The following is a 288,358-nucleotide window of genomic DNA, read 5'->3' as shown; positions in this document are numbered from 1 at the left end:
CACACACACACACACACACGCACACACACACGCACACACACACTGACACACACACAGTGGAATACTACTCAGCCGTAAAAAAGAATGAAATAATGCCTTTCGCAGCAACATGGATGGATACAGAAAGACAGACATCATATGATATCGCTTATATGTGGAACTGGAAAAAAAAAAGAAATCAATATATCTTAATCACCCTCTTAATTATTTAACTAGAAATAAATATAAATGGAAGTTACAGGACTTTCTTTCTACATCCAAACTAGTTGTCTTATAAACTTCACCCCATGTTGGGACCACCAGATTAGACAACCACCACTGAAGTACAGCCATAGTGGGACTGTCTGTGGAATTACCTCTGGGGGAATTAACAAAAAAAAAGTTCTTTAGTATTTTTCAGTTTATTTTGTAGATGGGTCAGGCCTGTGGGGGGAAAGACACTTCCTGGGATACCAAGAAAGGAAATGTCTTAAAGTGGCATTTCCATTTCCACAGATTATACTAACTCTGTTATAAGGACGTGAGAGTTATCTAGGGCTGCCCATGTTTTGGTTACACAATCCTCCAGACATTTCTCCAAGGAAATTAGCATTTAAGAAATGTCTGTGTAATGACTGAATAAATGTCAAACACATCAATGACTCACAGGGAGATACAAAGTTTCGCCTGAATTCTTACATAATCCTTACGGGGCATCCCAACCTTCAAGATGGAGGCCACCAGCACCTGCCCCAGGGGATGGAAGCTGGTTCGTCCTTATGTTGGTGCTAGTGGGCATGTATGTGTGTCCTCGATCCGACAGTCAAACACACTTAATGGTAGTAAAAAGCACTGTTACGTTCCGAAAGCTCTGTTTCCTCCTCCATCTTTTTTTTACAACTTCTATTCTGAACTACTAAGGAGTCCTTGCTAAAGCTAAATGCTTCTTAGTGATGATTTATGGAGACCCAATAAAGAATTAAGAATGGGAGCCAATACTGCCCTCTCCTCCCTGTGTTCCAAATCCCTCTTCAGTGTGGAATTGGTACCATGTGTGTCAAGCAACAGTTGGGGGAACTCTGATTCTCACTGTGACCCAGGAACAGGCCAAGAACAAAAGTCATGCCCATTCGGAGGGGGACACAGGATGTTTCTGAGCTAAAGATCAAGAGACACACGCTACAGGGAAGACGAATGGGAGGGGATTTTGAACAACAAAGACCGACTCCCCTGAGTAGCAGAAATAGAGTGTATGTATTTAAAAAAATTAGATGTGGATTGTTTTGATCAACAATGGATAAGAAAGGAGGGAGGGGAAACACTGGTTCTTGGAAAAATGTGCCCTTTCTCCATCAAGTGTTATCTGTATATCCCAGTAAGTTATCTTGCATCCATTGTTTAGCATGAAAAGCAACAAGAAACAATGTTGATATCTGGTTTGATTGAAGGACTCAATGTTTTTCATTTAAACATTGTAAACCCAAGGACAGTTTTATAACTTCTTTGGACATGGTTGTTATATGCAGAACAATTTGTCTTAAGTGGGAATAAATTCTAGTTACCTTTTCCCTGAAAGTGCTTTACCATTTAACTGTATTTGTTCTATTCTTTAGGCAATGATAGAGACGGATGCAAACTGTCCAACGAAGCACAAAGACTGGAATTACGTGCCAAGCGAATTGATAGCCCTAAAAAGGCCCCTCAAACAACATTGCTCTTCCCCTGGCTTTTGTGAAAGAAGAATGCTGACCACTGACTCTAGGCTCCCGCAAAATTCAGTTGAATTTCTCACAACAGCGTCCCTGCCGATGCCAGGAGACAGAACCCACATTCATTTCGCCCCTCAGGTCTCAGGAGCTTCTGCAATAGGACAACATCCATAGAGCTCTGCAGTTAGCTGGCAGTATCAGACGGCACAGTGATGTCCGGGGCGTGGAAACAACTCCTGCCGGGAGACGCACCCGAGAGGTTGTCATGTGAGACGGACTGTAAGCCCTGCCTTGGAAAGAAGTCTGCTGTTTCAGTGGTTCCATTAAAGCAGTCCTCGTCAATTCAACCGATCTTACTTAACCTCCATCGATGGGGCTATGCAACACCCAAAGATGGCGATCGCCATCCCAGCGCTCTGCGGACACAGGCTCACTGACATCCTAGATCACTTTAGTAAATTTCATCTTGCCTTAAAATCCTTGGTGGACCAGTAATTCACACCCACCAAGTAAATGAAACTGGAAGGGTCAAAGGCAGACTCTAGCCACTCGCTGGCAGAGTGAGACATCTTCCTTGAGGGTCTTTCAAATCCTAATTTTGGCAGGCATAACGTTCAGGTCTGCTGTGTCTTGAACACATTTATTTTTCACATTTAGAACATAAAACTACTTAATGCATATGAGCTCTGAGGCAACAGAGCCTTATGAAGTATGCTGATGTTTAGCAAGTTGACATGAATCTATGCTAGATGTCAGCAGAAACTGGCTAGCATGCCCCAAGCATTCTTGGACTCTAAGAACATGTCTGTTACACAGATCGTGTGGTTTCTATCCTAAATAACAACACGGCACAAGAATTAATCAAATGAAGATCTGCCACATTTGTGTGTAAAGTTTCAACGTATATTGTAATGGTGGTCATTAAAAATTTTTTTTTAAGAAACAGAATTATAAATGTCATTCTATGTGCGAAGTGTATAGGTTATATATCTGAAATCATGTGCACATCTTGTTTTTCATACAAAGGCATTTTAGCACTGTGCGTCACTGAGGAGTTTGAATTCACATTTGTATTCTTTTTCTTTTCAAACTGTGCTAATTACCTACTTTAAAGCATATGAATAAAATCACGATATGCATATGGAATCTTCTGGGGTAAATTTTAGAGAAAACAAATATACTGAGTTACCAAAAGATGTCTAAAATTTCTACCCTATTTTAGTAGTTTGAGAAACAACGATGGGGAAGATTGAAGGTAGAATCCGTCAGCTTCCCTTCCTAAGCAACAATCTCTATTACCAAGACAGCTGAACGTTAATAAAGCTTTGATTCATATTTCAGTAGGTGTCACTTGAAATCTATCAGAGAACTGGTATTTGCTCTGCAGCCTTGGTCGTATTTGCAGTCTTTTTGGCTTCATCTATGCACCTTTAAAACACTGCATTAAAAATTATATTTCCAGGGACTTCCCTGGTGGTCCAGTGCTAAAGAATCTGCCTTGCAATGCAGGGGACGCCGGTTCGATCCCTGGTCAGGGAACTAAGATCCCACATGCTCGGGAGAAACTAAGCCTGCGTGCCTCAACGAGGGAGCCCGCATGCCGCAAATTACAGAGCCCCCGTGCCCTGGAGCCTGCACCACAACTAGATAGAAACCCGTGCACTGCAAGGAGAGATGCCACGTGCCGCAACTAAGAACCGACGCAGTCAAAAGAAATTTTTTTTCAGCAAGCACTGCAGGTGGTACTTAAGTGTCTGGCATAGAACCATGATCGTTTCATCATTACAAATCTAATCTTCTTCATGTGAAACCATCAAGTACTGTGACATTCTCTGAAGCCACAGAAAGGACAGTATACCTAGCTGGGCTTCCTAGGGTTACATCATGTCTAGGGAATACTTCAGGCAGAACAAATGATTGCTTGGCTATTTTTAAAAACAGTGGTTTGAAAAAATTTTTTAATCTATTCATTGCATATTAGTTCAAGTTAAAGTTATTAAAATAACTGATCACAACTTCAAATGTTTGTGTGTGTATTCTTTATATATGTACAATAATGGGCTGGAAACATCTGGCTTTTCTAGTATACAAAATCCAGAATGATACTTTAAGAAAACCCTTTTGTGCACGGAAAGAAATGGAATAAATCAAGAATTCACAATGAAGGAGTTTCCAGGAAAAAGAGAATAATATTCACCTCCTTGATTGCCAACAAACACATGAAAGAATGCTCGACATCATTAATCATTAGAGAAATGCAAATCAAAGCTACAATGAGGTATCACCACACCCCAGTCAGAATGGCCATCATCAAAAAATCTACAAACAATAAATGCCGTAGACGGTGTGGAGGAAAGGGAATCCTCTTGCACTGCTGGTGGGAATGTGAATTGGTACAGCCACTATGGAGAACGGTATGGAGGTTCCTTAAAAAAACTAAAAAATAGAACTACCATACAACTCAGCAATCCCACTACTGGGCAGATACCCTGAGAAAACCATAATTCAAAAAGAGCCATGTACCACAATGTTCACTGCAGCTCTCTTTACAGTAGCCAGGAGATGGAAGCAACCTAAGTGTCCATCAACAGATGAATGGATAAAGAAGATGTGGCACATATATACAATGGAATATTACTCAGCCATAAAGAGGAATGAAACTGAGTTATTTGCAGTGAGGTGGATGGACCCAGAGACTGTCATACAGAGTGAAGTAAGTCAGAAAGAGAAAAACAAATACTGTATGCTAACACATATATATGGAATCTGAAAGAAAAACAACAACGACAACAAAAAAATGGTCAGAAGAACCTAGGGGCAAGACAGGAATAAAGATGCAGACCTACTAGAGAATGGACTTGAGGATACGGGGAGGGGAAGGGTAAGCTGGGACAAAGTGAGAGAGTGGCATGGACATATATACACTACCAAACGTAAAATAGCTAGTGGGAAGCAGCCGCATAGCACAGGGAGATCAGCTCCGTGCTTTGTGACCACCTAGAGGGGTGGGATAGGGAGGGTGGGAGGGAGGGAGACGCAAGAGGGAAGAGATATGGGGACATATGTATATGTATAACTGATTCACTTTGTTATAAAGCAGAAACTGACACACCATTGTAAAGCAATTATACTCTAATAAAGATGTTTAAAAAAGAAATTCACCTCCTTGAAACGTACCACAATGCTAACATTTGAGAGAAACTCTGCAGTTCAGGATGGAGAGGACAAAGCATGAAACTCCAAAGGGAAATATTTATTATCAAGTTTTACCAAAACACTATCTCATGTCCAATGCCAAATGATTAGCAGATGCATTATACCTTTCCTTAGAAATAATCATGCAGACAAAAATGTTGACTGAGAGCAATGATGGTGTGCATCCTTGGTGTTTTCCTTGATTTTAATAGGAAATAGCTCATTGCTTCTTTCTCTCTTAGGATAATTGGTGGTAAGCAGCCTTCTTCATGATTAGGTTGCTTTCCTCTAGTCCTATCTTAGACTTTTCTTAGGAGTAGCTGCTGAATTTAATCACATGCCTTTCATCGTGAGCCACCATGAATAGGAACAGATGGTTTTCTCCTTTAGTTTGTTGGGACAAAAGGTCTTCAACCATCACTGCATCCTGGACCGAAATCAGTCATCTTCTTGAATACCTTAGACTCTACTGAGTAATAATCAATAATTTTTGCATCTGATCATAAACAATAATCATATACATTCTATAATTTTTCCAATTATTTTGTACCCTAGCAAGTTTTAGCATTAAAATTACGCTAATATCATGGAACTGGACAGTTTCCCGGTTTTCTTCTATAGCCTAGAAAAGTTTACATTACATACAAGCGATCTGTACCTTACAGCTCAAATAGACTTCAGCTGTGATACCATCTGGGCCTGATGTATATTATTTTTTGAAACTTGCATCTCTTTCAATTACGTTTTCAGCACCTTCCTTGATTATTTGTGGATTCAGTTTTCTGCCTCTTTGGGAAGAAAGTTTGGATATTTCTTCAGGAAATCAACCATTCTCTGCAGAATTCTCATATATATAGCAATAGAGGTGTACACAATATGCCCTTAGAATTCTTCCCATCTCTTTGACATGCGATTACATTGTTGTTTTCATTCGTAATCTCATTCATTTTTTGCTTCATCTCATTTTCCCTAATCTAACTTTCTGAAAAAAATATATTTAAGTTCAAAGAAATGGCATTCTGATGTATTTACGACATGTTTATGATTGCTACTATTTTTACTACTTTAGTAATTTACAGTTTTATCTTTATTCTTTTTTTTTTTTTTTGCGGTACGCGGGCCTCTCACTGTTGTGGCCTCTCCCGTTGCGGAGCACAGGCTCCGGACGCGCAGGCTCAGCGGCCATGGCTCACGGGCCCAGCCGCTCCGCGGCACGTGGGATCTTCCCAGACTGGGGCACGAACCCGCGTCCCCTGCCTCGGCAGGCGGACTCTCGACCACTGCGCCACCAGGGAAGCCCTATCTTTATTCTTTTACTTTGCTTTTATTATGGATATTTTTTATCAAGTTGAGGAAGTTCACCTCTATTGCTAGTTTACTGAGAGTTTTTATCACGAATATGTGTTGGATTTTGTTACATGGTTTTTGCGCATCCATTGATATAACTACGTGGTTTTTCTTTTTTAGCCTGTTGATATCATGGATTACATTAATTGATTTTTGAATGTTGCACCAGCATTGGATTCAATGCAGGATAAACCCCTCTTGGTCACGGTGTATAATTCTTCGTATACCTTTTTAGATTTGATTTGCTAACATTGTCTTAATGATTTTGCATCTATGTTCATGGGAGAGATATCTGTCTCCAGTTTTCTTGAAATGTCTTTGGTTCTCATAGGATGAATGAGGAAGTATTCTCTCTGCTGCTATCTTCTGAAGGAGACTATAGAGAACTAGTATAATTCTTCCCTTCAATGTTTGGTAGAATTCACCAGTGAACCTGTGTGGGCCTGGTGCTTTCTGTTTTGGAAGATTATTAATTATTGATTCAATTTATATAAAAGAGATAGGCCTGTTCAGATCGTCTCTTTCTTCTTGTGTGAATTTTGGAAGATTGTGTCTCTCAAGGAATTGGTCCATTTCATCTAGGTTATCAAATGTGTGGGCATAGAGTCATTCATAGAATTCCTTTATTATCCTTTTAATTTCCATGGGCTCTATATGATGTCTCTCTTTCATTTCTGGTATTAATTTGTATCTTCTCTCTCTCTGTCTTAGCCTGGCTAGATTGCTTTTACTGATATATTACAAAAAAAAAAAAAATCCCAGTTTGAGTTCACTGATTTTCTCTATTGATGTTTTATTTTCAGTTTCATTGATTTCTGTTCTGATTCTTATTATTTCTTTTCTTCGGCTTACTTTGCACTTAATGCGTTCCTCTTTTTCTAGTTTCCAAAGGTAAAAAAGTTAGATTATTGAGTTTAGGTCTTTCTTCTTTCCTAATGTTATGCATTCAGTGCTGTACTTGCCCCTCTAAGCACTGCTTTCATTTCATCCCACAAATTTTGCTGAGTTGGGTTTTCATTTTCATTGAGCCCAAAATATTTTAAAACTGTTCTTGAGACTTCTTCTTTGACCTATGTATTATTTAGCAGTGTGTCGTTTAATCTCCTTGTATTCGATTGTTTTCCTGTTATCTTTCTGTTACTGATTTCTCGTTTAATTCTATTGTGGCCTGAGAGCAGATAGTCTATGATTTCTCCTCTTTTAAATTTGTACAGTTGTGCTGACGGAACAGAATAGGGTCTATGTTGGCGAATGTTGCACGTGAACTTGAGAAGAACGTGTACTTTGCTGCTGCAAAAAGCAGCCTTCAGATGTCACTTATACACACTTGATTCCTGGCATCTGAGTTCCTTTCCCCTTCCTCCTCCTGGAATCAAGAGGCCGTTTTTCTCCGGTATCTACTATAGAGCACCTAGTCGAGCTCCTTGCAGTAAACTCACAGAAATCCCCCACGCCTGGACTCTTTACTCTCAGACTTGTGCACATAAGCCCCCAGCAATCCATCAGTCCTGGGGGCAGTGGTTTGGTCGTGTCCTCCTCTCTGTCATGCATTTAAGAAGAGCTGTTGATTTTCCTCCTTTCTTGAGGAACCAGAAACCAGACGTCTTATTTTGCTTTTCCAATTATGTCTTCTAGTTTCTTATATTGAAGATGTAGTTCATCTATAGTGCATCTTTTTCATTTTAATAATGAAAGCTTAGGTGGATATAAATGGGTCTGTCACAGGCTTTGCCAGATGGATTAACCTTTTCATTACTTGCTAGATAATTGACAGTTCTGTTAGGATTTTCCCTTTGATCTGGGTGCTGTTTCACACAACACCTCCCCCCCATTTTTTTCCCCAATTTACACATGAATCAATTTACAAATGACTAGGTTTGCGGGTGTGTGTGTGTGTGTGTGTGTGTGTGTGCGATTTGTACGGCTATCTAGCTTTGTGTATGAAAGTGTTTTGTAAAATCTGGACATTTTATATTTTATTAGGGTTTTTTTTTTTACCAAGTCATAATCAGAATGTGGATAAACATATGCAGACATACCTGTATGTACGGATATAAATGTATAGCTGTAGATGCAATTATAGATGTAGATTCAGATACAGACGCAGATATCCTGCCCCTAGTTCCTTAGCTCTTATGATTTTCATGAACACTGCTCTGGTCCTTCTACCAGTCTTCCAGCACCTCTGTCGCCTTCGCAGGGCCACTGGAGCCTGCTCTGCAAAGCACACAGCGTGTCGGAAGTGCCAGGGCTTAAGGCCTCCTACACTGGCCCCAGCCAATGGCTGATGGGAGTTGATGCCTAAGTGTTCAGCTCCCTCTTCCCTTGGGAGTGAGAACTCTCAGGTTTGTGTTCTGTACCGCCCCCCAGAGGCCCTCAAGGGAATTAAGCGCCAGTTGCCCACACTAGAAACTTGCTGGAAAATCCACCTTTTCTTAGCTTCCTTCCTTTCCTTCCTTCCCTTTTCTCTCACTGATCTTTCTTAACACCACACCCTAAATAAATTTCTGACATTCAAAATCACTGTCTCAACATCTGTTCTTGACACACACACACACACACACACACCCCACATACTGGAAAATAAAGCACCGTTTTGTCTCCCACTATACTCATAAGGACAGGTAATTCCATTACTTAATTTGACCAGAATAGAAAGATCTGGAATGATCTACTCACACTCTTTGGTGAGTAATACATACACTACAGAAGTTAACGTCTGTACTCTAAGTCACATCACAACCTATTCTCTTGAATAAAGTCCCATGGCATCAAGCTCGGCACACCGCACAGAAGGACTTTCTCCGTCTGTTACGTAAGCAGCCGCGTGTGGCGTCCCTCTTGGTCTGATAACGCTTTGCAAAGCAATAGCTGACGAGGTTAGTTATCCCCACCTTCCACTGGGGCATTATTTCGACCTGGCTAGAAGCTGATGTTATCTCAGTTCAGTACCTTCTTTTAATGGAAATCCAAGTTGGGACAATCTAGATCAGTACTTGAGGCTTTGAGGGGAAAAAAAATAGCATTAAAAGTTTGGCACACACCATGATGTGCAGTATGACTTAGCCCAGGTCAATGCACATCTGCTTGATTGAGGAAAAACACCCGACAACCCAACCAACCGAAAAAGAAAAAAAAATCAAGTAAATCTAATACCTTCTGCTGAATTACACTTCAGGAATCATTTCAAACTAGATGCAGCTGAAGTTGGGAAAAGTCCATCAGTGTTTCCTATCTCTGTAGCATCCAAACTGATACAACTTGACAAACTGAGGGATTCCTGGAATGTAAGCCTTTTAAAGTTCTTATTGAATGGTTTGGGGCTCAGGCAGTAATGCGCCAGAGGCGGTTTCACAGAGGACGGGCAAACTTCCCTTCCCTCTGTCTCCTCCGCATAACCTCCTTGTGCAGAGCCCAAGTCCTGGAATGCATGAATGGCTACCAGAGATTAAATGCTTAGAAAGGAAATGGATACAAATTGAGATGAAAGCCCCATTCTACTATCTGGGCTTTCTCAAGGGGTATTTAAAACAATACCAAGAGCATTTCTACTTTAAATCACTGAAGCCTCTTTTAGGCTTATCCAGTCACCCAGTGTACAGGAGATTTTTCAGGAGTTCTTCATCACCATGACTGCAGAGGCCATGAGTTCACCTGCGTGTCTAAGTGTGCACTGTGACCAAGTTCTTCATCTGACTCACCTCATTCCATGAAAAACTAGTCAGAATTATTAATTAGCCTTCCTCTTTGGGGTCACGTGGACATGATGTTTAAATATTTAAAGCATTTTGCTATTCCACTGAACAGTTCCCTACTCAGTTTGTGGTTATGTTGATGAAATAAACCGCTTGGTCTTTAAACAGTCCAGATAATGTTACATTCTTTGTTACGTAAAGTTTCTCAGCACACACACACTGGGTCTATGTGGATACATGCAATTATTATAACTACTATTACGCTATGTGTAACAAAAACTCTCAATAAAGCCAGAGAACAATGTTTGATTTTTCTCTAGTGTAATCTAGTTGAACTCAGACTTGCTGCTAGTGTTGTTTTTGTTTTTAATATATGCTCTTACTACAGCTGGGGAGACTAAAGCAATGGATGAATACATTGCTGGATCTCCAGAGGCTTATGGAGAAAGATGCTAAGTAATCACAAGGGGAAGACTGAATCCCTGATTCCATTCTTCCAGCTCTCCTGGTCCTAAGATTATACACCTTTCCACGGGAGTGTGAGCTCCAGCATCTGCCCCGTTGATGCTGGGTTTGCAGAGAGGACTTACATGGGCCAATGGGAAGTGAGTGATATGACAGTGGCCCAGCTTGGGGTTGAAGCCTCAAGAAGCATTACATGTTGCCTGCGCTCCTGTGATCTGCCTTTGGGAGATCATGTCCCAAGTAGTCACTGATGAAAGGAATGGGATGGCACGTGGCACCTAAGTGGAACACCAACCCCTGCTTGAAGCCGAGCGGCCCAGCTCACCTACACAACCATGAGCTTTCGAATGTTTGCTGCTCTTGGCTGGGGTTTTGGATATTTTTTTCTCTCAGCATGGTTATGGGAACGGCTCCACAACAGATGACATAACCATGGTTTGGCCATGTTGTCCCAACTTGCCTGAAAGCAATTTGGCTAAAACCGTTGACAGTTCAAACAAAATAATCATCTGGCCCAAGCCCTTGGTGCTTGCACACGACACACACCACTGTGAGGAATGCTCCATCACCCACAGCTCCCGACTGAGTGCACACACCTAGGTCGTTTCTCACACCTAAGCTCCTGACCTGTATTTTGGAAATCTTGGGCAAAAAGGAGAGAGCCACTATGTTGGAGATACGGAACATGTAACAGAGAGAAGAGAAAGCAAAAGTAGTGAAAACTGTTAACTTCTGAGGTCAGGAAAGCAACAAAGAAATGGTTGGTCGAAACTGCCTTTAACTCTTAATTTTCTCCACGATTCTGGCTCTATTTGGGTCGCTGTTATTTAGCGAGACCGCTGTGGGTGATCTCAGTGGAATACCTATTCAGCATGGTGGCCCCCTCATGGAGATTCTGCAGGTTCCTTATTTTCATATGTATCCTCGCCGTTTGAGGTAAATGGTGGTATTTTCTGTCTTTTTAAAGCTGGCAAAACCTAATTAACATGCTTGTCAAGACGAGGCTGCTGTAATAAGTTGCTGATGGCTCTCCCTAAACTAATGCTAATACCAGAAAATATCTATATTGCAAGTTCGAAACGGTTGCTGTCATGTTTAGTGATGGTTTTCCGACATTTGAGCATCTGGTCAGTGCCAGGCGTTATATTACGTGCTGGGGCACAAAGATGCTGAATCACTTCTCCCAGGAATCTAGCTGGACGTGTAGACATACACAAAGATAGTTTCAATGATGTGTATTAAATGCTAGTTTATACTGGATGTTAACGAACTGTAGGGGAGAGACAGAGCAACAGCTTCATGGAATTTTAAGTAACTGGTTGTCAACTCCTCTTTATGAATTAAAGAAAAAAAGAGTACTCAAGTTTCCACATACACGCTAGTGCATTTATACGTGCCTTCTGAAAGCGAACATCGAGAAGTACAAAATACATAGAAGGAGCCCAAAGCATTCCTCCTGCCATAGACCCTTGTAACCATTTCAGAGGTGATGAAATCTAACAAAGAAGGGAAGAGTAGGGACATTTTAACAATATTGATTCTTCCCATCCAAGAACACAGTATATCTTTCCATCTGTTTGTGTCCTGTTCAGTTTCCTTCATCAGTGTTTTATAGTTTTCCAAGTACAAACAAGTCTTTTGCCTCCTTAGGTAAGCTTATTCCTAGGTATTTTGTTCTTTTTGATGCCATAGTAAATGAGATTGTTTCTTTATTGTTTCTTACTGATAGTTCATTCTTAGAGTATAGAAACGCAACCGATTTCTGTATATTAATTTTGTATCCTGCAACTTTACCAAATTCATTAATGAGCTCTAGTAGTTTTCTGGTGGCGTCTTTAGGATTTTCCACGTCATGTGCAAACAGTGACAATTTTACTTCTTCCTTTCCAATTTGGATTCCTTTTATTTCTTTTTCTTCTCTGATTGCTGTGCCTAGGACTTCCAAAACTACGTTGAACAAAAGTGGCAAGAATGGATATCCTTGACTTGTTCCTGACCTTAAAGCAAACAGATTTTCACCACTGGGTATGATGTTGGCTGTTTTATTGTCATATATGGCCTTTACTATGTTGAGGTATGTTCCCTCTATGCCCACTTTCTAGACAGTTTTTATCGTAAAAGCGTGTTGAATTTTATCATAAAGCTTTTTCTGCATCTTTTGAGATGATCATATGGTTTTTATTCTTCAATTTGTTAATGTGATGTATCACATTGGTTGATTTGTGGATAATGAAAAATCCTTGCATCCCTGGGATAAATCCCACTTGATCATGGTATATGATCTTTTTAATATATTGTTGGATTTGGCTTGCTAGTATTTTGCTGAGGATTTTTGTGTCTACGTTCATCAGTGATACTGGCCTGTCATTTTGTTTTTTTGTGATATCTTTGGTTTTAGTACCAGCATGACTATACCACCCAATACAATCTACAGATTCAGTGCAGCCCCTATCATAGTACCAATGACATTTTTCATAGAACTAGAACAAATAATTTTAAAGTTTGTATGGAAACACATAAGACCCCGAAAAGCCAAAACAACCTTGAGAAAGAAGAACAGAGCTGGAGGAATTATGCTCCCTAACTTCAGACTATACTACAAAGCTACAGTAATCAAAAGTAATCAAAACAGTATGGTATTGGCACAAAAACAGATATGTAGATCAATAAAACAGGATAGAGAGCCAAGCACTTATGGTCAATTAATCTACAACAAAGGAGGCAAGAATATACAATGGAGAAAAGACAGACCCTTCAATAAGTGGTGCTGGGAAAACTGGGTAGCTACATGTAAAAGAATGAAATTAGAACATTCTCCAATACCATATACAAAAACAAAACAAAACAAACAAGCAAAAAACCATCAAAATGGATTAAAGACCCAAATGTAATACCAGATATTATAAAACTCTTAGAGGAAAACAGACAGAACACTCTTTGACATAAATCACAGCAATATGTTTTTGGATCCTTCTCTTGAAGTAAAGGAAATAAAAGCAAAAATAACAAAAGGGACTTAATTAAACTTAAAAGCTTTTGCATAGCAAAGGAAATCAGCAACAAAACGAAAATATACCCTAATGAATGGGAGAAAATATTTGCAAATGCTACGATTGATAAGGGATTAATATCCAATATATATAAACAGCTAACATCCAAAAAAACTCAACATCCAAAAAAAAAACAACCCAGAAACAACCTGATTAAACAATGTGCATAAGAACTGAACACACATTTTTCCAAAGAGGAAATGCAAATGGCCAACAGGCACATGAAAAGACGATGCTCCGCGTCACTAATCATCAGGGAAATGCAAATAAAAACCACAATGAGATATCACCTCACAGCTATCAGAATGGCTATCATCAAAAAGACCACAAATAACAAATGCTGGAGAGGGTGTGGAGAAAGGGGAACCCTCCTACACTGTTGGTGGGAATGTAAAGTGGTGCAGCCACTATGGAAAACAGTATGGAGGTTCCTTAAAAAACTAAAAATAGAGCTACCATATGACCCAGCAATCCCACTCCTGGGCATATATCTGGAGAAAACCATAATTCGAAAAGATACATGTACCCCAATATTCACTGAAGCACTATTTACTATAACCAGAACATGGAAGCAACCTAAATGTCCATTGACAGGGGAATGGATAAAGATGTGCTACACATATACAATGGAATATTAGTCATAAAAACGAATGAAATAATGCCATTTGCAGCAACATGGATGACTTGGAGGGCATTATTCTAGGTGAAACAAGTCTGACAGAGATAGACAAATATTGTCTGATCTCATTGATAAGTGGAATCTAAAAAATACAACAAACTAGTGAATATAACAAAAAAGAAGCAGACTCACAGATACAGAGAGAACTAGTGGTTGCCAGTGGGGACAGGGAAGGATGGAAGGGCGATACATGGGTAGGGGATTATAAGGTACAAACTATTATGTATAAAATAAGCTACAGAGATATATTGTACAACACAGGGAGTATAATCAATATTCTATAATGAATATAAATGGAGTAAAATCTGTAAAAACTGTGAATCACTATATTGTACACCTGTAACATATAATATTGTACGACAATGATATTTAAAAAGTTTTCAAAAAAGAAACATCCAAAAAAAAAAAAAAAGAAGGGAGAAGTACAGAGAGGCTTGCTGAGAAGGGTAGACCAGAAGGCTGAAAAATCTGGTCAGCTCGAGACCAGTCTACGTGGCTGTATTTCACATTTGTGTTTTCATTGTCACGAGTTCCTCACATATTAAAGATGCAGATTCAAATAAATCCCAAAGTGTATTCAAGTTAGACATAAATTAGTTTTTCATTATCTTAGTTTTAGGATAATCTATCTCACTAGAGTATTCTTTCCAAACACGGCAGAAATAAAAGTTAAGAAGATTCTAATTGAACTTGAAAAGCTTTCCCTTAGAAAGATATTAGTATTAATAGCATTTGAACTATTGAGTTAAAAGATTAACACTTTCCACTTAAAGTGAAATTTAATAACGTATAGTAAAGTAATGTATACACTAGTGGTTCAGAAGCAACGATAAAAGATAATGAGGCTCTTTGTAACATGACTAAAAACCAGAATATTCTAAAATGGATTTTATAAGCCTTGATTCTGTCATTCATTAGTGTGCAGTTTCCAGGCTGATCTTATTGCAAACCTCAGGAGAACATATTTTAAAACTTTCTAGTCTAATATGCTTTGTCACTCATGAGAAGTGACTTCTTCACACACTTGTGGCTGCCAAAGGGGAGGGGTGAGGGGGAGGGTTGGATTGGGAGTTTGGGATTAGCAGATGCAAACTACTATATATAAAATGGATAAACCACAAGGTCCTCCTCTATAGCACAGCGAGCTACATTCAATATCCTGTTATAAACCATAATGGAAAAGAATATGAAAAAGAATTTATATATTGCCTATGTATAACTGAATCACTTTGCTGTACAGCAGAAATTAACACAACATTGCAAATCAACTACACTTCAATAAAATAAACTTAAAACAAAATAAAAAGTGACTTCACATAGTTGCAGATAAGGTCTGTAATGTGCTACGTTGTTAAAAAAATAAAACTAGGTAGTTCATTTTTTCATATTATATTCTACACACACACACACACACTTTTTCTCACATTTTTAAAAAGCTTTCAGAGCTGAAGGTGAAGAGGTAACTCCAGCTCTTTCACTGTTTGACAACTCAGTAGTGACCGGCAAACATCATACTGCTTATTTAATTTGCAAAATGTCCATGGCTCTGAAGAGTAAATATATATATTATATATATATTTTTACATTTAGAGTAAATGTCTAAAAAGAAAGGTCTTGCAATGATTATGCCTGAATATTATTTAAAGGTATTGATATGATTCTGGTTAAAAGATAACTTTTAATGTTGCCAATTGGGTGTCAGGTGGAATTACAATCTCAAAAAATTCACCCCACTCTTTCCTATATGGGGAATTGTAAGTGTCCTGCAGACACTTGTTCCAAGTGTCTGTTCCAAGACAGAATGTTCCAAGCCTTCCTTTTTGTGTTCATTGGTGTAGGCAGCCTTCTGAGATGACCCCCATTGATCCCTGTCCTCCTTACCTCCGTGCCCTGGGTAACCCCCTCCCGTTGAATGTGGTGCCTTACTTCTAAGGAACAGAATACTGCCATGTATTAGGATAACACTTCTGAGATCAAGTCACAAATGACTGTGACTTCTATTTTGAAGGAAGGACCTCTCCTGTTTGTTTTCATGAAGTGATTTGTGAGCTGCCTTTTGGAGAACCCCATATGCCAAGGAACTGAGAATTTCCATCCAGAAGCACACGAGGGGCTGAATCCAGCCATCCTTCCCATAAACACGGGAGTGAGCTTGAAAGAAGATGCGTCTAGGTTTGAGATGTCTCAGGTCCCAGGTGACTGCAACCTCGTCAGGAACCCTAAGCCAGAGGACCCAGGTAAGCCACACAATTCCTGACCCACAGAAAGGGTGAGGCAATAATTTTTTCTCTTTTTTATCCATTACAGTTTGGGATAACTTGTTACAAGTTATAGATAACTAATGCATTCACTAACAGCATCTCTGAAAGCGGTACTTTCCCACGGACTAGATCATTTATAAGTAAATACATAGAAAGCCCTGTGTCCTATCTCTTGGTATGTGGAAAAACCTAACTGGATATTTACTAGATATTGGTTGGAATTACCTCAATTATAGATCAAGCACAGGCCAGTTCCTAGGAATACTACGATTAATACACGTAATCTATGGTGGTTCTTGCAATGTCTCCAGTGGTGATTTTCGGCAGGACTGGTTTCAAGTCCAAAACTGACCACGGATTTGTGGTAGGATCTTGATCAGATAACCTGGTCTTTTTCAGGCTGCTGTCTCATTAACCAAATTGAAATCATAAAACTTATCATGGAGCATTTTTTGTAAGACTAAAATAATACGTGTGGAGGATCTGACATTTAGAGGGATCTTAACCCACCACAAATATTATTTTTATGTTCCCAGTCACCAAAGAGCTCTTAATTGAATAAGGAAGGCAGAAATGATTATGGGAAAATAGAGTATGTGTTTTAATAGAGGGAGACTCACTATACAATGGGAATCCAGGCTTAGAGCAACCATTCCTCCTTTTAAATACTGAGAACATCTCTAGTTGGCTGACTCTGAAGAGAGTAAAATGAAAAACGTATAGGGCTACGGTGGTCCCCCAAATTTGTACATATCTAGACATTTACATGGTCAGCTGAACACATTACAGGTATTTAGTGAGAAAGCTTATGCTTGTTTTTCTTTTCTTGTCTGGCTGCTGCACTGCAGTCTTAAATAAAGCCCACGTTGCTTCAAAGCACTGAGGGGAACCAAACGCTCTTTCTGCAAGAGAATAGCTAAGCCTCAGGCTCTTCTTAAAAATTATTTATTTATTTGGGTCTGCGTTGGGTCTTCGTTGCTGCGCGCGGGCTTTCTCTAGTCGCGGCGAGCGGGGGCTACACTTTGTTGCGGTGCGCGGGCTTCTCATTGCGGTGGCTTCTCTTGCTGCGGAGCACGGGCTCTAGGCACGCGGGCTTCGGGAGTTGTGGCACGTGGGCTCAGTAGTCGTGGCTCACAGGCTCTAGAGCGCAGGCTCAGTAGTTGTGGCGCACGGGCTTAGTGGCTCCGTGGCATGTGGGATCTTCCTGGACCAGGGATCGAACCTGTGTCCCCTGCACTGGCAGGCGGATTCTTAACCACGGCGCCACCAGGGAAGGCCCTCAAGCTCTTTCTTGACTCTTCAGATGGAAAAGGGAGGTGGCAACCACCTCCCCAGGTGTCAGGAAGAATTCTAAGGTCTCCCAGACACTGAGTCTGTTTTCTCATCCCTCAGTCTAGTCTGAATGCAGCATGAGTGCCCCAGAGTAAGAAAGCTGCTCGCCAGTGTTCTCGTCTGTTACACGAATGGAAAACTCCATGCAAACGGAAGCTCTCATTATTCTTATTACTACTGTTCTTGTTCTTCTTGTGTAGCATGGTCTGTTTACCTCTGTCAGAATTGTATGGAGTTGCGAGGGAGAGTTCCTTGTCATCAGGTTCTCCTCCATGTTGACAGGGGGACGCTGAGACAGGGCCTCTGCTCTTTCTTTTTGGGTAGAATTCCCATTTCTGCTGCTTCATCAAAGAGAATGAACACAACCTGGACAAACTGTCTTCTAGAGCCTTTCCTATAAAGAATAGCGGAATTTTTACAGTTTTTAAAACCATGATGAACATTTTAAATTAAAACTCAAAGTGACCAACTGTCAAAAGTATGCACTTCCTAACACAGTTATCTTTAGGAAGACGGTATTCTTGGGACTATTACCGTGGGGTTCTCTTGAGTGAGTGCTTTACAGAACACGAGTGACTCAATGTGTTGAAATGAGAAACTGTTTTCACAGGTAGAAACCAAAGCTTTTTTGCTTTCTTCCTTCAGCAACATCTACCTTTACCATGTAGTTTGCGGCAGCTTTGCACTTTTCTAAAGTTATCATTTTAGACTACAGGGCTATGGATATAGCTTACCGTACCTTCTGAAAAATTTGAAAAGGCTTTCTAACACCTATCACATCGGAAGCAAGCATTTTTTTAATCAAAGAATAAGCCCCTGAGGGATCTTTTCTATTAGGTTGAATGTTTGCTGTCATGGTTTATTATTTCTCCCCTAAAAATTTTCATTCACAATATAGGATGGAGAAGCCCATGAAACAAAAAATAAACATGTATGTGTTCTAGGATAGTGAGACTTTATGAAAAATGTTAGCGTAGTATAATTGTTTCATGTTTTCAGCTAGGTAAGTAGCCGGTAAAGATTAAACATGTAAATAGAGCTTCTCCCTTGAAAATCTTGACACACTTTTCTCGTGTTCTGACACACTCAAGATAATTTTCATATAAACAAAAGTAAAGTAAATTCTTACCTCTTCTGAAGTTTGGCATGCTAATTTTTTAAAGCTAAATAAAAAGCTGATATTAATTCCTTTAATTTCACCTCATTACATCTATTTTCAGTTTGTCCAATCAGGACACTTCCTAAGCCTTCCGGCAATAAGGAGATTATATAATAGACCATGATCCAGAAAGCACGCAACAGGGAAACAAAAGCCCTGACATGTCAGTTGACTACAAATTTGTCCTAACCTAGCAATGTGATAAAATCTAAATGGTTTGAAACATCAGTACAGTAGAAGAGTAATTTAATTTCAGTGTCAAGTATGCTAGCCTGGTTAGAACACATCTCCTGTTTCCAAACCACTGCCTCTATTCACAATATAGGGTGAGACATGAACACCACACTCTCCCTGTGATCCTGGCAGACAGGAGTAATCAACAGCCACACTCTTTCTGAAAGAGCCCGAACCACAGTAGTGCAGGTACTCACAATAATTCATCAGCACCGGTACCTTTTGGGATATAGACTGGACAGACTACGCAAACTCAGGCCTCTGGAAATGAAGATGGGACCTGGGAATGTTTAGCCAAGATCCAAAAGAGCCTGGGCGCTCTTCAGACAGTTAAAGAGGTGCTGCCTCCAGAGGAAGGAGACGGACTGTGTGTGTTACACCTCTTCAAACGGAAACAAAGAACTGGGAGAGAAATCCAGGGAGGATCCTAGCTCATAACTAGAAGGAAATGCCACTTAGTAAAATTGGCCAAACAACCACTCTTAAAATGTAGAAGGTGCCCTCAATCACTGTAACTACTCAAAAGCAGCTGAGGGGGCTTCCCTGGTGGCGCAGTGGTTGAGAGTCCGCCTGCCAATGCAGGGGACGTGGGTTCGTGCCCCGGTCCGGGAAGATCCCACAGGCCGCGGAGCGGCTGGGCCCGTGAGCCGTGGCCGCTGAGCCTGTGCGTCCAGAGCCTGTGCTCCGCAACAGGAGAGGCCACAGCAGTGAGAGGCCCGCGTACCGCAAAAAAAAAAAAAAAAGCAGCTGAGGGGTCAGTGCTCAAGAGGAGTTTGGTAACAGTAAACAAGACTGTCGCTCAAATTAACAACCCAAGGCTAGATTATGACATTAAAACACTCTTAGGTTTTCATGAAAATAATTATTTTGTCACCATCTATACCAGATTAGCTCTCATTAAGTTCAAATATTTTAGCACAGCATAATTACTGAGTTTGGTTGCAGGCATGATCTCTGTATTCATAGCAGACTGTGGACACCTCTCCTGTTGAAAGCTCTTTGGGTAAAAACTTGAAATAGATCCTACGTATTCTATGAATTTATCTGCACCACTTTTGGGCGCCACCAACACTTGGAAGCATTAACTGGACATAGAAGTATTTATCATCATGGAAGCCAATGAATTCTCTTAATACATCAGTAGGTGGAGACGGTCATTCTACATTTATTTTTACCTCCATTTTGACATTTAAGAAACTGTGATAATATTACGTAAGGAGGTGCTCACAAAATGCTGGGAACATCTCAAAAGTGCACAGACGCCGGTTTGAAAGGACTCACTTAAAAACAGCTGCATTTGTGTTATCCACAAGTCCATACTGACGGTGAATAAAACCACAGAGGACAAAGGAGAGCCCTTCTTTCGCCACTAATAAGTGCTGAAGAAATGCAGTTAGCAAATCACCATTTTGCAGTCATCACACTGGCATTAATGCCAGCGAGATGTCAAAGTGAGTTTGATCAACAAGATACACAGGTAGTCTCAAAATATCTCACGGATTTCTTATCAATACCATAAACTTCTTATGACTTGCCAAGGGAAAATTTGTAACTTTATGGGAGAGAACAGAGCAAAGTAAATGTGGCAAAGTTTTAACGTGTCCTGAATCTGGGTAAACGCTTACTATCAATTTTTCTATAATTAGACATTTTCTGTATGCTTGAAAATATGTCAAAATTAAAAGTGACTAAAATAAAAGAGAAATAGGGATGAAAATGGAGATAAATGAAAAATAAATTTGATAATGCTACTTCCGTGAACATTTTCTGCAAAATTTGGAGTAACCAGAGAAGGAAGCATATACAATATATCATAACTCACCATATATAAATAAGCACATTAAAAAATGTGTATAATTAAAGTCTGAATTTAGAAGAGCATGGTAGTTTCCAGCTTTTACACTTGGCATTGGCCTTTGCAGAGATTCTGCACTTGCTCCTGAGACATTCAGGCATCCCAGACGTTACGCAGGGACAATGGGATAATCCCACACAGCTTGGAAACCTAAATATTATTAGGCATGTTTCCGGTTAAGGTAAGTTCCACTGCACTTCTGCTGGTGAAGACAGGTGTTCTGCTGTCTTCCTATTAAAGGTTTCCTATGAGTCCTTACGCTTCCTTTCCGCTTCCCTAGAACCTGACTTTTGCATATCAGCCTAATACGACAGTGCAAATTGACCAGAAAGCAAGATCTCTCTCCAGAGTCAATTCCTCACAAAATTCAGTCAGAATGACCTCAAAAACAGCTTACTGGTTTCCCAGATATGTACAACTATTTATATTTTAATTCAAACTTAGCTTCCAGAGGCAGAATCCAAGTTAAATTAAATGTATACAATTTGTTCATACCATTTATGGAGTTCAATGTCATTACTGGTTTTCAGAAATGTATCCACATCACACGTATGTGAGGAATTTAGGCCCGAAATCCTTGGCGCCCATTGTGTTTCTCCATATGGGAAAATGCATCTCTCAGTCCCCTTGTCCGCAAGGGGAAGGCACGGGGGCAGCAGAAGGATGAGAGGCGGAAAATAGGTTTGAATAAAATAAATGATCAGGGAGGGTCTTATTTCTATTTTGAATGGGTTTTAAGAATATTGTAAGTAGTTCTCAATGAAAATACTAGATACTGACCAATGGCCCTGATCCCTGAGACTTGGTCTCGAATGGTTTCTTCTCCCTGTGTCCTGGAAGGAGCGTAGGGTCTTTTCTACCCTGACGCCTGAGCCTTAGATGCTAAATGAGCAGAAAGCATTGGGACAAGGGGCTCAAGCTAAAGCACTATGGCCTTATGCACCTCGGGCTTTTGAAATCCCAGCACTGTTGAGCCTCCTCGAGACTGAAAATAGCATCGTGGAAGGGCCCTCCGTGACGGTGGCTCTCACAGAAGAGCAGCCTCCAGAAAGACGCTGGGCGTGGGGGGGGGGGGGCGGGTAACTATTCACCACGTGGTCAGAGTTGCTTTGCTGTTGAAAATGGTTCTTCCTGCAACTAGCAAGTTACGGGTGGTCTCTGGTACCCAAATAACATCAGGCTAAAACTAAAGGCTTGGGGCTTCCCTGGTGGCGCGGTGGTTGAGAGTCCGCCTGCCGATGCAGGGGACGCAGGTTCGTGCCCCGGTCCAGGAGGATCCCACCTGCCGCGGAGCGGCTGGGCCCATGAGCCATGGCCGCTGAGCCTGCGCGTCCGGAGCCTGTGCTCCGCAATGGGAGAGGCCACGACAGTGAGAGGCCCGCATACCGCAAAAACAAAAAAAAACAACACAAAAAACTAAAAGTTTGTTCCTAGAAAATAAAACAGGTCACTCACTGAAGTGTGTGCTATTCACATGAAGATGGCGTGAATGGTCGCTCCAACGCGAGACTCAACCCCACCATCCCCTGCCCCATCTATTCTGAGCCCTCCAGCCGCCCATGTATCTACTCTACTTTCTAAACAAGTCATCTCCCCACCTGGTCGTACTTCCCAGATCCCTGCCCCCAGTTCTTGCTCCTTTCTGTGAATTAGGGCCAAATGTTGAAAAGTAACAGGTCTTGGAATGATTTTTTTTTAGTTGTGAACCTGATTTGCCCACGGAGGCTGTACCTCATACATGTGATGTGCTCTCCAAATAAATCTGCTATCCCAGAAAGCTACGCCATTGAAATGAACATCAGAAGAACCTTTCACATAGATACTGAATTCCCACTGGAGATGGATTTGACAGGAACTATGTTTCGGGCCCACAGTGACACCGCTAACCTAATGTGTATTATGTTCTCTGAAAATTTGAGACACTATCTATGACGTTCTTTGCATCCTGGCTCTTTCCAAATTACTATGAACTTTCTCATCTCAAAAACGAATAATGCTAAGATGGAGAAATGGAGAACTGCATACTGAAGTCTTCACTGAGTCATATGTATTTTGGGAGAAGAGCTGAGAGTGTTTTATTCTTAAGATAATAATCCACGAGGAGACATACATCATTGCGTAACACCAGAAATGTGAGTCCTCTAATGAGAAGTATACATCCCTTGACGTGTAAAGAACTGGAGAATTCCAAGTGGAGATATTGTATTCCTAAGCCTGCAGGTTTTATTTGTGGTTCCGTTTTGTCCATGATTCCGTAGGAAGCATCCCTAGCAGAGAGGAGTGGAGAATGGGAACTGCTAAGTGATTTTCCACACCTCCCCCAAACGCAATGGTAAAGCACTTTAAACCCTCAAAGCCCCGCCTTCGCTGCCTGCCTACAACGCGGAGTGTTTGGTGTCGTCTTACGTAAGTAACAGCGGTAATAAGATTTGTGTTCCTGACTTCGGATTCAGGAGTCATAAATCTTGAGCGAGTTAAAAACGCGTGTGTAGAGATTTCATGAGAGGCTGGCGTTCCCGTGGTCTCTCTGCTCTATCAGACATCTGTAGGCAATAGCTCACCAAGATATTCTAGGGCTGTTACAAGTCACACGACACCCGTTTCCTCCACAATAACTCGGTGAGACACCAGTGCTCCTCCTGGCCCCTCCGGCCTCATGTGAAACATGCTGCAAACTGGTCAGCATGAATTCAAGCAGGCATATAATTTTCCTTTCCATTTTAGCAAAATCCCTCTGCTCTCTATCACTCAGAACTTTGGTTAAAAAGAAGTCTTTGTGGAAAAAAATCATTAATTGCCAATGTTTATGCTGTTAATATAAATTACGTCAGTTTACCTAGCTGGGGGATTTTAAGAACGTCTAGAAAACACTTTGTAGTGTTTGAAAATTGAAACTTTCCTTCAGCAGTAATTCAAAAAGACAGGGAAAAAAAAAAGAGAGATTCATCCTAGATTTGGGAGATTATATCCAGATTAAGAAAATCTTAGTAAATGGGAATAGAAAAGAAAAACAAAACAAACAGAAAACAAACTTCTGATTTGTCGTATCGACACCTTCAAAGTGTTTCAGGGGACTCATTCAGGACTTCTGTAAAACTTTGCTGACATTTCGTCTCAGATAAATCCCTTCTCTTTTTGGCTTCAGATAAAGTTATAAAAATCTAAATGTTTCCATTAAGTGAAGCTTCTCGATTCAACCTCTTTTCGTGTAAGTGTACATGAAAAAGAAACATGTCCACTTCCTAATTATTTTCTGGATGATCACTTTCCAAAAGCACCTTGTTCAGATTTGTACCGTAATTTCCAAACATATGAATGTACCCTACTTGAATTTTTTGGAAATGGTATCAGGTACGTGTTTTCTTTTTGGTGCTTTTTTATTTTCTGCAGATCTTCACCATTAAAATCAGCCTTTGGCCTGAAGCTTATTGCCACAGGAGAGGATGGGCACAAACAAAGATCAGAGTTAAATTCCTGGCTTTGAAGAGCTAGGTAGAATTCTCTTTTACTTTGTAGCAGAAATATGGGTCTTGAAAGCAAAGCATTTCTTCCAAGAAATTGGTGCTTGAGAAATTATTTTTTTAATTCCAAATTTTGCATTTCAATATCAAGAGGTGAATACCAGAGAACTCAAAACACTTTAACCCTGGAGTGAGAGAAATGCACACAGAGCTAAGCACCTCCCCAAGCCAAGGGAGATGAGAATCCAACAGAGAGGAAACGATGGCAGAACCAGATCTGCAGTAACTGTCCTGTGGGTAGGGCAGTGTGTGTCTTTACCAGGAAGCAGAGGAGACATCAACATGCATCTAGGCATCCTCGCCTCACCTGAAACTCTGACAGGAAGCAGTCTCTTCCTGCAAAAGGAAACACATTATACATAGGAGATGGTGGTAAGAAAGAGGGATGGAGACGAGTTTTGTGATTCTCTGGGGACCCCAGTGACAGAGGGGGAACTTCAGAACAGGAGAGGTACTGTGGGTGGGGGGGCAGGTACCAGGGCCCAGATGAACTCATAATTCAGTGGAAACGAAAAACAGGTAAGCTCCTGGAAATTGAGACTTCCCCGAGAGAAAGGACAGGAGAAGACAGAAAATACACCGGCATAATCACTTCCAGGACGCGACAGCCTTCAGATGGGCAAAGCGGAGGTTTGAGAGCTGAGCTGCAGCCCGATACAGAGAATAAAGGAACAATTTGTAGGCACTTGAATCTCCGATTTCATTTTAACTTGCTATAAATGATACAAAGAACAAACCAATTAACCTCTCAGAACTTAGTATCATCACAGCAAAGCTAGAATTTGATGTTATGACACATCAGATAAGACACAGAAAGCATTCAGTAACTTGCAGTTAATATTATAATTGCTATCATTATCGCTGTTAGAAAAAATAAGCCTCTGAGGTAGGTTATTCACTATGATCACTATGTCTGAATTTGACTACAGGAGGGTAATCTGTGCTCATCATCTTTCCCCATTAGCCTACAACTGTTATTACACTAAAAGAGAACAAATAACAAAAGGTTCCAATCTGTCAGGAATAAGGTTAATTTAGATAGATCACTTTGTAAGGGCAGCTGTAAAGATCATGACAGACCATGTGAAACCACTCCAAGTTGCCAATGATCCCTCAAATTAAGAAATCCCTTCAAGGGACTTCCCTGGTGGTCCAATGGTAAAGACTCCACCTTCCAATGCAGGGGACACAGGTTCGATTCCTGGTCAGGGAACTAAGATCCCACATACCACGGGGCAACTAAGCCCACCGGCCACAATTACTGAGCTCACGCACCTCAATGAGAGAGCCCACGTGCTGCAAACTACAGAGCCCATGCGCCCTGAAGCCTGCTCGCCACAACTAGAGAGAGAAAACCCACATGCCACAACTAAAGAGAAAACCACGCACCTCAACGAAGATCCCGTGCACCGCAACTAAGACCCGACACGGCCAAAAAATAAATAAATAATAAAGTACTCTTTTAACAAAAAAAAAATTAAAAAAAAAAAAAAAGAAATCCCTTCAAGACAAACTGGTGTAAGGAAATAGGAATTGGGATGAGAGCCCGTGTAATTCTGTGGATCTCATGACACTGATCTCATCTAAGTGTCTTGCAAATATGATTGAATATTTCAAGTCACCAGGACCAACAGCAGAGATGGTTTAAACAAAATGGATCAGACCTAGTGTCCTGGATCACCTGCTCCAAGCGTGGCCCATGGATCGGCATATCAACATCTCCTGGGAGATACTGAGAAATGCAGAACCTCAGGCCCCAACCCAGTCCTGCTGAATCAGTATCTGTATTTCAACACAACCCCTGAAGCTTTACACACAATGAAGCTTGAGAACTGCTGGCCACGACCATTCTCCGTGTTACAATTCTACCATTTGCATTACACAGCACAGGGAACTCTGCTCCATATTATGTAACAGCCTAGATGGGAAAAGAATTTGAAAAAGAACAGATACATGTATATGTACAACTGAATCACTTTGCTGTACAGCTGAAACTAACACAACATTGTTACTCAACTATACTCCAATGTAAAATAAAAAGTTTAAAAAAAAAGCAGGAGAAATAATTCTGAGTAGTGTCTTTTAATAAAGTTTATTTTTATGTAATATAACATGAATAGGTCAATTATTACATAGTAATATACAGTGGCACAGATGAACATATTTTGAGATAGAGAAATGAGTAAATAAACTCTTGTGAAACGTTGTGTTAATATCGTGTAAAAGTGAAATGTGTACTCTATAAGTGTTCTTTTTTGCTTGAAATTATGACACTGCTTTCAGAAATTGGTAAAATTAAGGCCACTGTTCTGAAAATAAAATACCTGTGCTCTTTTCTGTGGTGTCACTTTTTCACATATTTATGTACTGTAGATGTCCCTTTGTCTCCAAGCCTGGACACTAACGAGTTATAATCTTTCCTGCAAAACTACAGGCACAACTTCCAACATAGGATAATTAAAATCGTTTGCAAATAAATAATTCCAGCATCCAAGATATAAACTTTTTTTTTTTTTTTTTTTTTGCGGTACGCGGGCCTCTCACTGTTGTGGACTCTCCCTTGCAGAGCACAGGCTCCGGACGCGCAGGCTCAGCGGCCATGGCTCACGGGCCCAGCTGCTCCGCGGCATGTGGGATCTTCCCGGACCGGGGCACAAATCCATGTCCCCTGCATCGGCAGGCAGACTCTCAACCACTGTGCCACCAGGGAAGCCCATAAATTTTTTTTTTTAACTTATCTAATGAGAGTCACTGATTCTGTTTTAGTCAACCTGATCTCCCTACTGGTGATTATTCTAACACATCACCTGCTACGATGCTTGGAAGATAATGCTTAGAGAACCCCCATCAATGACCATATTGTACGAGCACCATTGCATGCATGGTCTTGTTCTCTCACCAGGCAGGGAATGTGTCTTCTTTATCTTTATGTATCCATGCATTAATCATTGCCTGGCGCATAGAGGATGCTCACCAATATTATCAAATTAATAATGAATGACGGCAGCAAACTGTATGTGCTTTTCTGTCTTTGTGATATTTTCAGTAACGGCCTGCAATCGGTCACTTCCTATCAGGTGCTTTAAGACACAGTTTTCCATGTAAATTCAGCTTGCCAGCCTTTGCTTTCGTTTTTATTATTTTTACGCATTGTTTCCTGAAATCAGTTCAGTACAATAATGAATGCTGCGCTATCTTTCGGGAATTCTAATGCCTGTGATATCTACTGGCTGAGAGGTTGGTGGCGGTTATAAGCTATGGGAGAGGAGAGAGCTACTGTGCTGTGTGTTCACTTTGCACTGTCAGGGAGGCTGAAGATTGGAAGTGCCTGCCCATCCCCAGGGCTGCAGTACTGGCTGCAGCCCAGACCGCTTACAACCAGTTACTAACCAGCAGTTTCCTCGTAACCTGCCCTTTTGGTTCACTGCAAAGTCTATTTGGAACAAACCATGTTCCATTCTGCCTTCAAAGTAATACATTTCTGGGCTGTTTGGAATTGTAAGTGGTACTGCAAGCAGTAATGGTGTTTTCAAACTCACTTTTTCTTCCTGGAAGAAATACATCATTTCTGTTTTCTAAGGATTCTGTCATTGCTTCAGCACCAACCAGCTTCTACTTTTTATGTTTTTCTTCCATCCCACGTCTTTTGGGGTTTAATTTTTTTTTTAATAGGTTTTCACCCTTGGTGATTTGGAAGCTTTTAACATGGCAAGGACAACAGCAGTAAGACCAAGACAATAATTTTCTGTTTAATCTGGAATTCATTTGTGAGAGTTCAAATAAATTTTACCTAAAATGTCAGTGTTCACTGTAAAATAGCATTATTTACAATTGCCAAGATATGGAAGCAACCTAAACGTCCATCGACAGATGAACGGATAAAGAAGATGTGGTATATATTCACAAAGGGCTACTACTCAGCCACAAAAAAAGAATGAAATTTTGCCATTTGTAGCAACATGGATGGACTTGGAAGGCATTATGCTAAGTGAAATAAGTCAGACAGAGAAAGACCAATACTGTATAATATCATTTAAATGTGGAATCTAAAAAAATACAAGAAACTAGTGAATAAAACAAAAAAGAGGCAGACTCACAGATACAGAGAACAAACTAGTGGTGACCAGTGGGGAGAGGGTGGGAGGGGTAGTTTGGGGTGAGGGAGTGGGTGGTACAAACTATTGGGCATAAGATAGGCTACAAGGATGTATAGTAGAACACGGGTAATAGAGCCAATACCTTGTAATCACTGTAAATGGAAAGTAATCTTTAAAAATTGCATAAAAATTTAAACATAAACCTAAATGCCAGCACCATTTTACTTTTAAAAAACTAAACCAAACCACCAGAACACGTGCATATCTCCTCACGGGCACAACGACACAGGTCAGCACCCCTCCTCCAATTCCCTGATGCTAAACATGACGCCCAGGAGTTAAAACTGCCATTAAAATGTGAAACTCTTCGCTGCAATACAAATAACACCTATTCTATGTAATGTTATTTTTAAGAGTGCGTACATAGGATGTGGGGAAAAAAATCAGCTGATTCTAGCCCAATGAGTTGTTTGCCCAGTTAAATGAAGGAAAAGAATTCTTAGGCAATCCCTCCACCAACTGCTAGGTGTTCCTACAGAACTAGATAAATTAGTGAGTCAAACTCTTGACTAGTGGGTTCTGGAGAAATGTCCAGAAATAGTTGTGGTTTCCGGGGCCATCAAAACAGTGTGACCCAGACAGTGCTTACTGGCAGACCAACGCCAAGGGCACACAGAGCTAATTTAAGGAGGCAGTGACGTCTTTACGGTCACCTATACTTGGGAAACCCTTTGGTTACTGTGATGAATTAGCCAGTTAAGTACCTAACCATTTTCCTTCTTCAAAGCTGGTCAAGTTCACTTTAGGTACATAGCGACCATCAGCGACCCCCCAAAATACATCCAGAGTGCAAACTCCCAGGAGAATAACGCAGAGCTCTCTCACTGATGTGAACTTGTGCAGGAGTTAGCGGGCCCCAGATTCCAATTGTTTACAAATTAATTTGGGTCAATGTGTTCACTGCTCGGTGGTCATTTTCTCTCTCTGTAAATTAAGACATACACGCTTACCCCCATGGAAGCTGTGCTAACCAGAAGACGATGAAATGGCGTCCAGAAAGTGCTGAAAAGGAAAAAACAAAAACAGCCAACCACCTGTGAGTCTATAATTCTACACCCAGTGAAAATTTCTCCGCGTTTGCAGCAGCCCTGCATCTTAAGACACAGTAAACAAAATCCCTCAGGCACAAGAGAAATGACACCAGACGGAAAACGGAATTTATACAAAGAGTGACAGAATGTTAAACCTGTGGGCAAATATAATAGACTTTCACTTACTTGTTTTAAAATTTCTTTAAAGAGAATTAACAGTTCAGAGTAAAATTTAATAATAAATTATGGGTTGAATATATACGTTGAAGGAAAATGTGTGACAAAAACTGCTCAAAACACAGGGTGGGTAGTATACTGTTGTGAGCTTCTTACATAGTAAGGAAAGGGGTAAATTATGATTTGAAGGTGATAAAGGTGCATTATAAACGCTAGAGTAAGCACGACAGTAAGTTTATTAAAAAATTAAAAAGAAGTATATCTAATAATCCAATGGCGGAGACCAACGAGATCCTACAAAATGAATTTTTATTTTGTATAAAAACTTTGACCTTTATTTCTCTTAAATACTACTTGTAGTTTTAATACAAGTAATAAGAGGCCCAAACCAGATCAATGTCAAGGTCTTCCTAAGATCTCTATGCAGATTAGAGGTGTACGCTGACTGCATTGAAGAGTTTTAAATGGATGAATTGTTGCTTTTTACGTTTGCTGACTGACTTCTTAGATGTGGCAGATCTAATAGCATGCTTCGTGCCCTAAGTAGCTGCAGGGCTGGGTCAGCACTATGTGAGTCTCCCCAGTCCCCCAACCCTACCCACTATGGCATCACACCCAGCATGGGCGAGCGGGTCTTGATTTCCAAAGCGACCACCAACCAGGCAAATCCTGCTCTCCCTCTCCCTCAGTGACTGCCGGAGGTACCCCAGACCTTGGAGACCAAAGCCATCTTCTTCCCTGGCTATCAACTGATTCAGAGATGATCCATCAACACCAAAGTCCGGCCTTATGCTGGAAATTCCTGCACTGATTTTCAGTGGTGCTAACTGGAAGGGGCATGAAATAGGCCAGAATGAGGAGAGGAAAGTAGGAAAAACCAGGAAAATCGCAGAAAACCAGATCCAAGGCCCCAATTAATCCATCCATGAGCCAAACGAAGACTTTTATATGACATGAGCCATGAGTTAATATTTAAGAGAATGGAAAATAGATCTTCTGTTACTTCTGGTGTCTAATCCACAACATGAATACTTCAAAATAATTTAATAAAAACTTTGGAAGGTACATATGATTAAAAACCAGGAGCCAAATTATCCCAAGTTTAAATTAATGAATGAAATAGCGACAGTGAAACACTGACCCTAAACTGTATACAAGGCTTGCTGCCTAGTTTGATGGAGAGTCCAAGGACAGAGAAGGATGTAATTGCTGCTCTTAGTTGAACGACGCACTCGTGGAAGAGACAAAACTTATTAAGCATGAGAAACACTACAGGGATCTCAGGACATAGTTAAGCCTCGTTTACTATGGCCTACTCCAGTTTCAAAGAGAAAAAAAAATACAATCTCCATCGCCTAAAGAATGAGCTCAGAAATCTTCTCCCAGGAATTGGGTCTTCAGTTGGGCTTAAAATGACGAAATTGAATGGAAAATGAGTAGAAGAGAGAACGTAACTCTGGAAATAATGTGGGCAAGAGTGTAGAGGTAAGTACGCAATAGAGCGTATTTTGAAGAGAGGGAGAAGGCCGGCCTTTTGGAACAGAGAAGCATATCTGAATGACTCTGTTACTTCAGTCACAGATCTTTGAAAACGCATCCCTTCTTCATTCTTTCTCCTTCACATCTGCACTGAGATATCTTTTACCTCACTTTGTTTCTCCCTTGGATTACAAGTGAATACAGTCAGGAATGAAAATATTTTAGTAAGTGGGGAAAACTTCACCCCAAAATAAATCATTGCTAGTTGTAAATTTCAGCAATGAAAAATACTTTATAGACAACCTGCCCTAAATGAGACATAATGATAGATGCTTAGACATAAGATATGGTCCCTGCCCTTAAATAGTTTATCTATAAGGGTAAAAAACCCATACACATGTCTGATTATATTTGGAAGCAGGTTATGACAACAGCAGTAAGAAAGTAAATTCAGAGACGTGGTTACCACTTCCTGCTGGGGGGATTATAAACTGTAATAAAGTATGTATTAGTCAGCTAGGGCTACTATAACAAAACCCTAGAGACTGGGTGGCTTAAACAACAGAACTGTATTTTCTCACAGTCGTAGAGATTGGGAAGTTGGAGACCAAGGTGCCAGCAAGGTAAGTCTCACTGCGATGCCTCTTCTCTTGGCTTGTAGTGGCCGCCATCTTGCTGTGTGCTCACATGGCCTATTTGTGTATGCTCTTGGGGGAAAAAGAGCGAGGTCTCTGGTGTCCCTTCTTGCTCGGGCACTAATCCCAGCATGGGACCCCACCCACGCAGCTGGAAGGTGTGCAGATGTGCCTGTTTTTCATGCCCCATGCTAGGGGTATGTGATGGAATCCCATCCAGGCAACTGTGAGAACAGTTCTTTTGAGAACTGTTTGTGTGAGTCTTGCAGTTTCTCAAGGTTCAGAGGAGGGCACGTTAGCAGAAAGAGGGAAAAGGGAAAAAGAGGAAGAGAATAAAATAGGGGAAAGGTTTTAGGGTCCAAGGGAAGGAAACTGGGTTGTTTTCATCCATTCACACCCCCTTGGGATGTTTCCATGGACGTGCTTCATGGCTTCAGTTATTTTCTACCAATGACATTGGGAGAAAAGACTGTGCTCAAGTACACAGGGAAGACTCTATTCTGAACATTTCCTACTAAAGTAGAAAAATAGTTTTGTGTTAAAAAGACCCTGAGGTTTATCAGGTTTTTCTCGCTTTGCGGTTCAAGCTGTCCCTCCTTTTTGAGAATATCTTTGGGTCTCATCTGTAATTATTCTAAAGATCTCCAGACTTACATAGAAGTGCAGGTTACAGATTTTCTTTCCACATCTTTCCTCTTTTATGTGGCTCTAAGTGGATCACTGGGATGAGACAGATTTCCTCTGGTCAGCTAAAGGAAGCAGTGATGTCAGCAGGCGTGGAAGGTTCTTTCCTTTCTGTTTCCCAAGGAAACATGTCAGGTCCCTGACATGAGTGTGGGTTGCAGACAAGCTGTTAAAATGGAACCTTCTGTTTATGACAAATAATAATGGGCTTAATGTTAGAGTCGTGATATAAAGTCTATCATTCAGATACAGTTACTTCAACTTCAGGAAGAGTTATTTTAAAGGAAAACATTATTAAACAGCAGTACTGGGCTATGAGGATGTGGTAGAGTTCCTGACACTGGAACTCAGTGACTGAGTTTGGGGAAATGGTGCTGGAGACTTTGCTCTGGCCATATAGCTTCTCTCCCACAAGTACGCTTGGCTTGATAGCAACCTCACTGTGATGACAGCAACCTTTGCTCCTCACTGTGCACACGGAACACGACGACGGTCCCTTCCCCTGTGTCCCCAGTCTGTGTCCCAAGCGTCATGTTCTCAGTGAGACACGAGTCATACATTTCCTCCCCATTCATAAGGCGGTGTCCTGACCTGCACTGACATGAGCCGGAAGATTGTCTCAACCCTGCCGGGGCCGTATCATGGCCCTTGAGGCAAACCATAACATTCGACGTGTACAGAAAACATTTCCTCTGAAGAGTTCAAGGTTTTAAGGTCAGCCCTTGAGTCAGCAACTAGCTAGTGTGACAAAATGTCCACAAACAGAGGAAGAAAACAGGACACATGGAGCTGTATCGAGGACACAGATGGTGTACGGACAGCAGGATATGACAACAAGAAAGAATCCCCAGGAAAATTTAGTGGACATCTCTCTTTTTTATTTGAAATTATGTTTTATTGGAGTATAGGTGATTTACAATATTGTGTTAAGTTTCAGGTATACAGCAAACTGAATCAGTTGTACATATGTCCACTCCTTTTCAGATTCTATTCCCATACAGGTCATTACAGAGCACTGAGTAGAGTTCCCTGTGCTGTACATACAGTAGGTCCTTTTAGTTGCCTATTTTATATATAGCAGTATGTATATGACAATCCCCACCTCCCAATTTATCCCTCCCCTTTCGCCCCTGGTAACCGTAAGTTTGTTTTCTATATCTGTGACCCAATCTCTGTTTTGTAAATAGGTTCATTTGTAGCCTTTTTTTTAGATTCCACATATAAGTGATATCATATGGTATTCGTCCTTCTCTGTCTGACTTACTTCACTCAGTACGACAATCTCTAGTGATGGACATCTCTTAACCGGTACCCTACTAGATGTCGTCTCCACAGTGCTGACGGGCTAATATTTTTGAGTGTGTGCTCTGGGCCAGACCCTTTACAAGTCTCACTCACTCCTCTGAGCTAAGGGAGAAACAACTATCCCTGAGTTATGCACAGAAGGCAGCAGGGCATCACGTAATGAGCAGACACTTTGTAAATCTCAGGACTGCGCTTTATCTGTTGTGTGATGCTGGGCAGGTAGGAAAAGGGATTACCAACCACGCCTGCCTTATCGGGAACCTCTGAGGATTCAATGTGATGCTTTATGTGGGGCTAGTCCTTAGGAGAAGCTCAGTGGATGCCAATTATTATTATTTGCCCAGAAAAGGACATTGAGGCCTTAGAGAAATATACTACTCTGTCCAATTTCATGTAACTAACAAGCTTCCTGGCTATGGCTGTAAGCAACTAACCATAACATAATAATTAAGGGCAGGGAATCCTTTTTTTTTATTTACATCTGTCCACCCAGCACACAGGAGGAACTCAAAGTTGCTTTCTCCACAACACCTCATCTTTCTGTTCCTATTCTCATTTGAAGAGCAACTGTGCTCGTGTTACAGCTTTTTGAGAAATGCTGTCCAGTCCACTTCTGTGGCCAGAAGGCCAGACCAAAGAATGCTTTCCAGCGGAAGGGCTGCAAAGGTTAGGCTCAAGGTAACGATGCAAAGAAGCCCCTGCACCTTCTGGGTCCAACCACCACGGAGGGGAGATTGATTGTCAAGGGAGTCATAGACCCCTACAGCTGGAGGGGGCTTATAGTTCAGCTAGTCTAGCCGCGCCCTTCTCCCCAAAGGTAGCAGGAATGCAAACTTCAGCTCATACTTGCCATGCACGAGGCCACTTTGTCCTCGGGGGAGAGCCACTCAGCAGGACCAGGGATGAAAGGGACAGAAGCATCACACACTTTCCTACAGGGAGGGGGCAGTAATGTGATGGTGCTAAGGACATCTTCATCTCAAGAGCAGGCAAACGATTTCTAAGGGCTGGAGCTGCTCTGTGATACCTCTAGTGACACGCGAAAGCCCTTTAACTGGATTAAAAACAAAACAGAAAGTTGATTTCCAATCCAGATAGCTCAGGGCCCTGAAACTCCTCTGCATTACACGCAGCAATGTGAATAAAAAGTAAAAGAGAAGATTTAAATATCGGTAGGATAAAGCCAGAGGTCTGCCAACGGGGCGCATGATTTCCCATGAGTTGGTCTCCACTGAAACAGCAAGACTTGCATTTTCCTTACCTGGAGCTAGGTTTACCTGCATGAAACTAAGGACTCAGGAAAGGAAGCTGATCAAAGTGGTGGCTGTCCTACACTGCCTGATGGCTATGGTTTCAGTACTCAGATGAAGTGGACACACTTCCAACCAGGAGATAAAGTGACTGCCTCACTCAGCGATACAAGGATCAGCCATGTTCCCAGGCTCACTGTGCACAGAGATTAACAACCACGATGGACCCCTGGACTAAAGACTCCTTCTCTAAATAAACTTGCAAATACAAGTTCACAAACATTCAGAGAATGAGGAGACTACGGAAAACAGCCAATGAAACCAAAGGCTGTAAGATAAGTTTAATCCACTTGACAGTAAAAAAAAAAAAACCCAGAAACGTGATGATTTAAAAATAACTATTTTGGACGCCCAAAAGGATAAATGGAAGGTGAATCTTATAAAAAAAATAATAAATCGGAAAAAAAAGCAAGATATGGAATAAAGGTGGACTTATGAAAAGAAAGAGATAATTGGAAATACTGAAGATGATAATGACATTCTTGAAAATGTAAAAAGAAAAAAAAAACGCTAAAGGAATAGGATAAATACTAGACTGGACAAATCCAAACAGAGAATCTGTAATGAGGAAAGTGGTGTGTACAAACTTACTCAGAGTCAGCACGGAGACAGAAGAAAAATAAGAAAAAGGAGTTAAGCAGTATGGGGAATAAGCTGAAAAGCTGCTACATATATGGAATTAAAGTTCCAGAAGAATATAAACATTTTAAAAAGTAATAGCTGGGGCTTCCCTGGTGGCGCAGTGGTTGAGAGTCTGCCTGCCGATGCAGGGGACACGAGCTCGAGCCCTGGTCTGGGAAGATCCCACATGCCGCGGAGCAACTGGGCCCGTGAGCCACAACTACTGAGCCTGTGCGTCTGGAGCCTGTGCTCCGCAACAAGAGAGGCCACGACAGTGAGAGGCCCGCGCACCGCGATGAAGAGTGGCCCCCGCTTGCCGCAACTAGAGAAAGCCCTCGCACAGAAACGAAAACCCAACACAGCCAAAAATAAATTAAAAAAAAAAAAGTAATAGCTGGTAACTTCACAGAAATTAGGAAACAGTATTCCAATCACAAGTGCAATCAAATATCAAGCAGGATCAATAGAAACCACAAATCCTTGGCAATCACAGGGAAACTGCACAACTTCAAGGATGCATATAAACTGATAGAATGAACCAAAAAGAAAGCACAGCTGACCTGAAATGAGTTGCAGTGCCAGCAGACGTCTCATTTACAAATTTATAATTTCTAGTTTATAAAAATTGTGCCAGAAGGTAATATAAGGGAAAATATACAACTGTCAAAAATCTCCTCTCAGGAATTGTTAGAAAAAGTAGGCAGAAAAACAAAACAAAACAAGAAATCATTACGGACACAGAAGAGTTGAACAGCACTCTTGGCATCGTAACCTAACTGACATTTATGGAACCCTCCACCCAACAGCAGCAGAATACACATTCTTCTCAAGGGACAAGCAGAACATTTATCAAGACCGGTGATGTGGGGGGGGGGGCATGATAAAAGTGTTTCCATAAAGTTAAAGGGACTGAAAATGTACACAGTATGTTTACTGATAAAAAAATCAATAGCAAAAGTGTCATTAGGTCCCATGTGTCGATTTTTGGTTTTCTTTCCATTTCTCTAGGAGGGGGGTCAAAAAGGATCTTGCTGTGATGTATGTCATAGAGTGTTCTGCCTATGTTTTCCTCTAAGAGTTTGATAGTGTCTGGCCTTCCACTTAGGTCTCTAATCCATTTTGAGTGTATTTTTGTGGATGGTGTCAGGGAGTGTTCTAATTTCATTCTTGTACATGTATCTGTCCATTTTCCCAGCACCACTTATGGAAGAGGCTGTCTTTTCTCCACTGTACATTCTTGCCTCCTTTATCAAAGATAAAGTGACCATAGGTGTGTGGGTTTATCTCTGGGCTTTCCATCCTGTTCCATTGATCTCTATGTCTGTTTTTGTGCCAGCACTATACTGTCTTGATGACTGAAGCTTTGTAATATAGTCTGAAGTCAGGGAGCCTGACTCCTCCAGAGGAAACCATAAACAAGATGAAAAGACAACCCTCAGAATGGGAGAGAATATTTGCAAATGAAGCAACTGACCAAGGGTTAATCTCCAAAATATACAAGCAGCTCATGTAGCTCAATATCAAGACAACAAACAACCCAATCCAAAAATAGGCAGAAGACCTAAATAGACATTGCTCCAAAGAAGATATACAGACTGCCAACAAACACATGAAAGGATGCTCAACATCATTAATCATTAGAGAAATGCAAATCAAAAGTACAATGAGGTATCACCTCACACCGGTCAGAATGGCCATCATCAAAAAATCTACAAACAGTAAATGCTGGAGAGGGTGTGGAGAAAAGGGAACCCTCTTGCACTGTTGGTGGGAATGTAAATTGATACAGCCACTATGGAGGTTCCTTAAAAAACTAAAAATAGAACTACCATACGACCCAGCAATCCCACTACTGGGCATATACCCTGTGAAAAACATAATTCAAAAAGAGTCATGTACCACAATGTTCATTGCAGCACTATTTACAATAGCCAGGACATGGAAGCAACCTAAATGCCCATCGACAGATGAATGGATAAAGAAGATGTGGCACATATATACAATGGAATATTACTCAGCCATAAAAAGAAACGAAATTGAGTTATTTGTAGTGAGGTGGATGGACCTAGAGTCTGTCATACAGAGTGAAGTTAAGTCAGAAAGAGAAAAACAAATACCGTATGCTAACACATATATATGAATCTAAAAAAAGAAAAAAAAAAAGGTTCTGAAGAACCTAGGGGCAGGACAGGAATAAAGACGCAGACATAGAGAATGGACCTGAGGACACGTAGAGGGGGAAGGGTAAGCTGGGACAAAGTGAGACAGTGGCATGGACATATATACGCTACCAAACATAAAACAGATAGCTAGCGGGAAACAGCCACATCACACAGGGAGATCAGCTCAGTGCTTTGTGACCACCTAGAGGGGTGGGATGGGGGGGTGGGAGGGAAATGCCAGAGGGAGGAGATATGGGGATATATGTATACATATAGCTGATTCATTCTGTTATACAGCAGAAATTAACACACCATTGTAAAGCAATTATACTCCAAGAAAGATGTTAAAAAAAAAAATCAATAGCAAGAGTGTCTACGAAATTCCAATATGTTTGGAAATTCAGCAACATGCTCCTAAGAACCCATGGGACAAAAAAAGAAACGACAACAGCAATTAGAAAACATTTAAAACTGAATGATAAAGAGAACTCAGCACATCAGACTTTGTGGGATGCAGCTGAAGTATGCTTGTAGGAAAATTTATAGATCTAAACACTCATACAAGAAGAAAGGTTTAAAATCAACAATCTGGGCTTCCCTAGAGGCGCAGTGGCTGAGAATCTGCTTGCCAATGCAGGGGACAAGGGCTCGAGCCCTGGTCCGGGAAGATCCCACATGCCGCAGAGCAACTAAGCCCATGTGCCACAACTACTGAGCCTGTGCTCTAGAGCCCGCGAGCCACAACTATGGAGCCCACGTGCCACAACTACTGAGCCCATGTGCCACAACTACTGAAGCCCGCACGCCTCGAGCCCGTGCTCTGCAAGGACAGGCCACCGCAATGAGCCCACACACCGCGAACTCTGAGCAACTAGAGAAGGCCCGTGCGCAGCAACGAAGACCCAATGAAGCCAAAAATAAATAAAATAAATAAATGTAAAAATAAATAAATAAAAATAAAATCAACAAACTGACCTTCTACTTAAGCTAGAAAAAGGATAGCAAATTAAACCCAAATTAAGTTACAATGAAGAAAAAAATCAAAGATAACATTGGAACCACTGAAATAGAAAATAAATAAGAGCAAATACTAACGAAACTAAAATGTGGCACATTGAAAAAGGTGAATAGAATGCACAAACCTGATCCAACATGGGGGTGGCATGGGGAGTAGGGCAGACGTGAAGGAGGGAGAATGGGGTGGACAGAGGGAGCAACCACCAGTATTAATAAGGGACATCACTGAACTTATTACATGACGTGAAGGAGATGCTGTGAAAAAATTCAGGGCAATAAATTTAAACACCTCGATAAAATCAACATAAAAAAATCTGCCAGAAAGAGACATAACAGAAACAAAATCAGAACAGCCCTGCAATTAAATTTGTAAAGAAAACCTCCCTCCAAACAAAATTTGATACCACACAGATCTATCGCTGAATTCTAAGAAACATGAAAGGAAGGAACAATGTGAAACTTACAAACTCCTTCAGAAAATGGAGGAACAGAAGACACTAAACATATGATCTAATAAAGCCAGAATAAGCCCAATACCAACACCAGGTAAGAATAGTGTATGAAAAAAAAAAAAAAACACAACAGTCCTTAGCAAAATCAAATCCAGCAATAATCAGGAATAGAAGATAATACATTATGGCCAAGTGAGATCTTCCGCAAATGCAAGGCTGGATTAGCCTTACAAAAACCAACCAACGTTGGGACTTCCCTGGTGGTCCAATGGTAAAGAATCCACCTTCCAATGCAGGGGACGCAGGTTCAACCCGCGGTCAGGGAACTAAGATCCCACATGCCTCGGGGGCAACTAAGCCCTGCGCCACAACTACTGAGCCCGCGCTCCTCAACGAGAGAGCCTGCATGCCGCAAACTACAGAGCCCACGTGCCCTGGAGCCTGCGTACCACAACTAGAGAGAGAAAACCTGCACGCCACAGCTAGAGAGAAGCCCGTGCCACAATGAAAGATCCCACATGCTGCAACTAAGACCTGTTGCAGCCTAAAAAAAATAAGATAAATATTTTAAAAAAAACTAACCAACGTAGCCTGTTGTATCAATAATTTAAAAGAGAAAATAAGGTAATTTGAGTAGACGGCTTTGGATAAGTTCGAGACCTAGATGTGATTATGGGAGTCTGATGGTGAAAGACCAAATACTTCCCACTAAAACTGTGCACTAAGACAAGGATCAAAAAAGAAAGAATATTCACTCTCATTTTTATTTGATATTATATTAGAGATCATAGTTAGTGCAGTAATACAATAAACTGTATTATTTAAGGTAAGAATATTAAGAAGGTAGAGGTAAGCTTCTATCACTGCAGAAACACGATTTTGTATGTAGAAAATGCTAAAGTATATAAAATAGTCATTCATCCTAATTAGTGAATTTAGTGTGGGTACAGAATCAAAGGTCGATATACAAAGGTTAGTTCTATTTTTATACAATAGTAATAAATGGAATTTTAAGTACCAAAATGCCATCCATGATAACATCCTAAAACACAGAATAATAGGGATACATTCAAAAGGGGAGCCAAACCTCTACCCGAAAATAACAAAACACTGCTGAGAGGGAATTAAAGTGGATTTAGATAAATGAAAAGATAAATCATGCTCACGGATTAGAAGACTCAACATTGTTAAGATCTCAATTCTCTCCAGATTACCTATAGATGGAATGCAGATCTAATTATACTTCCAGCAAGCTTTGCTGACAAGCAATTCTCAAAATTTATAAAAAAGTTGCAAAGGACCCAGAATAGCCAAAATAACTTTGGGAAACAAATCTGGACGACCCACATTACTTGCTTTCGATAGTTATTCTGAAGCCAGAGTAGTCAAGACTGAGACCAGGTCTGCATGGCGGTAGGGAAAGGACACACAAATGGATCAAGGGAATAAAAGTGGGTGTTCGGAAAGAGACGCACACACGCTGTACATATTGTGAAACGAAACCAGGCCAAAATATCAGTAATTTTATGGAGGAAGGGAGAGATTTTTCAAAATACAATAATGGGGTCCAAGATGGAGTCAGCTAATCACAGCCTCCCCTCCTTCCACTGAATACAACTGACGTCTCTGGACAAAATCCCCCAAACTATGACTTCAGCTAAGAAGTAAAAAAACAGAAGTAAAAAACGTGAGGGACTAAAATAAAGGCTTGAATAAGTTCCCACAACAGGACTGAGTTTCCCATTTTTTCCTTCTTGGTTTTCTGCCTTAGACCAGAAGGCTGACGGGTCCAGAACCGAGCAGTGAGCTCGGTAACTGCAGGACGGAGCCTCCCCGTGTGTCCAGCCGGAGACCCAGAGGAAGGGGCTCCCGTGTGCCAAGAGTGAGGAAGGAGGGGACACACGCTCCTCTGCGCCCTGCATTTTCCCCTCTCTCTCCTGCCTGACCCACATCGGACAGTTGCACTGCTGTGGTGGCAGCTCCCGGGGCAGACAGCTCAGATCCCTCCCAAAGGGAGACCCAGCCCATCTCTTTTCTCCAGAGAAAGAAGGAAAAGAAACCCCTGTGGCCTGTGGAGTGTTGACGAACCCCGGTTACCACTTCCTCTCTTTTATCTCTCTGTGCTTCACCCCAAAGGCGGCCCCACGTCACACAGAACCACACCTAACGGGCTGGGGGGCAGGGAGGCTAAAACTCTGATAAAAACCTGTCTTTGTTTCTGGCCAGAGGAATCAGGTACAGGGGTGTCTGGGAGCCACAGAGTGTGCGGTATGCTTGGCAGACTTAACGAAATGAAAATACAGGATTCCTCGTAAAGTTAAAATGTGAGATAAACAATACGTCTTTGATATAAGTATGTTGCATGTTCTATACTAAAACACGATTCACTGTGTAGCTGAACTGGGCATCCTGTATTTTCCCTGGTGACCCAATATGGGGCTAATTCCACAGAGAGGAGAGCTGGGAAAGGCATCCCCTGTTCTGTGTATGAGCCAACTGATGTCTCGGTCTTATCTTACTCCTGAACCGTGCAAGCACGGAGCAGACCCAACCAGAGCAAAGGCTCTGGGGCCTTAACCAGGATATCAATCCCTTCTGGAAACCCAGACGACCCTCTAAGGGACGCATGCGTCAGGCAGACTCAAAGTGCCCGGCACAGGCTCTGAAACTTGATCTGAGTTGGGACTGCCACCCACGGAAAGTAGGAGACAAGGCAGGGTTTGAACTGAACCAATTGTAGGCCAATTAAAAATAATAATAAATTCCCCAAACTGGTTATGAAACAATGGGACATCTACATGAAAAACCAGTAAATCTGAACGCATCAGACACCAAAACCTAAAATCTGATGTTGTAAAAAACTACTGGAATAGAACAAAAGCATGTTGTGTGATACTAGGGGGCCAAAGACTTCTCGGACAGGACACAGAATGCGTTCATCATAAAGGAAAAGGTAATAAATTAGGTTTTTCAAAATTAAAAAAACAAAAAACTTGTATTCATCAGAAGGTACCTTTAAGAAAAGGAAAAATGAAGACACCAAATAGAAAATAATCGCAATACATACGTGTGGTCAATCCTTGCCTTACAATACTATATAAAAATATCCATTTATCTTAAGAAAAAGGAAAGGAATGAAGGGCTTGGTCAGACACTCCACAGAGAAAGATACCGACATGGCCAAGAGAAAGTACTTACCATCCTTATTCACCAGAGAAGGGCAAGTTTAAACCCCAGAGAGAGACCACTCAACACTCCCCGGAATGACTGGAATGCCCCAATGCGGCCGAGACTGTGGAGCGAACAGACCTCTCACAGTGTTGACGGGGTGTGTAGGGGCGTGCTATACTCGCAAAAACAGTTTCTCATAGTTAGACATACACCATGATCCGGCAATTCCATTCCTGAGTACTCACCCGAGAGAAATAAAAATGTATGTCCACACAAAGACTTGCTCACGCAAGCTTTATTCATCAGAGCCCAACGCTGGAGAGCATCTAAGGTCCATCCACAGGAGGAGAGACCAACAAACTGTCTATTTATGCAAGGAATGCCCTCAGCAGTACAAGGAATGAGCTATTTATACACACCCTACCATGCACGCGTCTCGAGAACACTACCCTCGAGTGAAAGAAGCTGAACGCCAATGAGAACACTGTAAAATTACATTTATAGGACGTTTTAGAACAGGCAAAGCCCATCCACAGTGAAAGAATTGAGAACGGTAGGCTCGGGGGGAGGGTTGGGTGGGGTGGGAAGAGACCAACTGGGCAGGTGCACGAGGGAGCTTTCTGGGGTGGTGGAATGTTGTGTGTCTCGACAGGGGTGTGTTTTGCACAGGTGTGCTTTACACTATTCCTCAGACCAGCACTATGTAAATCATTTTTAAAAACCTCATAAAGATATTGAAAATTTGACATTATTTCCTTTTATTTTGCACAGGGAAAGACACCACAAATGAGGTAAAAATCAAGACACAGACAAGAACACAGCTTATGCAACTTCAACTTACTGACACGGATTGTATCTGGATAGGTATTTTTTAAAGCAACAAATGCGTAATTTAAAAAATCCTCAAGACATTTAAAAGTGGGCAAATTATATGGAATGCAGTTTTTGAAGAGCAAACCCAAATGGACAATGTCCGAAAAAGCTTGACCTCACTGTGAGTCAAAGAACTACAAAATCTCACGAAGGCATGTACATCCATCCCAAATGAGAGGAATATTACTGTGTGTTCAGGGGAACATCAGTGTTGATGTAATTCCTTTGGTGGGCAATTGGCAACACTGAGCCAAGTCAGTAATGCGCTGGATCCTACCACCTGGACCGCCCGGGAAATCCACCTCCATGTGTATACGCTGGAGCACAAGCTCCCAACCCTGTCTGCAAGGTAGAATCACTGCTCTACAATGTGCTATACCAAACATTCTTGGGCCTCATTCCTTGCCCATCAAATACAAGCGTTTCTCTGGAGGAAGAGTTTATCTCAGTCCCAGGTGCCTGTTAGACTCTCCCAAAGAGTTCTTCACAAAGAGCAAAACCTGGTCATCCTCCACCCACTGGATCTGATTATGTTGGCCAGGAGAGGTCTGCTCAAGGAACCTCGGCTACCCAGTATGTTCTCCTGCGGAACTCTTGAAAATCATGACACCCAGATTGCAATCGAAAAATCTCGGATTTGGGCTCCATATACTGTACAAGCAAACTATGGCATCGTGTGTAATAGGGGAAAAAACTGCGAGCAACTTAGATGTTCGCTGATAGGATAATGCCTAAGTATATTATAGTATACATATAAAAAAATCTATCCTGCACTGAAAATTAATGAATCTATACCCTCATCTAACAGCATGACTGAAACTCACACACATAATTTTGTGAAAAAAGCAAGTACAAAAGAATAGAGACACTAGGATGCCATTTCCATAACTTAAGCACATTGAACCGTAGTTTACATATACACACGTACAATAAAAGTATAATAGCTCACACGACGATAATAAAAACCAAGTAAGGGTTAGTAGTTACGTGTGGGAAGGGAAGGAGAGAAAGGGGATAGGAAGCAACGGATGTGGTCAATGATTCTGTCTGTATAATACTTTCTACAGCCGACGAGGCAAAATACTAAAACTAAGTGCAAAACCGTTCATTGTAACATTCTTTATACTCTTCTGTGTGTTCAAAAACATTTTATTCTCAGAAAGCATTTATAATAAACACTACTAAAAACGTAACCAGCCAGAAAGCAGCAGAACTAACGTAGGTACCCAGGTGTTAACACCAAAGTTGTGTAACTCTTCCTTCCTAAACTGTCTTCCCTTTTCCACTTTTCCTACTTGTTATTAACACAGTAAGCTTAACAAAGGTGAAAACACGCACACTTTTAAACCCTACTGTGTTTACAATATGGTTTATTCATCCGTAGAGAAAAATGCATAGAATAGGATCTAATTTCACTGCAGAACGGAACACTTCAAGCTCAGGGTTGGAATCTGGTCAATTCATGATTGCTTCCAGACCCTAACACCCAAGCATGATGAAGTGTGAACCCAGGATACCTTTTAGTCTAATAAGTGCCACAATCCTGGCTATTTCCAAGGAAAAGTCTCTCAAAGCAGACTCTCAGCTTACTAATAGGTTTAGAAAGGATCAGTCTTTGCCATAAAAAGCAACTTTTCTCTTGGACTCCACTGCACTGTTTAAATAATTTACAAAAACCTTGCCTTGCTTTCTTTTCTCTGTTGGAAATGTCACTTTGTAGCTGTCAGACTCCTCCTTACATCAGAACCAAGCAATCCAGGGAGGTGGGGAAAGAGGTCGGGCACTGAAAATGTTTCAAAACGGTTTTGCTACTTTTCAAAGCTGAAACCATAGCAGTTACTTTATACTGCGGACAACACGCACATGTGCATCACCCATGTCCCTCTGGAGTCCGAGTTCGTCCACAGTCACCACAGTGGAATGACCGAGTTGAAATGAACTGCCCAGGGCATGATGTGCCATCAGTTTCTTTCTGCAGGGACGGGGGTGCAGCCTCCAGGCCCACGCGTTCTCTCCACGCACATCCCAATTCCTACGGAACATGACTCAGGGATTCAAATACTCCTGCTGCAGCAGGGACTCCTCGGAGGGGAAAGAAACTTACATCTAAATGCATCCTATACGCTACACGCATGACACTGATTATTCTATTAAATCCCCAACTGGTCAGAAATCGCATCCTTACACCCGTCTTACCCAAGAGGAACATGAGATTAGGGGTGCACATGTTCTAGCCCTTGCAGCACAGCTTGTGTGTGGTGAGCCCTATGCTCACAGAGCCTGCGGTCCTCCAGTTCATGCTTCAGCCCCGGTGCTGCTTATCCAGGGTCTGTGTCCCTGCGCCCACCCCCACCCTGCCGCACCTTACCCGCCACAGTCCGCGCTTTCACTCGGCCACCTGTTCCCTGCACTGCCCGTTTCACACCTGCCCACGTGATCCCGCTGCCTCTACCTTGGGAGCACACTAGAAGCTCCCTGGACCCTGCTCAGTTTCCTCTCCTGTGTCCTATGCTTTTGTACCAATCCTGCATTGGTGGGAGGATTCCTGGATATACAGAAAAGTTGGGGAGGTTCTAGTCATAGAGTGAGTTCTCCTGTATCCCTCAGCCAGTTTCCCTCACGTTATCTCACGTGACCACGGGACGTCCGTCACAGCTAAGAACTTAGCTACTATTTGCTACACTCCAGACTGTATTTGGATTTCCTAGTTGCTCCACTAACGTCCTCTTCTCGTTCCAGGTTCCATTCCGTCAACCGTGTCTCATCAGCCTCCTCGGATGTGTGGCAGGTTTTTGTCTTTCCTTGTTTTTCATGACCTTGACAACACTGAAGAGTACTGCTCAGGTACTTGTGGAATGTCCCTCCATCTGGGTTTGCCAGACGCTTCTGTCAGCATGACCGTGGGGTTAGGGGTTTGGGGGACGACTACACAGAGGAGAAGCGCCCTTCTCACCACGGCACACTGGACGCATGATAAGGGTACGGTGCGAAGACCCTTGAAGCCATCGTGTACTAACGGGGAACGCCTGGTTCTCAAAGAGTCTGTGAAGCTTCTGGAAACTCTTGTTTTCATAATGCCTCTGCTCACAATGTCTTGTCGAGCACAGCATTCTCGGCTGCATCTGGATCACGGGATGTCACACGTTTCCAACAAGACCGGTGAGAACTGAGCCACTGGGCAAACGAATGAAGAAACAGACCAGCAGGTGGGCGATGATTACTTTGGAAAATGCCTCCTTGCTCCGCTGGCTGTAAGACCACTGCTGCCACCGTGATTCTGTTCCTCTAGCATCTGTTATAAACAGCTGCACCCTTCGGCAAACAGTGCCACCTCCCATGCATAATAAATACATCTTCCCGGGCGCTTGTGGCTCTGTGTGTGGCCCAACTCAGCCTGGGATGTGGGCCTGCAAAAATAGAAGAATTCTTCCACTTTGAGAGGGAATGAGTCCTTGTGAAACTTTAGCTCGGTTGAAAGGACACACGCAAGGCACACATTTCCTGTCTACAAAATTCATCCAACAGATACCACGGGGGTGGCGTTCTGAAGTGTATTAATGCTGGTGGATGGAGTTTGAGATTTTTACAAAGTAGAAACAGATACAAATATCTCCTTCCTTTCTTTTTATCCACTCGAGTCTTCTCTCGCTCACGAACTAAACTTGAACGCCACATCAGTGGTTCTCAATCCTCCTGACTGTCCCCCAGCTCCCCAGGGCCCCGCCGGCCACTTGAACTCCACATCAGTGGTTCTCAACCCTCCTGACTGCCCCCCAGCTCCCCGGCCGGCGGGATGTCTGCAGATGTTTCTGGAGACAGTTTTGATCGTCACAGGCGAGGGCGGGGGGGAGCGGTACTGGTGTCTGGTGGGTGGAGCCCAGGGGTGCCGCTAACCATCCCGCAGGGCACAGGGCACCCCACGATGAAGAACCATCTGGCCCCAAAGGTCAGTAGTGCCGAGGCTCGGAACGCCCGGAGTGGGTGTGCTGATTGTCCACGTTCTCACGCCTCCATCCCAGCGCCGCTGGGGCGCAACACCTCCCTCTCTTCTCCCCTCTCCTTAGCGTCGCGGTTTGACCACTGGCTCCCTCGGCTGCGACGTGCCTCAGCCGCACTGGGGCTTGTGACCCCGCGGAGACCTCACCGTTCCTGCGGACCCTGCGCCTGGGTCTCCCCGAGACCCTGGCTGCCTTTACGCGCTCTGCTGGTCCAGCTCCAGTCCTCTCCGCCCGAGCCCAGGGCTAGAAGGGCCCTAGCGGAGAGTGCCAGCCTCAGCTACACACTTTTCATAGGTTACAGTACTGTGCGTTCTCGCACGAGACGCCCCTCTAAAATTACTCTTGAAGTCAGTAGACTCGCTTCGGCTTGGGCACCCCGTCCTTCCCGTAAGTCAGTATGTTCCAACCCGAGTCCCCCCCGCCCCACTCTCCTGTCACACGACTTCACTTCTGTAGACGACACTGATTTCCCAGGCATCCAGGCTCAGACCTTCACTCCTCTACTGGTTCCGTGCTCAGTCATTCCCTATGACATCAGTCACCCTTGCCCGGATACAAAACTCACGACTTCCTTCTCGGAAATGCCTTCCCCAGTCATCTCTTTCTTGCCACCTCATCGGAGAATGTCACGTTTCTCGCTCACAATGTCTCTGTCTTTAGTTCATCAACCTCCTAACTGGGCTGTCATTCCTAATCACCTCGTCTCCAGTGGTGGATAATTTTCCTTTGCTGTCACTGGTTCGTGTCCCAGCCTCCACCTGTCCCTCCCTCATCTCACTCCCTTCTGTGTCACCCACTGGTCCCGCCAACTTGAAAAATAAAACAAGAACTTTTCACTTGGGAGCACTTTTAGATTCACAGAAAAGCTGCAAAGAGAGTACAAACAGTTACCGTTCACCAGTCATCCAGTTTCCCCTCCAGTTAAAGTTTTCCATCCTGAGAGCGTAGACACTAAGGAACGCTAAGGAACCCGCATCGGTGCACTGCTATTCACTAAACTAGATTTTCTTTGACTTTCAGGAGTTTTCCCACTGAAGTTCCTTTTCTGTTCCAGATCCAGTCCTGGACACACCACTGCCTTTGGTGATGTCACCTTAGTCCTCTCTGGATGGGAACTTTCCTCAGACTTCCCTTGTTTTGGACGACCTTGACAGATGTGAGAAGCACGGGTCGGATATTTAGCACAACCCATTCAATTTGGGTTTTACTGGATGTTGCTGTTACGATGAGACTGGGGTTATGGGTTTTGGAAAAGAAGACCAGAGAGGTGTGGCACCCTTGTCATGACACCAAGTCAGGGGTGCATGCTGTGCACACAGCATCTCTGGGTAAGAGAGTGTTTGCCCATCTTTCCACTAGAGTTACCATCTTCCCCTTTCCACGTGCTCTTTCGGAAGCAATTCATCAAGTCCAGCCACACTCAAAGACTTAGTGATGAGAGCTATCCAGTCTATGCTTGCAAACGTACTTCTAATTTTTTTTATCCCACCCAGACACATTTTTCGTTTCTCCAACTCAAATTCTCCACGAAGGCCTGAAAGCTACTTTGTACCTGGGGCATTCTTTGATTTCCCCTGTGATGGAATTCTCTTATCAAGCGCCCACATGACGGTTCATTTTATGTGTCACCTTCCTTGACCGGCCAAGGGGTACCTCAGCTACACATTATCTGGGTGTGCCTGTGACGGTGTTTCTGGATGAGATGGGCATTTGAACGGGGGGATTCACTAAAGCAGACAGCTCTCCCCCGTGTGGGTGGCATCACCTGATAGGCTGAGGGCCTGAAAAGAACAAAAGGCAGAGGAAGGAGGAATTCACCGCGGCCCCCGCCCCGCCCCCTCTTTTTTTTTTTTTTTGGTCTCACTGCATGAATTGGGACGTCTTATCTCATCTTCTCCTGCCTGGGATTTACACCATCAGCGGCCCCGGTCCTCAGGCCCTTGGACTCAGACTGAATTATACTACTTGCTTTCCTGGGTCTCCAGTTCACAGAGCGAAGATGGTGGGACTTCTCAGCCTCCATCATCACATGAGCTAATCCCTCATAATAAGCGTCAACACACACACATATATATGGCTTCTATTGGTTCTGTTGCTCTGGAGAATCCTAATACAACACAGAAACTAAGTGCAGACCCGCACTCAGCATATTTTGAGGGTGTTTCCTCTCCTCCATCCCACACACATCTCTGCTGTGTTCTGCTGCCTTCCATTTCACTTCAGAGTTTTGTATGTCTCTGGTTATCCCCTGCCTCTGCTCCAGGATTTCCTGCTTTCCTGCAACAGAAGTCCTGTCTCATGCAAAACCCTGTCCATCAGAAACATTCAGAAGATACTTGCCAAGGGAAATGAATGAGCCATTCAGCGACAGCGTGTGTTTATATCCTCGCTCACAAGATCATATTTCTTGCACCAAAGCAACAGTAATGCGGGTTTAATTAAGACAATGTTGAAATATTTTTTATTGCAAAGCATGGAAGCGTGCAAGGGCTCCCAAACGCAGCCCGGTTTTAAACATGAGGCAGATAAACAATATATTTTTTTAAATATATATTTTGCTTTTCAAAGAATTAATTCCAGGAAAATGAAAGCCTAGGTGAGCGGAGCGGAACAGAGCAATTCGTAGACACCAATAGGGGTTTAGTGAACCCCAGGGGCAGAATGGCATGAACTCAGAGATGCATCCTGCAGAACCAGGCTCAGCTCTGAACCTTCCAGAAAGGCTTTCCTGGGTACCCTACTTGGAAACCAATCTCTCCTTCCTTTGAAATCTGAAAAAAATCTTTCCTCACGCTCCCTTTCACCTCTTCTTTATTCACTTATGCTGTTACTTGGCATTGCATATATGCAGAATGATAATTTTTGCCTGTTGTTTCTATAAATGGCTCTCCTTGTGGTAAACCCCCGTCTCCATGTGCTTCCTTTGCCTGGGCACGAATGACACCCACAGAAGATGAGTCTATGTCAATAGATTCTGTGAGTTCTGACAGTCACATGTCTTCACTTTGCTTCCCTCAGTATGAGACAATGATCTCGAATTATTAGGAGCAAAGACGAGCAGCTGCTCCTGTTCTATGACAAGAGACCTGAGAAACTCCCGTGGGCCTTTTGTTTAAGCAAAGTGAGCTACTTTCTCAAAGGAAAACGCATACAGCAGGGGTCCCCAGCCTCCTGCTGCCTTGGGACTTGTTCAGTAGAAACCTGCATGCCAGGACACTCCCCTTCCCTAGCTTTCCACCAGTGCATTTATTCCAATAGCTCTGTTCATCTTGAAAACTACGAAAAATATTTCCAATTCTGCTTCTCATAAGCAAACACAGAAAATATACCAACACTATTTTGATCACGTTCAAATTATGGGGTTTTTTTTGAGATGTTTGTCACATTCTTTTAAAAAAAATTTGTATTGGAGTATAGTTGATTTACAATGTTGTGTTAGTTTCAGGTGTACAACAAAGTGAGTCAGTTAGATGTATACACGTATCTATTCTTTTTTAGATTCTTTTCCCATATGGGCCATTACAGAGTACTGAGTAGAGTTCCCTGTGCTCTACAGCAGGTCCTTATTAGTGATCTGTTTTACATATAGTAATGTGTATCTGTCAATGCCAGCCTGCTTAGCCATAAAAGAGAAGGAAATAATGCCATTTGCAGCAACAAGGATGGACCTAGAGACTGTCACACTGAGTGAAGTAAGTTAGACAGAGAAAGAAATATCATACGATGTTGCTTACATGTGGAATCTAAAAAAAAAAAGGGTACAGATGAACTTATCTACAAAACAGAAATAGAGTTACAGATGCAGAAAACAGACTTATGGTCACCAAGGGGTGACAGGGAGGGGAAGGGATACATTAGAAGATTGGGATCGAGAGATACACACGACTGTATATACAACAAATTATATATAGTAAAACAAATCATGTTTTCTTCACAGCCTGAACTAGATACTGGGCTCTCCGGAGGTATCAGCCTAGTGTATTTTTACTCCAGACAAGATCATTCATGCTTAATGATTAAATAACTGACTCCATTATTTAAAAGACCACACCTGTTAAATGCTGAGTCTATTCGGAGCGACTATTCCACTTTTTACCTCATGCTTTTCCGGGCTTCATCAACTATGCATTGTTAACATGCATGTGTTAACTAAACAGTTCTGGAAAATACAGACATGTCTCAAATAAGACCGCAGCCCTTGCCTAAGTAACACTGTTAGCTTTGGGAGGACGATTCTGTCCTGCTCAGACCATACAATGAGGCCGTGTCTCGGGAGCCGTCCCTCAGCCTCCGGTCAGATGCAGGAGACCTGCACTCGTCACTGTGCTCTCATGACTCTGAGCTGACCCAGTGTGATGGCACACGTATGAACGCCTCGTCACAACCCATCCATCACCAGGAACAGCTCAGGGCAGAGGGCTCTGATTTTAATTATTGTTGAAACTGTGCGTTTCTCACGTTCAGCTATCTATGAACAGTAAAGTGAAGAAATGAGATAAAAATTCAGATCATTAAAAAAAATCCCTCATCTTTATCAGTTATTTGAGCATGTAAGGGAAGGACCTGGAGACTAAAAAACAGGCCTTAATCTTTTGAATGGGCAGAGATAAGGGGTAACTTCCAGGGTTAAAATACAATTAATTTCTTTGTGATTAAGATGTTAATATTTAATCTAAATATCTTAAATACAATGAAACAAAGACAGGATAAAAGACAGAAGAAACACTGTATATAACCTGAATACGAATCATAGGACAGAAACGTATTAATGAATGAATGAAAATTTACATACACAAGACGTTCTTGAGGTCAATGAGATGGTCAAAATCCAATACTGAATTTTCAGAAATGGATTCATTGCAGATACGTATATTAGTAGTAGTACATGACTAATTCTCTAAACCACTGGAGGATCTTTCCAATGTTTTTTACTTTAAAAGTAGAATCCAATATTTGAGAAACACACGGAGCCTGAATCTCTTCAGAAATGAGTAGCCCAGTTTTCCTTTCGTCCTCTGAAAACATTCTACCCACCACATTTATGTGCACATTTCACGTGCTTTCGGTAAAGAACCGAGGCAGAGAAGCAGACTTATTGAGCGCTGGCCGGTGGGGAGCTGCTTCTTAGATGGTTCTTGACACCATGCTTCAGCTCCCCAACAGGTATCTTACTTAACAAAAGAGCGAAGGTTTTTTACTATCCGCGCCAACATTAAATGATTTGAAAGCTAAGAAAGACATGAAGACATCAGCCTGTTAATCCTCCCATATTGGACACGTTCTTGGAATTTTTCAACAGCGATATTTCTCCGCCACACTGAAAGGAAAAGGATTGGTGGCAAATCACCATTTTTCAAAGGGAAGAGGCTTTGTTTATGTACGCTCTCCCACACGAGGAGACCTGAGATGCAGCCGTGTTCAGGACAGCGAGAGATGCTATTTCAATTCCCTAATGACTTGCTGTGTCCATGAATTCCACTCCTTATTAAATCTCTAGGTTTACATTCTTATATTGGACCTAGAAAGGGTAGGGCTGATAACTGGACTGGTGCTGTGTGGGGAGCTGGACTCCCTTGCAAGGCTGCACAAACAACACTGCCGGAGACACGAATGCTCACCGTGGACTAGTGAGTGACCTTAAAATTCCACAGCCAGTAATGACTATGAATTTTGTTAAGGCATCGATTCAAAATTTGGGCAAATCTGGCCTGCAGCTTCGTGGTGATGCTGGCAAAACTCCAGGTTTCCTTCCTCAGGTTGGCATGGCCTTTGTTTGTTTGTTTTGGTTCTCTACTCATCATTGTAAAAGCTGTTTTTCTTCTGGAGCATCTTTATTTAAGCTGTCTTTACTGTCAGGATTCTGACACACAGACACTGGCAGTATCTTCGCCAAATCTGTGGGTTAAAGTAGGCCTTCTAGTGGTGTTCGTTAATTTGGAAATTTGCAAAGATCTCAGAATATATCCTTTGCAGAAACCAAGGCTCTTATTACAGTAACATGTATTTGCACGGCTCTGTTCATTTACGAAGCACTGCCACTTAAATGATCTTTCCAAACCATCACGAATAATATGCCTTGTTCTATGTTTACAGGACTTTATTTCTCACCAAGTTGGATACAGTCAAATTTTCAGATTAACCATTCATTTGTGTGTGAGTGTGTATTCATGCAAACCTGTAGTTCTTAAAAGAATGACATTTGAAGTAGGAAATGTGCATTTCTGAAATACAACTGAGGAATAACAATGACGTGATCACGTTAAATCTTGAAGCAGCAGCAGAGTCCACAAGTCAGTGAACATCAGGAGTGATGTCGAAATGATTTCAGGTTAATTAAAACAGGGTTTGACCTAACCGCCCTAGGGACCTCCAGTTGCTGGTATGACCTGGGTCAGAAATTCCCCTTGGTAGCCTGGCTTGTCAATAAATAAGCCACAGTGCTGCCATCTGTATTTTCAAAACTAAAGCATGAGGCAGGCCTTCTGTGCTTTTAAAATCAAAGCCACATTAACGAGTTCACAATCAAATGGAAGTCTATACTCACATCATCCATGGCAAATTGCATCATGGAGGTCCAATCAAATAAGCATTGAACAATACCTCAATTTCCACAGTGCTGTCTTTCAGGCCACGTCTTTATACTTTAGAAGCTGATTTCTTTTAAACACAGAGAGGAACTAAAGAAAAATCTATATAATCCGTTAATAAAGGAAATTAAATGATCTGTCCCCTGAAGAAGGATTCAATATATATTTTCTGGGTGACTCTTTGGAACCAGTGTGCATGTTGATGAGTGCACATGCATTTTTATTATTAATATGCATTAGCTACATATTAATAGAAACATGAAACAGTATAATATAGTGTTTCAACTCTGAAGATGGGACAGTTTTGAGGTTTTTTCAATGTGCAGGATGTAAACCCCATACCCAAAGCGAGGTAAGAAAAGTGAAATCCAGTTTACAAAAAAAAAAAAGAAGTCACTGTTTATTAATATTTTTTAAAGTAAATTTCTCTGTATAGTACTCCTCCAAAAAAAGTCTGAGGATGCGCTCGTGGCTTGATGCAAGGGGCAAACCGGTACAGCTGTCTCAGACGTGATGAGCAAGGGGACAGCCGCAGAACAAGATGTGGTTTGCTTTGACGGAGAGCCAAACAGGACCACTGCTTGCATGAAAAACTGGAATGCAGCTTATATTTTCAGTTGCTTGTGGATAGAAAACATCATGTAATTGGCAGGCGCACAGCAGACGTGAGTGTACGCAGGAGTGAGTACTCTGAGTACACTAAGTCCCCTACATATGAACGAGCTCACTTCCTAGACCGTGTTCATAAGTCTGATTTGTTCGTAAGTCCAACAAAGTTCGCCTAGGTACCCAACTAACACAGTCGGCTATATACTACGGCACTGGAATAGGTTTATAATACTTTTCACACATAATAATACATAAAAAAACACAAAAAATAAAGAAAACATTTTTAATCTCACAGTACAGTACCTTGAAAAGTACAAGTCCAGTACAATAGCTGGCATCCAGGGGCTGGTATCGAGGGAACAGGCAAGAAGAGTTACTGACTGGAGGACAGAGAGGAGGTGGGAGATGGTAGAGCCGAAGGATCGTCAGCAGTAGGAGATGGAGGGGGACTTCCCTGGTGGCGCAGGGGTAAAGAATCCATCTGCTGATGCAGGGCACACGGATTCGAGCCCTGGTCCGGGAAGATACCACATACCGCGGAGCAGCTAAGCCCGTGCGTCACAACTACTGAGCCCACGAGCCACAACTACCGAGCCCGCGCGTCTAGAGCCCATGCTCTAGACGCACCGCAACCAAGAGTAGCCCCCGCTCGCCACAACTAGAGAAAGCCCACGTGCAGCAACGAAGACCCAACGCAGCCAAAAATAAACAAAATTAAATCTTTTAAAAAAAAAGGACACAGAGGGCAAGCTGCAATTTCACTCATGCCTGATGTTGATGGAACGCACGTTCGCATCTTTGAAAGTTCGAAACTTGAAGAAGGTTCATATGTAGGGACTTACTGTAATACCACGAATTCACTGCTTATCCACACTGTCGACAACAGGGACAGCACCGACCCTTGGGGGGTCTCCCGGATGCCTCCCGGTTTTAGCCCTGAGCATCCACTTCTGTCGTCCATCTTAACCTAAGCCCCGGGCAGGACAAGAGTGAAGAGCCACCCTCCTCAGGCTACCTGTAACCCCTGAGCCGCCTCCCATGCCCCCACCTGGGTGCCTCTGGGACACCAAGGCCACTGGCTGAGCAGCTGTTAACTATACCACCTATCTGTGATCTGCATGACCCCTGACGCTGAGACCTTTCACTTCCGGCAAGTGGATTTTTAAGTGATCAGACTGCAGCTACTGATTGGAGACAAATCTTATTTTTTTTTATATGAGGAAATATGGTAAATCATAAGTAAAGATTAATAAAATCATGAAGAAAAATTCATTATTATTAAGAGTTGGGGCTTCCCTGGTGGCGCGGTGGTTGAGAGTCCGCCTGCTGATGCAGGGGACGCGGGTTCGTGCCCCGGTCCGGGAAGATCCCACATGCCGCGGAGCGGCTGGGCCCGTGAGCCATGGGCGCTGAGCCTGCGCGTCCGGAGCCTGTGCTCCGCAACGGGAGAGGCCACGGCAGTGAGAGGCCCACGTACCCGAAAAAAAAAAAAAGAAAAAGAAAAATCAGAAAAAGTTACACTAAAGGCCTAAACACTGTCAAAGACTTCCAATATGTAATAATAAAAATAAACGATGCATAACAGGTTTTTTGTGTATATTCTATATTCTTTTATGAAAGAGGATAAGTTTTTGACATGTATATTTTAAATCCTTCTTTCTGCAAATTTTCATTTGACTCTTACTGTTTCTGATGTTTTGACATTGTTATTTTTATTCAGTGAATAGTGAAGATCAAGGATGTAGAGTTTTCTGTGAAGTCCACATGGTGAAAATTTTAGGGTTTGTGGGCTGCATACAATCTGTGTTGCACATTCTTCTTTGTTTTGTTTCATTTTTCTCTCTTTTCTCTTTTTCTTCCTTTTGTCCTTTCTTGTTTTCTTTCTTTTCTTTTTTACCACCCTTTGAGCATATGAAAACCATTCTTAGATTAGGCCACACCAAATCCACCTCCAGGTTAGAACAGGTCCACCTGCTGTGGTTTTCTAGCCCCTGGTATCGGCTTAAAACAGTTATAGCTATTGTTTTAATCACTGGGCGGGTTTTAGAAAGATTAGCCCCCAATTTTTAAAAACTATGTTTCTGTTGTCAGTATTTCTTACATATATGTTTTGAATCTTTACTCCATCTAGATATTATGTTACTTATCATGAGGTAAGACATAACTTTGTTTTCAAAACAGCCAGCTGCTTCAATCCCATGTACTGGTCAATGTGACTTTTTTACACTGACGAAGATGCCACCTTTAACGTATCTTAATTTCTTATCCATCTTTGGAAATACTTCTGGAAGTTACATGTGTACGTTTAGCAGTTCCTGAACAATTAACCTACTGCTTTACGAGGGCCACTTTGCAACTCTTCTCAATACTTGTTAAGCCCCACTCATTGTTGCTTTTCAAAAATATTTCAACTTTGTCCCACACTTATTCTGTTGTTTTTTAATGTTATTTCATCATTTCTGTGCTCCAGGGCCCCTACCTCCTTCTAAATCTTTTGATTAGAGTTGCAGGAATTATATATCATCCATTATATAGAATCACATAAAGAAATGATAATTTAAGTGAGAAGAGAATCTGTTCTTACCCATTTTCAGGCCCCTCCTTAACAACTAGTACAATTTAGTAGTAAATTGAGTTTAAAATGTCTTCTCTTATAAACTAGGTTGAGCAGACACATAATATACGATGTACCTTTTGGGATTGCTCTACATTCACAGGTAGCCATATAATTAAATTTATTGATTAGATCTTGGAAAATGTATCAATAATAATTCATCATTATTCATTAATAATCGTTTTGATGGGCTTTATTAAGTCCTAACTTTTTTATATAAGCAGATTTTTGCTTAGCAGATTACTACTTAGGGAACAAATTATTCAATAAGATAGCACCGTTTTTAAAAAGCGGATGTTGATTTTTGAGATCACTGAAACGTCTTCAAAATATCAAAGAAATCAGGGGGGCTTCCCTGGTGGCGTAGTGGTTGAGAATCCGCCTGCCGATGCAGGGGACGCGGGTTCGTGCCCCGGTCCGGGAAGATCCCACATGCCGCGGTGCAGCTGGGCCCGTTGAGCCACGGCCGCTAGGCCTGTGCGTCCGGAGCCTGTGCACCACAACGGGAGAGGCCACGACAGTGAGAGGCCCGTGTACCGCAAAAAAAGAAAAAAAAAGAAAAAAAAAAAGAAACCAGGGCAAGACTGCAGCGGAGTCTGGACTAATAGCTTAGACTTGATACATTCTCCTCGTCACATCAACATGCCTCACTCATTAGCCTTGTTTCCCAGAAGCGCATAAGTTTTAGGTGTCACAAAGCCATCACTGTGACATTATGGAATTCAGTCGTGAATGATTAGGTCTGCCCATAATGCTTGAGATCTCAAGCGTACTCTCAATCCTTCTTCAAACAGAAAACCAGTAGAAGGACAGTAAAATGTAGACAACAGTATTAATAAAATTAGTTAAGAGAAAAAGGTAGTGAAATAGAAGAGTTTGCTCAAGATGTAGTATGTGACCGAAAACATTCTTCCTTCTTTCAGAATATAGGTGATCATACACATGTATCCAAGATGTCAAGTCTGGAGGACAGAGTAATCCTCGTAGCTAACTTGTGCAAGTTACAGTTTAAGTGTCTGATTTTATAAATGAATGGTTAGGAAGGTTGGTTATTCTCAAACAACAGTTACACAATGGCATATCACCACCATACGATTTTCAACTGTAGGCATAATCATTTATTTTTAGCATTAAACATGTCTATTTAGGATATAGTGAATGTGTCCTTCTCCAAATGAATGTATTTAACAATTGAAAATTGAGTTGAGCAGTTGTAAAGACATTTTACAATCGTGTCTGCCATATTTCAGGGATCTCATAAGAGACAGGTCACTCTGTATGATCACAACCTTTGGTTTCTTCATTTCTGAAATGACCTCATGGATAGGAGATTTCTAAAGGACTTCGGCATATAAACGTGCCCTAGCTGCAGATTTGTTGGGGTGAACCCACCTATGTCCCCACAGATGCCTTGACTGCAGAATTCAGCTCCAACCATTCATTCTGTTAGCATCAGTGAACTGCAAGAAAAATTTATTCTGTTTTGGCTCCGCAGATGGTTTAAACAGGTGCACTGTCTCATGGGTGGGCTTGGGTCTCTTGCTGTGGACTGTACCACGCTCAGAGGTGACACCTCTGAGCAAGGTCCTGGAGGCCTGGCAAACCCTCGGCAGCCTTTCCAGGGAAAGGCCAGGAAAAAAAAAAAAACGAATGCGTTCTCTGTGAAATTTATGGACTGCAAAAGATAACTGCACCTGCATCTGTTTTCTGTTATTGAAGACACGTGAAAGCTATTGCTACGAAAGGAAAATTCAACTCTCTAGTTTCTAAAGCAAACCACTGCAGGAACCCCAAGGAAGTCTGGGATACATCAGACATGAACAATATCATCAGCTGACTGCGGAGACGCTGCCACGGGGACCAGCATCTGACAGACACTTCAGTGCATCCTGCGCTTTGACCGTGAGCTTGCGTGAGAACAGAGAAGTTCAAGTTCGAGCGGGAGCTGTACTCCACACGGATGACAGGGGCAAAAAGGATCCCAAATATTTCAGGCTTACCTATGAATCCGTAAAAATCTCTCTTCACTTGATTTATTTTAGTCCAGGGTGGTTTTCCCGATTGGAAGTTTTATGATGTTCAACAGACGTGGCTTTTATGGCACAGTTCGTGTTGACATGCACGACGTAGCTGGGATTTAAGTTCAGTCGTGGCCATAGAGAACGGACGTGTGGATACGGGGTAGGGGAAGGGGAGGGTGGGACGAATTGGGAGATTAGGTTTGACATGAATACACTACCACGTGTGAAACAGATAGCTAGTGGGCACCTGCTCTATAGCACAGGGAGCTCAGCTCGGTGCTCTGTGGTGACCCAGATGGGTGGCATGGGGGTGGGGTGGGAGGGAGGTCCAAGAGGGAGTGGACATACGTATACGTATAGCTGATTCACTTCGTTGTACAGCAGAAACTAACACGCCATTGTAAAGCGATTTTACTCCAACGACAAAAGGTTTTAAAAAGTAAAAACAAACAAATAAAATCGGTCGTGGCGTTGCAAATACTCAGCTGCATACATGATTCTCCTGCACAGCCCAGTGTGGCTGGCACCTGCCCGTTGCACTCTCTACTCCTCAGGAAGAGTAACTATGATGCAACTCATCCCCTCCCTGATGAGCCTTTACGAAACTGTTAAGCCATTTTCAACAACAGCTTTGAGGACTTCCTATGAGTTGGGCGCTTTGCTGGCACTTGAAATTCAAGGATGCATCAAATATCACCCTTCCTTTCAAAATTCATGGTTCAGTACATTAGCTGTTCCTATGCTTTTTTCTTACACTATTATTTATTATATTGCTCACGGTGTTTCTAAGTTTTAATTTATTACTGTCCGTATCCATTTCTCCACTATGATTTTCTCATTAGTTGATCACCCCACAAAGGACACACTGGTATCAACATATCCTTGGCTTCTCCATATCTCTGTGAAGGAATGAACTGAGAGGCTGGTGACTTTAGTTTCTCCTTAGATTGGCAACCGGGTTAATTCGGGCCCCGGGAAAGCCATTGAACCTCTCTGGGCCTCAGTTTCCTCATCTAAAACAAAGGACTTGAGCAAGCCAATCTCTATGGCCTCTTCTACTTCGAACTTTCTAGGATTCCTTGACTCTAGGTGGGATCCTAACAGGCCTTATTACCTGCATGCTTCAGCTTTACAAACCAGACAGTAGTATGATTAACGTGTACCCAACGGTTCACTGCTAATGATCGTGTACGAGCACGTGTAAGAACAGCTCTATTTCCTGATATTAAAAACTTATTTTGGGACTTCCGTGGTGGCACAGTGGTTAAGAATCCCAGACATGGGTTCAAGCCCTGGTCCGGGAAAATCCCACATGCCGCAGAGCAACTAAACCCGTGTGGCACAACTACAGAGCCTGCGCTCCAGAGCCCACGAGCCACAACTACTGAGCCCACGTGCCACAACTACTGAAGCCCACATGCCTAGAGCCCATGCTCCGCAACAAGAGAAGCCACTGCAATGAGAAGCCCGCGTACCACAATGAAGACCCAACACAGCCAAAAATAAATAAATAAATTTATAAAACAAAAAAACACCTTATTTTTGTTGCTAACATTTCCTACTCTTTCCTCCTAATGGAATAGTCTCCATATAACTTATGACATTTTTCAGAATTCCAAAGCCACCTTTATAAGAGTTATTTTAAAAACATTCAAAGGAATATGACTTGATTCTTTTTTTAATAAAATGTTATTTATTTATTTATCTATCTATCTATTTATTCAGTTATGGCTGCACTGGGTCTTCGTTGCTGTGCGCGGCCTTTCTCTACTTGCGGCGAGTGGGGGCTACTCTTCGTTGTGGTGTGCAGGCTTCTCACTGTGGTGGCCTCTCTTGTTGTGGAGCTCAGGCTCTAGGCACATGGGCTTCAGTAGTTGCAGCACGAGGGCTCAGTAGTTGTGGCTTGCGGGCTCTAGAGCACAGGCTCAGTAGTTGTGGCACACGGGCTTAGTTGCTCTGTGGCATGTGGGATCTTCCTGGACCAGGGATTGAACCCGTGTCCCCTGCATTGGCAGGCGGACTCTTAACCACTGCACCACCAGGGAAGTCACTGTCTTGACTCTTTTTTTTTTTTTTTTTGCAGTATGCGGGCCTCTCACTGCTGTGGCCTCTCCCGTTGCGGAGCACAGGCTCCGGACACGCAGGCTCAGCGGCCATGGCTCACGGGCCCAGCCGCTCCATGGCATGTAGGATCCTCCCAGACCGGGGCACGAACCCGTGTGTGCGGACTCTCAACCACTGCGCCAACAGGGAAGCCCTGTCTTGACTCTTGAAGAGAATTGGAAGACATGATTCCCAAGACATTTTGGATTACTTGAGTATCATTGAAATAATTACATAACTTAAACTTACTCTTCTATACACTGCTTGAGTCGAATTAATTGTCATTTTCTTTATGTACAATTTACTATTTATGTTTTATTAGCTTTTCATTTATTACATTGGAGTATAGTAATATAGTCATGTCTGATTGTGATCAGTTTTCTTATTCTCAAGTAACAGTGTTTTGTAAAATGTCTAGCATGGAGCAGCAAATACATTAAGTTTATCTTCAAAGAGACAACTATGAAGAAGACATCTGGTTCTATTTGTTAACATAAATCTGTCATACAAACTGAGGTGTGGTTAAAAAATACTGTATGATCTCACTTAAATGTGGAACCTAAAATAGTCTAACTCATCAAAGCAGAGAGTGGAGTGGTTGCCAGAGGCTGGGGGAGGGGGAGACAGGAAGTGATGCTCAGAGGGTACAAAGTTTCATCTATACAAGATGAGAAGATTCTGGAGATTTACTATACAGCATAGTACCTACAGCTAACAATACTCTAATGTATACTTAAACTTGCCAACAGCTACATCTTATGTTAAGTATCCTTACCCCACACACACATACACACACACACACACACACACACACACACACACACACACATAATAATAAGGAGGGTGGGAGGAAACTTTGGGAGGTGATGGGTATATCCAAGGCCTTCATGGCAGTGACAGTTTCACGGGTGTATGCTTATCCCCAAATTCATTGAGCTATATACATTAAATAAGCACAGCTTTTTACATGCCAATTATACCTCAATAAAATGACTTTAAAAATGTATAGGAAAGGGCTTCTCTGGTGGCGCAGTGGTTGAGAGTCCACCTGCGGATGCAGGGGACACGGGTTCGTGCCCCGGTCCGGGAAGATCCCACGTGCTGTGGAGCAGCTGGGCCTGTGGGTCATGGCCGCTGGGCCTGCGCGTCCGGAGCCTGTGCTCCGCAACGGGAGAGGCCACAGCAGTGAGGGGCCCGTGTACCGAAAAAAAAAGAAAAAAAAAATTTGAGGGGCAACAATCTCCAGTTTTATATAATTAAGTGAAAGCTTGAGTTATTTAATTAAATTAAAAAAATTTTTTTTCTTTTTTCAGCCATGCCGTGTGGCATGTGGGATCTTAGGTCCCCAACTAGGGATCAAACCCACACCCCTTGAATTGGAAGCACAGAGTCTTGACCACTGGACCACTAGGGAAGCCCCTTGTTTGAGTTATTTAAGTGAATGGTAACTTACACTCATAATCATATAGAGTGACATTCAGGTTACATCGTGCAAACTGTAAAATCAGTGGCAGATTATGTTGTGTAGTCTCCCCAATGATGCAGTGACAATGACCTAGCTTTATCATATTTTCACAGATGAGAAAAGATGAGCTGGAGAGTTACATAAGAGGTTTCTACAATTTTGTGTTTTTCATAACAACATTGAAAATATATTGCTTGTGTTTTTTTTAATTAATCCACAAGTTCAATTAATAAGAATTAATTTTATGGGCAGAAGACTAAAATAGACATTTCTCCAAAGAAGACATAACGATGGCCAACCAGTAGGTGATAAGATGTTCTATTGCTAATTATTAGAGAAATGCAAATCAAAACCACAATGACGCATCACCTCAACGGCGGTCAGAATGGCCATTATTAAAAAGTCTACAAATAACAAATGATGAAGATGGCGTGAAGAAAAAGGAACCCTCCTACACTGTTGGTGGGAGTGTAAATTGGTGTAGCCACTATAGAAAACAGTGTGGAGATTCCTTAAAAAGCTAAAAATAGAACTACCATATGATCCAGCAATCCCACTCCTGGGCATATAACTGGAGAAAATTCTAACTCAAAAAGATACATGCACCCCTATGTTCACAGCAGTACTATTTACAATAGCCAAGACATGGAAGCAACCCAAATTTCCACTGACAGATGAATGGATAAAGAAGATGTGAGATATATATATATATATATATATATATATATATATATATATATATGTGTGTGTGTGTGTGTGTGTGTGTTTATATACACACACACATATACACATAATGGAATATTACTCAGTCATAAAAAGGAATGAAATAATGCGATTTGCAGCAACATGGATGGACCTAGAGAATATCATACTTAATGAAGTAAGTCAGACTGAGAAAGACAAATATTATATGATATCACTTACACGTGGAATCTAACAAATAATGCAAATGAGCTAATTTACAAAACGGAAATAGACTCGCAAACACAGAAAACAAACTCTTGGTTTACCAAAGGGGAAGGGAAGGGGGAGGGATGAGTTAGACATATGGGATTAACGGATACATACTACAATGCTATACATAAAACAGATAAGCAACAAGGAATTACTCTATAGCACAGGAAACTATATTCAATATTTCATAATAACCTATAATGGGAAAGAATCTGAAAAAAAATATGTATATAAATATATAACTGAATCACTTTGATGTACACCTGAAAATAACACAATATTATAAATCAACTATACTTCAATAAAATATTAAAAATAAAAAAGAATTTCAAAAAAAAAAAAGAATTATGTAAAGAAAAGTTGGCCTTTGTACCTCTATCCCCCCACCCCAATTCCTCTGTCCCTCCAAAAATACACAACATGCCTAGCCTAATACTCATTATGTTTCTACACAAAGGGTGCAGGTATGATTGCCCTGAATGTATATATTTTCTAGTTTTAAAATTTACTGTACCATGCTTAATTTACTGTACTATTTATTTTAAAATTTAAGAACATAATAAATAACTTTCTGTAAGCAACAGAGATGTATCACCTTCTCAGCAATTCTTAGCAGCTCCTCACGCAGATGTATGATTCCTTTAACTAACACTATAATGTTGGTCTCTTAGGAAGGTTACTATTCATACTTTTACAAAACAACACTGAAAAGAATACCTTGTGTATTTATCTGGTGTGACTCTGGTACAATTTTTGAAAAATTTTAATGGAACTCTTTATCCCAAGTATGCAAATTCAAAACTGGTATTCTCCCCTAATGCTCCTCCACTAATGCCTTGTCACTATGCACTCCTGCTAATGGTGCATACAAATACCAATTTCCTATTTCCAATATTGCATATTACCTTTCTTTGTTGACTTTTTTCAAACCGATGGATTAAAATGTTATCCCTTCCGGGGAGAGGTAAAATTGTCACTATATGCAGATGACATGATGCTATATATAGAAAACCCTAAGGACTCCATGCAAAAACTACTAGATCTAATAAACGAACCCAGGAAAGTAGCAGGATACAAGATTAACGCTCAGAAATCGGTTGCATTCCTTCACACTAACAATGAAATACCGGAAAGGGAATGTAAAAAAAACAATACCTTTTAAAATGGCGCCCAAAAAAAATACCTATGCATGAACCTGACCAAGGAGGTGAAAGACTTATTTGCTGAGAACTATAAAACATTAATAAAGGAAATAAAAGAGGATTCAAAGAAATGGAAAGATATCCCATGCTCTTGGATTGGAAGAATTAATATCGTTAAAATGGCAATACCACCCAAAGCAATCTACAGATTTAATATGATCCCTATCAAATTACCCATGACGTGTCACAGAACTAGATCAAATAATACATAAATTTATATGGAACCATAAAAGACCCAGAATTCCTAGAGCAATACTGAGGGAAAAAAAAAAAAAGAAAGAAAAACAAAGTCTGGCACAACTCTCCCAGACTTCAGACAATATTACAAATCTACAGTAATCAAAGAAGTTTGGTATTGGTATAAAAACAGGCATATGGACCAATGGAACAGAATAGAGAGCCCAGAAATAAACCCACACACCTACAGTCAATTAATCTTCGATAAAGGAGGCAAGAATATAAAATGGGAAAAAGTCTCTTCACCAAGTCGTGCTGGGAAAGTTGGACAGCCACATGTAAATCAGTGAAGTTAGAACACACTCTCACATCATACACAAAAATAAACTCAAAATGGCTTAAAGACTTAAACATAAGACACGACACCATAAAACTCCTAGAAGAGAGCATAGGCAAGACATTCTCAGATTTAAACCATACAAATGTTTTCTTAGATCAGTTTCCCAAGGCAATAGAGATAAAAACAAAAATAAACAAATGGGACCTAATCAAACTTACAACCATAAAAAACTTACATAACATAAAAAAAGAAACAAACAGAAAAACAAAACAAAACGAAAAGACAACCTACAGAATGGGAGAAAATATTTGCAAGTGATGCGAAAGACAAGGGCTTAATCTCCAAAATATACAAACAGCTCATCCAACTCAACAACAACAAAATAACCCACTTGAAAAATGGGCAGAAGACCTTAACAGACATTTCTCCAGAGAAGACATACAGATGGCCGGTGGGCACATGAAAAGATGCTCAACATCACTAATTATCAGAGAAACGCAAATCAAAACTACAATGAGGTAGCACCTCACACCAGTCAGAATGGCCATGATTAGAAAGTCTACAAATAACAGATGCTAGAGAGGGTGTGGAGAAAAGGGAACCCCCCTACACTGTTGGTGCGCATGTAAGTTGGTACAGCCATTATGGAAAACAACATGGAGGTTCCTCAGAAAACTAAAAATAGAATAACCATATGATCCAGCAATCCCACTCCTGGGAATATACCTGGCCAAATGTGTAATTCAAAAAGATACGTGCACCCCCATGTTTATAGCAGCACTGTTCACAATAGCCAAAAGATGGCAACAACCTAAATGTCCATCAACAGATGAATGGATAAAGAAGATGTGATACATATATACAATGGACTATTGGCCATAAAAAGGAACGAAATAATACCATCTGCAGCAACATGGATGCAACCAGAGATTATCACACTAAGTGAAGTAAGTCAGAAAGAGAAAGATAAATACCGTATGATATCACTTACATGTGGAATCTATAATATGACACAAACAAACCTATCTACAAAACAGAAACAGACTCACGGCTACAGAGAACGGGCTTGTAGTTGCCAAGGGGCAGGGGGAGGGAGAGGGATGGAGTGGGAGTTTGGGGTTGGTAGATGCAAACTATTACATTTAGAATGGATAAACAACAAGGTCCTAATGTAGAGCCCAGGGAACTATACTCAATATCCTGTGATAAACCTTAATGGAATACAAAAAAAGAATGTGTATATGTGTAAAACTGAGTCACTTTGCTGTGCGTCAGAGATTGGCACACACTGTAAATCAACTATACTTTAATAAAAAAAGTTCATCTCTTTTTAATTCTAATGTTTTTTTTTTTAAGTTTAAGCATTTCTTCAATAACCATTCTATATGCAATTCATGATTCTGAAAATGGTTTGTAATATCCCTTGGTTTTTTTTCCCACTGCGTTTGCCTTTTTCCTATGGATCTTCACATCTTCTGTGTAATTATGTGGGTCAGAATAAAATTCAGAATGTTATAGTGGTAATTATCATCTGTCTTCCACGTCACTTTATGGATTGTAAGGGGTAGGGAAAGTGATGAATTTTAAAATATTTATACTCTACCTGAAATACAATAATTTGAATTTACAGAATAATGGGAGAAAGTTTCAAAGACTCTTATCAAAATAAAGTTCCCAAAATCTCAGATGGAGACACACAGTCATCATGAGAAGTGAGGACTGCCTAGTGTCCTAACCAATGGATAATCACCCATTCATAATGCTAAACAAATGCAGTAATACACATTTGTAAACTAATGAAAAAGAAGTAGCCAAACTGTTTCCAGATAATTTGTAGTCAGCCACCTTTTCCCACTCTCTAAACTAACAGTGGTGGTATTATAAGAAATAGGTATTGTTGAGGATAAATTTTAAGATATGGAAGAAATGAAATCCATACGTGAGTCTCAAATGCATTACATTAGGGACAGCTAACCTCTGCATGACATAGTTTGCAAAATGCTTTAACACTTCTTCAACTTGCATGAATCTAAAAATAATCTGAGTTGCTGTCACCCTGTAACATTAATCAAGAGAAAATATTTTCTATGTCAAGGAAAATTTTTTAATGTCATCTGGCATTTCTTGGGTCCCTCGCTTAGTTTATCAGCTATTGAGAAGAAACTTGTACATATATTTTTCATGGAAAAGCAAGAAAATATATTTTGCTGTGATGACAGAAGTCACTGCCCCATAACTGTTATTTTCTGGGCATAGCATAGGTTCATAGTCCCAGACGCCCATCTGAACACACCATAGAGACATGCAGCCATCCACGGTCGTCTGAGACCTCCAGCAGCACCCAACATAGCTCAGGGTCTGCTTTTATTAATCCAAATTGAATTGACTGGAACAGGAAAATAAATCCAAAAGCCTTTCCATTTTTTCCAATTCATTTAAACTGAATAACAGGAAACTCCAAGCCAACAAATTTGGAACAGTGATTTAATGCACCCAGATAGGCTCCATGCTTTGACATACATCTTCACGCAGGAAAGTAATAAAACAAGTCAACCTGGAGTTATGGGCATTGACTTTTAATCATTTGGCTTGTTCTGAATGTGTTGCAGAATCTCCCTGAATAAACACTTTGGGTGGAATCAGTCATTTCCTCAAAAATATTCCCCACCATCACCAGTCACAAACCAGACTAAATGTGCTCTTCGCTTACAAACCACAGAACCTACATCCGTATGCTACCTACCGCACGCCAACTGTTTCCCAATGCAGCAGTACAACTCACGAACAATGCTTTGCTGCTTCCCATGGTGCCTAGGACAGTTGGAGTGGGCTGGAACTGACCAGGGCCAACTGGACAGTTTGACTTTGGCCCAGGTCACTTATTGATGTCTGTTTTCCATCTGTCCCAGAAAGGAGTTATTTCTGCCTTGCTGCAAGCATGTGAAAATGCACGGTGAGAATTCTTTTGATGGTGCGGAATGGAAACTCCGCCAGTGTAGCACGTGCACACGCACGCACACACACACTTACACAGAGGTATTTAAATGTACTAAGAAATTTCATGGGGATCCAGCAAAACCTGAGCCCCAGTACTTAGGAAACTCAGGCACCTTATGAAATGCGCTCTCGCCATCTGTCTCCATCATTCACACCTCAGCTCTCAGAGAGACCTGCTCTATTTCTTCCAGATTGGAAACTTTCACACAGTCTAAGTGGACCCAGCAAGACCCTACTTACTCAGTCTCACCATGGTCCAACCTTCAAGTCACATGCCAAGTCTTAGAGACTTGTTTTTCAGTATGACAGGAAAATTATGACAATTCCGAAAGACTTGCCCCAGAACATGCCATTACGGTTTTATGGCAAGAATATGAATACAAAACAACATTTATTCCAGGGAAAAAGATGTCAGTCTCTTTATCCCATAAGGCACTTAATTGAGCCGTAATGGGTGTAAAGAATTCCTCTCCTTTTTTTAAAAAAAATCTTTATTTACCTATTTGGCTGCGCTGGGTCTTAGTTGCAGCATGCGGGAGGGTCGTTGCCGCACATGGGATCTTCTAGTTGCAGTCGGTGGGATCTAGTTCCCTGACCAGGGATCCAACCTGGGCCCCCTGCATTTGGAGTGTGGAATCTTAACCACTGGACATCCAGGGAAGTCCCCATAATTCCTCTTCTTGATTTGAACAGGGAAGAAGGACTTGTTTGAGGGAGTGGGGGACTGATTATTTTATTCTCCAGGTACCCAGCACATTTACATTTCCGTATCGCGAGATATACAGTTGCAAGACGCTAGCAAACTGAGGTTGGCTCTCTCCCGTGAAGGAGGCATCTCTTACATTTCAAGTAGCGAGCTGGTTTCTTCCTTTTCTGTACTCAAGTTAACACATTTATTCTCAGTATTAGTCACCTATTTTGCTCGCACAAACCTCGCCTCCCCAATGACACTTCTAGAATAGATTATTTTCTTACGATTTAGCTACTTTGACTTGAACGGTGAATATTACGACGTATTTTCCTTGCTCTCAAAGTAACCAATTTGTATATAAAGATGTTTTTAGAAATTTAAACTAACCAATCCTCAAGAGTGCCTCAACATTCTAGCCCCCAGAGAGAGGCACAGAATATATTGGAGGTGAATATCTGTACATATTGGATCTTCTTACACATTTACCTAACAATATACAGTATTATTTACATCTTTTCACAGCATCTTTCATGTCCTAGTATTACCCTTAAGTGCTAGATGCTATTCCACTGGATGAATGTAAGATAAGTTACTTAATAATTTTCTATTGTGAACAACTATGGGTTCACTTTTTGCTTTATAAAAATAAATACCTGGATTTGTGTACCTGTATGTTTAAATTTATGCATATTTTCTAGATCTTTGTGTACTTTCCCAAATATCTTCATAAACTAGCTCATTTGAAGTAAATCACATTATCAAGGAGTATATACACTTTAAAAATGAACATACAGTGAACATACATAACGTAAGTTTGAGTATATTCATAAATTTATAATACCACCAAATTGTATAAAGGTTTCCATTTTCAGCCCTGCCCCCCCTTTTTTATTGGCGTAGAGTTGCTTTACAATGTTGTGTTAGTTTCTGCTCTACAGCAAAGTGAACAAGCTATACGTATACATACATCCCCTCCATTTTGGATTTCCTTCCCATTTAGGTCCCCACAGAGCATTGAGTAGAGTTCCTTGTGCTATACAGTAGGTTCTTATTATCTATTTTATACATAGCCCATTTAAAAAAAAAAAACATGATATTACTACTTTGTTAAATCTTTGCCAAAATAATAGGAAAAAAGGTAAAATCTTGCAAAATTATTTTTTGGCAGGAGGGATAGCAGTGAGGTTTGATTATTTTATATGTTTACTGGCTATTTTTTGTCTTATTCTGGAAATTGCCTGTTCACGCCTTTATTCATTTTTGTTTTGTTGGTTGTGAAGGCTATTTTGAGGGGCCAGTAAGATATCAGTTTTTTTTGTTTTGTTTTGTTTTTTTTGCGGTACGTGGGCCTCTCACTGCTGCGGCCTCTCGCATTGCGGAGCACAGGCTCCGGACGCGCAGGCTCCGCGGCACGTGGGATCTTCCCGGACCGGGGCACAAACCCGCGTCCCCAGCATCGGCAGGCGGACTCTCAACCACTGCGCCACCAGGGAAGCCGTGAGTAGCACTTTTATGAGATGGTTTAAACCTTTTGGTGATACCAGAACACTTCTCTTAATCTGACTGTGCTTGGAAAGGCTTCTATTCTTTTGCCGCCTCGCCTGAGGCTGAGATTAGCTCTCTCTCAGATTAAGAAAGGAGGAAGCACTTTTGATTTAACTAAGGAATCTTATTAAAATGAATGTCTTTTTCAGATGTCTGTTTTTGTGCAGTAGGGAGGGAATCCCATTGTTTTAACTTTGTCATCAGTGACCATTCTCATCAGTGGGTTTACTAATGTTACCACAGGCTGATCCTTAGATTTCTGGCATGTAACACTGTCCTGACATGCTCTTTATTGTTAAGTACAGAGAGGTTCATTCCTTCCTGTATTCATTCATTCATTCAACCTGTATTTGACCATTTCAAATTAATATATGTACTACAATGTAATGAATGGAATGGAACGGAATACGGTTCCAGAGTGTGCAAGGATTACACAGGGTAATACAATGGGGTGGTGTGTGGCTACCTTAGTCACGGAACCCAGGGCACCATCTCTCTGAAAAGGTGACCATTTCAGCAGATGAGTGATGAGGAAGATGCAACTTTGACCTAATATGAGCTCTCTGAGTGGGGAATGGGTTTGGCCTCTCCAGTGCACAAAAGGAATGCCAGTTTGGTGGCGGATTAATGACTGGTATTGAATTTGCTGTAAAACTAATGAATCTTTGGAAGGCCCCTTCTTCTCTTCTAAGGCCCTAGCCTAAATTCAGATTTTTTAGTTTTATATTCTCTTTAAAAATAATTTAAGCTTTACGTCTCACGACATCTTTATCTGTGTCTGCTAATGACAGAAGGATAATGATAAAAGATGTGGTCTGATCAACTTCTGGCCAAGTTACACTAAGAAATATAGACTTTCCTTTAGGGATAATGGAAGATTTATAAACAAGGGAGTTGCCTGACCTGATATACATAATCTACGTACGTATATATGTTATATGTTATACTATATATATTAGACTTTGTTTTTAGAGGAGTTTTAGGTTCACAGCAAAATGGAGAAGGCACAGAGAGTCCCCATACGCCCCCTGCCCCCCACATATGCACAGCCTCCCCCATTGTCCACACCCCCCTCCAGAGGGTACATCTGCTACAGCCGATGAACACGTACGGACACACCATCGTCACCCGAATCCACAGTTTACATTAGGGTTCACCCTTAGTGATGTACAGTCCACAGGTCTGGACGAATGCACAACGGCACGTGTCCACCGTGCGAGCGTCATACACAGTCACCTCCCTGAAGTGCCTCTGTGCTCCGCCTGTTCACCCCCCCCCCAATTTATAGTTTCAAAACATCATTCTGCTTCTCGGGCAGATAATGTACTAGACAAAGGGAACACCGGAAGAAAGGAAACAAGTTTCTACGAGGCACCATTTTGTTTGCCTCTTTGCGTTAATAGGTTCAAAGTGAAACTAATCTAACTTTGGTCAGATGTGGCACCTGTAATATCTTTCAAAAGGCCTTCGCTCCAAAGCAACTCTGTGTCTATGTAAAACCTTTGGCATTATGGTATTCAAGAGAATATTTTAATCTCCTTTTTATCGTTTAGCTACCAGCAGACCAGAACAAGCCAGACAGTGGTTACTGCTCAGGTAACTTCTCAGCAGGCGGAAGAATCAAACTACAGATAGGCCACGGTCACCAAAGAAAGGAGACAATCTTCTACAGCTGTGTTCTTCTGGCCATGAAGGACAGTGATGTTGGGGCCTCACACAGCCCTTGCTTCTCTAGATGTGGCTCTTCTGTGTGTCCTCATGACACCTGTGTATGCTTCCTGTACCACAATAACATGCTTACACACACACACACACACAGAGTCAACTCGCATTCTTCGTGGCAGTAGTATTCCATACGTCACCACAAATACTGAATTCGCAAATACCGAACCATCGCTCCTAGAGGAAATACAGGGTTACGTGCCTATAAGCATCTGGTCACATTTTCATCCACTGCCCGTATATAACTTTGTTTTCTGTGTGTTTTACGTGTGCTTCTGTTTAAAGACACCTTATTGGATATATATTGCGGATACACTAACGTTGCACGCACGTCCACCCACACTATAAGTCAACCCTGAACGAAGCTTTTCCAACACCTATTTTCTCCCTAAGACACGTCACAAACTTCTTACACTGAGGAACACTACCTCAGTACTTCATCACCACACCCAACGTCATTTTAGGCAGCAAACTCATCAACCAAAAGGGCAAACAACTTTTTAGACCATGTAAAGGACACCTGTTTATAGTAGGAGAGCTGAAAAGGGCAGAGCACTGACCTCAGCTAGGGACGTGGGTGGCACTGAAGTCAACACTTTTGCCGCAGTGCACGTCCATGGATAACTGCAAACATGCTGCAAGTACTGATTTGGGTTGCAAATAATTTAAGTAAGGCAGCCTGCAAATACGGGACCTACAAAAAATGAGACTCAATTGTGTCTCTCTTCCGCAACCGACTGCGAGCTTTCGGAGGGCGGGATGCAGACACGACCCATCCTTGTTCCAATGAAAACAGCATCGTGTCTAACCCTGGCTAATCCATAGACTGTTGTTTTCAAACTTTAAAGAATTATAGCATTCTTCTTTTTTTTTAACCTGAAACCCCAGTGAAACAGGTAAACTTGATAAAAGTGGGCTTTCTCTGCTTGACTGTTGTCCTTCTCCTTGCCCTTTTGGGAGGGTAACATGAATTGAACAAGCCGTTATCACAAGCAGGCACCAACACTCTAGAAATCACGCTTTTCAGATTCTAGAATCTTAGCTCAGTGCGTTTTTCCTTACCCAAAGCCGACTCACTCCTCAAGTGCGATTCCAGTGAAAGACCACGATCCTTCCTCTCCCAGAAAACGAGAGATGGCACACCACGTCTGATTCCTAGCTACGTGTCATTCCTGAGCTGTCTGCAGTGTAAAAATGTCTCATAGACAACAGCTGACGCCCCCGGAATGAACACTTCACCACAAACTGTAAGCTGTCCAGTCGGGAGTTGAAATGTCCCTTTTCCCATCGGGAGTTAATTAATTAATTCCAGCCTCCTGGAAGTAATGAATCTCTGCTGTGTGTGGAGTCCTGTTACGGAGATGTGAGCCCCCGAGGTCAGTTGAGACGGATGATTTAAAGGGAACTGCACGAAAACCTGCTACTGACATAACCCTCTGTGTAGGAAGACTTCTGGGGCTCTTTCAACGCATTTCTGTCTTATAACTCCGCCCTGTGTGAAGTTCTAGGAGGACGGTGCTTAAACACTTGAGGTCTGATCGTGTAAAATGGAGCAAAATTAGACCTTAATCTGTGTCAACACCAACACGATGAAGTTTTCAGCAGACTTCGTCCCTGGTTCTGGCAGACGATCGGGGTGACGTAGCCGACGATTCACACGTCTGCCAGCCCTGCTTTTCTTTGCCTATGACAGCTGTGTTAGGAAGTGTTCCCACAGATCCGACGGCTCCAGAAGCTGTCTGTGGGCACGCGGCCCCTTTCACAAGCCCAACGTTCTGGAAGATACACTGACATAAAAACGAGACTCCAGGATAGACAATGGCCAAACTTGTTCCCTCGTCCCATTACCTGGAAACCCACATGAGGAAGCATCTAGAGTTTCCTGGCGTGAAATTCTAGGAATCAGTGTGTATTAGTGATATGTCCCCAAGGTGACTGTTCAGAGTGAGGGAGGACCAAGCACACTGATGGGGGAAGGATGGGAAGGTTAGAAGATCCAGGCCGTGAGGAGAGGCAGGGCTATGCTCCAAACCATTACTGCTGGCTCCGATCACAGCCCTCAGTGTGAGCAGGGAACCTGGCTGGCATCTGAGACCTAGGACTAGAGCCAGTTTCATGGGCTGCTGCAGACCCTCAGGCACCCGTAACAAGACCAGTTCCAAATCCTAACTACAGTAGCACAGGGCTGTGAAAATGCCCCTGGGCACAAACAGGATCCAGGCATCAAGGTCAGGCTGACCTCCCTGCTAAGGCTGAGCTGTAGAGTAGGTCAGAGGACGCATACGTCTACTGCATGTGTGGTTCGCTCTTTCCCCGGGCGTGTGTTTTTCGCCTTTATTCCCCATCCAGGGGAAATAAACTGACTTTCTGGAAGAGCACCTAGATAGTTCCTATCCAGACTCAGAATAGACGCTGTTTGATCTAGAAGGATTCTAACACTCACACAATAACCAAAGACTGCTGTATTTCTGGCATTGTTGTAGTGCATTTGGACGAAGATACAGTCTTACCGAGAATAAACACTGATGAGACGTTTGCCCACTCTGTACGCAACATCATTTTAGCCTCGGCTGGCAATAAAATTTTCACGGAGCAAAAAAATCATTACAGACGCTAAACCTGTCAGTCCAGACCCAGGACAATCAGGACCTTTCGTCCTCTTCATTCACTCTCTAGTCTTAAGCAATTCACGGTAGCAGAAGACTGTGTAAGACATGTACCGTATCAATTTTTTTCTCTTTCAAATTCAACTAAGCTTACCATTTAACATGGCGAGAAGGAACAAAAGTAGAACTATAAACTTTGTTTTTAAGAATTTTAGTTTTTACAATTCAAGTTTGTTTTCATTTCTAAATGAGACCTAAAAATCCTTTCATTGAAGAACCCTAAATTGTCCAACATTTAAATAGATGCCTAAGTCTCTAGCATTGCAGATTAATTTTTAAAAATGCTCTATCTTGAAAACAATAGGTTAACTGCAATTTTTTTTTAATTTCTTGCTGTATTTTGTATTTTGTCGATCTCAAAGGTTAGACCATGGCTCGTTTTGCCAGAAAAGCATGTTGTGCTAATAAATCTCTAGATAAATCTGTCTTTGTTCTTGTCAGGAAGCAAAAAGAGCTATCACACATACTTAAGTGTTCTAAAATGTGTTTCAGGAGGTCAAATTCATTCTGAGCTGTGATTTTTCTTCGATGATACAAATTTTCCTTTGCTATTTTAACAGGATAGCAGTTAGTAATAGAAAATGGTAGAGAGTGGGTTTTTTTTCAATTTTTAAAGGATTTGGTTAACTGACTTTGATTAAAATAATTCAATCAAGTGATAAACACACATGAATTAAATCTACACAGAAGAAAAGCCAATGAAAACTGCAAAGCTTAAGACAAAGAAATTAAAATCTAATAAAACATTTTAAACTGTTTCTCCTGTATTAAGTAGGTTGGAAGAGAAAACATGATGTGATGGGAAGAAACTCAGCTGGAAATGGAGCTGGAAAACCGAGACCTCAGTCCCCAGGGTAACGTCACTGAGTTCGGCCACCTCAGAGCTTCACTGCCTACATCTGTGTGATTAAGGAACTGGCTTAGATGACTTGGTCTTGACACAGAAATCTTCACTTACCTCCTTCTGACCTCAGTTCAAGTGTCGCTCTCAAGAAAAATGACTCGCTGATCCCCAAGTCTACATGAGTTACTCCTTCATGTCAGGTAACAGATACGTAACTTACATTTTAAAAATCATCTGCCTAACATGTACCAAGAGAATACACGTTCCATGAGGGAGGAAATAGGAAGTTTGTTTGGAATTCTGTTTTGTTCACTATTTTTCCCCAACGTTTAACCCAATCCTTGGCACATGGTAGATAGTTAACAAACATTCATTGTAGGACTTCCCTGGTGGCACAGTGGTGAAGAATCCGCCTGCCAATGCAGGGGACGTGGGAAGAGCCCACATGCCGCGGAGCAACTAAGCCTGTGCGCCACAACTACTGAGCCTGCGCTCTACAGCCCGCGAGCCACAACTACTGGGCCCTCGTGCCTAGAGCCCGTGCTCTGCAACAAGAGAAGCCACCGCAGTGAGAAGCCCGTGCACCGCACTGAAGAGTAGCCCCCGCTCGCCGCAACTAGAGAGAGCCCGCGTGCAGCAACGAAGACCCAACGCAGCCAAAAATAAATAAATAAAATAAATAACTTTTAAAAATTCATTGTAAAAGGGATAAGCGAATTAATAAGCGAACACTAACTGTTTGAAACAGCCCTTCCCTTTTCATTTTGAGGAAAGGATTTATGCAACATTTTTCCAGATAATCAACCACATATTTTTTTCATCCCCTTTCGGAGAGCTACCTACGTATCCATTATTTTGAGATACCAATAACCCTCATCATTTAGCTTCTTACATTGGGACATACATACTTTTTTATAATGAACATATTCCCACTGTGTTATTTACAATGTGAAACGCCAAAAGGGAGGAGCAAGAATTGTTTATCTCACAGTGTTGTGCCTTCCTTTTTCTTCCCCAGCCTTGAAACACTATTGAACTGTACCTGGTGGGAGGATGAACACAATTTACACTCTCTCTCATTTTCCCAGTTGGTAACATTAGTGTCTATATCGACATCCCATAGGCAACCCTACCTCACAGGCTATGTGTGCCAGAATGATAATGAAAATGACGAGGAACCTTTTTTTTGAAAGCACCATATGTAACACCATATGTGACTGAATGTGTCTCCACCCACCCTCCATTTGTATGTTGACATCCTAACCCCCATGTGATGCTGTTAGGTCCTTCGGGAGGTGATGAGGTCATGAGGGTGTCACCCTCATGATGGGATTAGTGCCCATAAAAGACACCCCAGAGAGCCCCCTCATACCTTCTACCATGTGTGGACACAGTAAGAAGACGACCATCTATGAACCAGGAAGCACGTACTCACCGGACACCGAATCTGCCGGCACCTTGATCCTGGACTTCCAGCTTCCAGAACTGTGAGAAAAGAAATGTCTGTTGTTTATAAGCCACCCAGAGTACAGTATTCTATTGTACAGTATGAACCGACTAAGACAATAACATGGTATTACCATTCAGAATACCGTAGCCCTTGCATATACTCTGTGGACTGACGCAACATACAACGAATAACCTCCTAAAATGTAGACTGTTATGGGGCTTAGGGACAAAATGAAAACGTTGATAGAAGATCATTCATTCCTATCTTGGTCACTAGTCAAAGTTTATTCTCAGCTGTTCTCACGGACACCATTCTGTCACTTCAAGACGAAGTGACTATATTAAAAAACCAAATTGCTAGGCAACCAAATTACAACTACCTTCCTGAAGAATAATTTAAAATGTCAAATGGTAACTCAGCCCCAGCCGAACTGGAACAATCAGTTCTCAATGGCCATTTCAGCCTTTCTAGGAACTGAAATGATTCAAGTCGCTGAAGCTTTCATTTGCTTTTTGAGATATTCATATTTGGAGGTTGGAATTTTAACCATCACTGTTAGAAAGCTTCTTTCTCTAGCTTTATACAAAGTCCTGACGTTGGTTTGGAACCCTGAGAACCTGCTTTCTATTAATCTCTCTTCCTTTTGGTCCACGCTAATGCATATTGGAAGTGAGGATATGACAGACTAAACCACACTTGAGAAAACATTTCATCATGGCGTTCAGTGCAAGTGACGTGGCCTGGAATCTGAGAACGGAGCCTGTAGCGAGGAACGCAGGATGACAGAAGATTTGACCTTCGCCAATGCACTGATGTCAGTTACAAACACTGGGCTTACTGCTCTTTCGGCAAGGTGGTGGAGATGGAGATAGAGCTGGCTTTCAATAACCGCTGGTCTTCTGTTTTGTCCCTTTTACTATAATATTATATGTATATAGATGAGATCATATATCATCAAACATGTATGTGACTATATATGTTATAAACAAAATACATATGTAAATAAAATTAGATACCTACACGTGTGCGTGTATATATAAAAACTATATACAGGATTTTGTCTGTAATCCACTTTCACAGGCAGCTTTTGGTGTCTAACATTATTCACACGAGAATACAAACACTGTCCGAATCTTGTTTCCTGGATACTTGGTTTTTGATTGTAATGTTTTGGAGCAGCAAACAAAACCGCGCTGAAATGAAATCATGGCGTGCACAGCCCCCCGGAACGCCCGGAAACTTCCCAGCAATTCACTTGCCAGGGTCTAACAGAGAAATTGCTCCATGGGATAAATGTTTGTTGTACTGGTAACTAAAACTACTTGGGACACTTGATACAAGTCTACAAAATAATGTATTGTTTATTATGCATATTTACTTCAGACCATAGCTAATCTGACATGACTCATCTTGTAAGGCGGCAAACAATCCAAGATACGAAAATGTTCATGAACCTGTGTTTAATTACATAATAGTACTGCTTACGTTTAAACACCTGGGAAAATAATATTTTTAAATGGAACGATGAAAATCATTTATCTTCAGGTCTCAGTTCTATAGCCGAGCCAAATGCTGGCCAGATTGCATTTGCTAAGGTCAGAGGTTGTTTTCAAATTATTCTGTCAAGGGAGGAAAATTCAGCTTATTTCATGAAACCACGGGGTTCAGAAGGGGAACTGTATGTTACCTGATAAGAACGAATGCTTTCTACTCCAGTGCAGATAAGGTTTAGGATTTTTCACTGTTCCCAAATAAACCAGGCATCAACAAACGGGAGCAATATTACAAATAATCTTATTCAATCCTTTTAATTTTAAGGATCTGAGACCCCTGGAAACTTAATGGAGTCATGACATAGACACCAAATCCCCAGCAAAGGGATGTAAAGGAAACACAGAGACGCTTCCCAATCACCTTAGACATGTGCTATCATTACCAGGCTTTGAAGTCTTCCCAAGCTGCAAATTTGCAAAGCTCTCCAAGCTCTGTCCTCTGCCACACTTTGCTTAGGGCAGGAATCCGAGGAACTTAAGGCACGTTGCAAATACATGTGAGTAGGCAAAGCACGTAAGAGGGCATGACTCTCGAAGAAGATAAATGTTAGCCCCACTTGACCGTGACGGCAACGAAGGTACGGAGGCTGCCTCAACTCATGCCAGGTGTCGGAAATGGGAGACGGTCCACAGACGCCTTCACTAACTGGAACCACACCCTTCCTGGTTCCCCCCTTCCTGGAGGAAGGAATTATGAGAAAGCTCTGTTGGAGCACCATGTCCAGAGTTACCATGCCCCTAACAAGCTCCTTAGAACTGACATGTCAAATAACCATTTAGATGGTAGGTCAGGTCTAAGTCAAGCTGTGTGCCTATTACACATGCGTATTCAGAAATGAGGAACAGGGACCTAAATGTCCATCGGCAGATGAATGGATAAAGATGTGGTACATGTATACAACGGACTACTGCTCAGCCATAAAAAGGAACAAAAGTGAGTCATTTGTAGGGAGGTGGATGGACCTAGAGCCTGTCATACAGAGTGAAGTAAGCCAGAAAGAGAAAAACAAACACTGTATATTAACGTATGCACGTGGAATCTAGAAAAACGGTACAGGTGAACCTATCTGCAGGGCAGGAACAGAGATGCAGACGTAGGGAATGGACATGTGGACGTGGGTGGGGTAAGGGGAGGGTGGGACGAATTGGGAGATTAAGACTGACATATATACACTACCACGTGTAAAACAGACAGCTAGGGGGAACCTGCTATAAAGCACAGGGAGCTCAGTTTGGTGCTCTGTGGTGACCTAGATGGATGGGATGGGGGAGGGGAGAGGCAGGTCCAAGAGGGAGGGGCTATATGTATCCATGTGGCTGATTCACTTCATTATACAGCAGAAACTAACACAACATTGTAAAGCAACTATGCACCAGTAAAAAAAAAAAAAAAAAAAAAAGACAAAAAATAAAATAAAAAGGAATGAGGAACAGGGAGTTACCCGTCCACATGTTCACACATTGGTTGTGAAATGAATATAGATGCAGGTCTCAAGTTTTCTCAATTCCTTGAATAAGGGGCCCACTGCAAGCAAACTACTTAACCTCAATGAAGAAAACAAAAGGAATGTAAGGCATGCATCCTGGGGGGAGGTCTATCTTCAGCAGGCATGGCGGCCTGTGAAGAATAAACCCTGACTCTGTCCCTCAGGGGCTTGCATCTAAGCAGGAAGGATGGGCCTCCCTGACTCTGTCCCTCAGGGGCTTGCATCTCAGTAGGAAGGATGGGCTTCCTGTGACCAAAGAGGCTTAAGTAACAAGCTGGAAATGACACCAACAACAGAGGGATGGGAGTCAATCTGTACGGGGCTCGGAGCAAGGGATTGGACTGCCAGTGCCGAAACCTCACCTTTCTGCAGATTAAGTTAGTCTGGGTGTGTGGAACGGACTGCCCCAGCTGAAGTTCCTTTATCAAAGTAGCAACCGGAAGGCAGTACCCTGTCAGGATCCGGCAAACGTCACCCCTGCAACTGTCTCCGTCCCCAGGACCGAATTTCATGAAGCCAAAAAAGGGAAGGAGTCCTCCGCTCAAGGGGGCCCAATGATTCTCCTCTTCTAATTTCGGCCGCTGTATGTGCATCTCTCAGGGTCAGCTGGGGATGGGAAATCCCTCTGTCCTAGGAGAAGTGCCTCCCGCCACACAATGCGGGGGGCGGCAGTGGGGCTGCCCTCGCTTCTGGTCCCACCAGAATAATTTCATCAGAAGACCACAGTTCGCTCATCTCTTCACGGATATCCATCCATTCGTACAATGAGTATGTACCCAAGATCAGAGCGAAAAGCTCATTTCCAACACTGGATCCTGTAACCACAATGCAGAACAACAGAGATGGGCCCCCGCCTTTTGGGACTCTGGTGTGACATAAACAGGCTTTCCTGAGTGTGAAGAGACGGGTCGTTCAGTCTTAAATAACTGCATACGGTCCAGGCCAGGCCCTTATGGTCCAGGATGCCCATCTCAGGTCTGCACCTTTGGAAACAGCTGCTCACGCGGGGACACACAGAGCTGGACCAAGACAGATCAAAGCCTTTATAACCAAACATCTCCAGTCACCACATATTTTATATTCACGCTGAGAAAAGCAAGATCCTCCTAAAAAAACAAACAAAAAAAAAAATCCACCTTCCAGAGAGACACAGCTGAGAGTCAACCAATTCGAGCAAGTTCCTACACCAGAATGCATCCTGTTTCCTGGCCCTCTCTACCTCCAGGACCGAGAATCAGCCCGCAAACATTCACAGAACAGCTTTCGAGAAAAGGTGGAATTGTCAAGCGAGGACAGACTTGGAAACGCTTGTACGGCCTCAGGTGAGAGGGGGAGCATCTCGGGATAGGGGGCCTGGGATTGAAAGAGGGGCCTTACCACATGCTTATCCTGCGCGGTAAAGAATCCGTGAGCCTGGGTGTGGCATGGGGGCCGAGGAAGTGGAAGGAGCCTTGCGGCCTTGGAGAACGGAAAGGCTGCCCCAGGGAACTGACCGGGCTGGTGAACGGTCCATTCACAGGGACGAGCAGTAGCGGAGAAAGGAGACAGCAGGTTTGACCAACCTGTGTGAGTCTTGACTGTTAGACTATATTGATCTACTTCCCTTGGGTCTCCTGTGGAGGTGTGTGTATTTCTCCTGGAGAAACTGGGACGGCATGACAGAGAACTCTAAAGAGATCAAAGCATCACCGTGGGAGGGGTGGGCCTGTGTGGTCTGCCACCTGGGGGGGTTCTAGAAGCACCTGGAGGCCATGGCCTCCCATTCCTTCCACCGGCCTGCATCCCAGGCCATTCCTCTCTCCCCGACACGTCTCCTACTGATTTGTACCGAATAGGGTGCAAAAATCTGCTCCCACTTTCTAAGCTTTTGAAAGGAATCCTGGGCCATGTCTTTCAGAGCCAGGGCGAGGACATTCTGACAGCTGCTTTACGGGAAGGGCATTGTTGACCCTCGTGAAGCCTGGAGGAAAAAAGTGTCAGGTTGACAGTGACAGCCACATAACGCAGAAAAACAAACAAACAAACATGGTGACACACTGCACACACAATACAATATTCACTGATGATCTCTCGTCACTGTTTATCTGACACTGTGTATTACAACAAGGTCAGAGCTTTCTTTAATAAACCTTATTTTCATCTTTCTGCCCAAGGAAACACTAGTTAAGACTCAACTGACCTACGGAGAATTCCAGTACAGAGAATCTCCCTCTAAACCTGATCACATTTAGTGCAGAGACTGGAGCTAACTGAATGAAGCAATAGCTTTTCTGTAGTTGGCTAGCGCCAAAGTGAGGCGGCAACTTACCTCCCCCAAATGTATGTATGTGAACATTTGTGTACACACACACAATCGACGTACTTATAAAGACTGATAACGAGACAATCTGGCTCTCTTTTGTGTGAATTAACATGTTTTAGGCTAAGTCTCCATTTATCCAAAGCTCCGCTTAAGAGAGAAACAGCAAATGGATCTCTCTGCTACTCTATTTTCAATATGTTTTTTTTTTACAGAAAAAACCAGCAGCCTTGGTAGGGGAGGGAAACCAAGAATTTTGTTTTAAATTTTCTAGGAGAAGATATACAGGAAGTTTTACTAGGTTCTCTTAGCTATACCAGGTCCTGCATACAGAAAAGTCAGTTAAAAACTAACCAGTATCCTGTCCCTGGAGTCCTAGGGGTGAGATCCTGTCCTGGGCATCGCCAGGACACAGACTTGCAGAGCACCTCCAAGTACCAGAACTCAGGGTTGTCAAGCTGAGGACTGCTTTCCTAGGAGGACATTTAAAATTATATCAAGTCCATGCATGCTTGGGACCTGCTCGTGGGTGGGTATGTGAGGCAGAAGCTGAAATCGGAACCACATATCTGTTATAAAACAAAAACAGAGCTTTTGAATTGCAAATTTTGAGGCAGAATCCTGGCTCATGAGAGTGTGAAACGATATTATTTGCAATCTTGGATGTAAAACTATGCGGTACAGTCTAGACCTGTTCTATTTACTTTCTTTTTTTTCTGCTGCAAAAGTTTTTTATTTTTTTCCCCCCTTTCTTCTCTTCCCCTTAAAAGGAACTAACTGGGCTGGCATGTTCATCAAAGCAATTTACTGAGAATGCATTCTGACAGGCTGCATTAAGAATGTTGACTTGTGAAACAAAGGGGCTGTTTTACCATGCACATAAATTACATGCTTTAAAAAAACTGAAGGTTCAGAATTCTTTAACGATACTCTAGCCACAGCGGAATGGAGTTTTGCCTATTTTTTTGTGTCAGTACTTCAAAAGGTTTGCTCAGGAACCCGTGGCTTGCAAAACTCACACAGAAAAGACTGCATCGTGCATGATGGACTCCTCTTTGCATTGAATACAATTAAATTTAAGTCAACGTGTATTTATTAACTGTTGACCACAAGCCAAAGACGACAATGAATACTGTTAGGGACACAAAGGTGGATTGGACAGTGTCAGAGAGGTTTTGGGGGAAATATCTCCTCAGATAAGCAGTGCGTGGGGAACAGTGAAAAATGTGTACTACGTGATTTCAAAGAAGCACTTAATTATACTTGGTTGAGGGCTCATAAAGCATCTTATTTTAAACCAAATTGTGATCTACATGTTTCTTGAGGGAGGGATGCAGAAGGGACAAATATGGATGGAAATTCCGTAAGCGTAAAGCAGCATGAACAAAGGTCACATCTTTTCATCTAAGGTGTGTAAAGGTGGATGGTTTGATTTGGTGTCTGAAACACAAGAGGATGAAACAGAGATAAGGCTGGAAAAAAGGGAGTAATGGCACAACTGAAAATATCAGGACACCATGGAGATTTGATAAGAAAATGCTATGATTAGAGCTATGCTTAATAATGGCTAATCCAACAATAGCGTGTACATGAACTGGTAAGAGATATAACAAAAGATTCATTGCGGGACCGTCATAAAAATTTACTTTGAGAAACAAGTGAGATGCAAGGAAGATGGACTGAGGACGCTGCCTGTGTATCCTGATAAATGCACAGTGAAGGAAGCGTTTGAACATTACTTCAATTATTATTGGCTTGACCAAAGTTGACAGTCAAGTAGTTTTTTCATGATTTAGGAAAACCTGAAAGTGATACAGACAACAATGAATTTGAAACTTAAACGCAAGGAAAGAAAGAAAGAGAAACACACACATATAATTGACAGCATCATCAAATACACCAAATACCAAGAAATAAGTCTAATTATGTGAAATCTGTTACACGGGAAACAACACAAAATGCTGAGAGAATTTAAAGAAGACCTAAATAGAGAAACCTATCATGTTTCTAGATTGAAGCACTTGATATTTTTAAGGTACCCATTCTTCCCAGCTTGATTTATAGGTTCAATGCAATCCTTATCAATACTTCACTCAAGTTTTGTGGCAGTTGGGAGAAAATCAAAGGGCCTACATTAGCCCAGGTTAATCTTGAAGCAGACCAAATGTCAGTGGTATAATTTACCAGATATCAAGACATACAAAAGAAGCTACAGAAACCAAGATAGCAGCACAAGAGACAAACAGTCTAGAATCTAGATGAGTCACTGATACAGTCAACTTATTTATGAAAAAGTGGCATATCAATTCATTAGAGGAAAGGATTGACAATTAAATAAGTCATTTTGGTTCAACTGGATGTTAATATTTTTATTAATTTATTTTTATCTTACGAATTTTATCTTTTAATAGTTTATTAATTAATCAAAAAGGAATCTTTATCACTACCTCAAATAAATATGAAATAAATTACAGACCATCTGTAAAATGTAAACAGTACACCTTGTAGAAAAGAAACAGAAAAATATGTTTATGAACTTGAGGTATATAATAATTTCTAGACCGCACACAAAAATCACTAGGCACAAAAGAGAAAAAACTGATGAATTGTTTTTCATTAAAATTAAGAACTTTGGTTCATCAGCAGACATCAGTAAGAGAGTTAAATGATAACACTGGACCAGTATCCAGAATACAGAATATATAAAGAACACCTCCAAATTCATACAAAAAAGAAAACTGGATGGAACATTTTCAAAAGACTTGAACAGACACTACAAAGGAGGATTTCTAAATGGTCAATGAGCATAGGAAAAGTTACTCAAGATCATTACTCACCAGGAAAATATACATGAAAGCCAGAATGCATACCTCTACCCAGCGACTAGAACGGATGAAACTGTAAACAGACTGGCCACCTCAAGTATTTCTACGGCTGTGAAGCTAATTAACTATACAGCTTGTGGGAGTGTGAATAGGACAACCTCTCTGGAGAGCTGTTTGACAGTGTCCACTAAAGCCAATCATGTACCTACCCCACAAATACCCACATAGTTCACTCCTAGGGGTGGACCTAGGACAACAGAATATGCTTGTCCAACAAAAGTTCAAGAGTGTTCATCGTGGGCTTATGTACGTAAGAGCTCCAAACTAGATCGACCCAACCAGTGGATAAAAGAAATTACACTTCATTCTTACAAAAGAATGTTACCAAGTAATAATAAAAACAGAACGAAACACCGCTGCATGCAACACCATGAATGAATCTCACAGACGTAGTCATGAGCAGACGAAGCTGGAAACGAGCGCATCCTGCCTGACCCCATCCATCTACAGGTTAAGCAAGGCTAAACTAACCCATAATAGTAGATGTGAGAGTGACAGCAACTTCTAGGTAAGAGGATGATACCGATCGAGAAGGACCACGAGGGAAACTGCCGGGTCCTGGAAATATTTCTATTTTGACCGGAGTATTGGTAACCTAAGTATATCCATACATAAAATATCACTGAACTCCACACTTAAAGATTTGTACAGTTTATGTATGTTATGCCTAAAACATGATGATAATTTCTACAACTCTGATCTTCCTTCACCTAGAATGTTATAAGATGTTCCATTTTAACAAAAAAACAATTATAAAGGCAATTTTTAGAAAGGAACCAAAAATCTGGTTCATTTTTTCCCCCTAGAATTCCATTCACATACACATTTTCACATATTACACATTTCAGTAAACAATGGAGAAATACATCTTCCTCACTTTACTTAGAAAAAAGGAACCCTGAGGCTACTAAAAAGCATAGCAATGATTGGAAGCATAAAAAGGAAACTAGGGCTTCCCTGGTGGCGCAGTGGTTGGGAGTCCGCCTGCCGATGCAGGGGACACGGGTTCGTGCCCCGGTCCGGGAGGATCCCACATGCCGCGGAGCCGCTGGGCCCGTGAGCCATGGCCGCTGAGCCTGCGCGTCCGGAGCCTGTGCTCCGCAATGGGAGAGGCCACAGCAGTGAGAGGGCCGCGTACCGCAAAAAAAAAAAAAAAAAGGAAGCAATTCTTCTTTTATAAAAATGATTACCCTGGGGCTTCCCTGGTGGCGCAGTGGTTGGGAGTCCGCCTGCCGATGCAGGGGACGCGGGTTCTCGCCCCGGTCCGGGAGGATCCCACATGCCGCGGAGTGGCTGGGCCCGTGAGCCATGGCCGCTGGGCCTGCGCGTCCGGAGCCTGTGCTCCACAATGGGAGAGGCCCAGGTACAGAAAAAAAAAAAAATGATTACCCTGATAATATTATATAGTGGTATCTTAAAAGAAATGTTACCCAATAGAATTATACTGTACCTGACCCTTCACAGCTCTCATTTCATTTCTAATATATCTTATAATTATCTCTGAAAAGAAAATGGTCCTTTGCTAACATACAAGAGATCATATGCTGAATTTGCAAAGATGGGTAATTTTGACTGGAATAAATTCATAGCAGTTATAAGTTTCAAAGACATAGACCGATATTCTCCTTAACATATATATATATATATCTTTTTGCCACTCTTTGGCATATGGTGACATTTATGGAAAGCTTCACAGGCTGATCTAAAGGCTCATATTCTAACATGATTCAAGTCTGACTAATTTAAAGCATAAAACTAATGATGCAAAATGCAATCACATCATTGGAAAATTGCCTTTGGTCAGTGGTTTTTGGTTCCAAATGATTTTGAATAAGTATACTCGATAAATCTCTTGGCATAGAGAGACGTCGTCTCATAATATTTTAACAAAAGTAATTCGATACTAAAAGCAGCAGGTGGTACGGAATGTTTCCCGCATGCAGGCACGTCATAAGAGGCGACTGCCACTCAAAATGTGCATTAGAGGCACAGCCAAGATTTGAACACGTGTCTGTCTGGGTCCAAAACCTGCGACCTTTTTTGTTTTTTAACTCACATAACATCAGGAGGCAATGGCGTGGCTGTCAAGACCAAATGCTGTGGAGTTGAAGCCGGGTTCCTTCCCAGCATCTCTGAGACCATGGGTACACCTACACCTGGTTCCTCATACAAAAAGGGCCAATGATAATGCCAGCCTCACTGAGTTATTATGAGATCAGAGGGAGGAACAGCATGGCAAGAATGCCAGCCATATGTATTACCCCATTATGTTTGGGGGGTAGGGTTTTCTTGCTGTGTCCTCACGTGGTCTGTAAGCACGCATCCCTGGTGTCTTTCTCTGTGCCTGAACTGCCTCTGATAAGGACACTAGTCATACTGATTAGGGCCCACCCTAATGAAGTCACTTTACCTGAATTACCTATTTAAAGGGCATCTCTCCAAATACAGTTGTATTCTGAGATACTGGAAGTTAGGACTTAAACGTATGAATTTTAGGGGGACACAGTGAAGCCCATCACTCTGTGTGTGTGTGCAGATGTGTCTTAGAATCATCGATGCAAGTTATTTTTTCCAGGCTGCCATGGTTTAAACGCAGCAGCTTAATCTTTCATTAATGCAGTCTTTTCTTTCAAAGAATGTTTGTCCCTAAGCGTCATACTCATTAATTTCCTGAACACCTTGGGATATGTGAAATAGAGAACTCTACCTAAACCTTATTTTACGTATTTAACGTACCACATGAGAAGTTAGGGAACTGCAAATACGTCCTAGAAATTCCTGTGGGTCTTTAGTCAGAAAAACTCAACCACCTCTACTGCATCCAGCATCCACCAGAGTGGAGGCCCTTGTTAATTCAGACCCTTAGAACCTCCTTGTGTCCTGCATTCTATACATTAACCCAATCATGTATTCATTCATTCAAAAATATTTATTGGACTCTGTGTCCCGAGTGGGCCTCTCCAAGCTCATGGGCTATCAGCAGCAAGCAACATACACACACACACACACACACGTGCGCGCGCGCGCGTGTGCATGCATGTGTCGTGAGAAGGACCTACGAGGGAGATTATGGAGTATATGGGGGACAGGAAACTTAGCAGAGGACAGTCTGTTTATAGAATGTAGTCAGAGAATGTCATACTGATAAAATGACATTTGAGCCCAGACCTGAGGCAAGTGAAGGGGAAAGTCAAGTAGGAATCTGACACAACATTGTAAATCAACTGTACTCCAATAAAATTAAAATATTTTAAAAAGTGGGAATCTGGAGAGAGTACTCTGGGTAGAGGGGCACGACAGGAAAGTCTCAGGGCAGGCGTGAGCTGGACTAACCTAAGAAACAGCGGGGGAAGGGGGGGAGCACGGAGTGGCTCTGAGTGAATAAGGATGCACATCCTAGGAGATGAAGCTGGAGATGATGCAGAGGCCTGGGCCCATCACCTAGAGCCTCAGCGGCCGTGGCAAAGACTTGCCTTTGGTTCTGGGGGAGTCAGGGTGCCACCGGCAGGCTTTGGGTGGAAGAGCGATGCTCTGGCTTCATCTTAAATCAGTGAGTGCCCTGTGAAGCAGCTCGGAACGCTGTGTGAATAAACGGGGCTGGGACAGAATCAGGGGCCAGTTAGGGGGCCCCTTTGGTAGCCAACGAAGGGAAGATGTGAAGTATGGAGATGATAAAAAAGGTCAGATTGAGGGTATATGTTCAAAGCAGAGCTGAGCGCTTAGGAACTGAAAGCATACTTCAGCTCATGCAAGTACAACCACCTCTCCTCAGGGCAGTGAACAGCATGGTGCCCTCCGGGCTTCAGACCACGGTGGAGACACCCACGCACTGGGTGCTCACGGACCTCGAAGTGTCAGAAGGAGGATGGCTACAGGGATCTCTCTGAGATTCGAGAACACGTAAGGGACACTGGGATGAACATATACACACTACTCTATATAAAATAGATAATCAGAGGGGGGACCTTCAAGGTGGCAGAGGAGTAAGACGTGGAGATCACCTTCCTCCCCACAAATACATCTACACGTGGAAAAACTCCTACAGAACACCTACTGAACGCTGGCAGAAGACCTCAGACTTCCCAAAAGGCAAGGAACTCCCCACGTACCTGGCCATGTGGCTGACAGGGTCTTGGTGCTCTGGCCGGGTGTCAGGTCTGAGCCTCTGAGGTGGGAGAGCCGAGTTCAGGACACTGGACAGCCAGAGACCTCCCAGCCCCTCGTAATATCAATCACCGAGAACTCTCCCAGAGAGCTCCGTCTCAACGCTAAGACCCAGCTCCACCCAACTGCCGGCAAGCTCCGGTGCTGGACGCCCCATGCCAAACAGCTAGCAAGACAGGAGCACAACCCCACCCATTAGCAGAGAGGCTGCCTAAAATCATGCTAAGTTAACAGACACCCCAAAACACACCACGTGACGCAGCCTTGCCCACCAGAAAGACAAGATCCAGCCCCACACACAGAACACAGGTACCAGTCCCCTCCACCACAAAGCCTACACAAGCCACTGAACCAACCTTACTCACTGGGGGCAGACACCAAAAACAATGGGAACTACGAACCTGCAGCCTGTGAAAAGGAGACCCCAAACACAGTAAGATAAGCAAAATGAGAAGACAGAGAAATATGCAGTAGATGAAAGAGCAAACTAAAAAACCCACCAGAGCAAACAAATGAAGAGGAAATAGGCGGTCTACCTGAAAAAGAATTCAGAATAATGATAGTCAAGATGAGCCAAAATCTTGGAAATAGAATAGACAAAATGCAAGAAACATTTAACAAGGACCTAGAAGAACTAAAGAGCAAACAAACAATGACGAACAACACAATAAATGAAATTTAAAATTCTCTAGAAGGAATCAATAGCAGAATAACTGAGTCAAAAGAACGGATAAGTGACCTGGAAGATAAAATAGTGGAAATAACTGCCACAGAGCAGAATGAAGAAAAAAGAATGAAAAGAATTGGGGACAGTCTCAGAGAACCCTGGGACAACATTAAACGCACCAACGTTCAAATTATAGGGGTCCCAGAAGCAGACGAGAAAAAGAAAGGGTCTGAGAAAATATTTGAAGAGATTATAGTTGAAAACTTCCCTAATGTGGGAAAGGAAATAATGAAGTCCAGGAAGCACAGAGATTCCCATACAGGATAAATCCAAGGAGAAACACGTGAAGACACATAGTAATCAAACTATCAAAAATTAAATACAAAGAAAAAATATTAAAAGCAGCAAGGGAAAAGCAACAAATAACATACAAGGGAATCCCCATAAGGTTAACAGCTGATCTTTCAGCAGAAACTCTGCAAGCCAGAAGGGAGTAGCAGGATATATTTAAAGTGATGAAAGGGAAAAACCTACAACCAAGAATACTGTACCCAGCAAGGATCTCATTCAGATTCGACAGAGAAATTAAAAACTTTACAGACAAGCAAAAGTTAAGAGAATTCATCACCACAAAACCAGCTTTACAACAAATGCTAAAGGAACTTCTCTAGGCAGGAAACGCAAGAGAAGGAAAAGACCTACAGTAACAAAACCAAAACAATTAAGAAAATGGTAATAGGAACATACATATCAATAATTACCTTAAATGTAAATAGATTAAATGCTCCAACCAAATGACACAGTCTGGCTGAATGGATACAAAAACAAGACCTGTATATATGCTGTCTATAAGAGACCCACCTTCAGACCTAGGGAGACATACAGACTGAAAGTGAGGGGATGGAAAAAGATACTCCATGCAAACGGAAATCAAAAGAAAGCTGGAGTAGCAATTCTCGTATCAGACAAAATAGACTTTAAAATAAAGACTATGACAAGAGACAAAGACGGACACTACATAATGATCAAGGGATCAATCCAAGAATAAGATATAACAATTGTAAATATTTATGCACCCAACATAGGAGCACCTCAATACATAAGGCAAATACTAACAGCCATAAAAAGGGAAATCAACAGTAACACAATCATAGTAGGGGACTTTAACACCCCACTTTCACCAATGGACAGATCATCCAAAATGAAAATAAATAAGGAAACACAAGCTTTAAATGATACATTAAACAAGATGGACTTAATTGATATTTATAGGACATTCCATCCAAAAACAACAGAATACACTTTCTTCTCAAGTGCTCATGGAACATTCTCCAGGATAGATCATATCTTTGGTCACAAATCAAGCCTTGGTAAATTTAAGAAAACTGAAATCATATCAAGTATCATTTCTGACCACAACACTATGAGACAAGATATCAATTACAGGAAAAAAACTGTAAAAAATACAAACACATGGAGGCTAAACAACATGCTACTAAATAACAAAAAGGTCAGTGAAGAAATCAAAGAGGAAATCAAAAAATATCTAGAAACAAATGACTTTGAAAACACAATGACCCAAAACCTACAGGATGCAGCCAAAGCAGTTCTAAGAGGGAAGTTTATAGCAACACAATCCTACCTCAAGGAACAAGAAACATCTGAAATAAACAACCTAATCTTACACCTAAAGCAATGAGAGAAAGAAGATCAAAAAACCCCAAGTTAGCAGAAGGAAAGAAATCGTAAAAATCAGATCAGAAATAAATGAAAAAGAAATGAAGGAAACAATAGCAAAGATCAATAAAACTAAAAGCTGGTTCTTTGAGAAGATAAACAAAATTGATAAACCGTTAGCCAGACTCATCTATAAAAAAGGGAGAAGCCTCAAATCAACAGAATTAGAAATGAAAAAGGAGAAGTAACAACTGACACTGCAGAAATACAAAGGATCATGAGAGATTACTACAAGCAACTCTATGCCAATAAAATGGACAACCTGGACGAAATGGACAGATTCTTAGCAGAGCACAACCTTCTGAGACTGAACCAGGAAGAAATAGAAAATATAAACACAAAGTGGATTAAAGACCTAAATGTAAGGTCTGTCAAACTCTTAGAGGAAAACATAGGCAGAACACTCTCTGACATAAATTGCAGCAACATCTTTTCCAATCCATCTCCCAGAGTAATGGAAATACAAACAAAAATAAACAAATGGGACCTAATTAAACTCAAAAGCTTTTGCACAGCAAAGGAAACCATAAACAAGATGAAAAGACAACCCACAGAATGGGCGAAAATATTTGCAAACGAAGCAACTGACAAAGGATTAATCTCCAAAATTTAAAAGCAGCGCATGTAGCTCAACATCAAAAAGACAAACAACCCAATCCAAAAATGGGCAGAAGACCTAAATAGACATTTCTCCAAAGAAGATATACAGACTGCCAACAAACACATGAAAGATTGCTCAACATCACTAATCATTAGAGAAATGCAAATCAAAACTACAATGAGGTATCACCTCCCTCACACCAGTCAGAATGGCCATCATCAAAAAATCTACAAACAGTAAATGCTGGAGAGGGTGTGGAGAAAAGGGAACCCTCTTGCACTGTTGGTGGGAATGTAAATTGATACAGCCACTATGGAGGTTCCTTAAAAAACTAAAAATAGAACTACCATATAACCCAGCAATCCCACTACTGGGCATATACCCTGAGAAATCCATAATTCAAGAACAGTCATGTACCACAATGTTCACTGCAGCTCTATTTACAATAGCCAGGACATGGAAGCAACCTAAGTGTCCATCGACGGATGAATGGATAAAGAAGATGTGGCACATATATACAACGGAATACTACTCAGCCATAAAAAGAAATGAAATTGAGTTATTTGTAGTGAGGTGGATGGACCTAGAATGTCATACAGAGTGAAGTAAGAAAGAGAAAAACAGATACTGTATGCTAACACATATATATGGAATCGAAAGAAAAAAAGAAAACTGGTTTTGAAGAACCTAGGGGCAGGACAGGAGTAAAGACGCAGATGTTGAGAATGGACTTGAGGACATGGGGAGGGGGAAGGTTAAACTGGGACGAAGTGAGAGAGTGGCATGGACATATATACACTACCAAATGTAAAATAGATAGCTAGTGGGAAGCAGCCGCATAGCACGGGGGGATCAGCTCGGTGCTTTGTGTCCACCGAGAGGGGTGGGAGGGAGATGCAAGAGGGAGGGGATATGGGAATATATGTATACATATAGCTGATTCACTTTGTTATACAGCAGAAACTAGCACAACATTGTAAAGCGATTATTCTCCAATAAAGATGTTAAAAAATATATAGGTAATCAACAAGGACCTACTGTACAGCACAGGGAACTCTACTCAGTATTCTGTAATAACCTATATGTGAAAAGAATCTGGAAAAGAATGGACAGATATATATGTATAACTGAATCACTTTGCTGTACACCTGAAACTAACACAGTATTGTCGATCAACTATACTTTTATAGCTTAGAGATACACATTTATATCTACTATATAAAATAAAACTGAAAAAAGAATAAGAACACATAGGGGAAACCAAGCCTTTGACTCGAGGCCGCCATTCTATTTTCTCCCCATCATCTCGAGAGGTCTCCTAGATCTAACCAAACAAGTTATGGGATCTCCCAATAACCTTCCCACCACTCTCTTTTTCAATGTATAGTCTGGATCTTGTAAGCGAAGCATTTCACTGTGGCTGGCAAATGCAGAAAGCATGGATTTTCACAGCCCAGTGTATGTCCGAGGGTGAAACTTATCCGTAACTTTGCAGGACAGTCCCTAAATTACTAGGCTATAAATTGTTACTGCTGTGTAATGTTCAGAAACGATTTGAATGACACAATTGCATCATCGGAAACTTCATAAATGTCAATCTAAGTGATTTTTCCCCAAAATAAGACAGACTGGAAATATAGCAGATACTTTACAGAGAGCTGCATTTTCCTTGGATACATAATGTGCTTCATGAAGCCTCCTGGATGGTTTTGCTAGTGGGATTCACAGTTTCCTTTCTGTACAGTAGCAAGGGAGCCAGCTCATCTGTACATCACTGAAATTAGTAAGGCTTGTTTTGCCGTACTCCTCAAATTAGTGAGCATTGGGCTAAGCTGCTTCAAGCAATGAGAGCAAGTGAGACCTTGGAGAAGCGACAAACGAATCCAGAATCAACGTAACCACCACAAAAAGTGCAGTGCAACCCAAGTTTCTTGTAAGATTTTTCTACAGCTTTTTTTTTTTTAGCAGATATTCATTTTTATTTATTTATTTATTTATTTATTTTTGGCTGTGTTGGTCTTCGTTTCTGCGCGAGGGCTTTCTCCAGTTGCGGCGAGCGGGGGCCACTCTTCATCGCGGTGCGCGGGCCTCTCACTATCGTGGCCTCTCCCGTCGCGGAGCACAGGCTCCAGACGCGCAGGCTCAGTAGTCGTGGCTCACGGGCCTAGTTGCTCCGCGGCACGTGGGATCCTCCCAGACCAGGGCTCGAACCCGCGTCCCCTGCATCGGCAGGCCGACTCTCAACCACTGCGCCACCAGGGAAGCCCCCCTACAGAATTCTTTGCGGAAGAAAACCAGCTTTTTTATTACAGTTCCAAGATTTTCTCTGCTCTTACTGACAGGCTATTAGCAACTCTCACTGTATTCTAGAGACTTACGGAAACTCTGGGTTTTATCGTGTTTGCAAAATGTTTCTTGTAGAGCAAATTGCCTGATGAGATGGCAGCCCACTGAACTAGTAACACTGTTACTCTGATCGCGCTGATTAAAAGCTGGGTGTTTTGACACGCTTTGGAAAAGGCTAAGCTCTTGGAACCACAGACAATAATAAAACTGCTCGGCCTTGTTCCATGTCACACGATATCATGATCCCTCCTCATCAAGATGACAAGGACATTTAAGGCTTTCTTCTCCTCTAAATCTGGATTTTGTAAGACAATGTACATATGTGTTTCAAAAAGCATCACTCATAGCAAAATGGTTGAGAAGACGGTTCACATATTCAACTTTTAATAAACTGTGCTCTGTGACCTTCACTCGTAAGTTGAGAACCCTGACGGCCACCCTTCGAGACATGGGTTACTTCCTGAACCCTTTCCCAGCTCTTTCCAAAGCGGCTACTGTGTGAGGAGTAGCAGTGGCCCTGGGGGTTATTCGCTCTCCTGATGTTACTCCTGCCCATTGAGCACCAGATAGAGACTGATGCACTTCCTGTTTTTCAAAAAAACCTTTAAAAAAATCACCGTAACAGGATAAAATTTACAAAACACTCTATTTGCTGGCTTTAAGGAAAGTAAGGAACAGAAGCGTTGAGTACCTAATCATCAGGTAAATCTTTAACCCAATAAATCTAAATTTTTATCAGTTATTTCTTAGTTTCATCCTGGTTTGCTTTTCTCCTTCTGGCTAACCGTCAACTTATGCCATAGGAGGTCCCTGCCCAGCGCTGGCCTAGGAGCTCTCTGGAAGGGAAAGCCATGGCTTTACACTAAGTAGCGACTTTTTTCCCTTTCTTTCCCTTTCTTTGCAGAATAGTGGAACAAGAAAAACACGAGTGCTTCGGCATATACGATATTGTATACTTGAAATCTGCTGAGAGAGTAGATCTTAAATGTTCTCGCCACACACACAAAATGGTAGCTCTGTGAGGTGATAAATGTGTACATTAACTTGATCGGGGTATTCATTTCACAAAGTACCCATGTAACAAACCATCACACTGTATACCTCAAATACATACAGCTTTTATTCGTCAACTATACCTTGACAAAGCTGGGGGGAAACAGCAAGGCTGACATTTCCATGAGAGAAGAAAAATTCTGCATGTGTAGAGCAGCCCCAGACTGCCCTTTCCTGCTGGTCTGCACTACAGATTTTTTTTTTGTTTTTTGTTCTGGCAGCGCTGCACGGCTTGTGCGATCTCAGTTCCCCGACCAAGGCTTGAACCCAGACCCTTGGCAGTGAGAGCACGCAGTCCACTGGACCACCAGGGGATTCCCAGCCCTGCAGAGTTGAGACTTGCCCATTTCTCCATAGATAAACGATGACAGGTACATAGATACAGACACACAGAAAAACGGAGACGTAGATATATGTCAACATCTATTTTTCTATCTATTTATCTATCTGTGATAGACAAATATTGACCCATAGATATCTCTCTCCGTCTGTCCATATCTATATCTATCTATACATTGTGAATAATCCATAATATCTACATTGTATTATAATAATCTATATGCTTAATATAACGTATAGATACATAAGATAGCTATTATAGGTATCTATCCGTCTCTATCTATGTAGAGGTTATATACTGTATATAATTACGTATCATATCTACATATCTACACCTGTATCTATCTATCATCTGTCTATCCTAGGAGATCTCCTTCTCTGCTTGAATCTTCATTTATACAGACGTGATACCACACAGCTGAGTAAGCAAAATTGAAGCTATACATGCGCATTAAATGCCTGCAGGAAAATGATGATTTTACTACTGAATCCTTGAAAACTCACCCTAAACCACCAGCAAGTGGTCTTAAGCAGGTGACACATCGAACTGCCTCATTCTATGCAGCCGCAGCTGGCAGGAACCCTGTGGGGTCAGATGCCGGCGTCCCCTTTCAGCTCTGATTCATGGCAAGAGAACGTGACTGCTTTCTTGGGGTCGTGGAGAAAGGCTGGCACACGTGTGGTAGAAGCAACCACTCCGTTCACCATGAGGTCTCTAATCCCGAACAGTAAAATCAAGCAGCCTTGGGGATGGTATTCTAGAGACCTCAGGACCAACAGTGAAATACAAAGATATGAAGCTACTGATTTATAGAATACGAAAACTTCACCCTGCAGGTTTGGGGAGCTTAGAGAATCTTAGAGCCATGTACTCCAAAGCCACTATTTTAGAGCCAGCAGAGCTATCACGAGGTGAAGGGATTCTTCAGGTTGACTCGGTTTGCTAGTACCAGTGACACGGTAAAAATCTGGGTATTATCACGTCCGCCCAATGCCATCTCTATTAAAGTTCACTGCTTCTAGTAACGCGCCTACTATTTGACACTCCCGGTATCAGTATTTTGGACGTGGAGGTGGGGAATGCATTCTTTAAAGCCAAATAATTTAGGATGGACTGTTATTTAACCATAGAAAGTAGAGTCAGCCTATTTTAATCCTCCTTAATCCAGCCAGTGGCATGGACGAAACTGACTACTCTTAACACCAGGAGCATTGGCGCGTTATAGACAATCTTAGCTGTCCGAACTAAGGTAGAGGGAGGGGACAGGAAATTATACAGCATTTGAACTGAGCCTGCATGGAGCAAGATGCTTCCCAACACTGAGATCTCCTCCTGGACCCTGCTCCAAACTTTCTGCCCCATCCTCCTCCAATTCCTGCCTCTCTCTTCCCCAAGGATGCTTCCCTTACTAACCTTCGTGCATCCTCTCACTTATTTCATCATACTCATATGAAGGGTGCTTCTGTGAACATTCTTAGATGAGTCTTTTGTGTACACATGCTCTCATTTCTCCTGGGCATATGTCCCTAGAGGTAGAATTGCAATGTCAACAGTCACCCAAAGGAAAAGGAGTAAACAAAACGAGAGGCTCTCCTACAGCGGAGCACATGAACGAACGTGGCGACGACAAACGTGAACGGTGGATACAGGTGGTGCTACGGAAACTTCAAGTCTTTGAATCTCGAAAGCATCCTGTTAGAAAGAGACCCTGTTCTTATAGCCCACATGCGGGAAGAGAACAAGGTACAGAGTCAGGGCAGAGGGCAGACCCCAGCTCCCCAGCACGGCGGTGTCCTCTACAAAGGAACGCTCTTTAGGAAAAGGAGATCAAAGGTGCCAGACTCCAGGGCTGCCAGGCTGTGAAATATCACTGAACAGAAATTAGTCAGCTTGTCGACGGTGACTGTCTCCTTTTTTTTCCCCCTCTGTTTTTCATGCTTTAAAATAAAGCCTGATTAGCATTTCGACCCAAGGGTTGGTTTTTCCAAAGAGGCAGCAAACCGCAACCTTCAGCTTGAGTTTTGATCAGTTCACAAGCCAGATTTCAGCATTCACAGTTGTAAAAGAAAGCGACCCAGGAGACTCAGGATTCCATTTTAGTGCCGGTGCTAATACCCAGGACAACTGCTGGTGCTGTCTATTCAATCCGGGCGCCAACACTGTGTGTGTGTGTGTGTGTCCGCGTCAAGGGTGGGAAACCCTGGAGACATTCCTTTCAGCTGTCATAATCGTGGCCTTGTTATTTGATCTCTCTCCTCAGGGAGACATAGGATTTTCCAACCTTCCTTCAGCCCTCTGCTATTTAATCCTCGGACCCTAAAGATCACATCCACCTTCTCTGCCTGCCTACCCTCTGTGGACATTTACAAATGCGCTTCGGGACATGCATCTTCCTGCTGTCTTTCTGCCTTCCTCCACAGAGTGCCTTTAATTGCATTTTTTATGTCGAGGAACTTGCAGATCCACATGCAAGTGTTAGAAATAATGCAGAGAGAGTCCCAAGTCATGTTCATGTGTTTCCCCAAGAGTAACATCTTGCAGAAGTGCAGTCCTATGGCACCACCCGGAAACATATCCACCAACCTCCCCGGTTCTACACGCACTCATTTGTGTGGTCGTGTACAGCTAATGCAGTTTGTTTTTTGTTTTTAATTAATTAATTAATTTTTAATTTTGGCTGTGTTGGGTCTTCGTTTCTGTGCGAGGGCTTTCTCTAGTTGTGGCAAGCGAGGGGCCGTTCTTCACCACGGTGTGCGGGCCTCTCACTATCGCGGCCTCTCTTGTTGCGGAGCACAGGCTCCAGACGTGCAGGCTCAGTAGTTGTGGCTCACGGGCCCAGCCGCTCCGTGGCATGTGGGATCTTCCCAGACCAGGGCTCGAACCCGTGTCCCCTGCATTGGCAGGCAGACTCCCAACCACTGTGCCCCAGGGAAGCCCCAGCTAATGCAGTTTTACCACATGTGTAATCATTCCTCCATATAATTTTTACTTTAGTTCACACATCACTTTGATTAGGTATCTCAAATTTTAACACGTATACATACATTTGACCAAACTCTCAGGGAGCCTAATTCCTGTCTGCACTCAGCCTGTAACCCTATGTGGATGGATGTCAACATTTCTGGACTCTGAAATTCCTTTCACTTAACTGGTAGTCAGTGCTTTGTTGAGATGCGTTCCCTGCGGCGGTGTGGAGAGTCACTGGGATTCGGAGTCCTGTGTCTCAGTAGTGGATCATCTCACCTAATTTTGTGAACCATCCTTCATTGTGACCCACATTTGCCTATTTTTAAATTATGCCCTGGTGCAATGTTGGACCCTGAAATCACAAAAATATAAATGTAAGTAAATCTGGGGACAAACTTTACAAGGTGGTAGAGAGTCCTTGCTATTTGATTTCATTTGATTTCAAAGCCCCAAATTATACAAACCCAAAGGCTGTATAAACGAAAAAAAACAAAAAAAACAAAAGAAAAACAGAATTTCAGGTGATTTCCAGAGCATGATATGGATTCTGCTGACCAACACGAACATATATGTAGTATTTCATCTGCGTGCCCGGCAGGAAATTTCCTAAACTTGCCAGAAGGATAAGAATAACGGGATGCACGCCACCGCTCCCATGTGAAGGTCGTCTGAAGTTGTGACAAACTGCATGAGAAAGGTGGGGAAACATGTGCGGGGAGTAAGTGATGGCTTCGTCTCAAGTTGAGAGATTAAAGTTCTCCTACTGTTCTTCTCCGTAATCACTTCCTCTGCTCAGGCGAGGCACGAGGCAATATCCCAATCGGATCTGGGAGCCTGGAGAGAGAACCACGTCCTACCAGGGCCGTAACACTGGGAGGAGGTGACACATAATGAGCCACGTTAACTACGCGTCTCTGGTGGCTCCTTGTTCAAGACAGTCACGGGAACCACTTCCTGGTCAAACAGATGGCAACGTCTTCCTGCGGAGCCCAGCAGGGACGTGGAAGATTGTGGTCCCGCCCGACCGCGCACATCTGGATCTGTGTGATGTGCAGATAAGGCAGGTAGCTGGTTGTGCCTGGGTGTGTGTCTGTCGGGCATGGCTGGAGATCACCACAGGGTGGGAAGCAGCTGGACTAGCTGCCCTGAAAGTAGGAAAGACTAAGGGCAAAGTCTCCATTGAGAGGAAACTTTTCCATGGTTCTAAAATAACTGTTAAAGCAGGAACAGCAAGTCCGTAAGCCAGGGTTATGCTTTCATGATTTAAACGGAACTGTGGGGATCAAGCAGCCCAGATTCCTAGGAACAGTTCCTCTAATGGAAAAAAGAAAATGTTGACGGGCAGAATCAGTAATAATCTTTAGGCATACGACATACACTGGACACAGATTTTCTCTGAATTTTATGTCCCCTTGACTCCTGAATCCACAGTATAAACAAATCATCCTGTTACATCAAGATTCCAGCCTTCCTCCCTGAGGTTCCTTAGAGAAATGACAGCTCAGATGTCCCGTATCTCGGTGTTAGGCAAAGGGAGAGATCATGCTGGATTTCCCTTTCTTCCAGCAGCAACTCGCATTTCTCAACCTTCTCTTCACACACACAAGAAGCAGAGAACTTCCTGCCAAAGAAAGGGCCTGGATTTGCACAGCCAGTTCCATCCTGAGCCAGGAGGGACATGATCTTTCTTCTGAAGCTCTGGACCGAGGACATAGCTCCCCCTTCCTCTGTGTCCGGTTTCCCCCTCTGCAAACAGGGACACACTTCCTACCTGCCTCGCAGGTAAATTAGCGACTATCATGTCAGATAACAGGGCGGAAACGCTGAGATGCCAGCCTAGGAAGCTCCACGCAAGCTGAAATGTACGGTTCTCGTTTTCACTGGTGCGACCCTCGGAATGTGTAGAAGGCGGTGTATGCAAACTCGCGAAGCTGTGGGCCGTAACTTGAGAATGCCAACGGCCGCCAACCTTTTTGTTACTGTGCTCCGAGTGGCAGCCAGCAACGACGAACAGCTTCCCTTCAGCGTGGTGTTCCCATGCTGTCGACGGCCTGGTGGAGCCAGCCCCTCCCTGTGTTATCAGGAGACTTGAGAATCTTGGACACATCTTTGGTGTCTGCTTGGCACGGAGGCCTGGAGCAGTTTCACCTCTTCATCTGGATCCTCTTTCAGTCTCGCAAACACAGTTAGCGGCTTCAACAGAGGCTGTGCCTGATTTTAAGGCTTTGCAGATCACGCTGGGCAGACGAGAATCAGTGGGCCGAGATGAACTTAAATCAAGACACACATTTTTGTGCAATGCAGGCTTGGCAGAGTGAGAATGAGAGATTTTTAAAACAAGAGACTGGTTCCTTTTTTTTTTTCCCTCCGCAAATAATCCTTGTTTCAGATGCTACCTTTTTAGGTTATGCTTAAGGAACGAATTTCTGAATGGATAGATGCTCCTCTTAAGTATTTTCCGGGAGAGGCTGGAGCATGAATTTGTGATTTTGAGAAGAACACCTAGTGGGGGAATGTTGCTACTCACTTTGGAACTTTTCTGGCAACATGCCCGCTGCCTACTTTCTTAGAGAATGGGGCCTCTCTTGGGGCAAGAGAAAGAGTGTAGACAGAAGGCAGTTTTGCTATTAAGCCAGAAAATAAAAGGGCATTTTAAGGACAACTCCGGCTACTAGATTCTTTAAAAGGTTTAAGGCAATAAAAGAGGTCTGTTTGCTGAGCTGAAAGTAAAACCCTCTTATACCTTCACAAATGTGGAGACTTTCCCATTCTACGAAGATGGCCCCGGAATATGGAAATACTCACTGGTACCAAGAAGAGTTTGAAAAAAAAAAAAAAAAAAAAAAACGAAAACCACGGTCTGGACAGGTTACTTTCTGCAAATAAATTTTACTGTTGCAATAGGACCACGCCATGACTAGGGGATGCATCTTTCTGCCCTGGAACCTTCTCCTTGGCCGCCAATCTCAAGATGGATGAGGGTCTATTTGGGGTCTTCTGACTTTATCCAAGGCTTGGGTAACCTGAACTGACAGGTAAAACCATCACACGGTTCAGCTGACACCAAGACGGCTACCTGGCCCGTACAAGGCCTGGGTGTCACAAAGCCACGGATACCTGGACTGCATAGGCTAACAAGGTCTAATAATTTTAAATGCAGTGGGATCTTTTTCAGGGTGGCCAGTAGCCTCAGCTTGGGATATTTTCCACGGCTGTAGTTTTGGATAGCAGAAGTAATTTAGCCCAAGGACCATCCTGAGGGGTGTCTTTGCTTGCACTTGTTCAGCACAGACTTTTAGGTGACGATCTTTGTTCAGACCCTGGTCCAGGAGGTTTTCTGCTGAATCTTCCTGTTAGGTGCTAGACAGGAAACCGTTCAGGCTCTGCAGCGCACGCGGTGTCCCTCGCAGCTGCTTGACGCTGCCACTACAGCACGAGACAGCCACGAACAACACACAAACAAGTGAACGGGACTGGGTCCCCATACAACTTTACTTCAACGAACAAGCGGACGGCCAGATTTGGCCCACAGACTGCAGTGGGTTGACTCCTGCTCTAGAAGCTGATGTGTCCTGGGCGTTGGGCCAATAATAGCTTAAAGCAGGGGTGGGCACAGTGCAGCCAATGGACCAAATCTTCCCAGTTTACGCAGCGAAATGTTACAGACGAGCAGGATACATGAACTACAGTGAATTATAGCAACAGGCAGCAATATCTTGAAAACCTGATACTCAATGAAAAAGATCAAGTCACTGAACACTGCATGTTGGATACCAGTTTTTACAAAGCACAGAAGCAATTGAAACCGACCTCACCTGTTGTAAAATTTAATAGAGAGGGAATTGCGCGGTGTGCGCTCTTTTTTTTTTTTTCATCTGGTTTCATTCCCTCAACACATTCGTTGTGAGATTCATCCATCCCGCGGCAGGTAATGATGGCGTCTTCATTTTTACACTGAGTAACCATCCACGTGCCACCATTTCTCTTTTCTCCTGTTGACAGTGTTGTCACTTCCAGTTTGTGTCTACTATGACGAAAGCTGCCGACACTGGTACCTGGATCTTCGTAGGTACATATACGGTGTCAGGTCTGGGGTAAACCCTATGAGGGATTTGCTGGGTTGGACAACGGGAGGCGTGTGTAACTCTGTAAGAAAATGCCCCGTTGTTTTGCAGCGTGACATTTCACGTCCCCAGCAGCCATGATGAGTGATCTAGTTGCTCAGCATCTTCACTGACACTCGCTATGGTCGGTCTCCTTAATGGCCATCATTTTGGCCAGTGTGTACTTACATCTCATTGTGGTTTTCATTTGCATTTTCCTGATGATAAATGATAGTGAAAATGATCAGTAAACAGTTCCCTGGATGTGAGGAGAAGAATGGTGGCAATGAAGCACAACGAGGGATGCAATAACATTTTGGGGTGACTGAAATATGCTCCATCTCACCATGGTAGCTGTTTCGTGAGTATACATCTGTTAAACTTGAAAACAGATGTATCTCGCTATGTGTGACTTAACCTCCACAGAACTAATACTGACGAATGAAAGGGATTTGAAAAAGGCACAGAACAAAATCTACTTAGGGACAAATACACGTATAATAAAATTCTATTTAAAAGGATAATAAAAAGCACAAAAATTAAATACAGTGGCTGTTACTGGGAAGAGAAAAGATGACATGATAAAAGGAATACAGAGATCAACTTAGCTTTGAGGCATTTGGAGGGTCCATCGGTGTTAACTTTATCCTTATGTGACATAACTTATACATAGAACAGTATGCTGTTTGGATACATAAAGCACTGCATAAAACATTCTACTTATAAAAACAAGCTCTTCGTGTTTGGGTTAGAATATTATAAGTGGTCACATTCCAAGTACTTTTTCTTAACCCACATCTTTGTAATGTGGGATACACTGTGGCGGTCGATAATGTTAGGGTCTCGTCTGACAGGACGAGGTTGTTCAGAAAACACGCCCAAAGATTCTGCGGATACAGTAAAACGTTTTCAGTGGGAGTAAATAAATAATTTTAAATTGAAGAGGGCCATATAATCTGATTTATGCTTTTACAGAGGACATTTAAACGCACATCAGTAAGTGAAGAAGCCAGTGTGAGAAGGTTATGTGTTGTAATGATTCCAACCATACGACATTTCAGAAAAGACAAAACTAGGGAGGTGGTAAAAGAATCAGTGGTTGCCAGGACTTATGGTGGAGCGAAGGATAAATAGGCAGAGCACAGAGGATTTTTAGGGCAGTGAAAATACTCTGTATGACATTCTGACATGATACGGAAGGATACATGCCACTACACATTTGTCGGTTCCCACAGAATGTACAACACCACGTGTACACCCTAAGGTAAACTATGGACTTTGGGTGATCGTGATGTGTCGATGTAAGTTCATTCTTGGCAAAAAAAAAAAAAAAAAAAAAAGTACCGTTTTGCTGACTGATGCTGGTAACAGGAGAGGCCATGCATGTCCATGGGCAGCGTCGGGGGGGTGTAGGTGGGACATCTCTGTACCTCCCTCTCAATTCTGTTGTAAAACTAAAACTCTCCTAAAAATAGCCTTTCGATAAAAATCAGCAGGGCTGCTGCACGGTGACCGAGAGGAGGGGAGGCAGAGACATGGTTGAGGTGTGTACTGCAGGGCGCCCGGGGCGTGGGGGGGTAAAGATGAAGTTGTATAAAGGAGAAATAGCTTTGAAAGGCATATTCTAGAGTTCTTATGGATGGAATTTGCTGGCGCTAGGCCACAATTTAAGAATACCTCTCACACGGTACACCTCAGTTAATACTTCACCCCTATGAAGCTTCCACATAACGCTGGGCTCTTATTAGAACCCACTTGGCCAGCTTGCTGGGTCATTCTATGAATTCATAGTGGTCAGTTTTCTCTTATGTTGCTATGAGATTCAGAGGCCAGGTTTGACAGCTAAAAGGCAGAAATAATAACCACGTGCCAGCTGCGATCTTCTTTTGGACGTTAATCTTCTATGAGTCTTGGACCAGGGGCAGGCAACACATGGCATTGTGGGCAATTCACACACAGGGGGCTTCCTCTGACATTCTCCACTGAAGGAATGTCAGTGATGAGAGAGTCCCATCACTCCAAAATAATTCCTTCAGAACGTTCTCTACAGAGACCATGATACTTGGCTCAAAAGAAGAATAATACTGACTCTGCATATCACAAAAGTCCATCTAGCTGTAAAAATATATCATTTAAACTTTCATTGGTTAACAGAGCTTTTAAAATAAGGGTCGAATTATTCCTAGAAAAGAAAAATGAACAAGCCCACAGCCTACCGTAATGCTTTCAGTTTTCCCCACATTCACTAACCCCACTGGTCACCTCCACCCACAGGTTGTAGAAGCCTGCACGTTTTGGTCACCGTGCAAGTTGTCGTTTTCTGAGGTCAGCCCTCCAGGCTTCTCTTCCAGATGTTCACGTGAGCCTCTCACTCGAGCATTCTGTTCCCCCAATTATAGTCCATTCCCTCCAGCCTTGGCTCAGTGATCAACGTTTGAGGAATTTTAGGACAGAACTGTTTTAGAAAGTTAGTACTTTTAATTCTGTAAGTGAGGACCTTCCTGTTTTGTTTTGTTACAAGAGCATTTCAGTTTCAAAACAAGGCGCTCAGTCTGGGGAATGTACATTCAGAAGACAAACGTCTATGCATAAGCCAAGGTCAAAGTCACTGCCGTTAGTGAAGAAAAGGCAGGTGTGTAACTCGAAACGAATTCAACTTGCCATCCTCCTAAGCACCTGCGTTTTACTGTCAGGGTTACTAGTCACAGAGTTCCCGGGAATTTGAATGCAGCCAATTCAATAATAAACTATCTAAATAAACAGGGGAGAACTTTTACTGACTGTAGTTTGGTGAAAACAATGGAAAAGCACAATCCCGTGTGGATTTCATCTCCACCAACTGCTAATGCTGAACGGAAGTATGGCAGGGAGTGTACAACCCAACCACAGCACGTGATTACAAGCCAGCGAAGCCCCAGAGCCCACCAGGGAATGGTAAAAGTGCAATTTTCCATACCTGCTCGCCTTTCACACATTGCTGGTTAACTGAAACACACACAGTAAAGGAAAGCATTTCTCAAAATACAGATATTCTAGGGAGCGTCAGGAGGGCCAGGAGAAGATTGAGGGTTTGTCTGTTCCTCGTATCACGTCCTCAACAGGCCAGGGTGCCGGGAGCCTGATTTGGAACATCTGTTAAGAACTCTGCTTTCTCTCAGTAACTTCCACTCCTCGTTGAAAGGATGGTCCCCAGGCCATGCAATCAAACACTCCGACCGCAATTTGAAATCATCTATTCAATTGTTTGGAAACTGAGGCACAATTTAACTCAGAGTGAACTGTGCGACTCTTAAGAGTGCAGCGCTGTGATCCTTCCCTGCTTGTACACCTGTGCCAACAGGACCTAGGGGATGCTACAGAGCAGTCTCTACACAAACGTCCCTCTGCTGACACATTTAGTGCACCCAAGACAACCTCGATTCTCACTACTATCGTCATGGGTTAGTTTAGACTGATTCTGAATTCTGTACAAGTGTTTCCAAAGTATAGTAACCCAGGTATAGCTAGACACCTAGACATATTCCTATACGTAAACGTCTGTATTTACACTAAGCCACACGTGAGGTCTCCAAGCCTAACGCACGACCAGCCTCCTGCCTGGCGGTCTGCAACCTTCCACAGCGACACTAAGAAGTCTGGCTCCTAACGCCCCCTATGCCTTTAAGTTAACATTCAATTCCAACATATATACGCGTACCGCCCCATCACAGCAGGTGACCCGTAGCCGCAGACACTGAGGTGGAACTCTATCAACTAGGGCTCATGCAGCTTCTTCTGCCTTTTACTCTCAGAGTCTCCGGTCATTCCCAAGGTTGCTTAGCTCGGCACTTTCCCCTCCATCCCCACCGCCCAGTTGTTTCATACACAGTGTTTGCCACACCGATTGCTTTGCCACAGTCTGCGTTCTCTCCTGAATCTACTAACTTACGTGATCTTGAAAAGTACTGCGTATGTTAAAGTTTACTCTTTGTGCTGAAAAGTGCTAGGGGTTTTGTCAAGCGCCTCATGCCCTGTATCCATCACGGGTTATAGTACCATACAGGGCACTCTCACCACACGTAAAGGCCCTGTGCGTCACCTATCAATCTACTAATACCTCCCCCAGCCCAACCCTACAGAGCGCTGACACTTCACCACTCTGATTTTCCCTTGTCCAGAACGCCACACAAACAGAATGACACAGGATGGATCCTCTGAAGACTGGCTTGTGCACTTGGCAATATGCATTTAAGGTTACTCCCTCTTCTGTGGTCTGATCGCTCCCTCTGCTTTTCTCCGTTACTGAATCATATTCCACGGTGTGGACGTTCACCATCACAGTTTGTTTACCGTCCACCTGCTGAAGGACATCTTGACCACTTCCAGGTGACTCGGGTGCTTATGAGTAAAGCTGATATACACGTGTCTGTGCAGGGTTGTTCTGGGTGCAGCAAGTTTTCAAATCAGTTGGGTCAATACTCAGGAGCATGACTGTTGGATGGTGTTGTCAGCCTCTGTTTTGCTTTGTTAGAAACTGCCCAAGTGTGTTGCAAAGTGGGTCATTTTGCATCCCTGCCCCCCAGCACTGCATGAAAGTTCCTGTTTCTCCACATCTTCTCCAGCAATTGGTGGTGGTGGTTTTTTCTGGCGGGGGGGGGGGGGGCGGATTTGTTGTTTTGTTTTGTTTTCACTATTCTAATGGGGCAGAAACAACTCATAGTTTTAAGTTTTAATTCCCTTTAAAAAAGATGTTTAACATCCTTTCTAATGCTTATCTGGCACCTCTGTATCATTTCGGTGACGAGTCTGTTCAGTTTTTTTTTCTTCCTAATGTTTCATTGCGTGGTTCTTCTTGACTTTTAAGAGTTCTTTGTATATTTTGGGCACAATTCCTTTATCAGATATGTGTTTTGCAAATGTTTCCTTCCAGTCTCTGTCTTATATTTTCATTCTTTTAACAGGGCAGTTTATAATTTCAATGCACCCTTACTTATTTTTTTTCTTTCATGGGTCACGCTTTTTGTGGTGTATCTAGAAAGTCATTGCCAAACCAGAGGTCACCTAGATTTTGTCCTATGTTAGTTTCTACAAGTTTCACAGTTTTGCATTATACACTTAGGCCTAACGCTCCATTTTGAGATGGTTTTGAAAGGCGTAACTTTTTTCCAAGTCTGAGGCTAAGTTCCCTTTTTTTTTGGTTGGGTGATGTCTAACTGTTGCAGCACCAAAACGATTGTACACTCTCCTTTGAGTTGCCTTTGCTTATCAAAAATCAATGGACTCTGTGCGGTTCTGTTTCTGACTCTCTATTCGGTTCCCTTGGTCTCTCCATCCCTGGATTCAATCAAGGAGCACGTGGAGTGTCAAACACAGACACACCCTCAGTAAACGTCAACCACTGTGTCCCCATGTCCTCTCTGCTCCCTGCTTTCTGTGACCGCATCTGTATAATGGACCAAAGAAACTAGTTAAGTGTAACAAAAGACTTATTAATATTGTGATTGCTAACAATGATATTAGCATTAATAACCAGCATCTTTACTCACTGCTACCTCCTGTACTCCTCTGCTCACTATGGGAAAAACGAGACCCTGCGGGAGAATGACAGCAAGTGCACGTGATGAAATCCTCACTGAGTAGATGCCTCACCAGAAGCCAAAAGGAAGCTGCCTTTCGAAACTGATGGCAGAAATTTTATTTCTTGCCTTTGCGCGAAGCTCTCCAGTACAACCTCCTTATCTCATTTTTGATACCGACTCCCTTTTCTCTAAAAGCGAGGCACGGAAGGCCATGTGCCGTATGTCCCATTTCTATGAAATGTGTAGAACAGACAAAGACATAGTAGGGTAGTGGCTGCCTGCTGGTGTGGCTGTGTGGTACACAGCAAAAAGGTACAGGTTTCCTCTTTAGGGTAATAAAAATGTTGCGCAATTAGACAGTGGTGACGGTCACACAGCTTTACAAATAGAATAAAAACCATCGCACTGTAGATCTTAAAAGGGTAAAATATATGGTATGTGTAGTATATCTCAATTTTTTAATAAAGATCAACAAGATACTTACTCTATTTTAAAAGAATCTTCTTAAATCGGCCTAAACTCCAAGGGTTAAAAAAAATACTAAGTTGCCTGCTAAATGGGACTCAAATGTTTTCTTCTTCATTGTAAAAGCAATGCAGCATTCCAGAAAGCGAATGACAGAAGGAGAAAGACCTCACCGATACTTATTCCACTTAATTTTTGCTAGGCTTTTCCTCTGTTTACTGGCTCCTTAATTACAAGTTTCCCATTATATCTCAAGCGTATATGTTTAATCTAGAAAAGTGAGAGTTCCACAATATAACTGATGATTCCGGAGAGGCTTCCTGAAACTGCAGCTACATAGCTCATTAGCATCTAGAAGATCGCGCTGTGAATCTCACCACCACTGCCACATCACGACGTTCCCAGTCACCCAAACGCTGTGTGCATTTTGTCGCTCGTGCTCTTTTGTAGCCTCTGTGGTTCTGCCGCCGAGAGGACGGAGAGGTGACAAAGGCTAAAAGTGCAATACACCAGTACAAACTTCAAGTGTTGCGTTTGGTCTAGACTCATGCATTGTGCAAAAGAGTTTGGGATTGACGTGTACACACTACTGTACTTAAAGTGGATAACTAACAAGGACCTACTGTACAGCACAGGGAACTCTGCTCAGTCTACTGTAATAACCTAAATGGGAAAAGAATCTGAAAAAGAATAGAGACATGTATATGTATAACTGAGTCACTACGCTGTACCCCTGAAAGTAACACAACATGGTTAATCAACTATGCTCCAATATAAAATAAAAATTAAAAAGAAATAGAATGGGAGGTTCTGCAGGGAGCAATCTTTTTCATAAGGTCAAGTTAAACTATTTCTCTTTATCAACTGACTTTTTATTTTCTAAGAGTGGTTTTGCCACAGAAACTGCAGTAGCGAAGGGCTGGGTGGCGAATCCTGGTGAGAAGTGAAATCAAATGGCACGTGGGTTCTATTCAGAACAGGTTTTCCACAGGAACACCAGTGCCTGGAAAACAGGTGTCATCTAACACTTTATAACGGGTGACATTAAAGGTGAAAATAATTCAACTTGTTGACAAAGTTTTGTGCCAAAGGTGTGCTCTCAGGATCACAATAGATGGCTTTTTAAACGATGCCACAACCATCATAATGCTTTGTCTATTACACATGATCCCACCGACCATACATGGACGCAAGCGCGTGCTAGACACAGCAGCATTCTCAAACACCTGCCTTTTCTACTTCCCCAAACGCCAGCCCTAACCCTCTGTGACGCAATGACCCAGCGTGTGCACTCGGAGCACGTGAGAGAAGCCAGAGTGATTCCACCTGCTGGAGATGCCCCACAAGGCAGTCTCATGGCTGTGCCGCAGCGGCTCTGTCCTGGGCGCCACAGAGACGCCCCGAACACAAGACTTTAACACCTGCAACCAGATACGTTCTCATTTGCAATGTCTCGTTCATTTCACCAGATTGAAAGGGACCCTATCATACTTTGATCTGCTCCATCCCCAAGCCGAAGCTGAGGGCACTCAACAGAGGAACAATCAGAGCCTTTCACGTATCTGTGGATAAGTCAGGCATCAAGAAGAGGCAGCAGCAAAGGATTTCCAATGATGTGAAAAAAGAGACTGATTTACGACAGTAAATACATATTCAAAATGTACACTGCATGTCCAGGTAAAACAGAAACCAAAACAAAAACTCTTTAAAATATGTCTCCAGTGTGTCAGTTGGGAAACATCCACTGAAAGAAATGTCAGCATCTACCCGGTCAGACCCTTTCTGTGTTGCCAGGAGTAATTTCTCCACCCGGAAACCAACAGATATTAAGAAGAGTAACTTTACAAAGTCTGACGTGGCCAAAAATGGACAAATCGGGATCCTGTTGTCTAAAGAGCAATGTAATTTATTCCCATATTATGGCATGGGTGGGCTGCATTGTCAGCAGGGTAAGTTTTAAAATCTTCACTGGGACCTTTATGGGAAAATGATACCAGTACATATTAGCTACATGACCTCATACACATATTTTATATTGACGGGATATCAGCTATCTTGCTTGATGGTGAAAATAAAGTATCCGAGTATATAAAGCTGAGTAGCTTTCCCCGGCTGAGAAGGATATTATTAGTGTGGAAAATCTGCAAGTCTTCTATCCTAAAAGATAATCAAATTCAGGAGAGAGTGTCAATTATTCACCTAATAAGCAAATAGAGCAGGCGCTAAAAATGTAGTACCCCTGTAATACTGAGACTTGGTTCTGTGTTTAGTTCTTCCTGCCATCCCCCTATAATGTGTGTAACCTTTTACTGCCTTAAGCAAATGAGAGTTTGCTCTAATGTCATTTAGATGATGAGCAAAAGCTGTGAGAATGTCATTTGCCACAGGAAGACTGAAAAACGGAGGTGACATTCATGAATTAGCATCAACAGAATGTTTGACCAAATGGGGAGAAAGACAGCAACGGCATACACTGGCCAAAGAGCTAACAAAACCTAAGACACACGGGGAGAACACTGGTACGAAACAAACGGGATGCAGGCATTCACAATCCTTCCTTGAAGCGGTCGGGGTGTGCATATTTCGGAGGCAACCAGGTCTGGTGAACACCACGATGTCAAATATTACAGCCGTGTCTACAGGACCACGAAAGCCTTTTCCAGTGGCCATGATGTAAACTGTGCCAAAAGTGAGCCTGACTTCAAAGGTACTAAGACCTATGCCATGTGTTTGAAGTTCAGAAAACAATGGCTATATTCATTTCTACAAAGTAGTCATTTAAGGGAAAAAGTTACTTTTTCATCCTGTTGCCGTCCAGGAACTTCAAAATCTTCAAATGCATGGCAAAATGTATGATCCCGACTCTACAGAAGTGAATTAAGACTTTGATGCTACGTTTAGGCAAGTTCTAGCGAATGAAGTCTTTCTGTAGAAAGTTGTTTCAAACAAGGGAGTAATGACATTATTATGAGATATTTAGGCAATAGTTGTAGGCGGAAACCTATAGCTTTTCACTGGATTGTTTCTCCTGATGAAACATTATTTTGCTACGATGTGTCTTTTACATCTTTCCCAGTCTAATAAACAGAAAGGGTACAAAATGGCCTAACTGTTGTGTGTGTGGGGGGGCAGTGTTGTCTAATATTTATAAAACAGAAGCAAAAGATATAGGTAGACTGAATTTTGTAAATAATGTAAGAATAAGGTCGCCAAACATACATACATATATATATATGATATGAAGTATGTATATTATATATATTATGTATATATATTATAATTATATATATATACATGCACACACACATATATATATATAATTTGGGGGGGCCAAAAAGCTGATTTCCCTTTGCTTTGCTATCTACATACAGTCACCAATGTTTAAAATGTAAAGGAGGAACCTGATACACTGACAAATGATCTAGAAACCTGTGTCCCCAGTGCATGGAATCAAGCTCCCCTTTGATATAGAACATGGAAACATGAAAAGAGTCGCACTTCTTTTTGGTCGCACAGACCAACCATGTTCAGTGAGGGAGAGGATTGATACAGGAGTGTGGATACCTTGAAGACTGCCTAGTACACGGTATAAATGTACTTTACAGACCATTCATCTTAACCTAAAAAGTCTCATTTATTTCAGAAGTGTCCAAATGTGCATTTTCCCTTGGGATGTAAAGAATTAAAATTTCTGGATAAAATAAGACATGGTTTTAAGGCTTGTGGGAAAAAATATGCTTTAGGCTCAACCGAGAGTTCAAATTATTTTTGAAATATGTTTGGTTTAGCCAACTCTGAGATGTAGTGTGCCGAAGTCAAAATTCCTTTTACTTCAAACTCTAGAGAATTTTCAGGAAATCTAAATCGTATGGCTATTGTTCATTCCTTTGCTCGACTCATCAAATACTTTCCTTTGTAAGCTACTTGATGTCCAAAGATTGTTCACATCTGATTTCTTACAGACAGAAGGCCATGTGTGCCAGCAATCTATCAAATTATGCACCCAACATTTTGGTTTATATTTTCTACCTGCTTGGAAAATTTGATGTTGGCCCCACACTGTTTCTTTACTAACTCTGCTTCTCTTCAAAAGCCTTTCTATATATCTAGATGTCTATTCTTGTTATCTACAACTTAAGTGAAAGACACAGGCAAAATAAAAACGCACGCAGAACACCCAAGTCAATCCAGAAATGTAAATTCCAGTAAAAATACAATGTAAGGAATAAAAATACACAACACATTGAGTATCTTTTAGACCCACCGTGAGGCATCACTGTGGCTGTCCCATCTCCTTGACTTAAGGACCTAGATGTTGGACCATGTTTCCATCACACATTTGCATCTATATAATGAGGAATTTTTTACTTAAAACCAGGAAATCATAAAACCACCAAACCCTTTCCAGCCCTCTGTAATTTTGACTGCTTAAAATTATTTGATTCTTGCCCTAACTCTGAAGAGCACAGGAATTCCATTAAGAGGCCCCTACGATCCACAAAGGAGGGAATTAGATGCAAGAGGAATGTGTCCCAGTCCACAGAGCTGGAGCTCCAGAACAAGGATCCAGAGCGCCACATTCAAGCCGTCATCAACAAAGTTGTCCTTAGAGAGGAACCTGGAACTAGACCCGCATTTAAACCGTGAATACGCTGTTGTGGACTTGGGAACATGAATGAACATCTTAGAATATTGTTTTCTACACGTATAATGAAAGCAGAAGTGAACGCTTCTAGAGCAGTTGCCACATGCCACGAACTGTTCCACTGAGTTTTCACTTCATGGTTCAATTCTCACAGCAATCGCCCATAAAGGTGTACTGTCATTTTCCCCATTTTGCAAATGAGAACACTGAGGCACAGAGAGGTTAACAAATTTGTCTGAGGTTACACAGCAAATAAGATGTGAAGACATCTTCTCCCAAAGTTTGTGCTCATAACTGGTGCACCTAGGTCCCCTGCTTTAAATCCAGCATAGAGTTGTTGAGAGCTAAAACAGGTAAGGAATTTTGAGTTAAAATAACCGTGTGGGCATTTTCTTCCTTCCTTAAAAGTTAAGCGATCAAATGTGAATGTTTCGGCATAATTATGTCTATACCTACACCTACACGTACACCTACACCTATATCTACATCTATTCTTCCAGTCAAAGAACATCACATACACCAGAATCCTGTATAAATGTAAAGGAGATCGTCTAGAATTCTGTTACTTTAGATAACATAAATTCAGAATGGTTTGTGAGAGTGGTCTTTTAGTAAGGAAGGAATCAAACTTCCAGAGCAAATAACGAAACTCTTTCAGTGAAAAAAAACAAAAATCAAAGATTAGACAGGTCACTGCATTTCAAGGAACAAAACTGAAAACAGCCTCTGCTTTTTACCCTGTGAACACCTATCAGGAAGGTACCAGCGTCCCAGTTCCCTTCCTAGCATGAATTTGTTTCTTCTCCACCATAGTAAATAGAAACTAAATATGCAATTTGTAATTACTTAATTGCATTTGCTTCTCAGGATATACAGTGACTCATTACCAAATTGCTGGATGCAAATTTTAAAACAAAAGAACACTTTTCTTCTTTTGGGACCAAGAACCTATACACATCACACTGGGAAGGCTTGACATTTTCAACAAAAAAGTTTTTTTTTCCCTAGAGTCAGAATTTTCCACTCAGTTTGCCCTTTTTCACTAGGCAGGGGATTTCAGTTTTACCCATTGCTCCATCCCCCAACTCTGGGCCCACCCTTTTTTCTTATTGTGATACAGTGGGTATACACTATTACAAAGTTTTTATAATATTTTTGACTGTATCCCTTATGCTATATATTACGTCCCCATAGCTTATATGCCATATAATTGGAGCTCTGTACCTCTGACTCCTGTTCACCTATTTTGTCCACCCCCTCCTTCCCCTCCCCTCTGGCAACCACTCATTTGTTCTCTGTACCTACGACTGTTCTCATTTTGTTTATTTGTTTTGGTTTTTGGATTCCATACTAGTGGCATCACGTGGTACTTGTCTTTCTCTGATGTTTCGCACTTAGCATCACACCCTTAGATCCATCCATGTTGTCGCAAAAAGCAGGATTTCATAAAGTTGCAGTATATAAAATTAATATACAGAAACCTGTTGTTTTCCTATACACTGACAATGAACTATCAGAAAGAGAAATTAAGAAAACAGTTCCATATACAATTGTATCAAAACGAATAAAATACCTATAGGAATAAATCTAACCAAGGAGGTAAAAGAACTGTAGTCAGAAAACTATAAGACAGGGCTTCCCTGGTGCCGCAGTGGTTGGGAGTTCGCCTGCCGATGCAGGGGACGCGGGTTCGTGCCCCGGTCTGGGAAGATCCCACATGCCGCGGAGCGGCCGGGCCCGTGAGCCATGGCCACTGAGCCTGCGCGTCCGGAGCCTGTGCTCCGCAGCGGGAGAGGCCACAGCAGTGAGAGGCCCGCGTACAGTCAAAAAAAAGACTATAAGACACAGACGCAAGAAACTGAAGATGAAACAAATGGAAAGATATATCATGCTTGTAAATTGAAAGCATTAAGACGGTTAAAATGAACTTACTCCCAATTCATCCCACCACCATCTGTACCGTTTTTCTAGATTCCACATGCATGCGTTAATATACGATATTTGTTTTTCTCTTTCTGTCATACTTCACTCTGTAGGACAGTTTCTAGGTCCACCCACATCTCTACAAATGACCCAGTTTCATTCCTTTATGGCTGAGTAATATACCATTGTATATATGTGCCACATCTTATCCATTCATCTGTTGATGGGCATTTAGGTTGCTTCCATGTCCTGGCTATTGTAAATAGAGCTGCAATGAACGTTGGGGTGCATGTGTCTTTTTGAATTGTGGTTTTCTCTGGGTATATGCCCAGTAGTGGGATTGCTGGGTCATATGGTAATTCTATTTTTAGTTTTTTAAGGAACCTCCATACTGTTCTCCTTAGTGGCTGTATCAATTTACATTCCCACCAACAGTGCAAGAGGGTTCCCTTCTCTCCACACCCTCTCCAGCATTTGTTGTTTGTAGATTTTCTGATGATGCCCTTGTAAACGGTGTGAGGTGATACCTCACTGTAGTTCTGATTTGCATTCCTCTAATAAGTAGTGATGTTGAGCAGCTTTTCATGTGCCTCTTGGCCATCTGTATGTCCTCTTTGGAGAAATGTCTATTTAGGTCTTCTGCCCATTTTTTAATTGGGCTGTTTGTTTTTTTTAAATATTGAGCTGCATGAGCTGTTTATATATTTTGGAGATTAATCCTTTGTCAGTTGGTTCGTTTGCAAATATTTTGTCTCATTCTGAGGGTTGTCTCTTCGTCTTGTTTATGGTTTCCTTTGCTGTGCAGAAGATTTTAAGTTTCATTAGGTCCCATGTGTTGATTTTTGTTTTTATTTCCATTACTCTAGGAGGTGGATCAGAAAAGATCTTGCTGTGATTTATGTCAAAGAGTGTTCTTCCAATGTTTTCCTCTAAGAGTTTTATAGTGTCTGGTCTTACATTTAGGTCTTTGATCCATTTTGAGTTTATTTTTGTGTATGGTGTTAGGGAGTGTTCTAAGTTCATTCTTTTACATGTAGCTGTCCAGTTTTCCCAGCACCACTTATTGAAGAGACTGTCTTTTCTCCACTGTATATCCTTGCCTCCTTTGTCATACATTAGTTGACCATAGGTGCATGGGTTTATCTCTGGGCCTTCCATCTTATTCCACCGATCTATACTTCTGTTTTTGTGCCAGTACCGTACTGTCTTGATTACTATAGCTTTGTAGTAGAGTCTGAAGTCAGGGAGTCTGATTCCTCCAGCTCTGTTTTTTTTTTCCCTCAAGACTGCTTTGGCTATTCGGGTCTTTTGGGTCTCATACCAGTTTTAAGATTTTTTGTTCTAGGTCTGTAAAAAATGCCATTGGTAATTTGATAGGGATTGCATTGACTCTCTAGATTGCTTTGGGTAGTACAGTCATTTTCACAATATTGATTCTTCCAATCCAAGAACATGGTATATCTCTCCATCTGTTTGTGTCATCTTTGATTTCTTTCATCAGTGTCTTATAGTTTTCCGAGTACAGGTCTTTCGTCTCCTTAGGCAGGTTTATTCCTAGGTATCTTATTCTTTTTGTTGCAATGGTGAATGAGACTGTTTCCTTAATTTCTCTTTCAGATTTTTCATCATTAGTGTATAGGAATGCAAGAGATTTCTATGCATTAATTTTGTATCCTACAACTTTACCAAATTCATTGATTAGTTCTAGTAGTTTTCTGGTGGCATCTTTAGGATTCTCTATGTATAGTATCATGTCAACTGCAAGCAGTGACAGTTTTACTTCTTCTTTTCCAATTTGTATTCCTTTTATTTCTTTTTCTTCTCTGATTGTCATGGCTAGGACTTCCATAACCATGTTGAATAATAATAGCGAGAGTAGACATCCTTGTCTTGTTCCTGATCTTAGAGGAAATGCTTTCAGTTTTTCACCACTGAGAATGACGCTCGCTGAGGGTGTGTCCTATGTGGCCTTTATTATGTTGAGGTAGGTTCCCTCTATGCCCACTTTCTGGAGAGTTTTTATCATAAATGGGTGTTGAATTCTGTCAAAAGCTTTTTCTGCATCTACTGAGATGATCACAGGTTTTTATTCTTCAATTTGTTAATATCATGTAGCACACTGATTGATTTGTGTATACTGAAGAATCCTTGCATCCCTGAGATAAATCCCACTTGATCATGGTGTCTGATCCTTTCAATGTGTTGTTGGATTCTGTTTGCTAGTATTTTATTGAGGATTTACGCATCTATATTCTACAGTGATACTGGTTTGCAATTTTCTTTTTTTGTATTATCTTTGTCTGGTTTGGGTATCAGGGTGATGGTGGAGATTGGGATTGACATTATACACTAATATGTATAAAACAGATAAGAAGAACCTGCTGTATAAAAAAATTAATTAATTAATTAATTAAAAAAAGAGTTTGGGGGATTCCCTGGTGGCACAGTGGTTGAGAGCCCACCTGCCAATGCAGGGGACACGGGCTCGTGCCCTGGTCCGGGAAGATCCCACGTGCCGTGGAGCGGCTAGGCCCATGAGCCATGGCTGCTGAGCCTGTGGGTCCAGAGCCTGTGCTCCACAACGGGAGAGGCCCCAACAGTGAGAGGCCCGCGTACCACAAGAAAAAAAAAAAAAAAAAGAGTTTGGGATTAGAACATAAATTAATTAATTAAATAAAATGAATTTATTGCCCAAGGCAATCTACAGATTCAATGCAATCCCTGTCAAAACACCAATGGTATATTGCACCGAGCTAGGACAAATAATTCTAAAATTGTATGGAAACACAAAAGACTCCTAACAGTCAAAACAATCTTGAGAAAAAACAAAGCTGGAGGTATTGGAGTCCTTGATTTCAAACTATACTACAAAGCTACAGCCATTAACATAGTATGGTACGGGCAGAGAAACAGACACATAGATCAATGGAGCAGAACAGACAGCCCAGAAATAAACCGACACTTATATAGTCAGTTAGTCTATGACAAAGAGGGCAACAACATACCACAGGGAAAAGACAGCCTTTTCAATAAATGGTGGTGGGGAAACCGGACAGTTACATGCAAAGGAATCAAACTGGACTACCTTCTCACACCATATACAAAAATAAACTCAAAATGGATTAAAGACTTAAATGTAAGGCCTGAAACCATAAAACTACTAGAAGAAAACAGGCAGTATGCAGTATTTTTTGGATACATCTTCTCAGGCAAGGGAAATAGAAGAAAAAAAAAACAAATGGGACCACATGAAACTAAAAGGTTTTTGCACAGTGAAGGAAACCATCAACAAAACAAAAAGGCAGCCTACAGAACGGGAGAGGATATTTGCTAATGATATATCCAATAACGGATTAATATCCAAGAGATACAAAGAACTCATACAATTTGACATAAAAAAAAAAACACCTGATTTTAAAAAATGGGCAAGGGACCTAAATAGAGATTTTTCCAAATAAGACACACAGATGGACAACAGACATATGAAAAGATGCTCAACATCACTAATCATCGTGGAAGTGCAAATAAAGCCACAATGAGACATCACCTCACCCCTGTGGGAATGGCTGTTATCAAAGACAACAAATAAGTGTTGGCGAGGGTGTGGAGAAAAGGGAACCCCTGTGCACTTTTGGTGGGAATGTAAGTCGGTGCAGCTGCATGGAAAAGAGTATGGAAGTTCCTCAAAAAAATTAAAAGTAGAACTGCCATATGATCCAGCAAGTTTCCCTTCTGGGCATTTACCCAAAGGAAATGAAAACACTAATTCTAAAACATACATGCACTTCAGTGCTCCCTGCAGTGTTATTTATAACAGCCAAGACATGGAAGCAACCTACGCATCCACTGATAGAGGAGTGGACAAAGGTGTGGCTCACTCTTGAGCTGAGAACATCATTGCTACTCCAGGGAGCCCAAACTCCTTACAAAGGAGATGCTAAGAGATGATGCAGTGTCTGGGCACAGGGGATGCGTTGTACATTGAAATGCCCCACACACCACAAAACCGAGTGGTTTGACTGTCCACCATGTGGCATAGATCAAAGTTTAGAACCCCTGGGAGTGACAGCCCTTAGCCAAGCCTGGACACGGATATGAGGAGTCTGCAGTATTAGAAGGTCAGTGACACCTTGATGACTCAAATAGCATTTGTATCTTCACTGGCATAGAACCACCATAGAATTTTTGGTTTTGAAAGAACAACTTTTAGGAGGGAAATTACATGAGAAGATATTTTGGAATCTACTTCTGGTTCTTGTAGGAACTTCCTTTGTTTGACGTCCGAGCTTTACTTGCATTTCAGGTGATGACCTTGTACCCACTTCACACAGTTGCACATATGTGCTATGGAGATCATATAGTATTTTATAAATTGTGAATGACACTTTTATTTGAGAACAAACTGTTCTGATGTAACACTTCATACAAATAGCGCTAGAGGCTACAAGTAAACCCCGTTAAGGAAAAATACCAACGTATTTTCTCTGAAGCTTTTATGATCTGCATGCTTGTGGTTTAGTCATTAGGTAGTTAAAAAAAAAATAAATCCTGAACATTCCAGGAAATAATACCACGGAATGTATCTTATAAGGAATAATATTCTGTGTCCCGAGGCTTTAAAATATAATCCTTTAATTTTTTCCTTGTGTACTTTTCATAACTTTATGACCGTTTTATTATTTTTTTCCCCTGACGAATGCTCTCTATTCTGAGAAAATTAAGTAAGGGCAATCTTGGTCTCTCTGTGGAGTCATTCTGATGGCCTTTAACCCTCACTGCACCAGAAATAACAGAAATGACATTTAATTGAATGTGACTACTTTAGGGCAAAACTCTATTTTAAGGATAAACAAAGAGATTAACTCTTGAAGCCCATATGAAGTTGCTAATCATGTTTTTTAATGTCTGGTATTCAGTCTCAGACCAAAAAAATTTTTGTAGTAGTAGCATTAAGGGAAAAAAACAAAAAAGAAGCATCAGCCTGTGTTGGAAGCAGCAGCATGGAGCTGAACACGGGAGAAAAGCTGTCATCAACCCCGTTAAGCCCCTCCCCTCCCCCAGAACCAAAAGATGCTCAAAGGCTGCACTTGTTGCTCTTGTAAAGCCAGAGGCATCACAGGCAGCTGGCGGCACGGGATGGAGGCCTGTCCTTGGGGACCGCTAGCTTCGTTCCCAGTGAGGAAACGAAAACGCAGAGCCTCCGAAGCACAAACACCAGCCTCCACTGCGGTAGAAGTGGGGCGTTCTCCTGGGGGGCTTGCTCTAGCTGAACCAATCATGATAGAACACGATACTATCAGGGTATCACTTACTGACTTCAGGAAGGCCTCCAAAAATAATAACTGTGGGGGACCAGGGTCCCCCTCAGAGTGGATCTCGTGAAAAGAAGCATGTTTGTTCAGGGCCCTTCAAGAGGATCCCTCCCAAAGTGGTGTTTCTGAGAAGTCCTAGGGAGAGAGTTTTAAAAAAATACTCCATCCTTGTGCATGAACTAAAGCTAAGGAAGTTTGAACAGAGGATGAAGAGTAAACAAAATTGAGAATTACAGGAGTACAATAAAACTCTCTGCTATGTGAGGTCTTCCAAATACTCTACTGTGAATGATACATTGCAGACACCGAAAAATACTAATTGGTCCACTAACGCAAGTGGAAGAGAACGCTGGCAAAAAATATGGTGTTCGGCCAAAATTTCAAACCCAAGAGCAGAGCTGTTCCAATTCTCCATTGCCGTATAACAGCAGTGTCCCCCAGAGTGGCCGACAACGATAACACTTGCTTTGCTCGTGAGTATAGGCTGACCAAGCTGATCCAGTTAGCCGGGCTTGCCTAGACAGCTCCCCTGCTGGCTGACCTGCAGTCACAGTCAGAGGTGGCCAGGGCCAAGGGTCGTCTGCAGGGTCTCTCCACTCACGTCTGGCTTCTGGTCTGGGATGGCTCAGACAGCTGGCGGCTAGAACAGCCGGGGCTCCTCCACCAGTTCACTCCCCCATCTAAACGGGAGGGCTGGCAAGAATTTGTGGGCATATTTTAGAACCTCCACGGTCTGCTCTTTGGTGATAAGTTTACTTACGTTGCTCTCACGCGCTATGTACGCGTCTACATAAACTCATCCCTTCTCAAAATGCTCCGATAGTCCTGTCTGTTAGGACATGGACATTCAGCTCAAGGACCAGGCTCCTGGCATCTAAATATGGGTCAGGTGCAGAGAAGGTTCCTTTTGATCTGAAGACCTGGGACACAGTGACAAAGTAGCTACCCGCTACCCAGATCTGCACACTGCACATACACGGGGGACAGTCACAGGATAACCACCGCAGATAATTCCGTTCAGCATGGAGGGGAACCGGACGCACACAGCTGTCACTGGTCCGCAGCATTTCTGAAATCCAGCTGGCCACCTGTTGCTGGCTCCTTGAGGTCTGGGGATGGTTTTACTATGGCTCGGGGCTCTGCCTTGTGGGCTTTTGTCTTCTCCTCTGTGTTAGTTTTTCTTTTTCCATAAAAAGCCCAAGTTCAAAATGGACTATTTTTCTCAGCCTGTATGGCCAGTGTCCAAAGGCCTTTCCTTTTTATTCTGAGCTGGTGGCGCTTCAACTGATACAAGTCCTTTAAAACTTCATATGATTTCTATGCATCTTATTGGAATTCACTCTTTTAAACAAAAGCCTCACCCCCAAATCTCATCAACGTAAGCCCTTTTGTATCTTGGGTTCCCTGTGGAATTATTGGCAGTCAACCCCCTAAAGATTTTTAGCAGCTCTATTATTTAACAAACAAGATCTCTGGGCATGCCTTTAAGATCATTAGATGGATCTGATAAAGTGTATGAGGAACCTCCATAAATCTCACTGAGATCTTCACGAAATGATTTACATTCCCCCTTGCATCCATCTTTGGACCGTGTTTTCCTGACAGCACCCTGGATTTTATCTTTCCCTTCAGATATTTCTTAATTTGAGAAACATTTGCCATCTGGAAATCCTGAATGTGAGAGTTTTTACTTCAGTTCAGCAATGCTGGCTTTCTTTCTAGTTAGTGGTTCACTCCTTATTTTTCTCCTCTTTAATGTCACTAGAGGCAGGTAGAGGAATGCAAGTGGCACCTTTGACACTGCGAATGGCAACCTCTTTAGCTAGTTCATCCAGTTCAGTAGGGATACTTCTTATTTACCGTGTTACCTCAGGTGACAGTGCCTAAATTATCTGACCCCTTTCTTTGAGTGTCCAGTAGCATTTTTCTCAACCTCCTTTGAGCTGCTGACAACGGCTTCTTCAAGGATTATCAGGTTTCAATGTCTCCAAGGACCTTCTGACCTCTGCCACCAATCCTAAAGCCATGGTTTGGGTTTCGTTGTGACACGTACCCACGCTGAAACTTATGACTGAAAGGAACAGACAGTTATTTTGCTCACATATGTGCAGTTTGTGTCTGGCTGTGTGGAAGGCTTGTCTCTGCTCAGCGCGGCATCAGCTGGAGTGGCGTGACTGAAGCGTCCTTTCCACCATGATTTTCCTCATATCCATGGCTGGAAAGATGGCGCTGGCTGGCAGCTGGGTGCTGGAAAAGCTTCGGTCCCTCTTCACACATGGGTCTCCAGGTGACCTGGGCTTCCTCACAGTAAGGCGGCTTGCTTCTGAGGTTGAGTGTCCAGAGAGAACCATGCTGGAGCTGTTTCACTTTTTATGTCTTAGACTCAGAGGTCATGCAGTGTCACTTCCACTGTCCTTTATCAGCCGAAGTAGACACGGGTGCCCCCTCTCGATGGGGAAGGGGGAAGGCTCTGGAAGAATACCTGGGACTGGAAATACCGCTGGGCGTTTTTGGAAAGTACAATCTTCCGTAGCAGAGATTGATACACAATTTAACATTATTAACAAGAGCAGACGTCTTGTGCTGTTCTTGCCACTCTGCTTCCTCGGAATGGAAGCATAACTTCATAGTCCAGCTATACCCATTATAGTTTTTTTTTTTTTTTTTTTTTTTTGGTACGCGGTCCTCTCACTGTTGCGGCCTCTCCCGTCGCGGAGCACAGGCTCCGGAGGCGCAGGCCCAGCGGCCATGGCTCACGGGCCCAGCCGCTCCGCGGCATGTGGGATCCTCCCGGACCGGGGCACGAACCCGCGTCCCCTGCATCGGCAGGCGGACTCCCAACCACTGCGCCACCAGGGAAGCCCCCCATTATAGTTTAATACTCAGCATCACACTTGTCCTTCTAAGCAGTCCCCGGTACTGCCGAGTACTAAGCCTGAAAATTACTTTCTTCATACTCTCTTACCACGAGGGTTCTGTTTAGATGCAGATAATGAAGGGCACTTTTGCAAAATCTGGAAGGTGGAAGGGAAAGAAGACACAGCTCCCGGCCCTCTGCAGCAGCTTGTGGTGCTGGCTGACAGGAGACGGGAGTCTTTTCCCCATGGCTTCCAGTCGGCCTTCTGAGAACCGCTCCTTTGCAGAGTGCCGCACAAGGCTGAGAACGTCGATGGTGGCTTCTCAGGGACCTTTGTACTTTCACAAAGCCGCCTGCCTGACTTCAGTCCTCCAAGGCTCCTGCATTGTATCTGTCTCTCTAATCTCTGCATGGAACCCCGTCTACCCTCAAACCTCCACCGGCTTTGGTTCTCCTGACTGTGTGATTTGCGCCGGGCTTCGCGCAGGACCCTCCTCCACGTGGTGTCAGCTGGCAGCTAGGGCAAAGCTCTTTCATGACTCTTAGTGGCAAGCTGTGTGCTGGCTAAGATCTGGGGGCTCGGCTGGGGGCAAACCTGGAGAGTTTGATTCTTTTCCACACAGGTCTCCTCACAAGCCCTGGGCTTCCTCACAACAGGGCAGATGGCTTCCCAATCCAAGAGTCCTGAAAGGTCATCCCAGTGACCCTGAAGGGTCATCCCAATACGCAAGGAAAATTATGGTGTGTGTATGCACATGAAATATACACATGTGTGTGTGTGTGTGTGTGTATATATGGCTGTATATATTACATCTACCTAGACATATATCTAGATGTGTATCAACATTGTGATATATATGTATATAGATTTTTTATAGATCAAAATATATTTTGAGAAAAAAAGTCTAATGGCAAAAAATGTTTCCTTTGAAAGACAATTATTTAACAAGCAGAAGATTCTATGAAATATGTGGTGTGGAAAATTATTCCGTGTCTCTAGGTACACAGTACACCATGCTGTAAAACAATGAAGAAGAAAGTCTGCTACGCCCACTTGTTCCTCGTCCTTTACTGCCTCTGTACTGATGAGCTCTTATCTCTTCACTAAATACTCCTCTCTGAACAGCTAGGGAAAATTTTATCGAACTTTGTCTCTCGACGTATCGGTTAACCTGTGTGCTCAGGATTTGCTAAAAACAAACAAACAAACAAACCCAGAAACAAAATGCACTGCTGCGTTGCCTTTCCTGAAGAGGTGGGGAAAGAGATGCCCACTCTCGATGTCAGGGGCCGCAGGGCCCAGCACGGTGGCCAGTTCTGCAGCTCAGCACAGCCGACTTGCACGGAGTTCTCCTGTGTCCACCCCATCGTCCATGAATTGTTATGAGCAAGTTTGTATTAAATCGGACCCTGGGGTGATTTAATTGTTCTCCCACAGAAAGCACGGACAGCGGAAAGAATACTTCTTCTGGAGGAGTGAACCCAGCATCTGTGGAGACCAACCCGGCAGACAGGAAAGACTTTGATCCTCACTGAGAGCTACTACATGAACTAAATAAACAGCTGAGACGGTCTTAGTACGACGCTTGATTGTTGGTGATTATCGCGAGTAACATCTGGGGACCTGGACTTCTCTAACAGTCATACACACAATAAGAGCAAATGATTGTTAAAAACCTGCCCTCTCCACCCATGAACATACACTATCACTTTATATATTGCATCTGGATTCAACTTCCAGACCATGACATCAGTGACAATACATCACCTCAACGTGCCAACAGAATACCGTCATGTGTCTGCTAAAGAGAAAATATGTCCACGGTGAAAAAGTACAGCTCAGGGTGCACATTTGTAATTGTTATTTCAGTTGTAAGAAATATGTCAGCTGTCAGGAAACCAGGACTCACTGACTCTCCATTGGGTCACTGGATACAAAAGTTCAATAGTTATCTATCTGCTCCACACTGGAGACAAAGCCATAGGTATTTTCATGACCATCTTCTTTTTCTTTTTGCATGGGACCTCGTATCTCTAGTATTTTTCTCTCTCTCGGGCACCAATGTCTGCACTTTAAGCCCGTCACTTAGCGGTGCACAGAAGGGAATGACTCCACTGACTCATAATATCAGAGAGCAATGACCTGATTCCCAAGGTCTCTAGGAGATAAACCGGGCCAGAGGTCGACGTTCTAGAAAGTGTCAGTATTGCCTTGTTTCCCAAAGGCCCCTAAAAATGCACACTTTATACAGCCGGCTTCTCCAGCCTGGAGCCCCAAATCCTAAATCCAGACCCTCCACGATCTCTGATTACCCGAGTCGCAATCCATCAAGCAGAGGTTGGATGCTCTTGGGATGGGGCAAGAGTTGACGGTGAGCAAACCGGCAGGGTCAGTGTACCTGAGAGCTGCCCGAGTGGCACAGATGTGGAGGTGGTGGAGTGGGCAGGCAGATCAGAAATCAGGACGATCCCCTGAGACAGTAACGTCCAGGAGGTCCTGGCGTGGTGACCACGGTGCGGTCACCCACCAGGGGCCTGGGCACGCCGTGCTGGGAAGGCTGGCGGAGGCCCCCCATGCCCGGCCCTCCCGATAGCTGCATCCCCAGGAAGCTGCCGCTTCTGCTGGGCCCTCAGACACGCAGCACCCGGCTGGAGTCTCCTCACGTCTCTGCGAGGTCAGCAGAAGCAGAACCACTTCCCTGAGAGGAGAGGCACACCGCCCACGATGACAACCCGTAGCTTCCTTTCTCCTTGCATGGCCCCTCCACCTGCATCTCAGCACCACGAGGTGCTCAGTGTGTGACATCAGGGAAACTGCACTGATCCCTGCTCTTCCTCCTCTGCCTGGTACATAAAAGCTGCTACAAACCGACTTATTAAAAGAAGGAATGGGGCCAGATAGCCATTTACACAAAGTAGCAAAGCTGAGTCTCGAATTTCTAACCATACCTTCTTTCTAGACGTGAATGACTAGGACCTAGAGTCCATCTGCTTGACTCCAGAATGAGGAGAAGATGAAAAGAAATACAGGAGGGAACGTGAAGAGAGGGCACAAGTTCCTCGATTCGTGGAACTGCTGCTAACGGTGTAGGATCTCGCTGCCAGTCCGTGTAGGGCGCACATAAAACTGGACTCAGAGCCACCCTATCATGTACTTCGCTCTTCCTTGTTCATGTGTCTGCTCCACTCACCCCAGAGGCTATCTTAAAACTGCTCTACTTTCTTTAAACTTTCCATCACTATGTCTGTCTCAGGCTCCACTGATAACAAGAATTACCACGCATGTACTGAGTTCTTATTGAATGCCAAGCACCACTCTAAACAATCTGAACACACTTATGTGTTCAATCATTAGTCCCAACGTAGGCATTACTTGTGTCCCTCCCGTCTCCGCCTAAAGGCAGGTAGAGAGCGGTTACGTCTCCCGGCCCAGGAGGAAGAGACCTGAAGGGGTGGAGGTGGGCGCTGAAGCCTCAGACCTTCCTGAGCCCCTCCTAGTGCAAGGCGTTCATGCTGTTAGTAACTTCTCTAACTTCCCTCCTGCCTCCACTTCTCACCCAAGGTTACTTGCTCCACCGCAGCTCAGGACACATCCCCTCAATCCCGCTTACGGACCCAGTGCCTCTTCCTGTATGTTTACTCTCTCCCTCTCTCTGGTCACGCTCTGTAAGGATCCACACAACGTATTTTCCATTAAAAAAAAAAATGTCCCTTAATCCAGCCTTTTCTTAGATGCACCAAACAATGTCTCTCCCCACTTGAGGTCAAGTTTCCCAAAAGATGTGTCTCCATGTACCACGTCTCCTTCCTTGCATGACATTCGCCTCTGAACCCCGTCACATGGCTATGCCACCACTAGGTCAACACAACTTTTCCTACCGAGGTCCCCACTGACCCTCCAACTGTGCGACCCAGAGAACTCTCAGTCCCCTGACGAGAGATCGAACCCTTGCCCCCTGCATTGGGAGCATGAAGCCTTAACCACTGGACCACCAGGGAAGTCCCCCAGTGGACTCTTTCTTGGTCTCTTTGTACTTGCTCTCTCTGGGACTTTGACCCTAATGTCTAGGTCTCTAACCCTTGGCTTCTATGACAACACAATGTCTTCATCTTCTGTGTCCCTGGCTGTTTTTCTTTCTTTCTTTCTTTTTTAAACAGCCACTTGCGTGGGATCCTTTGCTACTCATTTCCCTTCGCTGTCAGAGCACAGCAGGAGATGGCTGTCACACGTTCCTCCTGTATTCCTAGGCTGTGCATCATGGCTTCTCAACCTGTGTCCAGGGACCTCTGGGGCTGGTTCTTCTCTCCCACGGGGCTGCCCTGTGGCTGGCAGGGTGTTTAGCGGCACCCCGGGTCTCTATGCACCAGAGGCTGGGGGCACCCCTTGCTCCGACTGGAAGACTTAAGATGTCCCTGGACATCACCGCATGGTCCCCGGGAGTAAAGCCACCCGTGGTTGAGCTGTACCGCTTCACACACTCCCACCCCTCTATCTAGTGAGTGTGTGTGTGTTACACTCTGTAACTAGGCATTTTCACGTTGTGTACCCAACCCAGACCTTGCTGTTGAGCACCAGTCTTCAGTCCTATTTCCTAATTCCCTGTGGGTAACCCCAAAGGCCTGGAATGAAGGTTCAACCTTCCCCACGCTGAAACTGTCTTCCGCCCTAGCTTGTCTGTCTGAGCTCCTCTGAGAGTCTCCACCTCAGCAGAGGGCACCACCATCACCTCATCTTTCTGAGCCAGGACCTCAGGGCCTCTCCTCCCCACAACTAAGCCAGCACCCAGCCCCTCGGGTTCTTCTTCATTAATACACAGGCTCTTGGTCTTCGCCCACTGTCTCTACTTCTCCTGGAGCTTCCATGGTCTCTCCTCCCCTGAGCACCCGGCTTCCCGACCTCCCACCTTTCTTTGTAAACTTTCCTTAGTGTAAACATCACCATGTTAAAGTTTAAGCCTGCCCATGCCTTGCAAACAAGATCTCCCACACCTTTCAACATTGTTACAATAAACCGTGAACCGCAGAGCAGAATGTGTGAAGCACTCTGCCACACAGCCCCGCTGGACTCCGGCCCCTAGCAGTTTACATCGCCCATGCCTTTCCTAACATCTCATCACGCAGCCACTGATCTACTTACAAAACACCTGCATCTCTGCGCCCCTTCCTAGCGCTGAATGTTCCTTCAGCCTGAGTGCCGGCCTCCTTATCCTCTCTCGCCACTCCTTCCTCCCACCTGGCAGACTGCTGCGAATCTCAGCTCACCTAGGACACTTCCCAGGGCAAGGCTTCCATCTATCACATGCCATCCGCACACACGTCCTTTTACTTACCTAGTTCCCTCCCCTGGTTGTAAGACCCAAGACCACAGGCCAGTCACTCGATGACTATTTGTTTGTTAGATCCTATTATAAACACAGTCCAGAGAAGTGACCAGTTAGTAAATTTAATGAACATATGAAACAAAAATGCATGAATGATCCATCTGGGCAATAATGTGTTTTAGCACCCAAGGACAATTTTATTGTACTCTGATCTATGCTGTTGCAATTTAAATTTGGGAATAGAAGTTGACTGCTATATTGTTACTAGTATCTCTGTTTCTCCTTATAAAGGACACAGAATTAAAGGGAATGGGGGCGGGTGGAGGCAAGGGACTAGGCTTTACTGAGCATCCATTCTATGCAAAGCTCTTTCTTCGCTCTTTTAATGCTGTGCTGACACTTGGAAGGAGTCAAGCAGGCAGCACGTTAGAGAGGGGGCATCTAAGGCTCACAGACGGTAACTAGCAGTTAGTGGCTTATAAGCACATATTTTAAGTATCTCACAGTGTCCCTGGGTCAGGAGCTTGGGTATAGGAGGCGTCACCTCATCATCTTCACGGGTCCTGACACTACTCAAGGCAACAGGACGATACAGGGCATGTGCAGGAGGGGGTAGGAATCCACCTACTGGGTCCATCATCTAAAATAACAGATTTCCTGTCAAACGAGCAAGGTTCAAATCCCAGATCCTTAGGTGGGTGAGTTCATCGCCTGTGAGTCTCAGTAACTTCTAGTAATTCGTGCTCATCTGTTACCCAGCAATAGGTAACTAAGAAACCGCTGGATGTGTACAAAAACACCACAGTCTGCCAGCGGAACATAGAATTTTTTTTTTTTTTTTTTTGTCCTGGTTCCGAATATCCATGACACTTTGTAAGGGACCGTTAATCATCCCCATTAAAAAAGAAAAAGTCCTCAAATCTGGTCTGCCAGGAAACCTCGTTTTGCCAGCAACAATGTCCCTTTCTATAAAAATTATACAGGAATACTAGACCCAACTGCATTGCTAGGTCCCTAAGTCGTTCCCCATCTCCCGGAAGGGCTTTACAAACGGCCAGGGCTCAGGAGTAAAAGACCTGACCGAAAACACAGCTGCACCACACAGGGTCTGGTGAGGCGGCCCCGCGCACAAAGGAGCTCCACTCAGCCGGGCTCCGGGCGCAGATTTACGGGGCCGAGCTGGCATGCCATCAGACACCAGTTACAGAGAAGCCGGCTGGGCACTGCTTGCTACGGTTAAGCGGAAGAGCAGGTGGGTCTGGGCTCACACAGGTCTCTTTCCTGGAAGGTAGAGGGATCCAGTCCCAACTGGAGCGGTGCCTTGCCAACAAAAATCCAAAGCTTTAGAAGGTAAAAAACCAGCCTTCCTGTAGTCTAGGGTTTCTCATCCTCAGCACTGCAGACGGACATTTGGGGCTGGATCATTCTTTGGTGCTGGGCCTCCCTGTGCACTGTAGGACATTTAGCAGCATCCCTGGCCTCTACGCACTAGATGCCAGTAGAATCCCCCCCCCCGTGCAAGCAAAATGTCTCAATACATGGCTCCCAGGGAGGGGTGCTAGGTGACCCCCCTAACTGAGAACCTGTGCTTTACACAGAGTCATTCTGTTCTCAGTGCCCAATTACAGTCAGATGGTGTAGCATGTATGGGATCAGGCAAGTTAACAAAGGTAAGGATTTGAGATATGCTGCTGGGATTTCACAAGACAAGAGTTCCCAACATCCACCACACCTCAAGGTGCCTCTTAAATTGTGTACATAACTGTGAAGAAACAGAGCAGGAAAATAAGCATGGCAATTACAGCTACATCATTTGTCTTCTTAATGGGGTTATGTTTTCTTCTTCTTCTTTTTTTTTTTTTTTTTGCAGTACGCGGGCCTCTCACCGCTGTGGCCTCTCCCGCTGCGGAGCACAGGCTCCGGACGCGCAGGCGCAGCGGCCATGGCTCACGGGCCCAGCCACTCCGTGGCATGTGGGATCCTCCCAGAACGGGACACGAACCCGTGTCCCCTGCATCGGCAGGCGGACTCCCAACCACTGCGCCACCAGGAAAGCCCCAATGGGGTTATGTTTTAAAGGGGCAACACAGTTGTGGACTATACAGGGATAAACCTACTTTAATTGAGAATGGGTAGACTACTAAAAACAGATTTCTCAGGCGCATCCTTCAGGGGTTCTATTTGATTTTTAAGATAGATGAACTAATTGCTTTGAAGAATAGCACAGTGTGTTCTTTATAAAGAGGATTATTGTTTTGAGTCACATAATCACCTGCTGGCTGGGCGGCCTCAGCTCAGATTTCTCTATGCTCTGTTTCCCTAAGCAGGCTGCACCTTGATAAAGATGGATTGTCATGAGATTAACCTTGGTCCTTGGAACATCAGGATCTTATTTTATTACATTCAGTGTCTACAGAATCATGAAAATCTTTACATTTCCTTTGCTTGCTTGAGGAAAGTCCCTCATTAATTTCTCACTATTGCTGTGGACATCTCAATTTATTTTAGAAAAATGTGAAGTAGTTCCTTCATCTTAAATGACATTCAAAAGTTTTCAAAGCAGGAAACAAAAGCAACACTGAAACGAGTTTTTTTTTTCTTAATTGAATGACTTATTTTAGGTAAAATTACCATCCTCTCTAATTTTCCACTTCTGAATGGAAAAAGTTTTCTGTTCCTTGATGGGCATATTCTTAAAATGAATACATTTCTTTTTAATTTTATTCCCACATCAATACATGTAAATCACATGTATGTTAAGGTGTATTAAAATATTTGTGTTTTAAAATCTTTATTCACAGGAGGGAGACCATGAATCCCAGAGGTGTGGGTTTTATTTTAATAGAAATTTCCTCTTAACCCAAAGTAGAGCGATGTTATTTCTGGACTGAGGATTATATTTTAAAAAGAGAGTGAGAAACATCTTTTACACAGCACAGTCAGAGGACTGGTGGGCAGGAAGTTGGGAATTGAAAGATTTTTCTCAAGTCATGGAATTAGGGACTTCCCTGGTGGCTCAGTGGTTAAGAATCTTCCTTCTGGGACTTCCCTGGTGGCACAGCGGTTAAGAATCCGCCTGCCAATGCAGGGGACATGGGTTTGAGCCCTGGTCCGGGAAGATCCCACATGCCGCGGAGCAACTAAGCCCGTGCGCCACAACTACTGAGACTGCGCTCTAGAGCCCACGAGCCACAACTACTGAGCCCGGGCACCACAACTACTGAAGCCCGTGCACCTAGAGCCTGTGCTCCACAACAAGAGAAGCCACCGCAATGAGAAGGCCGTGCACCACGATGAAGAGTAGCCCCCGCTTGCCGCAACTAGAGAAAACCCACACGCAGCAACAAAGACCCAAAGCAGCCAAAAATTTTTTTTTAATTTTAAAGAAAAAAGACACACACACACAAAATAAAGTCATGCAATTAGATGTGCCAGAATCTGCCCATGTTGACAGAGGGAGTTAGTTAGCTGAAGGCAGTCAGCATCCCTTTACTTCAAATACAGTAGTTTGTTCACTGACCAGTGACGACTACCTAGATCCTAGAACGTGCAGAATAACCATGTGCCTTGCATTCGCTATTTTAGACCCTTTTCTCTCTTGACCACGAACCTAATCAACTTGTCTATTCAGCAACTACTAGCCCCTGGCCCCCAGAGGAAAGAGGAAGGTGTGGTGTCCTCCCTGGGAACTTCGCTACCACGTGAGGCGGCACAGCAAAGCCAGCTCTGGAGACCACGGTGGCCGGGCATGCGCGCATCTGCACGGGAGCGGCCGCAGACACTGCGGGACAGCCTGTGCCGGCAGCGCGGGGAGCACCGCTTCCCGCTCTTAGGAACCCGGAGGAACGCTGTGCGTCGCACCGGTCACAGAAACGGCTGGCTTCCTGCCCAAGCTGTGAAGCCACCTCGGGCTGTGCGCTGGCCCTTTCTCCTCAGCCCTCACCCCGCCCCAGGCGTCGGGGCAGGGAGCCTGCTCGGGCTTTCCAGAGCCACGCCGTTCACTCCGGAACGACGTCTATCGTTTACTGCTGTTTCTAAGATCGCTGATGGTATTTACTCAGTTAACTGATGCCATTACAAACAGCCATGCTTCGGGGCTAAGTAACCGGCCCCCGACTGGAGGCTCCTGCTTGAGGCCTTCCTGTTCAGTATCAGCCTTGAACTGTGATTTCCTGATAAAAGTCCTTCCAATGCTACCTACCTTCTCCTGAGGTGTACAGTGGAGACTACTTGCACGTCCACACGCGTATCAACTGGATTGTCTTATTTTTTTATTTATTTATTTTTTTACAGAAAAGGACAACAGAGGATTTCCACTTTCCCTAATAAAGACAGAGCCCTATGACTCATGCGGGAATTCTGTACTTCTACAAATGGGTGACTTAAACAGCAATCAGAAATTAAAATGTGTTCAACGCTTGGGACACACTATTCCACTTCTTTAAGTTTCACAGAGCTTCTCATCCAAGTGCATTCTGGTTTTCCCATTGCGATGCTGGTTGTAACAGCTAAACACTGGAAATAACATACGTGCCGTGGTTAAATACATTTGGATGGAATCGTAAAATGGTGTGATTTTTCAGCTATTAGAGCACAAGGAATAGCTAAATACAAAGACAGGGAAAGAGCATGGCCAAAACATTTTGGGTGAGGGACTTCCCTGGTGGTCCAGTGGCTAAGACTCCACGCTCCCAATGCAGGGGCCTGGGTTTGATCCCTGGTCAGGGAACTAGAGCCCACAAGCATGCCGCAACTAAAAGAGCCCACCTGCCGCAACTAAGACCTTGGGCAGCCAAATAAATAAAAACTAAAGATATCTGATGCAAAAATACCCAAAAAAACCCAAAATTATATCCATTAAAAAAACATTTTGAGTGAAAAGAATGTGAAAACAGTACACATTTTAGGGGACAGGAGGAGAGACCGACAGAGAGGGAAGGGTCTTTACTGTTCCATTTCTACCTTTCGACCTTTTTGAACTTTTTCACAATGTGTGTCTTACAATGTTTTCCGGGAGATTAAAAGAAAAGTTAACTGGAGACTTTTTCCTCCAGGTACGTAGCATTGTGTTAAGTGCAAGAATGAAAGGAATTTAAGGTAATATTTAAATATTTAATCCAAGGCTAATGGTTGTGGTTAGGACAAAGAGGTGAGGAAGGAGGAGGGAGAGACAGACAGATGAGACATTGATTCATGAGAGTTGTGTCAAAATCATTCACGGAGGAACTGAGACCCTGAATCAGGCCGAATTCCAGGAGAAAAATTGAGTTAAGGTATGAAAACATCTAAAGAAGAAGTATATTTGTCCTACAGATCTTTGAGAAAAGGGACAAATAAGTGTTTTTCTTTTTTTTTAATATATTTATTTTATTTATTTATTTATTGGCTGCATCGGGTCTACGTTTCTGCGCTCGGGCTTTCTCTAGTTGCAGTGAGCGGGGACTACTCTTCATTGCAGTGAGCGGGGGCTACTCTTCATTGCGGTGCGCAGGCTTCTCATTGCAGTGGCTTCTCTTGTTGTGGAGCACAGGCTCTAGGTACACAGGCTTCAGTAGTTGTGGCTCGTGGGCCCTAGAGCACAGGCTCAGTAGTTGTGGCACACGGGCTCAGTAGTTATGGCTCACGGGCTCTAGAGAGCAGGCTCAGTAGTTGTGGCTCATGGGCTCTAGAGCGCAGGTTCAGTAGTTGTGGCACGTGGGCTCAGTAGTTGTGGCTCACAGGCTCTAGAGTACAGGCTCAGTAGTTGTGGCGCACGGGCTTAGTTGCTCCGCAGCATGTGGGATCTTCCCGGACCAGGGCCCAAACCTGCGTCCCCTGCATTGGCAGGCAGACTCTTAACCACTGTGCCACCAGGGAAGCCCCATAAGTTCTTTTCTAATAGGATTAAAGTGGATTGACAGGGTTTTATCGATAGCCTCTAATCCTCTGCCTGGGCCACACCTCTGAAGTTGCTGAAACAGCCGCCAGCACCTTTGAAGTAAGTCACCCACACGTACATACAACCCACCCCTCCCACACCAGCAGCAGTAGAATCCCTATTAAGCTACACCGGTGAGGAAGCCGGGGCACACGAGGGCAGGTTTCTCTCACACACACAGGCTGATGTCCAGCATCACCAAGAGGACCACAGCCCAACTGTTGCAGACACTCTTTCAGACCCAAAGTTCTCACAACATGAATCCAGTTACAGTGGTTTAGTCAAGTAGAGTTACAGTCGCTTAAATAAGCAGTGTCCACTAGAAAACAGAAGAACAAAAGCCCAGTTAGGTCACCAGGCAGTTTAAATTAAGATGATGCCCTAACAGGTTGTTCTGATGCGAACCTGTGAAAATGAGGAGGCCAGGAGAAGGATGCCTCCCGCTTAGCTGAGTGCTGAGTTCACACCACGAAACCGTAGAAAGCAAACTAGGTAATGTTTCTGTGTCCGCCTGCGGAGGACCTTCCTACCTCCAAAGTAAACGCTTTCACAAAAAAGGTTACCTATCGACAGATCATCCCTAACAGGCGGCAGATGTGTTTAACGCTCCCATGGTGTGGCTAACACTCGAGGAGTTTTAAAGCTCTCTCGTAAATAAGGAACCTCAAATACCTCAATAGGCAATTGGGATTTGCTCTCCCATTTACTGAGGCAGATAAATCACCTTGAAAGGAACTGGTCTTGGTTAGCTCGTTATTTCTAACATGTTTGCTGAGAGAGAGAAACCACGGCCATCAACACAGACATGTCATCCACTTCTGCACAAGATGGAAGGTTCACAATTTGGAGAGTTGCCCACAGCTTGAGACTGCAGGGGGCTACTGCTGTCAAAATGTATGTTCCCTCCAGATTGACGCCCACGGCGGGACTGGGTGCACTTACTAGCTGTCAGGTGCATTGTTTTTCTGATGTTCCCAATCTCCTTTTGACCTTTTCAGTGTTTTCCTTGCAGATTTTAGGAAATGCAGACAATGGGATTCATGCAGACGTACAGTTTAAACAGTAACAATAATATTTTTGATTTGATTGAATTTAGTTTTCAACATCAACAAATATTGGTATTGCAGTAACAAGAGTAAAAATGTTTCTCGAGATTAACGATTCTCAAGATGTGGTCCCCAGGGCAGCAGCATCACCGTCACCTGGGGACCTTTTGCAAATGGAAAGTACTGTGTTGCACACAGACCTATGGAATCAGGAATTCTAGGGGTGCTCCTGGCTCTGCCCCATTAACACACCCTCTGGGTGATTCTGATCTACAATTAACTTTATCAGGATTGTCGACATTCTTTAAAAAAGAGCCCTTTGCTGTGTGTGATAAAATATTTTCAGGGATACGCAGTGTCATTTCTATATTTATATTTCATAGTTGAAACATTTTCTACTAAAAACTCCTATATTTTATAATTATGGTTAACTGACTGACTTATTTAGAAGTAGCGATACGTTTGTGGTTAACTAATAATATCGATGTGTGAGAGTCTGTACAACTTTCTCATCTTTGAATTTTTATGTGAAGAACTCACAAAATGAGTAAACAACTAAAAAGATTGGCACTGCCTCAGGAAAAGAATGAGTTTTGCCAGTTAATGGGTACACACGGGCTTTATGCCATGCTACAGGCCAGGCACTGATTATTTCACTTAAGCCTCACAAAAGGCCTATGACATCGATACTCATACATCTTCATCTGACACAGAAGAACTGAGCGCCCAAGGGGTTGACTACCTCATCACCCCAGGACACACGGCCTGTGGATCCTGGTTTCCTATCTTAGGCAGCAAAGCCCATGCCTCCCCTTCTGTGGCCGTCCCATTCACCAACAGAACTACACTCAGGTTCTTTTTGGTTAAAGGTGACAGGTTTTTTTTGGCCTCCCCTTAACTGCTTGCAAAAAGACGTCTTTATTGTCCATATTCTGATTTAAGAGGATGAAGATAAACCGCTACGGCCAGAATCACAAAGGAGCACCGAGGCGGTCCGCCAGGGTCAGACTGCAGATGGGAAAAGGTCAGAGTGAGCCGGGGGGGGCACAGGCCCCGGGAGGGGATGATGGGAAGAGGGGCCTCCCTCCAGTGTGACGGGGATGATACTACTAAGCCCACCTCACTCACATTTCACTGTCCCAAGCATGGCTCAGGCAGGAATGGGGCTCTAGTTGGAGGTGGCCTCTGTCCTAAGATGTCACTTCTCATAAACCGTTTGCCAGCACCTGAGTCTCCAGTGTCTACCAATAAAATGAGAGGGGGCTTCCCTGGTGGTCCAGTGGTTGAGAGTTCGCCTGCCGATGCAGGGGACGCGGGTTCGTGCCCCGGTCTGGGAAGATCCCACATGCTGCGGAGTGGCTGGGCCCGTGAGCCATGGCCGCTGAGCCTGTGTGTCCGGAGCCTGTGCTCCGCAACAGGAGAGGCCACAACAGTGAGAGGCCCGCATACCGCGCAAAAAAAAAAAAAAAAAAAGAGAGAGAGGAATTAACGTTTATTGTGGACATACGAAAAGCCACCCAGAAAATTATAATAGTTAATAAAGAGTCAAATGAACTCAAATAATGGAACTCAAGACATTTGTAGGCATGCTGAATTCCACAGTTTATACTTACACAATTGGGTTGAAAAGATCTTGATGCAATTTCTGTCAGAGTGTTCTGCCTATGTTTTCCTCTAAGAGTTTTACAGTGTCTGGCCTTACATTTAGGTCTTTAATCCATTTTGAGTTTATTTTTGTGTATGGTGTTAGGGAGTGTTCTAATTTCATTCTTTTACATGTAGCTGTCCAGTTTTCCCAGCGCCACTTTTTTAATTTATTTATTTATTTTTTTGCGGTACGCAGGCCTCTCACTGTTGTGGCCTCTCCCATTGCGGAGCACAGGCTCCGGAAGCACAGGATCAGCGGCCATGGCTCACGGGCCTAGCTGCTCTGCGGCATGTGGGATCCTCCCAGACTGGGGCACGAACCCACGTCCCCTGCATCAGCAGGTGGACTCTCAACCACTGCGCCACCAGGGAAGCCCTCCACTGTATATTCTTGCCTCCTTTGTCACAGATCAGGTGACTACAGATGTGTGGGTTTATCTCTGGGCTTTCTATCCTGTTCCACTGATCTATATTTCTGTTTTTGTGCCAGGAGCATACTGTTTTGATTACTGTAGCTTTGTACTATAGTCTGAAGTGAGGGAGCCTGATTCCTCCAGCTACATTTTTCTTTCTCGAGATTGCTTTGATTATTCAGGTCTTTTGTGTTTCCATACAAATTGTAAAATTTTTTGACATAAATCGCAGCAAGATCTTTTTCAGTCTGCCTCCTAAAGTAATGAAAATAAAACCAAAAATAAACAAATGGAGCCTAATTAACTTAAAAGCTTTTGCACAGGAAATAATAAACAAAATGAAAAGACAACCCACAGAATGGGAGGAAGCATTTGCAAAGGAAGCAACCAACAAGGGATTAATCTCCCAAATATATACAAACAGCTCATGCAGCTCAATATCAAAAAAACAAACAACCCAATCCAAAAATGGATAGAAGATCTAAATAGACGTTTCTCCAAAGAAGACATACAGATGGTTAAAAAGCACAATACTGGTCAGAATGGCCATATCAAAAAATCTACAAACAATAAATGCTGGAGAGGGTGTGGAGAAAAGGGAACCCTCCCACACTGTTGGTGGGAATGTAAACTGGTACAGCCACTATGGAGAACAGTATGGAGGTTCCTTAAAAAAACTAAAAACACAGCTACCAAATGTTCTAGCAAACCTACTCCTTGGCGTATATTTGGAGAAAACCATAACTTGAAAAGATACATGCACCCCAATATTCACTGCAGCACTATTTACAACAGCAAGACATGGAAGCAATCTAAATGTCCATCAACAGACGAATGGATAAAGAAGGTGTGGTACATATATACAGTGGAATATTACTCAGCCATAAAAAAGAACAAAATCATGCCATTTGCAGCAACATGGATGGACCTAGGGATTGTCATACTGAGTGAAGTAAGTCAGACAGAGAAAGACAAATACCATACGATATCACTTGTACGTGGAATCTGAAAAAAGGGTACAAACAAACTTATCTACAAAAATAGAGCCACAGATGTAGTAAACAAACTCATGGTTACCAGGGTTGGGGTAGGGATAAATTGGGAGACTGGGATTGACATATACACACTACTATATATAAAATAGATAACTAATAAGGACCTACTGTAGAGCCCAGGGAACTCTACTCAATACTCTGTCATGGCCTATATGGGAAAAGAATCTAAAGAAGAGGGGATATTTGTATATATGTAACTGACTCACTTTGCTGTACACCTGAAACTAACACAACATTGTAAATCAACTATACCAATATAAATTTTTAAAAAAACTACTGGATAGTTTGCATTTAAACTATATAGGATAATATAGCTTACGCTCAACTATGTGTGTGTGTGTGCAAGAGAGTGTGTGTGTTTTGTGGAAGAGGAGATACAGTGAAAGCACACACCACCAGCAATAGGTATCTTTTCTGCGTGCATGTCTGCAATATGCTGAAATAAGCTGGATCTTCCACTTTCGGCTTCATCTGGATTGGTTTTGCTTTTCTGGCTTTAGCAGCCATCCCTCTGGCTCTGGAGGCGTCTCCTGGTGAAGTGGGTCTGGGTGATCCGTATCTCTCACCAGAACTGCTCTATCACTCTCGCCTCATTCAACCTCCCACCTGCCCTCAAGCCAGAGCAAACCTGTTAAAATGTAAGTCAATCCTGTTCCACCTCTGCTCAAAGCCCCCCACTGCCTTCGCAGCTAGTTCAGTGGGAATAAAGGGGCCGCAGCCCTGCGTGGTCGGCATCCACACATCTCTCCCCTGCCCCTTCCTCCTGGCTACCCGCCTTGACGTCCTGGGAATCTTAACACCGCGGTCCTACCTTGAGCTCTCTCTAACCAGCCTGCTGTTATTTATACAGTGCTCATCACTATCAGATACATCTTATCCTTCTTTGTTTCCTCCTGCCCCTGTAATGAAATCTCTAGAACCCAGGCCTTGCTGGGGGGCATCGAGAACAAGGCCGTACCCATCAGAGGCTGCCAGTAAACACGTGTGTCATGGGTATAGCTACATGGTGGGGACACACACCAGCACCCAGGAAACCCCAGCAGAAGTGCCACACGAATCCCACCACCGTGTGAAGCCCTGGGCTACGCATGGTCACTGCAAGAGGGTGGTCCATGGACTCCAGTGTACACGTCACTGGAGGTGGTCCTCACGTGGAGCAGATTAAACCCCCGGCTTCCTCAGCCCTGGCAGGTCGCACACAGCCCCTCCTCACTGGCCTGGCCCCGTCTCAAGAGCAAAAACAACGCCATTTTAACTTCTGTCCCTGTTCCGAGCCTTCTGTAATTGCCTCCCCTCCTCCCTCCTGCCCTCAGACCTCTAGTATTCCAATCTCAAGGACTGATATGAAGGGGAAGAAGGTGCCTTCCTGAGCTCTTCTACTGCACTTTCCGGAAAGTCTTTTCATCTCTCCTCCTCCATGCCTGCGTATGTCCTGTACTCACTGACAAGGGGTGAGACATTGCATTTTCACCAGAAATCTACAGAAAGAAACAGATTTCCCATATTTTCTTTGGCTTGGGTCACAGTAGAGTTTCAAGCAATTTTCTTTTTTTTTTTTTTTTGCCTGTGTTGGGTCTTCGTTGCGGTGCACGGGCGTTCTCTAGTTGCGGCGAGCGGGAGCTACTCTTTGTTGCAGTGCATGGGCTTCTCATTGCGGTGGTTTCTCATGTTGCGGGGCATGGGCTCTAGGCGCACGGGCTTCAGTAGTTGTAGCACTCAGGCTCAGTAGTTGTGGCGCACGGGCTTAGTTGCTCCGCAGCGTGTGGGATCTTCCCGGACTGGGGCTAGAATCCCCTGTGTCCCCTGCATTGGCAGGTGGATTCTTCTTTTTTTTTTATTTTAATACATTTGTTTATTTATTTATTTATTTATTTATTTATTTATTTATTTATGGCTGAGTTGGGTCTTCGTTGCTGCGCACAGGCTTTCTCTAGTTGCGGCGAGCGGGGGCTACTCTTCGTCGTGGTGCATGGGCTTCTCATTGTGGTGGCTTCTCGTTGCAGAGCACAGGCTCTAGGTGCGCGGGCTTCAGTAGTTGTGGCGCGTGGGCTCAGTAGTTGTGGCTCACGGGCTCTACAGCGCAGGTTCAGTAGTTGTGGCACACGGGCTTAGCTGCTCCGTGGCATGTGGGATCTTCCCAGACCAGGGCTCGAACCCGTGTCCCCTGCATTGGCCGGTGGACTCTTAACCACTGCACCACCAGGGAAGCCCTGCAGTTCTCTCTAAATCATGTGAATTACACGATTTTGCAATTCTCCGAGGCTCTAAGGTTATCTAAAGAACCGTGTCCACAGAGAACGTGTGAATGCCAAGAGCATCGACTGCGGGGCTGGGAACAAAGGATGAACAGGACATCTGAAGTGTTTATAATTATCCACAGTTGTCTGATCAAATTTTGGTAGCCTTAAGAGTGGACTGACTGCTAATTATTTTATTTCTGCTTTCAGAATAGAATGATGAATCAACTGGCCGTTCTCGCAGTACATTCTTCCCCTGGAACTACCTGCTTAGTTGGTTTAAGCGACTTCAATACAAAAGTGATTGAAGAAGCAGAACGTAAGGATATCTGTGCCTCGCTGAAGTATCCCGGGTGCTTCCTCTCGGCCCCTGACTCTCACTCACCAGTCCCATCTAGACGAGGAACCCTCTGACTAGACTGGCTTTCAAAGCCTTGCAGGTCAGCTCCCACTTTATCCTGATTCCATCAAATCCTCTGCCTCACTCTGAGGAGGACCGCATCCATGCCAATCGCACCCAAGTTTCCAGAGGTCTCCTGTGACCATGGGATAGGCTCACAGCCCATCTCAGATCGTTCCATGAAAGCGGTCATGAGCATGAAAAGCAGAATCCCGTCAAACAAGAAGAGATGGAGATCCATGACGTCGAAGGTAAATTGCATGGGAAAATGGGTTGAAGGGCTATGTTAAACTATGCATTAAACAACATAGTTAAAACTGTTGAAGCCATGGAATACTGAACTTTCTGGACTCTGACTCGAGCGTGTCAAACAGAAGGGTCCTCCTCCCGTCTATTTCCTTCCACGACCACTAACGGTCCCTGACGGTCCCTGAATCTTCACCACAGCTGCCCGGGGAGAACTCCACCGGGCTTCAAGATGCCCGTCAGCCTCAGAGCTGGTCACCAAGTCTTTCCTAAGCGAGCAGGTACTTAGGGCCTCATCAATAAATGAGGTACACGTGCTCTGTCTTTTCCAAAACAGGGGTTTAATTTCAATTCTCGCTTAGAGAAGGAGTTTCCCGTTGCTAACGCAGCATCACCCAGTGTAAACAGCATGTACCCCAGGAAACACAAGTGCTCAAGGCACGTCAGCTCCTCCAGCAGTGAGCCTTCAGGAGCCAGTCGCCTTGCCCTACAGTGGGTGACTCCTGCTACCCTCCTCCTTTGTCATGAAACGTGCCCGCACACCTTGGTTTATGATATTTCATTTTGTCGTCACCATGACACAGACTGTAGTTACTTATCTAACCAAGGACTAAAGAGAAGAATCTTTTTGGCTGGAAGTTATCTTAAGGCTTTGGCTATAAGGTAAAGTTATAATACCTGAATCTATACTGTCTTTGGGGGGTAATCTCTCCTATAAGACACATCTCCATTCCTTTATGTGCCTTGAAAGCTGTGGTTCTTTCTCAGCTAAGGGAGAGTCTCCTTCCTTCCGCACCCCAGGGACATCTGGTAATACCCAGGGAAGGTTTTCGTTGTCACGACGAGGGAATGAAGATGGCACTGGCATCTAGTGGGGAGAGGTCGAGGATGCTGAGGTCGAGGATGTTCTGCACTGAACAAGGCAGCCCTCACCACGACAGACTGATGCACCCCAAACGTCAGAAGTGCCCAAGTTCTGAATTCCTAACCTAAGCAAAGAAAGACAAAATCACCTTCTGTTGGGACTTCCCTGGGGATCCAGTAGTTAAGAATCCGCCTTCCAATGCAGGGGATGCAGGTTCTATCCCTGGCCAGGGAACTGAGATCCAACATGCCGCGGGGCAACTCAGGCCGTGCGCCGTAACTACCGTGCGCCTCAACTACAGAGCCCACGTGCTCTGGAGCCTGTGCAGAACTAGAGAAGCCTGCGCGCCGCAACGAAGATCTCACGTGCCACAACTAAGACCCAAGGCAGCCAAATAAATAAATTAATACAAAAAAAAGTTTTGTTGGACTGTTCTACTAGCACTCTTTTTTTTTTTTTTTTTTTAACATTTTGGGTATTTGAAATTATTTTATAGTTTCGTATCTTCAGCAGTCAGTTTCCCACCCAATTCGTTCCGGCCAGGACCCCAGTCCTGGCGGCGTTATGCATGCTTTGCTGATGCTCTCACACAGTTGTCAGCAGCAGTGACTGGTAACACACGCTGACACAGAAGGTGAGTCCAATGCAGGGGACTGAAGTTCCACTTCTAGAAATACCAACATCTCCTGCTGCAACACTGGTGGAAACTTCACTTCCTTGTCTGAATGAATCAGTATCTACTGCATGGTCTCATGGATGAGTGGCAATGCAATCACAGATAAATGGGCCAATGAAAGTGCACTCTTTTTATTTTTAATCATTCTGTTTTCTGATAACTTTAGTAAGTCCCTTGGTTTGGACCTGGGCCCCACAGTCTAACTTTGTATGCTATGTTCTTTTCAAAAGGTAAGACAAGGTTCCTTTTACCTGTTCAAAGAAGGCAGTAACACTTCCTCAGATTGCACATTTAGGGCGTTTCCTTGTCTTCTGTCATTTGAGTTGGGTCAAACCTCCCGAGGGAGCGCGGGAGGACAGTCACGGTGTTGTTTGCTTGTTAGACATACGCTGTGCTTCCTGAGCGTTGGTAAACTTTACCATAGGTTTTTTCACGGTATGAAAACAGTTCCCGCTTGTATGAAATTGAATTTAGCAAAGAAAAGAAGTATATATATAGGAGAAATGAATTTATTTTTATGATGAAACTTTCAGCAGATACATAAACCCATTTTCCTGTTTTAAACCATGTTACCTTCTACCTACAAAAGTATGTAGGTCTGTTATGTCTAATTAGTTTAATTCACGGGATAAAAAGATAGATTTTGGTCAAATGTATAGATATACATAGTGACCAGAAATAAACAGATATACTCTGTACCCTCATCTTGGCATGATAACAACTGACATAGTTATAGATGAAATGATGTAGTGCGTGAAAATTTCTTCCACATAACATTATGGGCGTAGGATGAGGTGTGGACGGGGCAGGGTTGACAGAGTGTCAGTGGCTGGGGGGCTGAGGGACAGAAAGAAGGAAGCCATAACACAATTCTGATTATTTTTGTATGTGCTCAAACCTCCCATCATGAATATATTTCTTAAACTGTCCTTTAAAGATATATTTTCCATAATCATCTTTTAAATGAGGGAGCTAGATACAGCATCTTGTGGGCTTTTAAGATCATGGGGACATTCTGGATATGGTGAAATAAAAGTCCTGGCAGCCAATTCCAAAACCACTTGTTTTCCAGTCCTGATATGATGACAGTGTCTGCCCTTATCCCTTTCTTAGCTCTTCTGTACAACATACTCACAGTTTCCTTCCTATGTAGAGTTCAAGGGATGTCACTTGCCTCCTTTAAAACCTTCCTTTCTTCCCCTTGCTCACAGTAACAAGATTCACCTTGGTTCATGAGATAGTCACATGTTTATTCTCCTAATTGATAGGCATTATTCGCCAACAATAGAGGTTTGTATTTTTCTTCTACTCCATCAGTCAGCAAACTACAGGTTACAGGATAAATCCTGGCCCACGAGTTGATTTTTGTAAATAAAATTTTATCGGCACACAGCCATGTTCATTTGTCTATGCAGTGTCTATGGTGGCTTTTGTGCTAAAAGGGCAGGTTGACTAGTTCTGACAGAGTATGCAAAGTCTAAAACATTACTATCAGGACTTCCCTGGTGGCACAGTGGTTAAAAATCCACCTGCCAATGCAGGGGACATGGGGTCGAGCCCTGGTCCGGGAAGATCCCACATGCTGCGGAGCAACTAAGTCCGTGCGCCACAACTACTGAGCCTGCACTCTAGGGCCCGCAAGCCACAACTACTGAACCTGTATGCCACAACTACTGAAGCCCATGTGCCACAACTACTGAAGCCCGTGCACCCAGAGCCCGTGCTCCGCAACAAGAGAAGCCACTGCAACGAGAAGCCTGCACACTGCAACGAAGAGTAGCCTCTGCTCGCCGCAACTAGAGAAAGCCCGCGTGCAGCAACAGAGACCCAACGCGGCCACACAAAAAAATATTAATAAACAAATTAAATAAATTTATAAAAAAAAAGTTTAAAAAAAATAAAACATTACCATCTGGCCATTAACAGAAAAAAATGTTCACCTCTTACTTATAACTTTTTAAGTCTAGGTGGAATTTTTAAAAATTTGACATATTCATGGTATTTAATTTTTATTACACATTGAATGTGCATACTGCTCAAAGAAGTTCTCTTATATTTTGATAAATAACATAATTGCTAAGAAAATTAGAAATTTGTACCTCAGAGGAAGGAAAATATCTTGATTTTTTTTCTTTTGTACTTGAGGTCTTTTATTTCTGTTTATTCTACTTTTATATATTTTCAACGCCACTGAGCAACAGCTCAGGATTTGGGTTTCACTTGATCGAAATATTTTCCTCTGAAAGAATTATTGTCACCGAAACAAATAAATGCCTAAACTCTCTGGAATTCTTTAACGAGTTTAGCCTCTCTTTGACAAAGAGATGTCTCGATTGTTTGTAAATGCAAAGGTTGGCTTTTCAAGCATTGAGAGCAGTCGGAACTTACCAAGGAAAAAAGGAAAGGGTTCAAGAGAACTGACCATACTTTCTCGATGTGAAGGAGATGATTCCCCAGTGAGTTTCTCTTCCTGAACATGGATTTATATTGGATTGCATTAACTTTGAGAACTGCTGTTGATTCTTGGGAAGTGTCTGTGTGTGTGCTACGTCTTTTCGTTTTCTGACAATTATCTTCTTGAAGAGAAGAAGACTGAGGGGTTAACTCTTCCAGTCACAGTGACAGAGCAACCTTGAAGGGATTTAACCATGGAATGTCTCAGCAGGTACGGGAGCTGTCCCGTCCAGTACTACGTCCACTAGCCCCACGTGGCCACTTACATTCAAAGTAAATAGAATGAAATACAACGAGAGGTTCAGTTCCTCTGTCCCACGAGCCACGTGTCAAGTGCTCAATGACCATGTGAGGCTAGTGGCTACTGTGTGGGACAGCACAGGGTCACAGAGCACCGCCACCACCAAAGAAAGTCCTGCTGGACAGCGTGGTCCTGGACTGCTCTCGCGCCAACCCCCTTCTACTAACATCCGCACGACCGAAGGAACTTGACTTTGGACCTTCTTCTCTTTGGCCGAGGAACTGCCAGTCGCTGCAGCCTGCATTTCTCTTGTTCTAACTGGGAAACTAAGACCTGGTCTGACTCGTCCTGCTTGAGACACACAGCCTGAGAATGATCTGATTCCCCCTCCTTCCCAGACAATTTTTCAGGGTGAGAGGAGGACAGGGTAAGTTGAGAGGGGACGCTGAGAGCAGAGTGTCACAAGTGGAAGAGGTGCAGACAGAACGACACAAAGTTTCTTTTGAAATTCAAGAAGAACATACTGCATTTTGTAAGCTCCTGTAGGTTTTATCAAGTGTCATATTTCAGAAGATCCACGTGTACAGCGAGAGTGAGACACATTCGCCCGAGCCGTTGGCCCTGTCTCACTTTTAAGGATTCATATCCCACGGCATTCCTAGACATTGTAGGTTCAAATAGTTGAAAGTTCGGCGATTCTTTTTTTTTATTGCCCCAGTACTTTGAAATTCGTAGATTTGCATATTTTTCACATAAACAATAAAGTTATTGCCATAATTTATGTAATTATTTTGCTTGACTTACTTTTTAAAAAATATATATATATATATATTTATGTAGCAGCTTTCTCTGCATTTAAATCTTGTTCTACATTTTTTATTATGTAGTAGGGCCTGACCCCTGGATATAGAATCGTGAAGCCACATATAAGAATACCTTTAAGGCATGTGACACATATTGTCCTGTATTTTTCAGACTCTGCCTTCCTCACAAAAGTCCTCTTCTGTTTCACTTCAGAGCTGTATATCTAAACCTCTTTCCTAAAATAATAATGCTGTTTGAATCAAAGGGCAAAACATGCAAAATATAAGCTTCTTTCAATTTCTGCTATTATAAAGTTAATGATGCAATTTGGCAACCAGGATCTGGAAAAACAGGTAAGTGGGCCGAAGCACGACACTTTTAGATGCTCTTCCCTGAGCTGAAATTGGCCCCTGAAATATGGTCCAGGTGCCCCAACCTGCACTACTTCAGCACCTTTCCAAAATATGAAAACATGCTGGCCACGCAGCTTGGATTCGTCATTATTTAAAATATACACATACTGAACTAATCAATTATCAGTATATTCTAAATGTCTCCTTTTTGTGTGCCATAAAATCAAAGTCCTACCTTCAAACAGGGGTGTACCCTCTGCCCAAACCCCTGCATTGTTTTACGTAAAAACTAATCACAGAACACCAAGGTAATAATTTTTTGTATTGAACAAGCATCAGCTATACCTACAAAGAGTTTTTAAATGAATCATGCAAATGTTTGTAACTAACCAGAATAAATAGCACTGTTTGCAAATTGGTGTAATATTTCCACTAAGATCCACCTTTTATATTAACTTATTTTATACACACACACACACATATATAACCTATTTTATATATTTATGTATCTAAAAGGATCGTATTAAGTGACATATTAAGTCACAAATTTATTACCTAAAAATCCTTTATTTTTTGGAACCCGATCGCTCTCTCTAAATGGAGAGTTAAGCTATAGATCTCTCTAAATGGAGAGTTATGCTAACTTGTAAATGTACTTTACTAAGAATTATAATATTATAAACTATTTTAAATATTATTGGCATTTGTACATATTGAAGTCCAAACGGCACGAAGAATTGACATATTTCAATAGCACAGAGCAAAGTGGCTATGAACCAGGAGATATCAGTGCATCAAGTAGCTTCCGACACCACAAAACCTCACATGTATTTATATCTAGACTTGCCGTCTAATATTTAAAGTAGCTAGAAATCCAGAAAGATTTAAATGGACAGCTTCCACAGTGGTTTTTGTTTCTGTGTTTTTAATCTACAGGTCACTATGGTCAAGCTATGTACTTGAGGGCTCTCCAAGCAGAGGGGTTCGGAGGAGGCCTGTAATCTGAACGTCTTAGGAAAATCTAACTTTATCAGGAAAGTTTCTAAGTTTTTCTCTTTGGGTTCGGCCTTTCTCTCATCCTAGCCTTGTTTAAAAGCTTTAAAGCTCTTTAGACTGAAGAGGATGGTGGTTCCAGCCAAGAAAGAGTGGGTGGGAATTCAAAGCCTTAAGTTGCAACTAGAAGGCAAATGCTATTCTAACATAATTTGAACCTGATTGGACGGCCCAAATTTCAACCATCCTCGAGCAAAAACAGGAAATCTGAACCACAGTCAGAGAGAGATTCCCTGAATTCCAAGCGGAAACAGAGGGTTTCTCCATTCTTTGAAGTTGTACTGCGCCCAAACGTATGGCCTAGAAAATAATAATTAAATGTCGTTTTTGGCCCAACTGATGAGTTTTAAAGCTCCTATCATAAAAAAAAAAAAGGAAAAAAAACCTACTCTTATATAAAAGGACACAGAATCAACCTGTCTTTTGGCTCAAATTTTTCTTCAAGTTTATTGAGGTCTATATTTTTTGAAATAAAATTTTCTGTTGCTTTGGTTCCAAAAGAAAATATGAGTTTACTCTCATTTAGTCTGCTGCCACAGCATAAAGGAAACGACATGTTACCATGATTGCACCCCCAAGAAATGGACCCCTTAACTTTTGATAAAGAAATGAACCAAATAACAGATAAGGCCTATTTCTTCCTGAATACTGGACACAATTCTGAATGTTTTACGCAACCTTCATTTCTGCCATCACTATCTTGAATGTAGAGTATAAAGTATACTAGAACAGTTATCATCAAAAAAGATGAACCGTAACAAGTATTGATGGGGATGTAGAGAAATCAGAGCCCTCATACATTGCTGGTGGGAAGGAAAAATTCTGCAGCCGATTTGGACAACAGCAGCTGCACGATTTTTCCTTCCCACCAGCAACAGTTCGACAGTTTCTTTAAAAGTTAGGTATAAATGTATCGCGTGCCAGCAATTCAACTCCTAGGTATCTACCCAAGAGAAATGAAAACACATGTCCACACGGAGACTTAGACTCCAATGTTTACAGCAGCATCATTTCTAATAGCCAAGCAAATAGAAACAATGCACGTGCCCACCAGCTGACGAATGGATAGACGAGATGTGGTCTATCCATACAACGGAATACTGCAGCCGGCTGGGTCCAGCTGGTGACGGAAGCCATGCAGTAGGTTAAACGGGGTAAAGAAGTGTGAACTGTGATTAACAAGTAACCAGAAGATAAATGGAAACTCTATATGGTGCACTCGGCCTCAGGGAGAGCATCCGAAGAAGGACAAATCAGGAAAGGGTTTAGAATGGCAGGGCTTGTGGTCCCGCTGCCAGAGAGCAGAGACGCCTGCAGGTTTGCTCAGCCCACAGTTGGTCTGGAGCTGCTGGGCAGACCGCAGGCCCACCCCTACAATGCGGCTGAAGGACCAGGTGAGCAGCAACCAGCAGGGAAGGGCCACCTGTGCCCTGTAGGATACAGAAGGTGTTCCCGGGGAGGGGGTCCCATGGGGAGCCTGCGGAGTGTCACCTCCAGGGGACCCTGGTTTCCTGCGTTGAGAGGGCTGGGGAAAGGTTATCGCCAGACCCAGGCGTCAGGGCTGCTCAGGTGTCGTAGTCCCACAGCTGGGGCCGGCCCACCGGACGTTCCCACTGCACCTGTGATGTCCCCCACCAACCTGCACCTGAAACTGGAGGAACCTCTTCTCCTTGCAATGTCCCTCCAGCGCCCTCTACTGAGAAAGCCCTACGTGGTGCTCAGGTCTAGTGGAGACAAGTTCAGGGCATCAGAGCACGTATGCTGAGGGCATCAGAGCACGTATGCGCACTGGGGGCTGAGAGGCAAGAAACGGAGGCCTGACGACAATTCTGCTCAGCAAGAGGGAGGACTGTAGCGCTGGTTCTTCTTACAACATGGATGAAATGCAAAAACGTTATGCTGAGTGAAAGAAGGTTGTCACAGAGAAACACATACTGTAGGAGCCCATTTACATAAACTGTCCAGAGTAGGCACATGTATAGAAACAGAGAGCAGATGGGTGTTTGCCAGGGGCTGCAGGGATGCAGAACGGGGAATGAGTGCTAGAAGGGGCAGGGTTTCTTTTGTGGGTGATGAAACTACTCCAAAATTAGATTATGACGAAGGATGCACAGCTCTGCAAATACACGAAACAACACTGCAATGTACACTTTAAAGAGGTGAATTTTATGGTATTTAAGTATATCTCCATAGTGCTATTAAAGAAACACTACTATAGAATTGGGAAAAAAAAAACTTCCATGAGACCTAGCTTCATTTGGGTTAACTATGTTGTGTTGTTTTTAACTCAAAGAAGGGAGGGTTGGCAGCAACATGAAAATCTCTTTAATTAGTGTCCGGAATGCTTTGTGAGTTACTTCTGGATAATTAAAATGATTTTAAGAATCACCCTCTATATGCTTGCAGTGTGGCTAAATTCCGATTGCTATCCAGCTCTTTTGTTCTTTTTTTGCTATTACCTCTTTTTAATCGATATTTGTATTACACACGTTTTTACAGTCATCATATTAATTCACATTAAGTCATCTTCATTTGTGTGATTTTTTTCTCTATCAGCTAACAATACACACAGAAACAGGAGAGCCCTAACCCTGTAACCTGCTTCCAGAGTGTTCACGGTGTAGGAGGGCTTGGCATGCAGAGAGATGACGGGACGGGGACGTGTCTTGCCTCCATCTGCCCTTCAATACTTGGTTGCGAGCTTAGTCTCTGCAGCGTGTCCACCTGACAGACAGAAGCTAAGCTCTGTGTTTACTGACAGCTGGGACGGTCACTTCTGGGAAAAGCGAGGTTCGCTGTAACTAAGAAAAACTGACCCACGAAAGTGGCTTCACTTCAACAAATGCAAGTCCAAGCAGACTCGCACGCCCTGGTGTGTGTGGTCTAAATTTTCTAACAGTGTGGCCTGACACCCAGAGAAAGAGGACAGGGACAGACCGTGAATCGCACCTGCTCTATATGATCAGATTCTTATATTTAATTGCTGATATCAAACCTCTGTTTTGCGACACAGAATTGTTGCTAACTCCCATGATGGATTTCTTCGTTTTTCCGAAGTAGCTCACGAGAGAGCTAGCCAAGCTGCCTATAGCCACTTGGAGTAATTCTCTTTGGTCTTCTAATCACTGCAGAGACATAGACGGCTGGTTTTGTCAGTAAAGAACAGATTATGAAGAGAGGTGAGGCCCCAAACAGGTCCAAAAGCCATGCACTTACGATGCATCAAGGAGACAGGAGGAGAACTACATGGCGCTGTATGTATGAGGACGTCTTCCCCGGGGTTTACACAGACGGGGCAAGGGCTGCCGAGTGACCAGGTCTGGGCTGGGTCAGAGCCCCACCACGTGCAGAGTTCAGCTACCTCTCCTGCACCATAGTAGGGCCACTTTATTTCCACTCCGTCTGCTGCCTCTGGAGACAACAGAAGACAGTAGTCACTGAAGTCTGCCGGGAGAAGAAAAACAAGGAACACACTCGGATCTCCAACTCTGTCAGTTAAGGGAGAGCAGGAAGGTTCTTTTCCTTCTCTTAGGCAATTAGATGAGCGATACTGGAATGTGAGCGTGGAATCCTTGTCTGAAGTGCCCAGACTTAGCCACAAAGTAACGAAAACTGAGATTTGAGAAAAACACATTTTACAAAGCCTGCTCTTAGACAAAGATGATGGGAGAACACGCCTGGCAACTCAGGAATCCTGGGCATGACCCTCTGATTCAAGGAGAAGGGAGAGACCCTGCCGACGCTACTAGGCTTTATAACAGCACAGAGCTAGTCATTACAGATTAAGGAAATACCCAGCGTAGACTGAAAAGGAAGGAGAGGCATAATTTAGCTGTTATTTTAGCACCAGAAAATTGGCACTTATGTACATGGGGAGCTTTCACTTCCCTTCTCCCAGGTCTGTCCAGATGCACTCAACACCTTTCTCTCGGTCTTCCTGGCCACCCAATAAACACTTCATGTGGCTGCAGTACTGGGTACTTTTGCATTGCTATCCTATCCACTCCAGACATATTTATTATTTAACTAGGGCCTTCTAAAAATTCAATTTCTTTACCCACTTGCATGACTCAGGGTGGAAGTTTCATGCACTGAGAGGGAAATGGAAAAGATACTCTGAAGCAGCTGCACTTCTTAAAAAGACTAATTTTAAATAGAATCAGAAAAATGCAAATATGTCATCTCACTTGACCAGAGTCATAGCATCTGATTTAACGTTTTCAGTCCAGACCATCTGGGCTTGATTCTCATCGTTTGAAATTCTATAGGAGCTATTTCGGTTGTGCTTGGGAAAGTTTCATTTGAGTTACAAGTAGGATGAGAACCTAGTCCTATTGCTGAAATGGAAACATCTCTCTCATTTTTCCCCCTCACTCTCGGTTTGAGAACAGTTGCTTTGGGAAGAACAATTGGGGGCATTAGAACACATTTAAGAGCTGAAGAACATTTCACATGCCACCAGCTATCAACGTAGAGCTCAAACGAACGGCATCCTTGATCTAGGAAGGAGACAGCCTATTTCCTCCATACTGGAAGAAACACACTTTTCCCATACTGATGTTTCTATGCCATTCCTTATGGCATACATGTTTGGATAAGTTTACTCTGTTTCCTAAGAAAGTTCTGGAAGAGGACACACCCTGCATGGTGATAAGACTTAGAGTGAAGGAAAACGGTCCTTCGCCTTTCTTTGCCTCCCTCTCCCTCCCTTCCCCCTCAGGCTCAAATATTGTGGAAGCTGTGAAAATAGGTTCTGAGTCTCTGATTTTAGAAACATGTTTTCTCTTAAACAGATGCTGTTATAACACCAACATCAAGAGAAAAACACCGCCCACAGACTTTCCACCCTAACACATCTCTTGTTTTAATTTTAAAAAAGTCCCATCTTCTCCTAGTCCATAGAGGTACATAATTTTTTTTTTTTTTTTTTTTTTTTTTGGCGGTACGCGGGCCTCTCACTGCTGTGGCCTCTCCCGCTGCGGAGCACAGGCTCCGGACGTGCAGGCTCAGCGGCCATGGCTCGCGGGCCCAGCCACTCCGCGGCACGTGGGATCTTCCCGGACCAGGGCACGAACCCGCGTCCCCTGCATCGGCAGGCGGACTCCCAACCACTGCGCCACCAGGGAAGCCTGGTACATAATTTTCTCAACGGTTCAATTATAGTGATAACATGTAGTACAACCTGCTCCTTTTCAAAAGCAATTCTTTTTACTTGATGTGGCCTCTTGCAGAATTGGATTTTTATTCAAAAATTTTTAAAAGATCCACCAAATCCAGCAACATTCATTGACTGTTCCCTAGAAAGATTCCTTAACTCAAACATCAGGAAATACAGAATTTTGTATTCTTTTAAAGAAAGAGTTTTAAGATTATAGAAAGCAATTCAATGTTAATACAGAAGTCCCAAGTAATGCTTTGGGGATTGAATATACATTCCGTTTACCAATTATTTCTTTGCCACACAGGGGAGTGTACATTTTCGAGGACTTTTTCTATCCTTCTGAAAATTCAGGATGTTCACTTTTGTCTGTAGAAATCCAAGGTGGCCACTGGCACAACATTAGCGAATTACAAGTGGGTCACGGGTCTTCTAAGCTACAAATTATTGGGTCAACCCCAGGCAAGAGTTATGCAGGTGTCTCTAGCTGCTCATCTATGGCCTGTGGTGACCTTCAAGCTACATCTCCTTTCATTCATCAGTCCCCACCCCCATCATGGTGATGATTCAACCTTGTTCACACTCGATAGTTTAGGGTCCCGCTGAAAAGCCAAAAACTAAATGACTGCTATCCAGTCACTGTTTCACTGTTTGAGTCCAGAGTCAAAGTTTTGTTGATCTTCATAACCCAAATCTAACACAAGACCTAGAATATATCAGCACTTGTCAAATGTTTACTGAAGAAAAGTATGTCAAATTAATACTCAACAGACAATATGAGTATCCTTGAAAATAATTTAATACTCTTCTATTTAGAACCAGGTCCCTCTCCTATAATTATCAATTACAAGAAAGGGCCTCCTCCAAGTTTTTTAAACGCCAAAAGAAGTGTAAAGCCTTTGTTTAATCCCTAAAGGCTCTTTTATCTGGAGATTTCTGTACCTTTTAAGAACAGAACGGGGTCAGCTTTAGGAGAATTATTTGCAATTTCAAAAGGGGGTAATGACATGGGAAGCTTGTTTTTTTCCCCCCTTTTCAAAGCCCTTCTGGTCATCTAGTTGGGTAAGTATTTGATTTCACTTTAATATTTATGCAAATGATTATAAGACTCACTAATCTTGGATGTATGACAAACATGAAACATTTATGAAGATAAGATCTTAAGTAAAAAGTGCTTATCCTAGAACCTTAACCAAAATCACCATACGAAGTTCACTTAAGGGAGGTTTGCCCGTGGACTGGCTTTACCCAGCTCCAGCAGTGGAAGGATCCATAATGTGGATCCACATAGATAACAGGTGTGGGAAAAGACAACAGTCAATTACCGTAGACAATTCGCCTGAACTCTGCAGAGAGAGGGACTTAAATTCTATTAGTCAAGGCTGAAATGTATGTAGTCATTAAACGAATAAGCAAATACCTGTTGACCAATCTGGGTTCATTCAGGGACTTAGAATAGTTAGCTATGAAAATAAGCGCACGTGCAAAGAAACAGAACTAACTTGTATTGCCCAACCCAACTCACTACACGGAGAGCCAAAAGCTTTATATAGACTGATGGTTGCCCAGCCTGCAGCATATTAAGTCACTGCGATGCCAGCCACTCGAGGTCAATCCAACCAGAATCTCTGGGGAAACAGTCTACTTTAAAGCGCCTCACCCAGGCTTCAGAATGACTAAAAGGTCGTCTCCTCTAATGGTGGTCCCCATATCAGCACCAGCATCACCAGTGTCTCCAAAAGAAATGCAAACTGTGAGCCTGAGTCCAGAACAGCAGAGGGGAGCTTCCGGGGGTGGGGTGGGGGGCAGGGATCTGTGTCTCACAAGCCCTGGATGCACACTTAAGATCTAGAACCACTGGCACGGACGATCTTACGACCATTTTACAAACGAGGACGTTGAATTTAAGCGGTGATCCTGGACGTTCGGCAGACTGGTAAGGGACGTGAAGCCTGCTTTTGTTTAACCAAAAAGGTTGTGCTCTTTTGATGGCACCACAAGGTGAACCAGGAAGAATTTAAGAACTCTTTAACAAACAATTTCTGCTGATAGGCATGACGTTATTATTTTAATAACCTGATGGATGGTTTTCAGTCATTCTCCGTAACACCCGTGATAAATACGAGCAACACAACGTAGGTCATAAGAATAACTCACACCGCTAAGCACGCTACATTCTGTATCAGGACGCAGCCCCTTTGCCGTCGTACGTTTGCTTCCTCATTACTTACAGTAACGCTCTATTTATCTTCATAAGGCATGCGCTTACCATACATTCTTAGCTGTGCCTCCAATAAAAATGGATTTACCACTCATTTTATGTCAATTTTGTAGGAAGCTCTTTATTCTAACTGCAACCAAAATGAAATGCAAACGTTTACATTAAAGTTGACAGATGAGGGCTTCCCTGGTGGCGCAGTGGTCGAGAGTCCGCCTGCCGATGCAGGGGACACGGGTTCGTGCCCCGGTTCAGGAAGATCCCACATGCCGCGGAGCGGCTGGGTCCGTGAGCCATGGCCGCTGAGCCTGCGCGTCCGGAGCCTGTGCTCCGCAACGGGAGAGGCCACAACAGTGAGAGGCCCGCGTACCGCAAAAAAAAAAAAAAAAAAAAAAAAAAAAAATTTGACAGATGAGCCAGGCAGTACTGAAATGTCCATTTGAGACAGTATTTTGTTAACAGCATACTAAAGAAGATTACAATGGTCTTGCATCTTAAGAGTACACATTGGAGTAATTAAATTCCTTAGTCCAAAAGAACTATCTTTACTGATCCTTCCATGGCCTTCATTTGTGTTAGTTATTTGATTATTCATTTTATTAATACAAAGAACATCTTATTTTATTTTTTATAAAATAAAAAATATTTTTATTTTTTAGCCTTTATTATTTAGGCTGAAGTTAAGACACGGTGAGAGGGGACTTCCTGGGTGGCACAGTGGTTAAGACTCCGTGCTCCCAAGGCAAGGGACTGGGGTTCGATCCCTGGTCGGGGAACTAGATCCCACATGCATGCCGCAACTAAGATCCTGCATGCCACAACTAAGCCCAGTGCAGCCTAAATAAATAAATAAATTCATTAAAAAAAAAAAAAGAAAGATGCAGTGAGAAAACAGTAGGAGAAGGAAGGCAATAAACACCATTCACAGTGTTACGGTGTTTCTTAACAGAAAGAAAACAAAAGGAAAAACGAACAGAATTACCAATGCTGAAACACAAAAAATGTGAACACATTCCATAAACTTCAAAAAGTGGCAAAAAAAGGAAAGAGGAATGCTTCTAGTGGACTGAACTGTCAAAAGGCATCTTATTAAATATGCCTCCGTTTGGGTCTCAAAAGTATCAAAAATATAACTGAAGAAAACCTGCCTGAGCTTAAAAACAAAGAAGTCTGTACACAGTTAGCAGGTCCACTGAGTTCTTGGCAAAATGCATGAAAATACATGTACATTCTCTACGAATATTTTTTTTTTTTTTTTTTTTTTTTTTTTTTTTTTTTTGCGGTACGCGGGCCTCTCACTGTTGTGGCCTCTCCCGTTGCGGAGCACAGGCTCCGGACGCGCAGGCCCAGCGGCCATGGCTCACGGGCCCAGCCGCTCCGCGGCACATGGGATCTTCCCGGACCGGGGCACGAAACCGTGTCCCCTGCATCGGCAGGCGGACTCTCAACCACTGCGCCACCAGGGAAGCCCTCTACGAATATTTTAAAAATTGAAGTATAAAGAAAGACAGTGCCTCAAATATCAAGGAAAATAAATAAGTTTATGACGGCATGAAACAAAGCTGACCTCTCCCTGTGAACTAACAATGGTAAATATCAAAAGACATATAATCGGGCTTCCCTGGTGGCGCCGTGGTTGAGAGTCCGCCTGCCGATGCAAGGGACGCGGGTTCGTGCCCCGGTCTGGGGAGATCCCACGTGCCGCAGAGCGGCTGGGCCCGTGAGCCGTGGCCGCTGAGACTGCGCGTCCGGAGCCTGTGCTCCTTAATGGGAGAGGCCACAAGAGTGAGAGGCCCGCGTACCGCAAAAAAAAAAAAAAAAAAAGAGACAAATAATCAATGTATTCAGGACTTGGATGAAAGGACTTTCTACAATCAAGATATGTGTAAATGTAACAGGGACACACGAGCTCAGGGAAGATGAGGATTAGGTCTACTTCATTCACTAGGATGCATTCACTCGTTTTCTTCAAAGACATTAATTGAGCATCTGCTACAAGAGAAAAAATGAGACTTTTACTGGAAAGCAGGCAATAAGCAAACCAATACCCAATTAACTTTTACTTCTAATTATGAACAATGCTGTCGAGAAATAAATCATGCCACAGGGGTTAGCAATGGCCACATTCAGGAAGTACGGTTTGTGTCTCGGGGAAGATTAACAGCTTAGCAGGCAGACAGGAGGGATGGAATGCTTATTCCAGACGCCGAGGGTCATGCTCACGCAGGAAGCAGGAAGCCTCACTGAATTAAAGAATTCAAGCGTGGTGAGGTATAACTGCAAAAGGAAAGGATAATGCAAAGTGATCCGAGAGAGCTACATCAGCTCTAGGTTCCTGAAAGCATGGCAGGAGATGAGGGATGTTGAAATTCATCCCCAGAACCATGGAACGCCCTCGACGAGTTCTTAGTGGTGGAGTCACAAGATAAAGTCTTGTGTTTTAAAAAGATCTCTCTGGCAAGTGGAGAGCGTATTAAGGAGTGGAAAAGATGTGTGGAGAGACCGGCGGGGAGGCCCCTGACGTAGTCCGGGCGAGGCATGACGGCACTCTTGACAAAGTGATGACAGAGGAGAATGACAGGAATGAAGAGATTTGATAAAAATCCACAGGATGCAGCAATTAAGTGCGCAGAGAGAGGAGTCTGGGACGGCTGCCCCGAGGCGCTGTTTGGGACGCCATTCAGTGACACGTGCAACAAGAAGCACGTTGGGAGGAGAAGGGCATGGGTTTCATTTTGGGAAATGCTGAGTTTGAGGCACCTTTGAGATTCACAAGCAGATGCAGCTGGATGTGGGGAACAGAGTTTGAGGAAGAATCTGGACCTGAGATATTATCTGGGACTGAAAGGTGCCTGGTTGACGATTTATGCCACAGGCAAGAGGGCCTGTGATCAAGCCTGGAGGGGGTCTGTATACAAAGGTCATAATAAGTTCTCAGTAAGTATCTCTTGAATGCCTGATTGGCCTTCTCAGAGGTGAAAATCCACTCTTGGTAAATTTAACACCGATTATTTTCTCACTAAGTTTTTGGGTGGGAATAGGATTTGGAGAGGTTTGAATGGAGGCCCCCAAAGATATCAAGTCTTAATCTCTGGTACCTTCCAAATGTTACATTTTATGCCAAAGGCTTGGCAAATGTGATTAAGGTTCTGCGGTGGGGAGATTATCCTGAATTATCCAGATGGGCCCTGAGGGCAATCACAAATGTCCTTATAAGAGAGGCAGAGGATATCGGGACACACATACAGAAGGAGAGATTGTGCCATGACGCCAGAGCCATGGAGTGACAGGGTTCCACATCAAGGAATTCCAGCAGCCACAAGAACCTGGAAGAGGCAACACAGATTCTCCCCTAGAGCCTCCGGAGGGAGCACAGCCCTGCAGACACCTTGGTTTCAGCTCAGGGATGCTCACTTTCAACTCCTGATCTTAGAACTGTGAGAGAACACAATGTGTCTCGTTTTAAACCATCGTGTTTATGATAATTTGTTACAGTAGCCATCGGAAACTGATACAAGATTAGTAAATATGTAAGAGGGACCTGAAACATACCACTTCATTCTTGACTTTGCTAAACAAAAAAATATAAACTGAGCATTGTGTGTAACCTCTATATGAGTGTCCATGGGCGTCAGGAGTGACGGAGAGACTCCGGCAGGTGAGGACAGTGGCCTCAGTGCTCTTGGCAGGAGAAGGGCAGCTTGCCATGGGCATTAGAGTCTATGGGGACGGTACCATCCTTGGAGAGTACTGGGGCTCCCTGGGGAGGTACCAGTCCCAGAGGAAGAACTGGCAGCATTTTCAACACAAGGAAGCCTCACCCCCACTCCCTGGAGTAGGACAATCAAAGCGGTGGAAGTGCTCGGAAAGCCAGCAGGACTCGTTTATCAAACACGCAGGAACATTTCACTGAGGATTACCAGAACCACTGGGTAACATGTGAGAGGAATGAGATTTCCAACAGAGAGGGAGGCCAAAGAACCAGAGAAAATGGATTTTATAACTGTGACTGTGTTCCTCCATTGACTTCCAGGCTGCTGTGTTCTTGTACCAGTTATCTCTTGCCGTGATGCTTCTGCATATCAAACAGTCACGACCCCACCCACAATACCCCCCGCTCCCCGCCAAGCACACAATAATGAGTGTTTATACTCATCTGGCTGATGTGGGGGGGGTGTGGGGGGGTGTCGGCCAGGTGGTCCTGATGTTGCTGGGCTCATTCACAGCTAGGAATTAGCTGGTTGGCTGGCCGTCCTTGGGGCAACAAAGGTGCAAGAGAAAGAGAGGTCCAGGCCAAGCATGCAAGCACTTCCCAAGCTGCTGGCATCTGATAACAACCCATCAGGCAAAGCAAATCACATGGGTGAGACCAGACTCCAGGGTGGGGAAGAACACCCAGACCACAACGGAACAGCACCACCCAGTTACAGGAGAAAGGTGGGGTGGGGATCTGAGACAATGATGCAATCTAACACCCATGCCTGCAATACTAAAGAACTACACAGGACTGGATGACTACTCTCCCTCAATTTAACACACTGGCCCTTCATTTATAGCTACCTTTCTGTTGCACAAAACGGCTATTTTTACAATTTTTGTTGATCTCAACTTTCCCTCTTTTTGAGGCTAAACTTCCTGAGTTCCCCAAAGAAACAAGTATGCATTATTGGTGTCTCCCGTTTTGCCATTAAAGTTTCATATGTCACCCAAGAAGCCACCCAACATCTCCCGAGCTAATTCATGCTCCATCTTTCACAGGCAGAGCCTCCCTGGAGAAAGTCAGAATCTTCAATGAGCTCAAAGCCACAGTTAACTGCCCTTGAAGGTATTTCCCCACCACCACCCCCTTTTTTTTTTTTTTCCTCAGTGAAGTAACTCATCCGTGAATGCTCTCCTTTATAAGCTATTCCTGAAGGTTTTCCACGTTGGTTAAGACGAGCCAGGCCCTGATTTCTCAAGGCTCACTGTTCATTCCCTCTCCCCCAACGTCTCTCCTTACACACCTACCATATTCAGCTTTTGCCTCCTAACAGAGGCAAGCATTCAACATTTATTGATCATCTGATCTGGGCTGGACACTCATCTGAGTGCTGAGGTAGGTCCAGGTTCCGCCCCAGATAAAGTCCACGACACTGCGTCAGATTTAAAGGGCAGAGAAATAACAAATATCTCAAAACCAGGGGCATGGTTCAAATGCGGCCTGGGCTGAACTTCTACTAAAATCCAATCACATTATTGTTTCTCTGACCTTCAAATTTAGCTGAGTCTTCTACTTTTTTTTTTTTTTTTTTTTGGCGGTACGTGGGCCTCTCACTGCTGTGGCCTCTCCCGCTGCGGAGCACAGGCTCTGGACGCGCAGGCTCAGCGGCCACGGCTCACGGGCCCAGCCGCTCCGCGGCACGTGGGATCCTCCCGGACCGGAGTACGAACCCGCGTCCCCTGCATCGGCAGGCGGACTCCCAACCACTGCGCCACCAGGGAAGCCTGAGTCTTGTACTTTTATTGGCTAAATCTGGCAATGCTAGATCTGGAACAAGAAGCAGACACAATCACTGCCTTTCCAGACTTCATCGTCTAGTAGACATGACAAGAACATAACAAGGTAATTACAAGATTTCTTTTTTTAAGTAAAGGAAAGTGGAAGGGAAAAAAGGAGGTACTGGGTATTTGGGGCTATTTAATGGGGACCGACCCACATCCAGTGTGTGCGTTTCAGAAAATGCTTCCTCCTATCTCTTAATACTCAGTTATTAAAATAGCACAGAGTCATACTGGATTACACTATAATTGCTTTCACAGTAACTAAGTGAGGGGTTCCTAGGACACAGGTATGTGATGAGGAAGCAGGGATTTCTGCACACAAGTCGTGAGAATACGGAGCCTCGGGCAGTGTCACCGAAGCGCCGTGCTCGTGTCAGTACGTGCACCTGCCCAGGGCTGCCAGCCGAGTCTGCGCCTCTGTGTGCCGAGGACTCCCTGGGGGTGTCTGCTGTAGGGTGGGCGACGCTAGTGCCTTTGCAAAGGGATCCAGAGCTGTCAGGCTACTTGTAAGAAGCAGCTCTTCTCCCCAGCCTCCCCTGCGCCAGCATATCTACACACCCGCCCCGCATACAGTTACTCTCATCCAAGCAACACAGAAGGGACAGCTGGACAGAGGACGTCATGAAAGCTGATCCTGCAACGACTGAGATCACAGAACGTGGCTGCAGGCTGGGCGGTGAGCAGACAGATGGTGCCACAATGCAGACGCGGCTTCGCTGGGGTGGGGTGGGGTGGGGTGACGATGGGGTTCTAGACTTCTAAGCTGTGCCCAGGGGAGATGGGTGCTGCCGGTCCGAGGACCACACGCTGAGTAGCAAAGCCCTAATCAAGGGGTTTTGCCGAGAATTTTCCACAATGCCCTTCTGCACCAATAAACATACATAAATATCAACAGTAGATGGGAAAGCTGAAGTGACTCTTCACGGGAAGCGGCCTGAACCCTGGTTGAGAGAAAACACATTATTGCGGTGCTGGGTGGTCTGGCCTGGCCCTCGATTCAGCTCACTGGCTTGTGGGACCCTTGGACTCACTTCCCGGAGGGCTGAGTCTGCGTGGGTGGCGGGGAGGTCCTCCATCGTGCATCAGGACCCCAGCCTGTGGCACAGAAAGATGGCCCCAGCTCTGGTTAGCACTCATTCATTTAGTGCCCCTTTAGGCAGTGGTGGGCGCCGGGCAGCGCTCAGCAGATGTCAAGGTGAGCAGAGGAGACCACAGCCAGCGACAACATCAACGTGATGAGACCTGATGGAAGGATGACTTGAATTCCGGACCAGAGAAGGCTTCCCCGAGAAGGAGACCTTTGCTATGGGAAGAGGAACGGCCCAGAAACTCAGATGGGGTAGCATCTAAGAGGCGGCTCATTGCCCGGATAATGCAGCCGAGTTCCAGGTACGTCATGAGACCTCCCGACGGCCACGCCAGGACCGGCACCTGACCTCCCGGGTGACAATCTGGCGCCCCTCCTCTGTCCTCCGGAACCTGACACCGAGCGCTGCCGAGAGCCGCTGGCTGGAGTCTGACCCTCGCTCAGCTTCCCCAGGTGGTATTTTCCTCACTGAGCCTCGCGATGCAGCTCGGTTTCTCACTCGTGTTTATCCCCCGCCCCCCATGATGCAGTATTCATCACACACGTCTTTCCTGTGATGAAAGACTCTTGTATTGCCAGGACCTCTTTTCTCTCTGTGAAACTAAAGTGCTTTCATACCTTGGAGTCCACCAACATCTTCCATATTTACCCAGGTTGGAGGCTTAGACACTGAAGGTACAAAAAACTGCAGCCTGCATCGCCCGGGGGATAATTTTGGTCGCAGAAAAATAAACCGTGCTTTCACCGCCTTGTCTGAGCTGTGGGAGGGGAGCTACAGCGCGTGGATGTTCGCCGGGCAGGACGGGCCTCCCGGGGATGAATCGTACGCGTCCACACTTTCTGCGGCACTGGCGCAGCCCCCATGTTCCCCACAGAAAGCTCGGGATCTCCCTGAGCTGCATCCACGCTGAGGGATGAGAGAGATGACTGAAAGGCAGGAATAAGTCCGCCAACATGAAGATCGATGCTGTGATTCGCCACACATCACTTAAGTTTGTCTGCAGGGCTTGGCAGAGAGACGGATCATGTGTGGAGAGGCTGGTGACAACTCAGAATTACGGCTCTCAAAAGTTTTGTTTTAAATGCCAAAGACAGTTTTTAAAAAAAAAATTAAATTCACGAAAGTAATCTCACGCATTTAGAAGAGTATATCAAATCTGATGATCTAAGCCTCAAGTATTTTGGAGGAAGTATTGCATGGTTTTGAGAAATTGGAACGTAATCATATTCCACAGGTAAAATATTCTTAATTCCCGGAGGACCTTAATTTATGCTGGATTTAAACATCACATGATTTAGTATTACAGCAAACGACCATATCAAATCAGAATAACCATTATTCAAGCATTGGGAAATAAAAGAGGTAAGAATGAACCTCCTGCCTTCCTGAGAATCTTGCATGCATAGTTCGTTTGTTTGTTTCAAGACAAACTACCTCTCTGTCAAACAACCACAGCTTAGCTTGTCGGGAATTTTGAATGAACAATTATTTCTGGGGCTAGTTTGACAAATCCCATGTAAATCACCAATTTCTGTGCCTGACATATAGAAGGTTTACAGAATTTGTTCTCTTCTCCTGAACTATATTGAGGCTGGAACCCGTAGTGCACACTTTTATGGGTGGAAAGAAACTTGAAAATTAGTTCAACTTTCAGTTAAAAAGACAAACACACAGGAGAGAAACCTTTTGTGCAGATGTGTTTGTTCTGCTCACATACGTTAAGAATATATCAATGTAGATAAGGGAAAATTACAATATGGGGAGGAACGAATGGGTACGCACAAATACATAATTTAAGGAATTGAAGCTGGTTTGTTTCTGGCCCACCTGCCTTTAACTGAACAACTGGGCTTTCCTTTGCTGGAAATAAAATACATAAAATGACTCTCACTTTAGTGCCCGTGCACGCACCCATATATGTGCTGCGAGCCTACCTGGAATGCTCTCCCTCTGACTCTTAGCATAGCTCCTGCCTCCTTCCCCTTCAACTATTGGCTTTATCCCATTCTGTACTTGTTGAAATAACTACGCTTTGACTCCCACTGAGCTGCGAGCACAAGGAGAGCAGACACGATGAGTCCTTGGCTTACCAAGGTCCACCCTGCCCGGCAAGTGGTGTGCACTGGAGACACATTAGCTGTATAAGGGGGTGGGCTGCTTCCAATCCTTGTTTACCTCGGTCCTTGAATATAATCAACCTATCGACTCAGTCCTAGGCAGGGGACGTCCTGAGACACTCCCAGGAACCGAACGCCCGGGTTAGGATCTGGTCGCACGTGCCATGGGGTGGAGCCAGGCAGGCATCCCTGCGCGGTCACCTGCTTCGTGCAGCTGCGGTGGGACCAGAGCTCCCGGGGAACTGACCCTCGTCAGGCGCCTAAACGAGGGCTCTCCAGTGCAAGGGCTGTGCGTCCTTCCAGAGGTGGGGCGTGAAGAGGGAGCGGCGTGCTTTCACGTCGAAGAGCCTGGGAAAGATCGGCACTTCTTTCTCATCAGTGAGCAACTATGTGCACGGCTAACCCCCAGACCCGGGTCACGAGCTTATTCCAGGGATGGGTGTGGCCGCAGGGAGAGGGCAAGAGGATGAGCTTAATTCAAGATGATGTGGACCAGGAGAGAAAGTCAGTCGGTGGACAGAATCTCAACTCTGTCCGGGTGGAACGGAAGCTTCTCGTGACCTTAAGGAGAAAGCCCTAAACCAGACAGCAAACAGGCAAATGTAGGAGCTGAAGGAACCAGGTGGGTGGAGGTAGTGCTGGGCCAGGAATCTGAGAAATTAAATGGGAAGCAGGGGAAGGAGGAGCGGGGGAAGGGGAAGGGGGAAGAGAGGGGGAGGGGGAGGGGGAGGGAGGGGAGGAAGGTGGAGGGGAGGAAGGTGGAGGGGAGGAAGGTGGAGGGGAGGGGGAGGGAGGGGAGGAAGGTGGATGGGAGAGGGAGGGGAGGAAGGTGGAGGGGAGGGGAGGGGGAGGGGAGGGGGAGGGGAGGGGGGAGGGGAGGGGAGGAAGGTGGAGGGGAGGGGGAGAGGAGGGGAGGAGGGGAGGGGGGAGGGGAAGGGGAGGGAAGGAGGGGAGGGGGAGGGGGAGGGGGAGGGGAGGAGGGGAGGGGGGAGGGGGAGGGGAGGGGAGGAGGGGAGGGGGGAGGGGGAGGGGAGGGGAGGAGGGGAGGGGGGAGGGGGAGGGGAGGGGAGGAGGGGAGGGGGGAGGGGGAGGGGAGGGGAGGAGGGGAGGGGGAGGGGGAGGGGGAGGGGAGGGGAGGAGGGGAGGGGGAGGGGGAGGGGGAGGGGGAGGGGGAGGGGAGGGGAGGAGGGGAGGGGAGGAGGGGAGGGGGGAGGGGGAAGGGAGGGGTGGCAGCAGCAGGGACTCCAGGTGACCATCTGCAGGCAGCCCTTCATGTCCAACAAGGATCTGGCACACGGACGCTGCATATTAGTGACCCCGCCTGCTTCTGGGGTCCTGTGTGGCTTCTTGAAATGACGAAGTCCCATCACTAAATCTATTCGGCATGCTGAGACATTAGTCACATTTCCAGCTCATATATTTGTTTATACAGAGAGTTCCCGACACTCTTGCCCAATGTGTAAATAGGAAAAGAAGAGCACAGCTTGGATATCGTGCTTTACACTCATCCTGTTGGCATGTTAGGGCGATACAGAGAGTCACGACTGTGAACTCCATTCAGTTATTCATTTGTTCACTGATTTCCTGAACAAGTATTTATGTATCACATCCTATATTCACATAGGGAGTTCTATATAAATATAGAAGGTGATACATAAACGCTTGTTGAATACACACACACACACACACACACACACACACACACTTCTCTGTACTATTCTTTATACTGTTAGATGCTGGAGTTAACAGAAAAGACATAAACCCTGTCCTCCTGTCCTCAAAGAAACAGACCAAGAATGATAGCACGAAGCGCTCCAGGGATGGAGAGAGGGCTGTGCAGAGAGGTGGAGCAGGGGAACCAGTCTGGGGAATCACCTTGGCCCAGGTGGCCCTCAAGATGGCTTTGAAACTACAAAGGAGCCGGGCAGAGAAGTGAGGGCACAGTGTCCCAGGCAGGGGGGGAGGGGCACGGGGGAGGGTCTGGAGGCATATTCAACAGAAGGAGAGAACCTCAGGGGGTTTGGTTATATTGGTGGGTAAGGCTGGACCACATGGGCTGACGGGTAGTCAGACTCACCTGAGGCAGGGGTTAATGCTTACAGAGGGGAAGAGAGTTTGGAAGAGAAAGCGAGGGGTTTCAGTGGAATGTGGGTCTCCTGATCTCGGGCTGGCAATACACGTTGTGTTCAGGGTATCAGGCTTCCCAGAGCTGTGCGCTCTTCCTATATTACCTTTCGGTAAAATGTTTCTCAAGGAAAGAAAGCTACCACTTGGCTCTGGAAGCCTCTGGATCCCTGTGAAGGCCTGGGGAGGGGAAGCACATAAGCAGATCTGCATCGTACGAAGACCCTTCCACTGGAGGGTGGAGATGGATCGGAAAACACGCATTTGTGTCTGAGCCACGAGGAGGATGGACAACGGCTTGGATGGCTGCATGACGGTGGTGACAGGAAGGACGGGAGAAGGCAGGGAGTGAGACCCTCTGCCGAGTGGCCCAAGCTGGAAAACCTCGTGCACTGTGGATTCGACCATCACCAGGACGCACAATTCACGGGATAACCATCTCTCTCAGAGTGAGAGTGATGGCAGCCTTTCCCCCCAGGATGACTGCAATTTACACTTGTCGTTCCAGAGTCATGAATAAAACGTCCCAATGTGGATGCATAGCTATGTGCACACACACGGGTACACGTGTATTCCCCGCAGGTATCGCTAATACACATTGCTCCAGCATCACTGGGTTGAGGGATCTACACGCTCACATGCACCTTTTCTCTGAAGACCAGCCAACTGCAAAGGTCAGGTTTGTAACATGTACTATATGTACTGATGTGCTCCCTCTTGCAGGATTTCTGCTCATTTCTCCACGAAACATGCAGAGCGTGGAGATAACCTTACTCCCCAGGCTCAGGGAGGGGTCAATATAAAACACAGCGAGATGCAGGGAGAAAACCAGGATGACGGCAGTGGCTTGGCTAAAATCTCAGACGTGCTTTTTGGCCACATACGCGTTCATTTCACAAGCACCAGCTGAGGTTCTAATATGTGGAGAAGATGTACAAAAATGAAGAGGGAACGGTTCCTGCCCATCCTTTGACGTCAGTGCTGATCTCTCCAAATGGCATCTTTCTCCGACGTGCACCCTCCCTTCTGAGAGTACGAGTCTTACAGTACAGAAGTGCCCCAGAGTCATAAGCTCAAGGAGGAAACGGGAGCAATGGAGTGGGTGCTTCCACGCAAGGGTTCCATGTTAGACCGTGGGGTTCACAGCACACAGGCCTGGCCGGCCTCGCCACTGGCAGGTAACAGGGGCCTCCTGGGTCTGAGCAGAAGGGGCACACAGGACAGCATCCAGCTGGGGAGGGGGCAGTGATGGAGGCAGAAGAGGAAGGAAAGCTGGAAACCCAAAGAGAGGGCACCTTTGGGGAGCCTGTGTAGAGCAGACACCACACCTGAGAGGCACGCCGACGAGGCCGGAGGGCTGTGTGGGTGCATCCTCCAGGCCCCAGGTGTGGTAGGCTAGCCACACAACACCGCGTGTGGACACAGACCTTTGCTCTAACCATAAGAGGGTGAAATCTGAGTAAAAAGAACACGCCAGTTGAGGGACTGAGGCAGGAACATCTCCTTCAAGGATTGAGAAGCATCCTGAAGGCAGCAGAGCTAATCACCTTCCTGACCCTCAGGGGCTTCCCCTAATGCACACACAAACACAGCCTCAAGCAGACAGACAGACAAAACCCAGTGCCTTCTACCAGGAAAGGTACAGAGATCTGCCGCGTGATATGAACACGTCCCAAAGCCACCCTCTTCTCATCCCGCCGGGAATGTGCTGGACCGTGCTGGCTTGAATACTGTACCCGCAAACTCACGTCCACCCAGAACCTCAGAAGCTGCCGCTATTTGGAAACAGTGTCTTGGCAGATGTAATCAGATCAACTAAGATGAGTTTACACTGAATTCAGGTGGACCCCAGCCCCAGTGACCGGTCTCCTTCATAAGAAGAGGGGTGAACACAGAGCCGCACGCAGGGAAGTGATGCTGCAGGCAGAGACGGAGGTGATGTGACCACAGGACAAAGGGTGTCAGCATCGCAGGGAACATCGGAAGTGAGGAGAAAGAGGCAGGGGACACCTCTGCCATAGAGCCTTCAGAGGGACCCTGGCCACACCGACACCCTAATTCTGGACTTGTGGCCTCTGGAACTGAGAGAGAACACAGTTCTGTTGTTTAGGCCACCCAGTCAGTGGTAGTGTCTTCCGGCAGCCCTGGGAAACGAATCCACCTTTTAGCGGGATAACTGTTAACACTGCCGTCTCCGTAAGCAGACTCACCTTAAATATCTCCCCACCAGCAGCAGCGGGGCGGAGGTGGAGTGAGGAAACTTACGGGTGCTAAGCGCTTCCTATGCCCCAGGCTCTCGGCTGGGGGATGACACACCCAACTGCAGGGGTCCCCAAAAACCACTCTGCAGGGGGTAGGTTTTACCCCATGGCCCAGATGAGAAGGCTGAGGTCACGGGCCTTTCTTGCCTCCACACAGGCCACCCTGTCAACTCAGTGTTCAAAAATTCCAAACCATGCATCCTCGCCACCACGATATGTCCCGGTCACCGTGACACTGGGTATTGCCTAAAAAGTTCTGGATGGGGATTAATGTCTCATTTGAAAAAAATAGGCTTCGTCCCAGAATACAACGTGGACTCATACTGGCTCTCGCTGACTCTATCACCTCACTGAATTCAGGAGGCGACGGGCTCCCCAGCAGAGCTAATGGAATGGAATCAAACGGAAAGGCTTCTAAATGGGAGGCGCTCACCATCCTGACAGCGCGTGGATACGGCGTTTCGTGAAGGAACCGTGCGCCACATACCACGTGAGCCAGCAGGACGAGGGACCACGAAGGAGGGCAGACAGGTCCGGGCCCTACGCTTCTGACGTTAACTGTTCCTGTTACACACATAAGAATGGAAACCTCTCTGTCCCTGTATTAGTTTCCCGGGGGCGCCTGTAACTACCACATACTGGGCAGCTTGGCCAACAGGGATCTTTTTTTTTTTTTCCTCTCATAGCCTGGAGGCCTGAAGTCTGAGATCAAGGAGTGGGCAGGGCCCCGCTCTGTCTGAAGGCCCCGGAGGACGATCCCTCTTTACCTCTTCTAGATTCTCATGGTTGCCCGCAATCCTTGATGTTCCCTGGCTCGTAACGCGTCACTGCTGCCGCACAGCGTTCTCTGTGTGTCCATGTGTGTTTGCCCATGTTGACACTTTCTCATAAGGACACCAGTCGTGTGTGTCCTTTGGTGGTGAGAGGATTTGACTCTCACCACCCTCACCCAGCATGACCTCATCTTAAACTGATTCCATCAGTAAAGATCTTGTTTCCAAATGAAATCGCGTTCACAGGTCTGGGTACCCGTGCATATTTGGGTGATATTCAATCCAGAACAATGCAGTATTTCTTAAAGCACTAAATGCAGGTTTACTTGCTTTATATTCGTCTCCTGATTAGACTCCTACTTCCCACCAGTGTTACAAGAAAATCGCACTGTTTCCCATTTAAAATCTCATTTAGATTCTTTCAGGGGAGACAGTGACCCAGGGGGGACCTGTGTCTGCTCTCTCCTCACATTCTGAGCGCTAACTGCTCACTAAGGAAGTGCTGTGTATTCTCACATCTCTTGTTCCCTGTTCCCTGTCCTCTGTCCTCTCCTTTGCTGGCTTAGTCCAAGCTGTGCTTCCCTCTGGTCCAGAGTATTTCCTCAACTTTCTATCTGCCAAGCCCAACTCTTTTTTCATCACAAGAAAAAATTAAATCTATGGTAGTTTTTGTGTCATGTAATTGAAAATATTCCTCCTTGCGTAGAAATGGGACTTTACTGTTAAACATTTTATATCCATGTAGAGTGGATCTAATGTACATTTCATGCATGGCCACATCTAACATAAATTATAAATTAATGGAAAAGTGAAGTAGACATGTTACAAATTATCTTGTTTGCATTTTTATTTCACCTTGTTTATCCTCCTTGTAGCTAGAGAAAAGTTTGTTTGAAATTAGAAATTTTCTTAAGAGTCACATTTCCAAGGTAGTGACTTTTTTTGAAGTGATATACTCTGCGGGGAATAGAGGTTCACGGTTTAACTGTTAAAGAGTGTACATCACACACCAGCAAACTCTGAAACTGTACCCAACCAACCAAATACAACAGTCACCACTTCATGAGGTAGAAAGCATGAGCGAGATTTCTTATTATAAGAGATCTTTTTTCCCTTTACCAGAGAAATCAGTAATCAGACCAAAGGTAGATATGTTAGTTAACATTTTAACAAATTTTTTTAGCCAGAAAATAAAACTAAATAAATGAACGAAAGAAAGAATGAATAAATAAATAACACAGCAATCAGCCAAACCTGAAACTCTACTGTGTAGGATGCTAAAAGGATACAGTGAGTGGACCAAGAAAATAACTGTCTATGAGATACAGAGAATAATCCCCACCACGAGCTCCACATTTCATCCATCCCAGACAAGCAAACACAAGCAAAAATGCTGAGAAACACTGTTTCACAAAAGGTGAAATGATGTCTTAAAATTATAGGGATTCAGTACAAAGGATTCTGTTCCCTTCCTTGTGTTTTCATGACAGCCCTGTCTCCAAAGCTTCCTTCCCAAGACGACTCAAGCCCAATACACCCTTGGCTACCCAAGTGGCAAAAGAAAATGGCAAGAGGAGATCTGAGGACCACTCAGGCGGGGACGCATCTCAGAGAAGAAGACGTGGTTTCTTCCTTTTGGATGAACAACAAGAATAGTGCAGTAGAAAAACGGAGGGAAGATTCCACCCATCTCCCACGTTCATCACAAGTTCATGTAGGAAAAAAAAAAAAAGTTAACCAGATCCTAATGAGGGAGAGAACTAAATTCTGTTGTTTTTATGGGTAAAGGTATTCAGACCACCTGTGTAAAAATACGCTGCTTGCTTCACAGGGAAAATACTATGAGGGATACTTTAAGCAAATAACTAAACTGCATACAAAGTTTGAAACCATTTTACAATGGAAAATCCCAAATCCTGTAAGCAGAAACAGATGGATGGTCAGCGAACACCGCTCCCCAGGAGAGGGATGATTAAGGATGCGCGGCCATGCACATGTGTTCACGTTTGGCCCACTTGCTGAATCCTGGGAGGCCCCCTGGTCTTGCACGTCGGTTAAGAGTTTGGCTGCTGGAGAGAGAGTCCCTCGTTTCAAATTCCAACTCAAGAGTCTGGGCTAGGTAATCCAAAGTAAACTAGTTAAATCAGCTAGGCCTCGGCTTTCTGATCTGGAACTGGGAAATGAAGAATTGATATTCCCTGTAAGTTGGTGCGGTTGCTATGGAGAACAGTATGCAGAGTCCTCCAAACCCTAAAAGTAGAGTTGCCACACGATCCGGCAATCCCACTCCTGGGCATATACGTGGACAAAACTTTAATTCAAAAAGATACACGCACCCCTGTGTTCACAGCAGCACTCTTCACGACAGCCAGGTCACGGAAACAACCCAAGTGTCCCTCAACAGCAGAATGGTTGAAGAACATGTGGGGCATGTATACAGATGTTGGTATTTCCTGTCTGCAAAATCGTGAGATTTTCGCTACCGGCCTTCACTGAACCCTGATTTAACTCAAGGACTCCTTTAAGCCAAACTGAAGTGTACTTGTTGGAACATTGGGCATCCATCAGCCAGGTTAAGAACATACGCCAGGATTTTTAAGTTTCAAGCTCAATTATTACCATGCCACCTACTTTCCTGCTACTGAGAGGAAACGAATGAGATGTCCTTTGAAAACACAGGGGCAAACGGTCTACTGACTGAGTTCCTACTTGGGCCAAACAGGGGCTGAAAACTCTACCCATATCACTGATGTCTCACCATAGTCCTACCAGAGAGGAATTATTCTCTTTTACAAAAGAGGAACACGGCACGTCTGAATGTTACGCCTGTGCCAGAAATCTTCAATTTGGCTAGCTTTCCACATAACTTTACTTAGAGGTAACCTTTCTACTGAAGTGTGACATAATACAGAAAACTGTAAACATGTATTTCACAATGAATGATAATGTACATTCACAGATGAATTTCACAAAGTGGACACAGGCAAGTCAAAAACACTGGAAAATTACAAGCAACCCTCAAGCCACTCTGATGCCTGTTTGTTCAATTTCTATTCGCTTCTCTAGAACGTCGGACATGCGTTTGATTTATTTAACCACGTTATGCGGGGAGATTGTGCATACTATCTCTTCATTACCTGAGATCGTCTAAACTGTATTCCTGTAACAGTGGCTCACGACCCAGCTGCTGTGGACTATGCTCTATTGGTTATCTCATTTCCCCACAGAAAACCCTTCACAAAGGTACGATTTATCGACGTGCTTTTGACTTTGAATGAAATCTGTCTTTGGAGTCTCCCAAAGGAGACACAGAGTCCAGGACTTACGGGCAGGTAGTTTATTCCGAAAAGGATGCTAGGAAGCATCGCTGAGGAAGTGAGGACGTTGAACAAATAAAGGAGAGGACCGAGAAAAGGTCCTCATCATGGGTATCTTGCAACTGAACACTCAGAAAATTCAGAATTATTCCACCAAGGGTCGCTTCACCCCTGAGGGTTGCTTCAGGGACGTTAACCCCTCTCTGCTGGCTAGTCAAGGCTGCCCGGGGGTGGGGAATCCAGCTCCAGTGGGGTCAGGGAGAAGGCCTCCCACACAGGAGAAGAGTAACCCACGCCAGGCCACAGTGTGTCACCTTCCCAGAACCAGAGCCAACGATGAACTCCTGAAGCACCGGGACCTTTTGTCTCAAGGGCCACTGGAAGTCAGAATTACACTGTCTTTTGCAAGAGCTATCACTGACAATCCTATCTCTTCACAGTTTATAGAAAAGTATGTGCCATAAACACCACTGAGACCCAGGACTACGTTGGTGTCTTCCGGGGTACAGTTGGCATCATCTCATGAGAAAACAAGCACCTTCAACTCCTCGTGTTTCTCTGCCTTGCCATCACTCACGGGAGCTCCAACTGAACTTTTCAGCTGCCCTCCAGTAACTTATTTTGCCCTTACATTTGTCTCATAATTACCGCTCATCTCCTGATTAATGTGGAGGCTTTATCCGAGAGTTTTCAGATGTAGTACATTGCCATGTGTCTTAAATGTTGCCCCAAATACATTTCAAAAAGAGACCTGAATTAGAAATAATCAATCAAAGGGCAAAGAAAGAATTCATTATGTATTTTACGGCAGTCAAGAGAACTGAGTCAAAATAGAAGACACTTGTGTGGCGTCTAAACCTTGTTCGAGGAGTGATGCATGATGTCTATTTTAAACCCCACGTGTCTTCACTGTACAGACGAGGAACCCACGGCTCAAGGGATCTGACCGCCTGCCCGAGCTCAAGCATGTGGCGATGGGGAGAGCTAAGAGCTGAACGCAAGTCTGTCTGGATCCATCCACTTCATGCTATGACCCACAAATACAGGCGCCAGTGATGGATATAATTCCTAATGTTGGAAGAGATGCAATATATACGTGTAATAATACGTCGCATATTGTTATTTCTGCTTTCCTTTAACTGTTGGAACTTTTCCCCAAATCATAGAGACAGTGGAGAATGAAAGATCCAATCTAGGGTCAACATTTCCTCTGCTCTTGAAATGTCTCTAGAGCTAATCTGTAATTGTAAGACGGCATACTACCCGGTTTGTCACATTATGAAAAACTTTTGAAGCGAGTAGCCTTTCTGTACTTATTGGATGTAAACATTTAGAAGCAATTACAAAAGAATTAGGGTATCAATCATTTTAATCTGATACTATTTATTTTGAAAAGCAGATTCATGATGGTGGAGTGAGTATAAATTTCAACTGAAGTTTGCTTGTGTTTGGGGGAATTCGGCTCTTCCGTGGGGCTGGCACAGGGAGAAACAATCCCTAAGAAAGCTTCCCGCTGACCTACACCATTTGTTTTGAATAAAACTCAAGCTGGAGAGCTTTCTTTCACAAAAACGTAACTTTCCTAATTCCAGTTATGTTACAGCCTGGGGTTAACAATGGGCTTGAATAGATTTATATCTCATAAATCAGTTTTATGGGAGCCACTAAGTTACAGTTTTTGGATGATAAACTTCCTCCATTTGGTCAAAATGGACATCACTATGTAAATAGTTGCCTCTCTGATGCGTCAGTGAGTTCCCAACAGACTTTCCTGTCTCAGTTACTCAGGGTACTTGCACTGCCAAATCTTTATTTATTCTGGACTCAGAGGGTATACCTGGCCCAGTTCACCAAGTTTATATGAGAACACGGGCACAAAAAAGGAGTTCTAATACACAGGATGGTTTCAAATATTGAATAACTAATAGAATAAGGGCACACAGTGGAACAGGCTTGATCAAAATGACATCCATAACAGACAACAGGTACACCCATACTGCTGTACTCAGGTGGGATAACCCTGGGATTAAATATATCTAAGGATGCTTCGTCTCGGCCCAGACCTTAAGAAATTCAAAGAGGCAGATGAGTTCAAATTAGTAACTCAGACTTCAACAGAAAGTGTGGAATATAGATGTTTCCTGTTTCTAAATTGGATTGAGATGGGTCTACATGTGTTCATTTGCTTCCGGATATTATCTAAAAATAACAAGTGAGAGAAATCTACACACCAGTAATAAAATTCAGTTTGCTTGAGAACTGAAGCATTGTTACATGCTTCACACCCTCAATTATTCCTAAATGGCTGGCAAGGATTTAAAAATCATCAAAGGCATTTATTAATAACAAACTCCATGTCAAACACGGATGCGTTAGCATAGCTTTATTTGTGTTTTCATTTTACCACCAATTTTTGTGGTTGAGGGAGAAGTGACACATGCTGAAAAGCTGTAGAGAGTTCAACAGTGGTCCTCATGAATGGAAGAAAAAAGTTCACCCATAGGTTCAAAACACAAAGCTGCTGATGGACAATAGTGCTCTCTCACATCTAACTAGAGACACAGAAATACAGATGACATTACTTTTCATACTAGCTGTCATCAACATCTGGTTTGCTGTATTCTATCGTGTGGACAGATCTAGGCCATATTTGGAATTTGCAAAACGACTGGAAATAAGTGTTCACTAAACAGGACTTGTAAACTAAGTAAACTACAATAAGCTACACAATGAAATACTATGCATCTGTACAAAACAGAAGCATCAGATCTTTATATATGGATATGGGTAGACAGTAGTGTTTGTTTACATTTGCATAAAGAAACTAATAAAAGTAGTTATCCATAATGGTTGGTTTGGGCTGAATGGAGGAGAGAGGAGAGGGAGGGAGGGAGACCCTCTATAAACTTTTTAATTCTCTTAGTAAGTTTATTTATTTACTTTGGCTGCATTGGGTCTTCGTTGCTATGTCTGGGCTTTCTCTAGTTGCAGCGAGCGGGGGCTACTCTTTGTTGTGGTGCACAGGCTTCTCATTGCAGCGGCTTCTCTTGTTGCGGAGCACGGGCTTCAGGTGCGCAAGCTTCAGTAGTTGTGGCACGTGGGCTCAGTAGTTGTGGCGCATGGGCTTAGTTGCTTTGCGGCATGTGGGATCTTCCCAGACCAGGGCTCGAACTGGTGTCCCCTGCTCTGGCAGGCGGATTCTTAACCACTGCGCCACCAGGGAAGTCCCTATAAACTTTTTTATTCTTAAATAAGTTCATTGTCTTTCCTGTCCAGGGCTTTCCAGTCATGGTGTCCCTTAGATCCAGATACTGCTTCAGGGGTCTTAATGTCCAGGAAAACCCTCCTTTAATGTTCTGGCTAGATCTGTTTTCCCAATTGTAAGTCCAGCTATAAAAAGTTCGTAGAGCCCTGGACTTTTTCTTCTTCACAGTGTTGTTGGTGCCACGGTGTGTGTGTGTGTGTGTGTGTGTGTGTGTGTGTGTGTGTGCGCGCGCGCACATGTGTATGATCATTTATTTGATGCTTCTCCTCCAACACTAGGCTATGAGCCCCTCAAGAACAGGGTCTCGGTCTTGTAACCACTGAACCTTCACTGCCTGACACAGTGCTTGGCTTTGAGCAGTTTCCAATCCCTGTTTCTCAATTGAATAAATGGCAGTATGTCAACATCAATCAACCAATACAGACACATTGTCAGTTACTGTCTCTATGTGCTTTTTTGTTTACCTGTTTTATTTGAAAAATACAAATTGCATTGAGTTTCATAGGAGAAATTCTTCAGAAACACTCATCATTTTGTCTTTTTGTGTAATACATTTTATCAAAATACTTCTGCATTGTATTTAGAAAATATCTGTTCTTATAAAGTTTTCAAATTTATTTCCATAGAATAGAGTAAAATAAGTCCTTCTGTAATTTGTTTAATCTCTGTTATTTCTTTAATTTTATTTCACATTTTGGATTTGTGGTATCATCAACTGTTAAATTGTATCATCTACTGACTTCGTTTTACTCATTTTCACCAAGAGTCAGTACTGGATTTATGTTTCATCATTTGTCTGCTTTCTAATGTTTAATTTAATTTTTGCACTTTTCTTTATTAGTTTTATATTTTTTCATTTTTTAATTCAGACTTAATTTTTTTAGAGTAGTGTAAGGTTCATAGCAAAACTGAGGGAATGCACTAGTTTTATTTTTAATTGCTTTTTCTAACAACTTCAGTTGAGTGTTCTTCGCATATTTTTTTTCTAGCCCGTAATTACTGAAAGTCATTCCGTTTCTTCTGAGCACGTTGTAGCTATCTACAACAAATTTATTTTCTATAAATTCTGCATTTTGAGTTTTTAATTTCTCTTTCACTCAACAGTTAAGGCACAGATTGTAATTTAACTTAAAATTTTAAATACTTAAAATTTTCAGGGTGCTTTTTTTTTACTTTCTATTTTTCTCATTTTGTTTGTGATGGAATACGGTGAGTGTTACTATTTCCTCTCACTGTAATCTTTTTAAGTTGTGTGTGTGTGTGTATTAAGTGTGAGAATCTTTTGTTTTTAATAGGCAGATAAATTATCTCATTTACATTTATTTTCTAATTGACATAAAACATTACATTAGTTTCAGGTGCACATCATGATTTGATATTTGTATATATTGCAAAAAGGTTACCACCATAAGTCTACTTAATATCCATCACCACATAGTTACAAATTTTTTTTCTTGTGATGAGGACTCACACTTACTGCTGTGACAGATATATTTGCTATTTTTTTCTATATTTCCTTTTATCTTTTAGTTTTTGCTCTGTAAAAATTTTTCACTATATATATATATATATTTGATAGAGTTTTGTTAATGATAATAAAAAGGAAGGAGGTTCTGGGGTATTTTAGCAAAAAAAAAAAAACTGATACTGTACCCTTGTACTAATCAAAAAGAGCTAGAAATTATTACTCATAAGACTGTAAAAAACTTTACAAACTATTTGAAAAGGAAGCTAATTTACATTTATCTTTTGTTCCTGATATTCTATTTTTTTTTTTAAATGCAGCTTCAATAATGATAAACCTCTTCTCTTATGTAAAGAAGAGAGAAATAGCCACATTGGCTTTTGATCTTGGTAGTAATTCACAAAGATTTCAGCAAGAAATCATTTTCAGGAAATATCTCCAAGCTTTTTAAGAATAAGCTTCATGTTTAAGGGAGAAAACAGTATTTAAGTTTTTTTTTTTTCTTTAAGTTGCTTATGGCTATGTCTGGATGAACATAATTGATTTTTCAAGGGAAGATTCTGACTTTCTACCCTGAGACCATTTGCAACGTGCCATGTGAGAAATTCTGTACAGAAATTCATTGACTTTGACAGAATTCCAAATTGTTTCTTCTATCACGATAGCTCATCAACTGCTTTTGCTTGATCAGACATGAAGTATTTTACCATCAAATGGTTCTGCTGAAATTCCTCTATTAGACTAAGATTCCCTAAACATACAATTCATTTAGCCTAACACTGTGCTTTGCTGAACCTATTGTATTTTCCCCCCTGAGGCTAGTAAAAGAAAAATAGAATAGAAATGAACCTTCAGGACCATACTTTTTCAATAGAGAATCATACTTCAATGTAAATGCTCATATATTTTTAGAATCTTTCATTTTCACGGGAAAACTTTTTCAGTGAATTTTATCTTTAATAGCTAAAGAAAATTTTAATATCTCAGACACTCTTCTGGTTTATTGGTTAAAAATATTTAACATGATCTTTGATGTTGGATATGTATTTTAAAATGTTTACTGAAAGAGAAATGGCACATTATGAAAATGAAGTCGAGCAGGACCCTGTGGGTCCTATTCAGCTTCCATGACCTTCCCTGAGTTCCAAAGGGCAGGTTAAAACAGTTGCCAATCAGGGAAGGGAAGCTGAAACCCCCAACAAATGGAAGATGAAGCATTCTTCAGAGAAGATCAGGAGACCACCTGAGGCCAGATTAAAGGAGTGCAGGCCCTGCACATACCCTAATCTTCTCAGCAACCCCACCCTTGAACCATTGCTATAAAACTCGTCACCAAACCCTCCTGGGTTGGGACACACAGTTTCGAGGGCAGGAGCCCGCTGTGTCGCCCTTTGCCTGGCAGGGCAATAACGCTATTCTTTTCTACTTCACCCAAAACTCTGTCTCCGAGATTCAATTCAGCACTGGTGCACAGAGGCTGAGCTTTCGGCATCAGAAACAGCAAAGCGTGAGGTGTCTGGCCCCAGTGCTAACGGTAACTCCTGGCATATCCAGGGCACGTTGCCCGATTTCTCTGGAATCCTCTTTCCTTAGAAGTAAGAGTTTTAGGCAATGATTTCTCAAGTCTCTAATGGGTTGAAGGGAGAATGTGACACCACCAGATACGCCTGTTTGGCATGAGGATTATCTTGAGGCTGATCATTTTTAAGAAACAGCAGACACAGGAGAAGCTCTGAAAACCCGGGAAGAAGTTACCCTTTTGTAAGACGCATTTGCATTTTCAAGGGAAACCTCCATTTGTAAAGGGTGTCTTCCTTTCTGTACCAGGAAGAAAAGGATGCTCTAAATCTCAAGAGTCTTCTCAAGCGAGAAGGCGAGGACTCCAGTTTGCACAGCCACCGTACCCTTGTTTACAGTGCTTCTCCTGGTCCCCTCCCTTACCTGGCCCTCTTCACTCCAACACCTCCTTTTGTCTTTAGCTGGAGCTGCTACTTAAGGGGGTGGCTTGGGCCATTTCAGGGAGTTACTCAGTTTGCCTGGGTATCTCCCCTGTACATGGGAGGTATACATGTTATTAAACTTCTGTTTGTTTTTGTCCTATTAATTTGTCTTTTATTACAGGGGGTTCTCAGCCCGAACCTGGAAGGGTAGAGGGAGAATTATTTCTCCTGACCCATGGGGTCTAAATTATAGAAGGAAAATAGGTTCCATTTCTGTAAAACACCAGAGTTTCAAATGGTTCTATGATATAAATCAGTGTGGATTGGGGTCAAAGTGAGAGTGACTTCAGATGATGTGGTCGTCCTTGAAGGACGCTGAAATGAGATACACGGTCACCTCCACATCTCCCATATTTGGGGTAAGCTCTGATGTGGGGCTGCTCGCATCGCCAGGGGATGCGTGTCCACCGACATGATGAAGACGGCTCTGCTCTATTGATAGGATGGGGGGTAGTGACTCCAGGCTTTATTATCAGCGATGAGAAGAGGAGCTCTAGACGGGGAAACGGAGGGAAGGAAGCCCCTGGAGATCTTGCACTGGTGCCTGGGAGTCTGCAGGATGCAAGCAATTTGCCCTTCTACCTCAAGGGGGCTCGGAGTTGTGTTATATTTAACTAAAGAGCATTGGGAAAGCTTCAGTCTTTTAAGATTAAAACTGGTCATACTGGCTTAGCCTGAGTTAGAGCTTACCCCAACCTTTTGTATTGCTTTAACTTTTTGAAAGACATTACGGAAATGACTGAAATTAGCAGATGTGATTGTTTCAGTATTATTTTAATAATTATAGATAGAAAAGTAAATCAAGCAAGTGACAGAAGGTTTTTTTTCCCTTGAGACCCCAATGGGTCCTCTGTAAATTTGCTCAAGAACATCCTGATATGTGAAGGAGGATAACGATCTCCAAATGCAGAGAGCTGTCTAGACCCTAATATCATAACTTATACTGGACCAGACTTCAAATATCAATGGCTACAGAGACATTGGTCTCGGTGAACAGATGCATAACCCTGTCATCAGCCCCAATAAACAGACTGGCAAGAAGAGTTCATGGAGATGGCGTAAACCTGCTGACCGCAGTTCTTTCCGGCCCTACGCTCACCATCTGTAGATGCACTGATGCCAGCATGGTGGTACAGTGCCCAGAGTGCAACAGCATCCTTGACTCCCTGTCACACAGGAGGCAGGTCCTACACTATCATCGCCTTCCTCGTTTTGGGGGGCAACAGACAATACTAGCAAGTGGACAGAGATACTGTTTCACAGGCAGTCTCACGTTTAAAAAGCCATTTTCCAGATAAACAACAAGGTCCTACTGTAGAGCAGGGGGAACGGTAGTCAGTATCCTGTGACAAGCCATAATGGAAAAGAATATTAAAAAAACGTATATATATGTATGCATAGCTGAGTCACTTTGCTGTACAGAAGAAATTAACACATCGTAAAAAAACTATACTTAAACAAAGTTTTTTAAAAAGCCATTGCCACACCTAAAAAGAAAAGCTATTTTCCATTACTGCCATTTTAACATTTTTATGACAGTGGTGATTATCATCAAAATGTCCAGTTTAGTATGTAGGCACGTATCATTTCAAAGGCTTGAGTTTTAATCTTAAAAGACTGAAGTTTTCCCCATGCTCTTTAATTACATATAACACAACTCCGAGCCCTCTTGAGGTAGAAGGGCAAATTGCTTGCATCCTGCAGACTCCCAGGCACCAGTGCAAGATCTCCAGGGGCTTCCTTCCCTCCGTTTCCCTGTCTAGAGTTTCTCTTCTCATCACTGATAATAAAGCCTGGAGTCACTACCCCCACTCCTATCAATAGATTTGAGGTTACTGTTAAAATTCATAATGTTATATGTGGCCAATGTGCAGTTATGGAAAAATGGGGGAAACGGACATAAGAGTTGGAAAAAAAGTCATCTATTTTCTTCTTCTCCAAGTCACTGATGAAAAGAGGTCACGCAACAAGTCAGTGGACATATTTCCAAGCCCAGAAGTGGGAGAGAATTCAGAGCCCTCAGAAGATATTCAAATGTATTTGCTGGAATGATACCCTAGTGTATAAACAGTGACAAAGTTCTTGAATGTGTATACAATGATTTTCTTCTCCAAGGTAATGGCCAAGATGTGGTCAGGGTGTGTGTGTGTGTGTGTGTGTGTGTGTGTGTGTGTGTGTGTGTGTGTGTGTGTGTGTGTGTGTGTGTGTGTGTGTGTGTGTGTGTGTGGTGTGTGTGTGTGTGTGTGTGTGTGTGTGTGTGTTACAATTTGCCTGAGCCTCCCTGGAACCTAAGTTAGAAGCCAAAGAAGCAGGATCAACTGTTAGATCAGAAAAAGAAGGTGCGTGAGTGGTAGGGATAAGAATTACTATACAAAATAGTATAAAAAGCAGTTTTTCCTTCTCATCTTTGTTAAAAATAACATTTTTTTTCCACCTACAGACTTTGATCACCCTTGGGATTTGGAACAAAGAATAAAAATATTGGGTTTCTTTAAGGTTTGCTTAGATATGCAACCAAAATGACACTTTCTCTCACGAAAAGTGTTTTTCTAACCAACACACACATTAATAATTTAAGGTCACTTCTAACCAATGCTTCATTTAAAAATTAATTGAGAAGAAACAGGTCTCAAAAGAGAATTCTCTGCGAGCTGTAAATGCTGGTACCGGTAGACGGCACACGTCGGAGTTTGACAGAATCCCTTTGAAAGGCGTGTTCTAACTGGGCTTTTTAACTTGCTGGAAGCAAACACAGCTCTGAACTAAGTGTCTATAGCATTTACTGTATGGCACACATTGAAGAACTATAAAAAGATAACATCATTAAAAACTGACTGAGGGAGTAAAACATATGTTACATTTCTAAGATAAAATGAAAGTATGGGAATTGCAACATTGAAATGTCAGCTTATGAATTATGTTGGAAAATGTACATTTTGATAAATGTTTTAATTCCTTCAAGTGGCTACAGGTATAATGATATAAATTACGCAAACAAAAGATTACTACTATTGCTTAGAGCCTCATGAATCTAGGGAAGGAAATCTTCAACTTGGTTCAACCTAGAGTAAAAGTATTTGTTTACATACTGTTTTCGACAAACTGAAGAAATTAATGATCTTTAATCTAACACAACTGCTGTACCAGGAACCAGGATATGTCTTTTTAAAAAAATTACTGGGCTTCCCTGGTGGTGCAGTGGTTGAGAATCTGCCTGCTGATGCAGGGGACATGGGTTCGAGCCCTGGTCTGGGAAGATCCCACATGCCGCGGAGCGGCTGGGCCCGTGAGCCACAACTACTGAGCCTGCGCATCTGGAGCCTGTGCTCCGCAGCAAGAGAGGCCGCGACAGTGGAGAGGCCCGCGCACCGCGATGAAGAGTGGCCCTCGCTCGCCGCAACTAGAGAAAGCCCTCACACAGAAATGAAGACCCAACGCAGCCAAAATAAATAAATACATTTTTTTTAAAAAAATAAAAATAAATACTTAGTAAAGTAATCCTGCTCATGATAAAAAAACATCCCCTTTCCCTGCACCTACCATTATGTACGTCATTCCAAGGAACAAATACTGTTGCAAAATCAGGATTTTAATTAACCTATGATTCTGTCTCGCTAACTCTAAGCTTGTGTGCATGGCTATTTTTCTTGATGTATTATCTTGAGAGACAGACTGTTAACTTTCAGCTTTTCTAGCTTCCTTATATGGATATTATACCCTCTCCTCTCCCATAATCCTCACGATTTAGTTAAATCAATAATTTTAGTAACTCTTTACTTATATAATTTTAAATTTTGGCCACTACCCAAATCCATATAGAGGGTGGCTTATGACCACCACTTCAGCAGATACGGATGTAAATTTTCCCTAACCTTCTCCCACTCCCCCCCTAAGAAGTCCTATCACCTCTCCTTTGCTTGAATCCCACCACTACTGATATCGGCCATGTTTATTTCTGGAACTATAATTGTATTTTCTGTGCCTAACAGGTACATTAATTCTAGGCACTGAAAAATCAGTAAACGTGATAAACGTCAGCATTATAAATATTACTTCTGCACCAGACAATTTTTTTATCATATGGTATTTTTTTGTAGAATGTATCTTACATTCTTAGGTTCATAACTATCTTCCTTTTCTTAATTTCTGTGTATTTATGGTATTTAAAAACTCTCCCATGTTTCCTGATCACACACAAAAGGATACAGGATATTTTTTCTTTCCATAAACTACAGTTCTCTCTCCAGAGACCCCAGCCTTCTGCTCCAAACACTGCTGCTTGTCACGGACATTAACGTGCACCACTCTTCTATGTTTAAGTTTCTTAGGTTACAAAGCTTCTCTTCTCCTGATTTAGTCATTTTATTGAAGCCCATACTTGGAAAGGATTAATGGAAGGTGGTATCTATCATTACATAACAACGTAACAAATAACCCCCAAGTCTGAGCAGCTTAAACAACAATCATTTATCTCACACAGTGTCTGAAGGTCAAAATGTGGAGGTCGCCTAGCTGGGTGGTTTTTGCTCAGGGTCTCTAATGAAACTGCATTTAAGCCACTGGCCAGGGCTGCAGTCACCTGGAGGCTTGACTCTGCCGGAGGATCCGCGTCTAAGATGGCAAGCAACAGGAGACCTCGGTTCCTTGCTGGCTGCGGGCAGGAGGTGGTAGCTCCTCACCACAGGGGGACCCTCCCCAGGGCAGCCTCTTCACGGGGCAGCTGGCCTCCCCCAAAGCAAGTTGACGCAACAGACTCAAAAAGACCGAGGTGAAATATGCAATGCTGCTATATAACCTAGGTTCAGAACTCACACACCCATCACTTCTGCTTTGTTGGGTTAGTGATGAAGCAAGTCACTGAGCCCAGCCCAGGGGAGGGGACCAGGCTCCACCTTTTGAATGCAAGTATCCGTGAATTTGGCCACACAATTCTAAAGCCAACTCACGATTCTCAAACCCATCCCCCTAAAACTGAGCTCCTCTGCTGACTTTATGATTAACCTCTCTATCCGAAACTGTATTCCCTGTCTTGACCAATAACTGCTCCCCTCAAGACCAAGGGGAGAAATATCAAAGAGAAGAGGATACTGAAACCAAGCAGTGTCCTGAGGGGTCCTCCCGGGTACAAAAGCCTATCCACGTCCCCATTTCCTGTTTGCAGGAAAAAGGCTCCCACCTCCTAAACCTTCCCTGAGTTCCAAAGGGCAGGTAACTTATTAGGGAAGGGAGGGAATGCAGAAACAAGGGAGGAGCTGCCAAGAAACAACAGTGCAGTAATAAAGCAGGGTCCTGGTTCCTCCTCAAAGGACACACATAGCAATATATCTCTGAGTCCTTCCACGGGAAAAAAGGCTCCCACCCAGGTGGAGGATGGTGACTTCAGGCTGAGCACAAGCACATGGACCCCAGACTCGCTGGAACCAGAAGGCTGATGACTTGAGATTCCCAGAACACCACCCAGTTACCTCCCCACCTGCCCATCAGAGGAAGGTTTCACACCCTGCAGCCCTCCCCGCAAATGTTGCCTATGAAAACTCTTCCCCCAAAACTATCAGGGAGCTCAGGTCTTGTGAGCCCAAGCCACCCATTCTCCTTGCTTGGCCCTGCAACAATCCTGCCTCTGCTCCCGACTCTGACACGTGCGTTTGTTTGGCCTTACTGTGCATCAAGCACACGAACTTGGGTTCAACAGCAATCCATTATTCCGTCCTACTACTTCAGTGGGTACCACATTATCGTTTGAAAATCACTCTCGTTCAGAACAGTGCAGGTATTGTGCCACCGTGTTTTGCGAGGGAGTCTTGCATATGAAGAGTTTGGCTTTGATTCTGTTGTAAGTCTTCTGAGTTGTTTTGCTTTGCTTTGTGTCCTGTCTAGATTTAAAATACACATGCCATTGATTCTGGTAGTGACGTGCTACGAACTCTTCACGAGCAACGAACTTGCCCGTACTGAATGCCGCTTACGAGGGGAGAAACACAGGGTTAGGTTCCTGAGAGCCTCTGGTCACAACATTTCGGCAACTGATCAATACACGTGTGATCTTGTTTCTTCTGTGTTTCTTTGGAAAGACACCTTATTTACCATATATGGTTGATTCCTTAACACTGGACTCATAGCGGTGTAAGTCATGCCTGAACGAAGCCTATGGAGCGCATGCATTTTCTCCATAAGGCGTACCACGGGCTTCTTGTGCTTAGGGACATCAGGGAGCACTATAGCACTACACGTGGGGCCACTGGGAACAGCAGAATCACTGAAATAAACCACAAGGATGCCCAAACAGGGCACTAAGTAGACCACAAGTGCAGGCTCATGTTTACAGTGTGGGAGCTGAAACAAGAAGACATAGTGTGTCTTGCCTGACCCAGCTGCGCAAGTGTGTGTCTGGTGACACAAACCTTTCCCCACCGTGTGCACGTCCGCCAATGCCTGTGAAAGAACCGTGAGCACTGATTTTGGGGTTACATGTAAATTTTAGTGCAGACACAAAATCCTGAATCAGATTAAAGCTATGTTTTCTTTCTTCTTGGTGCTCAGAAATTTCACGGCGAGGCATACGGTGGGTCTATTTTCATTCGCCATGCTTAGTTTTCAGCGGGGTTTTAGGATGCAGGCGTATCTTTTCTGTGCACCGTTTCGTTGACCTTTCCACCTCTCTGTTTGCTCTGATCATCCTTTTGGAAACGTACGCTAGTCACGAGTTAGAAAGGTAAACGGGAGTAGTGGTAGGAAGAAGAGAAAAATGTTTGTGAAAGATTCCAGGGAATGAGGAAATACTTAAAACACTAATGAGAAGGGGATGATAATGAGATTTCAATGGAAGGAATGGGTAATGACATTAACGATGAAAGAAAACTTTTATTGCTTCCACGTGCCAGGCAAGGAACCGACCACGGGGTATGAAGGCATTAACTGAGTTCTCCTTTACAGCCCCAATCTGCAGATGAGGAAAATCGGGCTGACAGAAGGCGAGGAATTTTCCCAGTGCCCCACACCAGCCAGCGGCACGGCTGCCCTGGAAGCCAGGTCTGTCTAACTCCACTGGACACGCACTAAACTCACTCCTTCTAGATGGCGTAGGGGAGCAAAGCTGGCCACCCCCAAAGCTTTGCCTCTTTGGCATGAGGATTATTTCTAGCCAAGAACAATCAAGGCCCGAAAGACTCAAAAAGAATGTGTGACCTTCCCCTAACTGCCTGAGGAACGGAGACAGAGGACCTGCTCCAGGAAGGGAGGCGTCACCCTAGATAACGATACTGTGAACCGGGTGTGTAGGTGGGGAGGAACCCAGCAAGGTCTGCCCATTACAATCCCTCTCTGTGTCCCCCTGTCTCTGCAGGTCCAGCAAACACTTGTTTACAAACACTTGCTTCTCCGTCTCCATGGGAACTGCCCTCCTCCCCTTTGAGGTCCCAAACCACTACCCCAGCAGGCTCTTCTGTCTTAACTGAAGATGGTACTTAAGCGGAGGGGTTCTGCCATTTTGGCGAGTGACTGAGTTTTCCTGGGTCTCTCCCATGTATACGTGGTAGTAAATTTTGAATTTTCTCCTGTTGATCTCAGGTCAATTTAATTCTTACACAAGACAGAAGAGCCTGGAAGCACAGAGGAAAATGTCTTTGTTCCCAACAGAGGACACAGGTCCTTCACTCCCGTTCCCCACACAGGTGTTGCACAAACACTGTGGCTTGATTCCCACCTCAGAGAGCTCCTGCAGGCGTGTACTGCGAACATTCTCAGGGTATTCCCTTGAGGAACTCAACATAACGTACTCAATAACTCACCCTTTATGGGGCCCTTTCCTGTGTCTCACTTTTCCATTCACCTACCAGGCTTTAGAGAGCACGTCAGCACTACATTTGGGGGTCATTTTCAACAGCAAAACCACTCAGATGAGGCACAAAGTTCCCTAACATGGCACTGACCAGACAGCACAAAGGACACTATTTACAGTGTGAAAGCCGGAACTAGAAGGCAGCGCACCACCTGCCCAACCTAAGCTGAGAAAGCAAGTGCCAGGGACTCAAATTTTTTTACCACAAATCTGAGGTTGCCTCTGCAGAAAGTTACTTGTACGACAATCCTTGCTTTGCACTCAGCTGCTGAGAACCCAAACGAGATCAGTGTTACTCCCAGGATTCCAAACTAGAAACATGGAGACAATAATTCGACGAGGGCTGGATTAAGACTAGCTCGTCCATGGCTGTGTCCTTTCTGCCCGGTCCAAAGCCTGGCTGGGCGTAGGTCTCAAGAATTACTATTTTTTATTAAAGTATACTTTACTTAAATATTACATTAGCTGCAGGAGTACAACATAGCGATTTGATAGTTTTATAGATTATACCCCATATAAACTTATAATAAAATATTGGCTATATTCCCTGTGCTGTACATTACATCCTTGTAACTTATTTATTTTATACCTAGCAGTTTGGCCCTTTTAATCCCCTTCACCCAACTTGTCCCTCCCCACGTGATAACCACTAATTTGTTCTCTGTATCTGTGAGTCTGTTCCTGTTTTGTTGTATTTGTTCCCTTGCTTTATTTTTTAGATTCCACATATAAGTGAAAGCATATAATACTTGTCTTTCTCTGTCTTACTTATTTCACTAAGCATAATACCCTCAAGAATTATTTTTCAATCATTTGCAAAAAGTGCAAATGACTGATGGCCTGTTTCTTTGCCTCTCCATACATGTCTCTTGTGAATGCGAAACTACATCAGCTCAAAATTTAATGTGAGAGGTCAAACAGAGCATGCAGTGTAGAGAAGACCACTGACCACCTGGTTGACTTTTTAAACAGAGCAGAAACTATGATGTGAACACCAAAGTACCTCTGACTAGCAATACTGAGGCGCTGATGAGAGGGACAAGCATTGGTGGATTCTAAGGAGTCGGGGTCAAGAAAAATGAAGTCATTTTTTTCATATCAGAGGCCAGAGTTTATGGAAAGATTGGTGATGGCATCACAGGTATATTTCCTACCAAGAGAAATTGTGTGAGCAGAAGGCTGGGATAAAGTAATCTCGCCAGAGTCTATTGTACTTGGTCCGGACGCATCCATTCTTTCCAAGCCCCGCGGGCTTCTGCTGTTCCACCGTTTTCACTTCCTTCCCCCCAACAACTCCTCCTCTGTGGGGATGTGCAGGCTTCTTCCCGTCACCAGCCTTTACAAGTGGATGTCCCCACTGCTCTTCTGTTCTCGCCATCCTACCCAATTCGTGGGTAAGCCCACAGATGTGTCTAACGCCTTCTTATACATGACTGACTTCTAAATTTATTTATGACTTTATTCTGATTTCTAGATCCATATTTCAAGTTATCAACAAGGCATCTCTACCTGAACCCCCAACAGAGGTCTCACATTCATTAAATCCTACCCCTGGCTGATTCCTTCACTTCTACCCACTTCCTCACAGATGCCATCCTTCCTGTGTTCCCTGCTTGGGCCAAGCTGAGGAAAGGTCACAATGCCTCAGTCTCGGGACAATCTCTGGCCTAAACCATGGACTTGCAAGCATTTCCAGTGGCTGCCATGTTCATGACGTAGTGCCCCTGTCCACAAGGGATATGCTGTAATAATCACAGTGGATGCCTGAAACCATGGATAGTACCAAACCCGATAGGTACACACCTGTACATACACACCTATGATAAAGTTTAATTTATAAATTAGGCACAGAGATCAACAACGATAACTAATAATAAAATAGAACAATTGCAACAATATATTGCAATAAATGTTATGTGAGTGAGGTCTCGCTCTCTCAGAATACCTTACTGTACGAAGTGAATGCCTTTTCCAGCCTAAGTAAACACGTACCGCGCACAGTGGCCGTCACTTTCGTAGTCGGAGGGACAAGAGCAAAACGAGCCCAAACTTCTTTTTCCTTCCTCACAGTTTCACAGACAGAAGATGACTTCTTGCTGTTGATCTCAGCAAGCTCAGCGTATTTTTTTCTTTATTGAGAACATCCACCGTTTTGCTGAAAGGAGGCAGTTCATGGACGCTCTTTGGCATGTGTGAATATGTGTGAATCGCCTGCATCACTACTCCCGTGCTTTGGGGCCATTATAAAGTAAGATAAGGGTTCCTTGAACACGAGCACTGCCGTGACACTCGACCTGATAACTGAGGCACCTACGAAGTCACTAACGGGGATTCACTGAAGACAGGGATGACTCCCGGCCGGGAAGGAGCGGGACGGTGAGACATTTCCCCACACTACTCAGAGCGGCACGCAATTTCAAACTCATTACTTCTTTATTTCTGGACTTTCCCAATTAACATTTGTCGACCTTGGATGACGGCAGGTAACTGAAACCTTGGCGAGAGAAACCAAGGGTAAGAGGACCACACCAAATCCTACCAAATCACAGTACACACCAAATCCTACCGGTCAGCACCCTAGTGAACCAGACCTTCTGAACATGTGTCTCTGTGGGGATGTTCAGAGGCTGCACTGGACGAGCCTCTTCATTCCTCTGTCCCCACCCGTGCTCAGCACTTGCGGTCATCTCCCTTCTGCTCCCCCAGGCTACCAAGGCCTTCCATCTCTTTCCCTAGTCCACCCACTGTACTGTTAACAGAACAGCCACTCGAGTACGCGAATACGGCTGTGCTAGTCTCTGGCTGACAACTCGTCCTCAGAGGTGGCCTATGTCAGTAAGGATGAAGTTCACGTGGGTTTTCATGGTGTAGTGTATCTTTCATGAACTGACCCGCTCAAGTCCTTCTCCTGCTTGCCGTGCGCCTGCCCATGTGTTTCGTGCCGTGGGCATACTTAGTTAACTCAAAGTCTCCGGTCCTAGACCCGTTCCTATGGACACCGCAGATACGTCTCCCGCCATCTTAAGACGCACTTCCTGGGCCAACTCTTTCTACTTAAGGCTTAGCTTAAAACTCTCTCTTATGGACCTAGAGACGATCATACTGAGTGAAGTAAGTCAGACAGAGAAAGACAAATACCATATGACGTCACTTCTGTGTGGAATCTAATTTTTAAAAGATACAAATGAACTTATTTACAAAACAGAAGCAGACTTACAGATATTGAAAACAAACTTACGATTACCAAAGGGGAAACGTGGGTTGCGGGTATAAATCAGGAGCTGGGATGGACACAGTATTATATATAAGACAGATGACCGATGGGGACCCACTGTGTAGCACAGGGAACTCTGCCCAATATTCTGTGCTAATCTATATGAGAAAAGAATCTAAAAAAGAAGGAATATACGTATATGTATAACTAAGTCCCTTTGCTGTACACCTGAAGCTCACACAACATTGTAACTCAAGTATGCTCCAATAAAATTCAAAAAACACAAAACACAGCTGTATGTGAATTTCTCTGTGACTGTATATCCTCATATGTTTTCTCTTCACCTTAAATATACCTGCACTGAGTACTTACCATTTTGGTTGTATTTGTTTTCACAGGAACCATCCCACTAAAGACGACATTATCTAGGGACTTCCCTAGTGGTCCAGTGGTTAAGACTCTGAGCTTCCACTGCAGGGGGCATGGTTTTGATCCGTGGTCGGGGAACTAAGATCCTGCATGCCATGTGGCATGGCCAAATAAATAAAAATAGACACACACAAAAAATCCATAAGGAACAAAAAAATCAAAATTAAAAAAAAAGAAAGACTACATTATCTGGAGAGAGGACCTTTCGTCTTTCATCTTAGTTTTGTTGAGTGTGCCAAGAACACTCTATTTTCTACTTTCTCAGAGCAAAATAAATAAAGGGATGTTGACATGTTTCTCTCACCTTGAACTAATGTCTGGCCTGAAATACCAAAAGAAGAGTCTGTCTTACTGGCAATGAAAGTATCTTTACCCTCAAGTTACTTCTGTTGATTAAATCTAGCACTCTCCATCCACACCTCCCCTTCAACCTCAGATCAAAACACTCAGTGCAATAAACAAGTTGCTTGGAAGATTTAATGTGGCTTCTGCAGGCCTCCAGTTAGTTTCCAGACACTAAATTGGGGGACTCCTGCTTAATTTACATCCAGACTCAGTACAGGAGTCACTGTGGTAAAGCAATCATTTTTGAAGACCCAGGAGTTCAAACGGAGCTGGGTTTCCAAAACATCATTAATGATGAGACACGGCTACAGCATTTCCTGAGAGTTCCACACAAAAAGGATTTAGAGCAGTTCAAACAGACTCATCACTTCTGAGCTTCTGTTAGGAAAGAAAAACACAGCCAAGAATTCTTCACTCCCTTTACCAAATCTTTTCTGGTGATGAGGTCACGGGCTCATGAAGATGCTCGACTCAACATCACAGAACAGAGAGCCTAGGAAGTCAGGGCTGGCTGAAAACGAGAAGCCCGAGCGCCTGCTTGAAGAATGTACTTATCACCAAATTGGGATTCTGACAAAGTTCGCTTTTGCTTCAATTGTTTTCCCCCATACAGCGGAAGGAGAGGAGCCTCATTACACATAACAAATGCATCAACAAATGTAGTTGCAATGACTTTAATGTGTAAGGATGATAAAGCCTGGACACAGAACTTGGTTTCCGAGCCTGGAATTTCTGATGAGAAGTTCCTCTCCACACTTGCCAACACACGTTCATTTTTTGTAACTCTCAGTTTTATAAGGAAGATTGCTTCTCTGTGCCCTTTCCGGCCCAGACTAACAGCAAAGGAATCGTGATAGCATCAGCATGGAAGAAAGAGCACAGTTAATCATGTACAAAGTAACTATCCAGCCCTGGGAAGCACTTGGCTGTCTGGCTGGGGGGGGGAGTACATACGGTCGGCAATATTCCATAGAACGATGATTTGGGTCACAGCCGGCAATATTCCATAGAACGATGATTTGCATCACCAAAACAAGTCTATTTTAACTGTTTAAGTCTATCAACAGGGAAAGCTTTTTGTCCCTTTACTTTTATTTTAATGACCTTTTTGGGAAAATATGTTAACTAATACTTTAAAACACAGCCCCTTCTCCCCTTTTGAGTCTCTGGTGGGGAAGGATGGGTGAATTATATTTCACACTGGTCCAATCACAGGGCATCATCACCACTGGTCCAGGTAAAGATGCTCTGCACTTTATCATGTGTTCCTTTTCATCACTATTCCTCACCCCAATGTTGGGAACGATGTAATACGTTTCACAGGAGTTATTTGCTCATCTGCTTTTATGAAGTGTGTAGCGTTTTATGTGGGTTTCATGTTTATGTAAATCATATTGATATAGATCCCATTATCTGTTCATATTTTCACCCCCAAACTGCGCTTTTAACTTCTATCCAACTTTTCCCCTTCATTTGCTCACTGAAAGAGTGGTAGCTTCTTCTTGAAGTCACAACCACAAGGTTACCTTGAAGCTTCTGTATTCCCTTTTAGTTCTGCCATGAACTCCACAACCACAAGGAATGAGATTTCCCCCCCACACACACACACAAACTGAGGGAGCTTAGAAGTGGATCCTTCTCTCATCACGCTTCCAGAGGACAACACACCCCACCGGATACCTTGACCATGTGAGACCCAAGCAGAGGACCCAGCCAAGTCGCACACAGACTCTTGACCCATAGAAACTGGGACCATGTTTGAAGCTGTTCAGTGTGTGGTAATTTGTTACACAGCCACAGCTAACTGATACAATTTCCCATAGTGACTTCAGTCTCCTCAGAATCAACTCTCTGATCCAAAGACAACCTGGTGGAACAGAAGCACAGAAGCTCTTTGCTTCCCTTGGTCTTCACTGCTCCCTGATACACCAAGGTCTATGACCCAGGCACCTAATTCTCTTGACTGTGATATCAAGTTTACAGCTCTGGGTTCACAAGGTTCAACTATTTTGATTCAAATCAGTGACTTTGAGCAACTGACTGGCATTGTTTGTACTACAGTTATTAGAGCACCCATCCCATATTTATACAAAGAAGTTTAATGAGATCATTCGTGGACATCTTCAAAGCACCACTCAGCACTTGACAAGCACTCACCCAATAGTCACCATTAGGGTCACTGCAGTCTAACTAAATTTAATGAATGGGAGTTTGTGTGTCACAGAGGACACTAGGTTCTCAACAGTGGATGTTAAAGCTAAATAAATAAATTGAAAGAAATAACAACGTTGTTTGCTTGGGAGAGATGAACTGAAGGAAAATTACGGAATCCATCAAGACCTTCCACTTCTGGACACAAACAAGTGATTGGACTTTGCTCTCCCTTGACTTTTTGATTTCAAATCTAAATTTGATTTGAATATTAGGTCTCCGCATGTTTAATCTTAGGTGTCTACAGCGTCATGGACCACAGGAACATTCTCCTCCCACTGGAGGAGATGGAACAGTGATATGCAGACAAACATTTCACACTGAGCCTTGCCGGCCACTTCATGTTATTCTGGAGGAGGTTTACCTTGTTGCAAAAGCTTGAGTCTCAAAATGCAAAACAGAGGAGCAGAAAAAGGGCAATCCGAATGCCTCCCTGAATTATGTAAATTTACAAAACAGTGTTTCGTCACATCAAAAGGAGGTGCATACCTGGAACTTTTCACCGTGACAGCTGCAGAAAAGACTGGCCTCTTTTCTGTTTCTCCACTCCCAGAGACATGAAGCATCTTTCATCTTTTCCTGCAGAATTTTTCGTCCAACAGTAGCCACCTCCTGCTCTGACCCCTGAGCATGACTCGTTCACCCTGTGTTTGCAATAAACACATATTTTCATGAGCTCTCCCATTCTCTAATCTCTCCCAGGGTCATGCCAAATAGAACCCCAATGAAGTCTGTTTAAGAGACCATCTGGAACATGATAATACATTTCTGACAGAAGACTAATCTTGCCATAAAGGATGGTGGTGGCACAAACTCATGAAAGTGGTTTCATATTTGGGGATTTACAAGGAACGGCAATGTGGGCGGGGGGGGAAGAGCCACTCTCCACAGGGCACCATGATGTGAAGATGGAAAATGTGGACAGATCAGAGGGGAAAAACAGTGTATGCTGTTGGAGAAAAATCATAGTATCATGTAGGGGATGGCTTATGATGGCTCTTAGGGCAAACACAGGCCCCCACCTAGTTTTGTAAATAAAGCTTTACTGGAACACAGGCACACCTAGCTGCTTACATGTCACGTATCTTTGGGTGCTTACTCGCTACCCCAGCAGAGCTGAGTAGTTGAAACGAGGACCGTACAGTTCATAAAGCCTGATGTATTTACCATCTGACCCTTTACAGGAAACTATACTGAGCCCTGCAGAGCAGGTAGAGCACGGGGATTGTGGAACCAGTGAAAGATTCAGATTCCAGCTAGTAATTGCATCTTGTATTTTTGGTATTGTTGACAGGACTCAAACAGGTTAGAATGACATCTAGCCCAGAGCATTAGAGGTGCTTACCAAATGGCTGTTATTTTCACATCCCTCATGTAGACAATTCAACAAAAAGCAAACCACCGTGTTTCCGTACCTCTCACAATATTATTTCAGAGAAAAGTAAACATAGCAAAAGACATCATGACTCAGTGCGCTTCGGCGTGGATCAACTACATATTTTCTATACAATATTCACCAAAGTTCAGCTGAGAATTTCCCAACTAGGATTTAATTTAATAAATTACCTTCCATCAGGATGGCAGGTAATTTATTAAACATTACATTTTCTGATAATTTTTAGAGAAGAAAATTTATTGAAAATTGGATCCCAAATACAGGTAAAGATATAATGGAAAATCAATGTGGATGTCCTACTATTTATACCTTTAGGTGAATGGGATCCTAAGAATATTATCACAGTCCTGTGAGTTTGATCTTTGGTATTCCATTCTAAGGTACAATTTAAATGGAATAAAGGTGACATTGTTCTTGGAACAAAGGAAAATGGCAAAGTAAAGGTAACTAAAAAACTATAAATAGGTTGGAAAGGGAAAAAATGCCAAATGTGGGTGAGGCTTTCGATTTGACTTTTATTTTTTGCCACTCTGAGCAACAGAGGCCGGGGTGAGCTACCAGTTCTTCTAGAAGCAGCCCTGTGTAAGATCATGCAACAGCGTCTGTTGTTTTCACCCACCTGTGCCCTCCAGGGCTTCTCTTGTACTCCTGGTTCTGAGCATCGATACCCAGGAGACGGCCCTGTCTTTGGCACACCTCCTGCTTCCTGGACCGAATACAACTGTTTTTCCCCAACTCGCTCACCCTCGGCCCCCACCTCTTCTACTCCACGCTGTTTCTGGTCCCAACGATACACCTTCAATAATATTCATTTGCATAACCCCGATCTTGCTGGCAAATGAAAGGGGCATTTCTCTAGCACCTTTAACCAAAGTGTCCGAGAATTCTGTGAAGCCTGGCCGGCATGGAGGGCATGACGTCTACTCAAAATCTCCAGCTGGTGACAAGTCAGAGCTCTAGGGTTTCCTTTGCAACGGGGTGCCAGTCCAAGGTTGATGGCTGGAGAGTCTGGGAGTCAGTGTGAGGGACTGTGTCAGGCTTGGCAGTGGTCCTGCCCCAGCAGACAGCCAACAGCACCACCCGGGTGGGCGGGTGATGCCATCACTGGCCCACTGGAAGAACTCCGGTTGGACGAAATAAACATCATTTGATTAAATAGCTATTTGGATGATGGAACTGCCACAAAGAGGTAGCTCTGTGGGCAAGGGCAGAGTTACTGATGGGAAACATGTGTTCAAACCCTACTGCTCACTGTACCGATCTCAGCGCTTGAACGTACCGGAATGTGTGGGAACGAGCACGTCTGGGATGAAGACATCAGTCTTGGCTTCCGTCTTGCATATGTAAAATTGCTCCAGGAATGAATAGCCTAGGCTGTTTGTGTGCCAGCCTCTTCAACTGGGATCAAGACACAAAACATCGCTGTTGGGTGAGGAAGATGAGGTGCCCAGAATGTGAAATCTTCCAGACAGTGGGGCAGGAGGAGAGCCCTGCTGGTGCCAGAATACCTGCAAAACAGGAAAAAGACAGAGACTTAGCAGCAGTTTACATCTATTGCTTTTAGGCCTCTGACCAAGATCCCTGGAAGAACTTTTTCCTTCAAATGGAAATTTACCTCTTTGACTAGTCCCTTGGAAGAGGACCTCTAATTAGCAGACAGTCTGCTGATGGGGACCATTTGCAATAGGGAGGCAACGCCCTTTGCCATAAATATTGAAGGGATTAAAAAATCGAATAACAGTAAACACACACACACCTCTCCTTAGAAAAATAAAAATTTCAGGGCTTCTCCGGCGGCGCAGTGGTTGAGAGTCCGCCTGCCGATGCAGGGGACACGGGTTCGTGCCCCGGTCCGGGAAGATACCACATGACGCGGAGCGGCTGGGCCCGTGAGCCATGGCCGCTGAGCCTGCGCGTCCGGAGCCTGTGCTCCGCAACGGGAGAGGCCACAACAGTGAGAGGCCCGCGTACCGCAAAAAAAAATAATAATAAATAATAATAATTAAAAAATAAAAACTTCAGGGAAACCTAGATAACCCGTTTATGCCATCGACAATGAAGCGTGGCAGGTTGCTAATTAGAACAATTCAACAATTGTAATTCAGCGTGTACACTTAAGAACATGTTCAAGCTGCAGTGATTCAAGTTCGCAAAACATGCATTCCATCAGGTCTGCCTGAGCATGGCCTCTCCGTGCCATGATCTCAGAGAAACCGGAAGTGATTTATGAAGACTCCAAGGAGAAAAGTCAGGGTTCGCCAGGCCCTCCCTTCTGTTGTAATCACAGAGAACTCCATGCTCTGTGGCGACCACACGCACAGTCCTGGGACGGGTCCTCCAAGGGTGACGTGGGTGACAGCAGGTTGGCTGTTGTGTCTACATTGATATATATATTTTTTTCTTTTTCATAAGAAAAAGGAGACTCACTTTTTATTTGGAAGTAAAATGTCTTTTTCCCTAAAGAAAATGTCTGTTTTCTTTTTTCCATCTGTAACAATTCATTTATATCTCCTCAAAATTAGAGTTTTTGGCAGGATTCCCTTACTTGCAGAAATACAAAACACAGAGAGTCTGCTATGAAATAAATAACCGAGAAGAAGTCGGAGCACACACGCGTCACCTTATTCCCCCAGACCCTCTCCAGTGAGATTTATAGGCTCCCTTGGTGGACGCGGGTCTCCGCTGGGAAAGGTCTACTCTTCTAGTCTCTGAAAACCATCCTGCTAATTCAAGGAGTGATTCGCCAGGTAGGTTTCAACTGGAATAAGCTTATGGAACAGTTCAGATGGTGTCAATTGTGTTGCAACCAGGAGATCAGGAAACAGAAATGAGAGTGATTTCTCCGCCTTGACAGTGGGATGGATTACGCAACGATGACAGTTAATTACTTACACGGTGTATAAGGATTCTGCAGCAGCCATGCCAGTTCTCTACATGGTAAATCAGAACCGAAGAATGTTTTGTTTCGTGGATAACTGGCTGTATTCACAGAAGAGAAAAAGATCTCTTATCTCAGAGGACCACATCAAACTGCTCTAAGAGAACGGTTTCATTTTAGAGAACCGTTATCTGTGACGGAAGCCCTGCTTTATTTAGCTACAATCTTGAACTCATCCCTCTTGGATTCTACAGCAGGGAGATATGAGCAACGGGCCGTTATTTTTTCGGGAGTCTTTCAGGCTACCAAAAAAAAAATAATAAGCTGCTTTCTTCAAAATAAACAAGTAACCATCTGCACAGGAGAAGATTGCACCCAGCTGCGTAATCAACAAAGGCAATAATTAGAGTCAGATTAAAAAACAAAATACCTGAGGGGTACAGAGGGAAAAAATGACCCAAATGGTGCACCTGGGACCCGACGACACAAAGAAAGACTCAGAGTTCCAGTCTGTGATGGGATCTGAGGATTCCCAAGGAAAGCTCTCTCCAAATATCTCCCTGACAGTACGCCTAAAACTGCTTGCTCAGGTATCCTCTCACTGGGATTGAAGCCTTCCACTTAGGGTCTCTCAGAGATGGTTCTGCCAACCTGGGAACACAGTGGCTTTTGGAAGTAGCCATGAGTAAATATAAACACCCTCTGTGCCGTTTTGCAAATCACAGATAAATAGTGGCTCTGAGAGGGCGGGTTCCTACCAAGGAAAGTTTTGTTTCAAGTACGGGAGGGTTAATAAGCTGGGTACTGCCAGGGGCAGATGGCCCAAAAGAGACCTGAGAGGAGCTGGATTCTGAAGGACCTAGGGACCGGCTGGCTAGAAAGGAAAGTGTGTAGACCAGAGTTCCGAGATGAGAAATGCCAAACCTTTCCACCTTCTGTATGCCCTGTAGAGGCAGGCTGGGCTACTTTAGGATGGAACCCTAACTTATTTTTGCATGACAAAGAGAGTACTTCTATTTTCATTCAAAAAAAACACACTTACCCTATGTGTTAGACTGAACAATTTTAAAGAGAAGTTTACTTAGCTGGGGTATAGTTGGATACTTCTGTTTTGTAGAATTCTACATTCTAATGCAGAATTTATTGGCCCCATGGCTCAAAGGCTTCCAGGTAACAAAATGAAGGTTCTTAAAGAAGGAGGCAGAGGGAAGAGTCAAACCCTATACCCCTCCCTCTGTGCGTCCCTCAGCCACAGGCTGGGGGAAGAAGAGACGCTTTGCATTGGACCCAAACTTGAAAGCGGGCGGTACCTTTCAATACCAGAAAAACGAGACTTTATCACAAAAAAAATGAGACTCGTTTCCATAATCAGAAATGTCTGGAAAGCAACAGGGTATGGTCAAGTTGTCTTTAACGGTTAGGAAAAGGTCCTTAAGATGTAACGTGTGACGGCAGCGTTAGAGAAAGACAAAGCGTCTTCCTCTGCGTCAGTTCAGAACTGCACAACCCACGAGCTCCATTTTCATCCTAGCAGACCACAGGCACACCGCTTCTCTCTGTATCTCCATCGAACCAACTTCTCCAAGCAGCTGCCAGTCTCACTGCATCTTACCCTCTGCGTCATCAAGCATTACCCCATCCGCTACTCTATCCAGCAAAGAAACTTGTTTCCATTATCGCCCTCCAAAGAGATTTTTGAAACGTTTTTCTCCTAATCAACACCCCCTGATTGACTAGCCTTACAATCCTACTCCTGGGCATATATCCAGAGAAAAACATGATTCAAAAGGATACACGCACCCCAGTGTTCAGAGCAGCATTGCTTACAACAGCCAAGACGTGGAAGCGACGCAAACGTCCACTGACAGATGAATGGATAAAGATGTGTGGTGCATGTATGTGATGGAACATTTCTCAGCCATCAAAAAAGAATGGAACAATGCCATCGGCAGCTACACGGATGCACCCAGAGATGATCATACTAAGTGAAGTAAGTCAGACATACCAAGACCAAGACCATATGCTATTGCTTATATGCGGAATCTAAAAAAAAAAAAGATACAAATGAACTTATTTACAAAACAGAAACAGACTCACAGACTTACAGAGTGAATTTATGGTGACCGGCGGGGCGAAGGGTGGTGGGGGAGGGATTGACTGGGAGTTTGGGATTGACATGTCCACACTGCTACATTTAAAATAGATAACCAACAAGGACGTATGGGAAAAAACACAAAACAAAACAAAAAACACCCCGTGAAATTCTAATACCATGGATATCCCTGCATCTGTTTATATACTGTATTATTTCAAGCTTTACACATAACATAATAAGATTTCTTTCCACTCTCTGTCCCCAAGAACATTTTCTGAGGATGCCCGCCTTAGACAACTCCCTGACTCCCCCTGCCTCGTGTAAAATAAAGAAGTGAGTCTGGAGTTGGTGGTTTTCCATGTTGCATACGAAGGAGGATTAGGGTTGCACAGAGTAGTCTCCACGACCACCCAAAGGAGTGCCGGCGAGGCGCCATTTTGCCCAGCAGCCACAAGGGCCACCATCCACCCATCCCATACTCTGCATGCACACAACGGAGTGGGCCTTCCAATTCAACCTCAGCAGCTCTGCTGTCGTAGGTCTCCACTTCAGGGTTCTCTGCTTTATGCCAGTTTATAAAATTGGTTCAGGGTTTTAAAAAAAAAGTGAGAAGTCCTTTTGTCTGTGTACCTGAATGGCCCGCACACTTTCAGCTTCTGGCTCTGTTTAATAAGGTGACAATGCCTACGTGAATTTTACTAAAAAGGCAAGTATGTACTCATAAAGCCTCAAAAACGTTGGTGGGATCCCACCAGACAGGGAAAATGTATCCTTTGTGGAGACTGTTCTGTGTGCCCCTCAGACCACTCCCATTGGCCCTTTGCTGATAAGCCCCACTCCATTCACCCCTGGAAGAGTCCCGCCAGTGATGAATATTTATAGCTTTATATATATTTTGGAAAAGAATTGAACCTATAATATAGCACGTAGCTGTTTTGGATTTCATTACATTTCAACTGCGTTACACTCAATGCACTATAATGCATTCGATGCACTGCCTTCGACTGCATTACATTTCAAGGCTAACTGCAATTAAAATCTGATAATGCTGTGACATTTGATTATGATCTATCGGGGCCTTACTTCATGGTGAGCAAACGTCCATACAAGAGGTCAACACCGTAAGCACGTCACTGCTCTTCCCGTTGGTACAGCTTGCGACAGGACGATCCAACCAACCACATCACCAACCACATCACCAACCACATGATTTGACATCCAACCAACCACATCACCAACCACATGATTTGACACAAAAGCAACAGAACTGCAGACACAGATCCCCGGTGTCAGTCTACCTGAAATTCTTGCCCTGCTATGAAGAGCTGTTAAGCAGGAACAGACATATCTTCTTGTTAATGAATGAGATGTCACGGGAAAACAGAGGGGGGAGTGACTGACTCGGCTTAGAGGCTCCTGTGACAGGCTCAGGTGATTTTGAGCTCGGTTTTGTAGGGTCTCGCCAAGAAGAGAATGCAATAAGGTTCCAGATACAGGAAATACCTTGATTAACACATCCCAGGAGGCTTCCCGTGTATGGTATTGCCGTCTAGCTCTTGGATTCTTCAGGCAAAGTTGATATGAGACATGGCAGGAAGGGGCGGGGGATGGGAGCGGGGCTGGTGGAGAAAAGAAACCACTCAGTAAGCTTTCCTCGTCCTCAAGAATTTTACACGACGCCAACATGCCTGAGGTCTGCCCTGTAGGTGACGGCAAGCCCCTGAAAGCTTTACGCAGGGGAGAGAGGTTTGTTTTTTTACTACTTTGGCAAGTCCAAAGTTGCACAAAATGTAGACAGTAAGTATAAAAGCCATGCAGCGTGAGTGTCAAGGTTACGTCTGGCGATTCTTACATCCTAGACTCAATATTACGCAGAAGCCCACGCCACTGAACTGAGTTCTACCAAGATTTCTACTGAGGATAATATGATTAAGTTCCACTTAAAATAAAGCCATTTGCAATCATTTAAATACAACTGACCCAATATTTGGTTTTAAGTATTTCTCTGAGCAGAGACACTTGCATATAGATATAGGTGAGGGCGAGGGCGCATACATATATATCTATGCGTATATTTGAAAAACGACAGATTTTATGCTATTTTAATTCACTGACAAAAGTCTTTGAAAGGTTTTGAACTCCAAATGAAACGACGGAATTTAAAGCCCAAACAAGAACAGTGAAATACTGAATTCAGGAGAAAAACTTCAGGCAGAGCCCTAAAGAGATTTGAAAATTGCAGAATTTCTTTAAAAATTCAGCAACCTCCAAATCTCAGACAACCATGAAGGGTATTCTCTATTGAGTCTAGTACTAGATTGGATCTTGATGGATACAATTATACAATTAACTGAGGAGCTGTGAGTTTATTTTGTTTTGATGAGCAAGAGAGATTTTGCTCTAAATATAATCTGTGGCAGCTAGCCAATTCAGGTCTCTTGCCCTCTTCTGATTTTCACAAACCAAGTATGTGTGTTCTACACACCGTGCTGGTAACCAGTAAATGTTGCCTGTAATGCATACTGTTTGGCAGGACATATGCGAGCGTTTCCATACATCTAATTCCAGCATGAGTATTGTACTCTGGGTGGAAAAGTTCTTAGCATTTATGAGATCACTGCCAATCACCATGTATATTTTCACAGACAACTTCGTGTTCAAATGTAAGCAAATCCACGTGCACATTTTCCAACTGGACGCGTGATGGCAGGCTCATAGCGCATGGTTGGGAGAGAGTATGTACAAGCTCCATTGCTCTGATGACTGATCAAATATCATTAATTTAACCATCTTTCAAATTACACTCTCTTTACAAAAGTAGAGATTTTTGTTTCTTTGCCATATAGAGCAAGCTGAAAGCTGTGATTCTTCCAACATGGAAAATACACTTGAGCTTCTTAAAATCAAATTAATTTCTGAAGTGGCTCTTCCTTAAAAAAATTAAATATAGAAGAACAAAACCAAAGTTTATCGAGAGAGATGGATAACTTCCTTCGTAGAATGACGTGTTACTTTACAAGAAGATTCACAGCAGGACTCCTTGAAATATTGGACATACCTAGTGCCCATGCGTGTGGAAAGAGTTAAAAGTCCTGATCTGGAAATCATCCGTTGCATTATGTGATCAAGTAAATCACATAAACACATAAGCTCATTTATGTTTAAACTCTGCCAGCGTCTAGCATTTCTTCTTCTTAGTGTCTGTCCACATTGATTGAGAGAGAGAGTTACACAATGCTGTCCACAGCTGCTTATAACCTGAGAGCCACTCGAGACAATCTATTTCCAAGGTACTCAGTGTAGGCTGAATAAATGGTTTGATGAAATAGCTCGGGGACGGGAACCATTTCCAAATCTAAAGTCTTTTCCATCCATCTTTTTCCCGGGAGGTTTACTGGCCACTGCTTGGACATGACTTATGCTAAATGACCTCATGTGCCAGAGCCGCCTGTCCAATCACTGTTAGACAGAAGTGACAAAGTTCTAGCAGATGATTAAGCCAGGAACATGTGCTCATCCTATGGAACTGGATGCTATTCTCTGATGAGCTTAGAGACATAACATTGAATACAGGAAGATGCCAAGGATGATCTAACTGGACTTGGACTTGGCTGAGGGGCCATGTTTATCCTAGACGTAATAGGGAGCTCATCATCTGATGAAAAATCAAATAAGTTATCTGATGTGTACTGAAAACTGAAAACACAAGCAGCAAGGAACGTCATAGCACTATTGTTCTGCAAATAACATGGGGCTGTGTTTTTGATTAAGGAGCTGTAGAAGAGTTTGTTCATAGCTCACTCAGGCCAGGGAGCAGATTTCCAGTGAGGTAGGGCACAGAGTGCACTTTAGATCATCCTGCTTGACTTGTGTCATTTCTTTAAACAACAGACACGTGGAATATTTCTAATCAGACACATTTTAAGGAGGCTCCGTCGTTTACTCTCTGGTTCCTGAACTTACTCAAATTTTCCTGTTACAACTGCCATGTCACCTTTCTTCAAATAGAGAGAGATTCAGGGTCTTAGCTCAGGCTGCTGTAACACAATCTCATATACTGGGTCGTTTAGCAAAAACAGACATTTATTTCTCACAGTTCTAGAGGCCGCAAGTCAGATCAGAGTACGAGTATGGTCGGGTTCTGGTGGGGACCCTCCTCCTGGTTCACAGACAGAAGAATTTGGGGTACACAAACATTCAGTCCATAACAGTTAGTCTTTAATAAACTTTCGCAACTAAAAGAAGAATCACTGATTAGAAATTATTTGCTTTGACTGATTCAGATTAAGTTGCCTTTCATACACAAACATTCCTTTAAAATGACTCTTTAGAAGTCATTGTATCTCTTCATGTTTGATGGGAAATGATAGACTAGATAAAATGACAGACTACACAATAGATTAGATAGACACACAGAGAGAGGGGGGAGAGAAGAAAGAAGGAAGGAAGGAGAGAGGGAGGGACAGAATGAAGGAAGCAAGCAAGGAAGAAAATAAACAAGGAAGAAAGAAAGAAAGGAAGAGAGAAAGAAAGAAGAAAGAAAGAGTCATCCTGGGTTCCTCCCAAAAGAAAGCTTCAAAAAATCACTTTTGTGCAGGTGGCATATTTAGGTGGTGATCTCAGGAGTCAGGGGAAAGAATGGAAGGCATTGTGGATAAATGAGGCTAATCCTCCCCTATCTGCTTAGGTCTGTATAGATATGCTTTTGGGATTTCACCTTCAAGGGGGGCATTTACAGTTGACCCTAAACAACTCAGGAGTTAAGGGCACTGCCCCTCAAAGCGGTGGAGAATTTGCATACAACTTTACAGTCGGCCCTCTGTATCCATGGTTCCTCCACATCTTCGAGGTTCTGCATCCCTGGATTCAACTGACCGGGCAACCTGTAATACTGTAGTATTTATTATTGAAAAAATCCACGGATGAGTGGACCCGTGCATTTCAAACCCATGTGGTTCAAGGATCAACTGTATCCAACAGCATTCAGGCCCTACGGACGGTGGGCTGTCCCAGGGGTGTTAACCCCCTTCGCTTCTGGATTAGGAAGCATGCTCAGAGCTCTCCCCTGCGGTCCTACATCGCACAAGTCTGAGAAGGACCAAGGGAGAAGGCACAGGATGACCAGCGTGGACTTCTGAAGGACGATGCCATCAGGAAGAGTGAATCAGCCCTGCAAGGAACGGCTCAGCACAGCAACCGCTGGGCTCCCAGGGAAGGCAGGTCAGTGGCTGTGTGGCTGTCATCCAGAGGAGGGGTCAGATACAGAAGATGCAGAATGTACAACAGTTGCTTGGTTTCTGAGAGGCATTTTCCTGTTGACAGTGGTGTTGGAGTCTTGTTTTAGTGACTGAAGTTCATTAAAGACTAAGTGTTATGGACTGAATGTTGGAGCCACAATCATGACTCAAAGGAGGTGACTCCCCACTCCACTTGGACAAAGCAAAGATCAAGAGTGCTTCCGGAAGACCTTCTGTGTCATCACTGCTAAGCCATGTCCATCAGCCGTAAGAAAACAGAGGTGAAAACAAGTTTTCTTTTTTTTTTAAAATAAATTTATTTATCTATGGCTACATTGGGTCTTCGTTGCTGTGCGCGGGCTTTCTCTAGTTGTGACAAGCGGGGACTACTCTTGGTTGCAGTGAGCGGGCTTTTCATTGTAGTGGCTTCTCTTGTGGAGCACAGGCTCTAGGCACATGGGCTTCAGTAGTTGTGGCACATGGGCTGAGTAGTTGTGGCTCATGGGCTCAGTAGTTGTGGCTCGTGGGCTCTAGGTGCACGGGCCTCAGTAGTTGTGGCATGCGGGCTCAGTAGTTGTGGCACACGGGCTTAGTTGCTCCACGGCATGTGGGATCTTCCCGGACCAGGGCTCGAACCTGTGTCCCCTGCATTGGCAGGTGGATTCTTAACCAGTGTGCCATCAGGGAAGCCCCCAAAGGTGAAAATATACTTCTTTTAGTCATTAAAATCGATAGAAATTTCTATAGCATAATTGGTCTGCATCCTAAATGTAGTGATCTCATCAAAGATAACTTATGCCATTTTCTGACACGGTAACATTTTTATCGCATCATTTCTTTAAGACAGTGGAAAAAAGCATAAAAATCACCAGTCTGTTTCTCAAATGCAGTATTCAAACAGGAATACAAATACATAGTGTTTATTTTAGATTCCACCAACACCGAAGAGGATCATATAACTTGTGTGTGGCCAGAAAATAGAAAAATTACTAATATTCTTCCAAAGGTTGAAATTCACTATTGGGCATTTTGGGGTTCTTATTAAGGTTCTGTCTCCACAGGACGCCAGATATTATGAATGAGTCAAGAGAGCATGAAAAATGTGCAGAAGGGGTAAAATTAATATGAAAGACAGTAATGGTATAATTGCATATGGATTTTTAAAAGACTAGCATGATATAAAAATTATCTTGTACATTTATATGCATTGTCATAAAATTTGAGCATCTTTTCTTCACTGAAATTCAAAAACAAAATTACAATGTTGCTGCTGGAAGCTGCTCCCTGTAAATCTTCAAGAATTTACGCGATATCCATTTGTCCTGTAAGAGTTAGACAGTTCTGCCTTGTAGCAAAGACACACAGAAAATGACTTTCTGAGGTTCCTTGCAGTTTTTTAAAATATTACTGAAAATTATTTCAGGAGCCCATAGAACAATTGCTTTTTCTATTTGTAATAAACAGGTTGTGAGAATAATGCTTTAATGATGGTTTCTGGATCATTCAACCCATCAGCAGGGTCTTGGCATCTAGTCCGACCTTTCCTTGCCTGGGTTGGGTGGCCCTGTGGAGCAGTGTCTAAGGGTCTCAGTGGATTGACTGAGATTCCTGACTCAGGCTGAGACTCTCCGTTCAGGGACAGAAGGGTTTCCGTGTTGAGGTAATAGGCCAAGGAGTTCTACACAACACAATCCACTGGCACACACTTACTTCCAACGCACAATCTGGCGGGGTTTTCTTTGTTTTTTAATGGTACCTGAGTCCCTTACAGTCAAGTGTCCTGAAGCATCAGTGTCTAAGACTTCATTATTTTTTTTTTAAATCCTGAGACTCTTCTTAAATTATGTTGGCAGTATAAGAGCGTTGCAGGTACTGAAAGTTACAAAGGAAGAAGATTTCAGAGGCACGACAAAAAGCAAAATAGTACGATATCATTATCACCACCAAATTTTAGCACTACCTGTCAATTCTTCATGTGTTAGAAAAATGTATAGTGAAGGTCTTATTTGGGTTTTTTCCATGCACCCCAGTGTTCACTGCAGCACTATTTACAATAGGCAAGACAGAGAAGTAACATAAATGCCCATCAATGTGTGGATAAAGAAGATGTGGTACATATATACACAATGGAACATTACTCAGCCACAAAAAAGAATGAAATAATGCCATTTGCATCAACATGGATGGACCTAGAGATGATCATACTCAGTGAAGTAAATCAGACAGAGAAAGCAAATATCATATATCACTTACATGTGGAATCTTTAAAAAATGATAGAAATGAACTTACTGAAACAGACTTAGAGAACTTACGGTTACCAACGAGGAAAGGGGGGGCAGGGATAAATGAGGAGGTTGGGATTAGCAGATACACACCACTATATATAAAACAGATAAACAACAAGGACCCACTGGATAGCACAGAGAGCTATATTCAGTATCTTGTGATAACCTATAATTGGAAAGAATCTGAAAAACTATTATGTACAAATGAATCACTTTGATGTAGACCTGAAACTAACAAACATTATAAACCAATTAGACTTCAGTAATAAAAAGTAGTTTGAGGGCAAGCAGCTGATCCGGGAGGCAACTGCGAGAATCAAGATGAAACAATGAGGCGAGGTCAGAAAGGAGCGGAAGTGACGGTACTAGTAACTGGTATGCTGACGGGCGGAAAACTGCCAGGGACCACAAAGCTCAACCCCCAGGGAACCTCTGCAAGGCCTGAGGAACAGGTCTCAGAACGTCTTCCTCCTGGGACAAGGAAGATTAATCCTCTACCTCTTACCCCTCTTGATCTGCGGGTTACTGGGGATTAGGGTTCACCAGGGACCTTACTCCCCAGCACATGCAAAGGTCAGGAATGCTCTAGCAGCCAGAGAAGGCCTTGGTCTGGGGAGATGCAGGTACATGAGGTGAGAAGCTGTGGATGCGTGAAGAAATAGTTCACCAAGATACACACGGCCTGGGAGATAGCTGGAAAGAACGTCCAGGGTGGCCTCAGGCCACCCAAACCCACTCAGTCAATTATGACACAGCACTTAGTTCACGGCAGACCATGTGCCAGATGTGGGCACCACAGGAAACAAACAAATTCATTCTCTTCTTCTCCTCTTGGCAATTTTCTAATGCTCCAAATAAAAACTTCAATCTCTCTAGCCAGGCTTTCCCCACCATCCAAATTTAGGGATTCTAAATTTGGGGATTCCCCACCCCAGCATTCTGGTCACATTTCCATTTTAACACCTACCATGCCACATAATTGAGTAGGTGCCATGTCTCATTTATCCAACACTCAAAAATGATTTTTGAACTAATGAATGAGATGGTCACTGTGTTAGTTTTCTATCACTGCTGTAACTAGTTACCAGCCACAAAGGTAGTGGCATAAGACAAAGGAATGCTGTATACTTCTGGAGGTCAGAAGCCCCACACAGGACTCCTGGGCTACACTTGAGGTGTCAGCAAGGCTGTGCTCATTCTGGACGCGGATCTGTGTCCTTGCTACTCCCCACTTCCAGCTGATGCCCGCACTCCTTGGCTTGTGGACCATTCCTCCCTTTCAGAGCCATCAGTGCTGCCATTCCCTGACCATCCTTGCACAGTCACATCCCTTGTCTGACTACAGCTCACTAGGTGCCAGAGACTGCAAGGAGAGATGTGCGAATCCAGTAACCCGCAGGTTTTTACTCCGTTCTACAGGGTCCGTGGTTGCACCCTCTGGGCAAAGTATTGCCAATGAAAGCACAGCACTGCTCTCCTCTTCTCGGTGGAAGGAGAGGCAACCCCGACCCTTGGTTTCCGAGTTTTCTTCCCACTCCTTTCACTCTCCTCTTCCTTTATGATACTTTGGCCAAAGAGGAATGTGCAACATGGTCGTCTGCAGTTCATAATTCTGTCTATAACATTCATCAGGTGATTTCTTGCCTTCTACTCATCTGTGCTGGTCGAATGTGATACTACTTCATGGGTTGAAGAGGCAAGCCCGGGGCACAGCAGGTCGGAGACAACTGGCTCGCGACACTTTGTAATGAAGGGGTAACGCTCTCATGAGTTGAGGAGGGCCCCTCTTGTGGAAGAAAGGATCCCAGGCACAGCAGTAACCTTATCCAAGTACTCCAGCGTATGCCGGTTATAACACCATGTCTTTCTCCTCCCCCCGACCAAGCAGTGTCAAAGGCAGTATTCATATATCAGCATGCTGTTACCACTAGTATTAAAAGGAAAGTCGGACACACAGTTCAGCATTAACCACACACACACACACACACACACACACACACACCACACACACACATACCATGAAGGTATGGGATTTAGTGTAATATTTTTCATTCTGTATTGAGTGATAATAGAGGTACTGTGACATTAAAAAAAATTAAATATATTGCAGCCTCAATATGAAATACCAAACCTGATTATTTAAAAATATTAGTATGCATTAGAATAAAAATGTTAGAATATTAAATATTTTATAAATGGATTATAAATTGTGATAATGATAGGAAAATTAGCAACAGGCATCTCAGAATAAACGTTTAACCCCAAAGGGTAGCAACTAAAACCACTATCACATATTCAAAAATGCCTCCCATATGCATTCAAAATGACTTCAGGCGTATTATTTCCTATTTACACGTCACACCTCTTCAAGCTATGTTCCCCTTGTATGGATGGGAAAACGGAGGCCCAGAGAAGTTAAAAGCTTACTAACCATCACAAAATAACCAGGTCCTCCAGCTGTACTTAAAAAGGACCTGAAGAAGTTAATTATATTTGAGCCGAAGCTATTGATGGCAAAGGACTATGAATAATTATAGGAATTATTTCCCTTTTTGTAATAGCCTTTGTTTTTTAGAGCCGATTTAGGTTCACTACAGAATTAAGCAGCAAGTAGGGAGAGCTTCCATATACAGCCTGCCCCCTGTACACCTACAACCTCCCCCTTGAGCAATATCTTCCACCAGAGTGGGACATTCCTTATCATCTGTAAACTTTCACTGATACGTCATCATCACCTAAATTCCAGATTTACATTAGGGCTCACTCTCAGTGTTGTACATTCTATGGGATTTGACAAATATATAATGACTTGTATCCACCATTAAAGTATCATGCAGAATAGTAGCACCGTATCAAAGAGTATCAATCCACTTCACTGTTTATTCACAATTATTTCCTTCTGAATGTTATATCCTATATTATTTTTTAACCAATTTTTTTTAGAAGTCTTTACTGAATCTATTACATTATTGCTTTCGCTTTATGTTTTGTTTTTTTGCCAGGCATGTGGGATCTTAGCTCCCCGACCAGGGATCGAACCCACACCCCCTGCATTGGAAAGCGAAGTCCTAACCACTGGACCGCCAGGGAAGTCCCAATCCTATATTATTTTTTTTAAACCTTGTTAGATCACGGTTCTCTCAATTGTAACATGAGGCATCAAATTATCCCTTTATTTCCTGCAAAGATATTATGAATGCATTTGCAAATGGAAAAATCTATCTCATCTACAGAATTTTGAAAAAACCATGGATCAGGTTTCTTCAATATCACGTAAGTTATTCAGTATTAGTTCTAGCTCTATGAAATTCAAAGGAACCACGTTGCACATTGGCAGTCATCCAGAGTTACAGGCCTAACTCACCCACAACAGTCCCAGAAGGAAGCTGAAGCCATCTCTACAAAGTGTCCAGTCAGTTCAATCTACTATATTAAATGACAGCAAATATTAAAGACACAGTGTTCCCTCAAGGTTCAAATTATATATCAATCTCAGGATGGATTTGACTTAAAGAAGGAATTAGGTATATGAAAATAAACAATTTTACTTCAAGCATGGAGTTGATAACAGAGTTACACGGAGCTATGGCTAATTGGTTACGCATAGTTGATTGAACTAAAATTCACTGGGTGAGCTGTATGTAAGGAAAATGGAAAACAGTAAGACAGGAAAAATGGAGACTTTTAATAAAGTACAGTCCTTACTCTTAGAGAACGAAGTCGACAAATAAATATGTTTTTCCCCAAAGTATGCCAAACTTTAAATAAACCCTGTTATTTAAAGTTAATGGCTGTAATAAAGAATACTTTGCATTCAGTGTATATACGTAGCATGATTTGAAAGTTGGGTGCTTCCAATTAACATGACTAATGCCAGCTACTAAACGACTGAATGAAAGAACTACAAGTATGATACCAAAATGGCTCACGGAACTATCACCCAAATGAAATTATAAAACCCTCTTTCTGTCCCATGGTTGTACAGCATCTGAATTCCCTCCCACCGGTTGTGACTTTGAGGCGAGGCAATTCTGTTTTGGAGGGGATAAACTCATTACACCGTTATTAATCATCAAACACCAGCGTAATGCTCAACTATTTATTCTCCTACTCAAAGAAAATTATGAAAGAAGCAGTTTTTAAGGTAAGCAGCACCTCATACTCATTTTTGTAATGTAATCACAGATAGAAAAGTACACTGTACACAGGTGTTGCTGAGTGGATGGATGAATGAGTGAATGGACACACGAATGTTTATTATATACTAGGACACAGAAGAGGCTTTTACAAAAGTTCACAGACTACTGGGAGGCTGAGAGATGAGACTGCTCAGTTGTAGCAAGAACATCATACATAGAATTACATATCCAAGTACTAAGAAATAAGTAATTTCGGCAGGAGGGCGTGCCTCGGCTGAACTAGGTAGGCGATCAAGTCACACTGAGGTCAGCTGTGTGTATCCGATGCAAAGCTGCCGTTCTTTTAGTGCCTGTCTACAATGAGCTACTACCAAGCACTAGTTCTGCCTTCATCCACTGAAGTGTTTTACTGGAGAAAAGTCACTTTTGAAAGAAGAGATAAATTACTCATTTGCTTCCCAAAGACAAGCCTTCAAACTATCTGCCACCTGGAGACCTTACTAGACATTTTTCCGAAGGAGACATACAGATGGCCAGTAGGCACGTGGAAAGATGCTCAACGTCACTAATTATCAGAGAAACGCAAATCAAAACTACAGTGAGGTATCACCTCACACCAGTCAGAATGGGCATCATCAAAAAGTCTACAAATACCAAATGCTAGAGAGCGTGTGGAGAAAAGGGAACCTCCTACACTGTGGGTGGGAATGTAAATTGGTGCAGCCACTATGGAGAACAGGATGGAGGTTCCTCGGAAGACTAAAAATAGAAGTACCGTACGATCCAGCGATCCCATTCCTGGGAATATACCTGGACAAAACTATAATTCAAAAAGATACTCTATGTTCACAGCAGCACTACTTACAATAGCCAAAACATGGAAACTACCTAAACGTCCATCGACAGATGAATGGAAAAAGAAGATGTGGTACATATACACGATGGAATACTACTCAGCTATGAAAAAGAACAAAATAATGCCATTTGCAGCAACACAGAGAAAGACAAATACCATATGATATCACTTATATGTGGAATTTAAAATATGGCACAAGTGAACGTATCTACAAAACAGAAACAGACTCACAGACATAGAGAAGGGACTTGTGGCTGCCAAAGCGGAAGGGGAGAGGAAGAGGAAAGCACTGGGAATTTGGGGTTGGGAGAGGCAAACTATTACATTTGGAATGGATAGGCAACAGGATCCTAACTATAGCACAAGGAGCTGTATGGAAAATCCTGTGATAGACCATAGTGGAAAAGAATATGAGACGGGAGTGTACATATGTGTGTAACTGAGTCACCTTGCAGCACAGCGGAGACCGACACAATATTAGTTCAATAGAAAAATGTAAAAAGGAAATCTGCCTCCCACGTGTAGAAGAGAAAAATCATAAGCGGCACAGAATTATCCAAAAATGAAAGCCTTGAGTGTGTGTTTGTAACACATGAACTTTGCCAGTCGATTCTATAGATAGACGCCAAAGAGAAATCTGTCAAAGAAAAAGGCCTACATATATTTTTAGTCCCCAGCTTTTAAAGAACTAATATCCCACATGTCACGCAGCTTGGCCAAAAAACAAATAAAGTTTAAAAAATAAATTGCTGAAATTAAGTAAGCAAGATATGCCATGTACAGAGGCTTTAAAGCATTCGCAAAATAAAGGTGCGTTGCCCTGCATATTCCGTGAATCTCAATCAGGGGGCTAAGGTTTTTTTTTTTTCTCTTCTTAATAAATGATCATTTCATTGCCATGGCACATAAGGCTCTCATTTTATCTCCATTTGTAGGATGGATAGAATGCTTTATTGTGAGTACGTACGTACACACACACACACACACACGTTTTTTAATGTTTTTTAGAGTAATTTTAGGTTCATAGCAAAGCTGAGCAGAAGGTGCGAAGACTTCCCGTGTATACCATGTCCTGCCTCGGGTCCAGCCTCCTCAACTATCACCATCCCCCAACAGATCGTAGTTGCTCTAAGTGATGAACCTCCAATAACACATCATCACCACCCAAAGTCCATGGTTTACATTAGCGGTCACGCTCGGTGCTGTACATTCTGTGAGTTTGGACGAACGCATAACGACACGCATCCATCTTCTAGCAACGTGAACAGTGGCTGCACTCCCCCCTCAAGCCCTGGCAACCACTGATCTCTTTACTGTCTCCATGGTTTTGTCTTTTCTAGAAGGCCACAGTAGGAATCACACAACACATGGACTTTTCAGATGGGCTTCTTCACCTAGTAACATGCTTATTAAGATTCCTTCACATCTCTTCATGGTTTGATAGCTCTTTTTAGCACTGAATAATATTCCACTGTCTGGATGGACCACAGTTTATCTATCCCCTACTGAAGGACACCTCTGTTGCTTCCAAATTTTGGCAACTGTGAATAAAGCTGCTCTAAGCATCCAGGTGCAGGTTTTTGTGTGGGCATAAAGCAGAGGCCTGAGCCATGAAATCAAGGGGTATCAGTATTCTTTTAGAAGAGCTTTAGGGCACTTACCAAACTCACAACACACACAGACACACACACATATACACACACGAAAAACAAACCACAAAAGACATACACAATGCTTGGCCTTGCTATGTAAACTTGCATACTACGCATTAGTTACGCATTTCCCACTGAAGTAACCAGATCATCGCTAAGTGTACATTTTTCTTTTCTTTGAAAAGCAAACGAAAGCACGTTAAATTGGTACGATTCCCCTTTTGTGGGGTATTTGAATTGTTGTGATATTTTGAGGTAAAGTAGGTCATTGTGCAAAAATGAGATTGATCACTTGCTTTGAAATAGCTGGCATTTCTGAAGGTTGACTAGGAACCACCTTAGAGTACATTATTATGCAAGTTGTCCACAATAAAATTATGGAGTTTTGTGGCCGTGAGGTTACTTGATAACTCACCATGCTGTCATTTTAGAGCACCGTCATGTTAACCTTCAAAGTCACAAACCACAGGTCAATTGTACTTTCCTTATTAGCACAGGACATCAGAAGACTCATCTTCTCTCATCTGAAGGACTCAAAAGTATCTTCTCTTACAAATGGAAAACAGCAAGAGGTAGGATAATTTAAAGGTGTGAACAAATGTTCTCACAGACATTGATCTAAAACTAAAACTTATTTTTGAATATTCATGACTTTTCCTTGACCTCTCAGAAAGTCGTGAAATCTATTTTTTCATTTCTTTTTCCAATGTATGTAAAACAAGGAGCTTTGTATCTTTGAAGTATCTCTTATGTAATATCATTAGTAATAAGAGAGAAAACGGCATATCATGGCTTTGATTTAATGTTATGTCTCTGAAACTAGCCATATATAACTTAAAATGGAATATAAAATGACCATGTCTCAAAAGCAGTGCAAATTTAGAATTTAATGAAGAAAACTAATATAAAATTAGATCGACTACATCATTCCATATGGTGTCTTTTTAAGTAAAGTGAAACCTTTTTTTTTTCTTTTAGTTGCTCATCCCCCCCCCCCCCCGCCCCCGCCGCTCTCTCTGTCAACAGAAATGAAACTTTCGATTTTACTATTTGGGGCATCATGTTAATAGTTTGCATGGTATTTGCTGGCATTAAAACTCTTCTTCAGAAGACAACACAATTAGGAAAAATAATATGAAAGTAAAGATTTCCAGGGCAAACAATTTATGAGGAAATAAACATTACTGTACTTCCATATTCATTGACTATTTCTAAACCTTCAATTCGATGATTATAGAATTACAGAAGTTTAACGTGGAAAGCAACATTTTCCAACCCCTTCACATCACAGAACCAATGAAATTTTTTCAAATTGATTTTTAAAATAAAGTGTAATTTTTCCAGAAAAAAGTAAATAGGAAAATAAAATAAATAATCCTAATTATCTGGAAAGAATTTTTACTGCAGAATACCTTATTCTCTAATTTTCTGGGATTCTTTCCCCCTCATTCTTTTGGGAATTTAAAAGTTGTTTTAAGCCATGCAATAGAAGGTCTTTTGAAACACAGTAAATGATTATTTTTTGAGGCAACCTGGGGTAAGACAGTGAGGCAGCTATGTTTCCAATGCAGTGAGGAGATGGATTTCTGTCTCTTGGGTCTGAATCTGTGTCCTAGTGAAGAGGACTGCTGGGTGAGAGTGACCATTAACCCAACACCCTGCACAGAAAATGGGAAAAGCAGATGCTCATACAGACAGAAACCTGAGGACCCAGGGAAACCGAGCTTGTTGATGAGAACACTCAGGATGAGAAACTTCCTACACTCTTCCCCCAACCCCACAGCATTCCTGACTCTCTCTTTATCACTGATTTTCCCCTTGGTACTGAGTGTTAGCCAAATCCCCTTACATAATAGGTGGAAAAACTCCAACTGCAGTGCTAAAAACCAGGAAGTAAATTCCAGCTCTATCACTTACGAGCTGAGGGACCTGCCTGAAAGCAGCCCTCAAAGCCTTTGAAAATTAAAGACATTATAACTTAAGAAAGTGCCAGAAATGGCTTTTGTAAAATGTTGGTTGAATCCCACGTTCAGAGAAGGGACATCCAGTACTCGGGGCAGATTTGGGTTTCTATTGCAAGTTGCTATTATCAGATGACAGGGTTGGTATCGTTTTCATTACAAAAACATGATTTATTATTGTATCACTAACTAGATTGTTTCTCCCAGCACAGCAAAAGCCAAGCTAATTTTAGCATCAAGAAAGTACCAGTTCCTAGAAGTGGAATCTTAGGATCTAAGCAAGAGCTCCTTCCTACAATCTTGTATTCCCAGAAGGCTTAATCGTTTTCAACTTTTCCCTGTCATGTGAAAGCCCATGGCACCATCATTGCCTTTGTTAACATCTGTGTCAAGTAAACATTGTGTCAAATGCCAGGAGACCTTTGAATAACCAGGTCTTGTGTTCCAAAAGACGCTTTCCCACAAAACCAAAGGAGACTATCCGTAAAGGACATGTCTATTTCCTGATCATTTTAAAATCCAGCCACTTGAGGTTCCCGTAAAACTGCAACTGTGATTTCTTTAAAATATTAAGATGTAAAAATTATTCCAGGTGAATATTTTTAGATAACGAAGAATAAGTATTCCCTCTGGAATTATCCAGAATCCCTACAAAGAGCTTCCTGACTTTATCGTCACTGATTTTTTATTATTACCGAGTATAATTAATTTTTGAATAAATTTCATCTGGTTATGCAAAACATTATTATTGAAATTTATCTGGCATAGACTTTTAACTATCACAACTGTGAAAGTCTTAACCTTTTGAGGCAAGCTTGGAACTTCAAAAGAGCTATAGCTCATTTGGCATTCAAAAAGAATGAAACGGGACTTCCCTGGTGGCGCAGTGGTTAAGAACCCGCCTGCCAGTGCAGGGGACACGGGTTCGAGCCCTGGTCCAGGAAGATCCCACATGCCGCGGAGCCACTAAGCCCGTGCGCCGCAACTACTGGGCCCTTGCGCCACAACTACTGAAGCCCACGTGCCTAGAGCCTGTGCTCCGCAACAAGAGAAGCCACAGCAATGAGAAGCCCGCGCAACACAACGAAGAGTAGCCCCCGCTTGCCACAACTAGAGAAAGCCCGCAGGCAGCAACGAAGACCCAACTCAGCCAAAAAAAAAATAATAAAATAAAATTCATCTGAAAAACCCCAAAAGAATGAAATACTGTCATTTGCAGCAACATGGTGTATCTACAGATTATCATACTAAGCAAAGTAAGTCAGAAAGAGAAAGGCAAATACCATATGATATCACTTACATGTGGACTCTAAAATACGATACAAATCAACATCTATGAAAGAGACTCGCAGATACAAAGAACAGACTTGTGGTTGTCAAGGCGGGTGGGTAGGGGAGGGATGGACTGGGAGTTTGGGATTAGCAGATACAAACTATCATTTACAGGATGGATAAGCAACAAGGTCCTACTGTAGAACACAGGGACAAACCGTAATGTGACAAACCGTAATGGAAAAGAATATGAAAAAGAATATCCATATACATGTATAACTGAGTTACTTTGCTGTACAGAAGAAATTAACACAACATTGTAAATCAACTATACTTCAATAAAATTTTAAAAAGTTTACTTGGTATCCAGATGGATAGGTGAAGTGATTTTTCTGGATGATATTAATTTGTGAGTAGAAAAGGAGAAACTGAAATATTTCAACCAGATTTTTTGACAACTTACATTCTCAGGACTCATTTTCTCATTTGTAGAAAACAGAATAATATTTACTTCATCTGAGATATTCTATGTGAAAGTATTTCAACAGTGTCTGGGACACATTTTTCCAATGTGTGTCACTTACCTTCCTTCACATGACTCACAAGCTGGTTCTGATACCAATTAAAAACAAACAGAAAAGGTTTCAGCATTGTTCAGGGCCATAATAACATTTCTGAAATACAGGTGTAGCCTCTCAAGGGACCACTTTGAAGGAAAACACTCATTTGCATATGTAAGTTCTCACATCACTTTTTTCATAGTCATCACTCAGGTTGATGGCATTCCAGGAACCTTGTTTGTAGACACTGGACTGACTAGCGTTTGGTATTCGTGGCATCCAAAGGGAAGGTTTTGAGAGGTCAAACCTTCCTGCTGCTTCTGATTCCTATTCCCCTGGAAGAGTTTAGGAATGGGGAGGGTTAAGGACCTACCAAAATTAGGAATGCATTTCCTTCCTGGAAGGAGCTTTCAATGTTTTGAAATGGATGTAGGTGGTGACCAAGACCGAGAGGACAGACGGTCCCACGTTTCCACATATGATTTACGTGCTAAGGAATTAGGACCCAGATCCTGACTGCTGGCCAACGCCTTCTGAAGGTGGGAGTCTGCTGCTGGCCAGATCCAGGATCCCACGAAGGAGTGCCAGCCTCAGAGCTTGCCTATGTATCCCCGTGATCTCCACGGGAAGACTACTTCTAATCCGTCTACTCATTTAGAACTCTTCTAACGCCGAGAAGCACCGTTTCCTCTCTTCTCCAATAGAGCCGTGACACCGCAAGCATGCACGCCCTGCCAACAAGAAAATACCTCCCAGGGAACTTGACAACCCATCTTCTCTTTCCTTATGACGCTGCTCTGTAGAAAAGGACACCCAAATCACTGGAGTACCTTGCTCAGGTAACTTCCTCTATAGCATGAAGGAAAGAAGAACAGTATTATAAAGGTTTCCTGTGGCTTGCTCGTGAAAGGAGGTTTGTAGCGCAAAACCGCTGGGAACACGCACACTTATGGGGGATTTAGAAGTTGAAGTCACTATGGACTCTTCTGATTTAAATGACCCTCGCGTATGGTGTTCATAAGTGACACGGTCCAATTGCTTTTTTAAGTGAGACGGTTCTATGATTTATGTGTGCAGCTTCCTGACATTTCAATCTTTTTTTCTAGAACAAGCTATATACAAAGATACACCACAGGGATTATCTCCTCATTGACATGGGCCCCGGTATTGTTTGGGAGAGAGTTACTTATTTAGCCTGTGTTTCTTTTATTATCCTAGATTTATTCAGGGATTTGACTGCTTCTTGAATCAAATATGATACTTAATATTTTGATTTTATCAATATCTCTTCTTGGTTTTTACAGTATTTTAAGCTTGGTTTCGCCTCATGTGACACTGATGTCATCATTCTTGCCTTTTTTTTTTTTTTTTTTTTTTTTTGCGGTACGCAGGCCTCTCACTGTTGTGGCCTCTCCCGTTGCGGAGCACAGGCTCCGGACGCGCAGGCTCAGCGGCCATGGCTCACGGGCCCAGCCGCTCCGCGGCACATGGGATCCTCCCGGACCGGGGCACGAACCCGCGTCCCCCGCATCGGCAGGCGGACTCTCAACCACTGCGCCACCAGGGAAGCCCCATTCTTGCTTTTTTGATGTTTGCCTTTGGCTGATGAGCCCTGGCCCAGGTCTTCCTTCCTCAGTTAGCTTTAGACGTGACCAGTGTACAGAATGAACACTGCTTAGTATGTTAACCTAATCTGACTGCCTTTGCCTTTTGATCAGCAAATCAATCAAATACCACTCTAGTCATTTTATTATGACAGCTGATATATTTGCTTTTATTCCTCTCATTTTATATTTAATAAATGTGTGCATTCTTATTGAGGCACAATTTACATACAGTAGAACGCCCACGTTGTGAGTGGGATGTTTGGTAACTTTGTAGACAGGCACCTGCTCAAGCAACTACCACTCAGATCGGGGTATAGAGAACAGTTCAGTGATCACGAGACGGTGTCGTGCCCCTTCCCAGCCAACAATCCCGTCTCCCAGGTAACCACTCTTCTGAATCGCACTCCGGAATTCAGCTGTGAATGCTCTAGAATCTGATGTAAAAGGTTCTCATACGGTATGTCTTCATTTTGGTCTTCCTCCACGCAGCATCTTCGGCATTCATCAGTGTTGTTCCAGGTATGGTTTGTTTGTGCCTCTTTCTTCCTAAGTAGTATTCCATGGTATGATTATATGGAAGTTTATTCATTCTCCAGGTGATGGGTGTTTTGGTTGTTTTTATTTCGGCTTATTATGAATTAAGTTTCTCTGTATCTTCTTATTAACTCTTTTTGTGAAGAAGTGCATTCATTTATTTTGTGTATACAGCTAGGAGTGGAATTACCAGATCACTCAGTGGGCATCTATGTAATTATATCAGAGACCGTGAAGTCATCTTCCAAAGTATCATTTTACAATCCTACCAGCAAAGTATATGAGAGCTCTAGTTACTCTGTATCCTTGCCAATACTTCATATTGTCATTTTAAAAAACTTTGGACGTGTTCTGCTGTGTATGTCCTGGTGTCTCCTTGTGATTTTAATTTTAGTAAGCACCAGCTGGTCATGATACATCCTTTTTAATATATCACTGAATTCAATGTTGCTGTTTTATTAGGATGTTTATATCTATATTCATGAGAGATGTTGCCATAATGCAGTTTTTCATGCAACGTGCTTGTCAAATTTTGGTATCAAGTGTCAGCTGGTGTCATAAAGCTGAAAAGAAATCCTCCTTTCTCTATTTTCTGAGAGAATGTATGATTGTATCGTTAATTAACTTAGTGCACTAGGGATAAATCTGAACTGTTAAAGTGAAGTGTGGGCTTTTTTAATTAAGGCTTTTTAAAAAATTAATTTTACAGATACAATAATATTCAGTTTCTTTTCTCCGTTCCCTGAAGTTCAATAACTTGTGTTTTCCTTCTAGAGTTTTCTCCATACCATCTAAGATGTAAATGTTATTAGCATAACATAGGCTAATAAATAACATTTCTTTAACACCTACAGAACCTCTGGTAATGTCTTCCACATAGTTTTGGTATTTGTCTTACTTGTGTGAGTGTGTATGGGTTTATGCATGTGTATGAGTGCTGTGATTTCCAAATATATGGATGTTTTTAATGTATCTTTATGTTATTGACCTCTACATGAATTGCATCTGTGAAACTGGTTCTGGGAAATTCACAGCTTTTCTCTTTAAATTTTGTTTGTTCTCCATTGTCTCCATTCTTTCCTTCTGGAAAGAATGTCACATTTTCTTTTTCAATACCCTGAATCTCTTAACTTGTGTTTTATATTTTCCCTTGCCCTTTCTCTCTGAGATACATTCTAGGGGAATTTCCCTAAATAACTGTGATGGTTAATTTTATGTGTGTCAATTTACCAGCTAAGGGATGCCCAGATAGCTGGTACAATATTATTTCTGGGTGTGAGGGTGCTTCTAGGAGAGATTACCACTTGAATCGAAAGCATGATCTGTCCTCACCTCTGGGGTGGGGCAACTACCACTCAGATCAAGGTATAGAGAACAGTTCAATGATCACGAGACGGTGTCGTGCCCCTTCCCAGCCAACATCATCCAATTCCTTCAGGGCCCAAAAAGAACAAAAGGCAGAGGAAGGGCAAGTTTGCACTCTGAGCTGAGACTCTGGTCCTCTCCTGCGCTCAGACGTCAGGGCCCTGGCGTTTGGACTGAGCTACACCATGGGCTTTCCCGGGTCTCCAGCTTGCAGACGGCAGATCCTAGGCTAGGACCTCTCAGCCTCCATAACTGCATGAGCCCATCCCTCACAATAAATCTCTATCTCTCTATCTATATATAGCCTACAGGTTCTGTTTCTCTGGAAGACCCCAGCTAATGCGTTACCTTTTCCAGCAAACTAATTTTCAGTTAAGACTTCTATTCATATTCAGCCTGTCAATGGAGCTTTTTTTAATTTTAGCAATCATGGTTTACATTTCTAGTTCTTTTTAAAAATTTCCAAATGTTTATCTTCATTCCTAACAACCTCTAGTTACATCCGTATTTTTGTGAACTGATTCTCATTTCAACATCTTACAACCATCTGTCCTATATTCCGTGTCTAAAGGTTCTAAAATCTATAATGAAATCTGCTCTTTGCACTATTTCTTAACTCCCAGTATAGGGGTTTTCCTTCAGGTCCACCCCAAAATCTCCAACTGTGAGCTCACTGTTGATCTGAGTCATCATTAGTCCTGAAGGCCTAAGTTGAGATACGCTTTTGTTTCTACTGGTAGCCGGAGAGTAACACACACCTGTAAGCTTTCGGTGCCCTCCGCAGGGACTGGGCTAAGGGTGGGGTCATAGGTTAGGCTTCCCCACCTCTTCTGTGTCCTAAGGTTCTGCTTCCATGGCATATGCCCTTAGGAAAGCTTTGTCTCTACCAGAGCTTCTTCATCAGTCCTCAGCGCCCTGACTCTGGACACAGCTCAGGCTTGTTTCCTCTTGGAAGGACGTAGTCCGTAAAAATTCCCACGGCCACTTGTGAGGCCAGGTATGTTTTTTCCCATTGTCCTTCTACCATTTAATTTTCAGTCTATAATGCAATATACATGTATATTACATATTAATAATGTTAAATATATCATTAAATATATTATGTATAAATATTTGTTAATATAAAATTTAATATATTATACAATTATAGATAATGTATTAAAAATGCATAATACATTCACATATGTTATAAATATTAAAATACAAATATATGTATTATATACTTATATATAATAATGTATTATATACGTATAAAAATATATTTACTTCCTTGTCTTGTATTGCTTTTCATGCACTTGTTACTATTTTCTTAGAGGCCAAACCCCTCAGTAAATTTTCTTTTTCAATTCACAGAAAGAAGGGTAATGCTATGTAACACCACAACAAAGAACTGTGTGTTTTATAACAAAATGTTTGAACTTGTGATTAGTTTTTAATTCTAAAATTTATACTTCATGAAATATTTATAAACATTCAAAGGTACTGGAGTCAACCTTACTCATTCTATTAGGACAAACCTTGTTAATGGGTTGGGTGAAGGGATTAAATAATGAAATTATACATTAGGGTAAAAGTTAAAAAGAAAAGGAAAAGTTTTATCTTTGAAATGAAAAGCTGGTTCTATGAAAAGATAAACAAACTTGATAAACCTTTAACAAGACTCATCAAGAAAAAAAGGGAGAGGGACCAAATCAATAAAATTAGAAATGAAAAAGGAGAAGTTACAACTAATATCACAGAAATACAAAGGACCATAAGAGACTGCTACAAGCAACTATATGCCAATAAAATGGACAACCTAGAAGAAATGGACAAATTCTTAGAAAGGTACAATCCGCAAGACTGAACCAGGAAGAAGTAGAAAATATGAACAGACCAATTACAAGTACTGAAATCGAATCTGTGATTAGAAAACTCCCAGCAAACAAAAACCCAGGACAAGATGGCTTCACAGGCGAATTCTATTAAACATTTAGAAAAGAGTTAACACCTATCCTTCGGAAACTGTTCCAAAAATTGTAGAGGAAGCAACACTTCCAAACTCATTCCATGAGGCCACCATCACCCTGATACCAAAACCAAAGATATCCCCAAAAAAGAAAAGTACAGGCCAATATCACTGATAAACATAAAAACAAAAATCCTAGCAAACCAAATCCAACAATACATTAAAGGGATCAGACTTCCCTGGTGGCACAGTGGTTAAGAATCTGCCTGCCAATACAAGGGACATGGGTTCGAGCCCTGGTCTGGGAAGATCCCACATGCCACGGATCAACTAAGCCCGTGTGCCACAACTACTGAGCCTGCACTCTAGAGCCCACAAGCCACAACTACTGAGCCCACGTGCCACAACTACTGAAGCCCACGCACTGCAACAAAGAGCAGCCTCCGCTTGTCACAACTAGAGAAGGCCCACGCACAGCAATGAAGACCCAACACAGCCAAAAATAAAAATAAATAAATTTATTTTTCTTTAAATGCAAGGGCTTTTCAATATCCACAAATCAATCAGTGTGATACACCGCACTAAGAAATTGAAGAATAAAAACTATATGATCATCTCAATAGGCGCAGAAAAAGCTTTTGATAAAATTCAACATCCATTTATGATAAAACCTCTCCAGAAAGTGGGCATGGAGGGAACCTAACTCAACGTAGTAAAGGCCATATGTGACAAAGCCACAGCTAACATCAAACTCAACAGTGAAAAGCTGAAAACATTTCCTCCAAGATCAGCAACAAGGCAAGGATGTCCACTCTCACCACTTTTGCTCAACAGAGGTCTGGAAGTTTTAGCCACGGCAATCAGAGAAGAAAAAGAAATAAAAGGGATCCACATCGGAAAAGAAGACCTAAAACTGTCACTGTTTGCAGATGACGTGATAGCATACATAGAAAATCCTAAAGACACTACCAGAAAACTACTAGAGCTCATCAATGAATTTGGTATAGTTGCAGGATACAAAATTAATACACAGAAATCTCTTGCATTTCTATACACGAACAATGAAAGATCAAAAAGTGAAATTAAGCAAACAATCCCATTTACCATCACACACATAAGAATAAAATACCTAGGAATAAACCTACCCAAGAGACAAAGACCTGTACTCTGAGAACTATAATTTGCTGATGAGAGAAGTCAAAGGTGACACAAACAGACGTAAAGATACACCATGCTCTTGGATTGGAAGAATCAATACTGTCAAAATGACTATACTACAGGGCTTCCCTGGTGGCGCAGTGGTTGAGAGTCCGCCTGCCGATGCAGGGGACACAGGTTTGTGCCCCGGTCCGGGAAGATCCCACATGCCGCGGAGCGGCTGGGCCCGTGAGCCATGGCCACTGAGCCTGCGTATCTGGAGCCTGTGCTCCGCAATGGGAGAGGCCACAACAGTGAGAGGCCCGCGTACCACAAAAAAAAAAAAAAAAAATGACTATACTACAGGCAATCTACAGATTCAATGCAATCCCTATCAAGTTACCAATGCGCTTTTTTCGCAGAACTAAAACAAAAGTTTTAAAAAATTGTATGGAAATACAAAATACCTTGAATAGCCAAAGCAATCTTGAGAAAGAAAAACGGAGCTGGAGCAATCAGGCTCCCTGACTTCACACTATACTACAAAGCTACAGTAATCAAAACAGTATGGTGTGGGCACAAAAACAGAAATATAGATCAATGGAACAGAAAAAAAAGCCGCGAAATAAACCCACACACCTAGTTCAATTAATCTGTGACAAAAAAGGCAAGAATGTACAATGGAGAAGATACACAGTCTCTTCAATAAGTGGTGCTGGGAAAACTGGACAGCTACATGTAAAAGAACGAAATTAGAACATTCTCTAACACCATACACAAAAAAAAACTCAAAGTGGATTAAAGACCTAAATGTAAGACCGGATACTATTAAACTGCAAGAGGAAAACACAGGCAGGACACTCTTTGACATGAATTGTGGCAATATCTTTTTGGATCTGTCTCCTAGAGTAATGAAAAAACAAAAATAAACAAATGGGACCTAATGAAACTTAAAAGCTTTTGCACAGTAAAGGAAACCATAAACAAAAAGATAACCTACAGAATGGGAGAAAATATTTGCAAACGATGCAACTGATAAGGGATTAATCTCCAAAATATACAAACAGCTCATGCAGCTCAATATCAAAAAAAACAAACAACCCAATCAAAAAGTGGGAAGAAGATCTAAATGGACATTTCTCCAAAGAAGACATACAGATGGCCAAAAGGCACACGAAAAGATGCTCAACATCGCTAATTATTAGGAAACGCAAACCAAAACTACAATGACGTATCACCTCACACCAGTCAGAATGCCCACCATCAAAATGTCTAAAATAATAAATGCTGGAGAGGGTGTGGAGAAAAGGGAACCGTCCTACATTGTTGGTGGGAACGTAGATCGGTGCAGCATCTATGGAGAACGGTATGAGTGTACCTTAAAAACTAAAAATAGAGCTACCATATGATCCAGCAATCCCACTCTTGGGCATATATATGGAGAAAGCCATACTTTGAAAATATACATGCACCCCAGTGTTCACTACAGCACTATTTACAATAGCCAAGACACGGAAACACCCTAAATGTCCATCTAAAGAGGAATGGATAGAGAAGATGTGGTATATAGATACAACGGAATATTACTCAGTCATAAAAAAGAATGAAATAACGCCATTTGTAGCAACATGGATGGACCTAGAGATCATCATACTAAGTGAAGTAAGTCAGAGAAAAACAAATATCGTATATCACTTATATGTGGAATCTAAAAAAAATGATACAAATGAACTTATTTACAAAACAGAAACAGACTCACAGAGACAGAAAACAAACCTACGGTTACCAAAGCAGAACAATGGGGGTGAGGGATAACTTAGGAATTTGGGAGTAATACATACACATTATTATATATAAAATAGGTAAACAACAAGGACCTACTGTACAGCACAGGGAATGCTACTCAATATTTTATAATTACCTATATGGGAAAAATATCTGAAAAAGAATGTATGTGTGTGTGTATATATAAATATATGTATACATGTATACATATGCATATATATACACACACACACATATGTATAACTGAATCACTTTGCTGTGCGCGTGAAGCTAACACAACTTTGTAAATCTACGTCAGTTAAAAAAATAAAGAATAAAAGTAAAATAAAATATTTGAACTTGTGATTAATTTTTAATTCTAAAATTTATACTTCTTGAAATATTTATAAACATTCAAAGGTACTGGTGTGAACTTTATCCATTCTGTTAGGACAAACCTGGTTGATGGGTTGATTTTATTTTCCAGGAAATACAAGGTTGTGGAATTTATCATTCAAGAAGACTTCTGGATAATTATAGAGAGAAAGTGATGATCCAGATTTGATTTCTATGTAAGAAAATCAAATCTGGGTCATCTGTTTCCATATCATGCTGATTATATTCATACCGTTACCTTTTATTAAAACTCAAGTACTAGCTTTCAAATGAAAATGGTACACTGACAATATCGAACTAAGGGGAGCAACTCAATGGAATAGACAGCTTCTTAATCTTTAAATTATCTGAATTCAATTTTTGGTATATGTTTTTAGGCAAAAATAAGACCTGTAAAAATTTCCCATGAGGGGCTTCTATGGTGGCGCAGTGGTTGAGAGTCCGCCTGCCGATGCAGGGAACGCGGGTTCATGCCCCGGTCCGGGAGGATCCCACATGCCGCGGAGCGGCTGGGCCCATGAGCCATGGGCGCTGAACCTGAGTGTCCAGAGCATGTGCTCCGCGACAGGAGAGGCCACAGCGGTGAGAGGCCCGTGTACCGCAAAAAAAAAAAAAAAAAAAAAAAAATTTTACCATGAAACAAAACAGTGATAAGTTGTGAAAATACAGTCCTTTTATTGATCATGACTTTCTTCTTAAAAATTTCAACTGCCGTTGTCCAAGTAGCAAACACTGAAATGTTCTGTCATTCAATTTCAGGTCGTGACATGACAACTATACAACCTACTGTACAGCTCCTGCTCATATGTTCTTTGTAGCTGGGCTAAAAGCTCATCCATCTACTTTCTTCATGATGGTTTTTTTTTTTTTTTTCGGTACGCGGGCCTCTCGCCGTTGCGGCCTCTCCCGTTGCGGAGCACAGGCTCCAGACGCGCAGGCTCAGCGGCCATGGCTCAAGGGCCCAGCCGCCCCGCGGCATGTGGGATCTTCCCGGACCGGGGCACGAACCCGCGTCCCCTGCATCGGCAGGCGGACTCCCAACCACTGCACCACCAGGGAAGCCCTCTTCATGATGTTTTGAGATCACCTCTCTCACTTATAGAGAGACTTCATAGGATTTTCAACATTCACGCGCTTTTGCTCCTATCCTCATCAATTTGCTTGTGCATGTTGTCTAAACACTTTCAGGCCGTGGTTTCAATACTAGTGTCTTTGTAGAGGCATACACACTAAGTAACTCACCAAGAAAGCATCTGGCAGCCTGGTCATCTTCACATTTGTGAAAATATACTAAGATTTTTTTTATATGAGATTATGGATTTTCCAGGTTGAACGTCTACATCTTTCCTCCAACACATTTCCAACAACTGTTCTCTTATTTCCAGGAGTCCAAGGGGATACATCAGCGAGAACCTCCCTGGCTCCACCCCCGTATACACAGGAACATTAAACTCTTTGTGGCTGTTCCAGTTAGAATCACACCATCAGCAAAGCTTCATAAAGTGTCTGATTTATTCCAGCTAACACACTCCTAACCTTCACCCCACATTACTCAGAAGAATACAGCCCAGACCTGCATCTCTGCCCGCCCATCACCTACTCTAACCTGACTTCAGGCTCCATTTCTGGGCCGATGAAGGGTCTTCCTGGTTCCATTGGTGTCTTCCCCTTCACTGAATTTAAGAAGTAGAATAAAATTTGTTGCACCATTGTGCGCTGTTCACATTTACTAGGTAGCTCAACATTTTTTAAAGTGCTATTAATATTTTATTCCCCCAAGCATGGTATCTCACCATTTCACATCCTCTCTCATACTCATAAGACATTTAGATTTTGGCCAAGCAGATGAATGCAAAATTGTATCTCATCTTAGCTTTAATTTGCATTTTATCCATTGATAGTGAGAATGGGCATCTCTTATTTATTGGCAATTTGTGTTTCTTCTTCTACGAAATGCTTTCTCAATTATCTTATTTTCTCTTTGTTTTGTTTGAATTTTCCTTATTGATTTCTAGAAGTTACTTATCCATTTTGAAGAATCACCTTTTGCAGACAATACGTGTTGCAAATATCTTCTCTCGGCTTGTGGCTTTTTTCTTTTGTGGTATCACCTTTTAAATTGGGTCATACATTATGCATGATAAAATTCACTTACCTTAAGTACCGTGTTCAAAGAATTTTGACAAATATCTCCAACCAGATAAGCAGTTCTATGTAATGTGATGATTGGTATGTTGAGGGTAAGGCTACTAGCTTCCTCTCTGACGTCCATCGGTCCATCTATTCCTATTCCCTTTTCCTATTTGTTTTCATTTTCTCTGAATTATGTTTTTGATTCCCTCTACCTCCTTTGTAGGATATTAGCTATAACTTTTTCATTTTAGTAGTTGCTGTAGGACTCACATTATGCATCACTGACTTATTATATCCTACCTTTAATGACACGATACCACTGCACACTTAGTATAGGAAACTTAAAATAGCTGACTTCAATTTCCTATCCTGGAGTTTACGCTGCTGTTGTTATGCATTTTGCTTTTACAGGGGTTAAAAACCTCACAATGCATTCCTATTATTTTAGTTACAACAGTCAACTATATTTTAAATACATTGAAATAATGAAAAATATTATATATTTATGTGCACAGTTACTATCCCCAGTGCTTTCATTCCTTTCTGTAGATGCATACATTTATCCTGATAATTGACATCTTGGGCCTAAACCCACACTATTGTTTGCAACGTCTTTTTGTGTTTTCCTCCTCTTTTTCTTGCCTCCTTGATCATTCATTGTGTTTTATTTATATTATTTTAATGGCTTCTTTATGGGACTTACCTGCATGTTTACCCTAATAAAGCCCGGCGCTAACGACTGTCTTCATTTTCTTTGCTCTTGAACAGTTCTAATCTCATACACTTTTATCTTTCAAGATAATTAAAATTTAATCAACTCAAGAGTACAGTAAAAAGAATACTGGCTATGAAATAAGACAGTCCTGATTTTTTTTTTTAACATCTTTATTGGGGTATAATTGCTTCACAATGGTGTGTTAGTTTCTGCTCTACAACAAAGTGAATCAGCCATACATATACGTATGTTCCCACATCTCCTCCCTCTTGCATCTCCCTCCCCCCCACCCTGCCTATCCCACCCCTCCAGGCGATCACAAAGCACCAAGTCGATATCCCTGTGCCCTGAGGCTGCCTCCCACTAGCTATCTACCTTATGGCAGTCCTGATTTTTAATCTTAGTTTCATCTTTTCTTGGCTAGAAACTTTGGTAAATAACTTATCTTCCTTGAGGCTTGGTCTTCTGATATATAAAACTGAGATAAAATGTTTAATTACACAATGGAAGGAACAGGATTAAAAGGCACATGGTAGGTTCTCATAAGTTCTAGTGATGTTCCCCTTCCTACAAAATTTAATGAGGCAGATTTTAATAAGGGAATCATATCGAACTGATTTGAAATACTCAAGCTAACACTGAAGCACATTTCTACCAACTCACGATACAATGTGAACCTAGCATCATGCTTACACAGAGAAGGAAACGTAAAAACAATGCCTCAATGAATTAAAGAATGAATGAATATACTAGACTTGAGCACGGAAGTGATAGAGTAAACACCAGTAACCGACTATACTTCAAAACTAGAGACAGAATCATGGAAAGTAGTCTATTTTCATCTTGTTTGTTGAATTACCACATTGGACAAGTCCTTTACTTTGATGAGTATCAGTTTCTTCATCTATACAAATGCAGATATTAGATTATAACATATTCAATGTGGATTTGCAAATTTTTAGGATTTTCTGATTTGACAATTTGGGAAAGTAAACTGTATGGCTCTTTGTGGATGAAACCATAAACATGTCTAACATTTCAATTAGTAACATAATCCCACAAAGATACTTTTAGAAATACAGTTACAGTCAAGGGAATATTTTAGATGAATAAAATTACCCCATGTGTTTGGTTTCTTTTTAACATCTTTATTGGAGTATAAGTGCTTTACATTGTTTAGTTTCTGCTGTATACCAAAGTGAATCAGCTATACGTATACATGTATCCCCATATTCCCTCCCTCGTGCGTCTCCCTCCCACCCTCCCTATCCCACCCCTCTAGGTGGTCACAGAGCACCGAGTTGATCTCGCTGTGCTATGTGGCTGTTTCCCACTAGCTCTCCATTTTACATTTGGTAGTGTAGATATGTCAATACCACTTTCTCACTTTGTCCCAGCTTCCCCTTCCCCCTCCCCGTGTCCGCAAGTCCATACTCTACATCTGCGTCTTTATTCCTGTCCTGCCCCTAGGTTCTTCAGAACTTTTTTTTTTTTTTTTAGATTCCATATATATGTGTTAGCATACGGTATTTGTTTTTCTCTTTCTGACTTACTTCACTCTGTATGACAGACTCTAGGTCCATCCACCTCACTACAAATAACTCAATTTCATTTCTTTTTATGGCTGAGTAATATTCCATTGTATATGTGTGCCACATCTTCTTTATCCATTCATCTGTCGATGGACATTTAGGCTGCTTCCATGTCCTGGCTATTGTGAATAGAGCTGCAATGAACAATGTGGTACATGACTCTTTTTGAATTATGGTTTTCTCAGGGTATCTGCCCAGTAGTGGGATTGCTGGGTCGTATGGTAGTTCTATTTTAGTTCTTTCAGGAACATCCATACTGTTCTCCATAGTGGCTGTATCAATTTACATTCCCACCAACAGTGCAAGAGGGTTCCCTTTTCTCCACACCCTCTCCAGCATTTACTGTTTATACATTTTTTGATGATGGCCATTCTGACTGGTGTGAGGTGATACCTCACTGTAGTTTTGATTTGCATTTCTCTAATGATTACTGATGTTGAGCATCCCTTCATGTGGTTGTTGGCAATCTGTGTATCTTCTTCAGAGAAATGTCTATTTAGGTCTTCTGACCATTTTTGGATTGGGTTGTTTGTTTTTTTGATATTGAGTTGCATGAGCTGCTTGTATGTTTTGCAGATTAATCCTTTGTTAGTCGCTTTGTTTGCAAATATTTCCTCCCATTCTGAGGGTTGTCTCTTCATCTTGTTTATGGTTTCCTTTGCTGTGCAAAAGCTTTTAAGTTTCATTAGGTCCCATTTGTTTATTTTTGGTTTTATTTCCATTTCTCTAGGAGATGGGTCAAAAAAGATCTTGCTGTGATTTATGTCAGAGGGTGTTCTGCCTATGTTTTCCTCTAAGAGTTTGATAGTGTCTGGCCTTACATTTAGGTCTTTAATCCATTTTGAGTTTATTTCTGTTTATGGTGTTAGGGAGTGTTCTAATTTCATTCTTTTACATGTAGCTGTCCAGTTTTCCCAGCACCACTTATTGAAGAGGCTGTCTTTTCTCCACTGTATATTCTTGCCTCCTTTATCAAAGATAAGGTGACCATATGTGTGTGGGTTTATCTCTGGGCTTTCTATCCTGTTCCACTGACCTATGTTTCTGCTTTTGTGCCAGTACCACACTTTCTTGATTACAGTAGCTTTGTAGTATAGTCTGAAGTCAGGGAGCCTGATTCCTCCAGCTCTGTTTTTCTTTCTCAAGATTGCTTTGGCTATTCAGGGTCTTTTGTGTTTCCATACAAATTGTGAAATTTTTTGTTCTAGTTCTGTGAAAAATGCCACTGGTAGTTTGACAGGGATTGCACTGAATCTATAGATTGCATTAGGTAGTATAGTCATTTTCGCAGTGTTGATTCTTCCAATTCAAGAATATGGTATATCTCTCCATCTGTTTGTATCATCTTTAATTTCTTTCATCAGTGTCTTATAGTTCTCTGCATACAGGTCTTTTATCTCCCCATGGTTTCCCCATGTGTTTTAAAGACTTTTTTCAGTTGAAATAGCTAGCTTCTTGCTCAAAAGCAGTACGGACCCTACTTACTGTCCTCTGATCTCTCAGAGAAAAGTGTTTCATTAATGTGTGTTAAAATTGTGCTTTTCATCCTGTAGACGCTACACTTTGATGCACTTTTGCTATTCCTCTTCAGAATGCCAGTACATAAAGCCCTTTTATGACAGTGCACTAGGCTGTGCTGTTATTAATTGCTTTTTCCACGTTAGGTTTAGATGGTGTAAGACATTATTGACTTTCTTTCTAATGAGGAGTTGAATCTCATTACTGTCCTGACTCATGGTTATGCCTTTAAATTAGCGATAATGAATCAAAATATGTTGCCATCAGTTGACTGAATCCCTAAAGAATATGACACACTTTTTACAACAAAGTAAAATCACTTTATCTAGTGCTTTTTCAAAAAAATGCAATACTGTTTGAACATCCCTTTATTGTAGAAACTAAATGTGTCAATTTCCTCTACTCCTGCTTGCTCTTGTCATATCAAGAGGAATATATTAATAATGTGCTTGAAGTAATCTAATATTTACCAGCATTTCTTTGTGTTACTAAACTAAGTGAACACATGTTTGTTTTATGCTTTATTTCATGGCATAGTGATTAACAATTTTTACATCACTGAATAAATAAATGAATATGAAGTGCTAATCATCAGTGTTCAGTTTTGCATAGAAAACTAATTTTATTTTTATGCCTGAGACCATTCTTTTTCACACAGGTCCCTAACTCATCAGAAATAGATTTTTCATGTGTTGAATTCTGTGCTTTAATACTATGATTGTCATCCAGCAACATCACTTGCTATCAAGTGATGCTATCAAGTGTTGCTTCCATCTCGAATGTTCCCTGTATTGTTACCCCTTCCTTCACATCTGAGCAAAATTCCCAGCCCTTCTCCACATCAGTACAAAACCTCTATCTCTTTCACTCCTCTCCTGTCCTTCAATCTTGCCTGGAATTTTGCCCCATTTACAACCCGACTTCCCTTCATCCACAGTTTCTACTCTTCCCTCGCTCACTTCCCTCCAAATTTGAAGATACGCTCAACTTTTCTGCATTCAAAGAAACCCACCTCAACTCCTTTTTCTTAAATTTGTACACTCACTCTTCTTCCCTTCGAGGAAAAAAAAGAATACTGTGAAATAATATTCTAGCATCAATAACGCCTCCTCTTTTCCCTCTCCACTGCTTTTAAAGCTTCTTGCAATACACATTCCTCCTCTACTGTAGAACTGAAGTTGTTTTTGGAGTTAGCTTCACCAAATAATTTTTTTTTTAACCATTTTTAACCTGATTGGTTTTGCAGCATTTGAAACCATAGACTGTACTTTCTGATTTCTGTTACTCTCTATTCCCAGCTCCCTCCCTCCCACCCTCTCTCTCTTTCTGTGTTTGCACTTTCTAAAGCTATCCAGCTGGATCCTCTGTCTTCTGCCCCCACATGCCCCTAAGTGCTGACATTCATTCAGGGTTTATAATCTGTTCTCATCTTTTCACTCTGAACCCTTGGCAGTATCACCTACCAGCATGGCTACAACTACATCTCCAGCCCAGTAACTTGCTCTTTTAAGCCTCATATTTTCCTTCCAGATTTCTCTTTCCAACTGCCTCCTGGGCATGTCCATATGTATGTGCCCCAGATGATCGAGATGCATTTTACTGGAGAGAGAATTCACATTCAAATGTCCAAACATACTACTCTTCCCAGTGCACGCCTTGATTATGAACACCACTAAACACCCCCAGCCCCCAGAGAGATGAAAGCTAACAGCGCTGTGACTTCTCTCCTTTGACTTCTAACCAACCAGGTGTCAGTCTGTCTAGAGCTCTCATCTTACTTCACATCCACGCTAACAGCACCCTCTCAGGTCTCCATCACCGTTCTCTTTAAATATCCCTTATTTATGTGTGTGTTCATGCACAAGTATTCTCTGAGAGCCGAGAAGGTGTCCCATATTAGTGCAGACTCTGGGTAAGGAAGCGCTTTAGCAGGTAAGAAAGAGGAGGTGGTAATGGCATGGAAATAAACAATTATGAGCACCAGTACCAATGACTGATGGGCACTACTGTGCACGTCTGGATGTCTGTGTACCTAAGAACTCTACCCAGGGGAGGTGAGATTTCAGTGGGGATTTGAACGTTAGCATAGACAAGTACACAGGGGAAACTGCAGGTCATTCAGAACGACCGGAACACCTGGCTACGTGCAGTGTGACCCAGGTGGCAATTTAGAGGTTGGCAGGGACAGAATTACGAAAGGTCTTTTCCAACTGTGCAGAAGTTAGATTTTATCTCAATGTCAATGAGGTGCCACCGAAAGAATGGAAGTAAGGGTTTTATGCCATCGATTTCTTTGGGCTGCTCACCCCAGCAGTTGAATGGAGCATGGTTTGGTATGGAGGTAGTTTAAAGATACAGGAAGTTTGTTGCAATAATCAAAACTAACAAGCAGCAGCTGTAATGAATGAAGAGCTGGCTTAGAGAATAAGGAGGATGAATCTTTTAGGACTTGTAATGTGATTGAGCATAATTCATTAAATGTAAGTGGTAAGACAGAAGGTGTAGGCAAGATTTGGGACTTGACCCATCACGTGGACGGTGGAGCTTTTAATTGAGGAGAAGGATGTGGGAGAAGGCACGGATATGAGGGAAGTATAAACAATGAAATTGAATTCTGAGAATCTTTAACTTCAGGGATCCTTGGTAGAAACAGTCTAACAGTTTCTAGGTTATAAGGATGAGGAAATCAGAGAGTTTCAGAGTGACAGAGTTAGAAATTTGTGGGTTTTCAGTCATTGGTGCGTATGCACTACTGGGAACGATGGAGATCTGGGAGGAAGTTTCCATGACTGAGAAAATGTGGAATATTTTTCAGAGCCTTAAGCGTAAAGATGTAGCTGAGAATGCCACTCTGCTCTGTAAGAAAGTACAACAGGACTTTGTAAGGAAGTACACCCTGAAAAGAAAACTGAGATGGAAGAGACCAAAGAGGAAGAAGGGGAAAAAATGTCATGACAGAAAATGAGGGTGGGGTCATGGGAAGAGGAACCTGGGAAGAGTCAAACAAGATGGAGCCTGGACATCCTTCCCCTTGGACCAGATCTGGCCACTTCCAGTATCTCCATTGGAATCGTCTCAATCACTCTCTGACCCAAGTCAATGTAAACACAATTCTACTGAGATCCTCTTCCTGAAGCACAGGGCTCTGCATTTCATCCCCTCACGCTAACCATGATACGGTTCTCATCAAGTTACCAAGATGGACTGAAACTTGAACTAGACATCCAAAGCTTCTCACTACTTGGCCCCAACCAATTGGTGTCTCTTCCAAAAAGCAATCAAGAAAGAATCTCTCTAGTTTGAATCCCTCTCTCCCTTTCTTCAGCCTCTGCACCACTGCCCGTGGGACTCTGTAACAGCAAAAACAATTTTATTATCCACTTCGTTCTGGGTGCACTTAGTTGTGCCACTCCCTGTCTCACTGGAAATCTGAAAGGGTAACTTTAGTGCTCTTCTGCCCTTAATTACTGGGGGAATTACTGTCAATTTTATTAAGTCCTAATGGCAATTGTTTTAAACACTGATTTCCATATCTCACATTTAGAATTATAGTTTTCAAGAGTCAAAGCACCTTAGAGATCCTTTAGCTCGAACAGCTCATCTTCCAGACAAAACCAAGGCCGAAAGTTATTTGCTCCAAGACATGAAGCAATCGGTGTGAAAGCAGACATAAACACCGGCTCTTGTGGTACCAAGTGGAAACGAAAATTACTTCGGCTCACATGATTAATGTGACTTTGGCACAATCCGTACTGAACGATCTCATATGAAATGTCATAAATTGGAGAGCTTATGAAAGTATCCTGACCAGAAATGTACTGAGAGTTGTTTGTTCTGCAAAATAAAATGAGTTACTTATACATATAAAGTTGGTTAGGATTAAATCTCACGCTATACCTTACAGGTTAGGAAAGTTTATGTTTTAATTTTTATTAATTTTTAAAATATTACGGCTATGAAGTTACATTTATAAAGTTCCTGGTTTTGCCTGGCATCTTAAAAACACTGCTTTATATCATTTTAGGTTTTTAGCTGACAAAGGTCAACTAGGTCTGCCCAACCCTGATGAAAACCTTAGTCCAAAAACTGGAGAATTTGCCTTCAAAACCAGGTATTTCTACCAAAGTAGAAAAAAGGATACTGTTGTTGGATTAAACGACAATTTTATTTTAAAATATCACAGCCCCTCAGAAAACATCACTATAGCTTGAAAAATCACGTTCACTCACAGCTCACGTTCTTGATCCCTGAAGCGACATTTCGTAACGGCATGCTTCTCTGAGTCAGCCGTTTTCTCTTGGATGCCCGTTAAGGCAGCATTCCTAAATGTTAAAATGACGTATGACTCCTTATTAATTTTACCAGCCAATACCTCTAGCAAAAGGAACATTTCCCTTTCTTAAAAAGCAATACTTAGTTTTAATTTACACGGTTAGAGATGGTAGGTGCTTGAAGTTCTAAATCATGCGGTTTTATCATCCGAACGAGCCACTTAGAAAACGTAGTATTTTAACGTACATTTAACTTCTTGGGCCTACTGTCACTTTAGATTCGGCAAAACAGCAAATGAGTTCCTGTTCTTAATCCCCTCCCCGTCCACCGCTGGCAGTCTTCTGCTGCACTAACGTTGACGATCTCTAGCCAGAAATTTCGTGCAAGCTGTCTGTAACCTATTAGTTCTGGAGCTTAGCATCTATACTTCACTGCCTACTTATAACAGAGAAGAAGGTAATTATCGAGTTAACAGGAAAAATAAAATTTGACCCAAATTAAGAAAGCCACTGCTTTGTTTGACAGAGACGCCCCGACTGGTATATAAATTCCATTGAGAGATAAGTTACATGTGGAGGTGGAACAACGGTATCAGGCTGAACCTCCCGTCTGCTGCTGGTTAGGTGGGTCAGTTATGACACTATGCTAACAAGGTCAAGTGCAGGTTAAAAGCCCAGGTGAGCATCCAACTTCGCTCTGATCCACGGCCATAAAAGGCACCTTCAATTTCAGCTGTTTCAGAATCCTCCTTTTAGGGACAACAATTCTTAAGTATACAAACACAGCAAGTATTTACATATGTACTCATAACATGTGTCATTGGCGAAGCATATACGTGAATTTATGGTATGAATTTAGGTAACTGGGAGAAAAACGGTAAATTATCCAATTACAAATGACACTCTCCCCCATATGAGCGCCATCTGAAGGGGACCCTTCCACAGGCTCTACGATGGGCTGCCGACAGGGCAGGCGTGTATTTAACGTTCCATCTTTCCATACCCAGTTTCCTTCATTTTCTTAAGAATGTGCCAACATGGCTCTCTGTTACGTAAGTCATGCAGACCGGCCTTTAATTGTTAACAGAAAACACTCCCAACTATTTTCTTACCACTGGCTACCATCACGCTTTCTGCAGCCGGATTTTCACCAAAACTAGGTTATCAATTTTCATATTCATGGAGAATTGCTGGAAGGTTATGCAAGCTGTACTTCAGAGGGTCACCCTTGGTTCCTGCCTTTAGAAACGGGATTCGACAATACAGCTTCCGTTACATTTAGCTCAAGCTCGGGTTTATTATCCTAACTTTACTTTCTTTTACTCTGATTACATCTACCTTCCCTAGCCTTTTAATGTTTCTGTAAGTTACCACTAATTGTTTTACAGTGAGGTAAGCCAAGTAAACCTATTTGAGTGAGTTAAAACCAATAAGAAAAGTAACTGCAGACACACTGTCCTCTGGGAACTAGTAAGATTTGTTTATCCATCCTTCTCTTTCCTCCTTCTACACCTCTGAAATCAGAGGGAGAATGTGAATACTTGTTTTGTAAAATGCATTGCAATACCCTGGAAAGAACCTTCTGACTGTATTGAAATTGAGAGTGGAAAAACTAGGCGGAGAACAATGGCAATGTTCTCATTTTCAGCTTCCTTGCCTCTTAGAGGATCTCAACAAAACTCTGAATGCCAGGAAATAATTTATCCCATTGGTAGATGTATCCATTTTGACAACAATATAATTTAGTCCAGTTCACGCTACTGGGTCCAGGAAAAACAAACAAACAAACAAACAAACTGTCCCTAAAAGAACTCCTGATTGAGGAGGTTGACCTGACAGGAAGAAAGTAATTACTCCTTTTAATACTAGTTCCAAACACACTGGCTATTTCAGTTGGATGGTGAAGAAAACCTTCCAGGGGCTGCCCGATAGAAACTTCTACAGTGATGGACGTGTTCTACAACTGTACTTTCCAAGAAGGAATCACATTTTGAAATGTGCCTAGTGCAACTGAGGAACTGATTTTTAAATTTTGTTTTGTCTTAAATAATGCAAACGTAGTCCCTGGTGGCTGGTGGCTACCATACCGGACAACACAGCTGCAGACTCTGGAAGGATACACACTGGCCCGTCTCCATTCCAACATCTCACTGTGTAGGTCTGCTGTCCATCCCTGTTATCTCTTCTACTTGTTTAGTAGTTAACTGCATTAATAAAATTCTCCAGTTCTACGCTTTTAACGCCTAAAGGCACTGTACCGACAAAGCTAAACTTTGTCAGGATTACCTAGTGTCCCAAACGAAAATTTAGGACTGACACCCCAAAGGTTCTCTAAAGTAACTGACGTAATTTAAGCTCTAAATTATACCCTATCACGTTTCTCTCTTTAATTCACATAGATTTTTGAAAACAGGAGATATCTGAGGATTGTGCCTATCAGTTTACAGATATAAAATTATATAAATAAATAAAATAACTCCAATCCCACAAATCTCCATACTGGCTCCTTAACATGAAGCCATTGCCCTCAGGCTCGGTAGAATATGCTAGTAAAGTTTATTACAGGTTAAGGACACACTGGTTTTGATCATTTGATGTATTTTTTAACTGAGGAAGAAGCAAGTGATGGTGATTCTAATGTGAGTGCTGGTGGCACTTCTGCTGTTTACCCTCAGGATTTCCTTGTATAATTTCTAAATTATCCATCTATTCACACTCCGTGATCTAGTATATGATTGTCTTTTCAAGACAGATGGGGACAATGTGAGACAAGTAATCCTGTCTATTTCTCTTTTGAGAAACGAAGGCAGCATATTTATGATCAAGCAAACACTGCAAAGGATTTTTAATTGAATAGTTTTTTTTTCTCTTCCCAACAGATCTGAAAAGATAGACTCTCCCTTTTAAATTAGTAAAACAGCAACCTGCACATGCATGGCCTCGAAAGTCAAATCCTTATATAAAAGTATTAAGGTAAAGGCAAACATGAACAATTCCAATGTCAAGTATATTCATCATATGGAAATGGTGGGCTAATTTAATATCAAATACTCATACGAATTCTGTTGCTTTAAAAAAGTACACAAGTCAAAGACAGTTCTTATTCCTTCCTATGTCCTTTGTTACATTGTGCCTACATGAGCTACTAGGGGAAAAATCAAGAAATATCCTCTTAGTGAAAGATTAATAGGTGCACGCACATTTTTAGCAGGGTGCTCTGTCAATTAAAAATAAACCCGAGACTTCACTAAGTGTCTGTGCAGTAGGAAGCAGGATATTTCTGGGCCACCCTTTCAGTCTGTGGTTGTGCTAGGATTTTGATGATTTTTCTCCCGTTTCCAAGGAGTCTCCAGTGAATTGGATTGAGTTTTATTTCTGGGTTCCCATGGTTAAAGGCTAATTTGACTGACAACTGTTTGCAGAGAGCCTGCCGAATGCCCAGGAATTTGGCATTAAGGACCGAGAAACAACAGACAGCCTCTCTCCACAAGGAGACGCATAGATGCATGCGGTAACGACAGTGCGAGGCAACGTGTGACGTACGGCATCTAAGACGATGGTGTTCTAATGGAAGTACGGAGCCCGAGCGACAGAGGAGGAACGGGGATAATGTGCAGAAATGCGTCCTCGTGACGTGGCTGTGAGTCCTCCCTGTCTACCTGACTGCGTCATTCCCTGGAGGCGCTCACCCCTGAGAAGAGGTTTCCTCTTGGAAGTCACCATTTCTTTTTCAAAATTAAAAGAAAGTGCTATGAATGGAAAAATAAACACAAAACTTAAGAAAACACAAAACACACAAAACACTAGCTTTAAAACGAGAGTAAAAGAAATCAAGCTGACCGTCATAAACATTAGACTGGACGTTGATATAAATTCGTGAGAAGCAAAGAGTGCTCTCTAACAATGACAGACTCCGGGGCTTCCCATTTTTCTTGGGATTTCATTAGGTCTGACTTGACTACTGAGTACAGAAGTATGTGGTGGGTGTCCACTGAGTCACAGCAGCCCCAGTGCCCTGAGGCACTGGGTCACATCTTCCTGCCACTCCTTCCATGTAAAATATATTGCCTCCCTGTAGAGTTCCGTATTTATATGATTTTTTTTTGCACCTAAATCAGAGGTTATCCAAGACAGATCAAACCTTACTACTCATTGCTTCCTCCATCGTGCACCTCCTGGACTCTTGGTGAGTTTCTCATTAGTCTCACAGAGTCCAAACGTCTTCCACTGGCAGAAAGATCACGTCTGGTCTGGCCACCCCTTCTGTCTGCATGCTTGTCGGTCGTGGAGCCCTCTCACTTCAGCCCCTTTCTGCTCCAAAAAGCTGAGAAGGGCAATAACTCTTCCCTCTCACCGTGTCAGCCAAACCCGTGTCAGCAGGCGGGCATCTGCTTACCCTCCTGTCCCCAGCTAAACCCTACGACTCCGGGCAGTCTTTCCCGCCCACCAGCAGGTGGGTTCCCCAGTTTTGAGTTTACATGACCCTGTGTACCTTTCTGTCATAGCATTTTTCATACTGTTCAATTAGACATAGAGCTGAATGGTAATATGAGTTGTACCTGTTTTGCCAAACCCACCGTAGGTTCCAAAAAAGTGGACACATTTCTTGCACATGTTTTTCATTATTTCAAACCCTCAAGCAGCATGAGTGCTGCAGAGAAGGTGTTCAGGGTATTTTTCTAACTGAATATTAATATGTATAATATCAGTTTACATAAATAAATGTTTATGAATAAAAGTTTATAATATCAATTGATGGCAACTCCAATCCTTCACACTGAGTGCATTTTCAGACTTAAATTTAAACGTCCCTCAGACGAGTGCAAATCCAACATACAGTTCTTGTAGAAGAGAACCAGTAACTCAGATGGAACGGGACCAGTATTCAACTTGATGTTTTTCTGCACCTGACAGGTAGTATCAACAATAAGAAGTGAAAACATGCCTCCTCAAAGTGCCACGCAGAACTTTAGAACCTTTACTAAATAGGTACATTATCAAGAATTTCAGGAAAAGTTTGTCTTAATTCATTTGTGATCAAGATTTAAGACTAAAATTATACCAGATTATTGGAATGTAAATTGGTGCGGCCACTATGGGAAACAGTATGGAGGTTCCTCAAAAAACTAAAAAAAGAACTACCATATGATTCAGTGATCCCACTCCTGGGCATATAACCAGAAAAAACCATGATTCGAAAAGATACATGCACCCCTGTGTTCACAGCAGCACTATTCACGATAGCCAATACATGGAAGCAACCTAAGTGTCCATCGACAGAAGAATGGATAAAGAAGATGTGATACATGTATACAATGGAATATTACTCAGCCATAAAAAAGAACGAAATCATGCCATTTGCAGCAACATGGATGGACCTAGAGATGATCACACTAAGTGAAGCAAGTCAGACAGAGAAAGACAAATACCATCTGATATCACTTCTGTGTGGAATCTAAAATATGACACAAGTGAACTTATCTACAAAACAGAAACAGACTCACAGACATAGAGAACAGACTTGTGGTTGCCAAGGGGGAGGGGAGCGGGGTAGGGAAGGATTGGGAGTTGGGATTAGCAGATGCAAACTACTATATATAGGATGGATAGACAACAAGGTCCCATTGTATAGCACAGGGAACTATATTCAATATCCTGTGATAAACCACAATGGAAAAGAATATGAAAAAGAATATATATATATATATAAATAAATGAGTGACTTTGCTGTACAGCAGAAATTAACACATTGTAAACTATAAATCAACTATACTTAAATAAGACTAAAAAATAAATAAAATTATACCGGATTACCATAAGGCACCCTCAGCTGTTCTATGTGACACAAAAGAAAATAATCTTAAAAATAACTTCACTGGGGCTTCCCTGGTGGTGCAGTGGTTAAGAATCCACCTGCCAATGCAGGGGACACGGGTTCGAGCCCTGGTCCAGGAAGATCCCACATGCCGCAGAGCAACTAAGTCTGTGCGCCACAACTACTCTAGCCTGCGCTCTAGAGCCCACGAGCCACAATTACTGAACCCAGATGCCACAACTACTGAAGCCTGTGCACCTAGAGCCCATGCTCTGCAACAACAGAAGCCACTGCAGTGAGAAGCCCGCGCACCGCAACAAAGAGTAGCCTCGGCTCCCTGCAACTAGAGAAAGCCCACGTACAGCAACGAAGACCCAACACAGCCAAGAATTAAATAAATTAAAAAAAATAATTTCACTTTACAGAAATACAGATGAAACATTATATACACAAAATTGTTTTGGCATTTTCCTTTCAATCACTGATTTCCTTTCAATGTGTTAAAATACACATTGAGATATATTAGCACTACTGAATACACATAACAATCACGTGGGAAACTTGCCCACGGCATGCCCTAGACTAATAAAATACAAGCCCTGGCAGATGTGACACGGGCACCAGTATTTTAAAACTTCTCTGGCAAGTCCCATGTACAGCCAGGTTAAGAAGCCCTGGGCTGGATCAATACCTCTCGAAATGTGCACACAGGTCACCAGGGCAAGTGGATAAAATACTGACCCTAATTTCAGGGTGGAATCTGAGATTCTGTATCTTAACAAGCTCTAGGTGGTGCGTGGAATACACTCTGGGTCGCATGGGGCCAGATGACCCTAAATGGGGAGAGATATCCTCATTCTAGAATATGCAGGGGTATGTAGAATTGAGTTCTCAATTATTTGGGGTCTTCATGCTCTATGACCAACCTACTTTAACAAAGTATTCCATTTGCTTCCATTGAAAAAGAGGACTACTGTAAAGCCGTAACATGCAGTGTAAGAGGGCATAATGCAAACGCGGTGAGCCACGCGGTAGGCCAGGCCCCGTGATCCCCCCTTCCCGCTGTTTATGCCCTTGTATTGTATAGCCCTCTCCCGGTCAGGTGTGGGCTTCACCAAGTCCACTCTAACGCAGTGACGCATGTGGCAAAGGTGACGGGGGCTCCCTCCTGTGACGAGGCTACAGAACACTGTGACTTCCGTCTTGCTAGTAGATGCTCTGTGCTCTGTTCTAGGACTGTAGGCTGACAAAGTAAGCTGCCATGCAGGAGAAGCTCACGGGGCAAGGAACTGCAGGCATCCTTTAGCCAACATCTAGCTGAGAACTGAAGCTTGCAGCCCAACAACCTGGGAGGGATTGAAGCCTGCCAACAACCAGGAAACTGGCTCCACTAACGAGGCAGAAACCAAAGTGTGCAGGGCACACCACCCGTCATCTGGAAATGAACGTACTATGTCCTGTCTGTGTACCAAATGGGTATGCCCTTCAATACCATTAACGGGTTCGACTCTATTTTATTTCTCAAAACTGCTACAAGATGTAAAGTTGCTTCTGTTCTTTTTCAACTGCTACCGTGGCATCTAAAATTACAGGGTGAAGAAAAATTTCTGTTTATTGAGACAGATTTTTAAAACATTGATGCTGTAATTATTAATTTAAATGCCTACTGTATACATGTTTTTTGAGTTTTAACTACCTGACCCCCCCCCCCACAACTGCAATCCCGCTTTTATTTTTCCTTTATTCACAGTACTCTCCTAACTCCTAACTGTAGCTGGTTTGATACCCAACCTGCGACTATAAAGGACGCACACCCACTTAGTCACCAAGATGGTGGTAATTGAATGGAAGCTTCCATCTGGATTCATTACTTAATCTTTAGCCAGCAGTTGCTTTTCTCCATAAACTTTCTTTCCCACTCACAAGAAACTCAAACTGCTATCAAAAAACTGTCGTGTGCCCAGCTCTTCTCACGTCATCTGCTGCCATGTTTTCAGCTTTGCCTACGTTCTTGCTTCACCTGAGAAGTACTGGGATTTATCTCCCTTGTAAAAGGTAAGGAAATAAAATGGATTAAAAAAAAAAAAAAGAGTCTAAACCATGCATTGTATATGTCAGAGTCCTCCAGGGGAGCTGTAAGCCCAGGTGCACATTCAGGAATGGATAGGAGAATCTGAGGGGTAAATTATATAACATTCAGGTTATAAAGTATCTTTCAAAGGTTGTATTTTAAACATTGTTTACTTAGAGATACTGTGATCTCTCTTACGATGTATGCCAGTAATTCTGAGCACTTTGAACATCTTTCATGAGACATCTGTCATATCCAATGGTTCACCCTTGAGTGATGCTTTGAAATTTTTAGGACCAAACTGAGAGATCACACGCAAACGTATGTCAGTAGTCTTTAACTGTTGAGAGTCCACATGATTTTGAAACCATGAATCCTGTGTAATACTATTCATTGTAACTGAGCTATATACGAGGGAGAGGCGTCGTGCCCAAGAATTTCTCAGCTCGTACGCTCTTGTATCTACACGGATGCCTGTTTGGTTGTGCCTGAATCTCCCCGTTTGCCTCTCAGGTGCTGTCATCTTTTAAGGACACAGGCACAACCCGGGTTCTGTCCAGTCCCCTCTAGTGCTGGTTATGAGCATGGCGGCCAAACTTTGCAACGCCTCTTTGGTTGACAAACGCTGCTTGTTTTCCTTGCTAGGAGGTCACATAAGAGCTCCTCTCAGCCACAGTAAAAACATTATGGGGGTCTCCTCTCTACCGAGAAACGTTTCATGTCATGTAAAGAAAAATATATTTGTCCCTGGAATTAGAGAATTCTGCATGGGACTCTGCTGTTCTATGGAGCGTGAAAGAGATTTAATTTTTCTCTGGGGTAAAATCATTTCTCAAGCAATACCTGACTGTTAACTTGCCATTCCAGGCTAGTTGTTCCATAGGCTGGAAGTTCCCCTCTTCATTCTCACTTCCCTGTTCCTTCTGCCGACCACAGGCATCTAATAAGCACAGATCCCAGGGCATTCCCAAGCTTTTGAGCCAGCTCTTATGTGGGCGTGAAAATATGCTTCTTGGGTTCATAACTCATCTGTGCTTTGGTTCTGGAAAATGAAGCCAGCTACTAGCTGGCGGCTGCATTTGAGGTTTCAAAGTTTACTTTGAGAAAATGTAGGCAAATAAGCCTACATACATCTTTTCTCTTTCCCACAAGGAGAAAGCTGACTGTGTTCCAAAGTGATTTTCCCTTGGGCTAAGAACAAAATGCGGAACACAGCATGGGGATTACTTCAATTTTAATGTTGGAATTTTGCTCCAAATCCACACTCACGACAGCTAAGAAATACTGTACCGTAGTATGTTTACAATATCTAACAAATGTCACTTTGATGCCATCATCTATGAATTACTCAGAGATTATAGAGAATGTATCTACAGTTAAATAATTTGCTTCTTTACTCATTCAATTAAATAGCTAATGCCTAAAACAAGATTTCAGACAAGTAGAAGCAATGTGATTTAAATTTGAAATGTGATATAATTCTGTTAATAGCACCACACTTTCATCTTCAAGAGGGCAGACCACAGCACTACATCATATTTTAAAAATACTTAACTCCACTGTATAGATCTGTGAAATCTGTTTTCCCATGAAGAAAAACTCACGCTTCTCAAAGGTATCTTTCATGTTAATATGACTTCTTTTAGTCTATCAGTCTTTACACAGAGGTAGTTTCCAGTAAACTAAGTTTAAAGGCATAAATCGTTCTGTAGTTATGTATGGGTCTATTATTAATATCCAGCTGGAATTTTATAACACTCTGAACTGATCTGAATCAAGCTGGTTGGACAGTTGCATCACTGTTGAAATTATGATAGCCAGAATGAATACGTTGAGAATAAACAGAACCATGTTGATCAGAAGAAAAACTATAAGAGATCTGACATAAATGTGTGGCAAAGAAAAACCAAAGATTGTACGAGAGTTTTTAAACTCCAAGAAAATCTAAACATAAAATCTAAATGATAAAGATTTTAAAAATACACATGGCAGAGCATGTAAAGAGAGAGAGAGAGAACAAAAGTAAACTATAAAGAAGGAATATGTGCTTTCTGATTTGCCTCAAGGTCAATGGGAAGGCCCCTTGGCTGTCCTGTCAGACAACTGTCTTTACAGAACTGACTCCAAAATCATACCATGACTTGCCATAACAATGTGGTACTTATGAAAGTAAAAAAAAAAAGTCTCAAGGAAGGAACAAGTCCCACTAGAAATTCTATTTCCATTCAATATCAATTCCATTTTTGACTCTCCAATCCTTTTGCTTTCCTAAATATGGAGCCAAGTTGATACCCCATCCTAGAATTTACTTCCGCAATTTCTCTTAATGTGAGCAGCCAGCGATTAAAAGACAAAGATCATTCTATCCAGTGGGATGCAAGGATTCCACAACACAGTCTGCACAGACACAGACAGATGGAGGTAAATAGTCTATGGATTTTAATCCACCTCTAGGAGACAGAAGACTATTATAGCCACACGCACCCAAAAAAGTCAGAATGCTACACTCGCGACGGTTATAAACTTCAAATGACTGTTTTTTTGTTTTGTTTTTTTTAATCTTGTAGCCGTAAAACACGCACCGTAATTCTCAGGTTGTAGATCGGGCCAGTTTTAAAATCTACATGTATAATTCTCTATTTTTATCACATTACTGCAACCCAATTCATACACCCATGGCTGAGACCCATGCTGGTCTGAAGTTTCTGTTGGCACGAGCTGTGTGGTGACAGATTTCTTCATTTCTGAATATCCTCCCAGCCCGACAAGCTCGATTCTGCACCAACTCACAGCATATGTGCTTATCCTACACTTTTCAAAGACGGCACCATTTGAACGCACCACTTTCGCCTGAGGGCAGCTCTTTTACCTCCACACCTGTGCATGTGCTTCGCCTTTGTTTCTTGAATGAACATGTAAAAGGCAACTGACTACACAGACGGTGAGCAGGAGAAAGTGGCAGAGGCATCAGGCTGCCCCTGAACTGGAGCAGTTCCCTAACAGGCACCAGGCAGGCAGAGCTCGAAGACGCCATCACCCCAGGATACCCTGCCCGGACCCCCAGAACCGCGAACGCAGGACTTCACTCCCTGTACAAGGCAAAGGCGCGGTGGGAGATGCAAATAAGGGTACCAATCACTTGATTTCGAGTCAATTAAAATCCCTTTCTCTTTTTGATATTGAGCTGCATGAGCTGCTTGTATGTTTTGCAGATTAATCCTCTGTCAGTTGATTCGTTTGCAAATATTTTCTCCCATTCTGAGGGCTGTCTCTTCATCTTGTTGATGGTTTCCTTTGCTGTGCAATAGGGCCCGTATGTCTATTTTTGTTTTTACTTCCATTTCTCTAGGAGGTGGGTCAAAAAGGATCTTGCTGTGATTGATGTCAGAGGGTGTTCTGCCTATGTTTTTCTCTAAGAGTTTGATGGTGTCTGGCCTTACATTTAGGTCTTTAATCCATTTTGAGTTTATTTCTGTGTATGGTGTTAGGGAGTGTTCTAATTTCATTCTTTTACATGTAGTTGTCCAGTTTTCCCAGCACCACTTATTGAAGAGGCTGTCTTTTCTCCACTGTATATTCTTGCCTCCTTTATCAAAGATAAGGTGACCATATGTGCCTGGGTTTATCTCTGAGCTTTCTATCCTGATCCATTGATCTATATTTCTGTTTTTGTGCCACTACCATACTGTCTTGATTACTGTAGCTTTGCAGTATACTCTGAAGTCAGGGAGCCTGATTCCTCCAGCTCTGTTTTTCTTTCTCAATATTGCTTTGGCTATTCGGGGTCCTTTGTGTTTCCATACAAATTGTGAAATTTTTTGTTCTAGTTCTGTGAAATATGCCAGTGGTAGTTTGATAGGGATTGCATTGAATCTGTAGATTGCTTTGGGTAGTAGAGTCATTTTCACAATGTTGACTCTTCTAATCCAGGAACATGGTATATCTCTCCGTCTGTTTGTATCATCTTTAATTTCTTTCATCAGTCTCTTGTAACAACCAACAACCCAATCCAAAAATGGGCAGAAGACCTAAACAGACATTTCTCCAAAGAAGATATACAGATTGCCAACAAACACATGAAAGAATGCTCAACATCATTAATCATTAGAGAAATGCAAATGAAAACCACAATGAGATATCATCTCACACTGGTCAGAATGGCCATCATCAAAAAAATCTACAAACAATAAATGCTGGAGAGGGTGTAGAGAAAAGGGAACACTCTTGCACTGCTGGTGGGAATGTAAATTGATGCAGCCACTATGGAGAACAGTATGGAGGTTCCTTAAAAAACTAAAAATAGAACTACCATACGACCCAACAATCCTACTACTGGGCATATACCCTGAGAAAACCATAATTCAAAAAGAGTCATGTACCAAAATGTTCACTGCATCTCTCTTTCCAATAGCCAGGACATGGAAGCAACCTAAGTGTCCAATGACAGATGAACGGATAAAGAAGATGTGGCACATATATATACATTGGAATATTACTCAGCCATAAAAAGGAACGAAACTGATTTATTTGTAGTGAGGTGGATGGACCTAGAGACTGTCATACAGAGTGAAGTAAGGCAGAAAAACAAATACCGTATGCTAATACACATATATGGAACCAAAAAAAAAAAAAAAAAACCCGGCGACTTCTCTGGCCCCTTTCTCTCCGACCAGTGAATCTCGCCCGGGAGCGCTCGCTAATAAAGCTCACTTGAAGCTTTCCTCTGTTTCGTGGTGCCGTTTGTTAAGATCCGACCGTACAGAGCTTCGGAAGGAAGGTGCTGGTCGCAGAGAAGGAAGGAGACTCGCTGCTGAAAGTAAATTTACTCAAGGTGGGAAGTTGCTATTAAAACTACAGCTACACTGCTTATGAAGAATCGGGCATGTGTCCTGAGTAAGCACAGATACGGGAGAAGAATCTCAACTTTGTTAGTCTCTGCTACTTTGGTATAAAGAAGTATTTAGGGGGGGACCTTGAAGATGGCGGAAGAGTAAGACGCGGAGATCGCCTTCCTCCCCACGGATACACCAGAAATACATCCACACGTGGAACAACTCCTACAGAACTCCTACTGAAGGCTGGCAGAAGACCTCAGACCTCCCAAAAGGCAAGAAACTCCCCACGTACCTGGGTAGGGCAAAAGAAAAAACAGAGACAAAAGAATAAGGACGGCACCTGCACCAGTGGGAGGGAGCTGTGAAGGAGGAAAAGTTTCCACACACTAGGAAGCCCCTCCGCGGGCGGAGACTGCGGGAGGCAGAGGGGGGAGTTTCGGGACCGCGGAGTAGTGCACAGCGACGGGTGCGGAGGGCAAAGCGGGGAGATTCCTGCACAGACGATCGGTGCCGACCAGCACTCACCAACCCGAGAGGCTTGTCGGCTCACCCGCCGGGGCGGGCGGGGCTGCGAGCTGAGGCTCGGGTTTTGGTTTTGGACGGAGCGCAGGGAGAGGACTGGGGTTGGCGGCTTGAACATAGCCTGAAGGGGTTAGTGCACCACGACTAGTCGGGAGGGAGTTCGGGGAAAAGCCTGCACCGGCCGAAGAGGCAAGAGACTTTTTCTTCCCTCTTTGTTTCCTGGTGCGCGAGGAGAGGGGTTTAAGAGCGCTGCTTAAAGGATCTCCAGAGACGGGCGCGAGCCGCGGCGGGAAGCGCGAGCCCCAGAGACGGGCGCGAGCCGCGGCTGAAAGCGCGAACCCCCGAGACGGGCGCGAGCCGCGGCTGAAAGCGAACCCCAGAGACGGGCGCGAGCCGCGGCTAAAACCGCGGACCCCAGAGACGGGCGGGAGACGCTAAGGCTGCTGCTGCCGCCACCAAGGGGCCTGTGTGCGAGCACAGGTCACTCTCCACGCCCCTCTTCCGCGGAGCCTGTGCAGGCCGCCACTGCCAGGTTCCCGGGATCCAGGGACAACTTCCCCGGGACAGCGCACGGCGGGCCTCAGGCTGGTGCAACGTCACGCCGGCCTCTGCCGCAACGTCACGCCGCCTCTGCCGCCGCAGGCCCGCCCCGCACGCAGTGCCCCTCCTTCCCCCATCCCCCAACCCCCGGCCTGAGTGAGCCGGAGGCCCCGAATCAGCGGCTCCTTTAACCCCGTCCTGTCTGAGCGAAAAAACAGACGCCCTCCAGCGACCTACACGCAGAGGCAGGGCCAAATCCAAAGCTGAGCTCCTGTGAGCTGTGAGAACAAAGAAGAGAAAGGGAAATCTCTCCCGGCAGCCACAGAAGCAGCGGATTAAAGCTCCACAATCAACTTGATATACCCTGCATCTGTGGAATACCTGAATAGACAAGGAATGATCCCAAATTGAAGAGGTGGAATTTAGGAGCGAGATCTATGATTTTTTTCCCTTTTCCTCTTTTGGTGAATGTGTACGTGTATGCTTCTGTGTGACATCTAGTCTGTATACTCTAGCTTCCACCATTTGTCCTAGGGCTCTATCCGTCCATGACTTTTTTTTAAAAATTCCTTTTCTTAATAATTAAGTTTAATTGTAATAACTTTATTATACTTTACCTTCGTTCTTTCTTTCTTTCCTTCCTTCCCTCCCTCCTTTAGACAACGAATCACCCCAAATTGAGGAGGTGGTCTCAGGGAGCAGGATTTATGATTTTTCCCCCTTTACCTCTTTTTGTGAAGGTGTATGTGTATGCTTCTGTGTAAGATTTTCTCTGTATAGCTTTGCTTCCAACATTTGTCCTAAGGTTCTATCCGTCCCTTTTTTTTTTTTCTTTTCTAAATATTTCTTAATTCAATAACTATATTATACTTTATTTTATTTTTACTGTATCATCTTTCTTTCTGTCTTTTTTCCCTTCTTTCCCTCCTTCCTTCCTTCCTCCCTCCCTCCCTCCCTCCTTTCTTTCCTTCTTTGCTTCTTTCTTCCTTCCTTCCTTTCCTCCTTTCCCTCTTTCTTTACTCATACTTCTACTAATTCTCCCTACTTTTTCTCCCTTTTATTCTGAGCTGTGTGGATGAAAGGCTCTTGGTGCTCCAGCCAGGAGTCAGGGCTCTGCCTCTGAGGTAGGAGAGCCAACTTCAGGACACTGGTCAACAAGAGACCTCCCAGCTCCACATAATATTAAACGGTGGAAATATCCCAGAGACCTCCATCTTAACACCAGCACCCAGCTTCACTCAACGACCAGCAAGCCACAGTGCTGGACAACCTATGCCAAACAACTAGCAAAACAGGAACACAACCCCACCCATTAGCAGAGAGGCTGCCTAAAATCATAATAAGGCCACAGACACCCCAAAACACACCACCAGACGTGAACCTGCCCACTAGAGAGACAAGATCCAGCCTCATCCAGCACAACACAGGCACTAGTCCCCTCCACCAGGAAGCCTACACAACCCACTGAAACAACCTTAGCCACTGGAGACAGACATCAAAAACAACGGGAACTACGAAAGTGCAGCCTGCAAAAAGGAGACCCCAAACACAGTAAGATAAGCAAAATGAGAAGACAGAAAAACACACAGCAGATGAAGGAGCAAGATAAAAACCCACCAGACCTAACAAATGAAGAGGAAATAGGCAATCTACCTGAAAAAGAATTCAGAATAATGATAGTAAGGATGATCCGAAATCTTGGAAGTAGAATGGACAAAATGCAAGAAACAGTTAACAAGGACCTACAAGAACTAAAGATGAAACAAGCAACGATGAACAATGCAATAAATGAAATTAAAATCACTCTAGATAGGATCAATAGCAGAATAACTGAGGCAGAACGGATAAGTGACCTGGAAGATAAAGTAGTGGAAATAACTACTGCAGAGCAGAATAAAGAAAAAAGAATGAAAAGAACTGAGGACAGTCTCAGAGACCTCTGGGACAACATGAAACGCACCAACATTCGAATTATAGGGGTTCCAGAAGAAGAAGAAAGAAAGAAAGGGACTGAGAAAATATTTGAAGAGATTATAGTTGAAAACTTCCCTAATATGGGAAAGGAAATAGTTAATCAAGTCCAGGAAGCACAGAGGGTCCCATACAGGATAAATACAAGGAGAAACACGCCAAGACACATATTAATCAAACTGTCAAAAATTAAATACAAAGAAAGCATATTAAAAGCAGCAAGGGAAAAACAACAAATAACACACAAGGGAATCCCCATAAGGTTAACAGCTGATCTCTCAGCAGAAACCCTACAAGCCAGAAGGGAGTGGCAGGACATACTGAAAGTGATGAAGGAGAATAGCCTGAAACCAAGACTACTCTACCCAGCAAGGATCTCATTCACATTTGATGGAGAAATTAAAACCTTTACAGACAAGCAAAAGCTGAGAGAGTTCAGCACCACCAAACCAGCTTTACAACAAATGCTAAAGGAACTTCTCTAGACACGAAACACAAGAGAAGGAAATGACCTATAGTAGCGAACCCAAAACAATATATAAAATGGAAATAGGAACATACATATCAATAATTACCTTAAATGTAAATGGACTAAATGCTCCCACCAAAAGACACAGATTGGCTGAATGGATACAAAAACAAGACCCTTATATATGCTGTCTACAAGAGACCCACTTCAGAACTAGAGACACATACAGACTGAAAGTAAGGGGATGGAAAAAGATATTCCATGCAAATGGAAACCAAAAGAAAGCTGGAGTAGCAATTCTCATATCAGACAAAATAGACTTTAAAATAAGGACTATTAAAAGGGACAAAGAAGGACACTACATAATGATCAAGGGATCGATCCAAGAAGAAGATATAACAATTGTAAATATTTATGCACCCAACATAGGAGCACCTCAATACATAAGGCAAATACTAACAACCATAAAAGGGGAGATCAACAGTAACACATTCATAGTAGGGGACTTTAACACCCCACTTTCACCCATGGACAGATCATCCAAAATGAAAATAAATAAGGAAACACAAGCTTTAAATGATACATTAAACAAGATGGACTTAATTGATATTTATAGGACACTCCATCCAAAAACAACAGAATACACATTTTTCTCAAGTGCTCATGGAACATTCTCCAGGATAGATCATATCTTGGGTCACAAATCAAGCCTTGGTAAATTTAAGAAAACTGAAATTGTATCAAGTATCTTTTCCGACCACAACGCCATGAGACTAGATATCAATTAGAGGAAAAGATCTGTAAAAAATACAAACACATGGAGGCTAAACAATACACTACTTAATAATGAAGTGATCACTGAAGAAATCAAAGAGGAAATAAAAAAATACCTAGAAACAAATGACAATGGAGACACAACGACCCAAAACCTATGGGATGCAGCAAAAGCAGTTCTAAGGGGGAAGTTTATAGCAATACAAGCCCACCTTAAGAAGCAGGAAACATCTCGAATAAACAACCTAACCTTGCACCTCAAGCAATTAGAGAAAGAAGAACAAAAAAACCCCAAAGCTAGCAGAAGGAAAGAAATCATAAAAATCAGATCAGAAATAAATGAAAAAGAAATGAAGGAAACAATAGCAAAGATCAATAAAACTAAAAGCTGGTTCTTTGAGAAGATAAACAAAATAGATAAACCACTAGCCAGACTCATCAAGAAAAAAAGGGAGAAGACTCAAATCAATAGAATTAGAAATGAAAAAGGAGAAGTAACAACTGACACTGCAGAAATAAAAAAAATCATGAGAGATTACTACAAGCAACTCTATGCCAATAAAATGGACAATCTGGAAGAAATGGACAAATTCTTAGAAATGCACAACCTGCCAAGACTGAATCAGGAAGAAATAGAAAATATGAACAGACCAATCACAAGCACTGAAATTGAAACTGTGATTAAAAACCGTCCAACAAACAAAAGCCCAGGACCAGATGGCTTCACAGGTGAATTCTATCAAACGTTTAGAGAAGAGCTAACACCTATCCTTCTCAAACTCTTCCAAAATATAGCAGAGGGAGGAACACTCCCAAAGTCCTTCTACGAAGCCACCATCACCTTGATACCAAAACCAGACAAGGATGTCACAAAGAAAGAAAACTACAGGCCAATATCACTGATGAACATAGATGCAAAAATCCTCAACAAAATACTAGCAAACAGAATCCAACAGCACATTAAAAGGATCATACACCATGATCAAGTGGGGTTTATTCCAGGAATGCAAGGATTCTTCAATATACGCAAATCTATCAATGTGATAAACCATATTAACAAATTGAAGGAGAAAAACCATATGATCATCTCAATAGATGCAGAGAAAGCTTTTGACAAAATTCAACACCCATTTATGATAAAAACCCTCCAGAAAGTAGGTATAGAGGGAACTTTCCTAAACATAATAAAAGCCATATATGACAAGCCCACAGCAAACATCATCCTCAATGGTGAAAAACTGAAAGCATTTCCACTAAGATCAGGAACAAGACAAGGTTGCCCACTCTCACCACTCTTATTCAACATAGTTTTGGAAGTTTTAGCCACAGCAATCAGAGAAGAAAAGGAAATAAAAGGAATCCAAATCGGAAAAGAAGAAGTAAAGCTGTCACTGTTTGCAGATGACATGATACTATACATAGAGAATCCTAAAGATGCTACCAGAAAACTACTAGAGCTAATCAATGAATTTGGTAAAGTAGCAGGATACAAAATTAATGCACAGAAATCTCTGGCATTCCTATATACTAATGATGAAAAATCTGAAAGGGAAATCAAGAAAACACTCCCATTTACCATTGCAACAAAAAGAATAAAATATCTAGGAATAAACCTACCTAAGGAGACGAAAGACCTGTATGCAGAAAATTATAAGACACTGATGAAAGAAATTAAAGATGATACAAATAGATGGAGAGATATACCATGTTCTTCGATGGGAAGAATCAACATTGTGAAAATGACTCTACTACCCAAAGCAATCTACAGATTCAATGCAATCCCTATCAAACTACCACTGGCATTTTTCACAGAACTAGAACAAAAAATTTCGCAATTTGTATGGAAACACAAAAGACCCCGAATAGCCAAAGCAATCTTTAGAACGAAAAAAGGAGCTGGAGGAATAAGGCTCCCTGACTTCAGACTATATTACAAAGCAACAGTAATCAAGACAGTATGGTACTGGCACAAAAACAGAAAGATAGATCAGTGGAACAGGATAGAAAGCCCAGAGATAAACCCACGCACATATGGACACCTTATCTTTGATAAAGGAGGCAGGAATGTACAGTGGAGAAAGGACAGCCTCTTCAATAAATGGTGCTGGGAAAACTGGACAGGTACATGTAAAAGTATGAGATTAGATCACTCCCTAACACCATACACAAAAATAAGCTCAAAATGGATTAAAGACCTAAATGTAAGGCCAGAAACTATCAAACTCTTAGAAGAAAACATAGGAAGAACACTCTATGACATAAATCACAGCAAGATCCTTTCTGACCCACCTCCTAGAGTAATGGAAATAAAAACAAAAATAAACAAATGGGACCTAATGAAACTTCAAAGCTTTTGCACAGCAAAGGAAACCATAACCAAGACCAAAAGACAACCCTCACAATGGGAGAAAACATTTGCAAATGAAGCAACTGACAAAGGATTAATCTCCAAAATTTACAAGCAGCTCATGCAGCTCAATAACAAAAAAACAAACAACCCCATCCAAAAATGGGCTGAAGACCTAAATAGACATTTCTCCAAAGAAGATATACAGAATGCCAACAAACACATGAAAGAATGCTCAACATCATTAATCATTAGAGAAATGCAAATCAAAACTACAATGAGATATCATCTCACACCAGTCAGAATGGCCATCATCAAAAAATCTAGAAACAATAAATGCTGGAGAGGGTGTGGAGAAAAGGGGACACTCTTGCACTGCTGGTGGGAATGTGAATTGGTTCAGCCACTGTGGAGAACAGTATGGAGGTTCCTTAAAAAACTACAAATAGAATTACCATATGACCCAGCAATCCCACTACTTGGCATATACCCTGAGAAAACCAAAATTCAAAAAGAGTCATGTACCAAAATGTTCATTGCAGCTCTATTTACAATAGCCAGGACATGGAAACAACCTAAGCGCCCATCATCGGATGAATGGATAAAGAAGATGTGGCACATATACACAATGGAATATTACTCAGCCTTAAAAAGAAATGAAATTGAGCTATTTGTAATGAGATGGATAGACCTAGAATCTGTCATACAGAGTGAAGTAAGTCAGAAAGAAAAAGACAAATACCGTATGCTAACACATATATCTGGAATTTAAGGGAAAAAAATGTCATGAAGAACCTAGGGGTAAGATAGGAATAAAGACGCAGACCTACTGGAGAACGGACTTAAGGATATGGGGAGGGGGAAGGGTGAGTTTTGACAGGGCGAGAGAGAGTCATGGACATATACACACTAACAAACGTAGTAAGGTAGATAGCTGGGGGGAAGCAGCCGCAAGGCACAGGGATATTAGCTCGGTGCTTTGTGACAGCCTGGAAGGGTGGGATGGGGAGAGTGGGAGGGAGGGAGACGCAAGAGGGGAGACATATGAGAACATATGTATATGTATAGCTGATTCACTTTGTTGTAAAGCAGAAACTAACACACCATTGTAAAGCAATTATACCCCAATAAAGATGTTTAAAAAAAAAAAAAAAAAACCCAAAATGGTCAGAAGAACCTAGGGGCAAGACGGGAATAAAGATGCAGACCTACTAGAGAATGGACTTGAGGATATGGGGAGGGGGAAGGGTAAGCTGGGACAAAATGAGAGAGTGGCATGGACATATATATACCACCAAACGTAAAATAGGTAGCTAGTGGGAAGCAGCCGCATAGCACAGGGAGATCAGCTCAGTGCTTTGTGACCACCTAAAGGGGTGGGATAAGGAGGGTGGGAGGGAGGGAGATGCAAGAGGGAAGAGATATGGGGACATATGTACACGTGTAACTGATTCATTTTGTTATAAAGCAGAAACTAAACACCATTGTAAAGCAATTATACTCTAATAAAGATGTTAAAAAAAATTAAAAAATAAAACAAAATAAAATCCCCTTCTCTTAGTGGGTCTAATCCTGTCACCCAAGTCCTTCACAAGCAGAGCTTTTTCTCTGGCTGTTAGCAGAAGGGTAAGTCAGAGATATTCCAGGCCTAAGGAGGAGTCAATGTATTGTTGCTAGCTTGGAAAACAGAGGGCCACATGCAGGGACAGGTGGGAGGTGTCTAGCAACAGAGTGTGGCCGCCACCCAAAGTTCAGTACTAAAGCAAAAACCTACATGCTACAACGGCAAGGGGCCGGGTTCTTCTCCATGGGAATGGCCTTGGACACAGAGCCTTCTCCAGAGCCCGGAGCCAGAAGCCTACCCTGCAGGGCACCAAGTGACTTTGGCCTCGTAAGACCCTAAGCAGAGAATCCAGCAATGTCTTGCTGCATTTTTGACATGCAGAACTGTGAGGTAATAAACAGATGTTAAGTTCCCACATCTATGGTCAGCAGTAGAAAACTAATACCAATGTCTTCCATTACAACTTAGGATCTGCTAGGTATAAAATAAGCTACAAGGATGCAATGTAAAACACAAAGAATATAATCAATATTTAATAACTCTGTATGGAGAATAATGTATCGAAATATTGCATTAGTTTGTTGTACCCTTGAAACTAATATGATACTGTAAAGTCAACTGTACTTCAATGAGAACAAAACAAAACAAACCTCCGAAAAACCTTAGGATCTGCTATTTCGAGATGAACATGAGCAATAAATGTCTATTTGGAGATTAATCCTCTCTCCTTTCTTACAGTGAACAAATCACACTGCTTCTACCATATACACATTTCTTAAATCCATCCCTTCCTTGATTCTCAGCCTGGCAACTTTCAGCTAAACTTCTCTTCTTCTCTTCTCATCTCCAGCCTCTGCCCTGAGCTCCCTCTAATAATCCACTGCTAGATTCATCATCCAGAAACATAGCTGTGACCATGGTATGCTGCGAATTAAAAACAAAGTGGAATAATCATTACCTCCTTTACTAAGTAGGAAACCATCTTGTTGGAACTCAAGCTCTCCAAGGCCTGATTCCACTCTTCCTTTCTGGCATTATTTCCCTTCCAGTGACATCAAAGTGTTGGCTCCAGTCAAACCTACGCCTTTGCTGCTTTTGCAGCACGTTCTAACTTGTGCCTTTGCACAGGTGGGTCGCTGGTATACCTGCCAAGATGCTGCCCATTCTTTACAGCTTAGCTCAGGTATCACCTGCCATGTGAGGCTCTCGTGCATGGTAGGAGTGTCTCTTCTACTGTGGGTTTCCACGGCCCAGGGATGTAGCCCTGGGCAGTCCATGCCTCATGATCTAGCATGTCTTGTAGCCCTGACAAGCTCACAGAAGGCAAAATCTATACTAGATTCATCCCTGTATTCCTTCAAGCACTTGGTTCAATGCCCTACGTTATGAAGATTCCCCAAGAGGATGAGTTTGTGCAAGCTGTAAAGAATATCTAAGGATGTGGGAGTCTCCTCAAACTACACAGGCAGAACGCACTTAAGTTCAAAAAATGCCAGAGTACAGAACATCCTGCACGAGATGATCTGTGTGTCTGTTGTTGTGGTTGTGTTGGTTCACTTTCGGAAGAAAGGAAAAACAGGAAAAAAGAAAGGGAGACTGGATTCAAGTGGTGGAAAAATACCAAATGCTAAGAGTGGCTACTTCCTGTGAGCAGACGAAATGAAACATAAAATATCTTACTTTTATACTGTGCATATTTCACAAATTATTTCTTTATTGTTATTTCACATATTACAGCTACTTGTATTAGCAATTCCCAGGCTGATGTAATGAGTCCTAGGTCAAAATGCCCAGCTGATGTTTCCTCTGCTATTTTCTCAAACTTCCAACAATGAGCGGTTCGTTGCCACAGGCATTCTTTGCTCTTTAATTTCCAGTCTAATTTAGGCAAACAGTAGGGGTCAGACGGAAAACGTATTTGATGAAAGTACAATAGATATAAAATCCAAAGTCTAAATAAGAGTCCTTGCTTCGGAGGCACTTTCTTTGCTTTTATCTGAAAAGCAAAGGTACAGTCTATAGTTCTGCAGCCCTGATCATTAGGCAGGATCCAACCTTCCATTTCCATCATTTCAGAAAACAGTGAAAACGAAACTATTGATATTTAAAATAAAACTGGCGAAAAAGTAGGTGTTTGAGATGTGCTTTGCTATTTAAAAGTCAAACTATTTTTCTTAAAGTCCATACAAAAATATTTTTATGTTCTCTCCTTTCAGACATAAGGCTGTATGTTTATTTGTGAAACTTAATTCCAATAAAATTGTGTCAAGTTTTAAGTGATTAATGTAAATGTCACATAAAATGGAACTACTTCATAGGAACGGGCTGTCATTTGTAATGAAATGTTTTTGTTTGTGAATCAAATTTCAAAAATGGCATATGCTGTTTGTGTCTTAAATGTTCCCCCTGTATTAGAGGGGAAGAATATAGAATATTCACGGAGAAGGAATACTACGGACCATTTATCCAATCTCTTCATTTTACAAGAGAAGAAAGAGTCAGTGAAATGAGGGGTTATTGGGCAAATTATGTTCTCTGTGTCTTAGTTGTGAATCACCAAATTGCACTGCATATACATGAAATGTGTTGATGGAAACATAAGTTCCTGTAAATTAAATTATTTAAACATAAACTCTCAGTATCTTCCAGTTCAACATTGTGGATGGAGAGCAATCATAGGTCTTCCCTCACTCCCAGATGCTCATTTAAAAAGAAAGAAAAAAAAAAAAAACAGAAAGCAATCTATAATTGGAAAGAAAAATGGAAGAAGTTTAACACACTGAACAACAGATTTCAACAGGTTTCTGGAAGGACTCTTAATGTCAGAAAGTGAACAGTGCACCAGAACATGTGCTTCATTCTGCAATGTCAATCAGACTCAGAGAACAAGAAGAGGCTAGTGCGTAGGGAAAAGGAGCTGGGTGATACTGCTGCCTAGAAAGGAAAGTTCACAGTTTCTCCACCTGCCTTCCACGTGCCGGCACAAAAACAAACACACAAACAAACCAAAGGACTCCTCTCTTCATAATTGGAAAGACTACCTGGAGAAAGTGAGTAACTAGGGTGTGAGTTTTAATATCCCAGAGAAAATGATATCCTTATCCTATCATTCAGGGGCTCTGTGACATTGAATCCAACCCTCAAAAGCTCAACCCAGCAAAACCTGATAGCTCACAAACCCTGCTCATCTATACAGAGCACCTGGAGAGCTCTCACTTTCCCTGGAGAAAACTGATGAAAACAAAACATCACGAAACCACAGTGAAAGAAACTCACACCAGCCAGCCAGTATAATCAGCCTCGCCTTCTGAAAACCACAAGTCAACAGTGAAAAAGAAGAAAAATGGTATATATGAACCTGTTTGCAAGGCAGAAATAGGGACACAGACATAAAGAACAAACATATGGACACCAAGGGGGGAAAGGCGGGGGTGGGTGGGACGAACTGGGGGACTGCGACTGACACATATACACTAACATGTATAACAGAGATAACTAATGAGAACCTGCTGTATAACACAGGGCACTCCACTTCACTTTGCTGTACACTAGAAACTAATACAACATTGTAAAACAACTATACCTCAATGAAAAAATGTAAAAAGTTAAAAAAGGAAATGAGTTGGGCACACTAAGGTCAAAAACAGGTATGACTTATGGAATTAGGAAATTTCATCTATCAACAAACTGACGATTGCCTAGCATATGGCATGGAATAATGTCTATACCAGGCTGCCTAACAGACAAATGTCTATTACTAGGAAGTTGTCAAAAAAAAAAAAAAAAAGAAATCAGGCAGAAGGTAAGGTAAAAGATTATGTAAATTTAACATAAACACTGATCTCAAAGAAGATAGACGTGATTTAGGGAAGAGAACGTAAAACACACTGACTTAACCCTCAGCAACATTCCAGTCGTTTTGCATCCATGAGCAAAGATTACATTTAAATGAAAAAGAAATAATGAAGATGCCAGAAAGAATACTTGAAAAATAAAAATAGAAGGATGGAAATAATTCATTGGAATGATGGATGACAAAGTAAGGAAACTCCTAGAATGTAAAACTAAAAGATAAATGTATACTATTTGACATATAAGCGATTTGCTCCCTCAATCAAGAGCTTGTATTGTACTGGTAGGATTTTTAGAAAGAAAACCAAAGGGAGTACATTATTTTAAAAGATATAAACTTTGAAATGGGGTTTTAGGTCAAAGGTAAGAGGAATGAAAGAGAAGTCATGTCCTTGTGAAATCTCAGAACCTCAAAAATTAAATCATCTCCCAAAGTGCTGGGACATACAGTCAGTGTAGATTATCTACAAAGTCATGCTATGGCCTGATGAATGCTTTACTCTTGTTGTCACCTTTTAGAATCAACTCACAGAAAAAGCACAGAAGATCAAACTGTACTTTCAGAACAAAATCTAGGTGTCATAAACATTTGACAAGGGATAATTAAATATATATATATTTTATTAAATATTTTATGTAATTTTATTACTTTACAATTATTATATAAAATAATATACAATTATTTTGGAATTCTATAAAAATACATATATCTCCAAGAGGTACAAGGTCAGATAAGAACTGGAGGAAAAGCAGGCGTGTTAGAATTCTCACCTTATTTAATGGAGAATCAACAGAAAGTGTGAAATGGGAAAATACATTTTTCAAGTTCAAAAGTTAATCAGTAAAAACAATTATAGGTGTCAGATAGAAACTGATTAATAACTGCCTAGAGAATATTGTAGTAGACAGAATAACTCCCTCGTCCAATCATGTCCATGCTCCAGAAACCTATGAATATGTCACCTTACAGGGCAAAAGGGACTTGGCAGATGGGATGAAATTTAGGATCTTGAGACAGAAAATTATCCTAGATTATCTGGGGGGGCCCAATGGAATCACAAGCGCCCCTGTGAGACAGATGCAGGGCAGTCAACGGTGGAAAAAATGACGTGAGGAAAGAAGCAAAGATTAAGTGATGTGCTTGAAGACAGAGGAAGGGGCCACGAGGTTAGGAACGCAAATGTCCTCTAGAAACTGGAAAAGGCAAAGGAATGGATTCTTCTCTGGAAGGAATGAAGCCCCACCAACACCTGGATTTTAATCCAGGGAGACCCATTTAAAACTTCTGACCTCCCGACCTGTAAGATAATACGTGCGTGTTGTTTTAAGCCACTAAGTGTGTATGTGTTTGTAATGGCACCAAGAGGAAACCAATGCAAGTATGTGCGTGAATTAATACATGGCTGAATAAATGAATGGATGAATAAACAAATTTACAGAGCTGGTTGTACAGAGCGTGTCCAGAAACAGGGACTAGTACCAGCTAGGTCCCAGGGTTGCTGTGACTATTTTTTATGTATCTATCATGTCTGGCGCACTGCCAATGTTCAGTTGATAGCTTGCTTCTTGCTCTCTCCTTCTACATGTTTACTTACTTTATCACCACTGCACACACTCATTTAAACTAGGGGAAGGCAACAGAGAGAAGATGCCCCTCTCGCTATTTGTTTTGAAACATCTCATTAAACTGTTCCTGACTTCTGAGTATGCATACATTCCTGGCTTGGTTACGAAGCAGTAGGATGGTTTCTTAACGTTTCCCAAATTTCCCATCATCACAGCTGCAAACCACATACCAGCCACTTGAAAAGAAACAAGAACCAGCCAGTTGACATCCTTAGCTGAAAGTGATACCAATCCTTTTGGGAGTCTGTAACCACCTTCTATTAATTTCACATGGGGGTGCCTGAAACATTTTTTTTTTCAGACCACGACTGTGGGTCACTTCTCAGGGAAAATGCTCATTTAGAATGCACTATGTGCATTCTGATATTAAACTATAATGTGCAAAGATGTTTCTAAAATATGTCGGAAAATAATTGTATATTTCACACCAGGTCTTGCTAATCTAATAGAAGTGAAATAGAAAAAGACACAAGTATGGAACTGGTTCTATTTATAACTCCAGGCAGGAGTTTCAGCTCAGGTTGCATATTCAAATCAACTCTAGGAGATTTTGGAAATGAAAAGGCAACCTCCCACGCCTCTCGCCACTGGATTAGAATCTCTGGGCATGGTACCCCACAAATAGCATTTTTACAAATACCTCTCTAGTTGACCATAATGTGCAACCAGGCTAAAGAGAAAAATGACTACAAGCAACTAAGCTATCGAGACTCTACATTTGTGATTTATTGCCAATGAACATAAGGATTTTCTGGCCCTGTTTCATCACACCTATGACACTAGTATCGACTCACGCCTCATTCTTCCTCGCAGCTGAAAGCTGTCTCTAATGCATAATATCTTGCCTTTAACATGTCACGTGCTCCATACGTGCTGTCATAGATATCACTAAATCTGACTCTAAAATTACTCTTGAAACTGATTCATAATCATATAACGGACATATTGGGCCTATTTACAAATTGTAAGATTGGACCTCCCTAAGAACAGTCAGGCTGAAATCAGGCACACAAATTAATGCCATTAAAACTGAATTGTGTTACAATGGTTTTAAAATAGTTCGTTCTGTTTAAAAATTCATGAAACTGTTTGAATCCTTTTTTTTTTTTTTTTTTTTTTGCGGTGCGCGGGCCTCTCACTGTTGTGGCCTCTCCCGTTGCGGAGCACAGGCTCTGGACGCGCAGGCTCACCGGCCACGGCTCACGGGCCCAGCCACTCAATGGCATGTGGGATCTTCCCGGACTGGGGCACGAACCCGTGTCCCCTGCATCGGCAGGTGGACTCTCAACCACTGCGCCACCAGGGAAGCCTTGAATCCCTTTTTGAACTCACTTTCCAAATCAATTGGTCCTTATTTTGAATAGATACCATTGAAAAAGTATCATAAGTAAAGAAAGTAGATTTTAAAATATAGAACCTTGTAAAAATATATAGTTCAATCTAATTTTTTTCCCCCAATTTTAGTTCGTATTTCTTCCAGAGATCTAATTATTTTCTCGATGTTGGAACATTTTTCTCCATGGTAAAAATCACCTTAAATGCCGCACTGTGTGGGAGTTCCGGTGTGTGTTTTTTCTTTAATTGGGTGATTTCCCCACCTTTCTCTCATCTTTCTCATCCTTGGCACAATTTCGGATTATCCATATTTTCAAACGCCTGATTAGCCCTTGATCCTAGTCTTACAGGCACAGTTTAATAAATTAAAGCGAGCACTCTACATCCCCTGAGAAGATCAAAGGAGTCGCTTGTGAGTATCTACTTTCTCCCCTCCATCCTTCACACTGGAAAGGATTAGTAAAAAAAAAAAAGAAAGTTACTCTGTAGCACTTACCTAAACATTTTTAAATGAGCGACAGATTGAATGGTAAGGTGTCCTGTTCACATAATCTTATGTAAGGATCTCCGGAGTTGATTCTTCTCAAGTTTACCTGCCCATCTTAATGCCATTATTCTTAGATGTCTGAGATCTCGGTTATGCGCTGTCCAAGGACAGACTGATGTGTGTTGAGAACATAAGGTTTAGCAACATTGTTCATAATATTCAAGTTATAAATACTCCTCTGCGATTTCTGTGGCATGTTCTTTCTCGGCACTTAGCTTCCCCTTTGCATTGAACTCTTTTAAGAGATTACAGTAACATGTATCCACCCAAAAGGGATTGTCAGAAAGGGAAAATGACCATTTTCATCAGCACCCTGAAGCAGAACGTTTTCTTTTCTCTTTGAAAGTTAAAATCATCAACACCTGGGAACTTTTACACATTTAGGTAGAAGGGGAAGATAGGTAATAGTCGTTTGACTGCTGACTCAATCTTCTGTTTTAACTTACTACAAAGTACTAAAGTCTCTGTATCTTTTTTTAAACAAAATGACTCCATGAAAAGGGCACACTGCATTAAATAGATTAAAAACACAAAATATTCTCAGCGGACCAGGAAAAGGATTACAAGTTACGCTCAGCTATTTTAAGCGTAAAATCAGTAACTAGTTATGTATTATACTGGGTATACAAATGTCCAGTTAAATGTATAAATATATTTTGCCTTCTATTCCCACAAAAAATATATCGGGTAACAACAGCAATGGAAAATAATTACAACGCTTGCCGTTCTATTTATAAGACACTGACCGAACTAGCAGTTAATGTGAAGGCCATTTTTCTACTACTCTAGGAAATACACGTAACTATGACCACACAATGTAATAAATGAGTCCTTTCGTTAAAACTTACACATATATAAAAGATCGGATAGAACTATGTCTAAGTGTTAACAGACTATAAAGGTGGAGAGAGCATATGGGTGGTTTTCCGTGGATGAAGAGACAGAGCACAGAGCATTCTTAGGGCAGTGAAACTACACTGAATGATTCTATAATGATGGATACGTGTTATTATACATTTGTCCAAGCCTACTGAATGTACACCAAGAGTGAACCCTGGGCTTCCCTGGTGGCGCAGTGGTTGAGAATCTGCCTGCCAAGGCAGGGGACACGGGTTCGAGCCCTGGTCTGGGAAGATCCCATATGCCGCGGAGCAACTAGGCCCGAGAGCCACAACTACTGAGCCTGCGCGTCCGGAGCCTGTACTGCGCAAGAGAGGCCGCGACAGTGAGAGGCCCGCGCGCCACGATGAAGAGCGGTGCCCGCTCGCCGCAACTAGAGATAAGCCCTCACATAGAAATGAAGACCCAACACAACCATAAATAAAATTAAATAAATAAATAAATAAATAAAAGAGAGTGAACCCTAATGTAAACGATGGACTCTGGGCGGTGATGATGTATCCATGCGGGTTCATCCTTGATAACAAATGAACCATTCTGGTGAGTGATGCTGACAAGGGGAGAAGCTATGCCCGTGTCAAGGCAGGAAATACATGGGACATCTCTGTACCTCCCTCAGTTCTGTTGTAAACTTACAACTGCCATTAAAACATAAAGTCTTAAAAAAAAAAAAAATCACCAGGCAGGATGGCTCTGAGCTCAAGCAGCAGAGTCACATGCGGTACATGAGCGTCACCCACTGCTCTCATCATTGCTGAAACTGGCTCCTTCACAAAACTGAGCTATGGCTCTTGGAACGGCCATCACACATGGTCGATCTCAGCATCTCAGCATAACATCTCCTCATCATTACAGGGGCTCCAACTTCTTCCAGTGCGGCCTGAGGATCCCCACGTATCTCTTCAGATTCTCTGGGGTTTTAAATGCTCACGATTTTTTTCCCCCCGCCCCGGATTCCAAATGTTTTGGACCCAATGTTTTACGTTTACTTCATATGATTACAGAAACGATAGGTCACCTGGGGATTCTAATGGGCCATTTAAGCCTGATAAATAGTCATTAAAATATTATCTAGTGTCTTAGTCAATGAATAGGATGGACATTCTCTTTATGCACTTTTTTTTTCCTAACGTAATAACTACTTGATTAATTTGAGAAGGATAAAATCAGAGAAAATTAGAGAAATCAAACTCAGAGCAAAGTTAATATATAATTTTAGGTTCAATACATAAGCCAGATATTTTAAAAAGGGATGTGCTCAGACTTCCCTGGTGGCGCAGTGGTTAAGAATCCGCCTGTCAACGCAGGGGACACGGGTTCGAGCCCTGGTCCGGGAAGATCCACGGAGCAACTAAGCCTCAACTAAGCCTCTAAGCCTCTACGCCACAACTACTGAGCCTGCACTCTAGAGCCCACGAGCCCAGTCTGGAGCCCACGAGTCACAACTACTGAGCCTGAGTGCCACAACTACTGAAGCCCGTGTGCCTAGGGCCCGTACTCCGCAACAAGAGAAGCCACCACAATGAGAAGCCTGGGCACCGCAACGAAGAGTAGCCCCTGCTCGCCGCACTAGAGAAAGCCCATGCATAGCAACAAAAGACCCAAGGCAGCCAAAAATAAATAAATAAAAAAGATCCCACATGCCACAACGAAGATCCAATGCAGCCCAAAATAAATAGATTAAAAAATAAACCCTGTATGTCATAAAAAGGGATGTACTCCAGGTGCACAGGAGGAGAAGAAAACACCACAATGCTTTCAGAAAGGAATATCACAAGAACCATGAGGAAAATGTTAAACATCATTAATAAGGCACTTGCCCTATTTTGCCACTGGACAATATATTTTATTTGTAAAGTGTCCTAATAACATTCGTGTTTGATATATGTGTCTACAATCATTTTACCAATAAGAAACTAAACTTTGAAGGGCTATGTGAAATTAAGTCACACTGCTACAGGGATGAGGTGGGATTCACTGTGAGGCCTTTCCTTACCTATCCACTCTTGTGTCTTGTATCCAAATGTTTTACTCATGCTCTTGAAGCTTAATCCCAGTAACCTCCCTCCTAAACCTTTATCAAAAAGAAACTGTTTTAACAAATCAAAAGTTGGGTGCAGGGCTTCCCTGGTGGCGCAGCGGTTGAGAGTCCGCCTGCCGATGCAGGGGACACGGGTTCGTGCCCCGGTCTTGGAGGATCCCACATGCCGTGGAGCGGCTGGGCCTGTAAGCCATGGCCGCTGAGCCTGCGCTCCGCAACGAGAGAGGCCACAACAGTGAGAGGCCCGCGTACCGCCAAAAAAAAAAAAAAAAGTTGGGTGTATCAAAATATTCATAATGGTAAAAATTGTGAAGTCCCAACAGAAGGGAAGAGTAAATAAGGTTTGGTATATTGATCAAAAGACAAGAATTAACTTATGATTTATAATTCTGAAATGCATTCAAGTATTGTAGAAAATGATGCTGATAAACTAGTAAATGAAAAAGCAGACTAAAACATTTTATGAAGACTGTATTTCTAATATGTGAAATACAACTCTAATGCAACATTGAAAAATCATTTAAAATGTGATTTTAGTATGTGAGAATTCTGTTTGGAGGGATCAAACCATTTTATTGAGGGGCTTTGGGCTTTTGACATTGAAAATATTAGTGTTAGTTGTATGTAATTTGAACTTTATGAAAATCTTCAAAGAATCCAATTTAGGTGTGATTAACAAAGCAGAGACCCATTAAACCTGGAGTCTTATAATGAAAAAAAAAATAATACCATCAAGGTACCTTTTTGCCATTTAACAAACCCTAGAGAAAGCGTGAGGTGTCTTTTGCTATAAACAACCTTTGCATTTTGGAATCGTTGGTGTAACGTCTCTGAATATGCTTCATTACCTGAAAAAGGATAGGTTTGGAGGCGATCTCTTAATTTGCCTTTAGTGGTAATATTCCATGAATTTATAAATCCAAGGAATATAAAACAAGAAGCAAATTCACCAGCATGGTACTATGTGTAATAATAAGAGAACAGTTTTAGAATAACTGAGATAATCAAAAACACTGAACTTGGCCCATTTCAGCTAAGGATAAATTACATACCCCTGTATAGATGTGTAAGAAGGAAGGTAATTTATTTTTCTATTGATGGATACTTGGACAGTCTCCAGTATGGGACTGGAAATCAAATACTCAAATGGAAAATCTACTTCATGCGTGTACCTGTTCCTTGACTTAACCCAAGCAAACGACGGCCAAAAAAGTGAGGCATGACATGGACCATGGAGATGTAGTCATGCAGGATGAATTTCTTTAAATCCTCTTTGCTATCTTGAAACTTTTATTTTTTGTCTGTAGTTATACATTCAAACCCTTTAAAGAGGAGTGGTCCACAGCCAATGCCTCTGTGCTCAGCATTAAGTATGCAAATCAATTCCAGGATGTTCAAACCAAGCAGTTACACACGAGATACACTGAACTAATCTATATGCAGTTTCATTCTCTTCTGAATACTTTTTTATATTCTTCCCATCTGTTACGAACACAACTTATATAAAAAGCGGCATCTCACACAATTCTATGTTTCTACGGATTGCGCTTGATCCTAAAGATCCCAAAGCTTCTTAGGAGTACGACCTTAGCGGCCACAAGTAACACGCCCTTTTGAAGCATTACCTACCTTCTTCTCGGTCTTGGATAAGAGTTAAGTCCTTTCCTCTTACCTCACTAGTTTCCAAAGTGCCCAGTCTAGATGCCATCCATACCTCATAGGCTAATGTTAGGAGGTTCTAAAAAATGGTCAAAAACAACACTAATATACTGACCGGACTCCTGGACCTACCTGAAAGAATGAATTTGACACATTTTTCCAAGGAAGCCAAGAAGAAAACTGATATCAGAATTTTGGGTTTGTGGAGTGGCCTAGATATAAATTTCTTTTTAAGTGATTGAATTTCATCTTGTCTGAAAAACTAAAATAACAGGAAATAACTAACACCAAGAAATGAATTTCAGAGGCGATAACAGCACAGTACTATTTTTCAATGTCTCCAATTTTATTTGAAAACCTAATAGGTATTATGTTTTCGTACCATCAAACTAGACAAATAGGTCTGTGACAGCAGATATCCTTAATTCTAAACTTTTCCCTCAATTTGCCTTCTTAGGAATATCGACTCTATTACTTGGAGATGTTCCAACAAAGACCATCACTTTTGAAGATATAAAATGACGACTACAGTTCATGTCTGTCTTCAGTTCAATTATTTGGTATATTATCTCCATGTTATCTATCTGCAGGGTGCCATTATGAAAACTCGTATATTCACTCTTTTTTCAGCAAATATTACTTGAGTCTCTGAGCTAAAAAAAAAAAGTGATTATTATGGTGGTGACAGACACTCATGAAGTTGTTTTTGTTTGTTTGTTTTTAGTGAAAAATGACTGTAAAGATTTAATCTTCTTCCAGGTTTTCAGACAAGAACATGCTTGAGGCATATGTGTTTTAAGACTTCCAAATCTCTACATGACCACCCCTTAGAGCCTTCAACTGAACACCTTTATGTAAGAATTTAAGTCTACACCTCATTCTCTTTGTAACTGAAGGACATGGTGACTTTATCTTTGATAGAACTTTGAGTTTTCTTATTTTCACCCTTAGAGTCTTATTTTCTCGGTGTGGTTTTCAACTGAGTAGCCTACAAAAGATTTATTCTCCAAGTTACTGATCACTTTATTGCTTGAATCTGAGAGGCCTCTTGAACTCTTCCAAATATCAGAAAAATGTCACTACTGGTGTTGGATTAATACTAAACCTTCTTATAGTCATTATGAATTTCAAATAACTTAAATGAATTTACATGAAGCTCGCGTAATTTACTGTCTGATGTATTAGCGCCTCAACACTGGAAGGCAAGACACTCTTTCTCAAATGCTGATATTCACAATCTTAGTATCCTGGAACTGTTCATACACAGCTGGGTGTACATGTAGCAGAAATGTAATAGCAAGTTTCCAAACAGTGGCAAATTTTAGTCTAGAAAATATTAAACTTCCCTTCAAATACTCACCTATTCTAAGGTTCTGTGAGTCTAAGCATGAGAGTTTTTGCTTGACTTGCATTGTGAATCCTCCTTGGGGACTAAAAGGTCTCACCTTTATTTCCAGGGATCCAATAAATACAGAACTCAGATCTCAGGGATTGACCCAATACGCTGATGACTTGTCACTGAGAAAGGACTATAATCCGGATAATTAATGTGTATCTATACAAGCAATTTCATTTAAAGGGCGGATAATCTTCCACTTTATTTTTGTTTTTTAACGATGATCCTGCTTACACAGAAAATGTAGTTAATTTTGCTTCTACAAAATGCAAAGAAGCCAGAGGCAAGCAGATGAAGCTTACCACCCCCTTTTGTTATTCTGTGCAATTCGTTCTTGAAATGTTTCAACGTTTCAATAACAAAGTTATTTCTTATGCAGTGAATTTTTGCCAGCCAGGCACAGGAAGACAAGAACAGGGCAGTAGTCAGCACTCTGACCTCAGAAGACACAAAATCTGTGGTTCCTATACCCCAGAATTTTCTTCCAAAACTAACTAAAAGGGATGTTCAAAACTAACAGACTTTGGGACTTCCCTGGTGGCGCAGTGGTTAAGAATCCGCCTACCAACGCAGGGGACACGGATTCGAGCCCTGGTCCAAGAAGACACCACATGCCGCAGAGCAATTGAGCCCGTGCGCCACAACTACTGAGCCTGCGAGCCACAACTACTGAGCCCATGTGCCACAACTACTGAAGCCCGCATGCCTAGAGCCCGTGCTCCGCAACAAGAGAAGCCACCGCAACGAGAAGCCCACGCACCACAATGAAGAGTAGTCCCTGCTCGATGCAACTAGAGAGAGCCCTCACGCAGCCATGAAGACCCAACACAGCCAAAATACATACATACACACATACATACATAAATAAAGAACTAACAGACTTTAAAAACCAAATTAAATATAAAGGTTGGTCATAGACTTGAGTCAGTTTCCTCACCTATTCCCATCTCTATTTTTAGGTTCCTCGAATGGAGGTGAAATATACATTTCACAGATCAATGACATATACTTAAAACAGTCATAACATGTATTTAATAATAAGTGATTCTATGATATAGGTTTCCTTTTTACAAAATTCCACGATTTGTTTTTAATTGAAGTATAGTTGATTTACAAGGTTGTGTCAGTTTCTGGTGTACAGCGAAGTGATTCAGATATATATATGTATTTTTTTTTCTTTTTCAGATTCTATTCCATTATAGGTTATTACAAGGTATTGAGTATAGTTCCCTGTGCTATACAGTAGGACCTTGTTGTTTATCTATTTTATATATAGTAGTGTGTATCTGTTCATCTCAACCTCCTGATTTATCCCTCCCCTCCTTTGCATACATTTGTTCTCTACATCCATGAGTCTGTTTCTGTTATGTATATAGCTTCACTTGTATATTTTAGATTCCACCTATAAGTGATATCGTATGGTATTTGTCTTTCTCTGACTTACTTCACTTAGTATGATCATCTCACATAATGTTTCTAAACAATTCTCGAAACAAAGTTTACTCCTTCAGTTCACAAAGGTTGCTGAGCACCTACTAGGTGTTAAGTAATGGGGCTACCAAAAAAAAAAGAAAAATGAGTGTGTCATACCTATAAACAGATCACTGCAATCAACAGAAAGATCTACTATCCACCCACCTATCTCTGTGTCCATCTGTATATCCACCTACTCACCTCCCTACATATATATCAGGAGAGTCACAAAGGAACAGAGGGAAAGCACTTCTCTTTGCAGGGAGTCAGGTTAGGCTTCCCCACACTAGTGAGAAGTAAGCTTTCTCCACCCAGACAAGAAGAAATCATATTTCAGAAGGAACAGCATCTGCGAAGCTATTTAGGAACAGACATTGTGCTCGAGGCTAATCATATACAATTTGGTGGTGATTACAGCCAAAGTAAGTAGGGCCTTTTTACTGCTATATTACAATACCAACACTCTGTCTTATTAAAACAATAATTCTATTATCTCTCATGATTCTGTGGGTTAACTGGGCTCAACTAGGCAGTCCTTCTTCAACACGGTATTGGCTGAAGCTGCAGCTCTCTGAAGGGGCTCAGCTGGACGGGAACATTTAAGATGGTTTAGTCATCTTTCCGGCAGCTTGTCAGGGATGTCTGGAAGGCTGGTCTCTGCTGAAATGTATCAATATATAGTCTCAGGGCCTCTTCCTGAGGCTCTCCCGGCTGTCTCTCCAGCAGGGAAGTTGGATTTCTTACATGGTAGGCTCAGGGATTACAACATCACAAAAGTAAAACCTGCAACACCTTCCTGAGACTGAGGCATGCATGGGCACACCACCAAGTAGCCACATGCCATTGGTAAAGTAAGGTCACAGAGAGCCCAGATTCAGGGGGGAGGGGACTACATTAGGGCTTGCATACAAGAAGTTGCAGTTCAGTGGGAGTTACCTTTGGAACCAGCATCTAATATCTGGCTTCCAAATAGTCACTTCTCTTCCAAGACCCCAAAGTCATGTCATTGCAGAGTCAAGGTCAGACTTAAGTTAGAAAAGCGTGTCTCCAAAGTAACCTTCAAGTGCAGACAGGTTTACTTGGGTGCAGCCCCTCTTGATCTGAAGGCGTGTGAACTAAAGTGATGAGTCGTCTGCCTCTCAGACGTAAACGTACAACCATGAGAGAGGCAGACGGGCGGGAGAACTGCCACAGACACATGAGGATGAACGCTCAAGTTTCATAACGACTTTTCAACTACCTGGAACTTCTTAGGCACGACTGAGTGGCAATGGCCCTTCTCAGCACTCCCATTTTGGTTTCGGTGTACCACTGCCGATTTCAAGAAGGCGGAGTTTCTTAGAGAAATGACTGCTTACGATGAGACTAGAACATCTGGACAGATCAGAGAAATCAAGATACCAAAGACTAGCAGGGGTCTGTCAGAAAGACGCGGTGGCCACGTTGAAGGAACTTGCACTGGCCGCGGCCGAGCCAGTCTGAGCTTCAGGAAGGACAGATCTGTAAATGAGTGAAGCCCAACAAATACACTTAGATCCGTGAATTTATGAATATATTTAAAAAATAAAACTAGCTGATCGCGCTGTGAGTATGAGTGGTGGCCAATTTATTACCTTGAAAATCTAAATGTGTATCTGGCTTTCTCCACGTAAGCAACAGAATGTTAGCAGAGAGTTATACTTTTACTACCGTTAAATAATAAACAAAGTCATCAGATTAGAACATCACCGTTTTGCAGGCCTCAATGAATTCACGGATATAGGCATTGAAAGCCAAATGCTGATAAGAGCAAAAAGATTAAAAGCCAGAAAACATGCATCTCCTGATGAAAGGATTTAACGCTAGCTACAGTCCTGCCCAATGGACCAAATGTGATTTTGATCGAGCCTCTGAATTCACCTGATAATCATCTGGAACCGCAGGGAAGAGAACAACCTGTTTAACCACAGCTTAAATATACAGTAAGTAACACTCAGACTGTGGAGAACACTACAATTCAAACAACCCAGGTTCTTCAACAGATAAGCTGTAAGGGGGGGGGAAAGGGGGACAGAATAAGCAAGACTGCAATTTAAAGACACACAGACCAACCCCTAGGCAGCCCACTCCCTAATACCCACAGCGCTCCAACAAAGGGAAGGATTTACGAGCAGCATGTCGTCTAGCCTGACATTCTCGTGCTGTCTGCAAAGCTCTGCTGGGTGCAGCTCCATGTGGCCTCTCCTCTCTTCCTCCTTTAAGGAAGGAGAGAGTTTAGTAAGACTAAACCTGTGAAATGATCCACAGTTACCCTCAACTTTTAAGAGTGGCATTAGGATGGACGAAGAATTTGGCCCGGGAGGGAGCGGAGGAAGTTTTTCAAGAAGACAAGCTCCTTGGTGAAGATGATGTACTAAAGAAGACATGAAAAGACCAATGGAGTCCATGGTGAGATGAGAGAATGGGAAAGGAATACAACTCTAGTTCTTTCCTTTCCCTTCCTTTTCTGGCTATCAGGAGCTTAGGGGAAAGGAAGACTAAAGAGAAATCAAGTCATTCAAGATCTTCTCAGCGGGTTGGGTCACCCAGAGAGCCCCACGTGAAGTTTACCTCCCCTCCCTCGGAGAAGGAAAGCTGGGACCAGATACCAAGTCTCCCTCCCCTTTTCACTTTCTGCGAGGGGTTGTGGAAACTCAGGGGAAGCAGTGTGGCCAGAAGGAGCACCAAGCTGACTGTGTAATGAAAGGAAAGGCTCCAAGGGTTTCATTTGAATTCAGAGAACTATCTTCTGCGCAAAGAATGGCACGTCCCAGAAAGGCAGAGACCAACCCTCCTTGAATCCAAGGGCTCAAGAAAACAGTACTTAAAACCCATTCCATAGTAAGCACAAGGGGAAAGGTGTTGAGAAGCATTTGTTCATGTCCCATAAGTAAAAGTAAAATCTCTGGACACCACTACCCATGACAAACATGATCACAATGGAACGGTCAACCGAGAATCTCTGAGAATGTAGGAGGCTGTAAAAATGCCAAGGGAACTGTTCTAGAGACTGGAAAAAACTGTGATCGTGTTTTGCAGTCACAATCAATGCACTGGTTGACCTGTTGTCTCTGGCAACTTTGGAAGACAGAAAATGTACCTAAGAAATTGTTGCACTGGGACAGAGAGCCTTATGCAAATTACTGTAAGAGGCAAGCTGGCCCTTACTAACTGTGTATGAGAAGGTACTGCTATAAAAAGGAATAGATGCAGAAACAGCAGGTTAACTTGGAGACAGAATTTAGAGAAAATAGAGATTCTGGGAACAGCAAAACTGGAAAACAAATATGTGTCTTAACACCACCTTGTTTAGTGAGAAAATGATTCCCCAAAAAAGTTAAAACCCTGGGGAAAAAAAAATCCAGCAAACTACCAGAAAGCTGTAGCCTCAGGGCAAAGACCAAAGCAGGAGTGTAGCACTAAGACCCTGTACTAAGACTTCGGAAATCTAGAAGAACCTGTTGGCTGGGCAAAATAACTATTGAGAATGTGAGGGCATTGTTCTAGCACAGCCTTGCATACCCAAAGTAGTGACTGAGTCCAAGAGGAAAGTATATCTCAAAGAGAAGTGCTAATTCCATTCTAGCACTAGCATGGAATCCAATTCATAGGAGACCCTCCAAGATTTTGAGACAGTTGTACTGGCACAAGTGTTACCAGTCTGGAATAAAACAGAACGACTTAGTTCAAAATGTAAATGTGAGCCTCAGCATCCCCAGCTATGTATGTGCAAGAAGCAGAGAAACTGAGAAATCTGTTCAAAGGGTGTATCTTCCTGTTATTGAGCAGCTAAGGAACACACAGAAAAGAAAGAACATTCCAGATGGTGGAGCCCAAAGCACTGGAGAACAACAAACTAGGTAGCCACTTCTGGGAAGCTGACTTAATCTAGAAATATTTCCCACCCCTGGAGAGGGGCTCTTCAATAATTCATAGCCATGTAAACAATGAGTTAGATTTGCATACGCTCATATGCACAGCTCTCCAATTTATGTATTTCAAGAAAAGGAAAAGAAGTTGTCACTTGTCATTTTCAATTTTTTAGTGCTCTATGAATTTTTAAACATGTGTCTACTTCTTAAAGTATCAGTGATGTCATCTGGACGGTGATATTAGGAAGCATTTTCTCTTTTCATTGTACTTCTGTTTATTAAAAAATAAACTCATGTTATTGTTAAAAAGCATAACTAATGAAAGAGAAATTCTGATTCTAGGATCTTCTGTTGAAACACTTCAGACAAATATTCAAAGTTTATGAAAACTAGCTGCCGTAACATTGCTTATTTTAGGGAAATAAATGAACCACTTTATTGCCCCAAAGTTGAAGACTGAATTTTTTTCCAAGTATACATAAAATATTCTTTAGCCATTAAAATGCTCTAGATGCATTTTATTATCAGCAGCTCATGTTTCTAAATATCATACTAAGTGGTTAAAAAAAAAGATGATCTGTTAGCGGATATAGTTACAATCCAGTTTTTGAATACATATATATGCTCAGTATTTGAATATATATATTCCAATATTCTAGTATTTGAAAAAAAAATATATATATATATATACACCTTTCCACGCAGGCAGTAGTATGAGTGCACATACACTTCTAACTTAAATACGTATAAAAATAAATCAATTAGATAAAATGTCATAATATTAAAATATTCCACCAGGTTTAAAATATGTAATTAATTTTCAGTCCTGAACTCTGCCCATTGTTAGAAGCCAATATGAATGTTAAGTATTAAATTGATTATAAAAAGAAATAACTCACACATTAAATCTTCAGACGAAAACCTAGCATCACTGTCAGTAAGGTGATGACTTCCAAATGTATGAACCCAACTCTCACTCCCCACGTGAGCCCTAGAACTGCCTTTCTAATGCTTCTGAGGCACCTCTACCACGATATCCCATAAACGCTATGTGAAAAAAATTTTATTATTTTTTTCTCCCAAACCTATCATTTGCATCCTCTAGCATTTACCTATTTCCCAAGACTATTCTCTTATAATCACCATGGAGTGTTGTCATCATAGGCATTAATCAGTATTTATGGTGAGTAACATCTCTGGCCGGTACAATGAGAACAATATTTATCTCACGGGGTTGTGAAAGATATTTAAACGCAGTGCCACTAATATGCCCAGAAGAAGTCCTGCGACAAAGTAAGCACTAAATGAACAGTAGATACCATTTAAATTATCATCATTATCATTCTCTTTATTCTTCACGTCATATTTACATACGCATGCTTCTTTTGTAACTGGCCACCTTATTTAACATGCTTGTGTTTTCTGTTATCATTATCATATAGCTCATTATCATTATCATGATGAATTCTTTTGGCTTTCCTATCTTTAAAACATGTTAATTTTGATTTCCAAAATTTTAAACAACTGTATTGGCTAATACTTCCACACTGATGTTAGTAATAAAAATGACATCAGGCACCCTTCTTTCTTATTGACTCTAGTGGAATGTTTCTTTCATCATCAAGACATAGTTAGGCATTAGGTTGAAGTTATTTTTATTACTTTCATGTCTATTTTACCTAGAACTTTTGTCTGAAATAGTGGTTGAATTTGATCAAACTTTTTTGGCACTTACTGAAGCACCAAAGTTATTTTTTTCATTTAACTTAATAATGTCAGGAATTACATTAATACATTTCCTAATACTGAATCATTCTAGTATTCCTAAAATAGATGTTATTTCATCATGAGGTATTACTTCTTAATATCTGCTGGTTTAAATGTTCACTTACAGAGTTTGCGTTAATATTTATATAACTGAGATGACACATTTTATGCATATAACTTTTTTACTTTGTGATCACTGTCAGATTTTAATATCAGAGTTAATCTACCTTCATAATATTTAATACAACTACTCCTTCTTTTTATATGGCCTTGGTCAGTTTTAGTACCATAGGGATTACTTGTTCCTTTAAAGTTCAATAGCATAGAAGTTTCACTTTCCCTATATTATGAGGGAAAATTACCTGCGGAATAACCTCCATCTGTCACTGTGTGAGCAGAGAGTGGAGGGAGGCTTTGACAATTGTTTTCAGTTGGGACCATGACAACAGTCTGTTTACACTTTCCTAACATTTCACCTCATAAATATTCTACAGTTTTCCGTATATATTCCAATTTTACATTCTTACTTATCCTTTATATTTCTCTCTCCCTCCCTCTCCCTTTCCTCACTTACACTGGTGTACACAGGATTTCATCTACAGGTTCTGCAATGTGCACCATGCCTTAGGAAATTAGACTCCATTAGTAATTATCAAGTTTGTTTCCTGACTACAATACCAGCTCTGGGACAGCAAATGTAAATAGACAACCTACTGATCCTTGGCTTATCATAAATTGCACAGAGAAATTCATTGGAACCAACATGAAACAATCATCCAAGTGAATATGGTCATCTCGTCCTGGAATAAGACAATGAGAAGGAAGCTCCCAAACCTAATGAGACAAGAATCAAGAAAACAAAGAAATGAACAAACACTGGGCTCTGTGCAGAACCAAGGCTGCTGCAGTGGACGTTGCTGGTTTGTTGTGTGGAGGGTGCTTTGAACCCTGACTCTGCCCTGGGAATTCCCTAGAACACGGATCTGTGGGAGGTACCCAGCTGCAGCCCAGCCAAGAGAGACCAAGTCATTTGTATCGACTGGCAACCACCCGCGTCCCTCACAGAGCCCTGGATCCCTAGGATGCCCAGCACTGTGACTACGAGCCACAGGGTGCCCCCTGGGTCCATCTGCTCCTCCCCTTTCCTCTGCACTCAAGTAAATAAGTCTGGGCAAAGAGTTTGGATTTCTTAAAATACTTAGTTTGGTCAGCTCAGGTTGGAGAGCTGAACAAGCCAGATTGGTATAAGCTGATCCTACCGCTGCTGTAGTCAAGTCTTTCCACATCCTTGGAACCGGATCCAGGACTTACACTCTTGGTGAGGGGCACCCAGCATGGACCACGTGAAGCTGTACTGAGCCACCTCTAATGCTCTGACCACAGGGGAACTTTATCATCTCCAAGCTCTCAGAATTAGACCAAGGGACTTCCCTGGTGGTGCAGTGGTTAAGAATCCACCTCCTAATGCAGGGGACACGGGTTCGAGCCCTGGTCCAGGAATATCCCACCAGGATGTGGATCCCACTTAGACGTGGAGCAACTAAGCCCGTGTGTCACAACTACTCAGCCCATGTGACACAACTACTGAAGCCCGCACACCTAGAGCCTGTGCTCTGCAACAAGAGAAGCCACCACAAGGAGAAGCCCGCACTCTGCAACGAAGAGTAGCCCCCGCTCACTGCAACTAGAAAAAGCCGCGCATAGCAACGAAGACCCAACACAGCCAAAAATATAAATAAATAAATAAATTTATTAAAAAAAAAAAAAAAGAATTAGGCCAAAATACTTGGCACTTAAACCGACTTTAGTTCCAGAACAGGTGAACAGCAGGTAACTCTACAGAGTCTTATGAATCTACCTCATAATCTCCTACAAACAATCCCCTACTTCCTGTTCTGGCCTTATGTGCTCTGTTCTCCACGTCCAGCACCTTCTCTCTTAAGAGGACCGGGGATCAATGGGAACAAGGAGAGTATCGCCAGATTTTAGTTGTGTACATTGCACATTTGTTGAAAGAAACTGGCAGAGCATTTATAAATTCTACCCTGTCTTCCTATTTTCTAAGTACTATTCTTGTTTTTAACTTAATTTTTTCTTCCTCCTATCTTTAGGGCTACCTAGTCAAATTACCGTAACGTGTATTTTATCGAATTAGAAATTAAACAATTCTAAGGACACTTTGGACTGGAATTTTCTCCTTCTAAGGACACTTTGGACTGGACTGTCTGCCGGTGACGTCTGGAGCTAGCTCACACAGATTTCTTAAATGTTCAGGAATTCTGGGAGCCTGCTGTTCAACGCTGTCATTATTAAAAATTAACTTACATAAACTTTCAGTCAAAACTCTATTAAAACCATAGTAATAAATAAACAAATGCTGTAATTCTCTCATCATCTCCCTACTTGTTATACCTGCTGTGGAGGTTACCAGCGTCTATGGTGGAAACACTACATACTGGCAGCTACTGTCCATCTCCTCCCACTTCTGTGTCCAGGGACCATGGTGGGAGCTTGAGATCGGCCATGGTGGGGGCATTTCCACCACAGAAACTGGCAAGTGCTACAAATCAGGACTTTATTGTTTTGTTGATTTCCTAACGAAAATGCTGGAGAAAATAATAATAGTGCACATTAACCACAAAAAGAGTGTTGAGTCTTCAGCCATTACCCTGTGAGTAACAAACACAAAGAAATGGAGGAAATATCTCCCAGTATTTGAAGTTTATTAACTACCGAACTCAGCAAACCAATTGCTCAGCTGGGGGATGCACAAGTAAAGTTCTCATGTATACTTTCCCTGTTATTTTTCTCTCACTCATTAATATAAATGAATACACAAACACCACTCGTGCTTGAAATACACCCAGAAAAGCAACTCTTAAAGTTACCAGCCCACCACTAACCACGCCCAGCTCGTTTTGATTTTTACTCTGCCCAGCAGCGTTATTTTCTAAATAACTTGCAATTGCATTTTAAACGTTCCCTTGTTTGAATGTCCTTAATCTCTGAATGCCCTCTTAAATAACTCACTACTTAAAGAGTGCTATTTTAAAAAGAACACACCCACTTAGGATTTTATTACACTTTTTTGTTATTGAGTTCTAATTGTATTGTTCCCTAGTCATAGAATGGGGTGTCTACTACTGCTCCCTTCACTGAGTGATTGCGGGGTGTCCTTGTGGCCAAGTATAAAGCCAAATTTGGAAATGTTTTGTGGGTCCTGGAGGGGAAGGCGTGGTCTGCCTAGCTCGGCTCACGGGTATTAAATATACAGACACGCATGCTAAATTCTGGTAATTATTCTATTTGGGTCTTCTACCAAGTTTCCAAACTTTGTTTACATGATCTCTGGAGGTCTCAGCCTCCCCGACTCCCCGTATTTCTAAAGGTCTTACTCATGATGATTAAGTACAGTCATGCTTTATTTATGCTTGTCGACACTTTTCCTAAATGTTTCGATCAATTTGTTTTAGGTGTGTCTCTGGTAGACAATTTATCACTTGGTTTTAATCTGTAATGAGTGCCTTTCTGTATGAACAGAGACCCTATTTGCACTTACTGTCAAAAGGCAGTTAAGATTCAATTGTGTCATTTTACACGGTGTGTTACGTACAGCGAGATGTCTGTGCCTTCCTGTCCGATTTTGGTTTCGTTAGTGATATGGGGAGCGTGAAGTGAGTTTTTAGCAGTGTAAATTTACGACATTTCTTTGGCTGTCTTAAGAGGACCACAGAAGTGCGCTATTTTCTCAACAGCAGTAAGATGGTCTAATCATCTCTACCTGGTTGACACTTGACGGAAGGCTGTGTTTTCTATCTGACCTTCGGTTAGTCTCTGAACCAGATACACAGTGTGGACAGGCCAAATCTCACTAGTCTCACTGCGCTCCTTGTGGAGCGAGGGCCCTTCCCTGCCTCACCGTGGGTGCCGCTCCCCTGTAAGACCAGGCTTCCCACAGTGGTAGCATGAAAGTCAAGGGAATGTTGGCCATGTCAGTCTTTTTAGTGGAGCTGAGCTTTCCTTTCTCCACCAGAGCCCTCTGTTTTGCTACTGTCCCCAGAGGAGACAACTGTTGATGATTTTATGGATGCTAAAAAGTATCCCATTGCCAATGTCATGCAAAAATAAAATGTCTTGTAAAGATTAAACCACCTGTGATACATTTCCGTGTTTTTATCTCTAGGACAACCTGTTTTACTGGGAGCCTCATGATCGCGATTCAATAACCCGTATGGATTGTTATTACACATCCAGGCTGCAATCAAGGCTGCAGACTGAGTTTCAATGCACATGGCAATATATTTTCAATTTGTCGTTCATTACTTTTGTAAAACATCTATTACAGCCAACGCTGTTTCCTTAAAAACTTAGCAACTGGATCTAGAACTTAGCTAAATTCAAAGTTAGAAAAAGCTAGAAATAAATCATTGAAAACCTGAGAAGGAGGAAAAACTAATAAGCCAACAATCCACTAATTTCGTTCTCTATTTCAAATACATACGTATTTCCTAATTTATGAGGTACCGACATACAGGTATGCCTGTGTGTATGTGTGATGAATATACAATATGTATAATATGTAATATACATCTATCACATTGTTTGTGAGATATATATAGCACAACAATTGAATCACTATTCTTTTTGCTTTAGGGTTATCCCCTAATTTACTGCTGAGACATTAGTTAAGTGCAAAGCAGAAAATTACTTTATAAGCTCCTGGGAAGAGTAAACCAGAATCTTTCCTCAACTTGCTCGGAGTAGAGTACCAGAAAACCAAACATACAAAGGAAAAGCTTCAGATACCCAATTATTATGATTCGTGAGGACAAGGTAAACTATGACACGGTATCTAAGAAGCGCCCCCATTTCAGTGACGCCACACAGCAAAGATGTATCTCTTGCCCATTCATCCTCGGTGGTCCTGCTTATCTACCAGCTGTCATGTCTACAACTTGGTGGCCTCCCAGGCCCCCAAGCAGGGGATGTGAGACTGAGGTATTCTGCAGGACGCTGGTGCAGAGCAGGCCTGCCCAATCAAACAATGGGCAGAAGACCTAAATGGGCATTTCTCCAAAGAAGACATACAGATGGCCAACTAGCACATGAAAAGATGCTCAACGTCGCTAAGTACTGGAGAAATGCAAATCAAAACTACAATGAGGTAGCACCTCACACCAGGGTCAGAATGGCTGTCCTTAAAAAGTTTACAAATAACAAATGCTGGAAGGGGTGTGGAGAAAAGGGAACCCTCCTGCACTGATGGTGGGAATGTAAATTGGTGCAGCTGCTATGGAAACAGTATGGAGGTTCCTTAAAAAACTAAACATAGAATTACCATATGATCCAGCAATCCCACTCCTGGGCATATATCCAGACAGAACCATAATTCAAAAAGATACGTGCACCCCAATGTTCACTGCAGCACTATTCACAATAGTAAAGACATGGAAACAATCTAAGTGTCCATCAACAGATGAATGCATAAAGAAGATGTGGTACATCTATACCACGGAATACTACTCAGCCATAAAAAAGAATGAAATAGTGCCATTTGCAGCAACATGGATGCAACTGGAGATGATCATACTAAGTAAATAAGAAAGACAAATACCATATGATATCGCTTATATGTGGAATCTAAAACACGACACATATGAACCTATCTACAAAGCAGAAACAGAATCACAGACATAGAGAACAGACTTGTGGCTGCCAAGGGGGAGGGGGGTGAGGGAGGGATGGAGTGGGAGTTTGGGGTTAGCAGATGCAAACTAGTATGTACAGGATGGATAAACAACAAGGTCCTACTGTAGAGCACAGGGAACTACATTCAATATCCTGGGATGACCCATAATGGAAAAGAATATGAAAAAGAATGTATATATATGCATAACTGAGTCACTGTGCTGTACAGAAGAAACTAACACAACACTGTAAATCAACTATACTTCAATAAAAAATTTGTTTAATAAATTATGTGTTTTTCTAAACATGACACTTATGTAACGGTTCGTACATATTTTTAAAGTCATATTTTATCCAAGTCCTTCAGGACATCTTCCTTTAAAATCACAAATAATCCCACAATTTATATTTTCTTTCCAGTACACGCTATAATTTTTTGCCACTTTTGTCTAGGGATACTTAATGATTTTCATTATTATTAAAGAAAAAAATAAGTCCATTAACATTTGATGAAAGTGGATATTTTTATAAACCATGTTACATATGACAGACGAATATATGATCTGAACCTGAAACTACTGTTGCAATCTCTTGGTGTTGGTCAATTTCAGGAAAGTTGATTAAAGAAAAATATTCAGATGGCAAAATTTACAGATTTAAAAACTAAAAAAAAAAAAACAAAAGAAAACAGAGATGGTGAAAAGATCCGCGGTTGCCAGGGGCTAGAGGGGAGGGAGGGGTGAGCAGGTGGAATGCCGAGGATTTTCAGGGCAGTGAGACTCTTCTGTCTGATACTGTAATGGTGGACACGGGACGTGGTGTATTTGGCCAAACCCACAGCACACTCAGCACAACAACTGAACCCTAATGTAAGCCAGGGACTTTAGCTCACAATAATGTCAATCGTGGTTCATCCATTTTAACAAAATGGATGAAACTGACTCAAGATGTTAATAATAGAGTGACCAGAGGGAGGAAGCAGAGTACGCAGGAACGCAGGACTTTCTGTCCAATTTTTCTGTAGACCTAAGAGTGCTCTGAGAAACAAAGCCTACTACTTTTTAAAAAAAATCCATCTGTAGAGGTCAGGAAATGAAATGTTTAGGATGGTAGGAAATTTAAGTGATGCCTTCATCAGTAGTTTGCTGAGACGGTTTAAATGAATGGCATGGTATGTCGTGATATGTAAAATATAATCCTGAATTTAAGTCAGAAACTTCCCCCCCACACCAAACCCTAGCTATCCAGAGTCAGAAGAGAAAAAGAACGTTGCATCTGGTTTGCATAAAAACCTACCTGAAGGGCTTGTAGGATGATTTCGAAGGACTCGCCGCCCTCCTTCGCTGCCTAAATTCCCCCCATGCTTAGATTCTTTTGTGTAAAGAGGGCATCGTCCTCATCATCTACTCCTGATTTGCAAAGAGCACATGAACTGCAAATAACTCGGACTTAATAAATTTATTAGAGGGCTTTGTTCCGTGGCAGGGGGGAAAATCAGGCCAGTGTGACCTCAGCGTGAGCGAGCAGCGGGGCACAATCCCCGATTTTCCTCCCACTGCCAGTCCCTGCGTCTGATCGGGAGTCTTCACAATAGGAGTACGGACATGGGCTTGCTTCTCCCCATCCCGGACCCTGAGAACGTGTCCGAGCTGGCGAAGCTGTCTCTAGGGCTGGTGAGCCGGCCCTGAGCATCCTAATTGCACCCTCAGCTGCTGATGACCCCAAGAGGCTCCTTCAAGCCCATTAACTTTGAATGTGGTCCCCACCGACAAGGCTGTCCATTGTTAACCACAGCTGAATTCCGTGAAATGCTGGTTTTCAACGTTTTGAGTAAAAATCCTTCCCAAGCTGTGAAACGTTGGCAAGAGCCTGATTAATGGGACTGGAGCTGAAACAATGCACCACGCAGCTGAGTAATCGGGGAAGCGTGGAAAACGAAGAAGAGCTTGAAACACAGACATTAGCCAAGGCCAACGACGCCAACCAGACCAAACCAAATAAGGTCATCATCTTGGGGAGAGAAACATACAGACTGGCTGCAAAGCGCTCTGGGATGATTCAAAGATAAAACAGCCATGTCTTCCAATGAGAGCCAAAAACAAACAAAAATCAAAATCAGGGTCACCATTCTCCAAGTGTGAGGACTTACTTTATATCATTGGTTTTACCACAGTTAGGAAGAGGACTCCTGGTTTTGGCTGAGTTAAGCCCGCAGCTACTTGTGCATCTCTCTACAGCTCCTCAGGCAGCCGTACTTCCTGAAGGGACTGAGTTCACATCCCTTGGGCTTTTCAAAGTTGACCCAGTCTGTTTTGTCCTCTGTGCTGTATCCCTGTCTCAGACTCCTGGGATCCTTTCAAATGGTTTGTCTTCAAAGCCCTCCCAAACGTTTTCTCAACCAAAGATGCCACCTTTTGCTTCAACTGGAAAACAGGAAGCCATCAGCCTCCAATTCATACGTGTGCCCACTGTTAGAATCTTATGTACGTTATCTGTAGCCAGACTCTATTCTGGATTCAAGAAATATTACTTGATTCAGGAACACAGGTACCAGGGCCAGATCACTCTCACAATTCCTCTCCATCAATAACCCTCTCTGAGTCAGTCATTTAGCCTTAACAGTAGTACCTGCCTTCTTCTAGGGTCATTTTGACACATGAACTCCCTAACACATGTTACATGCTCAGCACAGTGGTATCCGATGCTGGGCACTCCCTCACAAGCTCTCGGTAAAAGTCAACTCTAAAGAGCCCCATTGATATGAACCTTGTCGTATGAGAAAGTCAGATCAACGCCGTAATCATATTCTCATTTCCATTCTGCATCCATTGTTTAATACCCTATACCCTACATATTAAACACCATGGAAGACCAGGGATGTCTCCTCGGCAATATTCTCTAATGTCGCCGCCTAATACAACATGCTCATAAAGTTACAACTACATTCCACACACAGAACAGTAACTCCTTACTGGATACCTGCTGTGTGGCATGAGTTATATATGAAAACAACGAATCCAGGCAAAATGACCACATAAATGCAGTGCAACTCATTCATCCCATACATGTTTACTGAGCCTTCCATACACCGGCCTGGTGATATAGCAACGATCGAAACAGATCAAGTTATTCTCACTGAGGACCGATTTTGACGTGAAGGGACAAATAACGAAGCAAAATGTCCATCAGGGAGTGATCATTTCCAGGAAGAACAGATCAGACAGGGGAGAGAGCTGTTGGGAGTGTGAAGGGACAAGGACCTCTGTGTCCTCATGGAGAAAAGACGAGGGGAGGGGCTGGGCGGGGTCAGGCGTAAGGGCGTGTCCTCATTATTTCCCTACACGCTCGCATCATGCTTGACGTGATGCAGG

Source organism: Phocoena phocoena, chromosome X, assembly GCF_963924675.1.
Source record: "Phocoena phocoena chromosome X, mPhoPho1.1, whole genome shotgun sequence".
NCBI classification, from domain to species: Eukaryota; Metazoa; Chordata; class Mammalia; order Artiodactyla; family Phocoenidae; genus Phocoena; species Phocoena phocoena.
Note: the sequence above shows the minus strand (reverse complement) of the source record.